Source organism: Gobio gobio (genome assembly GCF_949357685.1).
Source record: "Gobio gobio genome assembly, chromosome: 1".
Lineage (NCBI taxonomy): Eukaryota > Metazoa > Chordata > Actinopteri > Cypriniformes > Gobionidae > Gobio > Gobio gobio.
Genome location: NC_137097.1, coordinates 40,583,395 through 40,810,894, shown reverse-complemented (window position 1 = coordinate 40,810,894; position 227,500 = coordinate 40,583,395). Strand labels below are relative to the sequence as shown.

At 41.7% G+C, this 227,500-nt stretch overlaps 2 protein-coding genes and 1 long non-coding RNA gene across 6 annotated transcripts in view; 1 reads left to right on the top strand and 2 right to left on the bottom strand.

The window, feature by feature from the left end:
• Positions 1-27,487: 27,487 nt before the first annotated feature.
• Positions 27,488-158,938, bottom strand: usp43b (ubiquitin specific peptidase 43b). 2 transcript variants are annotated; one of them, XM_079829865.1, is made up of 15 exons: positions 158,017-158,938; positions 149,967-150,119; positions 115,254-115,363; positions 104,226-104,318; positions 91,930-92,065; positions 91,283-91,427; positions 87,515-87,683; positions 79,669-79,780; positions 76,721-76,824; positions 55,636-55,713; positions 55,361-55,490; positions 48,493-48,838; positions 45,812-45,967; positions 32,587-32,745; positions 27,488-31,487 (listed from the first exon to the last, which is right to left on the bottom strand). In XM_079829865.1, exons 1-15 carry the CDS (start codon positions 158,602-158,604, stop codon positions 30,442-30,444), a joined length of 3,525 nt encoding a protein of 1,174 aa, XP_079685991.1. In that variant the 5' UTR covers positions 158,605-158,938; the 3' UTR covers positions 27,488-30,441. The 2 variants fall into 2 exon arrangements, with proteins under 2 accessions (XP_079685991.1, XP_079685992.1); XM_079829866.1 differs by having other exon boundaries at positions 158,670-158,805.
• Positions 158,939-224,646: 65,708 nt separating this feature from the next.
• Positions 224,647-227,500, bottom strand: part of ntn1b (netrin 1b) — a 73,291-nt gene continuing 70,437 nt past the window's right edge. For both annotated transcript variants that reach the window (XM_079829712.1, XM_079829711.1), the window contains exon 7: positions 224,647-226,922. In XM_079829712.1, the coding sequence (XP_079685838.1) occupies positions 226,600-226,922 (323 nt within the window). In that variant the 3' untranslated portion in view covers positions 224,647-226,599. The remainder of the gene's footprint in view (positions 226,923-227,500) is intronic.
• LOC307134195 overlaps positions 226,603-227,500 on the top strand; it is a 4,789-nt gene continuing 3,891 nt past the window's right edge. The window contains exons 1-2 of one of the 2 annotated variants that reach the window (XR_013817528.1): positions 226,603-226,743; positions 226,906-226,998. This is a non-coding gene — a long non-coding RNA (uncharacterized lncRNA). Of the gene's footprint in view, positions 226,744-226,905; positions 227,004-227,500 lie in introns of both variants that reach the window. The other variant, XR_013817529.1, reaches the window with a different exon arrangement.

Sequence of the window (227,500 nt, the reverse complement as noted above, 5' to 3'; positions counted from 1 at the left end):
TTGCCTCTTGTATTCCTCCTTGGCTGCACATTAGTCTTTTCCTGTAGAATCTTCTGAAGTGTGTGCCTTCTCTTGCTATCCATCTTAAAACACAAATGCAATGTGTTTTAGTCTGTGGAGTATAAAGCCTTGTTTCAAGCCAAAAAACTAACCAGATATTTCACATAATTCAAAGAACATTTACTATTTGATTCCTAATATATGCCACAACTCATTATCTTCCAAAGCTACACAGAACCACCCATGGTCTACAAAACAATAGAGAAATACCTGGAGTTTATACCAACTAAATGCTTTTTTTAACCCTTCAATACATGTCTGCTTTTATCTAAGACAAACAGACGGTGCCATTTTTAAGAATTGAAGGCCAAAAGTGTTCCAGCCTTTAGGCTAAAAGGCAATCATTTTAATAATAATTGTATCAAAAAGGGAAACAAATATTTACCATTTTAGATAAATCCAAGATACAGAACCTAATTTGCTCATTTTAGGAGTTATAAAAAGATTTAGACATGAATAATGGTGTGTATTTTATCAGAGTATAGAAAGAATGATCACAGCTGTCCTTTGAGAGATCAACATCAAATTCTGTACTACATATTAAAGCAAGACAATACATCAATACAAGACATACCAATGGACTTGCGCACTTTTCTGTCGTCTTTGGGCACAAGATGGCCATGTTCCTTCCTCACCCTAAACAAAGGACTTATTCGATTAGCTTGCTTCGATATAAGGGTCTGGTCTTTCTTCTCTGCTGTAAAACAAGAAAGTCTCACTTACTTTATGTGCAATTACTATTGTTTTTGAAACATATACATTAAGACAGTTACAATAAAATGAATTTACATACAATTCAGGGGAGCATTTCATGAGTAAATACTGATATACTACAAATATTATTTACCTGATTACGGCAAGATTCACTACAACTAACTAGTAGCTCTTGTGAGGGTTGGCTCATAAAAGTAATCTGCAAGTAATCCTGCAAAACAGAAAGAAAGGAAATTTCATTACATTGCATGCAAGTTGTGATTTCATACATAACTGTTTCTTTCTTTAAAAAGTGTTGCATAATTAAATGTTAAATACATTTATGAAACAAGTTCACTGATAGGTGTGCATTTCCATTATTAAAAGTATATTTTTAGTAGCACATATTAATTTGTTTAAAAATGTTGATTATTTACTTGATCTTTTGATCACGTAAATTATTTACATGCAAACAGGACGTTATCAGCAGTGCAACTGATGACAAAATAATTGAATATCTGATGTTATGTGAGCATTTCCGCTCTTGCAAACAGAGGTAGGTCATGAGGTGTGAAGAGACCTCCCCAATGGCCCAATTTGTAATCATTTTAAAGAATACATTGGACCTAATATAAACTTTTCTTTCTGGGACTGCTTTGCAAGAAGGGGCGCAACTGATTTACAAAAATCATGATAAATATGTACAGGAATTGAGGCTGTAGCCAATGGCAGGAGTCGGAGTAAAAGCTGCAGGATTATGTATGAGTATTTGTACAAATATGTATGAGTATCATATGAATGACAGCTTGTTAAATCTTGTGAATTATTAAGACTTTGAGAACATGTTCTCACTGATTGAGCCATGGGGTTTGTAAGAATATGTTTAAGAAACAACAAATGCTTGATAAAGAGTTCAAACCAACACATACTTACCATTGCAAATATTTGCTGTTGCTGCTTACAGTCTTCTCCATTACTTTTCCATGAACAAGAATGGGCTGACTGAGTCCGAAAGGCCCTTTTGGTCGTTTCAGGTTAAAAAAAAAAAAGAGAGAAAAAGTCATAATATATAACAGATACATTATATACAGGACAAAGTACTATTTACATCACAATATTTGGATTTTACATTAAAAGGCATTAAAAAGCATGGTAAGTGTTGTGGATACTGTCTATTTACAACAATCATCACATTACAACTAAGGTTGTTTTTATTGTGCTTCTACTACAAATGCCACGTTGGAACTACACTAGTTGTTAGTATTAAATATGAATAACTGTTTAAAAGGTCTAGCACGTCACGTGACAGTGTTTAATCGCCCTATTAGCAAGGTGTGTTGATTTAGAAAGCAAAGAAAAGCGAAGCCTGAGTGGAAATTAAAGATATAATGCAGTGACTGAACATAATCTGATCAATAACGACAGAAAATACTTTATATCAAATATTCATGGCTACTCACCAACATGTGGCCCACGTGCACTGATGCCAAACATCGCGATGTATTCTGAATGAGACTTCTTCAGCGAGATTTCATACCGATAGAATACCGGCAAAGGTTTCCCATTGAAAGCAATGGAGTTCCCAGTTCGTCTATAGACTGACGCCGAGGGGTATGGCCGTGCCTGTAGCGTCTTCACTATGACGCCGGGGTGCGGAGGGAAACGCAGATCGCTTTTGGGTCTTTTCTTCACACATATCAATCGTTTGGCCTCGGAACAGTTGGAATACTTGACATTTTTCAATAAAGTGTGCATGTTGTCTGTTATATTCTGTGTTTTATATCATATAACGCAAATGGGTAGGTTAAGGGGCGGGGTTTGGGCTACTTTCAAACGTGTCTGAATAGCGTAAATACAAATCAATAAATGTAAATAAAATAATGCTGGCTGATTAAATTGAGAATCATACTCCAACATGTCATAATGGAAACATTATAACCCAATAAATAGTTACATCATGATAACATTCACATGCCCAACACGTCTGTGTATGACGCCAAAGGTGTCTCATTGGAATCACTGCAGTACCCTTAACGTCGAAAAATGCCTTTCAAGGGGTACCCTGTACGTAAAAAAGTGACGACGAGGGGTCCTGACCAAGCGTCAATATGTGACGAGTGGGAGTGAGACTGTGTTGTTCAAAACATCATACTGACCCAAAACTTTTGAATGGTATTGCATACATGTTGAAACGAAGGGGTTCGTTGAGGTATATGGAAATTAACACAGATGGGCTGAATGAGATTTACAGAAGAAACTTGGGCATACATGTGGTTTTTATTTGCACACACACAGTAACCCAACATTAACTTGTACTCTGTGCTGATAAAGCACCAATGTTGAATTAGAAGGCAGCTGACAAACCTTTTACTTTCTTACGTGTACTGCACCTGCTCGCTATCTCCAGTCCAGTTACGCTTCAGCGCTAATGACGTTGCAGCAATAGAGCGCTCTGGTTGGTCTGTATCATCCGGCGTCTAAAGACAACCTGGCCTTTTGCACATACAGGTGCATCTCAATAAATTAGAATGTCGTGGAAAAGTTCATTTATTTCAGTAATTAAACTTAAAAGGTTAAAGTAATATATTATATAGACTCATTGCATGCAAAGTGAGATATTTCCAGCCGTTATCATTTTGATGATATGGCTTACAGTTTATGAAATTCAGAATCTCAGAAAATTAGAATATTACATGAAATCAATAAAAAAAGGATTTTAAATACAGAAATGTCGGCCCTCTGAAAAGTATAATCATGCATATGTACTCAGTATTTGGTTTGGGCCCTTTTGCATGTAATCCTTTTGCTGATAGCATGGATGCTATCAGCCTGTGGCACTGCTGAGGTGTTATGGAAGACCAGGACACTTCAATAGCGGCCTTCAGCTCTTCTGCATTGTTCGCTCTCATGTCTCTCATCTTTCTCTTGGCAATGCCCCATAGATTCTCTACGGGGTTCAGATCAGGTGAGTTTGCTGGCCAATCAGGCACAGTAATCCTGTGGTCATTGAACCAGGTTTTGGTACTTTTTGGCAGTGTGGGCAGGTGCCAAGTCCTGCTGGAAAATGAAGTCAGCATCTCCATAAAGCTTGTCTGCTGAAGGAAGCATGACGTGCTCTAAAATGTCCTGGTAGACGGCTGCGTAGACTCTGGACTTAATAAAGTGGACCAACACCAGCCGATGACATGGCTCCCCAAACCAACACAGACTGTGGAAACTTCACACTGGACTTCAAGCATCTCGGACTGTGTGCCTCTCCATTCTTCCTCCAGACTCTGGGACCTCTGCAAAATGTGCTCTCATCAGAAGAGAGGGCTGGACCACTGAGCAACAGACCAGTTCTTTATTTCTTTAGCTTCTGAAGACATTTGAAGCCCATGTCCAGGATCCGTCTGTGTGTGGTGGCTCTTGACGCAGTAACTCCAGCCTCAGTCCACTCTTTGTGAAGCTCCCCCACACATTTGAATGGCCTTTTCCTGACAATCCTCTCCAGCCTGCGGTCATCCCTGGTGCTTGTGCACATTTTTCTTCCACACTTTTCCCTTCCACTTAACTTTCTATTAATGTGCTTTGAGACAACACTTTGAGAACATTCAACTTCTTTTGCAAATCCCTTTTGAGGCTTTCCCTCCTTGTGGAGGGTGTCAATTATGGTTTTCTGCACAGCTGTCAGGTCAGCGTGGGTCTTCCCCATGATTGTGAATTCTACTGAACCGGACTGAGAGACCATTTAAAGGCTCAGGAAGCCTTTGCAGATGTTTTGGTTTTAATGAGCTGATTAGAGTGACACTTTGAACCTACAATACTGAACCTTTTCACAATATTAAAATTTTCTGACATTTAAAATTTGGGGTTTTCATAAGCTGTAAGCCATAATCATCAAAATTATAACAAATAAAGGCTAGAAATATCTCACTTTGCATGTAATAAGTCTATATAATATATTAGTTTCACCTTTTAAGTTGAATTACTGAAATAAATGAACTTTTCCATGACATTCTAATTTATTGAGATGCACCTCTATGTAGATACAAAATAATCTTTTTTTTTTTTTCTGGATCCCAGGAGGATATAAATGTATAAAGAACACAGAGGTCATATAGGGTTTCCTATTACATTCAGGAAGGAATCTGCATTATTAGTCCAGTCTTGTCACAGTTACCTGTAAAAACAATGTTTGTATTTTGGTCACAGTTTTATAATCAGTCTTAATATCCTCAGCTGAATAAATCCAGCAGCTTGGTGCACAGAACCAAGAGTTCAATCTTCAAAATGTTCCGCAAGATTTGCACTCAATGACTTTGGGTTGCATAAATAATTTCCTTCATTGTACTTTTTACAACAGGGCACTTAAAATAATATCATTTTAAGCTATTTTAATAAAGCAAGAGCGAAGTAACAATCTGAAATACCGAAGGTAACTTCAGTGAAAAGCGACAACTGTCCTAGGGATGAATGTAATTAAAATTTTAAAAAAGTGGTAACATTTTGTTGAGGATCATATTTGATACATCAGGCTTTTATGTCTCATATAGTATGATATAGGAGAAGATGGAGCTCATACTCAAGGTGGAAAAACACCTCAATTTTATTCAGACGCCTAAACTAATATGCAATTTGGTACAGTTACTGATATTTACAGTATATAGCCAGAAAGTAAGTAAGATGAAATTCTGAGCTTGTAATGTAAATCAATGAGATATTTCTAACAGTATAGCATTCTTACATAAAATGCATATAAAATAAATATTTGCCACTCTATATCTGTCAAGGTTTTGAAAACAATGCCTTTACCGTCTCAATGTAAATAAATAAAAAAACCAAGAATTTGTGAAAGCTTTGACGTCATGCACATGTGTATTACATATTCGTAGGGTTTCTTGACAAAGTGACATCGGCAACTACTGGCCTGGTATGCAGCCCGCAATACAGCCTTTTTAGTAATTTTCGCAGATCCGTGTGAACAGGGATCATTCTGACAGTACATAGTTGTCGTGTAAACATCCCCTGATGTTATGCCTGAACGGTGTAAAAGGCCTTTTACTTGCAAAAGTATAAACTATCAATCAGATGACAGAAGGCATGTACACTGTAATTTTAAGTGTAAAAGACTATAAAAATGTGACAGTAAAAACCTGTTCATTGATTAACAGTAAGCTCCCTTACTATATACAGGGAGAAACTATAACAGATCTAACTTTACATTTTGTGTAATTTTACAGTAAAATACTGTTAAGTGTACCATTTTTTAAAATAAAAACAACAAATCATTTTTAAATGTAATTTTTTCAAATTTAATAATTAGGTTTCTTCATACTTTTTTGTATGTTAATGTACATTAGGGTTTTATGTTTTTTTAATTAATGTTTTAGTGTCATGTGTTACATGATGGTGTTTTTTGTTCGTGTGCATGACACTGTTTGCAGCTTCTGTAGTATTTGCCTCAGCTTGTAGAAACTTTGATTCATCAGGTGGTTTTCTCTATACCTCCTGTGTCATTATGGTGGAAGTCAGTGTGTAAAAAGTATAAAACAGATTTTAGTGGTAGCATGGCCTTCATAATTAAGCAGAAAAGGCTTTTGAATTTACCGGTTTAATATATATATGTTTTTTTAATCGTAAAAATAAGTTTTAAATGGTAAAATGTACTGGTTGTTTTTTACAGAATTATTCTGGCAACCACAGCTGCAGCTTTATTCTGTAAAAACTTTTTTTTTTTTTTTTTAAAGTGAAGTAGATCAACAGATTTTTTCAGGTTTTAATACTGTTTATTTATATAGCGCCTTTCAATAACTCAAGGACGCTGTACATAATGTTGATAGAAAACATGAATACAGATATACAATCACACAACACATGGTTAAGGAAATAAAGCAGACAGAGATCATACAATATACAACATAAGCAACAAAAGCAAGCATGGAACTGAAAACTGAGGCAGACAATCAATAAACAAAACATATTGTAAATAAGTGAGTATTGAGGTCGGTTTTAAAGGTCTGCAGTGAAGAGAGGTTTTGTGGTAGTTTGTTCCAGGACTAAGGAGCTGAAATGCTGAATGCCCTACCACTAGAAAGTCAGAGCCTGGGTACTGCAAGCAAATTCTCAGAACTCTATCTCAGAATGCAGACAGGGACATAGGGGTGAATTAATTCCGAAAGGTAAGAAGGTGCTGAACCAAGACGAGCCTTGAAAACCAGGGGCCCGTTTCAATAAGGAGGCTAAACCCACTCTGAGTTTAAACTTGAACTCTGTGTTGACTTACCCTCAGAGCTGGCGCATGCCTATAGGCGAACTAGGCAGCCGCCTAGGGCAGCAAGAATAAAATAATTCTTTTTTTTCTTCCATTTAATTTATTTAATTATACTTTTTTTGGGACATTCGTTTGAATTATTGCACTTCCATCATCAAGTTATCACTCCATTAGTTATTCTAAATGTAAATTAACTTTTCTTCATTCTAGTAGCCCACGCCCTCCCCATCCCGCCCCACATAGAGCGCTATCGGTATACATGAAAAACTCTGATGTACATCCAAAAATATCATCAAAACGAAAAAGAAAAAAAATCTGTACATGAATACAAAAGATGACTACTTTTACTGCTGGTGATGGCTAATGCTATTAAAGCCTGACACGTGCTTCTGAAAGGTATGCTTGTGCATGTGTAGCTATGTGAGAGAAAGCGGGGGATAAGTTATGTGGCTCACCTTATTGTGTGCGTAATATTTATATATTCCTGCTAACATGTGGACGTTTAATGACCGTTGAAAGGACGTCCCTCCGACACGTCCTGTCATGGTTAAAAAATTGTTCCAGAATGAAAGGTAACTGGACGTATGTTGAGCATATCTGAATACATTTTTTGAAAATGTAATGTTACATTTTTTCCCGTTTTATGCAGTCCTACAGTGGCTATTTTTGGCCAGAGACACAACGTTGCCATCGGACCAATGTTTGCTGGGATGCCATACTGTTATTAATAAAATTTATAACCAATACGAAGAGCTGTGCACGTGTAGAGACTTCCACTGATTTGTCGCTTTCCGTGCGTCATTCATTAAAGGGTTCATGAACTGGCTTTTAGAAAAATATGTACTGTTGTCTGAGGTCAACTTATGACGTTTGCGTGTTTTTACATTCAAAACCATCATAATGAATAAGTAATAGGCTATTTTCTACCCTGGTTTTGAGCCTCTCTCAAGACACGATCGGTTTTTATGGGCGTGCCGCACTGAAGACTTGGAAGTAAACGCCCACTGCTATGATTGGATAAGCTTTGCATAGTTAATTAGCTTCGCCTCCCCCATGAGTATACGTGAGGCATTGTTTTGAAAGCGTGTGGGGAAACGACAACCTGACTGAGTCGCCCACAGGGCTTGCAAAATGTCTTTATCAAACAAACACAATGATTCATCTCTCATCCACCCGTGATTAATTGGAATGTTATTTTTATATTACTTGGCCCGCCCGATCGGTGGATATAACCGCAAAGCGTGCATCACACACACACACACACACACACACACACACACACACACACACACACACACACACACACACACACACACACACACACACACACACACACACACACACACACACACACACACACACACACACACACACACACGTTTGTTTTTGTGAAATGTGAGGACATTCCATAGGCGTAATGGTTTTTATACCGTACAAACCGTATTTTCTATCCCCTTACACTGCCCCTGTCCCTAAACCTAGCCCTCACAGGAGACTGTGCAGTTCACTTTCTGTGAAAAAAAAACTTGTTCTGTATGATTTATTAGCATTTTGAAAAGTGAGGACATGGGGAACGTCCTCATATTTCACCCTCTTTTTGTTATACCTATGTCATACCCATGTCATTATACACATTTGTGTCCTGATATTTCACGAAAACATGCCCACACACACACACACACACACACACACACACACACACACACACACACACACACACACACACACACACACACACACACACACACACACACACACACACACACACACACACACACACACACACACACACACACACACACACACACACACACACACACACACACACACACACACACACACACACACACACACACACACACACACACACACACACACACAGTACGTTGCAAACGGCATGATCAAAACTTCTGTGATTGTATTTTTTCTTCAAATATCAAGTCAAGAGAGTGAACAATGCACATCAAGAATGTTATTTCACTATTTAAGATGTTGCGTATTGGTAGCCCGTCTGGAAAACACATAGCCCCGGGACCTTGGGCTTTGCGAGCCCTGTGACAGTGGTAAGTTATGTTCAGTTAGACATGTGCAGTAACAGTTCAGTAACAATGCAATACTATCACATATAAAATAAAAAAAATTACTCACACAAGTGTGCTTCATTCATTCATCTATTCATCAATCTCATCCTGTCTGCAAATCCAGTCTCTTGTTTACAAACAAATCCGGTGAAATGAAGGAACAAACGTGCAATGTCTTCCCCACATGAGCTGGATCTTCATTAAAAATAAAGTTCAACCACACATTCCCAATATTAGAATCCGAAGGAAGCTTATGCAGCGACTGTGTTCTTCCACAACCAGGCACAGCGCAATATCTTGCTATCTTCGGCATGTTTATTGCTCGGTGGCGCGATCAGTTTAGCTCCTCGAGTCGGTGGGCGGGGCTACAGAATCAGGCGCTGTTCTTTTTCTGATGAGGCGGCGTTTCACCACACGCTGACGTCACGGGTTGGCATATTCTGAGATCGAGCGTTTGCTGGGCCTGGTGTCAATAAAAGCTAAAAGCTTTTTTTTTTACTAACAAGGAAGTTTTCAGCTCTGAAACTTACAGGATATTCTTATATCACGATGAACTTTTATATATAAAAGGCTGAATGAAAAGTAGATTTCTCAATTCATGACCCCTTAGAGACTTCCGCGTCCCGTATGTTGAAGTGGTAGCCTACTGCTGTTGCCACATTTATCATAGATATATAGGCTACTTATTATATAATATAAAACAGAATTTGCATTTGCACTAGTGGTGTTGATTTGTTTTTAACGTTGCAGAATTTAAAAAAAATCTAAAAACATGCTTCTGTATACTTTTATTTTAGTGCAATTTTATCAGTTAACTAAATCTCCAGTCTTTCACATGCATCTCAAAGATCATCTTTAATTGTGAGTGTGTGGGGGCGGCACAATGGTGTTTTGCCTAGAGCTGCCGTGGAGCTTGTGCCGGCCCTGCTTACCCTGAAATGGGAAACTCTGCGTTTTTTGGGTTTCAGAACAGCTGAATTGAGTTAGTTCAATTAACTTATGAGTAGTGCATGCACAACAACTATGAAAAGCCATGATCAATGGAGCTCCGAAATTATGATTCACCATGGCAACAGCACCCAAAGACGTCTGCATACTTCTGTGTCAATATGTAAGTTTCATTCTTAATTAGTTTAATTAAGTTTAGTTACAAAAAAAAAAAAAATGTGGCAGCAGCTAAAAATGAAACATAAAAACATAATTCAATCAGGTAAAGCTTTAAGCATAAAATGTTCACGGGTGTAGAGTTAACAAACATTTGACATATTAAATAAACTATTCCCACTTTAATTACTCAGTGTCTTTTTCAATGTGCAGCAGCTTTTCCCACATAGTCTAATGCTCTTTTCACATAATGAAATATTCTTTGATCCCACCTGTTACATATTTTTCATATTAATTAGGGTAATGAAATTAACATTTGACTTCTACTCAGGCCAGCCAAACACCAGCACCACTGACAGATGAAGAGGAGATGGAGGAAGAATATTAAAATCCAACATAAAGTATTTGTATGAAATAAAGATGACGATAGAAATTGTAAATAATTTGTGTTTATTTTAACAGCTGTGGTGGTGGTGGTGGTGGTTATGGCATATATCTCGGACTACCATTTGGCATCCTTCCATTCCATACAGTAATCCATTTTCAGGAAGTGTGATGATGGGAATATAGGTGTCATCAATGCGTCCAACCACTGGAAATCCTAAAATTCTAATTATTAGGTTACTTTTTCTAATTAAGAGGTTTATCAAGTGAACATCAGGATCCTGTATAAAAGGGCATGCCATTTTTGTCACTTTGACGGTGCCCTCATGATAAAACATGCACAATGAATGAATGAACCTGCGCTGCAAAGAATACTTTTCTTACTTTGTATTTTTGTCTGGTTGTTTCCAGTCAAAATATGTAAATTTAAGTGAATGTTTCTTATTTTACAAGTTATCTGCCAGATGGGGTAAGAAAAATAATCTTGTTTCTGTCACGGTCGGGTAAAGTAGAAATGAGTGAGAACTCAATTGCAGGAGGATATGTTGATTTATTAAATAGAATAAATTAAAACAAAAAAACAAACACCCACGAGGGGGAAAACCAAACTTGATTTGGACAAACACAAGGGTCAGGAAAATGAAGCAGGGCAGGGCATAGATATACATAATAAAGGCTAGATGTCTTGTCCGCGTTGCTGGCCAATGGAGGTCAACGACCGCACCAGGCGGCCATCTTGTCACAGTCAGCTCACTCACTCGTAACATTGTGTTTTAATGGTGCATGTACTTTTTAAATAACGTTTGTAAGAAGCCAAACCATTTGTAAATCCGTCAAGATTTCAGCGAGATAAGAGTATTTGTGTTCGTGCAGATCACTCACCTTACATCATGTCCCTCAGAGCCTGCCAGAAAGCTCGCCTGTGACAAGATGGCCACCGGTGATGACGTTAGAGACTCCGCCATAAGACATCTAGCCTTTATTATGTATATCTATGGGTCGGGGTACAGAAGACAACGATCCAGCACAGGATGCAGACACAAGGAGAATAAATAGGGAACAAACAAGGCAGGTGATAAGGGAGAACAGGTGGGGCAAGTTAATCAATAATCAGGTAACAAGAGGGGCGGGGTCCAGACAATAAAGGGTATGCATCGACGTCACTTTCCCGCCGGAACATGCCCCCTCAGCCGGGACTGAGTGGCAGAAGAGCTGCAGCGTGACTGGAGTTAATATGGAAAAACACGAGTAAAACAAACAGTTATCAGTTTAAACGAAAGGTTGGACTCGATATAGTGTTCCTTACAACTTGGCAATGTTCCAGTGATCCATGAATATTGACACCCTGCCAGGAATCGTGTTTTCCTGACATTTATATGAGCCTGATTTCGATACATAAATATAACTGTCAGTCATCACAATTTCGAGAATGAATCCCGCATGTATATGCGGATATGGGTCTATGTATTAAAGTGTGTATGTGGCCGCTTGTCAAGAATGTATTATATTATATTATAATAGGCCTTATATTATAGGCCTATTAATATTTTTTTATATCGCCTAGACACCGCGCAAATAGTGCTCCCTTTATAATCACTAAAAGCTGTCTCTCATTCAATGAACGCAATCTCACAAAGTTTCGTTATATTAATCAGTGAAGCTGACGGCAAAATTAATCTCTTATTTACATGTCAACACCATAGACCGTAAAAAAATATGGACGACGCGACTTCATTGACTTCCGCTGACCAGAGTTGAAGCTTTCGTAGGCCCGCACACGACGCTGACATCTTGGGACCGAGTCTGCCCGGTCGCCTGCTGTCACGTGACAAATTGGGCGGAGTCTGAGCCCGTCCACCATTTTGGGATCCCACGCTATCGGTTGCCAGGGGCAACATTGTAAGAGCGATACAGAGATCAGAGCAGGAAAGAGGGCTCGAGGAATTATCATCGCAACGTTTAAGCGGAGAAATTACGAGAAAACTTTGAAGAAATGGAGAAGAAGAGGTCTCTTACAGGGAGAAACTTACTACCAGCGCCAAGCTGAGGTATTTAGAGAAGCTGGCTGATATCAAATACGTTGACCCATACGAGCTGCCGCAGCAGAACTCAGAACTCTTTACCACCTTGCAATGAAATGTTTCTATAAATATATTTCCTGTGCATTCTGAATAATAAATAAATATATCTCCCCACTATCCTGCAGCAGTCCAGTGCTCGTCCTCATTAGCAGTGTTTTTCTCTTACTGATCATATTTTATACCTGTTGAGTTTACATTTTTAAATTAATTTCACTAAAAATTAAAATGATCGCTTGTGTGCGCTGGTGCTTTTATTCCAGCCTTCTTAAGTAGAATGAATGCTCGGTACGTGCCTTAAATGAATGTAACGTTATGTTAAATATTGAATTCATCTTAAACAGTGATGCACACAGTAGAGGAAAATGACAGTCAACTAGGCCTACCTTGAATATTAAGTAAGCGTTTTGGGCATAAACATGTTTATAACATACAGTAAAATGACTGACAATGAAAAATGACAGAATAGTGATCAACATGTTTAATACAAATAAATAAAGGTTTGTATTCATCAAGTGCCTCACACTTCGCGATCATTAGTTTAGACCATGACTGACACCCTGTGGTGAAATAATGGCGTACGTTTACCAGCCGCTGCTTTCTCAGATCGGCTTGGGTGGATTAAAACTTCATGTTCAGTTGAGTTTGGAAAACTATGTACATAATAATCATCAAAATATCTCTTCTCCAGTCTCTGTCGGAATCCATTACCTGGCGGGTATCCTCCCAAAATGGCGGAAGGGGGAGGATGCCGTGATATTTGGGGGCGGGGCGCTGTGTCGTGACGACATCTCCTCATTCTCAATACACTAAACAGAAGTGACAGAACCCTGACAGTTTCTGTTTGCATTAGGATTATTTTTCTTAGTCAAGTGACAGATAATTTTACTTGTTAATGTGCTTACTTTACATTTTAGATTTAGATTTAATTGATAAATTCAGATATTTGTATTTGAAATAAGACAAAAATACAAAAAAAATAAGCATTTGTGCAGAGGGAATGAATGAACGTATGAAGTATTTAAACACCGCTCACCATTTAAAATGTGGGAGGAGACCGCAAGAAACTCTTGGTTTCCCAAAGAAAGCCTGCTCTTGACCAGGTTAGGTTCACAGAGTAAATTAGCCTGGTAACTGACTCTGAGTATAAGTTACCTCTATTTCAGAAACTGGCTTGACTTACCCTTCTTTCTCGATTTTGACATACCTTCCTGATTCTGAAACAGAAAACTCAGAGTTTCCCTCATTTCAGGGTTAACATACTTAACAATTTTTATTTAACCTCCTTTCTGAAACGGGACAATATCTTAAAATGAATATGATAAATAACCAATGTAATTGCTGTAGGATAAGAGTGATGTGGGCTGATTCTTTAGTGAAGGTTGATAATTTAGAAGTATATGTGTTAGTATGTTAATAATTTAGAAGCCTTAGAATTTGTGTATCAAGTATGATACGGCAGGCTTTAAAAGGCTGACTGTTTTAATTAAAATGATTGAAATCTCACATTTGCCCTGGCATTGTTTTCCGGCAAAACCTCATTATATATTGCCATGACTCGTCTCTGAATGGCGTTGTAGACTGCGATGTCCCATCAGGCTGTTTTCAGCGCGAGCGCATTCCCTTCCTCTGAGGAATCGATTAGTGCTTTTTATGTTAAGTCACACTCGATCATGAGGCACTGTGATGTGAACCTTCAGGATCAATAGCGTTTTGGGTCAACATGGTTACACAAGCTGGAGGTCTTGATCTTGAAAACAGTCAAATACAACAATAATTTTGTGGCCATATTTATTGCATCATTATCGATTTCTTAGGTTTGGTTTATGGAATAAGAACATTTGGGAATTAACAAAGCCTGGGCAGGTCTACTTGAATGAAGAAACACCGAAAGTTCCTTTTTATCAAAACATTTTAAAGTCAAATCACCTGACAGCAATGATAAATGTTACTTCAGCTCGAATCAAAGAATAAAAACTGTATTTTTCAGCCAGGATCATTCAGCTAATGCAAATATGCGTTCATCGTTCATCGAGTCTTTTTTTATTTGAATCCACCTACAAGTGGTCTGTCTTCTCCATCTATACTCTCTGCAACCAAATATTCATAAAAAACAGTGTTGAACAGTATTCCGAAATATGCGGCATTGGTTGGGCATTCATGATACATTCCCAATGATGAAGACACCTGGTCTCAAGATGATCCTAAACCGTCTCTAAGGTCATAATCTGATTCTCTATGCTGTTCCCTTTCTGCCCTTGAGCGAAGCACTGAGCTCCAGCAGGCAGATGCAATTATGTGCGTTTTTTCGAGTGAAAAATCGAAGAAAAGAAAAAAAAAAACAGCTCATAAAACATCCCCTAGACGGAGAAGGTCAACTGAGAATTAATACGAAATGTATTATTTATACAATATATTTTTATGTCATGTCACACTGTGCATTTGCTCCTGGTCTGGCTGTGCTCACCAGCTGTCATGTGCTGTAAAACGCTGTTTATATCACACAGTTTTTCCTGACCTCTCTCTCTGTCAATCACCCACAATCTTTTTCAAGAATATTTCAGTCTACAGCAGATGAACAGATGTAAAGGTCCCATGGTATGATGAATCATATCTGAATGCTGTTTACTCAATACAATTTATTCATCTCAAAGTGTGGCTATTTATATAGATAACCCTAAAATGTATCTGAACACATTGGGCCCTATTTTAACGATCTTGGCGCATTGTGAGGCGCCAGTGAGGTTAGCTCAGTTGTGGATACCGTCAGATACCATTTGGTTTGATATTTTGTAAATACACATTTAATATGACTTAAGTGTCCAAATACTTTGTCCGAATACTTGTTGTGTGTGTATATGTAAGTAAGAAAGACAGTAATTGGAACAGTTGTCTGACCTGTCATGCAACCTGTCTGTCAACTCAATTCACTGGAACAGGGAGTGCTGGGAATATTTCCTGGAATATTTTACAACAACTTCATGTTTTCAAATGTGTCATCAAAACTCAGTTCTTAACAGGAACTGTATGCCCTTTATCATCACTCTTCCTTTGTTTCTATGATAAAAGTGTTCATCTCTCTTCAAAGAGATTTCTCTTTAAACCTTGATGCAGCGTGAAAAAAAATTCTACTCAGGGGCTTTACAACCTCCAACAGGAGGATTATAATAATCTTTAATGAAATTATTTCTTCTTTTTTCATTCAAGCTGTGGATGTCCTTGTTATATTTTCTGCACACTTCAGTGGTTTGAACATAGCTTAAAAACAAATCCCGCTCAAACTTACATTGGATCTCGCTGAGCGTATGTTCAGTGTAGGTGAAATCAAAGTTACAACGATGAAAACGAAAGGTCCCATGGGCTGTTCGACCATAATGAGTTGAATTGCTTTGATTTGCTCTTTAATTAGAAAACTAATGGCTATAGTCACAACAGGGTACTTCTGCCTTTATCCTTACAGGCTACAACTGTGGAATACTAAACACTAATTTTGTATAGAATACACAACAATATAAAATATTGAACAACCCTGAAATGAAAGAGAAGTCAGTCAGCTTTTTTGTTTGTTTCCATACAACAACGTAGTGACAAGGTGTTCAAAAAGGTTAAAAAAAGAACCAAACACTTCAGAAGACTTGGATAGGCTGTTATAGGCTACTTTTATGGTCACCATAAACTGGCATTGAATGGAGATCTCAAAAAATAAATAAAAAGAACAAGCATAAAAGTTTAAAATGAGCTGGGTAACATAAAAACGTCTCGGTTACGTATGTAACCCTCGTTCCCTGAAGGAGGGAACGGAGACGTACGTCGGAACTGACCGACGAATTGGGATCTGATCTCAGAGACCAATCTACTTCGAGTGTATTAAAAACGAGCCAATGGAGATTGGCATGCGATCCACGCATTCCACGCACCGCCCCGCAGCGCGGGTATAAATAAGGAAGTGGAATGCTTGATCATTGCCTTTTTCTGCTGAGGAGCCGAACTAGTGACTCGGCCCCCTAGCGGAAGCACAGCACCTGGCGACGGGACGTACGTCTCCGTTCCCTCCTTCAGGGAACGAGGGTTACATACGTAACCGAGACGTTCCCTTTCAGTCGGTCACGTTCGACGTACGTCGGAACTGACCGACGAATTGGGATCCCTACCAAAACGCCAGGGCGCTGACCCTTCCAGCGTCCTGCTTGAGCGCACTGGACCGTCTTAGATGGTACGGAAGTCAGGGCTCCAAGCAGGGAGGTCAGTCACTGCTGTTTCTGCAAGACCCACTCAGTGTGACTATTGGATAACGCTGGGAAAGCGTGCCCGTCTCGGGAGATGGTACGCTGCGGAGCCACGTCCTTCGTAGAAGGCTAGGTGGCAGAATACACATAAGGACTAACCTGGCAGGGTAGTGCAACATATGGCAGTCTCTGGGGTGGTTCCAGCCTGGTCCCAGGGGGGAAAGAACACGCCCAGAGACGACAGAGCGGGCTCTGTCAAGGGAAAGACACGGGGCTAGCCGAGTAGGGCAGCTGGTACCGTGGAAGAATACACATATGGGGTAGCGGTGAGGGGACCGCTACATATGGAACCCAGCCTACACACACGTTTCACAAGCATACGGGTGCAGGCCTGGCGTCAGACGGCCGCAACGTCTGGCACCGCAGGGGTGACGGAGGAGCTCGACAGGGTTAGCCGTTTCCGGGGAACACAACTGGAGAAAATAGACGCACGTATCCGGCCCAGAGGGCGGGAGTGGCGTTGCAAGCCGACACTTAGAACGGGCACTTAGCGCTACTGGCCACTGGGGGCGAGGATGCGGGAAGATACCGGCTCTACACGGAGGCTATAGAATCTAGCGAACGTGTTAGGTGTCGCCCAGCCCGCAGCTCTACATATATCTGTCAGCGAGGCGCCTTGAGCCAGCGCCCAGGAAGAAGCAACACTCCTTGTTGAGTGTGCTCGCAACCCGAACGGGCAAGGCACGTCTTGGGACTGGTAAGCCAAGACGATAGCATCCACTATCCAGTGGGCTAACCTCTGCTTGGAGACAGCCTTTCCCTTCTGCTGGCCTCCGTAACAGACAAAGAGTTGCTCTGAGGTCCGAAAGCTTTGAGTCCGGTCGACGTAAGCGCGAAGAGCGCGGACGGGACATAACAAAGCCTGGGCTGGGTCTGCCTCCTCCGAGGGCAGCGCTTGCAGGTTCACTACCTGGTCCCGGAAGGGAGTGGTAGGAACCTTGGGCACGTATCCAGGCCGGGGTCTCAGGACAACGTGAGAGTTGGCCGGCCCGAATTCTAGGCACGATTCGTTGACCGAAAGTGCATGCAGGTCCCCTACCCTCTTGATGGAGGCCAATGCCGTCAGAAGCACTGTCTTCATTGACAGGATTTTAAGCTCCACAGACTGCAAAGGCTCAAAGGGAGGGCTCTGAAGTGCTCTGAGCACTAGAGCTAAGTCCCAAGAGGGTAACGAGTTTGGACGAGGAGGATTTAGCCTCCTCGCACCTCTGAGGAACCTGACGATTAAGTCGTGCTTTCCTATGTACTTACCTTCGACTGCGTCGTGATACGCCGCTATTGCTGCGACGTACACTTTGAGGGTGGAGGGAGACAGCCTTCGCTCCAGCCCATCTTGCAGGAAAGAAAGCACGACACTAACTGAACACCTTCGGGGGTCTTCCCGGTGGGAAGAGCACCATTCAACGAACAGGTTCCACTTCAAAGCGTAGAGGCGCCTCGTAGAGGGGGCTCTAGCAGAAGAGATGGTGTCCACCACTGCCTGTGGTAGACCACCTAGAACCTCCGCGTCCCGTCCAGGGACCAGACATGGAGTTTCCAGAGGTCTGGACGCGGGTGCCATAGAGTGCCCCGTCCCTGAGAAAGAAGGTCCCTCCTCAGGGGGATCGGCCAAGGAGGGGCTGTCGCGAGGAGAGTTAGTTCTGGGAACCAGGTCCGGTTGGGCCAGTAGGGCGCAACTAACAAGACCTGCTCCTCGTCCTCCCTGACCTTGCACAGGGTCTGTGCAAGAAGGCTCACTGGGGGAAACGCATATTTGCGCAGGTCCCGGGGCCAGCTGTGCGCCAGTGCATCCGTGCCGAGGGTGCCCCCGGTCAGGGAATAGTACCACTGGCAATGGGTCGAGTCCGGAGAGGCAAACAGGTCTACCTGTGCGGCTCCGAAGAGGTCCCATATCAGCTGGACCGCCTGGGGATGGAGTCGCCACTCCCCCGGAGGTGTCGACTGGCGAGAGAGCTCGTCGGCTGTCTGGTTCAGCGCACCTGGGATGTGAATGGCACGAAGCGACCTCAGATGCTTCTGACTCCAAAGGAGGAGGTGGCGGGCGAGTTGGAACATGCAACGGGAGCGTAGACCACCCTGACGGTTGATGTACGCAACGGCCGCAGTGCTGTCCGTACGGACCAGTACATGCTTGCCACGTAGCGGCCCCTTGAGGCGGCGCAGTGCCAAGTGTACCGCTAACAACTCGAGGCAATTGATATGCCAATGCAATTGAGGTCCCGTCCACAGACCTGAAACTGCATGCCCGTTGTACGTGGCCCCCCAGCCCGTGGAGGAGGCATCCGTGAAGAGCACAGCATGCCTGGACACTTGTTCTAAGGGCACTCCGGCCCGGAGAAACGAAGCGTCGGACCATGGGCTGAAAGTTTGGCGGCAGTAAGGAGTCACTGGGACCCGGTACTGGCCGCTCTGCCACGCCCACCTCGGGACTCGGCCATGGAGCCAGTGTTGAAGCGGTCTCATATGAAGCAATCCGAGCGGCGTTACCGCGGCTGCAGATGCCATATGCCCCAGGAGCCTCTGAAAAAAAGGAACGTCTGTGTCGAGGAAGGATAGAGACATGAAAGTACGCATCCTTCAGGTCGATCGCTGCGAACCAATCTTGGGGACGGATGCATTCGAAGATGCGTTTCTGCGTTAGCATCCGGAACGGGAGCTTGTGCAGGGCCTGATTCAGGATACGCAGGTCCAAGATTGGCCGTAACCCACCCCCTTTCTTGGGTACAATGAAGTAGGGGCTATAGAACCCCGCCTTCATATCGGCTGGAGGAACCGGCTCGACCGCGTCCTTCGCCAGTAGGACATCGATCTCTGACCGCAAGACCTGAGCATCGCTGCTTCGCACGGAGGTGAAGAGGATGCCCTTGTACTTGTGAGGCCGGTGAGCGAACTGAATCGCGTAGCCGAGTCTGTTGGTACGGATGAGCCAGCGAGACGGCCTGGGGGCCGAAGCCCAGAGACCGCACAAGCGGGACCAACGGCACCACAGACGTACCCGGGGTGCGGCAGCGAGGCGGAATAGACAGACCCGACTCGGGAGGCCCGGAGGCGGCCCTGAGTGTTGTCTGAGTATTCCAGGGTGGGGCAGAGTGTGGGTGAGAAGGCCCGGGGGCGTTCTCGGTGCCCACACTGCTGCCCCCTGGCGAAGGGAGGGGAGGAAAGAAGTGACAAGGCCCGGGGGCGTCGCACACTGCCAACCTGGCCCTCTTGGGGCCCAGGGAGAGAGGAAACTGCTCTGAAAATGTGGGTACCGCTGGACTCCGGAGAGCCAGCGGCAGAGTATTGACACCAGTCAGGGCGATTTAAGCGTTGCACTATGCCTCAGCCACCCGGGAAAGCATGGCTGCCAACTCTGAATCTGATTCAGCAAAAGCACACACCATTATAGTGGGAAACTCAGCATCATCATTTCCAGTGCATAACAGCCCTCTCTCCGATGCAGCAATTGACATCTGTCCTCTGCCAGAGCCACAAATGAAACATTAGGTCTCCTTGTTTTAAAAGGACCAGCAATCCCATCTGTAAGCTACCAGCAGGCATGTGAAACAGTGAACGTGGCCGTCAAACTCGACGGCACACGGTGCGCTGAACGCTCAAGCCCTATGAAAAGGCAAGACAAACACCGCACCGACGTGGTCATGTTCTCATGAGAGAACATGAACCACCCACGAACAAAGTCTCGGCATGCTCATGATGCGATAGAGGAGTGGGGGCCCGAAGAGATGTACCCGGCGGGGATGCCCCACTGTAATCCTCAGGTCCACCAAAGCTTATTAACTAAAGTAGTCCTTTTCTGATGCACCAGAAAAGAAACTAGATCAGGGAATAAGGAAAGGGACTCAACCCCATTTGAGGTTTCATAGTCTGGACCGCGCATCTAGAGAGTGCCGAGTGACGCGCTGGGTTGCCGTGGCAACCCCCGCTGTCAGCCGGCGCTCGACGGCACACGGCGCGCTGAACGCTCGAGCCCTTACGAGAAAGGTGAGACGAACAACGCGCCGACGTGACCATGCTCTCCTGAGAGAGCATGGATCACCCACGAACGCAATCACACATGTTTATATGTGAGAGAGATCGTGGCCGTCAAATGAGGACAGGAAACAACCGCATCCAGAAACACACGGTTTGAATGACATCTTGAAAAAGACGCAGGGTCAAACCGTGTTGCTCTTTTAGAAAAGGAAAACCGCTCTTTCAGTGCTGAAGCACTCAGGGAGATGACCGCGGCTCACGCAGTTCAGATAGTGCAAGCCTGCGTGAGCAGTCAGAAATGGAAACGCCCAGCCAACCAACAAAACCAGCTCTTTATCTCCTCTGAAGCGGCCACCCGCTGAAAAGCGCCGTCACACCCACACTGGAACAGCAATCCTTCTCACGAGACTCGAATAACACTCTTCGTAGACACAGCAATGACGCTGTTCGGCTCCGAAAAAAAAGGCAATGATCAAGCATTCCACTTCCTTATTTATACCCGCGCTGCGGGGCGGTGCGTGGAATGCGTGGATCTCCATTGGCTCGTTTTTAATACACTCGAAGTAGATTGGTCTCTGAGATCAGATCCCAATTCGTCGGTCAGTTCCGACGTACGTCGAACGTGACCGACTGAAAGGGAACTTATATTACTGAATGATGCAAACTGTGTTAATGAGAAGATTTGGTTCTGTTCAAGAGGGAAGCAATGAACAGAAGTGCTATTTATTTATCCTGGATGATTCATAATCAAGATGGATCTTGAAAGTTATTATGAATGGTATAACCAGTGGCACTCACAGAACAATAACACTTAAGAGTAACATCACGGCATTAAGTGGGAGAAGAGTGCTTACTAGTTAGTAATTTAAACTCCATTTCCAACCCAAAATTTGAAACTTTTTATGCGTTTAGACTTTTTAGGCTTTGCCTTCCCTCCAGCTTCCCCATTGTCCTCATTCGCTCCATCGTTGCCCCGGTAAGCTGAGTACCCGTCTCCACCTATGTCCCACGAGCCAGCAGCATCACCTTGAGCTTCCGGGCCACAGAAGTCGCATGTTCCATCGGCCTCTCTGTTCCACTCACCTTGGTTCCGCCTCCGTTGATAGACTCCCGGGTTCCGCCCTGCCCTTCAGCCAAAGCTCCATCCTCTATATATCTGTCTGTTCTGATACACATTGTATTGCCTTCAAAATCTTCAAACGTTGGGCTTTAAAACTACTTTGAACTGCAAACTACATCAACATTTCTGGTCAGGCTTTCTCAAGCCAACTTCAAAGTTTGTCTTGAACTTTTTTATCTAGTTTTTGGTCTTACATTTCATAATGAACTCAGACAAGCTCAGCGCTGGCTCATTTTCTGTCAGTTCTTTTGTGTGAATTGGAATGTTTGTGAAGGTTTGTGGGTGATTGAATGATGTGAAGGATACACTTTATGCATCCTTCAAAATAAGCGAAATAAAGAAGGCAAAACAAAGGCTGGTGCAGGGTCTGGGCAGCCGAGATATGCAGCCTTACTAGGACACAGCCTTCTGTTTTAGAAGCACCCATAATGAAGTTTTGCTAAGCATCAAGGCTTTCCTCTGAACTGTATAGCAAAAGGCTTTTCAAAAAGTTAATTTAGGCTTCATGCAAAAATGATGATATTGGAAAAAACATTTAGCCTATTGGAGCAAGGAAAAACACGCTGGGATTCACTCCTTTTAAACCAGATACTGGGGCAGTCATCAATTTTAGAACAGATCAGGGCAGAACAATAAATATTATAGTTTGAAATCGAAACAGACTGTCATGTTTAAAACATGCATTTTTGTTGGGTCACCATATCCATTAACACTGCGAGTTAAGGGCTTTTATAACAGCGGGAAACAAAAGAAACTCTTCATTACGCAAGAGGTCTTTTGAAGATAGCATTTAGTTGCCTCCGTGGGGAGAGGCTGGAGAAGCTAATGAGCTGCTGGGATACTTCGATATGATTCCAACTCCCCTGCCTCCTGAGTTAAATCTTCCTAATCATACTGTAGGGAGGCGGTATCCAGTGGTCTTATGATGCTGTTTACTATACTTTTATGATACATGTCATGCATTATTAATGCATCAAATCTAGTCCCATAAACAACAGCATAAAGTCAATGGTCTGGCAATGGGACCAAATGTGCTTTGAGTTGAAAACAAGTCAAGACTCTACCCAAAAACTTCATTTCATAATTTCATGTGCATTTTCTCTTACATAAAGGAAAATAGAAAACATCAGAGATGATGTATTTTTGTAAGCCAAACCATAAATTAGCATCACACTGGTTCCCTTGTCAAAAACCCTAAGGGATTTATCCATTAGCGTTTGGATTATTTTTCATCATGAAAATCTTCACAAATGGCTGAAATAAGGTCTGTGGTGAACACTTTCACGTTTTATTCTACGACATAAAATACATCAATATTACCCCACTCGTGATTTTTTGGAAGCTGTTACGTGTCTAGAAAAAGGCGGTTGCTAACAAGTGGCTAAATGGGACCACAGGGGCTGTCGGGAAGGTTAAACGTCATCCCTTTCACAGCCTCATTATGCTCATAATTGTGCTCTTATAAACTAGTCTAACGTTCTGGGAAATGTTTTGAGATAAAAACTGAAAGAGTTGTCGAAAGCTTAGTGATGGTGACGTTGAATTCGTGGGACCGTGGTGTAACTCATTTATAGCTTTTAGCTTCTGACTTCTGGTGACTGCATTTAGGCTTCAAAATTCATAAAAGCTGTGTTCATCTGTGAGAATTATCTTGATGGACAAACGTGCAAGTATCATAAACTTTTGTTGAAAACAGAGCTTGTTTTTTGTGATAATCCAAAAGCCTATGGGAAAATCCTGTTGGGTTTTTATCGAGGGAACCAGTGCGATGCTAACTGCTGGTTGGCCTACAAAATGACGTCACACCTGCACCACTCTATTGCGTGTTGCGTCCTTTCCCCCATTCATAATAATCAGAGTGCACTGTCTTTCTATAAAGTCTTTGGTTACCCTCTGCTGCTGATCTCAAATGACTAGGACATCAATGACATCATTTGTTAATACATGTCATTGATCTCAAACCTGATGCAATGTCTATAACAGTGCCGTATTTCATTCGAGAGCTTCAGTGGAGGGTAGGCTACATTGGCTGGGTGTTGTATAACCAGATGGCAATACCAAGGTATATGAAACATCTCAAACAAGCTCATAATCAGCTTTCAAATGATGGGAGCGTGAATTAAATTGGACATATTTGAATAAAACGGTCCAATAGCTGGGTGTTAATCCTGTGGCAGGGCTGAATGACTCATACAGAGGAGGAGGAGGAGGAAACGTCTGAATCAATATCTTATTATAAAAGCCAATGACAGATTATACTAACATGCGTTTCTGAGAGCACACCTTTGATTTTACAAGTACTTAGAACCATCAAGAAAAACAGAATCTTTAAATAAGAAAAGAAAAAAAACTAATTTATTCAGCTCAGTCAAGCAATTCAATGTCTTGAAGTCAGTAGGTTAATAGTGAATAATCAAAGTCAATTAAGACTGCTTGATAAAATAAGCTTGAAATAAAAGATTTGCTTAAAATGTATCTGCTCTTTAAATACTGAGAAACAGATTTGTCGTGTCTTACTATCATATAAAAATTGATTTCAGTCACTGGTCAAAGAAAGCTAAAATATTTATGATTTGCACATTGTTATGTATGTGTAAAAGGAACTTCAATAATTGAACTTCTAATATATATTAGTGCTGTGAATCGATTTAAAAAAATTAACTAATTGATCACTTTTTTCTGTAATTAATCATGATTAATCGCAATTAAAAGTTTTTAATATTTTGATATTGTAATAATTTCAGTTACTCTCCAAATTAATGTAGAAACAATTTAAAGACAGCATATTTTAAATATTTGTTGTAATGGCATCTTTTTATGAATAAAGGCCAGTATCACTGTGTCACAATTCACCAGAGTGCCTGTGATCACCACCAGAGGGCACTCCAACACGGACTGTCACTCCATCACAAACTATATTTCCCATAACTCACTGCTCCTCATCATCCCTGATTACATGCACCTGTGTCTCATTACCCTGTTTACCTCACCCTATATAAACCTGGTTATCTCAGTCATTCATTGCGAAGTCTTGTATAGACTCTTGTGTAACACCGCAGTTCTGAGCGTTTTCCCTGGTTTCTTGTCTCTGGTTTTGGATTACTTGCCTGTTCCGTGGATTACCCGTTTGCCATTTTCCTCAAAATTCTACCCCATAATGACAACGTGAAAGAAGTTTGTTTGAAATCTTTGCAAACTTTGCCCCATATTGGCCCGGCTGGACCTGGTTCTCCGAACTCATTCTCCTTGCGACAGCCCCTCCCTGCTCGATTCCTCTGAGGAAGGACCTCCTTTCTCAGAGATGGGGCCCTCCTAGGTCCGCTAGGGCTTTGTCCACGAGACAAGCCTATGCGTTGAAGTGGAACCTCGTCGTCACATGGTGTTCTTCTCGTCGAGAAGACCCCTGAAAATGCCCGATCGGGTCTGTGCTCTCCTTCCTCCAAGAAGGGTTGGAACAAAGGCTGTCTCCTTCCACCCTGAAGGTTTACGCGGCCGCTATCTCTGCGTACCACAACCTTGTGGAGTCAAAAGCAGTCGGTCAGCATGACCTGGTCATCAGGTTCCTGAGGGGGGCTAGGAGACTGAATTCTCCTCACTCTCCCCTCATGCCCACTTGGGACCTCGCAGTGGTCTTATCTGCCCTGCAGAGAGCTCCCTTTGAGCCTTTGCCATCAGTAGAGCTTAAGTTCCTGTCTATGAAGACAGCGCTTCTGATCACTTTGGCCTCCGTCAGCTGCAGGCATTTTCGGTTGACGAAGCGTGCCTGGAATTCTGGCCGGCCAATTCTCACGTGATCCTGAGACCCCGGCCTGAATACGTGCCCAAGGTTTCCACCACTCCTTTCAGAGATCAGTTGGTGAACCTGCAAGCGCTGCTTTTGGAGGAGGCAGACCCAGCCTTGGCATTGCTTTGTCCAGTACGCGCCCTCCATGCTTACGTAGACAGAACGCAGTGTTTCAGGACCTCAGACCAGCTCTTTGTCTGTTATGGTGGGAAACTGTAGGGAAAGGCTCTCTCCAAGCAAAGGCTGTCGCGCTGGATAATGGACGCCATTGTCTTGGCTTACCAGATGCAGGGTCGTCCATGCCCCCATGCTAGGAGTGAGGGCACACGCCACCAGGAGTGTGGGCTCCTCCTAGGCTCTAGCGCATGGCGCCTCACTAACAGACATTTGCAGAGTTGCAGGCTGGGCGACACCCAACATATTCGCCAGATTTTATAATCTCTGAGTGGAGCCAGTGTCCTCCCATGTACTCGCTTCAAACAGTAGCCAGTAACTAGGACCTGCTCGTGTCATCGCTTGCTCGCCATTCCACTCCACGGACTGGATACATGCGATATATTCCTCAGGTGAGTTTCCCCTGAATTCCTCCAGCACTGTTGATGCCGACACCAGAGTGCATGCCCGGTCGATCAGCCCTCGTGTTAGGCTAGGTGCCTCCATGTGCATGGTTCCCCCTTTGGGCAACCCCCACATGTGTATTTCCACTGTAAGCCTCTCTGAGCAGGTGTCTTTCCCTTGGCAAGCCCATTAACACCCCTGGGGTTGAAACATTCCACCTTCGGCTGGATACCCCAGTGTTCTCCATATGCAGCCCACACGTGAGTCATATGTGTATTCTTAAGTCCTCCCTTCGGGCATTGTGTTGCATTTCTCCATGTGGGATATGCTTCCCAGTGTATCTTGATATTCCTGTGCTAAGTCGAGTCCTTTGTCCATGTTAGTCTCACGACAGGGAGCTTACACTTGTGCAGGGCACTGGAAGACAGCCGAATGGCGTGATTAGATTGGACCCCCATTCATCAGTCACTGACGTAACTTGAAGTGACTGAACGAAAGGGAATGCATTAGTTCTCTTGTTGCCAGGCAGAACTTCCTGCATGGCCAGTCACATCAAAGGAAGACCAGAGGGAGCTATTTTAATTAATTATGATTTTTAGTTCATAACAAGTTTATGTGTTTTGTAGGTTAATAAGTTAAACTAACTTATATTTTTGAGTATCTTACCTGATTAGGTAAAGACAACATTAGGGTGCGTGTGTGTGTGTGTGTGTATATATATGTATATATATTTATATATAAAATCACATACACATGTATATTTGATGATATTTACATTTTTCTAAATATTTTCAAATGATCTTCACTTTAAAATTCAAAAGTAACCCTTTAATTAAACCCATTTGTGAGAGTCATTTGAGTGGCACAAATCTGACAAACTGTTGCCAAGACAAACTTGGGTGTTAGAGAGGAGAAAACAGCAATGTCTAAAACACAATAACGCTGCTCATGCACAATAGCAACTACGATGTCCACAAGGTTTTATTTATATCTGCAATATAGCTGCCATTTCTGTAATAATAATCAGCCAATGTCAGATTCACAGCATATATTGGTATTGACATTTGGATTGTATGGCGTCATAGCATGACAGGTTAGGAATGACAATCTCAGAGGCAGTGAAAGATGTATTGATTGAGGAAGAAAACAAAACGGAACAAACAACTAATTAAAAACGGGTTTAGAAAAGTTGTGAAAAACGTTTCATTTATTAGCCTAAAGATAAACTAGGTGCAATGTGTTAACACAAAGTGTGTAATGATTAGCTTGATATCTTGCTACCTAACAAGCGTCTCAGCATACAGTATATTTAATTACACATAATAAATCCAATTAAAATGTGTGGTACAAAAACATTGCATAAAAACTCCCAGTGAAGCACAGGAGAAAATGATCTTTCAGAATAGATGTCCTCCTCATGTAACAATTACATCCAACGACATTAATCAAAATGTATTGCTTTTTAAGTAGCCTGTATTACATAAGCACGGCTCTTCAGGTTTAGTGCACATTAACAATAACATGGGGTGTCTAATTTCAGGTGAACAGTTCACATACAGCATTATCATATTCAGATTAGGTAGTGATATGAGGACAGAGCATCACTCCAGAGATCTGGAAAGTGCATTGGGATTATTATTTAATTAATTATTTTAAGTGTAAGTGGCATTACAGGCTTAAGTAAAATTACATGTCTTGCTTGCTAATGAGACACAATTAAGTTGCGGTCATATGTTCAGCAAATTTTAAGGCGTAATCCAGACATTTTCACCTCATTTTTAATGAGTGTTTTTACTCTACGTTAAAGTTCAGCCATTTGTAACTTGAATGTGGTTTTTAGTGTCTTGAAGTCTACATCCTGATTTCTTACTGACCCAAGCTGGGTAGAAAAGTCAACAAGCCATGCAATTTGAGGTATCATTTGCATAGCACAAAACAACAACTGTGCAGTAATGAGAGAAAAACACTCACAAGAAAACCATTATGTTCCAATCCATATTTCCTAACTTAAGAATATGACATGCATCTGCTTTTTCTGATAATTATTTTACATGTGTATTCCTTTTGTTAGATATAAGATACCATATTTTTAATGCCCCAATTTATCTTGACTTCACAAAATATTGACAATATTGCTACTTTTACATAACGCACTGAACTCAGAAACGAGCATGATATGCACATGTCTCTGATTGTGCCTGCATAGTCCATTCCTGTCAGAAAAAATACAAGGGAATCCAGTAGAGAGTAAGGTCCACATGAAACATTTAGTGACATTTTAGGTTATTATGTGGGAGTGAAACCAATAAATCTTTGTGCTGTTTGTGGATTTATTTCATCTGTGGTGAGGTGTGTGCATGCATATTCATGAGTAAAATCAAAAACCAAAAAAACAGCCACTCTGTTCGTTCAAACGTCACTCTCCTGAGATCATTATAAAAAGGCACTTGCATAAAAACGCATTACCGTGTCCACTGAAAGCAAAAAGCAGACTTCTAATCTTACATTTAAGCAGATCCTACCGTCTCATTACTGCTAATCGGGTAATTATTCTAGCAACTAGTGTGTGATGCTACATATTTGCAGGTATAAATGGGGATTTAAGAACAGGCTTTGAGATATGCAAGTTCCATATTGTTCATTCCAACAATTGATACAGAAAAACAGATTTGAGAGGGGAAACAGAAGCTCTGTTTCAAAACCTAGTGTGATTGTCCAAGTGAGCCTAACACTCTGCACCCTACATAGGTAGCTACTCTATATTGCCAAAAGTTTTGGGACTCCTGCCTTTACTTGCACATGAACTTTAATGACATCCCATTCTTAATCCGTAGGGTTAAATAAGGAGTTGGCCGACCCTTTGCAGCCATGACAGCTTCCACAAGGTTTAGGAGTGTGTTTATGGGATTTTTTTGACCATTCTTGTAGAAGCGCATTTGTGAGGTCAGGCACTGATGTTGGACGAGAAGGTCTGGCTCCCAGTCTCCGCTCTAATTCATACCAAAGGTGTTCTATCTGGTTGAGGTCAGGACTCTGTGCAGGCCAGTCAAGTTCCTCCACACCAAACTCGCTCATCCATGTCTTTATGGACCTTGCTTTGTGCACTGGTGCACAGTCCTGTTGGAACAGGAAGGGGCCATCCCCAAACTGTTCCCACAAAGTTGGGAGCATGAAATTGTCCAAAATGTCTTGGTATGAAGCATTGAAGCATTAAGAGTTCCTTCCACTGGAACTAAGGGGCCAGCCCAACCCCTGAAAAACAACCCACACCATAATCCCCCCTCCACCAAACTTTACACTTGGCACAATGCAGTCAGGCAAGTACTGCATCTGCCCTGTTCTTGAGCTAATCTGAAGGCCACATGAAGTTTGGTGGTCTGTAGCTATTGACTCTGCAGAAAGTTGGCAGCTTCGTCGCACTGTGCGCCTCAGCATGTGCCGACCCCGCTCTGTGATTTTACGTGGCCTACCACTTCGTGGCTGAGTTGCTGTTGTTCCCAACTGCTTCCCCTTTGTTATAATCCCACTAACAGTTGACCGTGGAATATTTAGTAGTGAGGATGAATGTACTTATTGCACAGGTGGCAACCTATCACAGTATCACGCTTGAATTCACTGAGCTCCTGAGAGCGACCCATTCTTTCACAAATGTTTGTAGAAGCGTCTGCATGCCTAGGTGCTTGATTTTATACACCTGTGGCCATGGAAATGATTGGAACACCTGAAGTCAATGATTTGGAGGGGTCCCAATACTTTTGGCAAAATAGTGTATCTTCTAAGGCAGCATCTTTATTGTATTAGAAACAATTTGGATGCTCTATATCGGCAGAAACTGTCATACAAATGGGAAACTCGCAACTGATTTCAATACATGCGATGTGAGAGGAAATTTTTTTGTGCCTCATTTCCAATCAAGCTGTAACTAAGCAGCACAACTGTTTTCAACATTGGGTTCCTGCCTTGAATTTGGCAAAAACAAGGTGCACACAATGCTTACTAGGTTTTGGAAAAGAGCAATAGTGTACACTTTTAAACATTGCCAGATGCATAACACATATACAAACACTATCAGAAGCAGGACTCGGGCACAGGTCTCTGTCTGCCAAGTGAAGTGCTGCTGTATCTGATTCTCTGTAGTGTTGCATAGGAGGATTTATCAACCGCAAGTCCTTTATGGGCGGTTGGCACCAATGGACCATTTCTTTGGAGAGACAATGTCCTTTTTAAAGTCATATCTAGCCTGCTCTGAATACTGGATGAGCTGTGTGCGCGTTTTATATTAGCTGTGCTTGAACAAACCTGGTTTTCTCTGCTACTAACCATTTTATTGCCACTCTTGTGAGCAGTACCGGTTTTCCTTGCCTCAATGCTCTTCCCATTCAGAGTGCCGTTGGATAGAGAGAGTTTGGTCAAGCTCTTACTGGAAAGCGTTTTTCCGTGACCCACCTCCTTGCTGATGATGGGAAGGATGCCACCCTTACTCCTGCTTTCCCCGGGGGCCGTCTGCGTCTGGCTGGGATGAATCCTGCTAGCTGCAGCCGCCTGGTTTCGAATGCGTTTTAACGTAGAGTCTCTGGAATGAGATGCACTGTTGCTAGTGCCGTTGGGGAGTGCAGTAGGGGAACCTTGAAGCGACTTGCTTGCTTGAGTCCTTTCGTGCTCCTGCCTGGTTGCTGTCAAGCCGGCTTTGGCCCATGAGCCATCGCAACTGATACCGTTAACGTCCGATAATGGTCTGCTCTGGCCTTCGGGTAGCCTGGGCGAATCCGGACCTTGATAGCTACTCCGCTCCACACCGTTGAGACTACTGCTACAGCTGGGGGAACTCAGGGAATCGTCCTCGCGAAGCTGGGCTTTCACCTGTGAAGGACTAGCTACGAGGCTGACTATGGGCTCCTTGGTACATCGAGGCCGCCGGCCTGACTCAAGGTACTCCACCAGCTCATCGTTTCCGGATTGTGGAGCTACGCTGGAGGGCTTTCTGCGGTCCTTGGAAGCAAATGACCAGCGTAGTGGAAGAACTTTGCTTGGGCCCGTCTTGGATTTTGAGTGGTAGCGCATACTCATGCTGTGACCCCGGATGCTCCGTACAAATGGCGTCGGCTCAACAACACCTAAAAGCAAAAAAATGGAGGGCTAGTAAGTCACATGTGAGTTGCGACACACATGGTCTGAAATCGTAATGAACTGTTTGTGGCGAAACGTGACATGCAGAATCTATTTTTGAGTTTATTTTACGGTTGTTCGTAGTTAATAGTTAGTTAATAGTGAGATTTGGACCTCAATCTAAAGTGTGACCAAATTTGCTAATGTAGTTTTGATGCGTCATAAAATCATAAATATTGTTAAGCATATGCATTTTCTGCTGACACTTTACAATAAGGTCCTATTAGTTAATGCATTCGATAACATTAGATAACTGTTCATTGTTAGATTGTGTTAATCTATTAAATTAAATGTTAACAGATACACTTTTTGATTTTAATAATGCATTAGTAAATGTTGAAATTAACATTAAATCATTAAAGCGCACACAAAGTAATCTCTCCGCTTATAACATTAAGGATGAACCACTGTAGTCACATACCTTTCACTACCTTTCTGGGCCTTGAAAGTGTTAATAACGTTGTAGGCTATATAGGGTCAGAAAGCTCAGATTTAAAAAAAAATATCTTCATTTGTGTTCCGAAGATGAACGAAGATCTTACGGGTTTGGAACAACATGAGGGTAAGTAATTAATTGGGTGAACTATCCCTTTAACTAACAAGTGGAACCTTATTGTAATGTGTTGGCAATTTTCCTTAACCTGTTATTTAATGTATATTTGAATAAATCTCCTAACGTTTGTTACTAACATTAACAAAGATGAACAAATACAGTAACAAATGTACTGCTCATGGTTAGTTCATGTTAGTTAATACATTAACTAATGAAACCTTATTGTAGTGTTACCAAAACAAGTTATGAAAGCCACTATTTAATTGAAAAAACAAAACAAAAAAAACCTGTATTTTATAAAGAGCTATTTAAATGAATGTGACTTGACTTGATTACATCTAAAAATTTAATAATTATTATTAGAAAGCCAGAGACTTTCCTTTTTCATTCAGTGTCTCAATAGGACTCAATAGGAGCAGTTTACATATGACTTCTATACACTGTAAAAGAAATACTAATTATTGTTTTAAGAGAAGTAGTAGACTTATACTGACCATTGTCTTCATTTAGAGGCTCATGGATGACAGGAACGTGTGGTGTTTGGGGCTCAGGAGCTGAAGATGAATTGGACAGTTTGCAAGTAGAATTGGAAATCCGGCCATCCGCATTCAATCGGATGAGCCAGTGATCTGATATAGAGGAGCTGGAGGAACCTGTGGGTCAAAAGTAGCCAAGTTAACATTACCCATTTCATGCAAGTCATAATGCTGTTTGTTTTCTGTAAATAAAATGAAATGCACATGTAGCTGAACCCTAGCACTGTGGAACTGAGCAAAGAGACTTATTTCATGCTTTAATGGTCAAGCATTTTGGTTTTAGGTTCCTGAAAATACCATGAACCCTGTTCTCATTTTGCTCTAGCCTTTGTATGTGGGAGTCTGGTCTATTAAACACCCATGAAGATGAGATGGAATGAGTCCAAACAAGTATAACGGTATGCATACAAATGATTGTAAGATGCTGGGGGACTGCTGGTGCATAACCAGAACATTGGAAACATACAGCATATGAAAGAATGACTCTTTGACGACAACGAGAATGTCAACGGATTGACAGAATAGATACATTGAGACACAACCTTTCATTGAGATGCCTTTTTATTCTTTTTATGTGACTGTCACGTTTTTATGTGGGAAGGATGGTATTCTTCTGTGTAATACAACATTTTTTAAAATGTCCCCGTGTCTCAATCCATACAATGAATGTCCAATGTTGTTTAGACCCCAACATTCTTTAAAATATTTTCTTTTGTGTTCTGCAGAAGAAACAAAGTCACACAGGTTTGGAATGACATAAAAGAGTTTTCATATTCTTGAACTATCCCTATAATAAGTCAGCTATAGAAAGTAGGAACAGCACATTCTCTGGATCAGGCATGAGCAAATGAGCTCTCATATTTCAGAACTATTTGTCGAAGCACATCACAAGCTTCAAATAGACATATTTGAGAGTTTTTAAAGTTCATACATAAATGCTCTGGGGCACGTTAGCATGGAGGTGACTTATGTAAGTTTGATCTGAGCACAACAGCGAACACCAAAGATAATCGCTTTAATTCCACAAACGTGTACCTGACAGTTCAGTTATTTTATTTTGAACTGTTGTTTTCAAGCTGTTCACAACAGTTCAAACGGCTCAACTCAGACTCCACAGAACTTGTTTCTACTGTGTGAAAATGGGAGCAACCTAAGGCCTCTGCATGATATTTCATGGCTAATAACAGCACCTTTGAACATCAAAATGTATTATAATGTAAGATTTAGCATATATCACTGAAGAGCAACTCACTGAAACATTTTTCTTATCCCATTTTAACACTTAAATGCCCCACTTTCCCCAAAAATATTTTAAAATACCTTAAAAGGTACACTATGTAAATATTTTTTTTCAAAATATACAAAATGTATATAATGAGCGAGTACAGCATGAATCCCTCATTTTGGGATTTTACCCTGAATGATTTTACCACTTCCTTACCCTGAATCACTACGCTACGCCTATAATAAGTGTTTATATTCTGACTATTTTGTATTTTTTTAGGGGATTTTATGGTATTAAATTAAGGCAAGGCAAGGCAAGTTTATTTGTATAGCACATTTCATACACAGTGGCCATTCAAAGTGCTTTACACAGAAATGAAGTTAAAATAGTTATAAGTGAATAAAATAAAAATATATATAGTATAACAGTTATACTAGGAATTAAAAGGAAATTAAAAGGAAATAAAAATTAAGATGAAATCCCCTATCTGGGGTGGAAGAAAATGGAGAGTCAGGTTTACTTTAAAAATATTTGTCAGGTAACTGTGCGTTTAGACAGTACCCTTACAGACAAAATGTACCCTTAAATGTATGCAGTAGTTATAATCCATTTATTCACTTTTTGAGCATGGGCCTGAAAATGAAATTTCTAACTTAAACGGTCACAAATCTTGAATGGTTAAAGTGCAGACTTAAGTTTGGTCTCTTTTTAAAGAAGACACTTGGCAGATTTTTGCTGATGTGAAAAAAGTTTTAAAAAGTGTATTTAAAAAGTGATATGCCTGGTTTCACAGACAGGGCTTAGATTAAGTCAGGATTAGGCCTAGTTCAACTAGGACATTTAAATATCTTTTATAAACATGCCCTGAAAAATAAAACATTACTGATGTGCATCTTGAGACAAAACAATGGCACTGACATGTTTTAAAATATGTTGGTGCAAGTTTCTTTCAGTTAAAACAGCTCAAACATACATTTTAGTCTGGGACTAGCTTAAGCCTTGTCTGTGAAACTGGGGGATACATTTTATTTATTGCTATGAAAAATGCACAAACATTCTATTGTCAATTTTTAGATGAAACGTATATTTTTCAAAAACTGTGAGAAAATCAAAGCCATAAATCTAAACAAGCTGGGTTCCAAATTTGAGCTTTATATCTTAAAAAAATGAGCTTTCAGTAAGATTTAGTTTGGGCACAACTAGATGAAACTAGTTTCCAATTAATTTCCAAAGCAGTCCATGAGGAGTATAAGTATGACTTTTTTTTATCAGGACCATTTAACCTTTTCATATCATGTCCATGATTTTGTGTATGTGTGTGTTCACATAGCAAGTGTCAAAACCTTTACTAAGTTTTGTACCATTCAGATGAAGTAAAAAAGCTCTAAAAAAAAAAAAAAAGTTACATTGAGAAAACAGAGCACCAGAGGGTTAGCATAACAATTTTAGCACTCATTTAGAAAACCTAGCCAATTTTTTTTGAATGTGCACAGTGCATGTCACGTTTTAAAAGTAAATATTTTGTTAGTAATAATGGCTAAATATTTGTCTGGCCATCCCCAGACCAAGCTCAATTTAAGATTGAACATTGGTCTGAGGAGTCTGCTATGTATTTTCTACTGCACAAGTGGCGTGTTAAATGAGCATAATTCAAATGACTCTGTAAGCAATTGGATAGTCCTTCAACCAATCAGACCACAAGAGGTGTGATCAACGGGCATAAATCCATCACTTCTCTATCCGTCATTGTGTTAAACCCGCTAATAGTGCGCCAGGTGGATAAGCCAGTCTGTGATTGGTTCCCGCAAAAGTGTGACACAAGCAGTAGAAATGAAAGTACAGGGTTCCCTTTCAGTCGGTCACGTTCGACGTACGTCGGAACTGACCGACGAATTGGGATCTGTTTTCAGAGACCGACCTACTTCGAGTAATTAAAAACGAGCCAATAAACATTGGCATGGGATCACGCATTCCACGCACCGCCCCGCGTTGCGGGTATAAATAAGGAAGTGGAAGTGCCGCATACCGCTTTCAACTTCGGAGCCGAGCATTCAGTATTCTGGTGTTCCTACGGAGAGTTTTTTCATCTTACGAGCGGAGAGAAGAAAAGTCCTACCTGTTCCGGTCCAGTGTCGGTGTGACGGTGCCTTGCAGCGGTGGTCGCGAGACTCCGAAGAAAACAAACAGCTGTTTCCACAGCTCGCTGGGCGTTTTCTCATTGAGTGCTCACAGCGGGCTTGCACCTTTGAACTGCTGTGAGCCGCGGCCATTTCCCCTGTGTGCCTCGGCACTGTCGGAGCGGTTTTTTCTCTCACTAAAAGAGCAACACGGTTTGACCCTGCGTCTTTTTCAAGATGTCATTCAAACCGTGTGTTTCTGGATGCCGTCGATTTCTGTCCCCAGTTGACGGACACGATCGCTGTCTCTCGTGTTTGGGCGTTCAGCACGCAGAGGCGGTTTTCGTGGATGAGTCATGTTCGCACTGCGCGAACATGACCATCGCAGTGCTACGGTCTAGGCTCCAATACCTCAAAAGGGGCGGAGTCCCATTGCGTATCCCCCGATCTAGTGGTCCTCCCGCTGCAAAGCAGAGGGCTGCTACTTTGGCTGATACCTTTGGTGGAGATCTGAGGGTGACGGTCAGGGCAACCCCGCCCAGTCAACAGGCTGCTCGGGCCCCTCCCCCCTCCGCTGCGCCGGCGCAGTTCCCGGAAGATCGCGGTGGTCCTTCCCATGGGGGGCCACCCGTTTCTTTCGGGGCTCCTGCTGAGGACATGTTATCGATAGCTGCATCGGGGGACGAGCTAATGGACTCTGGAGATGAGGATTCGGCTGCGTTGCCCCCTTCGGGTGTGGCACCGTTGCCCGAGTCTGATCCAGAGCTCACGGCTATGCTTTCCCGGGCCGCCGCGAGTGTCGGGCTCGAGTGGAACCCTCCACCGTGTCCCGAACCCTCGCGGTTGGACGATTGGTATCTCGGGACGGCCCGTGCTGGTTCTCAGCGCCCCGCCCCAGTACCATTCTTTCCGGAAGTGCATCAGGAGCTCACGAAGTCGTGGACGGCGCCCTACAGCGCTCGTGCACGATCAGCGAGTTCCTCCGTCCTCACTACCCTCGATGGAGGCGCGGCTAAGGGTTACGTGGAGGTCCCTCCAGTGGAACGGTCGGTTGCGATGCAACTGTGTCCTAAGACCGGCTCCGACTGGCGCGGGCATCCACGTCTCCCCTCCCGGGCGTGTAGGTTCTCGTCCAGTCTAACGGGCAAGACCTACACAGCCTGTGGAGAAGCCGCGTCTTCTCTGCATGCCATGGCGCTCCTGCAGGTCTACCAGGCCAAGGCGCTCAAGGAATTGCACGAGGGTAGTTCCGACCCAGGGGTTATGCAGGAACTGCGTACCGCAACGGACCTCGCCCTCCGGGCGACGAAAGTTGCCGCACGCACCCTGGGTCGGGCGATGTCCACTCTGGTGGTCCAGGAACGCCACCTTTGGCTGAACCTGGCAGATATGCGTGAGACCGACAAAGTGCGGTTCCTCAACGCCCCTGTCTGTCAGGCCGGCCTCTTCGGCGACGCCATCGAGAGCTTCGCCCAGCAGTTCTCGGTGGCACAGAAGCAGACGGAGGCCATCAAGAACATCCTGCCCCGGCGACCTGCTGCTGCCTCCACCCAGTCGCCGGCTGCACCTCCGCCTGCTCGTCGCCGAGGGCGTCCCCCTGCGGCCGCCTCCGCCCCTGCTAAACCCAAGCAGCAGCCTCCACCATCGGGGAAGCAGGGTGCCGGCCGTCAGGGTGCCGCCCAACCCGTGTCGGGGCCCGCGAAGTCGGCAGGCAAGCGCAAGGGCAAGCGGCCCTGACACGGGGAGCCCAGGGAGAAGAGGAGCTGCTCCAGGGGAGGTGTTGTCCGCACCCCTCCTCCCCCCGGAGGAGGACCGGGGGGAGAATGTCAAGACTGGTACCGGAAACATCCCAGCGGTACCCACATTCTCAATAAAAGAGCAGTTTCTTCCCTCCCTGAGCCCCGAGAGGGACAGGTTGGCAGTGCGCGACGCCCCCGGGCCTTGCCACTCCTTTCCTTCCCTCTCACCCCTCGCCAGGGGGCAGCAGAGTGGGCACCGAGGACGCCCCCGGGCCTTCTCACCCACTCTCTGCCCCACCTGGAGTATTCAGACAACACTCCGGGCCGCCTCCGGGCCTCCCGAGTCGGGTCTGAATACTCCACCTCGCTGCCTCACCCCGGGTACGTCTGTGGTGCCGTTGGTCCCGCTAGTTCGGTCTCTGGGGGCCTGGCTAGGTCTCCCCAGGCCGTCTCGCTGGCTCATCCGTACCATCAGACTCGGCTATGCGATTCAATTCGCACGCCGGCCTCCCAAGTACAAGGGCATCCTCTTCACCTCCGTGCGGAGCAGCGATGCCCATGTCTTGCGGTCCGAGATCGATGTCCTGCTGGCGAAGGGCGCGGTCGAGCCGGTTCCTCCTGCCGATATGAGGTCGGGGTTCTACAGCCCCTACTTCATTGTACCCAAGAAAGGGGGTGGGTTAAGGCCAATCTTGGACCTGCGCATTCTGAATCGGGCCCTGCACAAGCTTCCGTTCAAAATGTTAACGAAATGTCAAAATGTTTTCCAATGCATCCGTCCCCGAGATTGGTTCGCAGCGATCGACCTGAAGGACGCGTACTTTCATGTCTCTATCCTTCCTCGACACAGACCGTTCCTGCGCTTTGCGTTCGAGGGGAGGGCATATCAGTACAAAGTCTTGCCCTTCGGGCTGTCCCTGTCGCCTCGCGTCTTCACGAAGGTCGTCGAGGCAGCCATTGTTCCGCTCAGAGAACGCGGCGTTCGCTTACTCAACTATCTCGACGACTGGCTCATACTCGCCCAGTCTCGGGAGCAGTTGTGCGAACACAGGGACATGGTGCTCAGTCACCTCAGCCTGTTGGGACTTCGGGTCAACCGAGAGAAGAGCAAACTCTGCCCCGCGCAGAGGATCTCTTATCTCGGTATGGAGCTGGATTCGGTCAGCCGGACAGCGCGCCTCACTCCAGAGCGCGTCCGGTCAGTGTTGAACTGCTTGAATACGTTCAAAGGCAGGACAGCGGTCCCACTGAAATTCTTTCAGAGGCTCCTGGGGCATATGGCATCTGCAGCCGCGGTAACGCCGCTCGGATTGCTTCATATGAGACCGCTTCAACGCTGGTTGCACGACCGAGTCCCGAGATGGGCGTGGCAGAGCGGTCAGTACCGGGTCCTAGTTACTCCTTACTGTCGCCAAACCTTCAGTCCGTGGTCAGACCCCTCGTTTCTCCGGGCCGGAGTGTCCTTAGAACAGGTGTCGAGGCATGCTGTGGTCTTCACGGATGCCTCATCCACGGGCTGGGGGGCCACGTACAACGGGCACGCAGTTTCGGGTCTGTGGACGGGGCCCCAACTGCGTTGGCATATCAATTGCCTAGAGTTACTGGCGGTACGTCTTGCCCTGGCCCGGTTCAAGAAACCGCTTCGGGGCAAGCACGTACTGGTCCGTTCGGACAGCACTGCGGCCGTTGCGTACATCAACCGTCAGGGTGGTCTACGCTCCCGTTGCATGCTCCGGCTCGCCCGCCATCTCCTCCTGTGGAGTCAGAAGTTTGTGAGGTCACTTCGTGCCATTCACATCCCAGGTGCGCTGAACCAGACAGCCGACGAGCTCTCTCGCCAGTCGACACCTCCGGGCGAATGGCGACTCCACCCCCGGAGCGTCCAGCTGATATGGGACCACTTCGGAGTTGCACAGGTAGACCTGTTCGCTTCTCCGGACTCGACCCATTGCCAGTGGTACTACTCCCTGACCGGAGGTACCTTAGGCATAGATGCACTGGCGCACAGCTGGCCCCGGGACCTACGCAAGTATGCGTTCCCCCCAGTGAGCCTTCTCGCACAGACACTGTGCAAGGTCAGGGAGGACGAGGAGCAGGTCTTGTTAGTTGCGCCCTACTGGCCCAACCGGACCTGGTTCCCAGAACTCACACTCCTCGCGACAGCCCCTCCCTGGCCGATCCCCCTGAGGAAGGACCTGCTTTCTCAGGGGCAGGGCACTCTATGGCACCCGCGTCCAGACCTCTGGAATCTCCATGTCTGGTCCCTGGACGGGACGCGGAGGTTCTAGGTGGCCTACCACAAGCAGTGGTAGACACCATCGCTTCAGCTAGAGCCCCCTCTACGAGGCGCCTCTACTCTCTGAAGTGGAACCTGTTCGTCGAGTGGTGCTCTTCCCGCCGGGAAGACCCCCGAAAGTGTTCGATTAACGTTGTGCTTTCCTTCCTGCAGGATGGGTTGGATCGAAGGCTGTCTCCCTCCACCCTCAAAGTGTACGTCGCAGCAATAGCGGCGTATCATGATGCAGTAGACGGTAAATCCTTAGGTAAGCACGACTTAATCGTCAGGTTCCTCAGAGGTGCGAGGAGACTAAATCCTCCTCGTTCTACCTCGATACCCTCTTGGGACTTAGCCCTGGTGCTCAGAGCACTTCAGGGCCCCCCATTTGAGCCTTTGCAGTCTGTTGAGATAAAAATCCTGTCCATGAAGACAGTTCTCCTGATTGCATTGGCCTCAATCAAGAGGGTAGGGGACCTGCATGCACTCTCGGTCGACGAATCGTGCCTAGAATTCGGGCCGGCCAACTCTCACGTTGTCCTGAGACCCCGGCCTGGATACGTGCCCAAGGTTCCTACCACTCCCTTTCGGGACCAGGTGGTGAACCTGCAAGCGCTGCCTTCGGAGGAGGCAGACCCAGCCCTAGCTTTGTTGTGTCCCGTCCGCGCTCTTCGCGCTTACGTTGACCGGACTCAGAGCTTCAGATCCTCACAGCAGCTCTTCATCTGTTACGGAGGCCAGCAGAAGGGAAAGGCTGTCTCCAAGCAGAGGTTGGCCCACTGGATAGTGGATGCCATTGTCTTGGCCTACCAGTCCCAAGACGTACCTTGCCCGTTCGGGTTGCGAGCACACTCAACAAGGAGTGTTGCTTCTTCCTGGGCGTTGGCTCAAGGCGCCTCGCTGACAGATATATGTAGAGCTGCGGGCTGGGCGACACCTAACACGTTCGCTAGATTTTATAGCCTCCGTGTAGAGCCGGTATCTTCCCGCATTCTCGCCCCCAGTGGCCAGCAGCGCTAAGTGCCCGTTCTAGTGTCGGCTTGCATACGCCACTCCCGCCCTCTGGGCCGGATACGTGCGTCTATTTTTGCTCCAGTCGTGTTCCCCGAAGTTCGGCTAACCCTGTGAGTTCCTCCGTCACCCCTTCGGTGTCAGACGTGGCGGCCGTCTGATGCCAGGCCTGCACCTGTATGCTTGTGGAACGTGTGTGTAGGCTGGGTTCCATATGTTGCGGTCCCCTCTAGGCTACCCCATATGTGTATTTTCCACGGTATCAGCTACCCTACTCGGCTAGCCCCGTGTCTTTCCCTCGACAGAGCTTCCTCTGTCGTCTCTGGCTGTGTTCTTCCCCCCCTGGAACCAGGTTGGGTCCACTCCAGAGACTGCCATTTGTTGCACTACCCTGCTAGGTTAGTCCTTATGTGTATTCCACCTCTCCTTCCATTGAAGGATGTGGTCCGCAGCGTTCCATCTCCCGAGACGGGCACGCTTTCCCAGCGTTATCCAATAGTCACGCTGAGTGGGTCTTGCAGGAACAGCAGTGACTGTCCTTCCCTGCCCGGAGCCCTGACTCCCACTCTAACATAGGAGTGGTCCAGCGAGCTCAGGCAGGACGCTGGAAGGGCCAGCCTCCTGGCGTGTTGGTAGGGATCCCAATTCGTCGGTCAGTTCCGACGTACGTCGAACGTGACCGACTGAAAGGGAACGTCTCGGTTACGTATGTAACCCTCGTTCCCTGAAGGAGGGAACGGAGACGTACGTCCCGTCGCCAGGGGCTGTGCTTCAGCTGAAGGCCCGAGCCACTTATCTCGGCTCCTCAGTTGAAAACGGTATGCGGCACTTCCACTTCCTTATTTATACCCGCAACGCGGGGCGGTGCGTGGAATGCGTGATCGCATGCCAATGTTTATTGGCTCGTTTTTAATTACTCGAAGTAGGTCGGTCTCTGAAAACAGATCCCAATTCGTCGGTCAGTTCCGACGTACGTCTCCGTTCCCTCCTTCAGGGAACGAGGGTTACATACGTAACCGAGACGTTTCCCCAGTCTAGCTAAATATCTCAATTACCTGTGAAATTCAGACTTCACTTCACTTCTATTATTACTATGCTACTGAAAGACTGGGAAAACTTGGTCACTTTAAATATAAGTGACCAAACAACCAATTGGCATTCTAACCTAAATTCGAGATTATGATAAATGGAGTCAGATAAAAGATGAATTGGAAATAATCCCTTCTACCCAGCTGAAAAGACCGAACGCGCAGTGACCTTCGAAACGCGATCGTTACCTTCATTGGAATGAATTTCAAGGGCCTTACACTACTTTAGTCTTTTAATATATGGATTAATACTTTTATTCAGCAAAACATTTATTTTTTTACAATAAAGACATTTATAATGCTACAAAAGATTTCTTTTTCAAATAAATGCTGTGCTGTGCAAAAAAATGCTTTTGAACCTTCAGTTCATCAAAGAATCATGAGAAAATATATCACGGTTTCCGCAAAAATACATAGATAATAATCAGAAATGTTTCCTGTGCATCAAATCATCATAAAGATTACTGAAGAATCATGTGACACTGAAGACTGGAGTATTGATGCTGAAAATTCAGCATTGCATCACAGAAATAAATTACATTTTAAAATATATTACAATAAAAACAGCTATTTTAAATTGTAATAATATTTCACAATTTTTACTGTATTCCTGATCAAATAAATGCAGCCTTGTTGAGCAGAAACGACTTCTTTCAAAAACATTTTAAAAAATCTTACCGATCCCAAACTTTTAAATAGTATTGTATGTGTCAACTGTTGTGAAAGAAACTCACTCAAAACTCCAGACATCTGTAAAATGTACTCATATACAAAATTGCCTTAAAGGTCCCATGGCATGAAATTTTCATTTTATGAGGTTTTTCAACATTAATATGAGTTCCCCTAGCCTGAATATTGTCCCCAAGTGGATAGAAATGTTGATCGGTGTAAACCCGAGTTCTGGCTGTCTTTCTCTGCCTTTGAGAAAATGACAGCCCAGACGAGCCAATCCTGAAGTCTCCTGGTTTGACGTCCAAGCAGGAACGGTTACCTCCCTTTCCCCCGCCCAGAGAATCTGGCACGCCCATGCAAACGCTCGAGATGATCATGGGTTGTGAACGAGTGAACGCTGGCAGTTTCTCAGTGTTTGGATGTACAAATGAAAACAGAAGTCTTTTTTCAGTTCCTTCTGATCTGTGATCAGTGATTTCTGATGTGTAGCTAATTATTTATTATTCGTGCACACACTGCAGCTTCTCTCTCTCCCGACAGAACGGTGTTTTCGTGTTTTTATATCTTGTGAGTCAGTGTTTTTGTACGTCCTCGTCGCGTCTATCGGTTCTAAAATGTGCATACAGTCATAAGTTTCTGCTCAACATCAGCAGAGTAACATCTTTAGAGATAAACCTCACACACGCCGAGGCTCGGGCTGCACTGGCCGGTGGCCTTCAACATCCCCGACCCCCAGTACTGCATCTGGCCCACAGCGGAGGCACCAAACGCAGCGTGAGATTAAGCAGAAGGGGGGTAAGCGTGAGCATATTCGGGCTAGCCAGCCTAGCCCCACAATAAACTGGATTACATTCGTTTACTGCTGTTGTGTCTTTGTTTGCGCTGTGTACTCAACGCGCGTCACTGACGCTTTTATTTTATTTTAAAAATAATGCTATTATCAACACTTATTTTTAACTCGTTCATCTCGACAGCTGTAATGGTACTTTGCATATGTTACAAAGTTGGTAATAATGATGAAGACGGACTCGGTGTGACTGGGACTCGTGTTTATTCAGAACTCTCAGATACAAACACAATAAACTCGCGCTGACTGACAGCGCTCTCATAACTCAGTAGTTACTATAAATAACTTTGTTAGCAATCGCTGAGCTCCATCTCTGGTACATTAGTGATGTCCGGTTCGCGAACGATCTTTCTTTTGAACCAGTTCTTTTTAGTGAACCGAATCAGTTCACCAAATCGGACTGAATCGTTCTAAACGGTTCGCGTCTCCAGTCAGCGCTGATCCCTAATTTACTAAAGTTACAAACTTTCTGACATGAGTGACAGCCCCTCCGACTAGAAATAGACTAATAACCTGAAGTATATGCTGTAACTACAACAGTTCAGACATGCTGAGAACTGATGTGAAGTGAACTCAGGTCCATCTATCTCTCTGGCAGCAGCTCGTGCCTGCTCGTGCCTCATAGACCTCGTTAAACCACGCCCCCTCCGCTCATTTAAAATGCAAAGATGTCAGCCAATCACAACAGTGGGCGTTTTTACTGAAGTCTCACAGCAGACACGCCTCTTGAAGCAGGGCCTTCAGCCAGAGGACAAACATCAGTATAGAAAAAATGCCTTTTATTTCTAAATTATGACATTTTATGATGTAAAAGTCATACTAACAATATAAGTACACCTCAGGAAACATTATAAAATAATAGAAAAATGCCATGCCATGGGACCTTTAAGAGTGGTCTATGATTGTACTAAACATAGCTACAAAGAAAGCATGCAAAGTGCATTCAAATCGGAATTAAATCTAATTATATATGCAGGAATGACATTTAACCAGACTCCACCAGCACTACAGGCAGATTTTAAAAAGCTTGAACAGACATCACTGCATTCATCTCACATCAGTTTGCTGTCAACCCTGTGTTTTTCACCTCTCATTTGCATAAAGTTGAACATTGCTCGACTTTATGATGTACCAGCCTGCCGTTCACCTCCCATAGAGAATGAATTGAAAACGTTCACTCAGCTTGCTTCAGTAGACATCGTAATGATTTTTTAGGTTATATAACTTTAATGCTTTTACATGTCATATCATTGTGTAGATTTGATTTGCTGAAGTATCATATAGCACAACTTCAGAGGAATGGAGAGGGAAGAAAAACCGCAGCAGAGACTCAATGGTAACTCAATGTTCAATTTTGTCAGTATGTGTGTGTGTGTGTGTGTGTGTGTGTGTGTGTGTGTGTGTGTGAGAGAGAACAACCGCCTGTGACAAGCAAATCAAATCCATATCTGAGCCCAGTCAGGCTAATCAGCAGATCATCCATCCTGCAAGTGTTTTTTTCCTGATCTGATTCTGCACCAAGATTATTCTTGTGGCTGCACAGTGTTCAAGCTGACTTTGGACCTGTGCTGAATACATATTATTTCATATGTATAATTTCTGTTTATGTTTGGATTCTGAAGATGTGATTCTCAAGGTGTCAAGAGATCAAGATGTTGAAGAGAGAGCTGTGTAGAAAAGCTCTTGGAGTCACCAAGAGGTCGGTTGTGCCTTTGTCCTCAATGCTAAAAAGTGCTATTATTCTAAATTTTGGGGAAAGGGTTTTTAATGCTTTTGAAGGAAGTCAAAAGCAGCTCACCACCTGCATAAATATTTTAACTTCAGATGGTGGGGTAGATACTCAGCCTAGAATGCCCGACTTATTTTGTGTAAAATAAAAGGTAAATACATTTCTCTTGTAGTGATCTCTGTTCTGTGGAGTGGAGTTTTTGGTAAAAAATAATAATACAATAAAATAAATAAAATAAAAAAGTCAGTATTACATTTTAAATGGCTACCTTTCTAACAATGTAATTCAATAGCAGATTTTCAAGTTACATTTCATAAAGAGATAGCACATCGGACAGGCTCAAATGATCTACTTCACAAAACTATACTACTATTTTTAAAGAATATTCTTGTATTCTCTTGATAATTCACTCTTTAGTATGTTTTCTGCTTGTTTGCCCTTGGTATGAGGATATACATTAATGCAGATATGAGCGTTTACCTTGTAATGAGTTAGCTGACCAGGATGGAATGGCATCACGTCTCTGATAAAACAGGATATAAGCACCACGAGTACACACGTCTCCCTCAGGCACCGGCTCAACAGTACTGTCATCGTAGGCGTACCACTGACCATCCACTGAGTTCCTGCAGTAAGCTGCTCAAAACAGAGATTCAATATATTCAGAATGCAGTTTACCTCATGCTCAAGTATATACTTGCACCGGGGACCAGAATAATTTGGACCATGGTATGTTTTCATTTGAAACCTTTACATACGTGCATACAAGTACTTATACTGCTAAACAAATACAAATATTTAAACAATAAAAACTATTTTACAAAACAAATTTGTGCATAAGCATAAATCTAACAAAAAGGTTTCAAATGTTTGGGGTGTCTTATGCTCACCAAGGCTTCATCAAAAATTCAGTACAAACGAATTTGAAATAAATATATTTTAAAAATAACTGTTTTCTGTTGAAATATATTTTAACATATACTTTATTTCTGTGATGCAAAGCTGTATTTTCAGCATCATTACTCCAGTCTTCAGTGTCACATCCATCAGAAATCATTCTAATATGATCATTATCAGTTGGAAATGGTGACAATTTTTTCAGGATCCTTTAATGAATAGAAAAAACAACAACATTCATTTGAAATATAATTTTTTTTTAACAAAGTAAAAGTCTGTACTGTAATTTTTTGATAAATTGAATGCATCCTTGCTAAATAAAAGTATTTCTTTCAAAGAAAATCATACTTACCCCAAACTTTTGAACAGTAATGTGAACATTTCTGTTAAAATGAACATTTTATCTAGATTTAAAATGTATAAAGTGACTTACAAATGAGGAATATCATAATTTATTTATAACACAAGAGTCAATGATATTCACAGTTTCACAATGCAGGGTTATAAGAGTAACTAGTTTGAAAAAACAACTTAGTTAAAATGCTTCTGAAATGCTTTGAAGTTACAGTTTCCTGAAGATTATGATGCTCTAAAACAAGAATAAAAAATGTTTGCCACTGAGATAACAAAAAAAACCTACTCTGTCTTATGATATTTCCCCCCCGTCTTGATTCATTATTAGATTATTATTAAGAAAGGGGGTTTGGAGTATAAATTATTTAGCATATAACTCTCAAATAAAATACTCGAATTCTGGCTTGTACTTTGAAGTATCCAAATTATTTCAGCTTCATCAAAGTTTCTTCTCTAATAGCTACTATATTTGACAAATTCTGCCTGTTCCAGCAGCTTGTGCAAAAATGAGGCTGGAATATTTTTTCCCATTCCTCCTGGGTGAACATCATGAGCTGTCTCGTGTCACTTGGCCGCCTTTTTCCATGGCCTTACAACATTGTGCTTCAGTTGCAGTCAGATGGACGGAAGTGACCCAACCATTGCCTTACATCATCTGACACAAGTACCCTGTATAAATAGCTGGTGCTGAGGTTTGGGGTCATTATTTCTCTGAAATGTGAATCCTCTCTAGAAGATATGGCGAATTTCTGAAGAATTTTCAAGTGTTCTTTCCTCATAATGATTCCATAAATCCGACTGAGATCCCGCCATTGTGCAACACTTCAAAACAAGCCCATCATATTGGACACATGTGATCTGTGGACGTGGTCAAAGGGACTATATTTGAAAAAACTACTTTCGTGAACTAGTCCTTTAGGTTTTTCGCTCAACCTCGATAAAACCACTACAGCACAATTCTCTAGACTCTCTAGGTTGATAATTATAAACTATTATAAATGTAACTTTTGAATAGCCATAACAGGGTCACTTAGAAAATGTGGTGTGGCCAAGTGTACCCAAAAGTCTATCATTCATAAACTTTGCCACATTAGGTGAACACATGGGGCACGTGATTCTAAAGAGGCATGCAAACATTTATGGAGAACCGGCTTAAGGTGGGGAAATAACTGTTAATAAGCTTTAAAAATGTACATATTTCCTTAGTAAACTGCCTGTATTTGCTATAAATTGTCTTTTCCAACTAAAACATAGTACCTTTTTATGCATGTGCTTATTAAAGGCCTTAAAGCGCTTGAACACTGAGAATTGCTGCCCGCAGCTACATTTCTATTTTTAAATTTAGATTACCTTTGCTATCCTCTAATGCTCACTTAAATTTGATCTTAAAAATACCAATAATTTGATTACACTGTTACAGGTAATCTTTAGTATATCCATTTTTTATACTTTACATTATAATGTTGTAATGCATACATTTGTACTTGTAGCATTTCAAATAAATTCTGTCAGTTCCACCTGAAGCAAAATGCCGTCGCGTACAGGTAAGAAAGCTGTTGTCATAGTACGTTTGCCATAATGCTGTTTAGAGAGTAGATAAAGTATGACACAATATTCAGTACAATAACTGTTCTATTAATAACCCTCTGTCAATGCGGTATAATCTGTAGTTTTCACGAAAGCCCTGGAGCTGTCAAAACATTTGCTGACAAATAAATGGGATTTTCTTAGTCCAGGTAACACGGAGAATGAGTAAACATTCTTCATTTATATATACACTACCGACATCGTAACAATACAAAGCGAAGTTGAAAATCGGTCAGTTATCAAGAATCAATTTGGTCACATCAGGTTTTCCTAAACTGCACATTTTAGATCATTGTTGACATATTGCTTATTTGCTCACATACCTGTGTAGTGGCCTCCATGCATGCCTCCATGATGGTTACACACAGCATACAGGTCGTACAGGAAGTCCAGTGCGTGTCGGTTGGCTTCAGGCTTGTGGTGGGCCTGTTGTTTCCAGCCGTGCGGAGGACGGACACAGTTGCTCCTCTTGACCACATGACGGCCCATAGCAAGGCCCATGAGGGGGAAGTGGACCAGCGTGGAGAGCTTGTTACGCCGCTCTCCCACTTGTCGGAAGCGTTTGAGGTGAAGGATGAGGATGTCTGGGAGGGTCCACAAGCTCATCTGCACCGTGCCCTGCTGCAGCTGCTTACAGTGAGGGCACTTCCATGCATCGTCAGGGGCCAGCTAAGTAAACATGGATGAAAAATTAGGATATACATCTCAAGGATAGATTATTTGAGTGCTTTTTGGGCTAAATTAATGGTCCCGACAGATTTGAACAAGTATGTCAGAACTTACTGAAAGTCATTTTATGAAAATATATTTAATTTAGTTTCTTTTTAATAAAATATATAAATGCTAATATTATCCAATTCTCATCCGCATTTACACTATCATTGTAAGTTTGGTGTCGGTAAGATTTTTGTATGATCTTTTTGAAAGAAGTGTCTTCTGCTCACCAAGGCTACATTTATTAGCTCAAAAATACAGTAAAAACAGTAATATTGTGAAATATTATTTCATTTTAAAATGTTTTATATTTTAAAATGTAATTTATTCCTGTGATGTTAAAGCTGAATTTTCAGAATCATTACTCCAGTCTTCAGTGTCACATGATCCTGTCTAATATGATGTAGGGGTTTAACGGTACACATATTCGTTTACGCCTTTCGGTACGGTGCATGCGTGTCCCGAACGGTACGAATGCAATCTTTAACAGTTAACAGTAGGCTTGTTTTACGCGTGGAACATACTTTAATCCGAGTTCCCACATGGACATATTAAGTATTCAGTCCATTTTTATCACGAAATTCAAACGATAAATTATGTTTTGATGCTCTTTAATGTGACGAGACTGATCACTGTAGGCACATCAGTGATTTCGTCATTTTGCATCACAGCGATAAATTACATTTTAAATTGTGATAATATTTCACAATATTAAAATGTTTACTGTATTTTTGAGCAAATAAATGCAGCCGTGGTGAGCAGAAGACTAAAAGTAGGTGCATTTTGAAATGTGCCGCGACACCCCGGTTGGGAAACACTGGTTTAAGTGATTGTTTGATGACGACGACTGTAATCTGAAAGTAAAAATATGGGAAATAAATAAACATGAACAAATAAATATATATTACTGATCAATACGATAAATAAAAATGTGTTTGTTTGTCTTTGTTTATGCTGTTCCATCTTCAGATCTCTCAGTCGTGATCTGATCTGCTCTCTCAGCAAAAAATATGAAGGCTGGGATGTAAACCATAGCCTAGTCTATATTTCGTTTTGCCAGCACTTTTTTTTCCAGATATCATTCCATTTCTGTTCAAATTGTTCCTGTTCTAAACGTGAAAAGATTAAAATTAAAATAAACATGTTCCTTAATATGTTCAATTGCCTGCGCTGGTGTGTGCGTGTGCGGCTGTGCGCGAAAGTCGAGCGGGAGCCGTTTTAAGCGGTATACCGCTGAACCGTGGGAATTTCTTGCTTTTCAACCACGGTAAGAAAAAATCCATACCGTCCCAGCCCTAATCTCAGATAGGTTTGTTAAATACTTTGCCAGGTCTTATGTAAATGGAAACCCTACTTAAAGGGGTGGTAAACCACGATTTCACTTTTCTAACTTTAGCTAGTGTGTAATGTTGCTGTTTGAGCATAAACAACATCTGCAAAGTTACAACGTTCAAAGTTTAAAGCAAAGGGAGATATTTGATAAGGGGAGGCGAGGCCATTTTGTATCGCTGCGGGGAAGCGTTGTTGTGGTATAGTTAATAGGCTGGAGTGTTGTTGCTGCAATGCCGACGTAACGCTGTTATTTTCATCCGGATTGCAGGTCCACTTTGTTCAGCCTTCCTAGGGACGGGGAGTGCTGCAGTGCGTTTAACATACAACATGTTATATGCATGTGTGTATGAGACAGAGGGGAACAGGTCGCATTTGCAGCAGATATATGCTGCCCATCATAAATCAAAGCACGAGACACACAGGGGTCGGAGGAGAAGACCGGAAAATGTGACATAATGGACAATATTCGTCTGTATTTGCAATTCATGAGCCGCGGTTCAGCTGCGCGAGACAAACACTGCCAGTGAATGCACAACAAGTGCGCGACATTTCACGGAGGAAAGCTTCCACAATCTTCGCGAGTTCAATGAAGGATTTGCACAACGGCTTGTCCTGAAAGATGGATTTAAAAACAGAAGCTGTTTACCGGCACAACCTGTAAGTATGATTTATTTTTCGTCTATGTGTTTTCCTGTAATAGTTCGTATTGTTAATTGTACGTTGTAGCAATGAAGTAAACAAATGACAACGCTGTTTGGCTCTGCAAACCAGTTTGTTAAATGCTTATTCATACTTAACGTTATCCGACAAACACCTAATGTTACAAACTTTTTTTTAAATCTCAACAGCGAACCTGGCATTAGTGTAAATGATTCTTTGATTAGAGCTTTTATGTATTGTTTATCTACAGGCTTGCTAAACATGGTTCTGTGTGTGATTTGGCTACTAGTAAAGCCAATGTTTAGTGTTGGTTTTGAGTTATTAGTTCTTGCGACAGATATTTGGCTATAATCGTTCTAAAAATACAAAAGTAACAGTGCCATTCAGTAGCGATCACTATAGATCCGCAATCTTTACTCTTGAGGACTGAACAGGTTCTGCTCGATCATCTTCACTAAAATTGTCTGGGTCTGATTCGGGCTCAGATTGGTATGGTTTTATTGACGCCATTGTTTCTAATACTGACCAAAGCACAGCCTCTGGTAAGGGGCGTGACGTTTCCGACAAACGTGCACTAGGCGGTTAGCGAATCACAACACACTGGGCCAGCTAACCAATCTGAGCCCATAGCGTATTTTTGAGGGACTGGCTTCATACAACCCGGAAATCATCAGACCGTTTTTACAAGGAGGGAAAGAGCAGTGTAGAATAAAGGTCAAATATATGAAAAATATTGCAATTTTTTAAAAACGAAGCATGAACACATGTTACAGTGCACCCCACAAACACAATCAAGCCTTCGAAAGAATGTGTTTTTAACCACCCCGTTAGAGAGTTTGTTTCACATTTTTAAGTCACAGTTCTCATGCAATATGGGGTGGAAGAAAGATCATTCCGAAGATGAAAAGCATGAAATGGTGCAATGTTATGCAAAAGGCATGAAAACAACAAATATTGTGTGAAAACTGAGTGGAGATTATCGAACTATCATAAGTTTTGTGAGTAATTTACAGCATGAGAACTGTCAGATAAAGGCTTATTAGGGAAAGTTTGTCTATTATTATTATTTTTTTATTAAATGGACATCTATAAAAAAGTGACTAAGTAGCAAACAGGTATTTAAAGCTGCTGGTGTCTCTGGAGCTTCAAGAACCTCTCCATGCAGGCTGGCAGTTGTGCATAAAGTTGCATTTCAGCCACCTCTAACCAAAGCTCACAAAGAGAAACTTTTACAGTGGGTGTAGAAATGCATGAAGACTCATTTTTAAATACTTTTATTCACTGACGAATGCCATACCACAATGGATGGTGTAGATCAGGGGTCTCCAAACTCGGTCCTGGAGGATCACTGTCCTGCAGAGCTTAGCTCCAACCCCAAATAAACCCAATCAAAGCCACTAGATGACAAGCCTGCAACCATTAGCCCAAAAAGTGTAACTCCTAACGCTGCGGCTGCCAGTATGCAGGAAAGGAGACCAGAGGCAATTTTTTTGAATAGAAGTCAAATGGAGAAGATTCTTCACTACACTGAATAAACCGCTTTTGTGAGGAAACAGCTTATCATTTAATCAATCGACTGCCTGTCTGCTAATCTTCAACATGTTTTGCGCTACACAATACAATATGTTTGTTGGGAACGATACGTAGATTTTACTTTAATAAAAAGGTTATTTTATAAGAGAAGGCTGAGAAGGGAATGTTGCAACAGGTAGGACTCGTTTACGGCATTAACATAGTATTTAATAGAAATATTAATATTTAATTGAGTGATATTGTATATTGTCTAAAGAAAGTAGAAACTACCAATGTTTTCTTTCATTGGCTATCAGGTTTTACCAGTTATGATAAGAGTTGAATGGTAATGACTGTTATAACTGCATGTATGCACATGACGCTGAAATTATGCATTTTAAAGGAATAAAGAGAAAATTAATAATTTAATTATTGTGTTATATTGTTTAATGAAAATAAAAAAAAAGTATTTTTTCTAGCGCTGCCAGGTTAGTCTTGTGTTGTAATGATTTATGACTCTGCTGTGTGCCTAATGATGATGATATAATGCTTTTTAATGAATGAAGGTAAAACAATACATATAATGAATTAAATATGTATTGAATTACATTTTTTTTAATCTATTCTTAAATAGAGAAAATAGAGATATTTGCACTCTTTTTTTCTGCTCAGTAAAGCACATTCCACAAACAATGCTTTCCTACTGTAACTTTACTGTAAGACCAGCGCGCAAAATGTAACTGGCTGTCATAAAACATGGAACGGCGGGTCCTAACGTCGCTGTCATTACACGATAGGCTGAGAGGTGCCACACGTGATCCGAGTTAGCTGTTATGCCACTCTCCAATGGTAAGAGATACAGACCCTCTCATCTCCCTAGACAATCTCTGCTAGTAAGACACTGATTAGCTAGTTCAGGTGTGTTTAATTGGGTTGGAGCTAAACTCTGCAGGACAGTGGCCCTCCAGGACTGAGTTTGGAGACCCCTGGTCTAGATGGATGGATTTCTGGATGGTTGGTGAGTGGCCACCACGTCCCAACAAGATTGCAACATCAGCAATATATATATATATTTAATTGAGCTTTAGAGCTCTGAGGAGATAAAGACCAAGCCAAAGGGATTGTGTTAAAAGAGGTTTTCTCACAGATACACAAATGCACAGACATACACATTTTTCAGACTGATCTCATGAAATAGAGTATGACACGCCAATTCGTTATGCCATTTTATATATATATATATATATATACATATAACATTTATATATATATAAAACAAATGTTGGTCAAAAATTGCAATAAAAATCTTACTGGTCCCCAAACTTTTGAACGGTAATGTACATATATTCAAACTTGCAGGTTTAATGTCAATGACAAATGAGTGGAAGTTAAATTTGAAAGCAACATTTTCAGTGAATACATGACTGACATTTTGGTCTGTTTTTGACATAAAGCTATTGTATGACTATAAAATATTAGACTCAAAATATTGTGCACAATCTTTATGGACCACATTTATTGTGCTTTTTTGAATTTTTGGAGCTTGACAGCCAGTGGTCACTATGGACCAGATTTACTAACAGCTTGCTCCAGGCAAACCCTCTTTTGGCGTTAAAAAACTACTGTCAGAATTTACTAAAGACACACTGAAAAGGCAGGGACACTGGGTTTATTTTTGCGGCTGAACTTATTGCATGCATTTGTAGGAGTTTCCCTTTGAGACGCAAAATGTATGGGAGGAGAGTATATAGTGATGTTTTATTAATACATTTCGGGAGGAGCACGTTCAGATAATTAAACCTAATTAAACACGAGTGGATACTCTGGGTTTGGGCCAAAATTCAGAGCCTGGAGCCCTCCCCCGGACAGCACACCAAATACACATAATCTTTACTCTATTTAATTTGATGTAAGTGTGAACTCTTGAAAATGAATCAAGCAAGCGATTTACTGAGGTTTTCCCCTCGTCAGTTTACTGGTATTTGCACCATTATTTACCACCCAAAAAATATAAAAAATATGGAAATGATCCGGTTGCATCTGTGTTCTTTAATTTGTGTGACATCAGTAGATCACGCAGAACTTCCACTACTATTGGCACTTTTTTGGAATTGCGCTCTCATGCTAATTTGCCCTGTTTAGTAAATCTGGCCTTAAATTTTTTCACGGTATGGAAAAGAACAAGACACATCCTTTTGTGTTCCACAGAAAAAGTTACGCTGGTTTAGTCCTCTAGCACCATATGTATGTCATTCTTACTTGTTGATTCCATTCCATTGTAATATTAAAAAGCACAATACTTTTGCCATTAATATTCTTTTCCTGTATTTGTCCTCTTTCAAAAAGAAAGAAACACCTGCTGCACTAGAGCAAATGTTACTGTTATAGTTGCTCAGAATCAAAGAACAACATCATATTGCGTATCAGAAAATGTCCAGGTCTCAGCTGTTATGCGTGTTTAGCTGAAATAATGAAAGTTACTTGAAGAGAGGGAGAACAGCGCTTGTATTTCCAGATTTAAATATATATAAGTCCTAAGTCACGTAAAACCAAATGCAGAAGAAAAAGAGCGTTCAGGCTACTACAGTAATATACAAAGCAATATTAATAAAATGAGCTCAAAATATGCCAATGTACCTTGCCTAGATTTATTTTTATTTAATACTATTATTTATAGTAAATCTTTTTTTTTTTTAAATAAAAATATGAATACAGATATTCTTTATAATAATACAAAACATCAACTCATAATTTTAAAAAAACATTTCAAAATCACAAAATACAAAGAAATAATATTTCTGGTCAAGCTGCATTTTTACATTTTGTTTGATAAATGCAAATTACTCTATATTAACATCTTGTTTACTGTAAAAGCAACATCACACTCGCAATCATGAATTTAAGCTTGGTTGTTATTTTTCATTGCATTCTGCTGCTAATATTCAGTATAATATGTGTTTTTGTGTTTTTTACTTGTTCTTCTTTGGTGTACAGCTCGAAGCACTCATCCAGGGTGCAGCTATGCTGCTGAACGTGGTGTTGTTGTTGAGCACGAACGCTTTCCGAGTCCTTCACCACCTCCTCCTGGATATTACCAAACAGACTGCACACAAACACACAGTATCCCAGGGTCATTGGACCATCAGGGTCATTGGACCAAAAAGGCCTTTTTGTGCTTTAAAACGATGTGCAGATAGAATTCTCAGAATTTTCGCATGTACGCGGAAGGAAATGAAAGATTACATTACCAGTCTTTGATTCTGTGCTCCCACTCAACAATGATCTTGACATGTGGAGGTCCACCTGAGCCACACAGCTTTAGAGCTCTGAGGAGATAAAGACCAAGCCAAAGGGATTGTGTTAAAAGAGGTTTTCTCACAGATACACAAATGCACAGACATACACATTTTTAGAGGTTCTCAGTACAGAGTACATTCGCAGTAAAGTTCAGTCTTACACTATTTTTGCTTTCTTTTTGCTTTCTGGTTTCCAAATAAAGGTTACAAAGCCACTGCATAACCATAACCATGTTTGAATAATATTTGACCTTATATTTGATAGTTTTAGCAGCAGCATCATAGCATGATGAAAATGCAAGCAAGATATTGATCTGCTTTAATAATATGGTTTCATAAACAAAGATAATATAACAAAGAAAAGTAAACTTTTTGCTATTTGATTTCTAAGATGTTGTGAGTCATTGCTAGGGTGTTGCTATCTGATTTCTATTGAGTGAAACAGGGCCCGCTCACTTTTTCAGTGGCCTTGGTTCCACAAGTCTTTATTGAGTTGAGTTGTAAGCCATGAACAAAACCAACCAGCTACAATGCGAATCACATTACATACTTTTTTTTTTAAAGCCAAAAAGTATTAAAACAAACGATAAAAAACAAAGGCACAATACTTTAATGAGGTAAAGAACTATAATAACAAGAGGCTACATTACATAAACTATATAAATATAAAACTATTGTTCTTAACTCACTTATGCTTAATTTGACAATCCATGTGGTAATGTAAATGCATTAACCTGGTTTTCTTTATTGAAGTAAAGTCATGAAAAGCTTAAGCATAAGCCAATCGACAGAAGGCTAGATTTTTCCATCTTCGCACGGCATGTGAACACATTAACTTGCAATCTGTTGGATTATTGAAGTGTGCATGTGTGATATGGAAAGCATTCTTATTGCGGATTTAAGTGCATCCAGACAGAACAAGGGTTTTGCGGTAGGGGAGGAGGAAATATATTTCAAACTCTATCTCTTTCACGACCCAAGAAATTATAAGGGTGCTTTCACCCTTGGTTCAATTGCTTGGTTCTCTCCCCCCCTTCCCCAGCTGGTCTCTATATAATTTGTGTCTGGGCTGTGGTAGGCTTGTGTCATCAAGATGCAGCCCTGTACCCATGTTGCTAGTTAACAACTATGAAAGAGATGGTGCCAAAAGTAATAGAGTTGCTCGCATCACTTTTGTTTTTCTTTATCCCCCCAAGTTTTGGTTTTGATTTCAAAGCATCTGCACATAACGGTGTTTGCGTCTATCTGCCATGAATGTAACGCAAATGTTCAGCACTCCTCAGGGTTGTAAATAATCCTCTTATGGCCATCGACTCAGACTCTATCTGCACTTTAATTCTCTTTGATATCTCCTCTGCATTTGACACCATTTCTCACATTATTTTCACCTCACAACTCTCTGCTCTTGGTATTTCTGGAACTGTCCTGCCGTAATGTAATTCCAGCATTGCATTTCTATCCATCAGGCTAAGTCCACTACTGTCCCTGTCTCAAATGGTGTACTCCCAGTGTTCTGTTCTGGGGCCTTTACTCTTTATCATCTACATCCTTCTCTTAGATCACATTATCCATCATAATGGTTTTAACTTTCATTGCTATGCAGAAGACACCCAGCTCTACATTAGTTTCCAAAGCACTGCTCCTTTCCCCACCATTTCAGCTTGTATTGATTAAATGCATGGATGACCAGTTATCTCAAACTAAACACTGAAAAAAAATATATACTTCTGGTTGCTCCTCAATTTACATCCCGTCTCTGTGTTGACAATATAGATGTTGCTGGTTTCCTAGTTCGACCTTCAACCACTGTTAAAACCTTGGCATCATTTTTTATTCTTCCCTCTCTTTCTCTCCTCATATCTAAATATATTTGGAACAGATTATTTTGGCTACCTATACGTTTCCGGATGCAATACAAGGGCCCTGTCCTAAATGGCAGACTAAACACTTTGACTCTTGGGGAGAAGTCTGCTGTGGAGCTCGCTTCAGTGCGGGCTCTGCAAAAATGCACATCGAGGGCGCATATCGAGCGCAAAAGGGGGGACACAGGGAGGGGCTATAAAGACCTCACCCCCAAAAAAGAATGTGCTACAGAGGTTCTGGTGACATCGAGCCGGTAGTAACGCACAAACATATGGGGAGAAGCCCAGCTGGCAGCAGAGCAGATGTCCTGCAGTGACACTCCCCTCAACAAAGCCCAAGAGGCGGCCAAGCCCCTCATATAATGAATTCTGATGTCTCTTGGGGCCTGCACTCCCTTTGATTCATATGCCAAAGCTATAGCTTCTACAAGCCAATGTGAGAGGCGTTGCTTAGGAGGCGCCCATGAAATAAAGAGCTAGTCGCTCTTCTGGAAACCACTTGTCCTGGCCATATACGTCCGTAAGGCACGGACCGGACACATAGGATTCAGCCTCTGATCCTCCGCAGAGGAAAACGGTGGAGGGTGAAAAGCGGACAGCTCCAACACCTCCGATGTGAACGCAGGGAAACATTTAGGCATAATTAGGCTTAAGGAAAACTTTATCTCCACTAAGAGAGAATTTAGTGCACAAGGAATGAACCGAGAGTGCATGTAACTCACTGACACGTTTGGCTGATGCCAAGGCCAAGAGCAAAGCCATCTTGAAAGACAGCAGCTTTAGGGAAACACTCCCCAAGGGCTCAAAAGGATATAGCGATAGAGCCTCCAGCACCATGGGGAGGTCCCATTCAGGAACAGTTCTCCTGATGACTGGCAAAGAACTCCAGGCACCTTTCATAAATCTGCGGATTAGAGGATGCTGTCCAACTGTTGAGCCCTCCATGCCCACATGACAAGCATAAATAGCCGCCAGGTAGACCTTAATAGTGGAAAAGGACCTGCACTTATCCATAAGGTCTTGGATGAAACACAAGATATCACAAACTGAGCACTGATATGATGTGAGACCATGCCCATCACACCACCCTTCAAACACTCGCCACTTACATTCATACAAGGACCGTGTAGAAACGGCCCTGGCATTCTGTATAGTAGCAACCACACGCAGAATAAGTCTTAGTGCATTTAGGTTTATCCTCTCAAGGGTCAGGCACAGAGAGCCACCCTTTCGGGGTGTGGGTGATAAATCTCTCCGTTCGCTTGAGACAAAAGGTCTTTGCGGAGGGGAAGGTGCCACGGCCGGTCATATAACAGAGGGATTATCTCAACCAGCTATGGTGCTTTGGGCCACCTGGGTGCTATCAAAATGAGACAGGCCCTTCTCTCTCATCCTGGCCAGTGTGGGAATTATCAGGCACAGGGGAGAAAAAGCATACAGTAGCACTTTGGGCCATGGGTGGGCCAGTGCATCTATCCCGAGGGGTGTGTCCACGTCCCTTAGTGAGAAGAACATAGGACAATGGCCGTTTTCTGCAAGGTGAATAGATCTATGGTTGCCTGTCTGAATCTTATCCATATCATACCCATTATCTGAGGGTGGAGGCGGCAATCTCCATAGAGTGGGTTCCCCTCGATAGAAGGTCCGCGCCTCTGTTCAGAATGCGCAGGAAAAATAGCCCGGCTCCACACCAAAAGCTTGTGAGCTAGAGCGTGAAGTTTTGAGGAGCGCACGCAGCCCTGATGGTTGATATATGCCACTGCCATGGTATTGTCGCAGCATACAAGAACATGATGTCCCTGCATGTGTGGCAGAAAATAAGAGCTTTCCATATGGTCAAAAGCTCTAAAAAATGTATGTGTGCTGAATGTAGTCTGCTTGGCCACAAATCGTTAACCGTTCTGCCCTCCTGGGTGGCACCCCAGCCTGTTAAGGACGCATCTGTCGTCATGACTTTCCGCAACCTAACCATCCCCAGAGAGATTCCCTGTGCATAAAAGTCAGCGCTCTTCCAGTGGCGCAGAGCTGACATGCGTGTGTCACTGTTACAGAGCGGCAAAGATCGCGTAGCAGGCTGAAATGTAGTGACAAAACCCCTTTCATGAATGCTCTCCTTCTCAGGAGTCCTAGGGGCAACACCTGTATAGGTTGTGCGATATTGCACCTGCGCTCCCTCTCTGAACTGCAACAAACAGTTTAGAGAGAGAACATGCCCTTGAGAGAGACGCGCTCACGTGTGTTACGGTCCAAGCTTTTGTATTATTATTATTATTTAGCTTGGTATGTGTTTTTGCTTTTCTATTGATTTTGGTTTATTTTCTTCTCCCGAGGGTAAGTTCCGCCCCTGTACACCTGGTGCCTGTTCATTAATGATGCTTGGGGTTCAATATAGGACGGGAGAGAGTAAACGTGGAGGTGGGCTGATCTTGTGCTGCTGCTACCTGATTCCAGCCACCTGACCTCCAAAGTCACTGTTATGAGTTAAATGGGAGTGTGGTGCTCACTTGAGGGTAAGCTCTGGATGTCTCTTGTTGCCCAGCCAGCGCTGGGCACGGGCTGCGTTCTAATGAGCTTTGTGTGCATCCTGATGTCAAGCCGGTAGCTGACAAGCTGTGTTTCTTTTGATGTTCTTGTTGGTCTGTGTTTTTGTTTGTTTGTTTAAGAGTATTTGTGCTAGTGAGTTGATTTTGATTCATTTCACCAGTTGCCTAAACGGTGAAGCGTGAGTGCAGTACTATCAATAAATAGTTAAATTTCCTTTTTGTCTCACGTGTCATTTTATGTTGCTTGCCTCTATCCCAAAGAGCACTTTGAAAGCGGGGTTCGTAAATGGGGGCTCATCCGGGATTACAATTGACCTATCGGTAAGCCCCTCCCCTCGAACGCAGGTGAGCCAATTGCAGTTGAGTATCAGTTGCGCTGGGACCGGAACTCAGACATCTTTAGGTGTCAGCGCCATAGAGAAACATTGGAAAATCCAAAGCTCTCATCGGTTTGATGGTGTTTATGCTACAAAAGTGCTAAAATGTCGTGCCTGAGGTACTGTAACACTGATTCCAGGTATCCTGAGAGGATTTTTTTTCTCGTTAAGTTACGATTAAAGTAAATAACTAACTGTTCTCACGTCATGTAACACTGTAGGTCAAGAACACGAAGGTCTACATTTCAGTGCCTCTCCATATTAAACTGGTTATATGTAAATTAATTTAATTTTAGATATGTTTAAGGTCTACATTATCTGTCCTACTAAGGAAGACTCCTATTTTGATGGGTATTTTAGTCTACGGGTAACATAGTGAAAGGAAGAGCTCGCACGCAGTTTATCGTAGTTGTTTTGCAGATACAAAGTTTACCAGTTATTAACTGCACCCTCGAAAAGGCATACGGTCTGTGTATACGTTGTTTACTGTTAGTTGTTTGAGTGTTTTTGTGTAATTTGCTGTGTATGTTAATTGCAATGCAATGGAGAGAGCAACGGAGAGAGATTGTTTGTGAATGAGACGTTAATGCGCACTTCTTATGCTTTGTTTGTTCAGCTCTTACGATGATTTTTTGGCATGAAAAAGGACATAATAAACTTGATAAACCAACAGTAAAGTTTGGCTATCATTCGGACGGGATATACGCTACAATCTGTGTCCAAAAACATCTTGGGATAAGGTTTTCACACTGACAGCTGTCATTGTAAGATATAGCAACTCCGTTTGTTTGTGCGAGTTAGCAACAGTAACTAAGGAGGGCGGGGCTTACCGATAGGTCAATTGTAAGTCATTTGATTTGTTTGGTGTGGAGCGAGGGTTTGTTCTGCACATCCTCCGGTTAGTTAGAGTATGCCAACGGGATTGTGCTTCGCGTCAGCTCTGGCTACGGTTTACTGTTTATTGTTTTTTTAAATTATTTTAGTTTGTTTTGTTTGGAGGTATTCCGGGGGAGAGAGCAATCTTTTAATCGGTACCCTCCAAAGACTAGCTAGGATATAGTTAGACTTCTGGTTAGGTAGGTAGGTCCGGAGTGTGTGTGGATATTCAATATTTCCTTGTTTTAAATTTTTTTACATGGCAACTTTTGATTTAAATAAATTCATAGATCAACCTAGTGTTGAGAGGTTTCTGATCACTCAGCACTATGAGGTCTCTGTTTCTAAAACACAGCGTAAAGCAGAGATAAAATCTTTCATTTTTTCAAAAGGTTTCATTTCTTCTATGGAGGCTGTTTCTGCGGGAGCAGCTGGTCCAGCGACAAGTGCTGAAGGAAGCCCTTCTTTACAAATACCGGTTGGTGATCAGGCTACTCCAGTGACTGTTGGCAGGGATGTAGGTCCACCATTCTCAATGCCTAAATTCGAACCAATTTCTTTTTCTACCGAGGCATCGCCTGAATTTCTTTCCGATTTGCACTTAAAAGTTCGTTTAGCTCATCTACAATTAGAGACTCAGGATCGAGCTCAGACGAGACAGGATGACTTAAAACGTCAGCTTGAAACGTACCGAATTGATGCTGATACAAAAGTGCGACTGCGGCAGGTAGAGTTGCAGGCTGCTCAAGAGCAACCTAAACCAATGAAGAAAATGCCGTCTCAAACTTATGTCAAGTTTGCTTGTGGGAAGGGAATTTTGTTTGATCGCTGGATTAAAGTGTGTAAGATGGCGGACTATATTTATCTGCGGGAACTTATGTTGATTGAGGAATTTAAGAATTGCGTTCCAGAGCGTACTGCTTTGTATTTAAATGAACAAAAAGTCAGTACAGTGCAGCAAGCTGCTGTATTAGCAGACAAATATGCTTTGATGCATAAAACAGTGTTTTTTAGGCGTTTCAGTGATTCTGGAGGTCCAGCATTAAGAGAGAATGAGAACGTCTCTGATGTGAAAAGTAAATAGGTTCCTAATAGTCCGAAATCTGGTAAAGAGTATAGATATTGTCGTAAGATGGGACATGTGATGGCCGAATGTCATAGCTTAAAACAAAAACAAGAGCGACGAGTCTTTGTCTGTTCAACCTCAAGGTTCCGTTTTGGTGAAAACTGTATCTTCACCCTACATATCTCCTATTCTTGATCCCCGTTTTCAGCCTTTCGTGTTTGATGGATTGGTGTCTTTGAATGATGGTGTCGAAAGTCAAAAAACAAATTTTGCGTGACACTGGAGGATCTCAGTCCTTTATGCTGTCGAACACTTTAGATTTTTCTGCGGCCTCCGAGTGTGAAACCAGCACGATTGTGCAGGGCATTGAAATGGGGTTTGTAACCGTTCATCTCCATCGCATATGGGTTACTTCTGCATTGGCATCTGGATGTTTTGTCTTCGATGGGCGAAGTAGCAGTTCGCCCATCGTTACCTGTGAAAGGTATTGATTTTATAATGGGAAATGATATTGTTGGTGGTAATGTTATGCCGTTTTGTAAAGGTGACTGATGCCCCGTGCTGAGATATACAGTCTGATGTACTTGCTGAGTGCTGTTACAACACGAGCACAAGCCAAACGTGACGTCTTGGAGAATAATAACCTCAGCAGTGATTCTGTTTTCTCAGACATTCTAGGGAACAATGCACTTTCAGAGTCTTTGGATGGGGTTAAAATGACGAGTTCACCCGTTGGTTTGGATTTGGTTGCTGATGCGGCAATTTCATGTGAAGCCTTGATTGAGGTGCAGAAAAGTGACCCAACCTTACAAAAATGTTGTGCTAGTGCTGAGAACAGCTTATTGTCGCTGCATAATCCACATTTCTATTGGAATGACGCAGTGTTAAAGGGTTAGTTCACCCAAAAATGAAAATAATGTAATTTATTACTCACCCTCATGCCGTTCCACACCTGTAAGACCGTTCATCTTTGGAACACAAATTAAGATATTTTTGTTGAAATCCGAAGGCTCAGTGAGGCCTCCATAGGGGGCAAAGCAATTTCCTCTCTCAAGATCCATTAATGTACTAAAAACATATTTAAATCAGTCCATGTGAGTACAGTGGTTCAATAACGACTATATAGTGATAACCGATTTCAAAACACTGCTTCATGAAGCTTCGGAGTGTATCGAATTAGCGAGTCGATTCAGTGGTTCGGAGCGCCGAAGTCACGTGATTTCAGCAGTTTGACACGCGATTCGAATCATGATTCGATTCGCTGATTCGATACACTCCGAAGCTTAATAAAGCAGTGTTTTGAAATCGGTTATCACTATATAAGTTGTTATTTAGTTTTTTTGGGCGAACCAAAAATATTATTGTCGCTTTATAATATTAATATTGAACCACTGTACTCACATGGACTGATTTAAATATGTTTTTAGTACATTAATGGATCTTGAGAGTGTAAATTGCTTTGCTCCCTATGGAGACCTCACTGAGCCTTCAGATTTCAACAAAAATATTTTAATTTGTGTTCCGAAGATGAACAGAGGTCTTACGGGTGTGGAACGACATGAGGGTGAGTAATAAATTACATTATTTTCATTTTTGGGTGAACTAACCCTTTAATGTGTAAATGGAGTAGTACGCTGAATGATGAGCAGGTGGATGATTGGAATGTGGTACCCACGATATTCCAACAGCATGTGTTAAGCTTAGCTCACGACCATCCTTGGTCTGGACACCTTGGAATTAATAAGACCTATAACAGAGTGCTCCAGCTTTTTTTTGGCCAGGGTTAAAATCTGATGTCTCTAGGTACTGTAAAATTGGGCTGCAACAACAAATCGATGAAATCGATAATAATCGATAATGAAATTCGTTGTCAACTAATTAGTTGGGTTGCTCATGTGACGGGGGAGTGTGACGGCAAAATAACACAGCCGCACGCAAAATGGAGGAGAGTACAGATCAACCGGCAGCAGGAAAAAGTGTGCATCCCAAGTCATCCAAGGCATGGGAACATTTTATATTAAATGCAACAAAGAAGACTGTAACCTGCAGGTTATGCAAAACTGAGCTTGTGTGGCATGGAAGTACCACAGTGATGCATAAGCACATGAAAAGAAAACACACTGGTGTCACGGATGAAGGCGAAACATCACCCGTGTGTTCTCATAATGTGAAAATGGCATAGTTTAAAGGTCCCATGGCATGAAATTTTCATTTTATGAGGTTTTTCAACATTAATATGAGTTCCCATAGCCTGAATATTGTCCCCAAGTGGATAGAAATGTTGATCGGTGTAAACCCGAGTTCTGGCTGTCTTTCTCTGCCTTTGAGAAAATGACAGGCCAGACGAGCCAATCCTGAAGTCTCCTGGTTTGACGTCCAAGCAGGAACGGTTACCTCCCTTTCCCCCGCCCAGAGAATCTGGCACGCCCATGCAAACGCTCGAGAGATCATTGCATCATTGCTTGTGAACGAGTGAACGCTGGCAGTTTCTTAGTGTTTGGATGTACAAATGAAAACGTCTCGGTTACGTATGTAACCCTCGTTCCCTGAGGAGGGAACGGAGACGTACGTTAGTGACTAACGAATGGGGGGTTTCGATTAGAAGCCAATCATCTTCGAGTATTCAACAGCGCCCAATGGCAGTGCCAATGCCATGGGCATGCGGAATTTGCATGCGTAACTCCGCCCCACCTCGTGGGTATATAAGGAAGTACGCTGGCAACATCGCATTATGTTACTGCTGCAGGAGCCAAGACTGAACTCCGCGTTCCAGGCAGCACAGCTGACGTGGCAAGGAAACGTACGTCTCCGTTCCCTCCTCAGGGAACGAGGGTTACATACGTAACCGAGACGTTCCCTTTCGTTCAGTCACTACGACGTACGTTAGTGACTAACGAATGGGGGATCCTATACAACAACGCCACTCAGCTGTCATCCAGTGCCCTGCGTAAGTGTGAGTACCCTGTCGTAAGACTAGTACGGACGAAGGACTCCCACTTATCACAGGATTACCAAGGTACACTGGGAAGCATATCCCAGTGAGGGAATGCCAAGATGCCTACCCGTGGGGAGGACTTAGAGAATACACATATGACCCGCTAAGGGCTGCATATGGAAGATCTCTAGGGTACCAGCCGAAGGTGGATTTTTAACCCTAGGGGCGGCAGGGACTTGCCAAGGGAAAGACACCTGCTCGCTGAGGAGGCTTGCGGTGGAAATACTCGTGTGGGGGTCGCCGGAGGGGAACCATGCACACGGAGCACCTGGCCGGACATGAGGGTCTGGGCTCGAAAGGGCAGACTGAACTGATGTCGGTGTAAGCAGTGCTGGAGGAGCTCAGGGCTCTCGGGGAGCTCACCTGAGGAAAATATCGCACGTATCCAGTCCTGGAAGTGGAATGGCGAGCAAGCGAAGACACCTGAGCCTGGTCCATTACCGGCCACCCGTAGGGGCGAGTACATAGTCGGACACTGGCTCCACTCGGAGATTGTAGAATCTGGCGAATGTGTTGGGTGTCGCCCAGCCTGCAGCTCTGCAGATGTCTGTTAGCGAGGCGCCATGCGCTAGAGCCCAAGAGGAGGCCACACTCCGGGTGGAGTGTGCCCTCACACCAAGGGGACATGGTCGGCCTTGCTGCTGGTAAGCCAAACCAATGGTGTCCACTATCCAGTGAGACAACCTCTGCTTTGAGAGAGCACTTCCCTTCCGCTCTCCACCATAACAGACAAAGAGCTGGTCTGAGGTCCTGAAACACTGCGTCATGTCTACGTAGGCGCGGAGAGCGCGTACTGGACAGAGCAATGCCAAGGCTGGGCAACGCTTGCAGGTTCACCACCTGATCTCGGAACGGAGTGGTGGGAACCTTGGGCACATATCCGGGCCGGGGTCTCAGGATCACGTGAGAGTTAGCCGGCCCGAACTCAAGGCACGCTTCGTCAACCGAAAATGCTTGCAGGTCCCCGACCCTCTAAGCGAGGCCAATGCGGTCAGCAGAGCCGTCTTCATAGACAAGAACTTAATCTCAGCCGACCGCAAAGGCTCAAAGGGAGGCCTCTGTAGAGCACTTAAGACTACTGAGAGGTCCCAAGAGGGAACGAGAGGAGAGCGAGGAGGATTCAGTCTCCTCGCCCCCCTCAGGAACCTGATGATCAGGTCGTGCTGCTACTTACCTTTTTGTCTCCCAGGAGATCGTGGTAGGCAGATATTGCGGCCACGTACACTTAAGGGTGGAAGGAGACAGCCTTCGTCCCACCCCCTCCTGGAGAAACGAAGCACAGACCCGATCGGGCATTTCCAGGGGTCTTCCTGGCGGGAAGAGCACCATGTGACGAAGAGGTCCCACTTCAACGCATAGAGGTGTCGTGTAGACTCTGCCCTAGCGGAAGTGATGGTAGCGACCACCGCAGGTGGAGGGCTACTCAAACCAGCCGCGTCCCGTCCAGAAGCCACACGTGGAGCTTCCAGAACGCTGGACGCGGGTGCCAAAAGGTACCCCGTCTCTGAGTGAGGAGTCTCAGAGGAATAGGCCAGGGAGGGGCTGTCGCAAGGAGTAGCAGTTCTGAGAACCAGGTCCGGCCGTGCCAACGGGGCGACCAACATGACCTGCTCCTTGTCCTCCCTGATCTTGCACAGTACCTGTGCGAGAAGGCTCACTGGGGGAAACGCAAAATTGCGTAGCCCCGACGACCAGCTGTGCGCCAGTGCATCCGTGCCGACCATAGGTCAGGGAATAATACAGGGAGCAATGGGAAGAGTCCTGGGAGGCAACAGGACTACCTGTGCGTCGCCGAACCGTTCCCATATCAGCTGGACCGTCTGGGGATGGAGTCTCCATTCTCCAGGAAGTGGCTGAAGCCGTGAGCTCGTAGGCTGCACGGTTCAGGACTCCCGGGATGTGGACAGCATGAAGGGACCTCAGATGCTTTTGACTCCAAAAAGCGAGATGGCGGGCGAGTTGAGACATACGGCGGGAGCGTAGACCGCCCGGCCGTGTCGTCTGTCCTGACTAGTACATGTTGACCCTTCAGCAACGCTCGGAAGCGGTGCAGGGCGAACCGTACTGCCAGCAACTCGAGGCAATTGACATGCAGAAGGCGCTGGGGTCCTATCCAGGAGCCCGTGGCTGCTTGTCCATTGCACATGGCACCCCAGCCCGTGGATGATGCATCTGTTGATACAACAAGATGCCTGGAAACTCGTTCTAAGGACACTCCGGTCCGTAGAAAACTGAGGTTCGACCACGGGGAGAGAGTCTGTAAGCAGGCCCGAGTCACTTGTACCCGGAGCGTGCCAGACCGCCATGCCCATCTCGGGACTCGATCGCGTAGCCCGTGCTGAAGCGGTCTCATATGAAGCAATCCGAGCGGCGTTACCGCGGCTGCAGATGCCATATGCCCCAGGAGCCTCTGAAACAGTTTCAGTGGAACCGCACTCTTGCCCTCGACTTGTCGAAGGGAAGTCAGCAGAGACTGCGCGCGCTCGCTCGAAAGCTGCGCGCACATGGCGACCGAGTCGATCCATACCGAGAAAAGAGATCCTCTGCGCGGGGCAAAGTTTGCTCTTCTCCCAGTTGACCCGAAGGCCCAGACGGGCTAGGTGATGGAGCACCAAATCTCTGTGTCCGCAAACCTGCTCTCGAGAGTGACCCAGTATGAGCCAGTCGTCGAGGTAATTCAGGATGCGAACCCCGTGCTGCCGAAGGGGCGCAAGGGCTGCCTCGGCAATCTTCGTAAAGACGCGAGGGGACAGAGATAGCCCGAATGGTAGAACTGCGTACTGATATGCCCGCCCCTCGAAAGCAAACCGTAGGAACGGTCTGTGTCGAGGTAGAATGGAGACATGGAAGTAGGCGTCCTTCAGGTCGATCGCTGCAACCAATCGTCTGGACAAACGCATTCGAAAAGGCGTTTCGCTGTCAACATCTTGAACGGAAACCGGTGGAGGTAACGGTTCAAGACGCGCAGGTCCAGGATCGGTCAAGCCCACCGGTCTTTTTGGGTACAATGAAGTACGGGCTGTAAAACCCGGAATTCACCTCGGCTGGAGGGACAGGTTCGATCGCACCCTTCGCCAGTAGGGTGGCAACCTCCGCTCGCATGACGGGGGCATTAGCCCCGATCATAGTGGAACGGACTCCCCGGAAGCAGGGAGGAACCTGCGCGAACTGAATCGCGTAGCCGGTCAATCGGACTACAGGTGTACCCGGAGTGGGGCAGCGATGCAGCGTTACCGACCCGGACAAGGGAGGCTGTTGGGCGTCCCGGTGTGGGGGTGCGGTTAACGGCTGCGTCCTGACAGAGGAGACCAGGGAAGGACGTGCGTTCCACTGGGGTCTGCTCTGCCAGGAGGCTGGCGAAAGAGAGGGATGCGAGTGGCGGGACCCGTGGGTGGCGCGCACTGTCATCACCGGTCTCTGGGTCCTCAGAGACAGGAACATGAGTTCTTCCCAAGCGCTGCTAGCCCGGGGGCCAGCAGCGGAAGGATTTTCCCCCGGCCCTCCACCGGGGGAAGGAGAGGCCCTGCTACCATCCCCTGGGAAGAACTGGAACCCATCTCTGAGTTGTCCACCTCCAGCGTGGCGTTTAACCAGTCTGGGGAGCGGACTGGGCGACATCCTCAACCACCTCCACGGCGCGGCCCAGGTTTAGGCTGCTGCTGGGGCCGGGCGGGAAGAGGGAGGGCGCCCTCGGCGGCGAGCGGACTGAGGCGACTGAGCCGGCGGCTGGTGCAGCAGCTGGCCGCCGGGGCAGTACGTGTTACAGCCTCAGTCTGCTCTGGGGCGGGCGAGAACTGTTGGGCGCAGTTCCCAGCCGCGCCGCCGAAGAGGCCAGCCTGGGATATGGGTGAGTTGAGGGGGCGGGCCCACTCAACGTCCTCCAAATCACCAGGTAAGGCCAGGTGTTCTCCCGGACCACAGCTGTGGACATCTCCCGACCCAGGGAGCGTGTGGCCACCTTCACCGCCCGGGGGCGGGATCAGTCGCGGCACGCAGCTCAATGAAGAGCCCTGGGTTGGCTCCACCCTTGTGCATGTGCAACGGGGCGGCGGCCTGCCCGTAGCTCTGCAGGACCACGCAACCGAAGTAGACGAGCCCACAGGCTTTGGGAGGGTGCTTAGGACAGCCACACCACGCCACGTCAAGCCCTCTGTGGACACCGTAGTGCGCAACAGAGAGTTCAACAGTGGGGGTGAGGGGGCCCCAGTGTACCCTAGGCCGCGGCCCCATCAAGGGCAGAGAAGGCGGAGGAGGCCACCAAACGATCGCGGGAAGCACGGGGACTTCCAGGACCGCGTGATCTCCTCATGCATCTCGGGAGCGAAAGGCATTGGGGGCGGGGCCCAACAGCTGTCGGGTGCCGTCCCCAAAAACCAATCGCGCAACCACGAGCACTCGCGACTGGGCGGAGTTCCACACCAGCGCGAGACTCGCGGCTGCCCGAGATAACATGGCTGTCAACCTTAGGTCGGATCAGGCAGCGCTGACACACCCGGAGGCGGAGCACAACTCCTAATCGTCATCCCCAAAGGACTCCAGCCCACCTTGGGATGCGGCGATCGACATCACACTGCTATCTGGAGCGTGGACGAAACGAACGAGGCGTCAGAGACGGGCCGCTGTTTCAGTCCAACACTCGCGGGTTTAAGCAATGTGCGAGAGGGGGCGTGGCCCGAGGAATGATCGTCGGGGTTCTTAATACCACGGCACCGCACTCAGGTCACCCTGGCCACCAGCCAAAGTACCACCTCACTCGGAGAAGGTAGATTGGGGTGTGGCAGAGGGGACTCTCTTTCCTCACGGAGATCACTGAGTCTCGACCGCAACATCGCGATGGTCACGTTCCCGCAGTGGGAACATGACGCATCCACAAACACTGCCCGAACGTGCTGAAGCCCAAACACATCGAGCAGTGAATGTGCCCATAGACAGCAACGGAGATCGATCGCACCCGGAAGTGCACGGACGAACCGTCTTGAAAAAGACGTGCCACGCGCAAGCTCTTTTTGTGAGAGGAAAGCTCTGCAGAGTGCCGAAGCGCCCAGGGAAACACACACACAGCTGTTGCAGATCACTGCACAGATCAGCAGGCAGGCAGCATGAGATCGCTGGAACGCGCCGTAACACCAACACCCTGGAGAACCGCTGGTCTCGAAGACTGAAGAGAAGACTTCAGAATTCAGGCTTGTAGGAGTGAAGAGATCCTCTTGGCTCCAAAGCAGAAACATAATGCGATGTTGCCAGCGTACTTCCTTATATACCCACGAGGTGGGGCGGAGTTACGCATGCAAATTCCGCATGCCCATGTCATTGGCACTGCCATTGGGCGCTGTTGAATACTCGAAGATGATTGGCTTCTAAGCGAAACCCCCCATTCGTTAGTCACTAACGTACGTCGTAGTGACTGAACGAAAGGGAACAGAAGTCTTTTTTCAGTTCATTCTGATCTGTGATCAGTGATTTCTTATGTGTAGCTAATTATTTATTATTCGTGCACACGCTGCGGCTTCTCTCTCCCCCGACAGACAGAACCGTGTTTTCGTGTTTTCTATCTTGTGAGTCAGTGTTTTTGTACGTCCTCGTCGCATCTATCGGTTCTACAATGTGCATACAGTCGTTACATCTTTAGAGATAAACCTTACACACGCCGAGGCTCGGGCTGCACTGTCCGGTCGGCCTCCAACATCCCCGACCCCCAGTACTGCATCTGGCCCACAGCGGAGGCGCCTTACGCGGCACGAGATTAAGCAGAAGGGGGGTAAGCGTGAGGGTATCTGGGCTAGGCTAGCCAGCTATTCCCACAATAAACTGGATTACATTCGATTACTGCTGTTGTGTCTTTGTTTGCGCTGTGTACTCAATGCGCATCACTGACGCTTTCCATATGATAGGAACATCTAAAAATAATGGCATTATCAACACTTACTCATAACTCGTTCATCTCGACAGCTGTAATGGTACTTTGCATGTGTTACAAAGTTGGTAATAATGATGAAGACGGACTCTGTGTGACTGGGACTCGTGTTTATTCAGAACTCTCAGATACAAACACAATAAACTCGCGCTGACTGACAGCGCTTCATAACTCAGTAGTTACTATAAATAACTTTGTTAGCAATCGCTGAGCTCAGTCTCTGGTACATTAGTGATGTCCGGTTCGCGAACGATCTTTCTTTTGAACCGGTTCTTTTTAGTGAACCGAATCAGTTCACCAAATCGGACTGAATCGTTCTAAACGGTTCGCGTCTCCAGTCAGCGCTGATCCATAATTTACTAAAGTTACTAACTTTCTGACATGAGTGACAGCCCCTCCGACTAGAAATAGACTAATAACCTGAAGTATATGCTGTAACTAAAACAGTTCACTGAACTGAGACTGACAGAACCGATGTGAAGTGAACTCCGGTCCATCCGTCTCTCTGGCAGCAGCTCGTGCCTGCTCGTGCCTCATAGACCTCGTTAAACCACGCCCCCTCCGCTCATATCAAATGCAAAGATGTCAGCCAATCACAACAGTGGGCGTTTTTACTGAAGTCTCACAGCAGACACGCCTCTTGTAACAGGGCCTTCAGCCAGAGGACAAACATCAGTATTGAAAAAATGCCTTTTATTTCTAAATTATGATATTTTATGATGTAAAAATCATACTAACAATATAAGTACACCTCAGGAAACATTATAAAATAATAGAAAAATGCCATGCCATGGGACCTTTAATTAAGTGCTATTGTGTAAACTTTGTTTGCTAACTTCGGGACAGTCGCACTAGATCTGTTCTGACGTGACTCGCGAGCATCAGGTTGTGCAATCACCTTGCTCGCAACATAGTGATGGATTAAATGGCGCTTTTATATTTTAGATGGTTATATTTTCACAACTGAACAATGTAATTTTTTTAAACAAAAATTGTCAAACCAATATTGTATTATATTTTATTTAAGCATGGTTTAAAATTTGCCATCTGCAATTATCATAAAAAATATAGATTTACACAAATTGCTTCACCTTGCATACTCAAATTGTGATTTGTGTTTGTTGTTATTGTTTAGTTTTTTCCCCAGAAAGAAACAATTCAGCATGAATTTATTCAAAGGAGAAATCCCCCATGCACTACTCCTCTACAAGCAGCCACTATAACAGATGCCATCCTGAGTATGCAATGTCAATAGTGGAACATGAAGGATTAAAAAAAATGATAGGCATCCTTAACCCAGGATAAATTCTTCCCTCAAGGACCCACTTAAAAAAATTATGGAATGGAAGTACCAGGAGGCATTTGAAAAAGTTAAGCCTGCTATAAACTCCACCAACAGCAGAATTGCTTTAACTGCTGATATATGGACAAGTTTTGCCACTGAATCTTGGCATTACATGTCATTACATTGGGAATGACTGGAAGAAGATGTCTGTCTGCCTTACCATGCCACTCGAAGACAGACATACCTCAACCAATATTGCAGAGTGGTTGGAAGTAGTAGCAGTCAAATTTGAAATCCCTTTTGAGAAAATTTCTGCCATTGTACATGAAAATGTTGCAAACATTGTGGATGCTGCAAAATTACTGGAGGAGAAACGTGGGTGGACCAGTATACGCTGCACTGGCCACACCTTGCAGTTGGTGATTAATGCTGCTTTAAAGAACACAGGCATTGAAAGAGCTGTTGGAGCTGAAGGTCTTGTGGAGCACTTCAAAAAAAGGGAGCTAGCCTGCAGTAAGCTCAAAGAAAAACAGAAACAAATGGGCATACCCGAGCACAAGCTTGTTCAGGACGTAAGTACCAGATGGAACAGTACATTCTATATGATTAACAGACTGATTGAGCAGAGATGGCCTTTAACTGCTACTCTATTCTCATTCATCACTCACAGAGGCAAATGCTATCTTGATTTGAAACCAGACCAGTGGAGTCTGCTTGAAGAGCTTTCCAGTGCCCTAAAGCCTTTTGAATGTGCCACTGTTTTTATGAGCGGGCAGGAATATTAACAGTCTCCTCATTGCCTCCTCTTGTGAAAGGGCTGTTGAAGTCCACTGAAGATGCTGCCTTTGATTCAGCTCCAGTGAAATCCTTCAAAGCCATAGCAGTTGAGCAACTTTAAAACAGATGGAAGAAAATAGAGGATTCTCTCCTCTGCTGTGGACCCAAGGTTCAGAAGACTGAAAGACAGAAGACCTGAGCAAATTATAACTGTGCAGGCTAAAGTGCAAACTAAAGTGCACTTACAGCAAGAAAGGAGATGGAGCGGCAGCAGAAGCAAACAAACACCTCAGCCATAAGAACAGAAGTTAAACCTTCAACATCTCACTCCTTGAGTCTGGAGGCAGCAGTGAGGAAGAGAGCAGAGAGGAGAAAGCTGAGGAGGACCTCGGCGCTCAAATAGGTTCGTCGCAGGACCCGGGAGGCCCCCGGTAGCACGTCGTTGTCATAGCGTCCCCCATTCAAGTCAGAAAGGCCGAGCTCGACGCACTGGGTCGCGGCGACTCTAAGACGCCGTTGCAAGAGCTTCTTAGGCAGCATAAGGCAATGACTGCAATTCTCTGGGTTCTCCAAAGCTTCTTCTGCTTGAGGCCCAAACAGACCATGCAGAAAGAGTGAACGTCTTTCGCATCGATCAGCGCACCTCACGCGGCTGGGCACGCCCGTTATAGGCTATGCGGAGAAGCAGCAGATTTAAACAGCAACATACCCGAAGCTTCGGATGCAAAACACAGCTTTTTAATACATTTTTAATATCAGACTGAATAAACGACTGTCACATCAGGCGGAGGCTGATATGACGATATGTTCTCCTGAAGACACAAAAAGTGAGAAGTGTAAAATCCAACCGAACTGTGTCTGTGCAGAGATCACGAGAAGCGAATGTTAACTTGAGAACAGCAGCGCATGCAGGCATTATATGTCCTCAGGCAAGGGGGTGGGGCTGCACGCTTCTGTTTTTCTAGCCAGACTAGGTGCAATTGGATGTTATGTTTCTCATAACATGATGTGTTAAGTGATGTTATGCATGTTATATTTCTCTGTTATATTTCGCTACACTCAATGTACAATTATGCCTGCTGTCATGTTTATTGGACTTACTATTGTAAAGCGACCTTGAGTTTAAAGAGAAAGGCACTATATAAAATAAACGGTAACACTTAACAGTAAGGTTGTATTAGTTAACATTAGTTAACATGAACGAACCATGAGCAGCATTAGTTAATCTTTGTTAACGTTAGATAAAGCTGCAGTATGTACATTTTTGCGCTCTAGCGGTTAATAAACAGAACTGAATGCGTCTTGTGGAAGAACATTGCAGCCGGAGCTACTTCTCTCTGTTTATGTCTATGGCGAGTCACGCAGGGACTGTGCTCCTCCGCAGCGGTTCCTACCAGACCGGCCTGAAATAGTCCCAATATAAACACGTATTATAAGTGTACTATAATGATTCAGGGTAAGACAAAACACAGTTTGGAAAATGGATTCATGTTGTACATTCTCATTATATAATTTTTGTAAATCTTGAACACAAAAAAAGTTATGGACAGCAGCTTTAATAAAAATGCAGCTGTTCATGGTTTGTTCATGTTAGTTCACAGTGCATTAACTAATGTTAGCAAGATTTTAATAATTGCATTAGTAAATGTTGAAATTAACATTAACAAAGCTAAATAAATGCTTTATAAGTGCAGTTCATTATTAGTTCATGTTAACTAATGTAGTTAACTAATGTTAACTAATGAACCTTATTGTAAAGTGTTACCAAATAAACCTATAATTATTATAGAATATGAACATAAGAATCATCAACAGTCGCGGGGCAAAACATTCATCCAAACCATAGACCTCAATAAACTGAATCAGTAATTATAAATGTATTCAGCATTCTGCAACAAATATTTTTTGGATATCCTACAGTATTTTAAGTAAAGTGAGCAGGATATATCATCTCATATATATATATATATATTTCACGTATATCTTATTTTCACGTTGCCTTACGTAAACCTCGCTCCAGACCAAGACAGAATGAATCCGCTCCAGCTATGTGTATATTAGTCTGCATCAGGTCAGTAACTAGTTGGCATGTTTGTTCTTCCTTGTGGTGTAGCATATCAAATTAATGAGAGCATGAACCCTTTTTTATGGTTTAAACATGCTCATGTGAATTGCTGTTATGTTTGTTTTATGTTTGTTCTGAGAACAGACTTGACATTATTTTCCTCCCTGGAGTTCCTTCACAACTTGTTATATTCTAAAAAACATTCGGAGGCAATAAATACTACATTAAGGAAATTCTAAAATGGCATTCAATGCGTTTGTCATGTGTACTAAAGTCTGTCAATTAATATTAGAGTGCCACCCTCAGGCTGAATAACGCAACCTCTGCCAAATGTAGCTACGTTTACATGGATGCTTTTTGCTTCAATCTGAATTAATTAATTCCGATTGATGAATCCGAATGTAGTGTTTACATGAAAGCTAAATTAAGTGATCGGGTTAATGTGCGCGTTTATATATCACAAGTTTCTGTTTACATGTCCTCTTGATCGGATTACAAATGGAATAAACCACCCCTTACAATCCGAATGAAATTCTAATCAGATCTGGCCAATTCATTCTGATTGACGTGGTTACATGTGATTTTTTTATTCCGATTGTGCTACTAGTCCGATTACAATCAGATTATTAGGGCCCATGTAAACGCAGCTACTATGTCTGCATGTGTTCATCAATTCGAATATAAATCTTACAAAATGTTTATCATAAACTAGCACTTAGACCCAGAATCCGCCCTACCTAAATTTATGGCCAGGAGCCGCTACTGATCATCAAGAGAATTTCTACAGGAATATGTGTAAGAAGACGTTAAGATGATTATGAGATTAGTGTCATCTTTAAAAATGAAGCTGACAGTATTTTATGGTTTCGAGGGCTGATGTCATAACTGAACCCCGTGTGATTTAAAAACACCCTTGAGGGCTGTATACATTTTATGAGGGTGATAAACATTGGCGGCAGTTCAGAGGTTTCCTTTTGATGTTTTAGATAAAAAATGCATTATAAATTCAACATGACTACCTGTAAATATTATACAGTATGCATTATGAAGTGGTACTAACAATAAATAATAAATAAAGCTGAACTGAATGTTTGTTTCATTTGATATATTAAGTGAAATAAAAAATTAAATGCTTATCTCAGAACCTGTTATGCTAGAAAACTGTTTCCAAACGTCCTCTGAACTGAATTGCTGTTGAATTGGCCTCTCTGAGTAAAATGAAGTTTGCTTACATTCTGTTCTGATTCATGTATGTATGTACACACACACAAAATTACCTGTCCACTGCAGGGTGATAAAGTGGCCGTCCATCTTGAGGATTTAAGTAGCTATAAGATGCAGATCCCCCAACCACACGAATCTTGAACAACACCCTGAAATTCTAATGAAAAAGATTTTGAGATGTTAGCAGAAAAAGATCAAGGACGCAAGGAACATTGAGCAGTTCCTATCGATTTCTGCCATTGTCATGAAGGTGCAATTACACTAATGCATCAATATTGCCATTGTGATATTGTGAACTATGCACTAATAATAAACATCAAGCCAGAGAAGCGACCGCAATTAATGAGAGGCTGTCTTTAAACCTTAATTAAAAATAACATAATAATAGTGACGCTTGACTTAGCAAACACCACTATTAAAGGGGCTATATGCGTTTTTCTGAAATTTAAACTCGCAACTGACACCTGTGGCCAAAAAACAGAACTGCTCTCATTTTCTGCTCGCTCTCGCAGCGGTGGTGACGTCACATCCGCAGACAGCGCGGGAAAAGACGACCCGCCAGAAAATAGGAAAAATAGGATACAGGCTTATAGGTGCACCCACTGTGAGCGGACAAGGTGTCAGTATGCTCATCAGGAGATGTTTGAGTCATAAATGGTAAAATAAAAAGGCTATTGTTACGTTTATTTTGGGGAAAAAGTTGCATATAGCCCCTTTAAAGCTACATAATGGCTTTATATTTGGCCATTACTCCAGGCTTCAGTGTCACATGATCCTCCAGAAATCATTAAGATATGCTGATTTGCTGGTCAAGAAACATTTCTATTCAAGTATATTTTCTATACATTTCTATTAGACTTGTATTATTGATGAATTGCAGAGGTTAATTTTGAATTTCACTAATGAAGGGAAATGTAAAGCATTAGATCAACCAATGATCAAACAGTTCTCTAAAACATAAAACTTTATTGTACAAAATTGTTGACAGACCAACAATAAAAAAAAAATCTTGTTTGTAAAACACTGACACAAGGACTTGACATTTTGATGTTCATTGAGATAAATACTTAAAGTTACAGGCTTTTGCAGGTAATACATTGTGTGAAGCTGTTTGTACGAAGTGTTTTGAGAAATGCACTTACTGGTTTGAAAATCTTAAGGATGATTCAAGAAATGTAGAAAAGCGACTGAGAAAAACTGTAAAAGGCCCTGGATGTGGACTGATACTGTTTTATTCTGGCTGGTGTGTCTGAAAGCACCCAGCAGAGGGCACCAAACAACTGCTAAAGAGCCATAGGGATCTCAAGAAATTGAAAGGAAGATGTTTTAGAGGAAGTGATAGAAACTTTTGTGAGACTTTATCTGTCATCAGCCTCCAACAGACTTCTGATTCTCTGAAACCTAAAGATCTTGAATTGTGGTTGGTTGTTAAAAGTTTGCACATCTTTTGTATTCTTGCATCCATAGCGTATCTACACTGCACGCGTTAGCAGAGCATATGCAGCGCGTATATTTTTTTTTTCCGGCACCCATGTTAACAGATTAGAGCATTCACACCATACGCAGAGGCGGCGCGGCAACCGGGCACAGGAGTGGCAGTGCCGCGATCGTTTTGGCACTTATTTGCAGCTGTATCATACAAATAAATAGTTAAAAAATCATACATTGTGATTTCTGGATTTTTTTTTTTAGCTTATGTCTCTCACAGTGGACATGCACCTACGATGACAATTTCAGACCCCTCCATGATTTCTAAGTGGGAGAACTTGCAAAATAGCAGGGTGTTCAAATACTTATTTTCCTCACTGTATATATATATATATATATATATATATATTAGGGGTGTAACGGTACACGTATTCGTACCGAACTCTTTCGGTATAGGGCTTTCGGTTCGGTGCGCGTGTGTACAGAACGGTTACGAATGCAATCTTTAACAGTTAACAGTAGGCTTGTTTTAAGAGCGGAACACAGTTCAATCCTAGTTCCCACTCGAACATATTAAGTATTCAGTCCATTTTATCACGAAATTCAAACGATAAATGCCGTTTTGACGCTCTTTAATGAGACGACTGATAACTGTATAGGCGCGTCAATTCAAGTGAACGCAATCATCTCTTCCAGAAGAATAAACATGAATTAATATCTTAAGGTAGGCCTATGTTGAGGATAACACTTACTGAAACGTATCATATGTGGTGTAATCGCTCAATCAGTGTTTCAATCGCGGAAAGACGTAAACAGCTTGTAAACAATGTCACGCAGCATCATTTACCTCAGAGTCAGAAGTCATGTTTTCTAAAGTTTGTATTTTGGTCTCTGAGGAGTGACTGAGCGCCTGGCCCATGCCAGGAGTGCAGTAACAGTGCTTACTCACTTAGCCCGGATTCCCGAGATGAAATATGGATTTGTCTTTCATTTGATATTTTATTCATTTGATATTTTCTTTTACTGAAACACTAAAGAATTATGGTGAATATTGTCTGTACCTCTTACTGAGAGAAAGTACATGCTATCAGTATGTTTTGGGAAACTTTCTGGTCAGAACTGGATCTCAACGACTCCAACCTTGGAGAAACTGTGTATCTGTGTATGTGCGTAGTAGCTATTCTGTGTTCCAGATCAGTATTGAAGGTGTACAGCGGGCATCCTAGGGAGAGTGACAGTGTTGTTCTGGGCAAGCTGGCACCTGCATCAGCTCTGGAAGGTCACTACATGCCTAATCCCGGGGTGAAAGCGTCAACAAGTGATCTATGAAGACTATGCATCTGATTGACTGATAATGTGTGGAAATTTACTATGACTATCTATTTTTTCTTAGCCAATCAGAATCATTCAACCTGAAGTAATGATGTCGCTAGACCTTGAAAAGAGTATAACCGTTGAGAAATTGTATGTGCGAAATCTGGTAGAGAGGGAGCGCGACCTACAAACTCCTTGTGAGACTTGAAGCTGGCTTCTGCTGATGAATGAGTATACTGAATGATAAAGTTCATCTTACATGTGCCTGTGATCCGTTGATCATTAGATAGTAGAGTTTACTGAGGATGCTCTGCTGTAGCTGGTCCCACGACACTGATCTGTCCTCTCTCATCAGAAATGGAGGGCCAAATCTGCAGACAAACAGACATGAGAGTGTGTTTATACTATTGAGTTTAAACTCAAATATACGCAATTCATTGTCAAAGTTAGCTAACATAGTAACACATTCATCATCTCTACGAAGTAAGAATGATGCTGTTTTAGTTAATGTGCTCATTTCATATTTGCTTGTTTAAGATACACTGGTCAAATACATGCAATATAGTACAGGGAGACTGGGGCTAGTTGTCACAGTTTTTCTTTAGTGAATCTTTTTCGGCATATTTATTTTTTACAGTCAATTTCTATATACACAAATATCATTTATTTTTATAATAATAATAATAATAATAATAATATTAATTTGTTACATTTATATAGCGCTTTTTTCTGGGTACTCAAAGCGCTTTACATGCAAGGGGGGAATCTCCTCAACCACCACAAATGTGCAGCATCCACCTGGATGATGCGATGGCAGCCATATTGCGCCAGAACGTCCACCACACACACCAGCTTATTGGTGGAGAGGAGACCCAGTGATGAAGCCAATCAGTATATGGGGATGACTAGGAGGCCATGATGGACAGAGGCCAATTTGGCCAAGATGTGGGTTTACACCCCTACTCTTTTTGCGAAGGACATCCTGGGATTTTTAATGACCACAGAGAGTCAGGACCTTGGTTTAACGTCTCATCCGAAGGACGGTGCTTGTTACAGTATAGTGTCCCCATCACTATACTGGGGCGTTAGGACCCACACAGACCATAGGGCGAGCACCCCTGCTGGCCTCACTAAAACCTCTTCCAGCAGCAACCTAGTTTTCCCAGGAGGTCTCCCATCCAGGTACTGACCAGGCACAACCCTGCTTAGCCTCAGTGGGCAACCAGTCTTGGGCTACAGGGTGATATGGCTGCTGGTCAATTTCTATATACACATATACCTTAATTTCTTTTACTACAAAAAGCTACTGAACATTTCCATTATTGCCTAAGAAAAAACATACAGTTCATTGATCACATGCTGACAAAAATTTTAAAAGCTTTTTTATGGTTTTAGTTTTAGTTAACTATGATAACCCTGTATTGAGATAACTTAAACCAAAGGCTACACTAACAATTTAATGTTAAATGTTTCATTGCAATGTTAGCATCATAAAGTATCCAGATACATGTTATTGAACTTTGTGTTATTAGAGGCAAGGCCTAAAATACAACAATTAATTATACATAATATGTAATCCACCAAGAAGTCCATATTTAAAAGATGAAATATGTAGGCTACTAAATGCAAATGTCTTAGTCACTACCAGAAATCAATTGGAATTTATTTGTAAACATTATGTCACATTTTCAGGCGCATGTTTGTAAGATAAATTACTGTTTAAATTTGGACACCGTGTTCCAGTGTTTTTGAAATTCACCCCACCCTTTTTAGTTTAGTTTTTTTGCAACAGGAGGCTAGTGATTAAGTTTCTAGCCAGATTTCTGCCACAGGACCGTACAGCATAAATAAAGGAGACAAAACAAACAAAGTGAGCTGAGGGAAAGCAAGCCTTTCAGAATGTGATAAACACGTACTTGTGTTGGGTTTCGCCTCAGCCAAAGACAACTGCTGAGTTTTTTTTTACTGAGTTTTCACTGACAGGAGGCAGAGAGAGAACTGAGATCTGAACAAACATGCTTTGATGCTTGTAACGTCACAGTTCGCCCCGGGCAACAACAAATTACAAAGCAATAAAGTGTCTGTCTATCTGTCAAACTAACTAACTATCCATCCACTCAGCTTGATGCTGCAGACACTAAATAAAAATCATAAAACAGCATTTTACCTCAGTAATGAGATGAGGACAGTTCTGGGGAGGTCAAATTCACCCTTGAGAGCATTTTGACCTATTGCAACGGTCTTAAATGAACTGTTCTTTTTCAAATCTATTTGCTATTATTGCATTAATGGTACCTATAGGCAAGATTTTTATAGCCTAAACCAATGACTAAATTGCTATTTTGCTGCTCTTGTTGAACATTATTTATTTGGCCCAGCTGGAAAGGAAAGCGGGGAGAAATGTATTACATATTGATCAAGGATAACAAATAAAAAGATTTGTAACCCTTACAAGCTATTTGTTTGGGATGATACTAAAATGTGATTTTGTAACATTATTATTATTTTTTTAACAAATGTAATATTACTCACTTTATTAATGTTTTAATGTTAACAATTTATTATTATTATAATTTATTTTATCATTTATATAAATAAATTGAAAAAAACATTTTTTAAAAAAGTTTTATTTTTTTTATTTTTTTTTAAACCCTACTTTTTATGTAAAATTCACTTTAAAAAAGAGCCACATTTCTCATTTTCATTCATGGAGATAACATGGACGATGTGCCATGGTAATGGTATACTGGAAGAACAACTTGAGAACAAACACTTTTAAAATTAGAATAACATGAAATTTCAACTACATCCAGTAGATGGCTTCAAAGCATGGCTTCAATGGCTCATTTGCCATTTCCTCATGGGTATATCTTTTCACATTATTTTTTTTAATTTAGATTTGTTTAGACATTCTAAAATATATATACATATACACATAAAATAATTATTATAGCAATAAAAAAGACTCTTTCAAAGTTTAGCTGTTTTTGTCCTGAAGTATAATTTTTTTTGCCATTATGACACATTACAGCCAAACCTGAACAAAATAGTGTTATATGTGTTTTTTGTGCGCTACATGTGTGTTTGTTGTTTGCGTTTCTTCTCCATCGTGGATGTGTTGGAGTGGTGTCACTTCATAATTTCTGCGTGTGTTCTGCATTGTAGCTGATTTATTTTTGACAAATTATGTAACAGAGAGCAACTTATGGCAGCCCATTTTTCATTTCTTATGGGTTATTATGTAGGTTTGGGGGGGGGGGGGGTATTGTGTGTGCATTGTAACTGATTTTTTTTTGGACAAATTATGTAGCAAAAATAAATGTTGATGGTCTCGCATTGATGTCTAAGATTTAAAAAAAATGTATTTATATAAATTTTAAAAAATCCTTAAATCCCTCCAACACTGCACAAATGTAGAGTAAAAACATTAATAGAGTGAGTGATATTACATTTGTTCGCATTTGTGTATGATGTTACAAAATCACATTTCATTGTCTGGGGTCTCTGGATACCTGAGTCATTTTTTCATGCCAACATAGGCTAGGCTTTCAATAGGCTATGCCTATAAAGGTCATGACAAATGACATTAAAACTCACTTTAAATTATTTTTACATTAAATAAAACACATAACCTGCACTTGTCATACTTTGTATGTCGTTCCAGCCACAACGCCCCAGAAATAAAAACAGTAAAATAAATATATTTTCGTTAATAGAAATAAAGCTGAAATTAATATATATATATATGGAAAAACCTAAAAAACATAAAAATGAAAATTAGAAATGTTGCCTTGGCAATCAACTGGAAAAAATAGGTTTAGTTCTAAGATTACTAAAACCAAAATGAATTAAAATAATACAACAACAACAACAAAAAACAACAAAAACAATGTGAAGCATTAAGATTATTAAGATGGATAAACTATTTCTAATCAATGTCATTTACAGGTGGCCACTTACAAAGACAGAAAGCACTGAAGAGTTATGGATTATGGAAAGAATATCAGGTTCCCTATTGAGTTTTGTACCCAAAAGGACTTTGCTGTCATTTGAAGATCATCACAGGAGCAGGTATATTGCGGGAGAACTTTCTTTTGATGTTTGGAGTGTGCAACATCAAACATAGTGGAAAAGTTCAAAAAGTCAGCAAAGAGTTTCTCATTTGTGTCCAGACTGATTTTGTTTGTGGCTAGTGGCAGGTTGTAGGCGTATAGTGATTTCAGAAAGTCCATCTTTGTGGTCAACGTGAAAAAAAAGTACCCTATTAAATCGACCCAAATACATTTCCTCTTCTTATTGTGCATGTTTTTTTTAGTGTCCGTTATTCAAAATAATATAATAAGCCTTATAAGCTATTCTTGGTCTTTTTGACCCCAAGTGAGGGTTGCTAAAATAAAATAAAAAATTCCCCTTCGTCTAAATGGCATGAGACATGATGTGGTGGTTGACACTTGCTAGCTCTACTAATAAAAACATTAATTGGAACGATATCTGGTTGCAGAGGCGGCGTTTCACAAAAACCTAGGGTATGGCATGAGTCCTTCTGGCCATACAACGACATTCCCAAATAATCATATTAAATTTAAACAAAATATGGACAAAAATCCACAAAAAAAACTTAACAACAGACTTAACAACAATGCAAATACTGAAACAGTCAAATAAGCCTTCACTGTGTCATAACCAAACGCGACACGTGAGAAAAAAAACAATGGTTAATACAGTATTTTTAGCTATGATGTTCACAAAGTGAAATAACACTCGTGATGGGTTATATGATGGCTCCTTATGGCATCTGCCTGTTGTGAATGTTTCTATATTTAAACATTCCCAGTTAATGAACCCATCACTACAGCTGTAGGTGAAATATAGCCCTTTACAGCGATAGCAATATCACTTTTCTCAGTATCTAGAGAGAAAAAAAAATCAATCAAAATATCACTGCCTGACATCTACTCACTCTAGCTCATCAGTAAGAGACAACTGTCTGTTCTAAGCTCCCCTCTCTCTCCATGTCTCTATCACTTCCATTAAAGTGTGGGAGAAACTCGCACCACAAAAGGCCATGGAACAAAATTAGATTTCTGGAGGCATTCACACCTAAGAGAATATTGATCTCTGAGTGACTGTCAAAAGTGTGTCTAAAGGGGCGCTCTGACTTGACAAATGTCAAAAAATCTTTGAGAAGCTTTTAGAGCAAAAGTGAAAAGGTGAGGTAAAAGTTGTCACAATTGATATTTGTGGCATAAAGGGGCCATAATTTACACTTGTAGCATGTTTTTGCCCTCAGAAAGTCCACTTAATGTGCAAGTTCAGGCCGGTTCCACCCTGTGTGACCCTTTGAATTAAACATATCTTTGAGACTCATTTTTGTAAATTACCTTTGTTATGACTGGCTAACTTCTATATACTGCCATAGTGTTAATCTATATTCAACAAAATTACTGGTGAAAATGTGAGTTAATGAATTTGTATCAACATTAATAATGTGCATCATAACAATAACAAAACGTTATTTATATAAAAATGATTTATGTCATATAGTTGTATACCTTAATATATACTACAATTCAAAAGTTTGAGGTCAGTAAGTTTTTTTGGTGTGTATGTGGGGGGTGGAAATGAATACTTTTAGTTTTATTCAGCAAGGACCCTAGACTGTAAACAAATATAGACGCAGTGTCCATGACGTCATCCATAGGGATCTGTAGAGAAGATTTGAAGCATAAAGTCAACCGTTGCCATCTTGGCAGTGCGTCACTCCCGGATAACTGCAAATGGGCAAAGAGGCGGGATGTGGGTGGAGCTGAGGTGACATGATGACTAACAGACAGCAGATAAATGGCTTTCCACCTGTCACTTAAAGTGGCCCGGCCCTTAATTATGCAGAACTTTAAAGGGTAACTAAACCCCAGTTCCACCCACTGGCAATATTTGAAAAATGCTGGGCAGAGCCCAGCGGAGACAGAGGGGACGAACTGAGGGCGGGGCTGAGCGAGGGCGCACCTGAGACCCACAGTGACGGATTGATTGACAGCTGTCAGACTCGCAAATGGAGAATGACAGGAGTGACGCCAGTAGCTTTGCAACAGAGCGGTCATTCGAAGTAGAGGACTTTTCTCCCCCACCTTCACCTGAAGTGGAGGAGAGTGACTTGTCTGTAGACACAGGGTCAGAGCCTTATCAATTCGAGCCGCTGGCTCAAACTGCGTTAACTCCCGATGCCGACGATGCTAGCGAAGCAGCAGTGCAAGAGAGAATGAACTGTCAAATCCTTATTCTGAATGCCACTAAAAATAGATCAGATACATGCAAGGTATTTTTATTCAAATTAACTGAATCAATAAGCAGCGCAGGACCAATAAGTTCAAACCTAATAGCCTATTATAAAGATTTCCTCAAATAAAAGTTAGACTGTACGAAGCGCGTTACGGTATTGTTGTTCGTTACCGCGGCAACCACTTGCGTGTCAAGGTTTGAAAGCGCGTCTCGTGTATGAAAAGTATCTGTACACATGACGGGCGGCAAAAATATTGCAAGAAAAGCCTGACGTGTACTGACAACTGCATTATTTAACCGTATTTTCTTCATTAGAATGTTGATAGCAAGTGTCAAGTGAGTTTTATTTGTAATGTCACTTTCACATGTACTTCATGTAACATGAGAGTTCATTCTGGAGTGAAGCCATTCTCATCATGTGATTGGGGAAAACATTTCTTAGGGCGTGGTGAGCTCGTTCCAGGGGTGTGGGTAGTGAGCTGTTGGAACCATCATACGCCACGATGACCTACAACGTCCAATAGGAAAATTCAACTAGAGTAGCCACCGTTCAAGCTTAAGAGGGCAGCACTTGTTTTACACCATATATTATAGAATTAAAACACTTTATACCCAAATGTCAAAACATTTACTCGAATCAATGAACAGCACTAATAAAGCCCCAGTCTTGCAGATCATTAACTAAAAAAAAGTTGGTTTAGGGTTTAGTTACTCTTTAAGGCTTTATATAATGTAAATGAATGAGTTATAAAAAAATTCACCCCCCTCACAGTTGTCATGAAGGGCAAAATTAGCCGTATAAACCAAAACCACAATTTGTACCAGGCTGTAAACAAGTTTTCTTCTGCTGTAATGTTGGGAATTTTTACATGGGGCTCAATGAGATTCTGCTCCCTTCTGGCCCTAGTGGCCAGTTGATGAAATGCAGTTTAAGTCACTTCCGTATTGGCTTCGAGAGAAACTGGGGGAGGTTGCCGCTTGGCAAGGACACATTGAATTGATCAAAAGTGAGAGTAAAGACTTTTAATTTGTTACAGAACATTTCTATTTCAAATTAATGCTGTTGTTACTTTTGAACTTTCTATTAATCAAAGAACCTAATTAACTGTTTTCAGCATTGATAATAATCATAAATGTTTCTTGATCATCAAATCATCATATCGGAATGATTTCTGAAGGAGCATTACTGGAATGTAATGATGCTGAAAATTCAGCTTTACCATCACAGGAATAAACTACATACAAGTTGAAAACACTTATTTTAAATTATAATAATATTTCATAATATTCAAAAAAATCAATGCAGCCTTGTTGAGCATAACAGACTTATTTTAAAAACATTTAAAAAAATCTTATCAACCCCAAACTTTTGAATGGGATAGTTTATATTGATAATATAAAACATGCTGTTGACAAAAATATCGCGAGAATTAGGATTAACTTTGCACATTCTTGTCAACTAAAATTTTATTAAAATTAGATACGTTTATATATGTATATTTGAATATTTGGTTTAATTTTGCATCTTCTTGTCAACTAAAATTTCTGTTGATAAAAATTAGATGGCAAAAATGTACAAAAATGAATGAATATGTCATGACGAAATATTGACAAAATGTTAAGAATATTTTCTTTAAAAGACAACAAAAATAAGACTAAAATCAACGAACTGTGTAAGCGTTAACAAGTTCACACAGGTTGGGTTGAACTGATGAATATTGAACGTCATAACAGTGAAGACTTTTATATGAGATTCAAACCTACATACGTTTGGTGTCGAAAGTCCAGATCTGCAACCTCAAAAAAGTTGGTATTTTGTGGGGTACCTCACTGCCTGCTGTCCTGTTCCGGCTGCATTACACACCAACAGCAAGATCTTCACCATCCCATCGGCCTGGTTCAGGAACTCAGAGGACAGCGCTCCAGACGCAGCCAGTCTGTGACCCTCCGGCCCAGACAAGGTGTACGGAGAGGACGGAAGACTGTGGTGGAACCCTGCGAAGAGACGGAAAGCCAAGGAGAGGTAGAGGTCAACTTCTAACACTGTCTGCAGCTCCATATAGCCGAATAATGTCAAACTTTATTGTGCTACAAAACAAGGTGACATACGCACAGATAGAGAGAGAGAGAGAGAGAGAGAGAGAGAGAGAGAGACAGATGGAGACATGCAAATAGAGCACAGCAGACAGCAGACAGAACACACTGGGGTGTATGCCTTCACTCAGACACACATACACATACATACTAAATGGATGTCAAGCTTTCAGATGTTTTTTTTCCCCCTAATAAAAGTATGACCGGGCAGCAGCCATAAAGAAACATAAAAATAAGTACCCAGAACAAACCAACAAAAAAAGCTAGAGACTGGTGTATTATTTATTTTCCATAAGTAATTTATCAAGGACAAAAGAGACACATATTTTAAAGGTGACAGGTGGGGTTTTTTTGCGCCTTGAACATCCCCGAACAGAACTGCAACTTTGAAATTTTTAAAGATGCCTCTCGTTGGACAAACAAATAGTTCCCCCTCAAACTCATGATATCCGCTTAAGTCTGATATCATGCGTCACAGCTTCTGGGTCCAAACGCTCTACCAGATGCCCCAAGAAAACAACAAATGTTGCTAATATACACACACAAATGTGATGTAATACTATCAAAGAATTATAATACTAATCTTTATCTCCATTTGTCCCTTTATCCCAGATGGCCATACAGTGATTCATCTTTTATAAATCGTTAAAATATTTGTGTCTGGGATGCCGTGAGCACGGAGACTTTAGTGTACACCGCACGTTTTTAAATGCTTAGCATAAATGTGTAATATGAATAGTGCTCATAAACGGCTGTTGAGATAGTATTCTCAAGTGAAGCGAGTAGAGGCTTAGACCCGGAAACAGCATTCCTTACGTCACGACTTAACAAGCGGATTGGTTAAGCCAACGTTGCTGTGTCGGAAAAAGAGTCATAATGATAGTACTTTTCAAAAGAAATAACTTTGCTCCTATTCAAAGTTTGGGGTCTTTTTTTTTTTAAATGTTGAAAGAAATTAATACATTTATTCAGCAAGGATGCATTTAATTGATCGAAAGTGACAGTAAAGACATTTATAATTTTCCAAAAGATTTCTATTTCAAATAAATGCTGTTCTTTTGGTCTTTCTATTCATCAATGAATCATGAAAAAATTATATCACGATTTCCAAATATATCCAAAATATTAAGCAGCAAGCTCACCCTTTCAATAATTCACTTTGATTTGCATTCAGGCTGGCCTATGTCTCCGCTTTGCGATTTATGGGAAATCAACTTGACAATGTCGATCAGCAAGAACGTTACACATTACAACAGGAAGGTCACATGTGCCATCATGGACAGATGGAGGCCTGTCTGGCTTTATAATCAAGAAGGGATGTTTTTATGGCTGAACATCAGGATGGCTGTGCAGGATTCTGTCTCAAGGTCTTTTCATATCCGGTTTTCAAAATGAAGAATGAGAAGGTATCGGAATGACCTGAGCTGACTTTAAGTGGGTGCAATCGCTCTTCTTTCTTCTCACTCTACGAGCCCTACTGAGTGCGTTTAAGGTTATCACTCAAGAGTAACACTGTGAGATTGTTAATTAAACACCTCTGCTCTCCACAGATCTCCACTGCACACGGCAAACCACCTGAACCCAACAGATGAATTACCTAACGAGACTGGATAGAACCTAGTTTCACAAAGGCATTTATATTTGATATGCCCTGTTGAAGTTTTGATTTGTATAAAAAGTGTGTTTTCAGAGCTGTAGTGCTGACTGCATTGTGAACTTCAGGGTTTCTGTGCTTCATTCAGAATTAAAGAGGTAAATCTGAAAAACCTTGTAGCCAACATTTCAAACTAGATAACCACCACGAACACAGTGTTTTAGGCCAAACGGAAGGGAAAACCGGAAAAGGAACTGTTGTTTTCACGAAAAGCCACGGAGCTATCAAACGTCCGTCAGATGACACGTTTTTTCAGACTTTGTTGACAAATAAAGTAAATTTTTCGGCCCAGGTAAAGGCCCAAGTATTCTTCACTTTTTATGCATACGCGTGCGTCAGCGTAAAGTGCGTGAGATGCGAATTTCGTCATCAGAAGACTGCACCGTCAGATTTTTGTAACCACGTGTACTTTGTTCGCTCAGGTTGCACATGCGCATTTAATTATTTTTGCATTTGTAGTTTATCCACAAGGCGGCAACCATGCCCTGGGGGCGTCGATTCACAAGGTAGTCGAAGAACAACACATTGATGGAACACATGCAAGCTACAGCGAAAATGGAGACCTACATAGACGAGAGATGTGCGAAAAGGTTAGAAAATACCCTCATCTGTACAACTCTAGCATGAAAGAATACAAAGATATTTACATGGGTTGTAACTCATGGCGAGAAATTGCTCAAAACTGTGAATAAATCGAATGCTGGTGTACACGTACGAGTCAAAAGAAGTATACTTTGCAAGATATGCGTAAAAAAACTAAGTATACGTTCTGCTTAACAAGGAGAAAGAATGGAGAATATGTTAATTTACATATTGTACTACCGACATTGTACCAATACAAAACACGTTGACAACTGACAAAGTTACACTTCGTTAAGTTACACCTAATAAGTTACAATTCAAATTTGAATTTTGAGTTACATTTTATTTTGAATTAAATTCAAATAAAATTAAAAGAAACTCAAACTACATGTGTGAACCATTTCTTTAATGTTTCAATTTAAATGACCAGATTATAAATCTACAGAAATTTGTAATTGATAAATATTTCATTGTATTGAATTAATTGATTAATTTCCCAAAATGCTCTAATCTAGCCAAAAGTTTGGTTTTTTAGTTGTATGAAAAATGTTTTGAACATTTTAAAAGTTGTGATATGTAAACTGTTTTGAGTTAAGAAAAATATATTTAAACAGAAATATATAAAATTACTAAAATAATAAAAAATATGTAGGGGATAAAAAAATGTATCACTAAGTAATAATTAATGATTTAAATATTTATACTTTGTTGCAAAACCTTTGTGTGGCAGTGAAGAATTTAATTTAAATTTAAATTATAAATTTGTGTATTTCTGTAAGATTATTCTTTAGATGATGATAAACAGGGCAACTTTTTTGAGCAATGTTGTGGAACGATTTTGAGAGAACCAATACATTGCCCTAATTAGTTGCCGTGTGTCTCACCTGGTTGCCCGTTGACGGCAACATTGCTCAAAAAGTTGCCCTGTGTAACATCACCTTTCCTGTCAATCCTGTGTTGCCAATTCAATTCACATTCTCATGAATTTGAAGGTTAGCCAGTTATGAATTTTGCCCAACCCTAGTGAACATAGACTTGGCCACACTATACAAATCATGGCCCCTGTTCAGGCCTATCATCAGGGCATACTGAACCAAAAAGGACCAGAGGAACTTATACAGCAATTTAATCCATTCTAAATCTAATTCTATACCTAAATATCAATATACATGTGTAATGTCAGTCATAAAAACAACTCTTATATTTGGATGTTGTTGAAAAAACCTTAATCCTCAAAAACATCCTCAAACTTGGCAATATGTACCTGAGATTCGTGCAGATCCACCCCTGATGTAAAGGGGCGGGGCTTGGAAAGCATAGATGATGTCACTCTCTGCTATGCTGGTCAAGTCATCGTCATCAAAGAACGAGCGCTGGAAACCTGCTGTGTAGATCTCGGTCAATATTACCTAGTAGAGCAAAGAATTACATTTTTTAAAATTGAATAAAATTACTCAATTGTTGCAGGATATTATCATCGCATAAAGATAAAACTAAGCACATCATTTATTTTTATTATTTAAATAATTCACATGTATTAATATGTCATAAGTTCTGTTACATTTTAGACATTCAAATGTTGACTAATAAATAAATAAAACAATTAAATAATCATCTTAAAAAGCATTATCATATTAAATTAGTATTAAAAAATGTGCATTTAGGTACTGCATATTAAAGTACCATGGCATCTTTATATTGGTATTGGAGTACCATGCAAATACCATAATACTGTATGTATATAATACAGTATTATGGTAATTATTCAGTATCATGGTGTGCATCAAATTCCCATTGTATTACCATCCAACAATCACTGTAGCAGTGGGAGAGGGCAGATGGTTTGGTCAGGTAATATATTGTTTGCAGGCATGAGGTCTGTCTGTGTGATGCTGTGTGTGCACCTGTCACCTGATCAGGAGAGATCTTGCCCTCATCTGCCACCATCCTGCGCACACATGCCAAAGAGCCGAAGAGAGGCACAGCGAGCCCCACTCTCAGATACCGCTGTCCTTTACTGCTAAACACCAAAGTCACACACACTGGCCTGCAGAGAGACAAGAAAACACAACTTTATGATCTAAAAGCAGCTTTCAAATTCAAAATGTTACTGATACCAATAAAGGGCATCTCAAATCTCAAACAACATCTTTCAAAGGCGACCAAAGCTAGCAGGTGGGTGTGGCTTCAGCAGGCTGGCGTGGCTGAAGAATTAATCTGATTGGCCACTCGGTTATGCATTGCTGGTAAATGTAAACTGCACTGATATCCTGGCATTCAAAAGTAGCTGTGTATTCTAAATGCAATATACACTACTTTTTAAAGGTTCGGGGTCAGTATGATTTTTTTATGGTTTTTATAATAATACTGTTTTCTACTTTTGTAAAGTCATTTAAAATGTAAATTATTCAACATCATTACTCTAGTCAGTGTCACATGATCCTTCAGAAATCATTCCAATATGCTGTTTTGATGCTCAAGAAACATTTCTTTAATAGTTTTCTATATGGAAACCATGAAGCATTTTTTCAGGATTCTTTGATTAAAGTACAAACAAACAGCATTTATTTGAAAAAGAAATCTTATGTAGCAATATAAATATCTTCACTGTCACTTTTGATCAATTTAATGCATCCTTGCTGAATAAAAGTATTCCTTTCTTTAAGGGGGTGGTTGATTTATGATTTCACTTTTTAAACTGTAGTTAGTGTTTAATGTTGCTGTTTGAGCATAAACAATATCTGCAAAGTTACACCGTCAAAGTTCAAAGCAAAGGGAGATATTTTCCTTTAAAGAACTAGCTTTTTAAGGACTACCTGAGTCTCCTCCCGGGTTAGTGACATCACTAACCCTGAAATGTACATAAACCCCGCTCCTGGGAACACACAACAAAGGGGGTGAGGCCATGTTGAGAATTTATAGATTATCATGACAGAATATGCTAATCAATGACTTGAAGATAGTTAACTTCACATCATCTACATAAATTCACCAACTAACCATTCAGAAACATCTTGTTGCATGCTACATGTTGTCACTTCTTCTTTAGTCTCTCCATCATTGTCCGACTCCGGTTTTGAAGCTCTTGAAGCTCCACCCTGTGAGCAGCAGCTCATTTGCATTTAAAGGGACACACAAAAACGGCATGTTTTTGCTCACCCTCAAAAAGTGACAATTTAAACATGCTATAAAAATGATCTGTGGGGTATTTTGAGCTAAAACTTCACATACACATTCTGGGGACATCAGAGACTTATTTTACATCTTGTAAAAAGGGGAAATCAACCACCCCTTTAAAAAAAATATTAGTGACCCCAAACATTTGAACTGTACACCTCCTGCTGAAGTAACGTCATCCACTACACCATTATTTATACTGTGATCTGGTTTTCATCCACTATTCAGAAACAGTGTGACATTTCAGAGTGAGAGCTACACAACCCTAACCCTGCTGAGATTTGACCTAAAGCCTGAAAACGCCATCTCCAGACATAAACTACTGTGAATAAGTGGGGTGTTGCATACTGAATGAATTGCCGGAAGCAGTAAGGCAATCGGTCATGAAGAAAGTGCCACACCTCAAACAGTTCCCCTCCTTATTTAATGTGTTCTGCCTTAAAGGAATAGTTCACCCAAAAACCTAGATATTTGCAAGGATTCTTAGTGAATAAGAAGTCAATTACTCGCATAAAGCCATCTCATGGCTTCAGAAGACTTGGACTGTCGTGTATGAGTTGCATTAACTACATTTTATATGATGTTTTCTGGTGCTTTTTTGGGGCTTGACAGACTCTGGTCCCCATATACTTCCACTGTAAGGAAGAGAGCAGCTTGGACATTCTGCTAAACCTTTGGTGTTCTATTGAATCAATGAAGTCATACAGGTTTGGAAATACTAGTAGTAAATTATGACAAAATATTACACTTTGGGTTAACTATTCCCATTTTTAGTTAATTGTAACCCTCTACACGATATAGTAACAGGTAATTAGTTAATCAGTTATCTTCAATAGTATCTGGACCAGTAACAGAAGATGCTAAATCTTTAAGAGCCAGGGGTTTGACATCAATAAAGACAGAAACCAGTAATTTGTGTTATTGCGATCATTCTTTGTTTAACAAAAAGGAACAATAACAACCAGTGTAACAATTTGGTTCAGAGAATGCACATAAAGAAATAAGAAAAATAATAAAGCCGGCATAAGTTTCCCTTAAAACAAAAGAAATAAAAACCCAGTTCCAAAAACAGTCTTATTGCTCGTTGGGGCCCTTTTTTTTCTTTGGTTGAATCAGTGTCGCAACAGTATCAGTATGCCAATGCTCGTGGATCCTACCACACAATCCGTGAAGGAGGGAAAGTGAGACTGCGCATAGACTTATGCTCGTGGGTCCGTGGCTCGCCACCCAACGTATGCTGGGAATCCTTCGGGGTTTCAGACTACGAACGTCCAATCCCAATTCAACCGGAAGGCTTCAACTCCAGGTCTGGCATGACTTCCGGTCCATGTGCTGGAATGAATCTGGCAAAAAAACCTGACCGTTGAGTCAATGAGTGGGTCTCTCTATATTGGCTGTCTGATCAGCGGCAGCCGTCCGCCGATCGCGCTCTCCTATGGATGGCAATTTTTCAGAATTCAACTAGGCAACGAAACAGCCATGCGGTCTTTCAGTCAGGAAGTAACTAACAGGAAGTCAAGGCGGAGCTCGATCACCTGAAGCTTGGAGTTCAGTGATTGGTCAGCTCCTCACAAAAAGGAGCATGGGAATTGTAGTGCGAACAGTTTTTCCAGGGGAAAATCGCTCTTTTTCTATCTTCTTATGCATTTGATCACTTATTGTAGATGACGTTTTTTTCCTCTTAATACATAGAAAATCTACTTTGATTAATTAGCTTATAACATTTATCTCAAGACTCGATTAACTTTATGAAAGGGATTATTATGCCGAGACTTGATTTTAAGACCTGGTTACACTCTCCCCTCCTGAATTCATGTACGTCCCTGTACATGGAAGAGCTCAAATGTGCTTTATCTGAGGAGAGTTTGGGAGGAAAGGTGCAGAGACTACTTGATCTTCATTCAAGACATCGGATAACACAGTGGTCAACCCATGGAGAAATGATTTAACAACTGTGACCAATGGGTTTCCGAGTTCAGGATAATCCAGTCGCCTTGACGGTTGACGTTCCCTTCCAGATTTCCTGACAGGAGCATCTGTGACTGCCATTCTCTCTGCTTCCTCTCTGGATTCGGTTCCATCCATTTCCGTTTTCCCTCTTTCCTCAGTCTTTACTCTGTCTACTTCCTCCTCATGCTCTGACATGTCAGGAGACACAGACTGCTGTCCATTACAGATGTCATTGACAGTGTCAAGTATGGTCTCTTTCTCCACAGGATGCACTTCAGGTAAGTGGGTATCAGGTAGGTTACTTTTAATAGGGTTTGTTTCAGATACTTGGTCGATTGGGGCGATGCTTTCAGTAAGTAAGTGTTCTGTATTACTGCAATAGTTGGTAGATCTACGGGACCTCAGGGGACTGACTGGGGCATCGGTAGACATATCCGATGGACTAGACAGTTCAGGGGAGCAATCCACGGTCTGGGCATTTACTGGGCTCTTGACAGAACAGGGACCTGGAGATACGGTATACTGTCTATGTTTTTCATTAGACAGGGATTCCCTGGGCTGTACTAGACCTTCATGGACCGTGGGGATGAACACATTTGAGACCTCACTGAACCAATGGGCTGGGATGGATTCATCCTCTTCCTCCTCTGAAAGGTCAGCATCCAGAACAGGATTTGCACGAGTTGCTATTCTGCGCTTCGCAGGTTGTTTGGCAGACTTGCTGCTTTCCTCCATAGGTAGAAATCCACATGGGAGGAGTAAGTCCCTGTGCAGAGTTCTTAATGGATCATTACTGACCTCGGGCTTGACAGTATAGACAGGTAGGGTACCTGCCCTGTTCACTACTACGTGGACGGTAGACTCCCACTTGTCTGAGATCTTATGCTTCCCCCGGATGCGGACGTTCCGGACTAGCACTCGGTCTCCAGAATCCAAGTCTGAGGCGATCACTCGTCTGTCGAACCGTGTTTTGTTCTTGTGTGCAGTCTTTGCAGCATTACTCATGGCTAACTTGTAGCTCTCCTCAAGCCGTGATTTAAGATTCTGCACATATTCGGAGTGTGATGTGTGTTGCTTGCCAGGCAGCGGTAGTCCAAATGCCAGATCGACTGGTAGGCGGGGCTGGCGCCCAAACATCAGCTCATAAGGTGTGAACCCCGTCACATCGTTTTTAGTACAGTTATAGGCGTGGACAAGGGGTCTGACAAAATCACGCCAATGGGACTTTTCTTGGTTCTGGAGGGTGCCAAGCATATTGAGTAGGGTGCGATTAAATCTCTCCACAGGGTTGCCCCTGGGATGGTAGGGTGTTGTCCTCACCTTTTGAATGCCGGCTACTCGACAGAGTTCCTTTATCGTGCGGGATTCAAAATCTGGTCCCTGGTCACTGTGTAGCTTCTCTGGCATTCCATAGTGCACCATAAAGTCTTCCCACAAACACTTTGCCACTGTACGGGCCTTTTGGTTGGAAGTGGGAATAGCCACAGCAAATTTCGTGAAGTGATCCGTAATCACAAGGATGTCTTTAGTTCCACTTCGGTCAGGTTCAAGGGAAAGGAAATCCATACATAGAAGCTCAAGGGGTCTTGTGGTCTTGATATTTACTAGGGGTGCAGCTCTCTCTGGAAGTGCTTTCCTCCGCACACACCTGCCACAAGTCCTCACCTTCCTCTCCACATCCACAGCCATCCTTGGCCAATAGAACCTGGTCCGAATAAGGTCCAATGTGCGGTCAACTCCCATATGACCCATATGGTCATGGAGGCTAGTCAAAACTGCGTCACGAAGCTCAGCTGGGAGGACAAGCTGGTACGTTGTTTTGGGACCTTCTTGGCGTCGTCTGTATAAGACATTATTCACAAGTTCAAAGCGGCTTAATTCTCTTAAAAAGAAAGGGAGATCAGGAAGTTCATTTCGCAAGGTAGGGGGTGGTGTGTCACCTGTCTCAATTTGGGAAATGACGTGCTTTATACACTGGTCGGCCCTTTGTCTATCCACCAGTTCTGCTTCAGACAGGTGAGGGATGGCAGGAAGTTCACCAGACTGGTCTGCTTGTTGATAGCATTGAGGCATTGCATCTGCAGAGACGGCAAGGCATTCGACTAAAACAATGTTTCCAGCGTTACTGTCATCGACCTGGGTGCTGTAAACAAGTTGTCTTTCACAGATTGCTTGTATAACCTCCTCATTAACAACATTGGCATTATCTGGGTCGGAGAGATGGTCTTTGGTGAACTGGAAAATGCGTTCCCTCTCTTTCTGTGACTTTGGGTCATCCTCCAAGGCTCCGTGTGGCCTGCGTGACAGACCATCAGCATCACCGTTCTGTTTCCCAGGTCGGTAGAGAAGCTTGAACGAGAATGTGGACAGTGCTGCCAGCCATCTGTAGCTCGTCGCATCCAGTTTAGCTGAGGTCAATATGTAAGTTAGCGGATTACTGTCAGTTACAACAGTGAACTGATTACCATATAGATAATCTGCAAACTTTTCGGTGACTGACCACTTTAACGCTAAGAATTCTAATTTATGCGCCGGGTAGCGACTTTCACTCCGTGATAACCCTCTGCTCGCATATCCAATCGCTCTCAACTGGCCCTCCTGTTCCTGGTACAAAACTGCACCAAGTCCAGTGGTGCTGGCGTCAGTGTGCAGTACATAAGGTTTCTGAGGATCTGCAAAACCTAGCACAGGGGCGGTGGTAAGTTTTTCGATTACAGTCTCAAATGCTTGTTGGCAAGCAGGGGTCCATCGCTCCCCAAAGGGCTCTTTTGGGTCTCTGTATTCTGATCTTTTTGTCACTTTAGCTCTCTTTTGGGAAGGTGGGTAGCCAGAGGTTAACTCATGGAGGGGCTTCACAATGTTGGAATAACCCTTAACAAACCTCCTATAGTACCCAGCGAACCCGAGGAAAGATCTTAATTCTCGCAGGCTCTCAGGGACGGGCCAAGTCTTGAGAGCAGCAGTTTTTTCTGGGTCAGTTTGTACTCCATTTCTAGACACCACATGACCAAGGTATCGGACTGATGTCTGAAAGAAGACACACTTTTCTGGGGAAAGTTTGAGGCCAAACTCTTTGAGACGGGATAGCACCTTCGTCAACCTCTCCTCGTGTTCTTCAAGGGTCTTGGAGAATATGATTAGGTCATCAAGAAAAACCAACACTTCTTTCAAGTGCATGTCCCCCATGCATTTCTCCATTAACCTTTGGAACGTACTAGGTGCGTTAGTCACTCCTTGAGGCATCCGGTTGAACTCCCAGAAGCCGAGTGGGCACACGAAAGCTGTTTTTGGCTTATCTGCCTCTTCAACCTCTATCTGGTAGAAGCCGGATTTTAAATCGAGGACAGAAAACCACTGAGAGCCATTGAGCGCACAGAATGTGTCCTCTAGCTTTGGGAGAGAATACGCATCCTTTATGGTCTGGAGGTTCAACCGTCTATAGTCTATGCACAGGCGGACTTGGCCATTTTTCTTTCTCACAACCACGATTGGTGATGAGAATGGAGACTATGAATCTCTGATGACTCCTGCATCAAGGAGCTCCTGGATGTGGTTTCGAACTGCCTCAATATCCTGAGGGTGGATTGGTCGTGCGCGCTGTTTGAAAGGAGTGTCGTCTGAGAGTTTTATATGATGCGTCACTTTGCCTGTTCGACCAAAATCTGTATCATGTTTTGCAAACACGTCATGCATGTTATTTAATTTCTCTGTGATGCGTTCTTTCCACACAGGCGGGATAGGGGACTCACCGAAGTTAAAGCTCAGAGTGGACTTTTGGGAGGGCTCTGCTACCGCTGTCTTTTTGGATGGTTCAGCTGACTCTGCATTGTGCTGCTTTAACAAGATGGTCTGGTAAGTATGCATTTGGGCTATTGTGCTCTTTGGGGGAATGACAACATCATGATCAGATTCATTACAAATTATGACTGGTAACTTATAGGGTCGCCGGAGGGGAAGATCAACCAGGCTGGCCTTTACAAGCAAGCCACCTGGCAAGGAGGGTAAGTTTGGGTGTTCGATCAGAACAGATTTCTCATTCTGGAATCCACTAACAGGGGAAACTCCCTCAAGCACGACGGTTTGGCCAGCTGGAACAATTTGAGCATTCTTCCCCAGTAATTTCACAACACCTTGGGGCTCAGGATGGGTTGTTTGGTTGTGTCTAACTTCGAGTACTTTAAGGACTGCTCGATAGCCGTGTGGGATAGGCTGATGTTTAACCCCAGATTCAGAACAGATGCTGTAAAGGACATCAAGGGTGTTGGTGCCTATAAGCACAAGGGGTTCTGTAATGGTGTTAAGATTTGGGACCACTAATGCAAGTGTGTTCACTTCAATTGGTGCTCCAACAAACTCTTTCGGGAAAGTTACAGCTAATTCAATGTACCCCAAGTAGGGGACAGACTGTCCTGCTGCCCCTTCTACCTCTAAGAGGTTATGGAGTGGTTTGATCTCCTGTCCTGAGAGATGTCGTTCGTAAAATGACTGTGGAATAGTCGTTACTTGTGAGCCTGTGTCGAGCAAACAGGTAACTTCCTGATCTTTTATATCCACAAAAGCCGTACTTTTCGTACCGATGAGTCCTTTAGGAAACTTGAATGAGGGGCTATTGTCTGATTGTTCAATGCTGGTGCATGCTTGCGAGTTGACTATGAGGGTTAAAGCTGGGGGACATTGATTTGCCTCAGCCCCTGTCTGTCCCACCACAGGAGCCGTTAGTCGTTTAACTGTAAGCTGGGGTTAGCTTGCATCTCCCACTCACTTAGTCTCTTCTCTAACTGTTTCCGTTTTTCAGCCACCAAAGCAGGATTGGGAGCTTCGGTACACGTGGAGGAGATATGCCCATCCTCTCCACACTTAAAACAGTACCAGGGCCGGGGTTTGTTCATCTGCTTTGTTCTTATCTGGGTTTGCATATTTGCATTTGGTTTGTCTGGTGTTCGGCTCTGGGGTTTCTGTGCGGTACCTTTTCTATCCTTCTTTTTCTCTGCCATGAAAGAGGTCAGTTGGCTCTGCAGGGTGGCAACCTGCTTCACAAGGGTTTCAATGGCACTGGGACAAACCTGTGGTTTCTCCTTTGGGTCTGCGCACGCACATGCACTCTGAGACTGAACTTGGACTCGTTTTGTGGCACCTATATGTTTCCTCATGCGGCTGGCTTTTGCTTGCTGCCTGTCTTCCTCTGTGCGCAACATCAGCAGGAGCTCTGCAAATGAAGGCGGGTGACTTCTCGCCTGTTCAAGCTGCAGAGTAGAGAGCAGAACACTGTCCCAACACCCTCTACAGAACTGCTTTAGAAGGTGTCTGTCAACTTCTCCTGGTGCAACCCCACCCCTTTTTACTACAAGGTTTAATGCTACCTGCAGCCGATGAAGGTAAGCGGAAGCACTCTCCCCTGGATTCTGGAACGTGTTTAAGAAACGTGCAAAAAGTTCTTCCCCATCCTCAACCACGCCAAAAGCCGAATCAAGTAGCTGCAGGAAAGCTACAGGGGGTGAATTGGGCCGTAGTCCTTTGACCACGTCAGCTGCAGGTGGAAGCAAGCTCTCTACAATCTTCCTGGTGATCTGAAGGGGAAGTATGTTAGGATCATTTAGCAGCAGTTCAATATGGGAGCGCCAGGTGTCATAATCAGTCTCATTATTGGGCCTGGGAGTCTTTCCAGAGAAGGAGCGGAGCCTTAATTGGGGCTGAAAGCAAGGGTTGATTGCTTCGCTCCTTACAATGTGTTCAACCACAACCTTTTGAACTTCTGGTGGATTCATTTCATTTGCTGAAAGTGAAGGGGTTGTACCCACACTGTTGGTTGGGATGGTGCCAGGGGAAGGAAGGCCATAATTTCTGTGAGCGGTGTTTGAGGATGAGACAGGGGGGTGCTGTTCAGTGGAGGTAAAGGTCTGCTGGGTCTCAGTGGGGGTTTCAGCATGGGTAAGGGGAACTTCCTCTGATACAGAGCTCATTGCTTCAATATCTTTACTAATCTGTGACATCGCTCTCTTAAGCACACATCCATACTCAGCACCGCTAAGTTCAGCTAAGGCCTTAAGTTCGGACAGGTAAGTTTTGGTAATATTACCACTCACTTTAGCTTGGTACGCACTGCTCAAAGCTCTGATGCTGTAAACAACAGAGGGATTATCTTGCAAGGCAAATTCGTATGGCAGTATTCCACTTAGTGTTTCTAGAGCTGCGCCGTGCGTGTACTCAACGATCAGGTTTTGGTAAAATTCAGATTCATCCTCATCAACTAAAACGGTTCTTTTGATAGACCCATATTCTTTAAGGAAGTCAATAACCTGTTCATCTTGGTCTCCTGTTTGTGTTAGCCCACTAACAATGACTGCGTTTGGGATTTTAACGCCACACTTCTGTACAAAGTCCATATTGGACACGTGTTCAATATTGATATTCAAACCAACTGGCTCCTGGCTGGCTCGCCAAAACTGTAACCCTCTACACGATATAGTAACAGGTAATTAGTTAATCAGTTATCTTCAATAGTATCTGGACCAGTAACAGAAGATGCTAAATCTTTAAGAGCCAGGGGTTTGACATCAATAAAGACAGAAACCAGTAATTTGTGTTATTGCGATCATTCTTTGTTTAACAAAAAGGAACAATAACAACCAGTGTAACAATTTGGTTCAGAGAATGCACATAAAGAAATAAGAAAAATAATAAAGCCGGCATAAGTTTCCCTTAAAACAAAAGAAATAAAAACCCAGTTCCAAAAACAGTCTTATTGCTCGTTGGGGCCCTTTTTTTTCTTTGGTTGAATCAGTGTCGCAACAGTATCAGTATGCCAATGCTCGTGGATCCTACCACACAATCCGTGAAGGAGGGAAAGTGAGACTGCGCATAGACTTATGCTCGTGGGTCCGTGGCTCGCCACCCAACGTATGCTGGGAATCCTTCGGGGTTTCAGACTACGAACGTCCAATCCCAATTCAACCGGAAGGCTTCAACTCCAGGTCTGGCATGACTTCCGGTCCATGTGCTGGAATGAATCTGGCAAAAAAACCTGACCGTTGAGTCAATGAGTGGGTCTCTCTATATTGGCTGTCTGATCAGCGGCAGCCGTCCGCCGATCGCGCTCTCCTATGGATGGCAATTTTTCAGAATTCAACTAGGCAACGAAACAGCCATGCGGTCTTTCAGTCAGGAAGTAACTAACAGGAAGTCAAGGCGGAGCTCGATCACCTGAAGCTTGGAGTTCAGTGATTGGTCAGCTCCTCACAAAAAGGAGCATGGGAATTGTAGTGCGAACAGTTTTTCCAGGGGAAAATCGCTCTTTTTCTATCTTCTTATGCATTTGATCACTTATTGTAGATGACGTTTTTTTCCTCTTAATACATAGAAAATCTACTTTGATTAATTAGCTTATAACATTTATCTCAAGACTCGATTAACTTTATGAAAGGGATTATTATGCCGAGACTTGATTTTAAGACCTGGTTACATAATGTTTATATTAGTCTTGCCTTGATATCATCATTTTCACATTGGTATAGGGTATCTGTGTTCAAACTGTTCAAACCAAATACCCATGTTACCACTGAGTGGACACTAAATGGTACTATGGGGTAATTTTCGCTGCTGAATTACCCACAGAAGGGGTGTTCAAACTCGGTCCTGGACGGCCACTGTCCAGCAGAGTTTAGCTCCAACTTTTAACCTCAACACACCTGCCGAGAAGTTTCTAGTATGCCTAGTAAGACCTTGATTAGCTGGTTCAGGTGTGTTGGAACTAAACTTTGCAGGACAGTGGCCCTTCAGGAGCAGGATTGAACACGCCTGGCCTACAGAATAAGGCAGTTTAATTCTAAACTTTGAATTTTATTTGTATTTATTTGAACTAAAAATAAAATTAAGGAAACATGAAATTGGGTCCTTCACAGAAATGAGTGAACATGCATGATCTAAAACGTATAGAAACATTTTAATACACTCTGTTGCTGATTTTACTTCTTAAAATTCTTAATATTTATTTATAGGAACTGCATTGTCCTTCTGGGACCCTATCACACACCCGGCGCAAACGATGCAAGTGTTTTTTGCTAGTTTCAGCCTGATGCAGTTATAATTTTCATGTCCTGCGCCACGTTATTTAAAGAGCAAATGCACTCACGCCCATCTGTTCGCCCATGGGCGTGCTGGTCTGAAAACGAGGTGTATTCAGCGCATTGAAGCAACTGTAGCATATTTTTTGTGTTATTTAAAGACCGTGTTAGTAATATGTGCCTATAGGCGGGTGCACAACACATGTACACTCTGCTTATTACACACACAGGGACGCGCAGCAGCACACAAACATTTTTTAAATATTCCTCTCTGGAGAAGCGTTTAGTCTTACCACTTGCATGTAAATAGTGAATCCGTCATGGTGAAAAAGCAAATGGCTTTTAAAGGGAATGGGAGATGAGACTCTGTTTGGTTTATTGCATGTTACACCTAAAACACCCATGACTCATTAAGAGATTAGGTACAACCCTTTTGGACCATGCGCCTGGCGCACTGACCGTGTTTTCCGTCATTAAACTAGCAAAAGCAGATTCGGACACGCTCTAAGTGCACCTGCGCCCTTTAGGTGTCCTTTATCATTTAATGCAACTCTATTAATTAAGATATTGATATAAGAACTGTTGTTGTCAAGTAAGATTGATTTATATTGTTTCCTGATATCATACTATTGTCCCTCAACCCTCATAACCGATACTCCCTGAGCCTTGTGCAATACACTGACAAGAAAAGAGTTGAGTCAGGTCTGATTCTGAAAAGCATCTTAGTATATAATGGGTGTTACTATGCATCATTGCAAGCCTGGTTTATATGAACATGTATATAATAGAAATATTTGATATGACATTATAGTGTATGCAGGACAATAGCTTTGCCTTTGTGAATGTAAAAGCAGCAATTTCCTCAAAAACAAAACAAAACAGAGGATTTCCCTGGCAATCCATCTGTTGCTGCTGGTTTTGCTTGATTGTTTCTGAGCACAAAGAAGTAAAGTTTCTGCATGGTTCAGTGACTTCAAAAAGCTTTTGTTGGATTTTTGTGAAATTTTGAAATGTACTCACCTTGTCTGTCTTAGAGGAATGGGAAGAGAAATGCACAGAAAAGGATCAAACGTGTTGCTCTGCTTTAGACAATGTGGGCATGTCAGAGATGACCTAGAAACAGAGAGAAAGCAATATGGTTGGTAAAACAGCAACAACTTAGAGTAGTGGACACACAAACATATACAAATAGTATATAAGGAACACAGACAATGCTATTATCCATTGTATTGCTTGAATAAGCCGAAAGGGAAGCTCAGTGGAAGAGGAAGTGATGTCACAGGGAGGAGGAAGCACAGAACGTCTCTTGGGAAGAATTATTGCTGTAGGTGCGGAAACTGATGCACACAAAAATCACAATTGCAGTTTTTTGCATCATCCTTGCCACACATCTATGGAATGATTTCAAACGCAGTACATGGACACATTCAGATCCTGTATGACTTTGATGATGAAGTCTATCTATCTACACTACCCGCTGTTTGGATTTAAATAGGCAAATGATTAAGAGTCAATGATTGGATATCGCCATATTAGCCATATTCCAAGATGACAATGTCAAGATTCATCAGGCTCAAATAGTGAAAGAATGGTTGGGAGGGAGCATGAAGAATCATGAATTGGCACTGGGTCCAGACCTTAAATAAATAAAAAAAAGTCTTAGGGATGTGCTGGAGGAGACTTTACAGAGTGCTGGACTCTTGCATTGTCAATATGGAATAACATGCACCAACAAACTGTGCAAAATCAGACCAATGAACATTGATTAAAAAGTCATGAAAATGTATTTTGATTTACAGTTTAACTTCAAATCTTCTTAGAATACCTCCAACACTCTATTCTAATGTTTTTAATTTAAACAAAACTCCACACCTTCTACCTGGCGCTTGTCAGATGGAAAGACAAATAGAGAGAGGTGGATAGAGATATTTTTAGAGAGTTCCTCTCCAGCAGCTGTCAGTGTTATGTGGAGACGAGCTTTTAACGCTGAGCTTTACAGGTACAGTTCACCCACGTATGTAAAACACACATCAGCTGTCCTTACTGCTGAATACAAACAATACAGCAGCAGTGTTGCACTTACACCAAATGAGAGAACCTGATCCAGGAATGTGTGGATAGTAAAATGACAGGTGTAAGAATCCAAATGATCTCTAGAATTCAAATATTTAGTTGTTGCCGTCATCAAAAAGAAACAATGCATTGAGACAGCAATTATGAGATGAGAATGTATCAGATGACAATATTGAAACTACCAGGTTAGTAAATAATAAAGCAATTCCATTGCCAAATGAGGATATTATTTATATCAAATGCATTTAAAACAATTATTGTAAAAGGCGAGCATTAACACAATTTTTAAACTTTTCAAATTTTTTTAGAGGGGGCACAAAAGCAATCTGATTATCACAATCCTAAACTGTAGCAGGCACAGCATATACGTGTGTGGTTCACTAAAAGAGTGATTATTTCGGGAATAGGTTGGACTTATTTTTCGGGCTATATAAATTACTAAAGAAAACAGATTCATAAGAATAATTCGCTGTGGAATCAAACTACACTGGTCGCTCTGTATGTTTTTTATACCCTAAAAAGTTCAGGCTTGAGAGTTTTTCAGACGGGAATCGGACTATACTGGTCGCTCTGTATGTTACTCAAATGGAAAGCTGTATCTTAGTGAGGCTGTGTCCTTCCTGGTCCAGTCCTTCAGAGGCTTGTAGGCTTGAGTCCTTCTTTCTATTAATGCAGTACAGTGAATGACAGCCATCTGTGGTCTCCCAGTGGCTTACATTATTGGCAGTTTAGTGTTAAGTGGTTAATTTACAGCAAAACAAAAGATAGCATGTATGCCTTGGTCTTTTGTAAGTTCTTTTACGTGAATAGAAATGTGTGCAAAAGATTGTGGGTGATTGAAGGATGCGAAGGATACACTTGATGCATCCTTCAAAATGAGCTGAATGAAGGACGCGAAACGAAGGCTGCCTTCCAAGGATGCTTCAAATTGAGTCTGCCTTCAACGGCACTTGATGACGTGACAGCCGAGATATGCAGCCTTACTAAGATGCAGCCTTTCATTTGACAAGCACCCTGTGATTCTCTAAAAAGATCTGGCCCAGAATCAAACTATGAAAAAGACATCTTTGTACCTTTTTCCCCCTTAAAAGGTGCATATTAGTACCTTAGAGTAGCAATATGTGTGACAAGCCGTTGTACGGTATAATTTTCCCCCCATTTTTTTGGAGAGTGTATGTTTGTGATTCACTAAAAAGCTCTGGCTCACATTAAGCATTCGACCGGGAATCAAATACCATATAATTGTTGTTCTGTACATTTTTGATTCACTAAAAACATTTGCCTCATGATCATTCAATCAGGAATAGGTTGCTATATGTTTCACGTTGACATTGGCTGCGTTTATGTGTACAGTAGTAGGCCTATTGGAGTTTGGTCCTGATGTTTATTTACCTTCTTTGGTAACTTGAGTTTTCCTTCACCTCTTGTTCATGCTGATTATTTTAATTTGCCACCTGATAACCATACGGCTATCTTTGAAATTTAATTCTAGTGTACTCTTACTGTACAGTAAACCTTTTTTTTTTCATATTAATTTAATCACTTTTGGCCTCTAAATAATGTTTTTATTATTATTATTATTGTTGTTGTTGTTGTTGTCGTTTCCTGCCATACTGTAAAAAGGGTCGGGTTGAGTTAGTTGCATTGTGGGATGCAATACCTAGTGCCATGTGCTGTTGTATACTGCTCGTTGTGGCAATTTTTTTATTGATATCTTTGACGAGCAGAGCGAGCGAGAGCCGTGAGAGTGCGACGCGAGGCCGGTGAGTGATTTGATGATGAGCGCCAGTTGTGCATCACACCGGTCTCGGATCTCTCACGGAGGAATGACGGGAGCATAAAAGGAGGAGCGAGAGGGCTGCCACTTTTACTTTCAGTTTGTTTGTTTTATTGATTAAAGTGTGTTGAACGTTCGCCGGTTCCCTGACCTTCTTCCCATAACAACGAACCCCGTTACAATATCATATCATACTTAAATATATTTTGTATTGACAAATTAGGATCAAATTATTAGTGCAAACAAACAAGCAAATACACCCTTCTGAAATAATCTTCCTCCCTTATAAGTTCAATATTTACTGGTATCCAGACAACAGAAGGCGCTAGCTAAATATTTGGAAGACGTTGATGTGAATAACATTCGCGCCATGATCTGCATTAATATGAAGGCCACTTGAGTGGGAGTCATTTAAATTCCTCACAGGGCTTGGCGTTGTATACAGCGCAATGAATCTGTGACTTTTAAACCTTCTCTCCTGCTGTGCTACAACTGAAGCTCTTTCAATCATTTCTTCCACAAACGCTCATAACCTCTAAAAGTGACCTTGGGATGATACTTCACCACCTAACTAGCATTAGACAGAGACGGTTTGGTCTGAACTTTCTTGTAATTACTGGGAATCTCTAGTGCTGTGGTGCTGTGCTTGGGCCGACCTTTGAGGCAGCCTCTGAAATGGGACACAGCTCTAAATTGTGCAGTGCTGAGGGTACTCCAGGATGAGGGTTGGGAACCACTGCTGTGGACCTACTGCAACAGTGCCTGCTTCTTTTTTTTTACACTGACCTTGGTTCTGGAAGTATTCTTCCCATAATTTTTTCTCATTTACATTTTTAAAAAGTCTCTGTTTAATGTTATAAGCCAGCTACGAGGTGAATCAAAATATTACAAACTATTATTTGAAGAAAAATAGTATTTGAAAATTGCACAAAAAGGTCAGATGCAGTGGTGTAAAGCACGTCGCCACTGGACTCTAGACCAGTGGAGACGTGTTCTCTGGAGTGACTAATCACGCTTCTCTGTCCGACAATCAGATGAACGAGTCTGGGTTTGGCGGTTGCCAGGAGAACGGTACTTGCCTGACTGCATTGTGCCAAGTGTAAAGTTTGGTGGAGGGGGGATTATGGTGTGGGGGTTGTTATTCAGGGGTTGGGCTTGGCCCCTTAGTTCCCGTGAAAGGAACTCTTAATGCTTTAGCATACCAAGACATTTTGGACAATTTCATGCTCCCAACTTTGTGGGAACAGTTTGGGGATGGCCCCTTCCTGTTCCAACATGACTGCGCACCAGTGCAAAAAGCAAGGTCCATAAAGACATGGATGAGCGAGTTTGGTGTGGAGGAACTTGAATGGCCTGCACAGAGTCCTGACCTCAACCTGATAGAACACCTTTGGGATGAATTAGAGCGGAGACTGCGAGCCAGACCTTCTCGTCCAACATCAATGCCTGACCTCACAAATGTGCTACTAGAAGAATGGTAAAAATTCCCATAAACACACTCCTAAACCTTGTGGAAAGCCTTCCCAGAAGAGTTGAAGCTGTTATAACTGCAATGGGTGGGCCAACTCCATATTAAACCCTACGGATTAAGAATGGGATGTCATTAAAGTTCATGCGCATGTAAAGGCTGTATATTAGTGTAATAATTTCACAGTTACTCTCCAGATGAATGTAGAAACAACTTAAAAACATTAGAAACTCATTTTCTCATAAATCTTTAAGTTCATTTTTTGGCATAATTCTGTGCTATTGTTTGTACAAGCGTGAAAGAGAACTATATATAGTGGTGGTCAAAATTATTAGAACGCATGGCATCTGTGTCTTATTGGGTACATGTTTGTTTATTATACAAACAGGTACTTTTTCTGAAACATTAAAATGCTGTAGTGTGTTTGCTCTTTGACTTTGAATACGAATTCCTTTCCTATTAGCTACTTTAGTATTTTGCTACTCAGCTCTCGATTCAAGGTCATTCATGAATATACAGTCGCGCTCTTTAAAACTCATAATAAACCGGCAAATGATCTATCCCGCAATGACGCTGACCGACAGAACATGTTTATTTTTAGAATACAGTACAATTACTCCAAAAGAGATGACAACTCACACAGCTACATCACGAGCTGCACTTCTTTCGGTGCCTATTTATCCTATTTATACGTTCATCTCAGCGCCATCATAATTCAATGATTTTAACTAAATTCAGTCAGTTGCTAAAAAGTTTTTCATACATCAAAGCCAGGAATGCAAGAAGTGCTGCACAGGGTGTAAAGTCCTTGGACTACCTTTGTTTCTGAAGTTTTTCATACATTCAGAAGGTGGAACCCATTTGAAACCGTGATATTAAATGGTATACAAATATTTTGATAGTTTGAGAGTGTATATTAATTTGCGTGCTGAGTTGTGTTCTTTTGGTGTGATTTGCTTGTCACTATTCTCTGATTGAAGGAGATTTCTGTGCAGAATCATTGGTATGTAGTTTTTTTTTTACCAGGAATTTTGCTGTTAAACATGATTTATGATGTTGTAGCTGATGATAGGTCTGTTTTTAAAGGTTTATAAGTTATATTAAAAATCAGTTCCACTATATGGAGAAAATAAATGGGATTTTAACTTCCAAAACTCAACTGCTGTGCTCTATTGGTGGATTCCAAAGGGTCTGCAAGTTTATTGGCTGATCTATCTATTTTTTATAAAAGAAAGAAAGAAAAAAATCTATTGCTCTCCTCATTTGTAAGTCACTTTGGATAAAAGCGTCTAGTCAAGTCAAGTCAACTTTATTTATATAGCGTTTTTAACAATGCAGATTGTTTCAAAGCAGCTTTACAGTGTTAAACAGGAAAATAATGCAACAGAATTTTATTCGGCCGTATAGCCGTTCTGGAGAAAACGGTGATGTCATCAGTTCAATTAAATTATCATACAGTGACAGTGTGGGCTTTAGATCAGTAATTAGATCAGTGATTTAGTTTATATGGTTAATTTAGTTTACTAATTAGATTTATTTGGATATTTAGTTGAAAAATTTTGTGTCCCCAACTGAGCAAGCCGAGCCAGAGGCGACAGCGGCAAGGAAACCAAAACCCCATTAGGTGACCTAATGGAGAAAAATAAACCTTGGGAGAAACCAGGCTCAGTCGGGGTGCCAGTTCTCCTCTGGCCAATTAACAAACAGCGTATTATTATTATTCTGACAACTTTACAGGTCAGAGGTCATAATAGTTCGGAATATTCGAAAGATCGGAGGCAACACACCGGAGACGGGTTTATTGAGGATACGGTGTTGATTAAATAATTATTAAATAGGAATAATCGAAATATCAGAGTTATCACGCCGGAGACCGGTTTATTGAGGATGCCGTATTGATGAAACAATTATTAAAGTGCAATATTTGAAAGATCGGAGGCAACACACCGGAGATGGGTCTGCTAAATTATTCAATGAAGCGAACAAAATGAAAAATGTTTAAGGTGTTATTTGTGTTTTTCATTTTTAATGAGCAACAACACTGATGAAATGGCAGATATTTCGCTACTGATTTAAAAGTACAGCAAAAAAACATGAGTTACTTCCTTTAGGAGCAAATGTCTAGTATGCTGTCATGTTGAAAACTAATTACAGTTCTCACGAATGAGCGGTTTAAACTGCGTCACACATTTAATCAGTGTTTTTATGTCCGCCTGTGTAGATATTTGTGTTTATGTGCTCAGGCTTGCTGATGTCTGGACTGCAGGCCAGGTGTTTGTGCAAAACTTTTTTCTCAGCAGTTGGGAGATGAAAAACAGTAATTTTCTACTCATGTCAGTGATTCATCTTAAAATGTATGTAAAATGAACAAATAACCAGCTAACAGCAGATGGAGGGTGGGGAAAAAAGAGATGTGGATGCCAAAAGAGAAGGATAAAGTAATGTAATGATGTCTCAAATGACAGTGAGAACACAGGTAACAGCTTAAGCGAGGCTGGATGAGTGACATAAACTGTTAAGACGCATGTCAGTTAAGAACTGCAGCGAAGGCACTGGGCAAAACTGCATCTGCTAACTGCATATCACCCACTGGAGCGCGAAGAAGATTGAGAGGGAATATGAGAACTCTCTTTAGAATGTGATTCAAACTCTCACAATATATTATATTATACATAAACGGTGTGAAAGACAAACTTTATATTTAAAGGTGATGTTTTTGTCTAAACACAGTAATATGTCAACCAGTGGAGTTTGAGGCGGGACTATTGCTGCGTTCCATTTACCTCGGAGGAGGGATGTTGAAGGGATTATCTACAGGGATTTTGCACAGATATAGTATGTCGACAAATAGAGGTTGGATGGTACTGTGTGCACCACTGAGTTTGAGACACAGACAAATAAAAGTACTAATAAACAATGTATTATACTGTTTCACTGAAGTTCACAACACTGACTATAAGCGATCCACTGAAAAGCTCCTACTGGGGACTGGGACTTTCCCACTTCCAAGGACAAATGGAATGCACTATATCGTTTTAGATGACCAGTGGAAGACAAAAAGTTAAAAAAAAACATTATGTTTAAAGGTTAATTTAGTGACTCTAATGGCACAGAAATGACACATTTGACATTTTATTTAGGCGTAAAACATGTTAAGTTAACAAGGGTGCTCTGATCAGGATTTTTGGGGCCTATTACAGATCACTGGAAGTGACTATTTGCAGATATGATCACCAATACCAATCAACAAATTAAATAATACTATTCTTAACAACAATGTATTTTAAGTAGGGCCTATAAAAAAATTAAGAGATGAGAAGGTATCACGAATTGGTAACTTTTTATTTATTGGCAAGCAACATGTGCAACATATTTGATTCCCTCTCTTAGAGGTGATTAGGAACAGCTTAGAGTTTAACAAATATAGCATTCCTGGGAAATAAATAATAATAAAAAGTAATAATAAATAACAATAAAAAGTCTTTATCAACAGAAAGTAATCAAATGTAAACACAGCATAGTCTTTATTAAATATAGATTAATCCTACTAAATGTACTAAAGAGAAATGGAGTGATTTTCTCTTTGTCTTTTCTTGTTTGATTAACATTAATGACAGATGGCAGCAGGTTTACTAGGCTGCTGTCACTTTAAGACTGAATGTACGGATCCAATACTGTTACACATGCAACTGTTTATATTCATTTAAGACATAACCGACAGTGTTTAAGAGCATACACTCTAAAAAATCTTGGGTTTATTTTTTCTACCCAAATCCTGGGTTTGGATTATTTTTTCAGTGTTTGGGTAGTTTTTTTTTGTAATCCAGATCTGGTCAGACGCAATAACCCAGGGGTTGAGTTATTTATTGCGGCATTCGTTGCCTTTTTTCGACCTCTCCAGGAGAGAGCAGTGCAGCTCCGTCAAATTGGTCCATGTCTTCAGTAAAATACAGGTTTGTGTCAATTTTATTGTATCTATAAATTCGTTATTGTGCTGTATATCATTTAACCTTATGCAAAGCAACATACAGGGTTGTGATGTGAGTCACCTAAACGAGTGTCGTATCGGTCTTTTCACGTGATGGAAACGCCTGATGCCTTGCTCTTGCATAAAATGTTATGATTTTATTCAAAAAGATACAGAATAGAAATACTTAGGATGTTAAAATATGTTTCCAGAACTTTACACTGATTGTTTATGGACAGGTTATGGAGTCAGTCACCGCATATTTTGGCTACGAGTGAGACACAAGGCAGTGGTCTAAAGGTAGAAGTTCACTTGCTGAACTTAATACAAGCTCCGGCACGACATCCAGCACTGTTGCACTTGAATTACTCATAAATGTTTTTACTTCTAACAATACATTATAGAAATCAAAAGTAAAATAATGATCAATGATTTTTTTTTTTTAATCTAATTTTTTTAATGTTTCACATTTTTGCAGCTCTTCGGAAGACAATAATATTTTTTCAGCTCAAGTCAGTTGTGATTCAGTTCAGTCCATAACTGTGTAACGTTCATCAATTATGAAATGATTTAAATTCAGCTACTGTATAAGCAGCTTTACAGAAGATAATGGTGTCATTATTTAGCTTGAGTCAGTTCAGTGTTGATTGAATTCCATTCAATCACAGTGCCAATGTTGAGTCAATATTGTTGTGTCGGGCTGGTTGGGTTAGCAATATTTTAAAGCCTCTTCAATTTATATATCGCATAGTGCAATCCTGTAGCTCAACCAGTAGAGCATGGCACTAACAACACCAAGGTAATGGGTTTGATTCGCAAGGAATGCCTAAACTGACAAAATGCCTTGAATGCAATTCCAGTTGCTTTGGAATGGACAAAAGAGTCTGTCAAGTGCATATATGTAAATATATTGAACAGATATTTTAATGGTTTGGTAGACCGTATTAATCACATCAGCACTAAAGAGTTTGGTCACTTGTTGAGTCTGCTTCCATATATGAGGTTACAGTATGTGGTGTCCTACATAGTGTTGGCTTTTAGATAAAGTTTGTTACTACATAAAGAAATACGGCTTGAGGTGTCTGTGCAGTCAGTCTAAATGTGAGGATGGTTTTAGTTGAACCTGACTGGAGGTATTTGTCTTAGAACTTTAAATGGACCACTAAATCAAAGACTTTGCTTCTTTGATGGAGGCTTCAAATGTAGATCCCTTGTGGACAACCAAACCATCTGGCCTGATTGGAGTTGCATGATGGTGATGGTTTGCTTGGATGTTCTGTCTAAGAACAGCTTGCTGCAGTTGGACATATGCTGCATCCCAAATCTGTTGGCTTTATCAATATTCGTTAACACAGATGATAAGCTGGACTGGAGGAAAAGAGGGGACCGTATCCCAGGAGTGAACACAAACTGATTCATCTCAGGTCATAGCAAGTGGAAGGCGTCAGATTTGGGAATTTGGTCCCAATTTTTTTTCTTTTTCCATTGCTGGTCATAAGTCATCATTCTCTTAATACTCAAAGAAAAATGGCAAACATTTTACATTTGTGCAACAGCTTGTCACTGGGGCAGTAACTTAAAAGTACATATTTGTAAATTTTTTACCCCTCAATTTGAACATTTTGTTGCAACATGACCATATTTCTTTTTGATGACTGTTGAATTTCACTTCAACACATTTCATCTCAAACATAAATGTATTAAGTTGATTGTAAGTGTGTTGTTTTAGCATTTTCAATAAAGCAGCTTTCCCCTTTTTCATTGGGGCATATTAATATATAAAATGGACTTGGTATGCTTTAAGAACAGTCCAAAACACAAATACCTGTTGGTTTTAATATGCTTTTTGAAACAAAATAGTGTAGATACATTAACTATCTAGTTAAGATCTGTGCATTTTTTTTATCCTCTTCAGCAATCTCTCCACTTTCACAGATATAAAAGAATCCTCAACCATCACCAATGTGCATTATCCACCTGGATAATGCGATGGCAGCCATATTGTGCCAGAACGCCCACCACACACACTGGTGGAGAGGAGACCGACTAATGAATCCAATCACTGTATGGGGATGATTAGGAGGCCATGATGGACAGAGGCCAATGGGCACATTTGGGTTACACCCCTACTCTTTTTACGAAGGACATCCTTGACATGGTTGTTACAATAGTGTCCCCATCACTATACTGGGGCGTTAGGACCCACACAGACCATAGGGCGAGCACCCCCTGCTGGCCTCACTAACCCCTCTTCCAGCAGCAACCTAGTTTTCCCAGGAGGTCTCCCATCCAGGTACTGACCAGGCACAACCCTGCTTAGCCTCAGTGGGCAACCAGTCTTGGGCTACAGGGTGATATGGCAGCTGAAGTCATAGACATTTACATTGTTACAAAAGATTCTTAAATAAATGCTGTTCTTTTGAACTTTCTAGTCAAAGAATCCTGAAAAAATGTATTCCACAAAAATATCGCACAGCACAACTGTTTTCAACATTGATGATAATAATGAGAAATGTTTCTTGGGCATCAAATCATCATATTAGAATGATTTCTGAAGGAGCATGTGACACTGAAGACTGGAGTAATGATGCTGAAAATTCAGCTTTGCATCACAGGAATAAATTACATTTTAAAATATATTACAATAGAAAAGTTATTTTAAATTGTAATGCTTCAAAATATTATAGTCAGTTTTCACTCTTTTTTCAAAAACAAAAAAAATCTTACAACCCCAAATCTGTTGTGTGTTGCCAGTACACTTACTTGTATTGTGCCTGGAAGTGCTCCTGTACAAAGCTGTGATGTACACCAGGCTGTGTCTGTGGTGGGGTCAGGGTATCAGAGACAGGCTGTTCATCATCTCCTCCTTGATCCTGCAACAAAAAGGTCATTTAGACATTCAGATACTTTGCCCAAGAAGGCCCCATCTTTCCAGGAGGTGCTGGTGAGAATATCGACCTGACTTCTGCCTCACCAAGTGAACCAGTATTGTGCTCTCAACTTGCCAACAGCTAAAATACAGGAGGATAAAAACCACAGGGAGAGCTGATACACACTTTGCATGGTCACAAACCACGATAAAGATAGTAGAGACTGTATGCCTTACAAAAAAAGTCTGTATGTCAAACAAATAGAGAAAGAGGCAGGTGTAGATGCTACAACAAGTAGAACATTTTTAAATTGGTTTCTCCATGAGATGAAAGCAGAGTGAGACCAAAACAAATGAACAATTACCTTCTATCACCCGTTTATTATAATCAAGTTCTGAGGATTTTTGACCACAGTCAAACAACTTTATTTTTTGGGTTTTTTTATCTGTAGGTTTAGTTATAAATTAGGTTGTAATATAAACAAGTAGGTCAAGGCTTGTCAAACTTAAATCTGTAAATGTTCAGAAAGTTCAGACTTTTACTAGCAGCTTAAGTAAAAAAAAACTCGAAAGCATATTGTCCTTATCAAAGCTTTGCAGTTCGATTCAGCCGGTTGGTTCCTTTCAAAGATGTCTGGCAAGGAAACATTTTTGAGAAAACACTCCACCAAATTTCCTCGCTGTCAGCTGAGTCATGTCTGCCCCCTCACTGACAATCTGAAAGCTTTGGAATGTTTGCTTGAAAAGAGGTTTTACATGCAAGAAACCAGGGACACAGCAAAGTCCTGATGAGAAATTCTACTTTTGCTAGTTTATAATTGAAAATGTCTCTAATCACCACCCAAAAGTTTGAGTCATAGGGAGAATTAATTTACCTCCTTTGACCCTCCAGAAGAAATTGCGGTCTTTTCCGCCCCCCTTTCTCCTTCTCTTGTTTTTACCTGTTTTTATTTCGTTCACTCTTTTTCTGCACTAGTCTACTCCTTAGTCTACTCCAGAGCACAAAGAGGAACAAATCCTTTTGTTATAAATAAGAGGTCCAACCTTTTCATAGTTCCTAGAACTATTGACGGAAGTACCCGGATGTTGGCATGTTAGCACCACAGGAACTATGAACGATTTTAGTTCTAGGAACTCCTTTTTGGGGAACTAATTTAGCTCCTACTTCAGAGTAGGATCTAACCCAGCACAATAGGAACTACCAGTAATGCAAATGTACGCTGATTGGCCGAACACAGGCGAAAAAAACAGCACCCGCCATTTTTTTAAAAAGCCATCTACACACACAGATTATAGTCTATATATTTACTCCACAAACTAACTCTACAAAGATGGAAAACAGTGATAGATGGACCTCTCAACCTTTAAGCTCAAGAGAAAATCCAATGCAACTTTGAAGGGACCAAGCAAAAGCTAGGCTAGCAACATTGGACAACATTCCAATGAGAATTAATTTACCTCCTTTGGCCCTCCAGAAGAAATTGCGTTCTTTCCCGCCCCCATTCTCCTTCTCTTGTTTTTACCTGTTTTTCTCTCTTTCACTCTTTTTCGGCACTAGTCTACTCCTTAGCTAATAATTAGGGCCTTGAGTTTCATGTAGAATGGTAGAGCACAAAGAGGAACAAATCCTTTTGTTATAAATGAGAGGTCCAACCTTTTCATAGTTCCTAGAACTATTGACCGAAGTACCCGGATATTGAGGTGTTCGCACCGCAGGAACTAGGAACGATTTAAGTTCTAGGAACTCCTTTTTGGGGAACTAATTTAGCTCCTACTTCAGAGTAGGGTCTAACCCAGCACAATAAGAACTACCAGTGACGCAAATGTACGCTGACTGGCCGAAACACAGGCGAAAACCAGAACCCACCATTAAAAAAAAAAAGCCGTCTACACACACAGATTATAGTCTATATATTTACTCCACAAACTAATTCTACAAACATGGAAAACAGTGATAGATGGACCTCTCAACCTTTATGCTCAAGAGAAAATCCAATGCAAAATTGAAGGGCAAGCGAAAGCTCAGCTAGCAACATTGCTCTTGAATGAATTCTCATTGGAATGTTGTCCAGTGTTGAGTAACAAACTAAAAGCAATGGTCCTGCTAATTTTTCAATAACACAGCTATTCCAGTAACAAGCTACTTTTTTAGCGTTGCTTACTTGTTTTAGATGCATTGTATTGCAGTTTTAGCTTTATACACGAGCACACTAAAGTCATAATCAATCTACACTGTCCCCTCTCTCATAAATTACATTGGAACTAATTAATTCTAGTGCAGTGGTTCTCTGAGTGTGGTACGAGTACCACTAGTGGTACTCAGGCTGCCTCTAGTGGTACGCAGAGGAATCACTAAATAATTTAATGTTAAAACACATACATTTGAATTTAATCTTTATTTGAGTAAAGTTTAAAGTTAAGTACAGTACAGCTTTAATTTAACTTTACAACACATTAAAATGTAATAATTATTGTATCTACCTGTATGTAAGCACAGTGCAGTGTTAATATACAAATTATAATTATGTATGTTAAAGTGGCTGACAACAATAAATATTCTTATTGGGAATAAACTGCCTCGTTTTTGAACTGTGCAGAGTTGTAGCTGAATAGTTAGGCCTACTACGCTACTGTATTTTAATGTTGGTCATTATGGTGGTACTTGGAGAGCCAAATATTTTTTGAGGTGGTACTTGGGATAAAAAGTTTGAGAACCACTGTTCTAGTGAACTGATCAATCTTAAATTATCTGATTCATTCTATTTTGAGTAATTCTAGTGAATTGGTTTATCCACTATGGTCTGATTCATTATGAACAGTTCGTCTGAAATGATCTGATTAATTCTGTTCTGATTAGTTCTAGTGAATCAGGTTGTCCTAAATAGTCTGGTTCTGTCAACCTAAACAGTTTGGCTGAATCCAAAATCACCCCCAATGCCCCCAAATATAGGGCATTATTTGAGGGGACAGCTATTTGTAGTGGTGTCCGAAACCATAGTGGACATTATTGAGTGTTATTCAATCATTCAATCCCACATTGCACAGCGATAACAAGTGTACAGCTGATGTACACTCAACGGCTGTCCGAATTCACTCACTCGTTTTCATTCACTCCTTCAAGTTAACTGTGTTAGTGGACTAACGCAGGGAATAGTGAATGAGGGTTTAGGGGAGATTTCTGATTCAGCCTTTGATTCATTCTAGTTTGATTAATTCTCTGTCCTAAACAGACATTGTTAAATCAGATGTGTTCCAGTGAATCAGTTTGTTGGAACTGTTAATTTTTTATACTGTACTATTTTATTTATTTTTAAATAAATAAAACAGTGATGTGTTTAGCCTTGTGATTTCTACTGAGATCTAAGTACTATGTTCCACAGGCACAACAATATGAAATGCATTGCTGTACGGATACACATTCCATTGTTATCTGTGTAGGGCAGAAAGGAGGAAAAGACTCCAGGCCGTTATTCAACAAGTGGGCTTATCACTTCACTAAATTCTTCTGCCTGCCCCAGCCTGGTTAATGAGTGTTAAGGTCTCAGAAGATAAATGCTCCCAGACCCTAGGGAATGTGTCTCTTGATAGTAACTCAAGTACCACACCATAGAGCTGGAAAGAGAGAACCTATTGTTCACGAATGCATGTGTAAATCGATTTAACTCAATTATAACAATAACACTATCAAATTAATCACAAATAATCACTGAAATCCCCCAGTTGAAGATAATTCAATGATTCTGCCGTAAACATATTGTACAAAAAGTAGCTTTAGAAACCAATATATATATTATTATCATTTAACATAACATCACTGGCCAATGGTCTACAACAAACCATTTTACAGTTGACTTTATAAACTGCAGGTGTTAATTTGATTGCATTCAACATAGAAAGTTAACATTTTTTATACTTTTCGCTGAATTCCTGCACTTTAAAATAAAGGTTGTGGCATAAATGGTTCAATGAAGAACCTTCAACATCTATGAAACCTTTCTATTCCACAAAAGGTTCTTTATAGTGGAAAAAGGGTTGTTTCATTCAATAAAATGTTCTTCACATTAAGAATAAAAATATCTCTTTAAAGAACTGTTCACCAAAAATTGTTTTTTTCAGTAGGGGCTTTCACACCGGAGGAACCTTTTCATAGTTCCTAGAACTATTGACCTAAGTACCCGGATTTTGACATGTTCGCACCGCAGGAACTAGGAACGATTAGGAACTCATTTTTGGGGAACTAATTTAGCTCGCACTCTTAAAAATAATGGTTCTTTGGCGAGGTGTATGGTTCCATGAAGAACCTTTAATATCCAAAGAACCTTTCCATTGCACAAAAGGTTCTTTGTAGCGCAGAAAGGTTCTTTAGACTATAAAATAGTTCGAAAAAAAAGGTTCTTCAAAGAACCTTTCACAAAACGGTTCTTCGGGGAACCAAAAATGGTTCTTCTATGGCATCACTGTGAAACCCCCTTTTTGGTTCTTCCTGGCACCTTTATTTTTAAGGGTACTTCAGAGTAGGGTCTAACCCAGCACAATACGAACTACCAGTGACGCAAATGTACGCTGATTGGCCAAACACAGGCGAAAAACCAGCACCCGCCATTTAAAAAAAAAAGCCGTCTACACACACAGATTATAGTCTATATATTTACTCCACAAACTAACTCTACAAACATGGAAAACAATGATAGATGGACCTCTCAACCTTTATGCTCAAGAGAAAATCTAATGCAACTTTGAAGGGACCAAGCGAAAGCTCAGCTAGCAACATTGGACAACAACCGCAGAAAAATCTAATACCTTTTCATATACTGTCTACGTTCATTGTATAATCGTAAACTAATGAAGACGTAAAATGTTGAGAGCTATGTGCTCAGGCTCTGGTGTTCTCAGCAAAATAAAAGTCACAACAACAAGCGTGGCTTACGTCACTTCAGAGTTCCTACTGGCAGTGTGAAACTATGAATGCAACCAGGAAAATGGCCATAGGGGAACATTTAGTTCTCGGGGAACCACCCTGGTAAGTTGCTAGAACTACCAGGTGCGAAAGCCCCTAATGGCATACCCTTGTAGAGCCTTTATTTTAAGAGTGCGTGTATCTTTGCAGTGTTGAAACTTGTGGATTCGCTGCTTTCTCTGACATAGGTCACAGTGCATTTTAACAAACCTACCACTGAGGTTGCTCTGTGAGTTATAGTGGTCTTTAATTGCTATAATATTAGTCTCGATGGTGCAGACAAACACACTGTTGTTCAATTAAAGGACATTAAGGATAAATTAAATTGTTGAGCTTTGTCTCGCCAGTACTATATTGTTCATGCTTCAAAAAGAATGAGACCGACATCAAAGGGTTTGGTTGACCCACAATGTGATCCTTGTTTTGAGTAGGTGGTAGTGGATGAGTGAACTGGTCCAATCGGAGAAGGAGAGCACAAGCTGCTTGAAACACGGCCAAATGTACCCGGTGCCAAAGGTGTTGTTTGAAAATGGCAGGTTGGGCAGCACTTTGATGTGTTGCATCTGTTTAAGACAGCTTCATCTTTAACTGTGTCCTGACCAGGGAGAGGATCACTTTAGCCTCTTAAATCCACCATGAAGTCAAAATCGACAATTAAGAACTTCCAACAGTCCAATCAATTCCCTATGGACAAATCAATTCCTGGGATTACATGTTTTTTTTTCAGTCAAGAAGTCGTTTCACTCGGATATGCATCCCAACAGGGAAGAAAATATAACTGAAACGTCTCGGTTACGTATGTAACCCTCGTTCCCTGAAGGAGGGAACGGAGACGCCACGTCGGAGTACCGACGAATAGGAATCTCGCTCGCGAGAGCCAATCTACTTCGAGTGTAACTAAACGAGCCAATGCACATTGGCATGCAATGATTGCACCAGGTGCTCATGCCACGCCGTGCGGGTATAAATGAGACACAGGTGATTGCATCAAATCAGCCTTTTGCTGAGGAGCCGAGTAGGTAGACAGGCACCCCAGCAGGGTACAGAGGACATGGCGACGGGACGTGGCGTCTCCGTTCCCTCCTTCAGGGAACGAGGGTTACATACGTAACCGAGACGTTCCCATTCAGTCGGTCACTCTCGACGCCACGTCGGAGTACCGACGAATAGGAATCCCTACCAAAGCGCCATGGCCGCTGCCCCCTTCCAGTGCCCTGTGTGAGCCACCTGAGCTCTCTTACCTGATGAGACGGGGCTCACACCGGGAAGTCCATCACTGCCGTTCCGCAAGACCCGCTCAGTGATTTATTGGATAACACTGGGAAGCGTGCCCTAGTGAAGGGGACGCTGCGGAGCCCACATCGTACCCCGAAGGAGTTATGTGGAGTACAATGCTGAGCCGTAGCCCGCAACGGAGAGAGGGGGCTCAGTCCCATTGACGGGAAGGCTCTCCCAAGGGAAAGACACGGGCTTCCCGTAGGAGCGACCGTGGAAAGATATATGGGATCCCCGTAGGGTCACTCATATAACCCGAGCCCAATACCGGTTCTCAAGGATTCAGCGGCAAGGGGCCTGATGCCAGACGTTCCGCCACGTCCGGCACCGAGGGCGGTGGAGGACTCACAGAGTTTGCTTCTGGAGAATATAAGCGCCGTAGCGCAGCAAGCCGACAAGAGACGGGGCCTCTCAGTGCTTCTACCCGTTTGAGGTGAGAACACAGGAGGAGACCGGCTCTACACGTAGGCTATAGAATCTAGCGAACGTGTTGGGTGTCGCCCAGCCCGCAGCTCTACAGATGTCTGACAGCGAGGCGCCACATGCCAGCGCCCAGGAGGATACAACACTTCTAGTAGAGTGTGCTCGCACCCTGAGCGGACAGGGCACACCTTGTGCTTGGTAAGCCAAGGTGATGGCATCCACTATCCAGTGGGCCATCCTCTGCTTGGAGACAGCCTTTCCCTTCTGCTGACCTCCGTGACAGACAAAGAGCTGATCTGAGGTTCTGAAGCTTGAGTTCTATCCACGTAAACCCGCAGAGCGCGGACGGGACAGCGCAAAGCTAGGGCTGGGTCTGCCTCCTCCGGGGGCAGCACTTGCAGGTTCACCACCTGGTCCCTGAAGGGAGTGGTAGGAACCTTGGGCACATAGCCAGGCCGGGGTCTCAACACCACGTGGGTATCACCCGGCCCGAACTCTAGGCACGATTCGTCGACCGAAAATGCCTGCAGGTCCCCTACCCTCTTGATGGAGGCCAATGCAGCCAACAGCAAAGTTTTCATAGACAGAATCTTTAGCTCTGCTGACTGCAAAGGCTCAAATGGGGCATTCTTGAAGTGCTCTGTTAGCACCAGAGCAAGAACCCAAGAGGGTATGGAGGGAGGGCGAGGAGGATTTTACCGTCTCGCCCCCCTAAGGAACCTGACGACCGGGTCGTGCTTCCCAACCGTCTTACCTTCTACATGGTCGTGATAGGCAGATATTGCAGCAACATAAACCTTGAGGGTGGAGGGCGACAGCCTACGCTCCAACCCCTGTTGCAGGAAGGAAAGCACAGACGCGATCGAACATCTTCAGGGGTCTTCTCGGCGAGAAGAACACCACTCGACGAACAGGTCCCACTTCAAGGCGTAAGCCTGTCTCTTGGGGCCAGACATGAAGGAGGTCTGAACGCGGGTGCCAAAGGGTGCCCCGTCTCTGAGTCAGAAGGTCCTTCCTCAGAGGAATCGGCCAAGGAGGGACTGTCGCGAGGAGCATAAGTTCTGGGAACCAGGTCCGGTTGGGCCAGTACAGCGCCACCAGCAGGACCTGCTCCTCGTCCTCCCTGACCTTGCACAGTGTCTGTGCAAGTAGGCTCACTGGGGAAAACGCATTTGCGCAGCCCCTGGGGCCAGCTGTGCGCAAGGGCATCCGTGCCGAGTGTATCCTCGGTCAGCGAATAGAACCACTGGCAGTGGAACGTTTCTGGGGAGGCAAACAGGTCGACCTGTGCCACCCCGAACGGTCTCCAAATCAGCTGAACCACCTGGGGGGTGGAGTCGCCACTCGCCTAGGAGCGCAGCTCGTGAAAGCTCGTCGGCCACACGGTTGTGCACACCAGGGACATGAATGGCCCGAAGCGACCTCAGACACTTCTGACTCCAGAGGAGATGGCGGGCGAGTTGCGACATGCGACGGGAGCACAGACCACCTTGTCGGTTGATATACGCAACGGTCGCAGTGTTGTCCGTGCGGACCAGTACATCTTTGCCCCGTAACCGCGCTTTGAGGCGGCCCAGAGCAAGATGCACCGCTAGCAACTCGAGGCAATTGATACGCCAATGCAGGTGCGGGCCCGTCCAAACCCCTGACACTGCATGCCCGTTGTACGTGGCTCCCCAGCCCATGGCAGAGGCATCCGTGAAAACCACAGCGTGCCTGGACACCTGTTCCGGGGGCACTCCGGCCCGAAGGAACGAGGGGTCTGACCATGGACTGAAAGACTGGCGGCAGGCCGGTGTGATGCTCACCCGGAGAGTGCCGCGTTGCCACGCCCATCTCGGGACTCGGCCGAGTAGCCAATGCTGAAGCGGTCTCATATGAAGCAGGCCGAGCGGTGTTACTGCCGCAGCGGCTGCCATATGCCCCAGGAGCCTCTGAAATTGTTTCAGTGGAACCGCCATCCTGCCTTGAAACGTGTTCAGGCAGTTCAGCATCGACTGGACACGCTCCTCTGGGAGGCACGCTGTCCGTTCAACCGAATCCACACCGAGAAAAGAGATCCTCTGCACGGGGGCGAGTTTGCTCTTTTCCCAGTTGACCCGAAGACCCAACTGGCTGAGGTGTCTGAGCACCAGGTCCCTGTGTTCTCACAACTGATCCCTGGCTTGACTGTGCTAGAATGAGCCAGTCGTCGAGATAGTTGAGGATGCGAACGCCCTGTTCTCTCAGGGGCACAAGGGCCCCCTCCGTGACTTTCGTGAAGACACAGGGGGACAGGGACAGCCCGAAGGGCAGGACTCTGTACTGATATGTTCGACCCTCGAACGCAAAGCGCAGAAACGGCCTGTGTCGAGAAAGAATCGAGACATGAAAGTACGCGTCCTTCAGGTCGATCGCTGCAAACCAATCTTGGGGACGGATGCATCCGAAAATGCATTTCTGCATGTCTTTTATCTCTTAGCATCTTGAACGGTAGCTTGTGGAGGCTCCGATTCAGGACTCGCAGATCCAAGATAGGTCGTAACCCACCGGTTTTCTTGGGTACAATGAAGTACGGGCTGTATAAGCCGGTCTTCATATCGGCTGGAGGGACCGGCTCTATCGCGTCCTTCGCCAGTAGGACAGCGATCTCCGCACGCAGGGCATGGGCATCTGCGGCATTCACCGAGGTGAAGCGGACGCCCTTGAACCTGGGGGGGGGCGCCGGGCGAACTGAATCGCATAGCCGAGCCTGATGGTCCGAATGAGCCAGCGAGACGGACTGGGGAGCTCTAGCCAGGCTCGCAGAGTCCGTGCAAGCGGGACAATAGGGACCACCGGCGTACCCACCGTGGGGCAGCGAGGTGGAATGCAGGTACCAGGCTGGGGCGGCTGTCTCGTGGAGGCGGCCCGCAGCGCGGTTGTGAGTGTGCGGTGCACACTTACCTGATTCCACGAGAGGGCAGAGGGTACGTGAGAAGGCTAGGTTGCGTCCTCGAACCGTCCACTACTGTCCACTGGCGAAGGAGGAGGATGAGTGTGGTCCGGCGTTTGACCGTCCACAGCTCTCCGAACCCCCTTGGGACCCAGAGATGGGAAGAACTGCTCTTTTTTTTTTTTTTTTGAGAATTTGGGTACCACTGGTTGTGACACCAGCGGCAGAACGGATTTTGACTCAAGATTTTCTACCCGGCCCTCCTCCGGGGAAGAGCAGCCCCGCCCATCTCCCGGTCACCCGTCTCAGAGGTGATGTTTCACCGACCGCTTAAACAGCAGCAGAGACAGGTAGCGTCATCCCCTGCAGGACACAGTAGAGCAGGCTGTGCCAAGTGTTTTTTTTTTTTTGCAGGGGACGACGCCTTTGGCGACGAGCAGACTGAGGGGCGGCCCACGAGGCACTCTGATGGTACGTCGGGGGAGGCTCTTGATTGCCTCAGCCTGCTACCGACTGCGAAGAACTGCTGGGCCCAGTTCTCAACAGTGTCGCCCAAGGCCACCTTGTGAGATGGGAGCATCGAGAAAGCGTACTTTGACGACCACTCACATCTCAGCAAGGCAAGCCAGGAGGTTTTTCTGGACCACTGAGGTGGACATCGTCTGGCCGAGGGCCTGCGCCATGACTTTGATCACGGTTAGTCAACATGCACAGCTCAACCTCAACTCAGAACTACCCTGTGCAGGCAGGGGTGGTCTGCGCACAGCCACCCCACCGTTGAGGGTAGTGAGAGAGGAAAAACTTATGCAGTTTTGGCCCTTTTGGCTTTCCATATCCAAAGAAGTGCCACACTGCCAAGTTTTCCATGCACATCCAGGAGTGATCCCGGGAAGCATGGCTGTTAACTCTGAATCCGATTCAGCGAAGCACACACCATTACAGTGGGCTCAGCATCATCCTCATTCCCAGAGCACAACAGCCCTCTCTCCGATGCAGCGATTGACATCTGATCCTCAGCTGGAGCACTGAATGAAATGCTAGGTTCCCCCATAAGAAGGACCAGCAATTCCACCCAGAGCTGCACAGCTTGCAGTGCGCTAGAGGGGGAGGGGCCCTAGGGGGTTGGTTCCCCGAAGGAGAAGCCCTCCTCTCCTCAGATCACCCCAGCCATTTCACTGAAATAGACCTCTCCTGTTGCCAGGGAGGGCGCTACAACGAGAAATAGGCAAGGGGACAGCGCACCTCGAGCGCAGAGCGAGCGCTGGGTTGCCGTGACAACCCGCGCTACAGCCTAGCACTCAACGGCACACGGCACGCAGAGAAACGAGAGGTCCGTTCGAGTTTCCCCGACGGCAACTCTCGCTGATCTCCGCGGTCTCCCAGAGTGTCGAGCAGACCCGCGGCTGTGCTTTTACACACGAGCGGCGGCTGGCCAACAACAAAGGGGACTCAAGCTTCCCGGAGAAAGATGAGTCGCGACCGGCGTGCCGACGTGGTCATGTTCTCATTAGAAAACATGACCACCCACGAACACAGCCTCAGCATGCGCCCAGACATGTGAAACAGTGTTCGTGGCCATCAGTGAGGACAGGAAACAACCGCATCCAGAAACACACAGATAGAATGTCATCTTTAAAAAGACGCAAGCTCTATCTGTGTAGCTCTTTTAGGGAAACTGCTCTCCGCGGTGCTGAAGCACACAGGGGAATAGTCGCGGCGACACAGACAGGGAAAAAGTGCAGCCTGACATGCGCGCTCTCTCTCTCATAGAAGGCGATCTCTTACCAGCCGTGAAAACGGCTTTTCAGCGCTCTTAATAGCGCACCGAACCAGCTGTGAGAACAGCCTTTTTTTTTTGTTGCTCAAAATAGAAAAAGAAAGAGAGAAATCAACCCCGCTGCAGTGCCGTCACTCCAACACCAAACGAGGAGAGGTCCACCGAAGAGCTTGACTCGTTATAATGTTAACACACGCTTTGTAGAGAGTGATTTTAGGACAAACCATTCACCACTCGGCTCCGAAGCAAAAGGTTGATTTGATGCAATCACCTGTGTCTCATTTATACCCGCACGGCGTGGCATGAGCACCTGGTGCAATCATTGCATGCCAATGTGCATTGGCTCGTTTAGTTACACTCGAAGTAGATTGGCTCTCGCGAGCGAGATTCCTATTCGTCGGTACTCCGACGTGGCGTCGAGAGTGACCGACTGAATGGGAACTTCCATTTCATGCTGACAAAATTGTCATGATTGATTTTAAGGGATTATGTGATTCTGCTGTGCAACCATTAATAGCTGAGAGTTCAAAAACATCAATGCAATCCATTTCGGCAAAAACAGATCATAAAAGTACCATAATCCATCTTACTTATCCGTCATATTCAAATATGGGGTGCCATAGTCAATCGATATAGTCAATCATCACAGAAGGTGCAGTAACAATAAGAGCCCTATTTTAACAATCTGATCGCATGGTCTGAAGCGCATGGCGCAGGTGCACTTTTGCAAGTTTAACGACGGAAAAAATTGTCGGTGCGCCAGGTGCATGGTCTAAAAGGGTTGAACCTATAGTCTCTTAATGAATCATGGGTGTGTTTTAGGCGTAACGTGCAATAAACCAATCAGAGTCTCATCTCCCATTCCCTTTAAAACCATGGCGGATTCGCTATTTACATGGAGGAATTTGCGAACAGAAAGAATGAACGCTTCTCCAGAGAGGAATATTTAAAAATGTTTGTGTGCTGCTGCGCGTCCCTGTGTGTGTGTAATAAGCAGAGTTTACGAGCGTGTTACTAACACGCCTTTTAAATAACACAAAAAAAATTATGACTATGGCTATTGACTTTAGACCAGGCTTTTGTTGGTCAATGGCGCAGTCGATTTCAGTTGCTTCAAAATAGCAACACGCCAACATTGCACCTGAACACATCTTGTTTTCAGACCAGCATGCCCAAGGGCAAACAGATGGGCATTTGCCATTTAAACAACGTGGCGCTGGACGTGAAAATGATAACTGCGTCGGGCTGAAACTAGCAAAAATCACTTGCACTGCACCATTTTCTCCTGTTTTTGTTTCAGTTTCCCTTTAGAAGAATTTGAATATGGCATACAAGTCATATGGACTATTTTCGTGTTTTTAAAGACATTAAACATGGCACATGTTCATTTTTAGGTTAACTATTCCTTGAAAGTTTTAATTCAAGGGAGATGCAGTTAACTGGGCAACATGTGAGCAGGTCTGAGAAATGGAAATAAGGCCAGTATGTAGATTTGTTCTGCAATCATTAGCATATATGGTACATGCGTTTCTGCAAGCTTGCACGGATCCCCTTTTAATTAAAGCACTGCAACATTAAAAATGAATAGGAGAAATTATGTTTTAAATTAGCAAATAGGTGAAGCAGGCAGTTTTTACTTTCATCATTTGTTCTCATAATCATTACTTTCTATCCTCTGCCAGGGTAATTCTGGCTGATCTTCCCAAATCATTATCAGTGGTGTTTATGTGCAGTTTTTTTTTTCTTCTTCAGTCTTAAATGTCATCAGTCATAGTCATCAAATAAATATATGTAAGAAACTGCACTTTGCTGTGAAGATATATGTTTGAAAAATATCTGAAAAGTATAGTCAGCCAATGCTGTCACAGTAATGGCATTAAGATGAAGAATTCACAACCCTGATCAGACAGGATGGATGCATACCTTGTGGAGGGATAGATTCAGTGCATCTATTGTAGTGGCTGCAACACAGTGTGGCCCAGATAAGCAAAAAGAGCCTTTTAAACTGCTTAAACAGAGAAACACACACATGCCCACACGTACACCGGAAGCATTAATGAATAATGGACCTCCCACTCTAGAAAGACTACCTGCTGGGCTCCAAACTAAAAATATCACCCATTTTAAAGATGGAGAGGAATGAAAGGGGTGAAAAATGGCACCTCTACTTGTGGCCTACAGGAGATCTCTCACTTTGACTTTATTGTCGCACTGATCTTACAATAGAAAGCTTGTAAAATAGTAGTCTAAGGAATTCTACAAGGAATAATTAGTGAGTAATGGAGTAAATCTACAGCAGTGTCCCTAAAAAGTATTTGGAAACTTAAGCTATACTTGATGCATGAACGGGATTGCATTAATTAACAAAATAGCAAACCAAGTGGTATTATTTTAAAGAAAGATAGCACAAGCACACTTGACAAACTAAACGATTAGGTTTTAAATGATACAGACAATAAACATACTGTTTAAAATTAACAATTGTATTGTGAAAAGTACTGGTCCAGAAAAACGTTTTAATTTAAAATTCTTTTTACTGATGCATGACAACTGTTATTTATTTATTAATAGTATTATTATTTTCATTTATTATATTGGTATTGGTTTGTAAATTCTCATTTCCTCTATTTTTACATTTGGTAATATTTCTGATTACTTAAAGTTATATTTACATTTTTAATAAACTTTTATTTTTATTTTATTAGTGTTTAATAAACATTATCTAGTAAATCTCAAATGAATATTAATATTTATATACTGTACATTATAATAATGTTAAGTATAAATACACTTTTTATTTTTTTAGTTAAAATAGTATAGAATTTTAATATCTGCCGTTTATTGGTTGTCGGCCATAACATAAAATAATAATTGGCCTGTCTTTATCGTTTTAATATTGTGTGTCTTTAATTGGTTTTATGATGTGTGTTTTATGGCAGTCAGACATTTTTGAGTGTAGTTTAAGTGTCCAAATAAGGGGGGGTTGTGATGTGCCCTATCACTGTTGTTTGCATTTCTTCCAGATTTCTTACAAACATTTTCTGCACAATTCCACAAGAACTAATAAATTAATCTGCAAGTTGTCTGCATGGTTCTGTTTGCATCCCCTCCTTTTAGAAAATTAAGCTTTAACCATGTAAATATACTGTGGTAAAACAGGACAGGCATTTCATTAAAAGTAATGATGTCCCGTCAGTCTGTCAGAGACAATTGTTAAATGATGTGTCTGGAGCTGTGAATGTTTGCCTTGCTAATGTTAGCTTTGTTCAGTCAGAATGTAAGCAAGAGAATGATGGAAAGACTAGTGTCAGAGAAGAAATGCTGACTGAGTAGAGTCAGTGTTTATACTAATTCAAGAGTGTTTTCATGTGCACCAGTCGAATGTAATTACAAGATCTAAACACTACTTAAAATCATAGATGATGTCCACCTCCTTCCTCTGGTAGACAGCAAGTCTTTTTGCTTTAAGGATGATGCTGTATCACTCGAAACATAGACAACGTTAGACTTGCAAGACAACTTTCAAAGAGAGATTGACTACCCTTATATACACTGTCTATATAGTTTCTTACTTGGGCAACCAGATAAGTTTCAGGACAATATAAATCTTAAAGCCCCGATATACTTCAAGCAAAAATCGAAGAACGAACTGATGTCATTTCGAACACAATCGGGCCAAAAAGTTCATTTTGGGAGTTCGAAACAGCTTGTCAAAGCAAATTTTACGGAAAAGTTTGCTCTGGCTGGTAAACACCTTCGTACTACCACTGGTCCGTGGCAATTACGTAATAGGTAGGTGTGTGCAGAGGCTCCGCCTTCTTTCACGTTGAAATCTTTTATGGTTCAGTTGACCTGTTAAGTCGGTCAAAATCAGAACACACTGGAGAGCTGTTTATAGTAGAAAATGAAGTTGTACTTCTGATGAAACGAGACACTGACACTGTTTTTCATGTTTAACACGCTAAAGCTGCTTGATTTTAAGCAGTACTGTATAAAGTGCTAGTTGTGTGGGTGGCGTCGGATGTTCGCTAACAGTGTATCACTGCTCACGTATTTTGAACGTCGATTTTACCCCTAAACGAAGAATGAAAAAGAAATTTGCCATGAGTATATCAGGGCCTTTAGATATCTATTAGAATAGATAGTAGGTTTGAGATGTTGCATAGGTTTCTTGATGCTTTGTGCTAAACTCATCTCGTATTACTTAACACTACAGACTTGACACTTTTATCATAAAGCAGGGCCCTATGAAGTGAGTGTTGTTTTTTTCCAAATTCTGTGTTTTACATTTTAATCTTTCTGGATTCGGTTTTAAATGGTAACTTAAATTTTAATAATCAAAAAGCATTGATTAAATTTTAATCAAAATATATTTTTATTTTTAAAAAAGTTCTACACAATAGTGTTTTTTAAACAAACAACATGAGTGAGAAAGAGAGAGAGAGAGAGAGAGAGAGAGAGAGAGAGATAGAGAGAGAGATAGAGATAGAGAGAGATAATAATTCAAGTTAAATTCTACTTTAATTTTGAAGTTAAGACTATCAGCATCCTGCCTCTCTCAAGTAAGGTGTTCTTAATTATTTGATGTGTTCTCTGGTTTTGTTTTCTCCCCATGTGGAGTTTTTATTTCTCCTGTGATTCTTTGCGGTATCACTACTGTTATTAATAACTCAGTCTGAGAAGAACTTTTGTTGGATTTATTTGACTTACAAAGTACTTTTTTTTTCTTTCTTTCTTTTAAATAAACCTTGCCTGGAGTGTTGCCTTTCGTTTGGGTCCAACTCTGTGGCTAATTGGTAGATCTCTCAACTCACCACACCATAGACCCGAGTTTGAGCCCGGCTTGTAACAAAGACATTGAGTTTCAGTATGTATTTAAGATGCCGACGGAAAAAACTGAGAACTCTTTTGTGTTTTGGCCATTCATCTTCATGTAAACTACAAAAACGTGAATTTGTGTAAACGGTGACGTCATGTGCATGTGTCTTATGTGTTCAGTCTGTTGGAAGTGTTGCCAGATCTGTGGAACAAACTAGCCCAATGACCAATTTAAAAAATGTATCCGTCAGTGGTTGGGTCAACATTTAACCCGTGAAAAATCAACCTGCAGCAACAAGTAACAAGTGCCCAATTCAGCAAGGAAAACCGCGGATTTGGCAACACTGTGCGTAGTGTCTTTACAAAGTGAAATCGCCAACTACTGGCCTGGCATGCATAATACCATGTTTTTCGTCGTTTTCACAAATACATGTGAACAGGGATTTTGATAATGTTGTCGTCTGAATGAAAGAATTTTTCTGTTTTTAGTATATTGTTGTCATGTAAACGTACCTCGAGACACATTCAGACTACGTATTTAAGCATATTTGTACTTTATTAATCATAGACACCATGTGATTTATATCAAATTAATTGTACAGGCCTACTTTTGATTGATTTAATCCAACAATCATAGAATTATGTGAAATTTTTATGACTGGATGAATTCCACAATATCTGTCCATGTTTTCCGCATGACAGAAATCACAGGGCCCTAATAAAGTCCTGTCCCCTTTGCGGCTTATCAGGCCAAGAGCCTCCAAATTAGACAGGAAGAGTCTGGCTAACCAACATGTAAAGTGACCAACAATTTGTTTTGATTATGTGATTTAAGGGTGGATTTATCAGGAAAATTTTGATGCTGCAATAATAGGTGTAAAAGAAAATAATTCAAATAAGTGTACAGCAGTATCAGTACTTGACTGACTACACTCTGAAAGAAACTAGGGAATGCATGTGGACTTGTCATAATTTCTGTTGAAAAACGAGACCCATGTGTTAGAGCAATCCTGCGCCTGTTTGTTTGGTTTGTGTTCAGATGAAATGCTTCAAATGAATATTTTAGGAGTTTAGATGCAGGGGAGATCTCATTAGTGTGACTGATCAATAACATTGTGCAAACAGACAATCTCCCCATCTGTTTAGGAAGAGGAAGTGAAGCTCCGCTAAGTGAGAGCTAAGAATAGAAAGTCCAATAAGGACGTTCACAAAAAAAAAAGTGTCTTTCAATGTTCTCTCTCTCTCTCTCTCTCCCTCTCTCTCTCTCTCTCTCTCTCTCTCTCTCTCTCTCTCTGTGTCTATCCCTAGAGGTGGGCAACAATTCATCCAGCAATGCTGTGAGACTCTGGCTTACTATCTTGTGCTGGTTTCTATGGAGATGCCAGTGGGCAAATACACAAAGAGAAACAGTGAGACCGAGATGAAGAGAGAAGGGGAAAGAAAAGCTAGTCCTCCATGGAGAAGAGCTCTTGGCAAGCTTTCAGAACTGGATGCAGAGCAGCGTTTATTTCCTTTCAGACATCGTCAGGGAGAACCGAGAGTATGTGAAATGAATAATAATGAGGGGCACTTCATGTAGCACATTTACCTCTGTGAGGCACCTGTGGCGGAATGAAAGGGAAATGAACTCTGATGAAAGGAAGGATGTGATGTCGCTTCTCAATATTGCTTGTCACAATTCTGAGAGTATTACAAAGCATTATTAGATAAAATGCTCTAAATGTTATTCATGATTTTTTAGTTATATATATTTTAATAACTAACAAGATGTTTATATACAATCAATTCAATATTATTTAATGATTTTTTTATAAATTAGATCATAGATTATTTTAGATTGGTTAGTACACTTCACTTACATCCTCAAGGGTGAGGGTATAATCAAAACATATTATTTAAATAGGTATTATTATTATTATTATTAATTAATGTGTGTGTGTGTGTGTATACACACACATCGATCAGGCATAACATTATTGATTCTTCATCACGGCACCTGTTAGTGGGTGGGATATATTAGGCAGTCCTCAGTTGATGCGTTTGAAGCAGGAAAAATGGGCAAGTGTAAGGATTTGAGCGGGTTTAACAAGGGCCAAATTGTGACGGCTAAACGACTGGGTCAGAACATCCCCAAAACTGCAGCTCTTGTGGGGTGTTCCCAGTCTGCAGTGGTCAGATCTATCAAAAGTGGTCCAAGGAAGGAACAGTGGTGAACTGGCGACAGGGTCATCATGGCCGGCCACGGCTCATTGATGCACGTGGGGAGCGAAGGCTGCCCTGTGTGGTCCGATCAAACAGACGAGCTACTGTAGCTCAAATTGCTCAAGAAGTTAATGCTGGTTCTGATAGAAAGGTGTCAGAATGCACATGCTGACCCCTGTCAGTGCCAACAGTGGACACTTGGGCATCATAACTGGTCATATTTACCGGTGGCCTTCCTACCTGTCTAACTGGTAGGAAATATACAGAAAATGAGTAAAGTTATCAAACACTTTTCTTAACTGCATAAATTATAAATGAAATATAATCCTTATTAAAGCTAACATTTTCTCTGTTTCCTTTGCTCTTTGATTAACATTAATGACATCACAGCAACTGGTTTATTAGGCTGCTGTGACTTTAAGATCTTGACGCGGATCTGACTCGCTGTCTTAAGTTCATTTAAGACGTTATTTAACTCATTTAAAAGGAACACGGCACTAATTTTGAAAATAGGCTCATTTTCCTACTCCCTAGAGTTAAACAGTTGAGTTTTACGTTTTCGAATCCATTTAGTCGATCTCCGGGTCTGGCGGTAGCATTTTTAGCATAGCTTAGCATAAATCGTTGAATCTGATTAAACGTTAGCATCTTGCTCAAAAAAAATGAACCAAAGAGTTTCGATATTTTTCCTATTTAAAACTTGACTCCTCTGTAGTTACATTGTGTACTAAGACCGACGGAAAATGAAAAGTTGCGATTTTCTAGACCTAAACCCGGAGATCGGCTGAATGGATTTGAAAACAGTAAAACTCAACAGTTTAACTCAAGGGGAGTTGAAAAATTTGCCTATTTTCAAAAATAGTGGCGTTTTCCTTTTAAGACTGCTCTTATGAGAATACTCCAGAAAACATTTCGGCATAATTCTGTGCGTTATTGTTTGTTCAAGCGCGAAAGAGAACTTGATACTGGCGAATAAAATATAACAGTATATATAATGTTGTAAATATATAATGTTGTTGTTGTTTTTTTGTTGCATACATTTCTGAATCCTTATGCCTAGTTATCAGATCACATTAATGGAATCTCCTAAACTGGTGTTACTCTCATAATGGACAGCATACCACCTGCACCGCTAGAAGAACATCTCTAGCAGAGTGCTGCCAAGTTGAAAAGCCCACCTCAGAAAGTACAGCCCAGTCTGTTGCTTAGGTTTGGATTGCACAACTCCCATTCTCCCCCTGGGAGTTCCAGAAATTCCCTGATATCCCAGACATCCAACACCAACCCCTTTTGTCTTGCAGATGTTCAACAGCAGGTGGTTTCCTCCACACCAGAAGTCCTCCAGCCGCTTCCTATACTCATAGATGTATACAAGTACTTCAATGATGAGTCCACAAAAACATCTGCAGCTGGCGTGACCTACTGTTATATTGATAAAGTGAGACTGAAAAAGAGACTCACAGTCCCATGGCCTCACAAACTGCTGCAGAGATGAGCATGGTCTGGCTAGCTAGAAAAACTTCTTAAGACATTATATACAGTTTTGCAGCTATCTAAGAAATTTTATTTTATTTTATTCTGACCCTACATACGACAAGCAGTTGTGTAAAATGTATTTATTTATATTTATTTCTTTATTGTATTTTACTTTACATAACATCTGTTGCTTCACTGTCCGTAAGAAGGGGAGCCTAAAAGTTCAATTTCAACCTGCTTTAACTACATCCATAGTACTGTATGTAGGCAAGTGAGGTCATGGGTGGTCCATCAATGATTAATTCTGTTGTGTTGCATCACAAAATACAGCCAATACAGTGTATTGATATATCTCTAGAGTTACTGTGATAACCAGATTAATTAAAGAGAATGTGTAATGTAAGAAATTTGGACACAGTCATAATGACATCACTGTAAATTTGAACCATGTATGTGGGCTGCAGGAGGGGGTTTGCACCTCTCTCTATCACTCTCCTTCAGTCCATATGTCCAGAACAAGCGTCTCTTTCATCCACTCGTTCACAAAAGCTTCCTTTCATTCCGTTGAGAGATGGCTTCACACCAGTTCTGTTTCCAGAGTGATACCCAGTAAACATGGTGAAGGGAATGCCAAAAATCAGTGGCCTCGGGGTCAGTGCGTGTGTGAGAGAGAGAGAGAGAGAGAGAGAGAGAGAGAGAGAGAGAGAGAGAGAGAGAGAGAGAGAGAGAGAGAGAGAGAGAGAGAGAGAGAGAGAGAGAGAGAGAGAGAGAGAGAGAGAGAGAGAGAGAGAGAGAGAGAGAGAGAGAGAGAGAGAGAGAGAGAGAGAGAGAGAGAGAGAGAGAGAGAGAGAGAAGGAAAGATAGATCTAGCTGTTTGTTTACAGGCATGCACTTGTCAACCTCCATTAGATCATACATGTATAATAAATATATAATGAATGTCTTCAAGAGTGAGTCTGAAAATATCCACTGGGCTCTGGCTGTCTTTACACTTGCTGGTATGGAGGAGGGTCATGCTCACTTAAGGATGTGTACTGACTCATAAATGAGGCATTTTGAGGCACCATCCTTATCCTTATTGAGATACACTCTGGATGGGTGGCCAAAATATTTTTCTTGTTCTTTTTTCTTAATTTTTTGTGTCACTGTGGTGTACTTTCTATGGGTCTGTGTGCGTGTGTGTGTATATATATATATGCAACATAGATGCCTTCCTTGAGCACAATGTGTTTGTGAACAATATCATTTTGAAAAGTAACATTTACATTTGAATTTTTGAATTAATAAGTTGATTTTTGATTATCTAATCGCCACTGCTTGAGCTAAAAGGCCTACCTTTGAAAGGAAAGTGTGCTCCAGCTTTCAAGAACCAGTGCAGTCAATAGAGTCTGGTTTGCTCTTCAGGAGGTTTTTGTACCTGGATAGAAATGGGTTTTAGAGGTTCCCTCCCGTACATTAAAAAAGGTACTTCGCCACAGTACTTTTTGTGAAGGCTGGTATCGTTGTTTAGATGTTTGGCTGAAGGTGAAAAACAGATCTCTAGCAGCTTGACACATAGCATGCATCAACCCCGACTGTCAATCTGAATAGCCGACTGCTGTTTCTCTTACTGACCTTGCCATGGCTTTTGAGACTACTATATCCCATGTTCTTATAGCGTTATACCAGAAGCCTTTATGTGTGCGCCTGCATAGGAACATATTTTAAAAGGAAAAGAACAGGCTTTTAATAATGGATTAAGTTCAGTCAAAAAGGGCATCAACAGAGAGTAGATGAAAGTACTGCTCAGAGATAATAAGCCGGGCTGTAGCCACAGGCGTAGCCAGAGGAACTGAACCGGCTCGTGACACAAACGCACACATACACACAAAGATCATCAATTAAAGACAGTACGCCGCTGTGCTACCAGACTGTTGATTAAATGAGTTGTTTTACAGAAAATCAAAGTCTCAAATCTTGGTTCATCACTAAGCAGCAGTTCAAATTTGTGTGACTAAACAAATTATTAATTAACAAACAAAACCAACTACATCAAACCATATCTGATAACCATTCAGGCACTGCTGAGTTCAAAAAGAGATAATTAATATGGTTCCAACGTAGGCGTATAGTAGACGTATTATGGCGTTTGTGGGCTAAAAGCCATTTAAAGCTAGTAAAACTGGGTCGTCACACTTCTGAGCTAGTGTTAAGCTACTGTGCGCATAATGCATTAATGTCATTTCTAAAACATGTACACTGTATTGCCAAAAGTTTTGGGACTCCTGATGCACATGAACTTTAATGACATCCCATTCTTTGGGCCACCCTTTGCAGCTATAACCGCTTCAGCTCTTCTGGGAAGGCTTTCCACAAGGTGTTTATGGGAATTGTTGACCATTCTTCTAGAAGCTCATTTGTGAGGTCAGACACTGATGTTGGACAAGAAGGCCTGGTTCGCAGTCTCCACTCTAATTCATCCCAAAGGTGTTATATCGGGTTGAGGTCAGGACTCTTTATGGACCTTGCTTTGTGCACTGGTGCACAGTCATGTTGGAACAGGAAGGGGCCATCCCCAAATCTCCAAAATGTCTTGGTATGCTGAAGCATTAAGAGTTCCTTCCACTGGAACCAAGCCCAACCCCTGAAAAACAACCCCACACCACAATCCCCATCCACCAAACTTTACACTTGGCACAAGTGCTGTTGTTCCCAATTGCTTCCACTTTGTTATAATACCACTAACAGTTGACCGTGGAATATTTAGTAGTGAGGAAATTTCATGAATGGACTTATTGCACAGGTGGCAACCTATCACGGTACCACACTTGAATCCACTGAGCTCCTAAGAGCGACCCATTCTTTCACAAATGTTTGTAGAAGCGTCTGCATGCCTAGGGGCTTGAGTTTACACACCTGTGGCCATGGAAGTGATTGGAACACCTGAATTCAATGATTTGGAGGGGTCCCAATACTTTTGGCAATATAGTGTACATCAGTAATGTCAATAATTATGTTTGAAAACTGTGTAAAGCCATTTCACACTCAATGGCTTTAATTTTACCCAAATTCAACAGCGAACAAGTCACAGATTTTGGTTGTGATATTGCTTTCGTATAACAGTTCTATAAATAAGTTAATATTCTTATTTTACTTATATTTTAGACACAATATTGTCAGTTACATTTGCCCCATCAGCGCAAATAGTTGTTAAACTAAGGGTTCGTTTACACGACAACGATGTAGGCTATTAAAAATGGAAACGTTTTTCCTTTGCATTTTTCACGTACAGACAACAACGTTGTCGAAACAATCCCGGTTCACACAGATCTGTGAAAACGGGTTATTAGATGCTGTATTCATGTCAGGCCAGTAGTTGGCGATGCCGCTTTGTAAAGAAACACTACGCATCTATAGACTGAACACGTAATACGTCACCGTTTTCACAAATTCACGTTTTTGTCATTTACATGGAGACAATAATGGTATCCTTTTCAAAAACGTACACTTTGAAGCCAGTTTTCAAAAGTTTGTATTTTCAGGCCCCCAAAACGTTGTTGTCATGTAAATGAACAACCAAAACGCATATTAAAGGCCCACTGAAGTGCCTTGAAACTCACAGCATTATTCAATGTGTTTATTCATTATTCAATTTCCCCTGAAACGGCTCCAGCTGTAAGCAGCTCCTTCCCTTTTTTTTTTAAAACAGCCAATAGCGTTTCGTTAATATCGCCAGTTTGACTAGAGCCTTTCTGTTTCCTCCTAATCTCTAACCGTTAATCATTATAATCTCCTCCATATCGCTTTGAAATACATTATTCTGTGCAGAATTTAAAGTGGTCCGATATGTTTTGTTGTGTGCGCCGACTCGCGCATATGATCCGCTCTGCGCTCTCGTGTCTCTAGTCTAGACCAGAGTCGTTGGTGTGTGTATGTGTGTGTGTGCATGAAACTAACGTGAAACCAGACCTAATTCGCCTCAAAAGCATATTTACACTGTCTGAATTAAGGCTGTAATCTCCCCAGTCGATTAGTCGATTATTGGTCGATACGTTCTGGCTCGACCCAAATTTGGATTGGTCGATTTTTTTCAGCGTTCATTTCATTAGTTCTCTTTCATAGGTTCACTCGACGCTGCGTCACTTTAATGACGTAATGGGACGCCCTCTGGGTGTGCCGATTGTCTGAAGCCCTTATAGAATCACGCCAATTGATTGGCTGATGGCGCGCACGTCGCCCCACCTGACGTAGTCACCTATATTAGCGCTCGCGCGCGCCATCTGCTCCTCAGATTTCTCTGCCTTCACGAAGCGGCCATTTCATGCCCTTCGGTTATCGATTTTTCTGGCCCAAAAACAGTCGATATTTACCTCAGCACTTCAGCGACCGCGGATTGTGGAACTTTGTTCTCCTTGTGGTGAAGTGCTATGGAATTCCGACGTTGCCCACCGCCGTGCACTCGCTTCATCGCGATCGACGATCCCCACAGTAAGTGTGTTAAATGTCTGGGATTTCCACACGCACGCGACGCGGTTCAGGGGTTCTCTAACTGTAAATACTGCGATAACCTCCTTCTCAAAACCCTCCGCTCGAGGCTCGCGGTTTTTGAGAGGGAGTCATCCGTTTTTCCCCGTCGCGCTCCCGAGGCCGCACAGGCCTCTCTTGGATCCGCGACCTGGGGTTCGGATGTAGAGCTCGAGGATGTGGAGTGCGAGCAGACGGGCCTCGCCCTTTCTCTCCCTCTCTCCCCCGAGCATGTGCGCGGGACTCCGCCTGTGGAATACTCGCACGATTATCTCTGTCCCAGCCCGGAGGCACGCGATGCGGTTTCCTTCGGACTGGAGGATGTCATTTTCACTGCAGCATCCGACTCCGAGGATTTCGGTGCTGCAAATACTGACGACGCTCTCCCGCCAAGCGGCCAGGAAGCGCGGCCATCAGCGGCGTATGACGAGCTCGTGGATGTACTCGCGCGCGCTACACAGAAGCTCGCGATCGAGTGGCCGGATGAACCCCGCGAAGCTCAATCTTCTCGGTTGGATGAGAGATTCCTCAGCGGCCCTAATTCTAGGCCTCCGCGGAGGAAGCTACCATTTTTCAGTGATCTACACAGTGAGATTTCTAGATCCTGGAAGCAGCCGTTCTCAGCCCGCCTAACTAACGCGGCAGCCGCTGATTTCACTAACCTCGTGGGTTTTGAGGAACAGGGCTATTCCGCTATTCCCGCGGTTGAGGACACGCTGGCCACTCACCTCGCGCCATCTTCAGCTCCCTCATGGAAGTCCCGCCCCCTTCTTCCCACTAAGCCGTGCAGGACCACTTCTGCCCTGATTGGAAAATCCTACATGGCGGCTGGTCAGGCTGGCATGGCCCTTCATACTATGGCCATTCTCCAGGCATATCAGGCGGATGTACTGAAGGAAATGGACGAGGGCACCGGTTTGACGCCGGAAGCTGTAAAGGAGCTTCGTAAAGCCACGGATTTGGCGTTACGAGCAACTAAACACACAGCTCGCGCTGTAGGGCGCTCTATGGCGGGCGCGGTGGCGGCGGAGCGCCACTTATGGCTTAATCTCACTGAGATTCGCGATAAGGAGAAAGTTTTCCTTATGGACGCTCCGATTTCCCAGTCCGGATTGTTTGGGGAGGCGGTTAACACTGTGGTTGAGAAGTTTAGATCTGCAAAAACCCAGTCTGCCGCTCTTAAGCAGTTCATGCCGAGGAGAGCGAGGGACGCTCCTTCCCCCTCCCCCTCTCAGTCCAGAGATCGCCCCTCTTTCAAAAGAGAGTTTACCGCCCGGAGGAGCGACCAGAGTTATCCTCCACCCACCACGGTCTGGGGAGCTCGCGGTCGTCCATTTCCCCGTCAACGTCCTCACAAACGCATCGACCCAAAGCGGCCCAGCAAACCTTCTGCTTCGGCCACTTCGAGTCGCTCCTGACCCTCCGGTCAGAAAAAGGGGAGCTGCAGTTCACGACCGGGGCTGGGTCAGACCGCGCAAGCGTTTCTGCCCGCCCCCCACCAGCTCTCCCTATCCAGCTCTGTCATTTCCGCCGCCCAGCGCGCTTCGGAATACAGAACCGAATATATCCTCGCCTTTTCCGGCGCTGGAGGAAGGAGACGCTCTCTGCTTTCTCCCCTCACGTCTGATTGGCTCACCATCCGCCGCTCGTCCAGACGGAGACACATCCGGTCTTCTCCGGGAACCAGAGCGGCCCAGCCTTCCACTGCCTACTCCGCGCCAGGACGCCACGTGCTCTCCTCTGCGGATGGCCACACCCCCCTCAGAGGTCCAGCTCGACACCCCAACTCAGGTATGTCCACCGCACCTCATCATACCTCCCACTTTGTCAAATTTCCTCCTCGAGTGGAAACTTTTGCCAGGGATATCATCCTGGGTCCTCCGCACGATTCAGTCAGGCTACACGCTTCAGTTCTGTCGCAACCCTCCTCGCTTCGACGGGGTCGCTCAGACGGTAGTAAACAGCGCCTCTCAGGCTTCTGTGCTACAACAAGAGCTCTCTTCTCTCCTCCTAAAGGGGGCAATAGAGGAAGTTCCGGCAACAGAGGAGAAATGTGGCTTCTTCAGCCGTTATTTCCTTGTTCCGAAGAAAGACGGCGGTCTGCGTCCCATCCTGGACCTCCGCCGCCTGAACTTCGCCCTCTACAAAGGGAAGTTCAAGATGCTAACGTTAAAGACTATCTTGTCTCAGATACGTGCGGAGGACTGGTTTGTCACTATAGACCTGAGAGATGCTTACTTCCATATTCAGGTTGTCAGACGACACAGGAAGTTTCTCAGGTTCGCCTTCAAAGGGAAGGCTTATCAATACAAAGTCCTTCCCTTCGGCCTTGCCCTGGCACCAAGGACGTTCACGAAGTGTATGGATGCTGCTCTGGCCCCGCTGAGGCTCCAGGGCATCCGTATTCTCAATTACCTGGACGACTGGCTCATTTTGGCCCACTCCAGGGAGTTAGCCTGTCATCACAGAGATGTCGTTCTTCGACACGTTCAATCTCTTGGCTTGAGAGTGAACACAGACAAGAGCGTTCTTACTCCGGCTCAGCAGACCACCTTCTTAGGTGTTCGTCTGGACTCCGTTCCGATGCAGGCCCGTTTGGCCCCTGCTCGGATTTCCAGTATCACAACATGCTTGGTCCGCTTCAGGCTAGGCCATCATGTTTCTGTGGGTACGTGTCGCAGGCTCCTGGGTCTCATGGCCGCAGCTTCCCCGGTGCTTCCCCTGGGACTGCTCCATATGAGGCCCTTCCTCTGGTGGATGAAACGCTCAGGGGCTCGGTCAACAGGATCGGCCCTTCGCCTATTGAAGGTGTCACGCGGCTGCTTTCGTGCCCTATCAATGTGGCGGGACCCTCTTTTTCTTCAGAAAGGGGTCAAGATGGGGGCTGTTTTCCGTCGCCAAATGGTTACGACGGACGCCTCTCTTACCGGCTGGGGTGCGGTATTCGAGGGCAGACCAGCTATGGGGATCTGGGAGGGGGAAGTTCTCTCCTGGCACATAAATTGCCTGGAGTTGAGAGCGGTATCCCTGGCCCTTCAGCATTTTCTCCCCTCACTCAGGGGGCATCATGTCATTGTCAGGACCGACAATATGGCAGTGGTGTCTCACGTAAATCGCCAGGGAGGATCACGGTCGCGCACCCTGGACAGGCATGCGCGCCGACTCCTCCTGTGGTCTCAGGACAAGTTTTTGTCCCTGAGAGCAGTCCATGTACCCGGAGTCTTGAACCTCGCTGCAGATTATCTGTCGAGACAGAAGCTCCGGTCAGGGGAATGGATGCTGAACCCTCAAACTGTGTCACAGATTTGGGAGATGTTCGGGAAAGCGGAAGTGGACCTCTTTGCCTCGAAGGAGTCGTCCCAGTGTCGGCTCTGGTTTTCTCTGAGCTCTCCGGCCCCGTTGGGGATAGATGCGTTCGCGCATCCATGGCCCAATCTGAAACTCTATGCGTTCCCGCCCATCAAGCTGATTCCGGCGGTTCTGTACAGAGTAAGGGAGAGTGGGGCCAGCCTCCTGCTGGTGGCTCCACACTGGCCATCCCAGACTTGGTTCTCGGAGATGGTTCTCCTCCTGGACTCCTCCCCATGGGAGATACCGGTCAGGAAGGACCTTTTGACACAACTTCAGGGCAGGATTTGGCACCCTCACCCGGAGATTTGGAAGTTGTGGGTATGGCCCATCAAGGGCCAACGATACTAAACGCTGGTCTTTCTGCAGACGTTCAGGAGATCATTGCTAATGCGAGAGCCCCCTCCACAAGGAAGCTCTATTCCTCCAAGTGGAGGGTCTTTGAGTCGTGGTGCTCGACTCATGCAGCGGATCCAGTTAACTGCCCGGTTGGTTCAGTTCTGGAGTTCCTGCAGGAGAAATTTGCTGCTGGAGCAGCGGCCACCACCCTTCGGGTCTATGTCGCAGCTATAGCTGCCGGTAGGGAGTCGGACGAAATCCCGCTAGGCAAGCATAGACTGGTTTCATCTTTCATGCGAGGGGTTAGGCGCCTGAGACCGGCACGCTCCCCTGGTATTCCCTCTTGGGACCTCTCCGTGGTCCTTGAAGGGCTAACTTTGGCTCCATTTGAGCCTTTGGAGTCAGCTCCTGAGCGAATTCTGACTCTCAAAGTTGCTCTTTTGTTAGCTCTATCTTCTTTGAAACGAGTGGGCGATCTACAGGCTCTCTCTGTTAGTGGGACCTGTATGGATTTTGCCCCTGGCTTAGTCAAGGTTACCTTAAGACCTAGGCCAGGTTATGTGCCCAAAGTTTTGTCCACGTCATTTCGCTCTCAGGTTATTACTCTTCACTAGAGGTCTTCACGGGTCCAAAAATTCATACCCGAACCCGAAGAGACCCGTAATGTGCTTAACGGAACCGACCCGGACCCGTCTATTATTTCAAAAGCTGGACCCGGACCCGTGAAGATCCGAGAAATGCCAAAAACGTAGTACCCGGAACCGACCTGGACCCGTCTATTATTTAAAAGCTGGAACCGAACCCGGCGTGAAGACACAGACCCGACTGGACCCGTTTGTCACATATTCCACAATAACTGATATTAACAAGTCAATAAACAAGTTATGAAAAATATAACTTTTTGTCTTACCTAGCCGTCGTCTCCCTTCCTTGTAACGTTACTTGTGATGCATTACATCCTTGCCAAAAAGTTAAATCCATGTTATTCCTCTCTTGTTATTCCAAGCATGCTTAATTCACTCATCATTTCAGCTTTAAAAGTCCACTTTATGTCACGGTGACGGATGACAAATGCGTCTTTGCAGATTTGCATTTCGACTCGAGTTAACTCGCATAATAACTTTGACTGTTTGCCTTTTTGAACTATAATAACGATTGCTCGTTCGGTGGCCGCTGACGTCCGCATTATTTATTTGCTATAATCTCTGTGAGCCGAGCCTGACCACCAAAACTTTAAGAAATAAGACGGTTCATTCATATTATTATTAAAGTCAATCACAGCGGAAGCTCGGGTTGCCATAGAAATGACACGCGCTTGATACTGCGCACATGCGCGGTGGCTGGAGCAACCTGAAATATTAGCTTTTTTACGCAATTTGAGCATCATAGAAAACATTTGTGACAGTTCAACTGAGATTTTGTTGCTGATTTTAAATATATTATTTAAATATAATTTCAAATCAAACTTCAACAGTGCGTCACACGTAGACAGCACTTACTTTTTTCTCATGTTTGTCCACAATATGCATGAATGCCCGGACAGAAGAGGTGCCGTGGGTTTAACTTCTTTATATTCGTTGTTTTTTAGCTTTTTTCACACATCACTCATGAAGGTAACCATTATTATTACCGTGCGCTTGCAGAGAGAGCGAGCGAGCGAGAGAGAGAGAGAGAGAGCGAGCGCGTGAGGCGAGCGAGCAAGAGAGAGAGAGATCGCTCGTGTTTTTCTTCTTTCTTTTTTTTAAACCTTATTTCCCGGCTCACACTTTTCTTATCCTAATTTTACAGTTGCAAGTTACAAAAAACACTCAAGCAGTGCTGACTGACTCTGATCACGGGCAGGTGTTCTCCGAGTCCGGATCGACTCGGGTATTGCACACAATGTTAAACAGACCCGGGACCCGTAGTAATAGATTGGGACCCGACCCGGACCCGGCTGATCATTTAAAATATAGACCCGAACCCGTACGGGTCCCGGGTCGGGTCCCGGGTCCACGGGTCTCGGGGGCTCCGTGAAGACCTCTACTCTTCACTCCTTTCACCCCCCTCCGTTTGACTCGGAGGAAGACGAGAAACTTCATTTGCTCTGCCCAGTTCGAGCGTTGAAGTGTTATGTTGACCGTTCAGACAGCTGGAGGAAATCTAACCAGCTGTTGGTATGCTTCGGTGCTGGCCGCCGCGGGCTTGCCGCTTCGAAGCAAAGGGTTTCCCATTGGGTGACAGAGGCTATTTCCTTAGCTTATGAGGTGCGTGGTTTACCTTCACCTCTTGATATTAGAGCGCATTCTACCAGAGGTGTGGCTTCCTCTCAAGCACTTTTTAGAGGGGCTCTTTTGGAAGATATTTGTGTGGCGGCAGGTTGGTCCTCTCCGCACACTTTTGTGAGATTCTATAGTTTGGATCTCGACATGGCTCCGGGTTCGCATGTCCTGTCTGCTTAACCTAGTCATGTAGGTTATCTGGTGTTCTTTGAGCCAGATACGGCAGCGCTTTAGCTTGGCGTGTTTGGTATATCGTTCCCATTACGTCATTAAAGTGACGCAGCGTCGAGTGAACCTATGAAAGAGAACGTCTCAGGTTACTTGCGTAACCTATGTTCTCTGAGTAGGGAACGAGACGCTGCGTACGCTGCCAAGCTCTTCGCGCTGCCGACAGGCTTTCCTTTTCGGCAGAGAAATCTGAGGAGCAGATGGCGCGCGCGAGCGCTAATATAGGTGACTACGTCAGGTGGGGCGACGTGCGCGCCATCAGCCAATCAATTGGCGTGATTCTATAAGGGCTTCAGACAATCGGCACACCCAGAGGGCGTCCCATTACGTCATTAAAGTGACGCAGCGTCTCGTTCCCTACTCAGAGAACATAGGTTACGCAAGTAACCTGAGACGTTTTTGCCGCGTTCATTTCATCAGTTTTGCTGCGCCGCATTCATTTAATCAGGTGGAAAGCACTAATTGCTAATGGGGGTGTTTTCAGAGCACCCCTGTTTCACAGGTATCAGTCTGCCTTCAGAACACCCCCATTGTTTTCACTTCTTTTGGATTGGCCCAACCAACTGGTGAAGAGAGGTCTCTCGTCGGTCCTTTGTTTTTCATTCCCGCTGGCTAAAACGCACACCCATATAGCGGTAAACTTGAGGAACGCCCATCAACATACACATGAGGGGAAGCGTCACAACACCACGCTTCAGTCGTCCCGCAAAAGTGGATCTGTACTGTCCGTTTTGCCGCGTTCATTTCATCAGATTTGCCGCGCCGCGTTCATTTCAACAGGTGGAAAACACTAATTGCTAATGGGGGTGTTTTCAGAGCACCCCTGTTTCACAGGTATGAGTCTGCCTTCAGAACACCCCCATTGTTTTCACTTTTGGATTAGCCCAACCCACTGGAGAAGAGAGAGATTGAAGAAGGCTAGTTTTCTGTAACTTATATTATTTATTTAATTGTGAGAGCGTTTTTTTCTGCTCTTGATCTGGCTTGTTTAATAAATATTCCTTTTTTATTAAAGTGGACGTGCCTTTTGTGTTTAAGAGTAAAAGCTTTAAGTTAATAGTCTATTCGTGTCTCAGCCGCGAAGCTGAGCTCAGCTGAGCTCCTAACGTTCGAGCTGCACAGAGCGGCTGAAATTATACTGTCTGTCAGTTATTATAATACATATGACAAAAACAATTGTCTAAATTATGTTGCATATTCCTCAAAAGTTATTGTGATGATATCTAGTTGACAATAGTACTATATTTTGGGAAGTCATAGGCTATGATATTGCGCAGGTGCACTTGATGCGACGCTGTCAGAGCTGACAGACTCGTGTGTCAGACTCACTTCAGTCCAAAATAATCAGCTCAAAAACGATTTAATATACTGCAAATAGCCTACTAGCTTTTTATGTTTATTTATAATTAATTTATGCAGACAACAAGGCTACCAAGTACTGCGCACAGTGCGCAGCTAATTAATTTAACTTTTTTTTTCCTAACGTCATTTTTAGTCGATTTTTAGTCGAAAATTTCAGGACTTCAGTCGACCAAGATTTTCTTTGGTTGATTACAGCCCTAGTCTGAATCGCTTCCTATCGCATGTATAGTGTGCTATGTGCCATTCACCATGTAGAATATAGTAAATGTGTGAACAAGTGACCGGTTTCAGCCGCAGATTTAGCGTTTATTTATAGTGTAGGGGGCGGAATGGTTTAGATTCCAGAGAGCATTTGATTGGACAGAAGACGTGATGAGAAGCTGAAGTCTGCAATGATGTCATCAAAATCTGTGATTCATTTTAACGGAAGTGAGAGACTAAGTTTTGAATGCTTATATCTCCTAAATGTGAATTTTGTCATTGTTTTGGAACACACCAGCTTATTCCTAAACTTAAGGCTAACATAGTCATACTAAAAGCTTAAAAAAATTATAATTTTGATTTCAGGGGGCCTTTAACATTTTCCGTTTTTAATTGAAAATGGTGTTGTGTAAACGGCCCCTTCAGTCAAAGCAAAATCATTGCAAATCTCAGAGCAACACACAGTAGTGGTGTTTCATCTATGACCAGTTTCTTTTTCTTAATAATAAAGTCGATTTTTGGAAATGTTTGGCCACTACGCATGCAGAAAAATATACCTGTGTCCTCTAGTTGTTTGAAACTGTCTGACAAAAGGTTTCTAAATAAGACAGTGGCTTTATTTAAAAATATATATAATTCTCAATTATTTAACTACTATAAGTGCTATGCTGTGTTTAAACCATAGACTGTAAATAAAAATATGGACGCAGTGTCCGTGACATCACCTGTATTTCTGAAGAGCATTTTTGAAGCCTAAAAGCCGGCCAGCCGCGTCACTCCCGAATAACTGACAATGGGCAAAGAGGCAGGACGTGGGTGGAGCTGGACAGGTGTGGTGGTATAGGTAAGTTTAAGGATAGGGTAAGGTTTAAGGGAAGTGTTAACAGTGTAATTATAAATGTAACTACAGAAATGAATTACAGATGTAAGTACATGCAGGTAATTTTTTTAATGTAAGATGATTGACAATTAGCATATAGTTTCGATTGGCGGTATGATTCTGTTCTGGGCAAGAACATGGAGTATGTTTACCACAGGCTTTATTAGCGGAGACTGCTCCTCACTTGGCTGAGGCACACAATGGGACAAGACAGGCCAAAATGCCAAAAAGAAGAATAGGCGGTACAGTTTAATGTTCAAAAAATGAACCAACTTTTTGTTTTGACTTGGTTGGGGAACTGGGGAATACATTGTTTTCTTTTAGAATATATATGCTCTTAATTTTAGTTGTTGTCATAAAATGACTGGTTTCTTGACATGTTGTAATTGTAAATTCTTGAAAAAGATTTAATTATTCATTATTATCATTGTAAAATGTAGAAGATTGCAAATCTGCAAAAAAGTTCTCTCCGTTTTATTATTTCCATATACAGTGTACGCCATTTATGCCATAAAACATGTTGAGAATGTTCATGTAAAGTATGTTGAAGATACTTTAATTTTCATAAAGTTTACCTTTCCCAGTACTTGTTGCAGTGTATGAATAGTGGGTTAAGCAAAGGAAATTTGTATAGTGCATTGTGTGGCACACTTCTTGCACGCAGCAGGCTTTCAAGAAAAAAAGTAATGGGGGGCCTGTGCCCCAGTAGAGCTTTATGTTTAGCAACGCCCCAGGCTGTAAACATATTTTTTTCTGCTGTAAAGTTGGGCATTTTATGGGGGAGATACAGATATGACTCCCTTTTGGTGCCTGTCTCTAGCAGCCAGTCGATGAATTGCAGTTTAAGTCACTTCCGTGTTGGTTTCAAGAGAGACCGCGGGAAGTTGCCGCTTGGTTTAATAGTGGACATTTGGTTCAGCAATAATGGCTATAATAATGTGTGAAATCTAATTTTCCCTAATTTTCTTTCTTTTCTTTTTTACGTTACAAAATTTGATTTCTCTCTTAAATGCAGTGTAAGATTAATGTAATACACAGCAAGTGCATATTGCATGTTTCTTTTGGAGTGGCAATAATTGCGGAAGGTTCTGCAACTTCTGCCATGGTGATGTGGCTCCTTTTGAGGTCCAAGATGAGTGCACACATGTAGACCTGCAAACCGCTATGGGTTTCAAATCAATTTCAGTCCCCAAGAATATCGCCATGCGAAAATCACAGCCACTGTAAAAAGCTATTCATCTGGGTAATTCCAAGGTTATGTACAAGAACAACACTATCTCAATGCACACTGTGGCGCTTGGCACAAATCTCCATATTTCATAAACAGATGTGTTGTTTACGGGTGGCATGGGTGTGTAGACAAGACACTTTGACCGTGCCAGGTCATGGTAATGGTGAAGGGAACAGCTGTTTGGCCATATGGGGTTTTAGAAGAGCCATTCGGTAACTTCTACCAACTTATTACACTGCAAAATAATTATGAGTTCTCAGCGGGTGATGATTTGTGGTTTGAGGCATAATAATATAACATAACATGAGGGGGAAAATCCCATTTTGAGCCAATTTTTGAGATTGAACATTGCATCATTTCACTTCTTTCATGCCATTTCATGCCCTAGGCAGGTTCTGAGACACACACTTACCTTGCCAGTTGATTTGCTTCTGTTATTTCCATTGGGTATGGTTGGAGACAAGTTGATGTCCTCATGGAGGCGGTCCAGAAGCCAGAGCAGGAATTCCAAAGCGTCATGCTGGGAATTCCCCCGGAACTGTGCACCGTATTTTGATACGGTCATCTGGAGACAAGAAACAAGATAAAGGTCACACAAGTTCTAGTGCCAGATCTATTAATATAGACATACATAACACAAGCATTTTTTGAACATGATCCCCTTTATTCAGTCGACACACTCCATACAATCCTGAGTTGTCTATTGAATCTCTAGAAAAACAAATCCTGGAGTCATTGAATGTTAACCGCAGTGGATCTGACTCAGAACTGACAGTTTGTTAGATACGGAGATGCAGTGGAGACCAGATGGAGGGTGTAAATTGCATTCTGCTACACTGTGAATGATGCTCACTGCTGATCGTGACAACAACTGTGTAAATGAATAACTGAAGAATCCTCATCACATCTGTGATCACAAAAAAGTTCTTATGAAATGCATTGGCAGATACCAGAAGCAGTTTTTTTTTTTGCTTTACAGTAATGTTAAAGATTTGATCTTCTGAACTTTCTATTCATCAAAGAATTCTTAAAAGTATTTTCCACAAAAACCCTAAATAACACTACAACTCTTTTCAGCATTGATAAAAATCAGAAGTGTTTATTGAGCATCAAATCATCATATTAGAATGATTTCTGAAGGATCCTGTGACACTGAAGACTGGAGTAATGATGCTGAAAATTCAGCTTTGCCATCACAGGAAACAAATACATTTTAAAATATATTAAAATACAAAACAGTTATTTTAATTTTAATAACTGTTTTTACTGTATGTTTTTTATTAAATAAAAGCAGCCTTGGAGAGACTTATGTGTGTGTGTGAAACTGGCTAAAATATAATAAAATATCATACAAAGGGTCCCATTGTAATTGCTGCATCGTGGTGTTGTTTATGTGCGCTAGTCTAGTAAAAATCATCATTCCAACGTGACTTGAAAGCAACACAAGTCTTACTAGTCCACACCATATTCTCAATCCAGTTTAAAGTAGTCTTGAATGTCAGGTGTATTTAAAATAATAATTTTAATGCTGAGTGACATAAAGATTAATTACAGCAGCATTAACCATGCGAACTCAATATAGCAGCTGGGAGAAAATTGCAGATAATAATATGAAGCCGTAGGCCTACAGACTGAGATAACGTAATAATCTTAACATTAGTCATATAGTGAGAAAGTGGGTCATGTGGTCACAGAGTGTAAACCCATCTGCAAAAGACTGAAAGTCTAGATGCCTAAATGCTTTGTCCTCAAAAGGAGTTATTCAGTGGAACAACAATTTATTCAAAGCGCCTTCTATTTAAAAGAATGTGACAGAGAAACTGCTATATATATATATACAGTATATAAACAGAGGCCAAAGTTCACAAGGCTTGTGTTGTGAGAATGAAAATGTAGCCTAATGTTTAATTTATAGTCATTACTCAATGTAGACCATTTAAATTCTGGTCCTGTGAAATTTCTTTGGCGTTTGTGAAAGCTTTGAGAAATGTAGGCATTCACTTATCTGTGGTTTTAAAGAGAGGACTCCTGTCTGTTTTATACTGTATGAAAAGAAGGCTTTCTTTTCATCAATAAGTGGTCAGCCTGAAGAGGTCTGACTTACACTTTAACTGTAGTTTTGTGTACAAACGGATGAACAAGTATTAGTATGGAAGCACATTCTTTAATGACCGTGTGGCCATGAATTTTACTGGTGTCTTTTTTGCTTTTCGATCCTCTTGTGAAAATAAACACAGTGGTTTATCGATGTTCAAAGACGTATAGATGTTTTCCATTTTCATTCATAGCCATATTCCAACAAAAAAGTTCTGTATTGCATATATGGATAAATATTTTTGTGTTTTTAAATATTTCAAGACAAGAGATAAGAAGGGAAAAGTACCCAGAACCATCCGTTAAATCATCAAAAATGTAATAATAGTATTGGTATATAGATTTGGTCTTCAAAAGCTTTGGTCTTTTGCTTAAAATCATGTCAGTGAACCCACATTTAAGGATAAAATAATTGTGTCAGATCTCATTAGATTATTTGGCAATGCAATTTTCTTCCCTGTGTTGATATACATTTCATTTTGAAAGTTTATTGTGACCGGATATGGATTTTTTGCATAATTTGAGTAATTTCTAACTGATGAGCATAACAAGGAAAACAAAATCAAGTGTAGCGTCAGTTCTGGCAGGATTTGGCATTCTGATTCCCCTTGAATCAAGACTAAATTCCCCAATTATTTTGTACATTTAAATATTGACATTAATCAAATCTGCAATACATTGTTGGTTCTGCTCAACTTTAGGAGTCAACTACATAGAATGATGTCAGAGCCAACAGACAGAGTAGGCAATTTTTTTTATTCCAGTCGTTTTTACTCCCAATACTGATAGAGCAGCCTTGATGACTCAATAGACTCACATAATAACTCTGCTACGCTCCCCTCTGAGTGGGATTAGTTAGACCTCAGTCAGGAACTGTACACAACATGACCTTGTGATCTGTGAAATGAAATACCAGCCTGTCATCCATCAACCACATACCATCTCTATCTACAGCCTCTGTTTCCCTTTAACAACTCATTGGTTTGAGTTCCAACTAGGGTTGTAGGGTTGTAGACTGGTACAAAAAAAAAATTGACGTACCAGCATTTCTGCAGCAAATATAGTGTGCAAAATCTGATAGGTAGCTTTATTTGACAGAACACCGGGTATGTTTGGTACACGCCGATAAACGGTGCTTTCAAACACTCTGGTTTGTTTTAGTGCTCTCTGAGCGTCAAATGCTTCAATTTACAGTGTGTTTTTACAAGCGTTTAGCATTGTAGGAAATCACAATCATATCTGTTGATCACGTGAACGCAATGGCCTATCAGAGGTGCTAGTCGGTAAGCCAGGTACACACTGTACGATTTATAATAGTCCTTCACGATTGTTGCTTGATCCCCGGTGTAAGTCATGTCACACTGTACGATCTCAGATGTCGTTCATGTCAGACTGTATATGGCAGTCAAGACACGTTAAAAACGTACACATGCAAGAAGACTCATCCAGCACCAATCCGTGACTGCGAGGACTGAAATGGTGGCTAGCAAACAAAAACAATCTTTAGTGTTAATTTGTTATCATGTATTGTCTTAAAAATAAAAAATGACAAGAAAAAGAAACAACGAAGACGTGTGTGCAGCAAGTGTTGGTTTGTTGGTTCTGCGCTCCTATTGGTTTTTGATTTGACGGTTGTTGTAGGAGAAGCCACACAGCATCAAATCTTCTGACACTGCTAGAATTTCATAAAGTTAGCATTTTAATCAACAACAGTACATTTTTTGTTAACCTTTTACCATATATCGCAATAAAAACGTATCATGAGTTCAGTATCGTGATATGTATTGAATCGTGACATGAGGGTATCGTTACACCCCTACTATCTAGTGATGCAAACAACTACACTTTTTGACATTTCGCCATTTTGAATTGAAAATATGCTATTATGATTCATGTAATGCATAAATTAATGCGACGAGACAAGAAACATTTGTGTCTTTGACATATTAGACACATGAATAAGAGTGAATGTGTGCACATTTTAAAATAAAACTATTATTTGCAAATAGTTTAAATTGATTACGTCATAAAATTAGACCTAGAACTTTTACCATTCTTATACATTTCCTTAAATCCTTCAATCCTTTATTATTATTATTATTATTTGGCGGTGTGAATGGGGCTTTAGTGATTATAAAGGGAGGGCTCTTCTCTTGCTTTAGGTTTACATTCACAATCTAAATACAAGTTTAGTTTTTCATTCTGCTAAGTACACGACACAACGTTTCTGGATTGACAACCGTATTAAAATGCACAATTGAATCAGAAACTTACGGAAGCCCTAAACGGCCATGGATAATATTTTTTTTTTCTATCTTATCGTTTTCTCATAACAAAAGTAGCTTTCTCGTGATCACAACTTATTTTTCTTGTGATCTCGAGATAACAAAAGTTGTTTTCTTGTTGTTTTCTCGAGCGTGACCGGTTCATGAGAGGATTTTTGCCATCAATGTAGAAATAAGCCATACTTTTGTATTTTGTACATTTCTTTGTAGCAAACCACATATATAAACACTCTTTTCAAAAAGCATCCCAAGATTGTATTTAGTCTATATCAACTGGATTTTAAACGTTTGTTTTTTAGAAATCTGAAGTATTGCACCTCTTTTTAATGGAAGCCTAGCATAGAAACGCACATGATACCAGTCACAAAATATCCTACATGATAGTAGGATAATAACAGACAAATTATGTAATGCAATTTTATTTCAAACGAATGAGGGAAAAAAAGTGGGTTGAATCCAAGCAGCTCTAAACGATTTTTAGAATTTTAGAAGTTACAGAATAATCTGCCATCCTTCTGAAGGCACTCCGTCTGAGCTTGAGCTGTTGAATGCTTGGTTGATCATTTAAACATGTTAATTACACAAATAAAATGTTTATTAAGTGAAGCAAAGATTTTGCTGAAAGATCCACAACATAAAAGAGCGCACTGTTTATCCGTCGATCAGATGCGCGTGGAAGTTGTGTTCATTGCTATAGCAACAGTAGACTCCGGGTGCAGTGCAGTGTTTCAGAATGAAACAATCACAAGAAAATTAAGTCGCGTTCACGAGAAAACAACTTTTGTTATCTAGAGATCACGAGAAAAATAAGTTGCGATCACGAGAAAACAAGATAGAAAAAAAAATATTATCCATGGCCGTTTAGGGCTTCCGTAGAAACTAACGAATGAGACAAAACAGGACAAAAAATTAAGTATGTAATTCAATCGTTTTTGCTCTGGTACGGAGAACCGCAAAATTGTACTGGTTTTGGTACCGGTAACTGAAATGTTGGTACCGTGACATACCACATTCGAAATCACAAGTTCAACAAGATTTTGCTCTTCCATAGAATTAAAAATTGCATAATTGAACCAGTCGCCACTTGTAATGCTGTCACTATGTAATTCAGGTAATTTTAAGTCTAATTAGAAATAGATTGCACTTTACTGAAGCCGATATTAGGCAAATGAAGTTAAGCACAGTGGGAGGCTTAAATTATACGGCAGAGCTCTTGATTGTTTATAGGTGGCTCCCCATTTGTGCAGTTAGGCACTCATTAACTCTTGCAGACGTCTGAGAAGCAGAGCGAGATTATTTATGCCATCCCTAGACAAGATACTTTGGGCTCTGTCAACACAGGAAAAAGCAAATCATGCCTCAGACAGCCTCATGTAAATTTACGACAACTCATTAGACTCTGAATCAGATGAGGCTGTTGTCTTGTGTTGTGCCCCCAATATACAGTATAGACTCAGATTTATCCGTAAATGTGTTGTTTTTTTCCCTGTTGAGTGGGCATAGCCTTACATTTTACCATAAATGATCTTGTAATTTTCCACTCGTCTAACAGTCACCCCAGACTGGGGTCCTTCAAGGCAATAATTTCAGACTTTTGATAGTAGGGTGTGAATAGAACTGGGCCTCTGTTTCCCATCAGAGCAGGTCTACCTTATGGCTACACTCCCACTTCTTCTCGATGACGCTTTTCCACGGAAACCTTTTATGGGTTTCTCCCACCTGATAGTTACGTTAGCCACTCCTACCTCAAGATAAATGTCTTGTTAGATGTGTTTTATTGCACATGATATTGTAAAAGCCTTAAAGGGTTAGTAGTTCACCCAAAAATGACATTCTGTCATCATTTACTCACCCTCATGTTGTTCCAAATCTGGTTTTCAAGGAAATCAAATATTGATCATGAAGATATTTTGCACAATCTGAGCTGCTCTTCCACAAAATTAAGAGTTTTGTGTGTGTGTGTGTGTGTCTTCATTTCTTTAAGGATTTTTTTCTTTAAGGAAGTTAGTACAGGTCAAATCAGGGACACAGCAACTAGACATTTTTAGAAAAGGCTGCTGAGTGATTTTGTTTGCAATACTGACTATACATGACAACGGCTGGGCTAATTAGACAACATAACTTTCATTGTGAAGAGATTTGTACTACTAAACCATTAGCTTTCTGCACATCTGCCCTCTCTGGCAAATTCTTTTGTCATCATTTCTCTAGCAAATGTATTACTCTAGTAGTAGATTTCTGAGAAAGCAAAATGTTACATAAGACTTGCGTTCCAGATTGCACTTGTCTTTGTGGACAGTGTCCAGTGTGGCGATGTCTTATCTGAGAGTGCACTCTAGTTTTTACGTTTACTCTGTGGTGATAATGTTATCTGTGGGAAGTTCCTCATCCTGATCTATTTTTTGCTTAGAAGAGACCATCCTGTGGGAAAGCATTTGCTCGCATACTGAACAAAATGGTCACATCAGAGAAAGCTTCATCAGTTGATTTAAAGTTAAACATATGGGAAGCTGAAACACGTACATGAGATTTTATGTTTAAATATATAAATGTAAAAGCAGGGCTCAACAATAAGGACTGCCCCGATGGCCCAGGGCCAGCGTAAAGTTCACTCGGGACAGTTGGCGCAAATTGCCCGATCGGGCTGCATCACGAAAGTTTATCATTTGCACAATTTAAATATTCAAGCGCAAAAAGAGAGTTTTGTGTGAACACATCTGAAGCGCGCGCCCAGAAAACCGCATCTCAGACAGAGCGCGAATGTTACATTGAGCTCTAATTCATGTCGTCTTGCGCTTGAATGGACACATTCACACAAAATGACGTAAAAAAAATTGCTGGTCTCGGCAGGTATCCAAGTAAACACAAGTCAGTTACATAAACAGTTGATAAATAAAACGTATGTGCGTCAGTATATTGGATCCGTGCAGCTCTTAAAGTGACAGCAGCCTAATAAACCCGCTGCTGTCTTTGTCCTTTGTTGTTTGATTAACATTAAAACAAAGAGAAAGAAAATCACTCACTGCTCTTGACTGAATCATTTTTGTAACTTTACTAAGGATTAATCTATCTTTAATTTATACAGTGAAGACTATGCAGTGCTATTTTACATTTGAGTATTTATTTTCTCTACCTGAAATTACTGTTAGACTTACCTGAAAAATATGAAAAGCAGTGTTTATTTTATTTGTTTGTTTGTGTTTTATTGTATTTGTGCTATTGCTCGCAATTTTATTATTTGTTATTTTATTACTATAGTCAAAGACAAGTTTACATTTATATGAGTTAGGCTAGTAGTTTTTGGTGTCACAACCTTATTTATTCCGGTTGTCTGTCAAGACAACGAAGAAAATAACTAGGCCTATTTTATTTATTTAATACTTTATTTGTGGTGGGGCCAATGAAAATTTTGGCAGGGCAAGTAAAAATATGAACCACCTAGATTATAATCTAAGTTTCATAAGGTTCATAAGTTTAATGAAAAACTATTAAGTAAATCATAAACATGTACAAATTAAAACAAAATCATTTTAAAATAAAAACAATAAAATAAAACACTTACTAAAAAAGATAATGTATTTGCTTACCTGCATGTCATGACCATTAACTGACATCAGATAACCATGAAATTATGATTTATTTTTTTAATTAATTCATAAATTAATATTATAATTATAATTTTACTCACACAAATCATCTGGCGTGACATTAATTTAATTTAGTACAACTATTATCTCAATAAATACTGTAATAGCGGTTAAAAAACAGCAAAAAACAAACAAAACAAAACCAGCATTGATTTGCATGATCTTTGGAGACCTTAAAACGGTTCTTCTGAAGTAGGCCATCAGGCTGTAAAACATTTAGATTTTTAATTAGAACGCACAAGTTCCAAAAATGTTACTTATTATTGTTTCCTTCAGTAGCCCTATAATAATGCGAAGAGCATTTGAGCAGCTTGATATAGGCTGAAGTTCCTCGAATACAATAGGTTATTTGAGGAACCTTCACGGGATGGTGTTTAAAAGCGTCAGATATAACATACAAGTGACAACATGGTGAACTTAAGTGAGTTGAGTCTACCTTAAACTCAGCCGAGAGTTGGGGTGTATACTGAAAAGTCCAAAGCGCTCGGACCAAAGACGCGAGCCGTTCCGTGAATTCCCCTCTCTCGTGCTGACCGTTCTCGCTCCTGATAAATCCGTTAATTTCCCTGTGACACAGATCCGGTTTGTATCGTTCCAAACCCAGGTATTCTGCGAGCAGGTCCGTGTTGCTCAAGCACTGCACGACGGCGTTCATGAAGCAGGTGTTCCCGTGGTTCTTCAGACCCAACACGCCTGGCGTTTTATCCCCGAACAGCGAAAACATTCGCTCTTTCGCGGAGGAACGGCAGGGAAGCGAGGAACTTTTCCTCACCTGGCCGCTGTCCTCTTTTTTCACATGTCCCGTGTTTCCAGCGCAAGGTGCGCTTTCTCCAAACCCACCATCATCCTCCTCAGCATCGGACCGTTCGGTTGTTTCCCCACCGCTGGCCAAGCTTCCCAAACTTTTCAAGATCTTACTCACCAAACTTTCCACGGATTTAAACGATTTCCTCCGGAACAGTTTTCCCGTGCGTTTAGCAGACTTCCCCGAATCTTTTTTCGCGTTCTTGTCGCGTTTATCCATGCTTCTTGTTTATTTCCCTCTGTGTTACTACAACCCTCAAACACACAGAGTGGCGTTCTCCTCACCTGATGCACAGTCGATAGGCAGCATTGTGGACAGCAGTGGTTTCACGCGCATATCAGCCTTGCGATGCTTTACGCTCGCCGTGATGGAATGATTGACAGGCAGCGCGGTCAGTACGGCAACTCCCGTGACGTCACACTGGCAGGCGGTCAGGAGCGAATTAACGTAAAAGTGACAGCTCTCAACAGCGGTCAGCAGCACGAGCGCTCCTGGAACTTCATTCTGGCGGGAAGCTGCATGCGAGCGAAGATTGACAGGTGGAGCTGTCAGTACGGCAAGCCTAGTGACCAGTGTACGAATTATATAATGACTTTCAAAGAGTCGACTCATTTTAAGGTGCTTCGGTCACTGTCAATACAGGGACTTAGGTGGTCATCCCTAATATTTCAACTTTTTTGTTTAAACTACTTATAATTGGGTTAGAAAAAAACAGACAAATTGTGTGTCTGTGGTCTCTTTGTATTCATATTAGATACAAATAATAAAAGAATAGCCTATATTCCATCCTTTGTTATCAACAACATGTAGTGCATAAAACATTACATTAGGCTACGTCAGGGTTTCCCAGAGAGGGGTTCATGATGGAACTGCAGGGGGTTCATGAGTTTAATGAAAAGCTATTCATTAAATCACAAAAATTAAAAAATGAAACTAAATTTTTTTTAAAAATAAAAACAATAAAAATAAAACGCTTACTAAAAGTATATTTATTTGTTTATCTGCATGTCATAACATGACCTTTAACTGACATCAGAGAACCATTAACTTAATTTTCAATGACGTGAATTTGTATATTTTAATGTGCAAGACATTATCCAAAGATATAGCCTTCCAAAGACATTAATACATGGTTAAATGACTCACTGAGTGATAATTCATGTAGGCCTAATCATTATTAGAGAAGTAGCCTAACTGTAGTCTGATTACAAGTATTTTAACACGTAATATAATCAAGTACTTCATTTTTGGAATCTATCTATCCTGTTTTATCGTTCTATCTATAGACCTATATCATTTAGTTGATTTATCTATCTATCTATCTATCTATCTATCTATCTATCTATCTATCTATCTATCTATCTATCTATCTATCTATCTATCTATCTATCTATCTATCTATCTATCTATCTATCTATCTATCTATCTATCTATCTATCTATCTATCTATCTATCTATCTATCTATCATCTCCATCCATCCATCCATCTAGCAGTGGTGTAGTGGAGTAAAGCACACCGCCACTGGACTCTAGAGCAGTGGAGACGTGTTCTCTGGAGTGACCAATCACGCTTCTCTGTCTGGCAATCCCATGGACGAGTCTGGGTTTGGCTGTTGCCAGGAAAACGGTACTTGCGTGACTGCATTGTGCCAAGTGTAAAGTTTGGCGGAGGGGAGATTATGGTGTGGGGTTGTTTTTCAGGGGTTGGGGTTGGGCATGGCCCCTTAGATCGATCGATCTATCTATCTATCTATCTATCTATCTATCTATCTATCTATCTATCTATCTATCTATCTATCTATCTATCTATCTATCTATCTATCTATCTATCTATCTATCTATCTATCTATCTATCTATCTATCTATCTATCCATCCATCCATCCATCCATCCATCCATCCATCCATCCATCCATCCATCCATCCATCCATCCATCCATCCATCCATCCATCCATCCATCCATCCATCCATCCATCCATCCATCCATCCATCCATCCATCCATCCATAAGGTAAGGCTTTTTGTGTGGAGATTAACAATGTGGAGCATGTCAGAGGTGTCAACCATGTCATTGTTATGTTACATGCTCATATACAGTGACCTGCCATTGACCTCATACGATGAATAGACTGCAAAGATAAAAAATTATAGAAAAAAACAGGCTGTTGTGCTTTGTTAATATTAATATATTAATATACTATCTGCTCTCCTCACACTGAACTGGTGTGAATGTTGTTGTCACCTCTGACTATTTAATATCGCTCCATCACTCCCATGATGTTGGCACTGTGTCCTGTTGCCATATGTATTTTACTGGACTCTGAGTAACCCCACACCTTCACTGGTTTATCATCACCTCATGTGGACAGAGAACAGACGCTCAGTCAGAGTGAAATTCACATCAATACTATTCCCTGGTTATCTCTTGACTGCCACAGTGATGGAATTTTGTCACAAAACAAGACCACCTACAGTTTTCCATTTCTACAGCAAACTGCCAGAGCACTGAGGTGGTTTTAAACTCATTCTGTCCTCTTTACATTTGAACAATCAAAGCAGATGAATGTCTGGATAATAGCCAAAATGATCTTATTTTTAGCTTTCCGGCTCTTTGCACTTTTTTCCTACTGAGATCTCATATGCAAATGACTTCAAAGTACAGAACATGCAGAGCTTAAATACTTTTTGTGTGTATAAATGTCTTCAGGTTGGCAGCTATCGCTTTCAGTGTGGCAGCCCTTTGCAAAAGAGCATATTCACAGTTATTTTTATCTTCGGAGGTACATTTACTTCCTTTCTTTTTTTAGTTGCTTGTGTGTGATCAAAGACACAGAACAATGCAGAAAAGCATGACACAAGCGCTAGTTGGACTGTTTGCATGTGGACTGGACTGGAAAATGAGAAGAGAAGCTATTGGTTTTAATTTTAACTACCAGAGGTAATTCAGTCTAGTCTGGATTGCCAAGCCACAGCATCATGGTTCTCTATAGGTTTTTCATTAAGTCTTCATTTTGAACCCAACAATGCTAACATTCTTCTCAACTGTTATGAGAAGATCAAGAGAGATTTTTGGGATCAATAATCAACATGATGATGGGGTCTGTTGTATCTAAAAACAGTCATTATCTCTAAACAGCTACACTCTAAAAAAAAAAAGGTTCTATATTGCACCAAAAATGGTTCTTGGCTCGTAATCATAGGGGAACCTTTTTTAGTGCTATATAGCACCAATTTTGGTGCTTCAGTGGTTCTTCAGCGGTTCTTCAGCGGTTCTTCAGAGGTTCTTCAGAGGTTCTTCAGCGGTTTCAGCGGTTCTTCAGAGGTTCTTCAGAGGTTCTTCACCGGTTCTTTGACTAAGGTGCTATATAGCACCTCTGAAGAACCGCTGAAGAACCACTGAAGCACCAAAATTGGTGCTATATAGCACTAAAAAAGGTTCCCCTATGATTACGAGCCTTTTTTTTTAGAGTGTATGATAACATGCTGTTAACACCGCCTTGTGGTCCCCTATACTTTGCTAGCAAGACTAAATAAATTTACACCAAGGTATAAAATACTGATAACAAAAGAGCTTTACTTTGGACTGGAAGGAATAACTGTGAATTGCCCCTTTACATTCTTAAAGGGTTAGTTCACCCAAAAATGAAAATTCTGTACACTCTAAAAAAAAGGCTCGTAATCATAGGGGAACCTTTTTTAGTGCTATATAGCACCAATTTTGGTGCTTCAGTGGTTCTTCAGCGGTTCTTCAGAGGTGCTATATAGCACCTTAGTCAAAGAACCTGTGAAGAACCTCTGAAGAACCGCTGAAGAACCACTGAAGAATCGCTGAAGAACCACTGAAGAACCACTGAAGCACCAAAATTGGTGCTATATAGCACTAAAAAAGGTTCCCCTATGATTACGAGCCAAGAACCATTTTTGGTGCCATATAGAACCTTTTTTTTTTTAGAGTGTAATTAATAATTTACCCTCATGTCGTTGGACACCCGTAAGACCTCCGTTCATCTTCGGAACAGAAATTAAGATATTTTAGTTAAATCTGATGGCTCTGAAAGGCCTCCATTGGCACAATGGCACGGTTCACTATCAAGACCCTTAAAAGGTACTAAAGACGTCGTTACAAAGTCCATCTCACTACAGTGGTTCTAAAATAACTTTATGAATCAATAGTTTTTGTGCGCAAAAAAACCCTAAATAACGACTTACATAGTGATGACGATTTCAAAACACGGCATCGTAAAGTTTCAAAGAGTTATGAATCAGCGAGCCGAATCATGATTCGGATCGCGTGTCAAACCGCCAAACTGCTGAAATTTGGCGATTCAAACCGCTGAATCGACTCGCTAATTCATAACTCTTCGAAGCTTCACGATGCCGTGTTTTGAAATCGTCATCACTATGTAAGTCGTTATTTAGGGTTTTTTTGCGCACAAAAACTATTGTCGTCGCTTCATAAAGTTATTTTAGAACCACTGTAGTGAGATGGACTTTGTACCTTTTAAGGGTCTTGATAGTGAACCGTGCCATTGTGCCAATGGAGGCCTTTCAGAGCCATCAGATTTCAACTAAAATATCTTAATTTCTGTTCCGAGATGAACGGAGGTCTTACGAGTGTCCAACGACATGAGGGTAAGTAATTAATGACAGAATTTTCATTTTTGGGTGAACTAACCCTTTAAAAATAAAGCTTCTTTATTGGCATATGATTCCATAAGGAACCTTTAACATCTATGGAACCAAATTCATAAAATGTTCTTTATTGTGAGAAATTTAAAGACATATTGACTGAAACGTTCTTTGGGGAACCAAAAATGGTGGCATGCATTGTAGCAAAACTCAGCACTCGTTGCCTGGGTGTTTCTCGGTGGTTGCTTTGATGTTCTGAATGGTTACGAAGGAGTTGCTGGGGTGGTTGTTAGGCAGTTGCTAGGGTGTTCTGAGTGGTTGTTATGGTGTTGCTAGGTAATTTCTAGGGTGGCATGGGTGGTTACTTGGGTGTTGCTATGCAGGTGCTAATGTATTCTGGGTGGTTATTAGGGGCTTTCTAGGTGGTAGCTAGGGTGTTCTGGGTGATTGCTTGGCAGATGCTATGGTATTTTGGGTGGTTGCTTGGGTGTTGTTACGTGGTTGCTAGGGTGTTGCTATGCGGTTGCTTGGGTATTCTGGGTAGTTGATATGGTGTTGATATGGATTTGCTAGTTGTCACAGATGGTTATTATGGATTATTTTATAGAGTTTTAACATGTTTTTAAGCAACACATAGCTAGGTAATGCTTGAATGACTTTTGCATGTTGTTAGAATGATGTTATCACTTGTTTTTATCATGTTTTAAAAATAAGTAAGTATTTTTACAGTTTTTCTCCATTGGTTTGGCTCATTTCTTGAAACAGAAATTACTTTCTTAAAATTGTAAGATCATTTGGCCAAACAGTCTTACGGTTCAGCACAACACTATAGCTCACTTGCAAAAGCTAATATCTCTCCCAAAACTGTTCACTCATGCTTCAAAAATAAATTTCTTTCCCATATAAATAGTCAGTGCGACGAAAATGCAAAGATCCTTCTCAATTGCTTTGGCTCATTTCTTGAAACAGCCTGGACGTTCTCAACACTCTTGGTGCTTTTGCCAAAATAACGTGGATGGTTCGGCACAACACCATGGTTCACCTGCAAAAGCTCATACCTCTCCCAAAACAGTTCACTCATGTGTCAAACTAAATTTCCTTCTCATTTAAATAGTCAGTGCCCCCAAAATGCTTCGTCCCTTTGGCATTGTGTAAGCACTGCAAGTCAAAATGCTTAGATGTTTTGTCACAATGGCAGAGGACCATTGAAATATCCCTGATGTCCACCTTTCAGTCTTAGCCCAGTCCTTCATTGACAATGGTTACAGTACTGTTTTTTTGTCTAGCTAACAGAATACAATTGTGTTTAAAACTGAAAAAAAGAAATAGGATTTTAGGGTAAGAGTAGCCTCCAAGGTTTGACATCACACATTGCACTCATACTGCCAAGGAAATTGTAACCATTATCATTCACACACATAAAGTAACTTCCATTCATCAGAGTAAAAAGAAAATGTATACAGCATAATATACTGTAATATAAACACACAAACAAAAAACAATGAAAATTAGCTGGAGTTTCACAACTAACAGTTCTTCACTGGTCACTGTGCCTCCCTCTCCTGGTCCTCCTGGCCATCCACACGCTGCTGTTCTCAATCTTAAACACTCTAAAATTTCCACTTTTCTAATGATATAATCTGGGTTTGATTTTTTTCAGAGATATCATTAGAGTAAAGTATATGAATATACACTCACCTAAAGGATTATTAGGAACACCTGTTCAATTTCTCATTAATGCAATTATCTAATCAACCAATCACATGGCAGTTGCTTCAATGCATTTAGGGGTGTGGTCCTGGTCAAGACAATCTCCTGAACTCCAAACTGAATGTCAGAATGGGAAAGAAAGGTGATTTAAGCAATTTTGAGCGTGGCATGGTTGTTGGTGCCAGACGGGCCGGTCTGAGTATTTCACAATCTGCTCAGTTACTGGGATTTTCACGTACAACCATTTCTAGGGTTTACAAAGAATGGTGTGAAAAGGGAAAAACATCCAGTATGCGGCAGTCCTGTGGGCGAAAATGCCTTGTTGATGCTAGAGATCAGAGGAGAATGGGCCGACTGATTCAAGCTGATAGAAGAGCAACTTTGACTGAAATAACCACTCGTTACAACCGAGGTATAAAGCAAAGCATTTGTGAAGCCACAACACGCACAACCTTGAGGCGGATGGGCAACAACAGCAGAAGACCCCACCGGGTACCACTCATCTCCACTACAAATAGGAAAAAGAGGCTACAATTTGCACAAGCTCACCAAAATTGGACAGTTGAAGACTGGAAAAATGTTGCCTGGTCTGATGAGTCTCGATTTTTGTGGAGACATTCAGATGGTAGAATCAGAATTTGGCGTAAACAGAATGAGAACATGGATCCATCATGCCTTGTTACCACTGTGCAGGCTGGTGGTGGTGGTGTAATGGTGTGGGGGATGTTTTCTTGGCACACTTTAGGCCCCTTAGTGCCAATTGGGCATCGTTTAAATGCCACGGCCTACCTGAGCATTGTTTCTGACCATGTCTATCCCTTTTTGACCACCATGTACCCATCCTCTGATGGCTACTTCCAGCAGGATAATGCACCATGTCACAAAGCTTGAATCATTTCAAATTGGTTTCTTGAACATGACAATGAGTTCACTGTACTAAAATGGCCCCCACAGTCACCAGATCTCAACCCAATAGAGCAGGGATGGGCAACTCCAGTCCTCGAGGGCCACTGTCCTGCAAAGTTTAGCTCCAACCCTGATAAAACTCACCTGCCTGTAGCCTTCTAGTAATCCCTAAGACATTGATTAGCTGGTTCAGGTGTGTTTGATTAGGGTTGGAGCTAAACTCTGCAGGACAATGGCCCTTGAGGACTGGAGTTGCCCATCCCTGCAATAGAGCATCTTTGGGATGTGGTGGAACGGGAGCTTCGTGCCCTGGATGTGCAGCCCACAAATCTCCATCAACTGCAAGATGCTATCCTATCAATATGGGCCAACATTTCTAAAGAATGCTTTCAGCACCTTGTTGAATCAATGCCACGTAGAATTAAGGCAGTTCTGAAGGCGAAAGGGGGTCAAACACAGTATTAGTATGTGTTCCTAATAATCCTTTAGGTGAGTGTATTGACCAAACAGTACACAAAAGACCAGTACTGCATACTGATGAAAATATTTATTTCTCTCCACATTATAAAATCATTCGATTCATTCATGCATTTTCAAAGGTTTGTTTTTTATATCTGCTGAGGTTGGGCTGAAGTCTCTGTCCAGCCTCTCACAATGTCAACCCATGGGTACTCAGTAGTACCCATGGGTACCAAGGTTGCCCGAATCGCATCTGATAAATTTGGTCCCGGTCTTCTTTGGCTACATCCTACTCCAGGTCTACCTCTTCTACCCCCCTCTTCCCTTCTCATCCCTCCTTCCCCTCTCTTCCCCTCTCTACCCGTCTTCCTTCACGGGTTCCCCCTCTCATCCTCACTCTTCCTCGGGCAGGCAGTTGCCCTTGTTCATTTACTTGGTCAGGTGCCTCCATGTTCAGAAATTGTACTGGTCCTGCATGGTCAAGCTCTTTACAAACATGTTTGGTAGCATTCACAGTCATGGACAGCACCTGTCAGGTAACTAAACATACTGTTTGATTGGTCATCTGAGATGTATGAAAGTCCTCCTTTGTTAGTCAAGTTCTAGTTTCACCTGACTGTCAATTGACCTATCGGTAAGCCCCGCCCCCCTTAGTTACTGTTGCTAACTCGGACAAACAAACGGAGTTGCTATATCTTACAATGACAGCTGTCAGTGTGAAAACCTTATCCCAAGATGTTTTTGGACACAGAATGTAACGTATATCCCGTCCGAATGATGGCCGGACTTTTCTGATGGTTTATCAAGTTTATTATGTCCTTTTTCACTCCAAAAAATCATCGTAAGAGCTGAACAAACAAAGCATAAGAAGTGCGCACTAACGTCTCATTCACAAACTCTCTCTCACCGTTGCTCTCTCCGTTGCATTACCATTAACATACACAGCAAACTACACAAAAACACTCATAAAATTAACAGAAAACAAACATATACACAGACCGTATGCCTTTTCGAGGGTGCAGTTAATAACTGGTAAACTTTGTATGATCTACAAAACAACTCCGATAAACTGCGCGCGAGCTCTCCCTTTCACCACCCGTAGACTATACCCATCAAAATAGGAGTCCTCCTAAGTAGGACTAGACCTTAAACATATCTAAAATTAAATTAATTTACATATAACCAGTTTAATATGGAGAGGCACGGAAATGTAGACCTTCGTGTTTTTGACCTAACATTACAGTGTTACATGACGTGAGAACATTTAGTTATTACAGTTGTATGTTAGCAGGGACTTTAATCGTAACTTAACCAGAGTATGACAAACAGAAAATCCTCTCAGGATACCTGGAATCAGTGTTACAGTACCTCAGGCACGACATTTTAGCATTTTTGTAGCATAAACACCATCAAACCGATGAGAGCTTCGGATTTTCCAATGCATCTCTATGGCGCGGACACCTAAAGATGTCCGAGTTCCGGTCCCAGCGCAACTGATACTCAACTGCTATTGGCTCATCTGCGTTCGAGGGGAGGGGCTTACCGATAGGTCAATTGCTGTAATAAATTTATCAAATTTTCCAAGGGATTCATATATGATACTCATGGTATTGTGTTCTTGACTAATTTTGACAGTTGAACAGACAATTGTGCATGTGATGACTTGAAATGACGCTGACACGTTTTGGAGCGAACAACCATTAGACTGAGAATCAACAATCAGTTTAGATCAACAAGATCTATTCACTTGGAAATTGTGCTAAATGTAGGCTACCTGTACTTAATAATTTGCAAAGATGCACTGAGACATTGAGACGTACTTAGACATTTGCAATTTGATTAAATGAATGAGAAATGCTATTCTGTTGTGAACAATTGCAGAGTGGTTTGGAGGTTTGTCCATGTTGTTTTGAGAATGTAATTTCTGTTTCAAGAAATGAGCCAAACCAGTGGAGAAAAACTGTAACTTAACTACTGTAATCGGTATTAGCTTGTAGTTATTCACTGCTAGCATGTGTAGCATGATGGAAGTCTTGTTTGCCAGCATGAGTTAAAAGAGCCAACCTACATCTCTAAATAATGTTTGATTCAGAGATATAGGATTTGCTAAATGTTTGCTAAGGTACTCTGTTTGGTTGTTGCTTGGGAGCTGCCAATGATGATACTCCAAAGGCTGCTTGCCAGTATTGATATTATCCAACCTCTATGACATCCAGATTTGAAGATATCCCTCTTTGGGTTTGGGTTGCTAGGGTTCTCTAAATGGTTTCTAGGGCGTGGCTAGACAGTTGTGGATGTGTGTACAAATCAAAGGAGCCAAACCCACATGTCTCTATGATGTTTTTATTCATACATATTAATCTCATCTATTTTTTCAAGTCTATGGGGTGGTTGCTAGGGTGCTGTAACTGGTTGCTAGGGTGAGGCTATGAGGATTTTAGGTCGTTACTTATTGGCTGCTTGATAAAATAAATTAAATTGTTTGTGTGTGTGTGTGTGTGTGTGTGTGTGTGTGTGTGTGTGTGTGTGTGTGTGTGTGTGTGTGTGTGTGTGTGTGTGTGTGTGTATGTGTGTGTTTTTGTGATTTATGAGGACACAAATTTGTGTAATGACACGGGTGTTGGCCTACACTGGTATTACGACGTTAATATGAAATATGAGGACATTTTGTACAGTATAAAAACCATTACACTAATGTCCTCACTTAGATAGCAAAACAAACCTGTGTGTGTGTGTGTGTGTGTGTGTGTGTGTGTGTGTGTGTGTGAGGGAGTGAATGAGTGAGTGAGTTCCTAATGCCTTATGTGTGTGTGTGTGTGTGTGTGTGTGTGTGTGTGTGTGTGTGTGTGTGTGTGTGTGTGTGTGTGTGTGTGTGTGTGTGCGTGTGCGTGTGCGTGTGCGTGTGCGTGTGCGTGTGTGAAAGTGACAGTTGAAATTCAGAATCACTAATATTCTATGGGAATTTTTTTTGCCTCTTTACAAACATCGTAGGTCCTACCTCTCCTCAATGAGCCGGTCGATTTGACACCTCAATTATTGGTCTATGACAAACGGTGCCGGTTTCAAATGGTTTATTAATAATAATAAATATGCAATAGAACAATAGTGATGCTTTGCCTTATAGGCAAGCACCACTAAAACATCATCCATGGCGTAAGTGAAAAAGAGCTGATGAAAATGTTGTTTTAGAATATAAATATAAAAAATATATATAGCTATATTGAAATGTTTTTTTTTTTTTAAGAATAAAACAAATCCACACATTTCTAACAATATTAGAGGTTAATGCTAGGATTCTAAAAACATGTTGTTTTTCTCATATATAAGGTGCATAACTAACATTTGTGATTATATGGGCTCTAAAGCTTGATCTTGTTTGATGTGCACTAGATGCTGCAGACCAATGCTTTGGTCTCTGTTATGGTCTCGCATTCATTGATTCTGACAATGATGCCTGCCGAGTGCCGACCCACACTGTGAATGTTTACTGTCAGTATCAGCATATTTCACTGGTGAAGACTTTAATCCTTTTTCCAGGCTGAAAGATCTGAACGCTTCTAAAATCCCACTACACATGACATCCATATCACCCATTTTAGATCACAGATATCACTGTCATTGAACATTTTGCAGATTATGTCTCTATGCTGCTCAATCCCATGCTATTCCTTAGATCAGACTCTGGCTAAAACTCCAGATAAACTCTGGGACAACATGTTTGACTAAACCATGGCAGACTGAAGTGCTTTAGTAGCCTGTTTGAATGCAGTCATTATTTTTGCAGTTACCGGTACCAATATCACTATCAAAATCGCTTACAAAGCTTTCATTTAATCAAAATTGATCTAAAGATAGTGATGAGTGAGTATCAGTATTGGTTAGCCTGGGGCGCCATCTAGCGGTAACTCAAGACAGTAAGCAACAAAAAAGACATTGTTGACCTGTTTTGTTGAATGACTGCTCTGTTGTGGCTAATACGACACTTGAAGAGTGAGCAAAGGTGGCATCCATCTCTCTTACCTTGATGGCATTAAAAGCTCTTGTATGTATCATGCCCTGTCAGGCCATCAGTGTTCCTTAATTTAAGTGAAAATAACTTGACATTACTAATTTATCGGAAAAAAGAATGTCACAAATTGATATGGTTGACAAATATCTGTTGTTTAGCACAATGCAGTCTGTTAAATTTAGTCCAATGCATTTTTCTTTACCAGTGTTGTTATTGTTAGCTAAAATAAAATTTAAAATCATTTGTGAATTGAAATGAAGCAAAAAATTAGATATATTAAATGTATTACGAAAACAACAAAAAAACAGGCTATATTTATTTTATTTCAGTCAGGCAACATTAACATTTTTAAGTAGCCTAATAAAAATGTTAAAGCTGAAATAAAAATGAAGCCATAGAAATATAAAAAACTAATAAAAATGACACAAGCACACCAAACTTACTAGAATTTAAACTAAAATTGAAATCATAATTGAAAATATGAGAACAAAAGCTAAATCAAAATATTGATTAATACTGTATAATCGTATAAAAATGCTAAAACCAGTGACAAAGCAATTGATGCAACTACTTTTGAAATGTATCTAACAATATATTTTTAATCACTTTTTGTGGCATTTAAAATTTTTAAAAATATTTTAAAATAGCTGTATACTTCTAAAGTGTTATGATCAGTAAGTTATGACATGTTTTACATTGCTTCAAAATAAGTTAAGCAATTTTAAAAAGTTTTTTAAAAGTTATGCAAGATCCAACTAATTTTTAAGTCAGTATAATGTAATTTAAGTTGAAAGTACTTAAAAGTTTAAGTTGATTGTACTTTACTTTAGGCAGTATAAATTTAACCGTTTTACAGAGTGCTGAAAAGTATATATATAAATTGCACAGCTAATTGTCACATATGTTCAGTTTGTTAGTTTTCATGGACATTCAGTTTGTTTTCATTAGTCACATGTCTTCCTTTGTTCAGTTTTCCCGCCACCTTTTAGTTGTCATGGCTATTCATTTCATTTACAGGTGTTCACATCATTTCCTCATTTACCATGTATTTAAGTTGCTGTCTGTTCACTCTTCAGATGTATTGCTTCCGTTTACACACATATGGCGTTGGATTGTCTTTGAGTCATTTTAAATAAACCTTGTTTGATTTTTGTCTTTATTGGAGCAACCCATGACACCAATAGTTTACATTTTGCAGAAGAAAAAGTGATAGCAACAGTCACTTTTATATCAGTAGCTGGAACAAAGTTGCCATGTACCTTGTAGTGTACCTACAAGAAAATAACAAAAACAAATGAAAGCAATTCAAATCTGATTTGAAAAGATTCGAAAAGGAGTAGGTCTATCTCTGTTGTAAAGTTTTGAAATGGAAATTTTGTAATGAAATGTTTAGAATAATTCAGAATATACAGTCCAAAAAGCATGTTATAGAGGAGTCTGCTGTATAAGCAATGGACAGTTATGCATAATGTGCGTTGACCATTTGCCCTCTGACACCTCTGTCCAGTTTAAAGTTCATATTGCTCAGAAATGGGCAATTTAAAGGTCAAACCGGGGTCGTATCCGGCTCGGACCACCCATCCGTATTCAAAAAATCCATTCAAGTCAACATATGTTTGAAAGAAGACCCCAATATGGATGTGTGATAAATGACCATAAAAAGAGTCATAAAGCGGACCCAAACAAAGCAAGTGCTTTGCTGTCCTGTTGAAGAAGGATTTTTTTGTTGCTGACCTTTTCCAGCATAGGAATCAGTTTAACAGTAAATGGCTTTTGAACACAAAGAATCACTTTCAGCTGAGAGAGAACCTTACGTTTCAAGATTCCCCCATGTGTGGGAGAGCAAAGGACGAGCCAGACTTCATCAAACAGATCTCTATTCAACTGTCTTAGTCATAACTGGAATGCTCTGACCCCAATAAATCATGTGGAAATATTTGTTCTTCTCTGTACAGACGTGTAGATCAGAAACGATTCATATGTAAAAGTAATCAAATTAGATAACCGATCAAAGATATATGATTTTGCAGTGATCTAAATGAGTTGCAAATTGCATTTTCACCAAGAGAGGGCACTATTCTGAAAGAAATGAAATACTTTGGGAAAATTCAGATATTATTGTAGTATTTACACATATTTTAAAGTAACTTATAGGTTTTTAGGATTTTTTTTCATTTCAGCGTTATTTTAATTACTGAAAATAATTTGTAATAGTTTAGTTAACAAAAACAACTCTGGTCAATCTGATCATATCAGAGATTTGACAGTTGTTTTAATAACTTTGTTTGTTGCAGCACTGGAACAATTTGTATTGTGAATAGCACTATACAACTCAACAGAAGTAAAAATGAAATTATGGCTTCCAATTAAAATATTTAAACACACTTAAAATCAAACAAACAAATATATTTATATGCCAAACATTTAAATGTTTGTCATCCTGTGAATTCAAAATGTTGTAATTGAAACAACCAATTTCTATTATTAGAAACAGAAAGTTGTGGTTTTATATGCCACATTGAACATCATAGATGCATCAAAACCTCTAATCCATATTAGCCTTTGTATCATTGCCCAGTTTCACAGACAAGGCTTAAACCTAGTCTCAGACTAAAATGCATGGTTGAGTGGTTGAGTGGTCTCTTAAAGGGTTAGTTCACCCAAAAAATAAAATTAGCCCATGATTTACTCACCCTCAAGTCATCCTAGGTGTATATGGCATTCTTCTTTCAGACGAATAATTATAATTATAATAAGAAAGACGAGTTATATTTAAAAAGTCCTGGCTAATCCAAGCTTTATAATGGCAGTGGATTGTTAGGTCATTTATGAAGTGCATAAAAGTGCATCTATCCATCATATAACTGCTCCAGGTTTGCCGTACGCATCGATTTACGGCGAAAGAGTAACCCTTGACCCTTGACGCATGTGGATTGACGAACACAGAAGACTTCCGCCGGAAGCTAGTTATTTTAGTCTATAAAGTTTTAAAATGGATATTTTTCTTTCACAAACTTCACTTCAGAAGGTCTTTGTTAACCCCCCGGAGCCATGTGGAGCAGTTGTATGATGGATAGATGCACTTTTATGGACTTCAAAAATGACCTAACAATCCACTGCCATTATAAAGCTTGGATTTGTCAGAACTTTTTTAATATAACTCGTCTTTCTTATTATAATTATAATTATTCGTCTGAAAGAAGAATGTCATATACTCCTAGGATGACTTGAGGGTGAGTAAATCATGGGCTAATAAAATTTTTTGGGTGAACTGACCCTTTAAATGTCTCAAGATGCACGTGCACATCAGTAATGTTTTTTTTCTAAGGCACATTTATAAAAAGCTACTTAACGTCCTAATTGAACTAATCCTGGCTTAATCTAAACCCTGTGTGAAACCAGACCCATGCATGAATCTTATGGATTTATTCCTTCAGTTTATGTTGGTGTTAGGGGACACCAGACTCAGAGCCAGATATAAGTGAACCATAGCAGAGTTTATTTAACAGATTGCAGAAATGGAGACAAGCAGGAGGTGAGTAAAATGAGCGTATGGCAATTGCAGATGATGATAGCAGTTTTTACAGAAATGTCCACTAAAACAGTAACGTTTCACTACACTAACATTAGTCCACTAATACATTTCATTTGAAGGAGTGAATGAAAACGAGTGAGTGAATTTGGATAGCCGTTGAGTGTACATCGGCTGTACATGTTATTACGGTGCATTATGGGTTCAATGAGTGCACTCGATAACGTCCACTGGTTTCGGGACACAATTACAAATGGCTGTCCCCTCAAACAGTGCCCTATGAAGGTTAGAATTCGGATTCAGCCTGTGACAGTTGGGTTGATTCCATAATATGCAAAAGTAAAATCTGTGTGTGGTACAGTGCTGGGTAAATTACTTACAAATTGCAGTCGGTTACTGATTCCAAATTACATGACAAAATGTAGTAGTTGTAGTAACCTAATCCATTACATTAAAAGTAATATAATCTGACTACTTTTTGATTACTTTTAGATTACTTTTGACCTAACCCGTTAATCACATTGAATTGAATAGGATAATCTTCCAAGAAACATGTATCATATTGAATACAAATAGAAAGAGAATAGCCTATATTTCATTCCTTTCTCAACAACATTAAATGTATAAAATATTACATTACATCAGGGTTTCCCAGGTTTGTGACGGAACTGCTGAGTTTTCATGAGTTTATTGAAAAGCTGTTGATTGAAATTTACATTTATTATTATTATTATTATTATTATTATTATTATTATTTTTGCTTTTATTTTGTTCAGTTTAGGATTGACAAATAATAGTTACAATGGTAAAATAATATATACACATATATAATAATATATACACACATATACATACATACACACAATGACGTTTACCAATAAAATAAAATAGAAAAAAGATATATATATAAAAAATATCAGGCATACATAAAAAAATACACTAGATGCACTAAAGGAGGATTAAAAAAACGAAGGGAAAATAATGAATAATAAATACATACATACACATACACACATATACATATACATATACATATACATATACATACATATATATATATATATATATATATATATATATATATATATATATATATATGTATATGTATATATATATATATATATATATATATATATATATATATATATATATATATGAAATTATGTGAATTTGTAAATTTGATTGTGTTTAAAAGACAAAAGCCTTCCAAAGTTCCATTAATACATGGGTAAACAACACACAGTGATAATTCAAACAATAATAATGAATGTGTTCATCAGGAGCTGATTAGACATGCAGTGTTGCAATGTTGAGAAAACACTTGTGTACACAAGTGTAAAGATTTCTGTAAATCCAGTGATCAAATGCTGTGGGTCTCAGTTGGCTGGTCTGCGTGTGCAATTACACAAACAATACCTTCTATTCAGAAGTCTTTTACAGAAAGGAAAATTTAAAAGATAAACCAAGAAGTAGTAGGGAGAATCAATGAATTATGAATAATTTGCTGCCATTGTGAGAATAGCATGTAATCATTAGAAAAGTAACTGTAGTCTGATTACGAGTATTTTAAAATGTTACCTAATCTAATTACAATTACTTCACTTTTGGAATCTGATTACCTAATCCAGATTACATATCAGTTACTACCCAGCACTAATTCACACTGAAATAATCAAAGTGTTTAAACTGAACTGTTTTTAACAGAACTGTATGCAAATGCATTTTTTTAAAGACAACCCAAGAGAAAAAAGAATATTGAATTGGACTTCTCTATTGATTTATTTCCTGCAAGTCTATTGTAAAAGTACGCCGGACCTACTCAGATAGACTCTTGTGGAGGCTTAGATGCCTGGCTCAGTGCACCCACAGGTACCACAATTTTAAATTAGCATTCGGTTTATATAACATGGGAACAGAGGGTCAATGTGAAGTCAAAAAGATCTATTAAGTGTAGAATGGTTGTTGGTGTATGGGTGTAATTGTCCTATTGTATAAGGCAGGTCTTTGGGTTTAGACAGTATACGTGTAACCATAATCATTGGTCATTTTCACACCCACATAAGCTCTTGCAGCTAAAGACGTCATTAAAATACTTTTTTTTTTTAAAGTGTATATGTGATTTCCACCAGTCTTCAAAGACACATGAGGGCAGCACATGTGAAAATGACCCACGCTACAGAGACAAATGTTAATGTAGCAAATTAACAGTTCCAATCATTCCATCATTTTAGCATTAGGTCATTGTAATATCATTCTTAAGTGTTGCCCAGATGTTAGTTGGCCTTCAGAATTCAATGAGGAGAGATAATGCATGCATGTTTGCTGTTTGGCCCGCAGTGTATAGCGGTGCTCTCTAGTGGAAAATGTGTCTGTTGTATCATTTAAAGATCAGCGAATAATCCCATCAATTATTTTGTAAAGATTTATGCTTTTCCTGTGAAATTTTTGTTTTACGATGCTTTTTTTGGAATAGTAAAATAAAACTTGTAGCTAGTTTGCCAAATAATTTTGTCAGATCACCAAGTTTTGTCTTTTGGTCTTTCCTCATATTTAAAATATTAATAATTTTCATCATATTTGAATGGGTTAATCAAACTTGTAGGGTCATTAAAAAGCAAAACATTTTTGTAAATATACTATATATACTTTTATTATTAAAAGTGACAGTAAAGACAGTTATAACGTTACAAATGTTTCTATATCAAATAACATATATTTGATGTTGATATATCAAATATGTGTTCTTTTGAACTTTCATCAAAGAATCCTGAATAAAAATGCATCATGGTTTCCACAAAAATATTAAGCAGCTCAACTGTTTTAACATTGATAATAATCAGAAATATTTCTTGAGCATCAAATCATCATATTAGAATGATTTCTGAAGGATCATGTGACACTGAAGACTGGAGTAATGATGCTGAAAATTCAGCTTTGCCATCACAGGAATTACATTTTAAAATATATTCAAATTGAAACATTTGAAACAACTGTTTAAAAAAAAGAATTCACAATATTATAGTTTTTCATGGATTTTTGATCGAATAAATGCAGCCTTGGTGAGCATAAAATACTTGACATAAAACGGAAAAAAAAATCTTACCTCCAGATTTTTTAATGGCAGTTTGTGTAGCCTATACAGTATATACACATTAGGGCTTTTCACACTTGAAATAGTTAACCCTGGGTCATTCTAAACCCAGGGTAAACTGAATCTTTAATCACACTGCACATAAAACTCCTAAAACCCAGGTTAGAGTCCTTATTTGCATATTCGCGGTGTCAGTGTTGCTGACTGGACAAACGCAGCATGTGTTTACATAAACACTCTAATACATTTAACAAAAACATAAACCTTAAATTTCTTTTGAAAACGCATATTTCCTGACCCATAGAGCTATGAATGCCAAACAAAATATATCTTAACACTATGGGTTAAATTACCTACAACTCTCTTTATTGAAAGTTGAAAGTAATGTGTTTTGTTACTTTTGTACTTTTTGCCTGTTCCCACACATGCATGATTGTGCATCTCTAAAGGGTTAGTTCACCCAAAAATGTAAATGATCCCAGTTTACTCACCCTCAAGCCATAGGTGTAATGACATTCTTCTTTCAGACGAATACAATCGGAGTTATATTAAAAAATGTCCTGCTCTTCCAAGCTTTATAATGGCATGCAGTGAATGGAAGCCCAGAATTTGAAGCCCAAAAAGTACATCCTATCCATTATAAAAGTACTCCACACGGCTCCGGGGGATTAATAAAGGCCTGCTGAAGTGAATTGATGGGTTTGTGTAAGAAAAATAAAACTTTATAAAGTAAAATATCTATAGCTTCCGCCAGACGCAGAAAGTGTAATGCCTCTCGCTTATGCTATGTCCTACATCATACAGCAGTTATGCTTTTTTCAAAAGTTGAATACGGAAGGCGGTCTGACGGAAGCTAGATATTTTACTTTATAACGCGTTAAATATGGATATTTTTCTCACACAAACACATCGATTCACTTCAGAAGCCCTTTATTAACTCCCCGGAGCCATGTGGATTACTTTTTTTTTATAATGGATGGATGCACTTTTCTGGGCTTCAAATTTTGGGCTGCCATTCACTGCCATTATAAAGCTTGGATTAGCCAGGACATTTTTTAAATATAATTGTATTGTATTTGTCTGAGAGAAGAATGTCATATACACCAAGGATGGCTTGAGGGTGAGTAAATTATGGGATCATTTACATTTTTGGGTGAACTATGGAGAAGAGAATTTAAATTTAATTTTAAATTATTAAACTGAAAACATGCTTTACTTTTTAAATAAAGTAACTCAAATATTAATATGTACATTTATAATGTGTTACTTTACTTGTTACATCAAAAAAAGTAATCTGATTACGTAATGTGCATTACTTGTAATGCATTCTCCCCCAACACAGATCACCTCTAATGTATTTTTGTGTTTATAGACTTAATTTAATGACATGAGCTTCATTTCAAATAGTGGATCGCAACACAAAATAGACTGAAGGTCTATTCTGATCAAAATTATGGTACAGAAAAATAATAATAAAATGCAGCTAATCATATAATTGTTCATAAATATAACAAAAAATTCTTTTTTCAGCTTCCAAAATGGAGAAAGATAAGCTTTCCATATATTTTATTGTCATCGTTAAAGTTCTGATGCAAAACCAAAATATATATATAAAAATAAAATAATCAGATAATATAACTTGTCATACTGTCATTTTTATCTCTGAAAAAAAATCATTTTTCCCTTTAGTTAGTTTCTTTTCAATTCAAATCCTTATAAATCTATATCCAAAACAGCTTAATTTGGACAAGCTTGAGCTCATATTTTACACAAAACGTCATGCTTTAGCCTGAACGCCTTGTTTCATCCATCTTCACACCCTCATATTTCTCCACATGACTCACAACGGGAGCTTTTAAAATCTTTGCCACTTTTACAACTTTAAAGTTTCCCCCAGGCAACAACATCTCATTCCGATTCCACACTCCCATGCCCCATTTCATATCCCTATAGCCAAATGTAAATTTATCCTCCTCCTTCAGTTCAAAAGTTAGACACATTGAACCTTGCTCAGAGTTTAAGAACATGCTCAAGAATATATGAGAGCGCTTATGTTAAAACCACCAAATGTCACAAGTAGCTTGGTGAAATATAAAAATTCAGCTGGTTTGTAAAATTGAGTTTTATACAAATTCCCAAAAAGCAGAAGGGAATTTTAAGGAATTTTGTTCTCATAACCTCTGTTAAAACAATATTAAGAGGACATACTGTCAAGCGTCATAAAGTGCTTTCATGGTGATACTCTTTGAAGAAGTCATGGGAAATTCAAAACTCCCTTTCAACAATATCATAACAACATAAAGCAGCTGACCTAACACCTGTACATTTCCAAATGTGGAGAAAGGCAAGAAGGAAAGGTTAGGAGACGTGTGCAGCTGGAAAGCTGTGGTACAGATGTGCACTTCCCCACTACGAGAGAGGGTAAGTGCTTGTGACCTTGACCTTTTCTATAAACTTTGATATAAAGCCAGACTTTCCCCAGCTTTCAGACTAAAAAAAACATTCATGTGATTTATACAAATCAACCCTTAAAGCAAAGACCTTTTATCAACCCTCATAAGACCTTATTTATTACAACAATAAATAACCACACGGCAATCATCAGTGTCCAAGTAGATGGGTCAAGAACATTGGAATATACCAACAAACACCTTTAATAAGATGAGCTTGCAGATTATTTAGGCTACATTTAGACTGCAGGCAAATCAGATTTTTTTCTCAGCTCTTTTCGGGCAGACGGTCTGCACTAATACTTGCAAATAAGATTTGTGTCTATAACCAACCTATCTGCATGGGTTGATTTGGTAACGGTGTAGGCGTACTACGTTATACATATTCACTGTCACACAAGCTAGAGAAAAATAAATATAATTAGTATTGTCATCATTTAAAATGGAGTAAATTATTAAACATTTCTTTGTCTTACATGGACCTGTTGATATAAAAACAGCTTTGTCTTTAGATTTTTAAATTTTTTTCAAAATTGTTCTATGGTATGACTGTCTCAAGCATGATTTAATACATTACAACTTTTATAAATTATAAAGAAAAGCATATAAATGTTAATAAATACCTCCGGCATAATTTTACAAGTGTCTGGTAAATGACAATCTTTTTTTTTCATCCATATATTTCTAAAAGCATAGGAACTCACTGAAAACCATGTCCTCCAGTGTGACACCATATCCTGATTTTCGGGCAATTCCACTGACAAGTTTAATTAGTTGAAGGACCCCATTCAAGGTCATGTTACTGAAGCCCATGACATGGGCTCATGGTAAGAGTTTGTCTCAGAATTGTTAGAACCACTATAAAAGTGATAATTTCTGTTGTCCTTTGGTGCGACACCCCTATATTCTTAATTCTTTCTATGTCACACCATAGGACACATTTCAGTAAAAATGCTCAAAAAACTGTGAAAAAGTTAGTGACCCCTTATATTTTCCCAAACATTAGATTTCACACTACATAACGATATGAGTTTTTTTTGTCAAAAGTGGTGTTTTACAAAAAAAGCAACTACCCATACGCAAAAAATCTGATTTTTGCTGGCAGTCTGAAAATGGCTTATGTTCAATTAGTTAGTCATTATGGACTAGAGTGACCACCTGCCTGCATTTTGCAGGACAGTCCCGCAATTGGGAGCTTTGTCCCGCAAGAGGTAAGAAGTGTCCTGCATTTCAATTAGTCTATGTATTTTTTTTCTTCCCTGAAATTACAATACCACAATAAGAAATATTATACTAAATGTGATTGGCATTTAAAAATCCATTTATGTTTCAGCAAGAGCTAGCTTTTTCTGCTGATGATGACTGAACGGAGCAAAGGAACCAGCGTGGACCTCATCAAAAGTCGTTAAATACAGCAGGACCAGCGGGACTTAATGTAGACACATACTGGATAACAACATCCGGCTCAAACCTGCCAGATCCAACAAAAAATAAGTAAAAAAATTGTCTAATAAAGGGAAGTAAACTAGTCGCTACTTAAGGAAATGTATTTTACTATAAAATGTGATTTTTTTACCTACAAGCCTGTAATTCAGTTCATTATATTTAGCAGACTGAATAGGTCCTGTTAAGTAAATTACATTGTATCACTTGAACCTGGGCAAATTGAGTGCCAGTCACAATTAACAAAGCATTGGCGATTTAAAACATTACCATCCAACGTGATGGAAAATATGATTCCAACTAATGTCTCGCAAAATCCCCCTGTTATGGACCCTTTTCACATTTCCGGGGTTCTCAGAATTAGTTGTTGTCATAGTTGGGTAAACTTCTATAGTGGTGACCGGGAGACGGCAGCAAATATAATTTTTTGTATTTCCATTTGGTCCAATAGTAAAAGAAAAAAATCTGTGATAGAGTTCCCTTTCGAAAGGGAACTCGCGCTGCGTCAGCTGACGCTACGGGGAACGCCTCCAGCGTGACAGGTGCCTGAAATCACAATTACAAAACGTCAATCCTATTGACCGGCGACAGCCTATGACGTCATCAAGGTGCAACCAGGAAGTATAAAAGGGCGCCTTGCCAACATGACAGTATCTTTTTGTCTTCAGGGACTGTTTGCCGATTTTCACGTAAAGCGTCAAAGAAAGATAAAGCAATCAAAGATGAAGTGTGCCCAGAAACAACACCACTTCCACAGATGTGTGGACCCGTGTACCAGGTATCTTACACCTGAGGATACACACACACTCTGTGTGTACTGTCTGGGTGAGGAGCATGCACGGGAAGTTCTCGAGGGAGCTTCCTGTGCAAACTGCGAGCGTTTTCCCCTGAAGACGCTCCGCTCTCATCTGGTTCTCTTCTCGAGGGGAGAGAATTCAGCATCTGGGGACGGCCCCGCTCGAGCTGAGGCTGAGCGGCGTCTGAAGTCCTGGGGTTCCCAGATGGATCTGGCTCGTCGTCTGGAGACTGGTGTGGTGCTCGCAGATGACGATCCAGATCGCGAGGGGCAGACATCGGAGGAGGAGCGGGATTTGAGCTTCTCCTCCTCGTCTGCGGCTCTTCCAACTGAGCAAAGGATGGATGAAGAGGTTGGTGAGTCATCTGAGGCTGAAACCTCACATCCATCCTGTCCCATGTACGGGGAGCTGGTGGAGGTCATGGAGCGCGCTGCAGGTAGACTGCAGCTGCCGTGGCAGCGCGCGAGGAGAGAGGTCGTGCGTCCAAATCGTTTGGATGACCGGTTTCTCTCCGCTCATGACCGCCCAGCTCCCGGGAGTCTTCCATTTCTTCCGGATCTCCATCAACAGATCTCGAAGGGATGGAAGAAGCCGTATTCAGCCCGCATCCATCGGCATCAGTGAGCTAACTTCGCTGATGTCGAGGGATTGGCTGAGGCTGGATATGTGTCGTTGCCGCCCGTGGACGAGACGTTTGCGAACCATCTCGCCTCTGGGCGGCCATCGACACTGAGGTCTCCCACCCTGCCGACCAAACCGCTTAGGACAACATCACGGTTGAACGGCAGGGCGTACATGTCAGCGGGTCACGGTTGAACGGCAGGGCGTACATGTCAGCGGGTCACGCTGGGGCGGCTTTACACACCATGGCGGTGTTACAAGCCTACCAGGCGGACCTGCTGAGGGACCTCGATCAGGGGGAGGGACTAACCCCTGATGCGGTGACCGAGTTGCGCCGGACCACGGATCTCGCTCTCCGGGCTGCCAAACAAACTGCGTTTGCCATCGGTCGTTCGATGGCGGCGATGGTAGCCACGGAGAGACATCTGTGGTTGAACCTGGCGGACATCGGGGAGAAAGAGAAGTCCTTTCTCCTGGATGCCCCGGTTTCGCCCTCTGAACTTTTCGGCACCTCCGTGGAGGCGGTGGTCGGAAAGTTCAGGGAGGCGAAGGCGCGCTCGGCGGCATTTAGAACATGCATCCCGCTGAGGTCCGGGACCGCGCCCAGGCAGCCGGGTGTCCCTGGCCCGTCACGGTCTGAGGACTGGAGACGGGACCAGCGAACCAGCGTCGCCTCTCGAGCGCCCCCTCCGTGGAGGACTGATGTGCAGAGAAGGCGGGACACCCGCAACAAGAAGAGGAAGGAAGCCGGTGCTGGTAACCGGAACCAGCGTAGGCAGCGGACTCCGCCTCCCAGGGCGCGCAGATGAGCGCTGCCTTTTCCCTTCCTCCTGTGCTTTCCCCTGAGTGCTTTACATCAGGCCGGTGGGCGAATGATGAGCAGAAAATGTAAGATTCTGACGGCCCGCCTGGTTTGTTTGGTGAAAGCGCCCCCCTCAGGATGGTGGTCGTATACTAGCTTGATGGCTGGTTTGAAGCGCCGAGAAGAGCGAGTGGTGAGTCCCCCTCGAGAAGGGTGAAACATTTTCTACTAATGTTTTCAGGATTCCGTTTTTCGCTCTCCTGAGAGGGCTCGGGGGATTATGGAACATCGCTGGACATCGCAGGGCCTGCAGCTCCCTGTGAGTAAGCTAAGAACGATCTTCTTTGCAACATTATATGTTTGTGCATAATGCTATACTTTAGCTAGTAGAGATCTATCGCCTCTCCGTGTTATCTCTCTAACTTACGTGAGTGTTTGTATTTGCCGCTCTTGCTCGCGGGCTTGTGGCGCGCGGGGGCGAGTTGTTTGTTTTCCTAGCTCTAAGTATAAAGTAGCATTACGACCGGGTTAAGCACTAATGCGTGAGCTGTAGTGAGATCTGCGCCCAGCCCTGTTGGGCTTTTAAATGGGTTTCGGGGCCCCGTTGTTTATGTAAGGGGTGATAATATTTCTTTCCCGAGCCCTGGGTAGATCTAGTGCAGGTTTAGCACCGCACCACTTGGCCTAGGCTTTGCTAAGGATGGGGGGCGCTTCCTTTAAAAGCAGGTTTGTCGCCCTAGGCCTGTCTTTAAGTATAAGAACAGTGCATGTTTTTCTACATCCTTGATTCAGCCTCCTCTTATTACAGAGTAGTCCGGCCAAGGCCCGCCCCCTTCTCTGCGTTCTGGGGTTATTTAGTAATGCAGTATAGGTGTTGCAGCAGGGATAGCGACCTTGCCAGTGGTCGTGGGGCCGGGCTGAGCGTCTTTCGCTGTGTGCGTCCAAGACTTTAGTTTTGCTGTGCCCCGCCTTTCAGAGCTGGTGTGGCCACCACCTTCTGGTGGCCCCTGGCCTCATCCTGGAGGATGGTACGGCCGGTGGGTTACATTTTTGTATGATGTGTTTACCCTCTGCTCTATGTCCTCTGCTCCACCTTCTTTAGGGCTCGGGTCGAGCTGAACATCGCAACCTTCTGCAAAAAGTGGCGGTTTGATCGAATGCTCCCCTGAGGCCTGAGCATTACCAATGGCTGACGTCCTTGCATGAACGCCAGACCGCTGTATGAGAAAGTAAGGCGGCCGCCCTGAAGCAGGTGATGTAAGTTGTACTCCCCTCGCTTTAGAGGGTTCCTAAGCATTTGTTTGCTGAGTGCACTGCTGTTGGCAATGTGATTAGGTTCATGTCTGTAGGCACTGCCCTGTGAGACTGCGCTATTGCGGAGGCCCTTTAGCCTCTGGGATGGAGCCAGCCCCAGGTGCGGGCAGATGAAGGCCAGCTGGTTGTGAGTAACCAGCTTGGGCAGTCTGGGCAGCGGACTCCAGGACAAGGGAGTCTCGACGTCGTGGCCCATATGTGGGCCCTCGAGGATTCTTTCCGTCTACGTCAACTTCAGCAGGAAACCTCGTCAACCAGTAGGCCCTCTTTGGCCTCCTTGGGGATGAGTCCCCAGGTGATAACTGGATGTCCAGTTCTTCGTCAGCAGCAGACAGCTACCGTCAGCCCGGGTGCAGCAGCCAGCCTTCTTCTATCCGCGGCAGGGTTCATAGAACCTGCAGGCCTCCTATTTGGAGGTAGGCCCTGCCAGGCCTCCCTGAGGGGTAGGCTCCCGTTTTTGGGTTACCTTGGCTCAGATGGTAGGCCCCATCAGGCCTCCCTGACAGCCTGCTGTGAGTAGCAGGCCTTGCCCGGTCTCCCCCGAGGGGGTATTCCTGAGCATTAGTCCCTCGACGGCTGGCACGAGCTGCTAGTAGGTGGTAGGAGTTACCAAGCCTCCCTAAGGGCCTGCTGTGGGGTAAGCAGGCTCACTGGACCTCCTCTGAGGGGTTGGTCCGGGGCCCCAGTCACTGGATGGCTAGCACGAGCTGCTAGTAGGTAGTAGGCCTCACCCGGCCTCCCTGAGGGCGAGTTCCCGGTTCCCAGTCTCTGTGGCGGTGAGCACGGAGTGCTAGCAGGTGGTAGACCTCACTAGGTCTCCCTGGAGGACTAGCACGTTCTGCTATCAGGTGGTAGGCGGCGAGCCTCCCTGAGATCGTTCCCCGGTCCCCAGTTTCGGTACCTCACGGTAGCATGGGTTGCTAACAGGTGGCAAGCGGCGCGGGCTTCCCTGGGGGATTCGCTATTGGATTGTAGGCCTCACCTGGCCTCTTCTAAGGGCATGTTCCGGTTTCGCAGTTACTAGATGAGTCTAGTCACTGTGGAAAAGCTATCTAGTGCACCTATTGTCAGGTGGTAGGCCTAACTAAGCCTCCCTGAAGGAACGCCCAACGACTAAACAGGTGGTAGGCCTCACTAGGCCTCCCTGACAGAGCAAGTCCCTGTTTTCCCAGCTACTTCGAGGGCTAGCTCGACTGCGGTCAGGTGGTAGGCCTGCTAGGCCTCCCTGAGGGCGAGCTCCGTGGTTTGGACACGCGAGCAGTCGGCACAGGGTACCAGGTGGAGGCCCCTTCTGGCCTCCCTGGGGGACGAGTTCCCTAGGAGGGAACACATAACTGGCTTTACGCTGACAGCTGGTGGTCACCTGCTATCAGGCGCCGGTTTCTAGCCGGTAGCACCTGAAGGCGGTGTTCATACCCTAGCATGACGAGACGACGCTGCTACTATGCGGTCCCTACAGGAAGGGACTCTCATAGATCGCCTACAGCATGGTTACCTACCAGGCAGGCTTGGGAGCTCCTCTCAAGTGAGAGTCTTCTGTGAGCTGATAGCCGCTTGGCACTGATCCGTCGGTTGTAGGCCCATCGAGGCCTCCCAGCAAGGATCAGCCTGTAGGCCTGTTCGGCCTCCTGAGCACGTTTTAAAATAAGTGCTTGGTAGATCCTAGGATCGAGTGGCTAAACTCCCCTCGCTAGCAAGGGTTAGAAAGCACTTCGCTGAGCGCTGCTCTCCAGGATAACCCGTCTCTGAGGTCCGGCTGGTGGAGGACACTGCCTTTTTGCAGTACCCTAGCAGGATGTCTCTCCGGAGGCAAGTACCAGAGGCTCTGTACTTAAGCAGACAGGGGTTGGCCGAACTGACGTGTACCACATAGAGGTCGCTAGGTCAGGCCTCCCTGGTGGCATTCGGTGAATTCTTCCCGAATAGTGACTGGCACGGGTTCCCTCGGGTCCCCCTGCCAGGTTCCCTTAAAGGAACCCCTTCTGTCGAACGGGCTGGTTCCAGGCCTTCGAGCGGCCAGGGTAGGACTTCATGTAGTATGCAAAGTTTCCTTCTCAGGTTTATAGCTTGGGCTTTGACCGTAGGGAGCGCTGTCACTGACAGCCTAATGTGACCAGAAGGGGAGTGGTTCAGGCTTTTCAGTTGAATTTGCTTGTCCTGACAGTTGTCACTGCCAGTGGGCATGCACTCCTTTCGGCAAGGCGGCGTTGGTATATCGTTCCCCGTAGCGTCAGCTGACGCAGCGCGAGTTCCCTTTCGAAAGGGAACGTCTCTGGTTACGTATGTAACCTATGTTCCCTGAGAACAGGGAACGAGACGCTGCGTCGCTTTGCCATGCCGCAAGGCTTGCCTGCCAAACAGTCCCTTCAGACGTTTAGATACTGTCATGTTGGCAAGGCGCCCTTTTATGCTTCCTGGTTGCACCTTGATGACGTCATAGGCTGTCGCCGGTCAATAGGATTGACGTTTTGTAATTGTGATTTCAGGCACCTGTCACGCTGGAGGCGTTCCCCGTAGCGTCAGCTGACGCAGCGTCTCGTTCCCTGTTCTCAGGGAACATAGGTTACATACGTAACCAGAGACGTTTCCACGAGTTTCCAAAATAGGGAAAACATAGAGAGATAGACTACATTTGCCGGAAGAGAAAAAGATGTCAAATTTGCTGCCACTGCCTCAGCTGTTGTGTCAGAAACACCCTCGCAGCAGCGTTAATTCATTTTTTTTATAACACGATATATAGCGTTATAAATGTGTAATCAAAAATTTTTATATGAAAAACTTTATTAGATTTGCAATGTTGATAAATGTGTGTCATCACAGTCTGTGAAAAGGGTCCATAGGCCACAACCCAAAATGTAATTGCCTCAAGACGAAGAAGAAGAAGACAAAGAAGACGGAGAAGTAGAAGAAGACGAAAAAGAAGAAAACAGAGAAGAACATGAAGAAGAAGTAGTTGATGTTTTTATTGTCCATCAGTCAAAAAATCATTCTGAATTATACCAATAATATTGTCCATGTCATTTTCGTGTGCATGGTGTGGACGTACCTATTCACAAAGAATTAGAACGATTATACAATTTTTATAAAGTTATAGTTCTGCCAGAAAGACTCGGGAGAATAAATACTGTGACAATTATCCATTTATTAACAACCCAGCAAGCAATAAAGTATATTGGCATAGGCCCCGTCCGTAGCTCGCAATCTGAGGGTCCGGACTCTGCATATCCTGCCTGAAGACGAAGGCAGAGGCGCAGCCGACCCCCACGTGAGGTATGGAAGGGACCATCCTGGTGGTGGTGGGGTGGATGTAGGGAAGGATTTGACTTGGAGGTGGTGGGGAGGATGGCGGTGAATGGGAGCGTCAGCATCTGCGAACTCAGACATGAGTAAGTACCGATCTTTTATACCCAGGTATTTAGCATGTGATTGGATAGATAAAATTAAAGTGACATGACAATTAAGTCTTCCTGGCAGAACTTACGCTAAAGCTTCCATTTATTGTTACCAGCCATCCTTGGTGTGAACAGCCATTTAAAACAAAAATGTGCATGAATCTAAAAACTGGTTGCCATTGGGAATCTCAATATGTGATTTTATGACAATTCATCTTTAGAGTGTACAATAGTGTTTTCTGCATAGCTATTCACAACCAATGCACAAACAAATTACTCTGAGATGAATCAGTTACTGAGCTGACAACTGACTCACTGAATCGTGAGTCATTTTGCAGTTATGTCCAAATGAAGGACTGAACTGATAACTGATCTTTTATCGCCCTACAATCCATCGCGCTCTTTAAGATCACTAAACTCGAGGCTTCTGGTCATTCCTAGGATATCTAAGTCCACTAAAGGAGGGAGGGCTTTTTCACATTTAGCTCCTAAACTCTGGAATAGTCTTCCGGATATTGTTCGAGGTTCAGACACGCTGTCCCAGTTTAAAACTAGATTAAAGACGCATCTCTTTAGCCAAGCATTCACATTATAATTAAGTTTTATACTACAGTTAAATCGCACCAACAGCATTAATATTCTGAACAGCAGCTATGCTAATTATTTCCCATCTGCTTTTCTGTTGTTATCTCGGGACACTAGTCCCGAGGTAACTAGTTCGTTAGCTCCAGTTTGTATCCAGCCTCTGATGGAGACTTCAGATGCCCCGACACCTGTGATGAGACGACTCGACGCCTGTGAAGAGACGACTCAACGCCAGCGTTGTTATGGCCTAAAATAATACATAATTGATTAACTTATCCTAACATTTTTTCTTTAACATTCTCTTTTCTAACATTTTTCAATGTACATTTATGAAATGCACTTTCTGTGAAGCTGCTTTGAAACAATGTGTATTGTGAAAAGCGCTATACAAATAAATTTGAATTGAATTGAATTGAATTTGCTTTCTATACTGAGTGATTCTGTAATTTGGCATCTCAAAAAGTAATTTGGCTCTTAAATGCTTTCATTTTAGGAGCCAGTGGCCCATAGTCATTTTTATTTTTAGTCTGGATCCCTAAACCACATTACTCAGGCATTACAAGCATAAAGTTTCCTCTAAGAATAAAGCCTTCGACCAAATCGGTCTCAGACACGCAAGAGTAGACATTGTATTTTTACAGCAGAGGGAAAGCCATTTTGTGAGAAATATAGAGACAGAAATGTGCATTTTACAGAATGATCAAGGGAAAAGAAATGAGAGAGGGAGAGCGAGAGATTCTTTATAATAGAAGAGAGTTAATAGAGGTTATCCCCCAGCTGAGGAAACACAAAGGTTGGCAATGAGAGCCTGTTTGTGGTGGATCTGAAATCAGAGGCCAAAGAAAATGTTTGGGTACAATAGCTCTGCAATAAAGCCCTCAGTCAACAGAGGAAACCAAGGTCTTACCGCAAGACACACCAACATACACGCAAGCGCACAAGCGCTGACCCTCTATCACACACGGCCACCCAGAAATACATCTGCGTGTTTACAGGAAGCCAGTTCTTACAAATGTTCATGTTCAAAATCATCACTGTCATTTAATAGTTCATTAAATTCACAGGGCAGATTTCCAAGCCATATTTCCAATATTGTGTGTGACGAATAGTGTATGCATTGGGCAGAAAATGGCAGAAATAAGGAAATATGATCTCGGTCACTGACCACGGTTCCTTGTGTCTGTTGTGGTGAACTGATTGATCATTTCTGATTTTCTGAGTATGTCTGTTTGAAACCTAGTCATTCATTACAACTTTTATAGCATTCACAAACACACAGATTTATGTAACTATCAAAATTATGAAATTCCATAAACTTTTTACAAATTATTTAACTTTTTTTTATTTAAGTTATTATTTTTTTAACTAACTGACATTTTTTTAATAAATAAAGTATAACATCTTTGGCTGCATCACACGCTTTGGCTACAAGGAGCTGACAGATACTATTTTTACTTATTTGAAACCTTGCATACTACAGACATGAAGCAAACAGAGATGAACTGTACACCACAGAAGGACATGGCAAACCACAATGTGTTTTGGCAGCTTCTGGTTTGTGGGTACACTGAGTGACCAAATAGCAAACATCATCTCCCTGGGAGAACATTATACATAGAATGATGAAAGCATAGGAACAACTAAGGTAATCCTCAACCAAATGTGTCTTCACCCAAGGGAATGCCTGTCTGTAATGTCGTTCACTGTTTCCAGTGTGCAATTGACTTCTGCTTCAGCACTGCAATGCATTTATGTACATTTGTCAATCACTTATTACAAAGTTTAAAGGGATAGTTCATCCAAAAATGAAAATCCTGTCATCATTTACTCACCTTCATGTCGTTCCAAACCTGTAAGTATTTTGTTTATCTTGAGAACACAAATGAAGGTATTTTAATGAAATCTTAGAGATTTCTGTCCCTCTATTGACAGTCCATCAAGAGATCGTAAAACTAATCCATATGAATAGAGTGGTTTGGTCCAAATATTCTGAAGTGACACGATCGCTTGATGTGATGAACAGATTGAATTTAAGCTTTTATTCACATATACACATTGATAAGTGAACATAAACAGAAGACAGTGTTGAATGTCGAGCACACAAGAATGAACCTCATTGGTTCTTGTGGAAGCTCAAAAGTGCTGTGTAACACACTAATACTTGTATGATCCTTTTATAGTGATTTTTTGTGCCTGTTTTGGAGGTTAACAGCTTTGGTGAATTGGAAAAGAGGAGCGCACACTTCAACATTTAAAAAATAAAACAAATAAAAATTAATTAAATAAATGTAAAAAAAAAATTCATACAGGTTTGGAGCACAAACTTCTGTATAAACAGAAGGTGGCTGTTTTGATCTCCACTTGAAGCGAGCCATGAACGACCATCTTTATTTTTTTAAGTGTAGTGTAAGTCACTTTGGATAAAAAGCATGAACTAAACTACTACTTACTAAAATGACTACTGACTCATTCAGTGTTAACTGTCTTGCTGAGCACTAATGCATCAACCGACAGACAGATGGAGTGTGAATGTCCTTCAGACTCAGGTTGGACCGGTGTGTCCCTGCAAACGGGTGCCCACTGAATTACACAACCTCACGGGTGTAAAAATAAAAGCAGTGGATCACCCAGGTGGAATGTGCAGTTTCAACGCTCCTGCTCTAGCTCGACACCCAAAAGGAGACGTGTGGAGGTGACAGAGCATGACTTATGAAGAAACAGAATGGAATATGCATGAGCGTGGTGTACAGAGACTCACTTCTCCTGGAGCCAATCGCCTCTTGGGTTTGTACTCCCGCCAGGAGCTGACGTATTGAATCATTTTCACACATAGCCATTTCTTTCCCCCGTCACCTCTTTTCTGCCCTTTTTTTCACTCAACTCTTTGTTCTTACTTCTCATCCATTCTCAGAATAATTTAAATGCAGGGTAGAGTGCAACATTAAGCATCATATAAGCACAAGAAAGAGGCATTGCACAACCATGACTGCAGTCATCCATTATAGTAATTAGAAAGTCAGTGTTATGTACGTATAAAATAATGTGATTTCTTTGTTGGCTTGTCTATGTATAGTGTCTATCTAAAACTACCATAGAAACTAGAAGTATGCTGAAAATTTCATAGCAACCATTTAGAACGCCAAAGCAACCATCTAGAACACCCGGTAAAACTTTATTACAAAACTTATTACTAATAACTTACCACACATCAACTAACTCTCATTATTAGTAGACTGTCTGTTTAAAGGTGCAGTATGTAGGATTGAAATGGGTACTGCAGTCCAAATTCAAAATATTGGAGAGAGTTTCTCCCGCCCTCTCAGATTCGACGCTCACCTGGGTTGCCAGCTTGAGGACACACAACAGGAGAGAGCACAATTGACAATGAAAGCCACACTGTAAGTTGATGAGTTGATTTATCCATGTTTTAATATGCTCTCGTTCATAGAGATTTTTAGATGGATGCCGAGGCTTTTTAGTGTCGGGTAGAATCTGCGATCTATGACCCAGTTTGTTTGCTGGCTTCCATGGCTGCAATACGATTTGTTTTCTGCAAACTGGCAACCTGTGGTGTCAAAATACTATTGGGTAAACCAGCAGCGTGCGGTATCGCACAGACCGAAACAAAAACAGACATTCTGACACGGATTGGACATTTTAAAGTAGAATAACTGGCTGTAGCTTTGTATTTTTAAAAAACAAGTAGGTACCCAGTAGGCACCGGACGTCAATATGATGTCAGATTGACGTTGGACCCCAACGTCGGACAGACGTTGCATTTTGGTTGAAAATGAAAATCGGGTTGACGTCAGAACACAACATCAGATTGACGTTGGGTTCTGACGTCAACCCGATTTTAATTTTCAACCAAAATGCAACGTCCATCCAACGTTGGATGTTGACGTCAATCTGACGTTGGGTTCTGACGTCAACCCGATTTTCATTTTCAACCAAAATGCAACGTCCGTCCAACGTTGGATGTTGACATCTGACGTTGGGTTCTGACGTCAATCTGACGTTGGATTCTGACGTCAACCCGATTTTCATTTTCAACAAAAATGCAACGTCCATCCAACGTTGGATGTTGACGTCTATCTGACGTTGGGTTCTGACGTCAATCTAACGTTGGGTTCTGACGTCAACCCGATTTTCATTTTCAACCAAAATGCAACGTCCGTCCAATCTTGGATGTTGACATCGATCTGATGTTGGGTTCTGACGTCAATCTAACGTTGGGTTCTGACGTCAACCCGATTTTCATTTTCAACCAAAATGTAACCAAATATCAACGTCTTATGACGTTGTGTGCCTGCTGGGTAGGGAGGCCATTTCCATAACGCCAAAAACGAGGACACTTTGCGGAATTTAATGAGGCAAGAATAATTGCATAGGACTCTAGTGTACTCACAACTACAATACAATTTTGTCCATCATATCGATGGTATCATGATACAGTGATTCTGCAATAGCCTACTCTATTCATTGCCAGACAATTTGATCTACGATATATCTTGATGTTGACCTATAACAGAAGAGGCAAAAAAGTGTTTGTTCACAGTATTTGTATTTATTCAAGACATTGTGAAGTCTGTTTCAAAAACTGACCACTGAGATGAACCTGTCATGCAAAGCTCACTTAAAACATAACATTTCTGGACTTCTGGGAATAACAGAAATACACAAATAAACAAATAATGGATGCGAAAAATAACAAAGAAGTTCACCCTCTGCAGCAGCTCTTTGTTATCTGAAATGTGTATTTATTTATTTATTCATTTATTTATTTATTTTTTGCATTCATTATTTGTTTATTTATGTATTTCTGTTTTTTACAGAAGTCCAGAAATGTAATATTTTCTGGCACTGTGCCAGATTATTTGGTTATGTATTTCTGTATGACTGGTGATGCTTGACTGCATGATTATGATAGATTTTACAAAGCTCTGCAGTGGAGATTTTGTCATCCTGAGGTGATGACAAAATCTTCTAGCTTCTTGCTTCTTGAAAAAATGACCTAAGGGAAGACGTATTCTGCCTGCGGCTCGTCGGTTACTTTTATGTTTTTCCGTGCTGGCATATCGGTCAATGGTGGCTTTCCCTTGACTACTAACGTCCACTTCACAGCTACACAGTGTGCTTTTTGATATAAATTCGTGCTCTTTTGTCCATTCCGGATTAAATGAGTTCTGAGTGTCTGACATGCTATTTAGCTTTATGATATGACGCCAGCACATCGTGGATGCTTGTTTATGTTTTTAACCAATGATATATCAGATATTTATTTGACACCGCTTTCAGCCAATCATTAGACGCTATGCTGCTGCGTCCCAATAAAGATTCTAGAGAGGGGTTTTATAGGCCGATTCAGCGCAACTCCGAAAAGGAGGACAAATGAGTGTCCGGCTTGAGGCTGTGCTGGGCGGCGGACAGGGAGCTTAAAATCCGGAGTGTCAGGCCAAAATCCGGACGTATAGCCACCCTACAAATAGGTGAATTTAGCATGTTTCCTACATATCTGCAAGCATATTATGGTATGTTTATGCTTTAGTAAAGTGAAAAACTTACATACAGCACCTTTAATATCTGCTAACTCTTTATTGTGATGCTCCCCCAACAGACATTCTACTAACTATAAGTAACTTTGCAAGTACATGCCAACTTATTCTAACCTTAACCCAACCAGTCTACTAATCAGGGTTTTTCCTGCATTGAAAATTTTTTGGCGGCCGCCAAAACAAATTGTTGTCCCGCCAAAGCCTTATTTGATGAGTTATTGTGATTTAGGAGTGATGTAGAATAGATGACCGCTGCCCTTGCGTTAACTGAGTGTCAGAGAGAACGACCAGAGAGCTCCTCCCCCGCTCGCACGCTCTCTGTCTTCAAAATAAGCATTCTTAGCTTTCTAATATTTCACATATTACGTTAATCAAAATCAAAAGGTCGGAAGACCGAATCCATGTTGCACGTGGCGCTATCAGACGATGTTTTCCTTTAATTGCCGCTGGGTGTGAAATGCGCTCAAAAAACATTGACTGATTCTCTGACCAGCTGACATAAAGCATACTTTCAATAAACGTGAAACAAATCCTATCCGGTTATGAAGTGTTTTCTGTGTGTTGACAAATCTTTCGCGATGTTCTAACAGAAGGGATTCACACACACCGCGTCAGCCAATGTCCGATTCGCCACATTATGACTCCTTTGAACCGAATCATTTTAACGACTGGTTAGAACGGATCAGTCCAACACTGAACTCATGAATCAGTTGAATCATTTACTCAGAACACTTGAAATGAGAACACAAGTGTGCTTACCCACTTTAGCAAGAGTGGATAGTAAGAATTAGCTTTAATCATCCACAGTCTTTCAGCTTATTTATTTGGACAATGTGTAGTAAAATAAATAGCCTAAAATCATTTAGTTTAGACTGGAGTGAACCCAGAACAAAGTTGTGGTTAGCTAGCTGATAATTTTATGAAATTGTATATAGCAGAAAATTAGGCTATTTGTTCATTTTTTAATACTACTTTTTAATATTGATATGATTATATACCAAAACAACTATCAGTAAATAGTGTAAAAATGAGGAACAAAAACAAACATCAAGGTATCAAAATAAGATGAGCAAAAATTACAAATTTTCTTTGAATTTATTTAAAATGTTTTGTCAGTATTGCACTTGCAGATCACGTGGGTAGGGAACTTTTTTACTGTGCGTGCGTGTGTGTGTGTGTGTGTGTGTGTGTGTGTGTGTATGGATGACCATGTCTGTCAGCCACCACCGAAGACCATTTTTGACCCAGGAAAAACCCTGCTAATACTCGACTAACACTCTAATGAGTAAGTAGAAAAATAGGTGCAATGTTACTTATAGTCAACAGAATAGTGTTAAAGAGACCATCAAAATAAAGTGAAACCAAACCACCCAGATCTAAATACATCTCATATTTTTTTCTGACTACTTTTTGACTGACTTTACACCCTGTAAAACCATCCAACTTAAATCTTCTACAATTATTGTAAACATTCAGGCAAAGCTTTGTTCTAGATTGTAAATAATTCAAAAACTATCATTTTAGCACCACAGCACCATAGCATCTGAATAGAAACCTCCAACCATAGCAACCACACAGAAAAGCCTGGCACCACAAACAATACCCTGGCAACCACTAGAATACCTTAAATAATAATAGGATGTGGTTCCAGCTATCATAACTTCTTACAGAAATAGTAAAAGGGCTTTTGAATGATTTAGTTTCGAGAATGCATGAAAATAAAAGTAAAAAGTTTGTTTTATATTGCTATTAACAGTAATACGGGTTCTTATTGAGGAGTTTGGCTCATGCTGGTTTGAATGTTCATCCATGACACACACACACACACACACACACACACACAGGCATTTTCCTTGCATAAGCATAAGAAATTCTGATCATGTGACCCTATCTACATGGAAAGAAATATGTTTCTTCCAGTATTTCCTTCAGCAATAGTTATTTAATAATATAGCTGTATTCCTTTTGCGGTTTCTCATGAGCAGGATCTGCAGACCTTTTCCACATCTTCTGCACTGGAATTTTGCATGCCCTAAAACAAAATATGGCAAAATATGCTATATTGACTTCCCTAGACTCCAGTTAGAAAACGTCTAAGGTTACGTATGTAACCTCTGTTCCCTGAGAACAGGGAACGAGCGCTGCGTCTAGCTGACGCCATGGGGAACGCCCTCGGCGTGACTGGTGTCTGAAGCTACTATCGAATCACGGCAAAGTCTTTGACCGACGTCAGCCCATGACGTCATCAACGTGCGACCCGGAAGTATAAAAGGGCGCCGTGCCAACACATACACATCTTCTCGTCTGAAGGGACTGTATGGCAGATAGGCCCTGAAGCATGGCAACGCGACGCAGCGCTCGTTCCCTGTTCTCAGGAACAGAGGTTACATACGTAACCTTAGACGTTCCCTTTCGAAAGGGAACTCTCGCTGCGTCTAGCTGACGCTATGGGGAACGATATACCAACGCCGCCATGCTGAGGGGAGTGTCTGCCCATTGGCAGTGACAACTGTCAACTCAAGTAATTCATAGAAAAACCTGAGCGATTCCCCCTCAGGTCCTGGGCTGACAGTGACAGCACTCCCTACGGTCATAGCCCAAGCTATACAACTAAACGGAACCCTAACGCACTGCGTGGAGTTCCATCTAGACAGCTCGAAGGCCCGGGACCACTACTTCCAAAGAAGGGGTCCCTTCAAGGGAATGTGGCTAGGGGACCCGAAGGAACCCCAGCCAGTCACTACTCGGGAAATGTTCTCCCGAGTGCCACCAGGGAGGCCTGACCTGGTGCCCTAAGTGTTATGGACACTTCGGTTTAGCCAACCCTGTCTGTTCAAACAGAGCCTCTGGATGGTGCCCAAGGGGCGTCCAAGCTAAGGGACTGAAACACAGGCAGTCTTACTTAGCCCGGAACTCAGAGACGGGTTATCCAAGAGAGCAACACTCAGCGTAGTGCTTTTTTAACCCTTGCTATCGAGGGGAGTCTGCCTGCTCAAATCAAGGATCTACCAGGTGCTTGTGTTTCAAAGCAGTAGGGAGGCCGAAAAGGGCTTAATGACTGATCTAACAGGGAGGCCTCATGAGAGGCCTACGACCGTCTGACCAGGCTCAGGCGGCTGAGCACTCATAGACGACCCTCATTGAGGGGAGCAGCTGAGCCTGCCTGGCGAGTAACCTCCAGCTGTAGGCCCAACTACCACAATTTCTCACAGAGAACTGGTAATCAAAGTGCCTAGCTCAGGAACTTCAACTTCAAGGAGGCCCTGTGGGCCTACTACTTGATAGTGGGTATTCCAGGGAGGCCTATAGAGGCCTACTACCTAACCGCAAGCCATGCTGGAAACCCAAGCATCCAGGCTCGGGACTCCGTCCTCAGGGAGGCCTTAGTGAGGCCTACTACCTGACAGCAAGACCGCCTGCTGAGGTTACCCTTGTTTTCTCAAGGAGGCCTATGGAGGCCTACTACTTGACAGTCAAGCTACGCAGGCTAGTCGGGCATCCTGTTTAAGGAACCCGTCCTCAAGGGAGGCCTATTTAAGGCCTACTACCTAATAACCAGCCTTTAGGGAGGCCTGGAGAGGCCTACTACCTGATTGCAATACGTGCTAAATGACTGGGTCCCAGGAACACCTCAGGGAGGCCTGATGGGGCCTACTACCTCGTTCGAGTGACCACCATCTGGGACTCGACAGTCAAGCTACGCAGGCTTTTCGAGCATCCTGATTAAGGAACTCGCCCTCAAGGGAGGCCTATTAAGGCCTACTACCTGATAAGCAGCCTTCAGGGAGGCCTGGAGAGGCCTACTACCTGTTTGCAATACGTGCGAACTGTTTCAAATGACTGGGTCCCAAGAACACATTAGGGAGGCCTGATGGGGCCTACTACCTTGTTCGAGTGACCACAATCTGGGAGCTCACCCTCCGGGAGGCCTATTGAGGCCTACTACCCGACAGTCAAGCTACGCAGGCTTTTCGAGCATCCTGATTAAGGAACTCGCCCTCAAGGGAGGCCTATTAAGGCCTACTACCTGATAACCAGCCTTTAGGGAGGCCTGGAGAGGCCTGCTACCTGTTTGCAATGCGTGCGAACTGTATCAAATGACTGGATCCCAGGAACGCCTTAGGGAGGCCTGATGGGGCCTACTACCTCGTTCGAGTGACCACAACCTGGGAGCTCACCCTCAGGGAGGCCTATTGAGGCCTACTAGTCGACAGTCAAGCTACGCAGGCTATCCGAGCATCCTGATTAAGGAACTCGCTCTCAAGGGAGGCCTATTGAGGCCTACTACCAGATAATCAGCCTTTAGGGAGGCCTGGAGAGGCCTGCTACCTGTTTGCAATTCGTGCTTAACTGTTTTAGATGACTGGATCCCAGGAACACCTTAGGGAGGCCTGATGGGGCCTACTACCTTAGAATTTAACAGCAGGTCTTCAGGGAGGCCTGATGAGGCCTACAACCTGCCTCTGGTAGTGATCACAACCTGAGAGCTCACCCTCAGGGAGGCCTAATAAGGTCTTACAACTAACAGCGGGCCTTCAGGGAGGCCTGATGAGGCCTACAACCTGATAGCCGCCAGGCTAGCTGTCCCGATGCGCACATCGGTACATACCTCCAGTGAGGCCTGGTTGAGGCCTTCCAACTGAAAACGCGCCTTGTTCAAGAGGCCTACTGAGGCCTACAATTGACAGCCGACCTTCAGGAGAGCGTATTTGCCCCTTTTTAACCTGATAGCCAGCTAGGCTAGCAGTACCTTGATGCCTCAGCATTGGCACCTGCCTTACTAGAGCCTCCGATCTAAGTGGTACATATTACCAACGGTGGCGGTGCCTCAGCAACGCGCCTCCTTCATCCACATCCCAACTGACGCCTCAGCGTTCAGTCGTTGATGAATACCCAACTCTATACAGGAAACCTGGGGTCTGTAAGAAATACATATTTTTAGTGTAATACACAAAAATGACCACTCTCACCTGCGGCATGCTGAGCGAAGACTCATTGTGCGGTTCTCACCACCATGTTCTACCGCCCTTGAATGCCTGAAAGGGGCGTTCTCACTGAGCAGGTCCGGGCGGGCCGTCAGAACATAGTTCTACTCATCATGGGCCCGCCTCAGGCCTGATGTAAGAAGTGCCTGGGTAAAAAATCATTAAAAGACATTAAAAAGGAAAAAGGAGAGGGCTAGGATGTAACCGCCCTCAAGGGAAGTGATCCATCACCAACGCCGAGAGCGTTGGTCCTGGATCACCTCCCTCAGATCCTTTTTCCCCCCGGGAATCCCATCTCCTCTGTGCCCTGCTCCTCCACGGAGGGGGGGCACGAGAGGAGACGCTAGCCCTCTGGTCCTGCCTACGGTCCTCAGACCGTGAAGGACCAGGTCCCGCCTGCCTGGGTGGGGGCGCGGATCTCAGCGGTATGCATGTCTTAAATGCAGCTGAACGCGCCTTCGCCTCCCTGAACTTTCCAACCCCCGCCTCAACGGAGGTGCCGAAAAGTTCAGTCGGCGAAACCGGCGAATCGAGGAGAAAGCCTTTCTCTTTCTCCCCGATATCAGCCAGGCTCAGCCACAGATGCCTCTCCGTGACCACCATAGCCGCCATAGAGCGGCTTCTCTTTGGCAGCAGCAGTCTGCTTGGTGGCCCGGAGAGCAAGATCTGTGGTGCGGCGCAGCTCAGCAACCGCCTCAGGGGACAGCCCAGCCCCCTGGTCGAGATCCTCCAGCAGGTCCGCCTGGTACGCCTGAAACACCGCCATGGTGTGAAAAGCAGCACCAGCCTGACCCGCTGCCGTGTATGCCCCTGCCATTAAAGCACAGTTTGAGCTCTCAGTGTTGATGCCCACGAAACGCGAGAAAAGTCCGCAAACTTTCCTCGCCAGTCGGTAGCCTCAACACATATCCATATTCCCCTATCCCCTCGACATCAGCGAAGTTAAACGCTGATGCTGATGAATATTGGGTCGAATATGGATTCTTCCATGCCCTCTCGATCTCTGTAAGAAGATCAAGAAGGAATGGAAGGCTCATCTGAGCTGATGGTTTATGGCCAAGGAGAAAACGATCGTGCAATCTACCACGAGCGATCTCTCCTCTAACGCGCCAACATGGCAGCCGCAGCCTGCCTGCAGTACGTTCCATAACATTCATCAGCTCAGCATACACGGTCAGGGTGGCTGAGAGGATTCATACCACTCTCACCAGCCATCCCTAAGAGCACTTGCTGTTTAGTCTCGTTAACCGCCAGATCGTCGCGACGATCGGCGAGCTGCATCTGAGAACCCATGATGTATGCCAACGCTCAGCCTCAGCTTGAGCGGGACAGCATCATCCAGTCCCAGATGCCAAACTTTCTTCCCTCAGGAAAAAAGCCAGACTAGAGTGGAGCGATCTCAGATTGAAAACCGCTCACACTCACACACAAACAACTTCAAATGAACTTGACTGTGCATGCTCTTGATCCCAGGCAGTAAATACACACTCGTGTGTATTAATAATTGAATTTGTTTTACCTTAACTCGTATAGCAGTTCAAACAGACAGTCCCTGAAGACGAGAAAGATGTGTATGTGTTGGCACGGCGCCCTTTTATACTTCCGGGTCGCACGTTGATGACGTCATGGGCTGACGTCGGTCAAAGACTTTGCCGTGATTCGATAGTAGCTTCAGACACCAGTCACGCCGAGGGCGTTCCCCATAGCGTCAGCTAGACGCAGCGAGAGTTCCCTTTCGAAAGGGAATGACAACATGATCAAATAATATTTAAAACATACAAGAGGCACATGACAACTTTGTAAATATCAAAATCCATTCACATAAACGGATCCAATTAGGAAAAACAGAATGAGGAATACTAGAGGGATGCAACTTGTTGATAAAATCAACAATGCAGTTTCCCAAAGAATCCATTTCTTTATAAGATATCCATTTTTGATGTCCATAATTGATCTCCTTCTTAGGAAGCTTCTACCTGGGATTTAAAGCTAGTGGCACACCAACAGAATACCAGGAGTGTGAACTGTGATTAGGCCACCATCACCTTGCAAACTATTTACAAAAGTATTTACCTCTCGTCACTAGGATGACTACTACTTGAAGACCTTGAAGTACTTGAAGACCTGCTTTAAATCTGGAGTGAGTGTGACTGAGAATAACCAGGCTTGTAATAGACATCCTCAGTTGCATCACTCCATAATTGGACTCCATAAGCAGCAGAAGAGATGTATTCTGGGATACCTCATGGCTTTGAGACCTGTCTCAGAAGAATACAAGAGCTCATTGACATTGCTGAAGTGGCTTTTTAAGGTCAAGAGTAAGGCAAAGCTCCTCGCTCCCTGCTTTGAACATGCATACTGTATATTGAGAGAGGAAGCCACAGCATGACTACGAGAAAAGAGATACTACTCAACAGGAATGCACTGCTTCAGGCTCAATAATGTGAAAACAGGAGTACAAAATAAATTGAGCAGGATATTTTAAATGCTTGGTAAATTCATTTAATGAAATGAATCCCCCCAAAGTTACAAACTAATGCAATCTCTATAAAAGCAAAAAGTTACTCAAACTCCAGAAGTACACAATAAACTCTTAAATACTGAATTGTTCACCTGCTTCCACAAGGGGATGACAGATCTTGTTGCATACATTTCCAGACAGTTGCACTGCCATGAACAATGTATTTTTTGCTTTTACAAATTGGAAAACAGCCTTAATGGTTAGTTGTCATTTAGCTTGTCAAATGTGTACTCACAATAACAAACATTCATTTAAGCTAAGTAAATCAGTCTGCACATTTTGGACAGCGTTTGCATTAGTCCTCTTGAGAACATTATGTTTGTCTCAGATGGCCCTGAGTGGTGCCCTCCATTATTCGCCTTAATGAGCTTCAAATTATATCAGAAAATGTGCATTCCAAACACATTAATGAAATGAGCATACTGAAGAACAATAAAACAGATTTCATTTATATAATGTGCAGCATTCCCTGTGTGAATCATAATTTTCACTTCCTTTCAAAAGCCTGCTTTATAAGTTCAAAGCTCACATCATATGTAAAGACTCTTTCGTAAAGTGTTCTGGAGGGTAAAGGGTGAAGAAATGTGTTGAAAATGATACTTGCAGTAGTCTGGGTCGTATCACTGTCAGCCTCTTTTGGCCAAATTACCCTGACCTCACCGCACTGGTCTAATTATGCTCTATGACTGATTACATTTCCTACATTTTTTTTGTTTCTAAGTTGTGGTTTCTTTAAACCATGTCTGGTGACCTTAAAAATAATCCTAACACTGTATATGTTCACATATTGTTTATTTCAAAATGCATTCTGAATACGTTTGATAGATTTGTCTGTGCTAGAAAAAAGAAAGATGGCCATGTCAGACTCATAATTACAAATCAAAAAATGTATGCATTTATGTATTGATGTAAAGTGAAATTGATGTAAAGTTAAAGAGCATTAAGGACTAAATGATGATTAAGGGCTATGATCATTTTAAAGTCAAGTTTTATCTGCCAAAAAGTGATGCCTCTTTAAGTGAAGAGAAAATTGCAGATGCTTGCTATCTAACACTCTATCTGTAAATACTTATCTATTTAATTGGGGACATTGTATAGACTTCTATTGTTTTATAGACAGATAATTGTACACTTTTAATAACCTAACCCTAACTCACACCCTTATCCTACCCATCATAGAAAACGTTCTGCATTTTTACTTAAAAACAACAACAACAAACTTACATTATTTTATTTTTATACCAGTTTTACAAATGAGGAAATCTTCAAAGGGAGGTTTTTGAGGTCAGGTTTTGTACAAATTTGTACAAGTCCGTAACTTTTTTGGGTTAAAAATGATTCAAAAACCATTTGAGCAAGGACATAACCAGCCAGTGTTCATAACGATCTCCTTACCTTAGCCCGATTCACAACAGTAAGCTTGTATGTGTTATAATTTGAATGGTATTGGTAGCTTTCCGAGGGGAAATTCGAGCATGGGGCATTCGTCTTTGCGTCAATAGGTCACGTCTGGCTAGTAGGCTATAACGCATGTGAGGATGCTGCAGGTGGTGGATCATTTATAGCCTTTTCTCACAGCAGCTGGAATAACTAAATTTATCATTTTGATGGCGGATTTTAATTTAGAAAGGTCCAAACGACAATCATCAGTGACAACTGGAGATTCACCCGTAGTCAAAATCAAAAGATTAGACTGTACAGAAATTGAAATCTACAGGTAACGCTAATACACACTAAATACATGTAGTCACACAATGCTGACGTTGTTAACATTAACAATTTGAGAACAAAGTATAACGTCGCTGCCCGATGAAACTCACGTATGTCCAAAACGGTTACTTTTCAGGAAGTGAAAAAAACACCGTATTTCAAAAGCAGTTGAATGTAGTGTTGTCATACTTGGTACGGCATCTTTGCATGTAACCATATTCTTGCCAGAGTAATGATATAATCCACATTTGACCAAAATTTAGTTTAAATGGACATACGTGCATATTTTACAGTAACGGTGGTCGATACGCGTTCTTCCGATCATTAATTAGAATGGTCAAGTCGCGTTTCATATTGACAGAGGAATACGTGCTGGACATTCTCAGCCTCTGGCAAGCGGTGATAGCAGTATGAGTGAGGCATGTTCTAGTGACAATCATGACAGTAGCATTACAGGCTATAATTTGATCAGTTTGACTAAGAAAAAAAAAGTTTCAATCTTATCAATGAGACAGAGTTTATTTACATACTAGCAAGCAAACTAATCTGTGAAGAACTAGATTAGAACTAAACTGTGGAGAGCTTCAATGTCGTACTTTCGGCTATCCAGTGCTGTGCTTCGATGAAACTTCACGATGACCGGTGAGATGCTTCCACAGGGCGGGGAGATATGCGGCGTGATTGACAGCTTTGACACCAAATGGATATACGTGAAAATCAGATGACATGATTTCACAACTTTTCATTGGCCATTTAGATATGTGAAGCATACTGTATACGGAAATGAACCTGGACATTCAATCCGTCAAAAAATCTCAAAATCGGCAAAATGGACATACGTGGTTTTCATCAGACAGCGGCGATAACAATAATTTGCACGGTTTGATGTGATGTGAGCTAAGTGATTGTTAGATTCAATCACCGTTGGTAGCGCGATTTATTGAAATGTTTTTTTTTCTCAGTTGTTCAGAACAAAAGTGGCAAACATGTTACTTACTTGTTCTGATGATATTTTTCGGTGAAAATTCTTATTTTGGTCGTACTTCCAAGATGTAGAATCTGTGATTACGAAGTACAGTATCCACACCAGTGCGGTGACTAATAGCCATCCACACAAACTCCTCAAAATAACCTATTAGATTTATCCTTACTGAGGAGCCACGCCGATGAACAACCCATGTAAAGAAGATAATTACGCAAACAACTGCAATTGCAGATTTCAAACTGAGATGGTGACAAAGAGGTGAAACTTACAGACTGCGGCTTTATGTAGGTACACACACACACACACAATTAGGGATTTTCACACTTTCGCTTAAAGAGGGGGGGCTTGGGGAGGGGGGGTGAAACACTCAGTTTCAGTCAATCTCATGTCAATCTTGAGTACCTTTAGAGTAGTATTGCATCCTTCATCTCCAAAAAGTCTTTAGTTTTATTATATTTATAAAAGAAAGATACAATGTACCAAGTCTTTCTGGAAAAAAAAACAGAGCGTCTGGAGGCGTATCGTGTGGGCGGGGCTAAAGAGTCACGAGCGCACGCAGATATTGCTGAGAGCTGAACGCAATGACATCCTTAAATGTGAGGAAAAAAACGTTATCCTAAATAAACCATGGAGATCAATAAGATTTGCCATACTATATATGATCCTGAATCAGATCTAGAGGCTGAAATTGAACAGGAGAAGCAGCAACGACGACTACAGCAGGACGTCTCAATGGTATGTACTGTAACTGTAACTTATATATTCGCTTAGAAGCTTGTCATGCGCGAGTTTTACAACATTTGTGTGCGTTTACTCATGGTTTATGAGGACATAATTTGGTTTATGGACTATTGTATGTAATTTAATGTTAGCAGTAGCAAGCGGAACGGTTTTGCACATCAGACTAGTGCGTGTTTACATAGAAAAACAATGGAATAGTAGCGCATTTGAATGAACGAGTCGATAGCTAACAACACAAAGACATTTGAAGCAGTTTTACTCACGCCTGCTTCCAAAACACGAGTCACGACTTGAACCTTAATCGCTGGAACCACTCCATCTTTCAGCATTATACGAGCTACAAATCCGGCGTCGAACTGGGCCTTGTTTATAAAACGATCGTCGCCGAAATGCAGGGAACAAACAAAACACTTGCACAACTCCGTTGCTGCTCCAGAAAAACAAACTCCATCCACTGTCCCATTAACGCTGGGTTCTTTGGAAAGCTGTACAGGGTTGTCTTGCCCTGGCAACCAAAAACACACATCTTTGGTGACATTGTTGATGTCGTGAGTCCTGAGACTGCAGCGCAGCAGAGCAAAGCACTTTGATGGGCGTACTGCTTTCGCTCTCTCGCTCTGGTCTACTGGTGCCACGTGCCCTTCTGGGAGAAGTGCCCTTAGTATAAGGAAATTCCACCCCATTTGACGTCACACAAACCCATACTCGAAAAAAACTTTCCGAAACCGGAAGGAGTATTTTTGGCACATAAATACCATAGACAGTAAAGAAATACTCCATAAAACGTCCAACTTATTTTTTGAAACTTTGTCCATGTTTAGCATGGGAATCCAAGTCTTTAAGGGTGCTTTCACACTTGGTTCGATTGCCTGGACTGAACCAGAGTTCGATTGCTCCCCCTGCCCCTGCTGGACTGTGTTCATATTGTATTATTTGGGTCTGAACCAGGGTGCGTTTGCGTCATCAAAGCAGCAGCTGTTTACCCGGTTGCTTAGTAATGATAGCGAGCGTGAAGGCGGCAAAATGCATAGCATTGCTCACCTCACTTTTATATTTTAGTTTTTTAAGCGTTGGTTTTGTTTCTAAAGCTTCAGTACGTAATGGCACTTGCGTCTACACTCACCAAAAGGATTATTAGGAACACCTGTTCAATTTCTCATTAATGCAATTATCTAATCAACCAATCACATGGCAGTTGCTTCAATGCATTTAGGGGTGTGGTCCTGGTCAAGACAATCTCCTGAACTCCAAACTGAATGTCAGAATGGGAAAGGATGGTGATTTAAGCAATTTTGAGCGTGGCATGGTTGTTGGTGCCAGACGGGCCGGTCTGAGTATTTCACAATCTGCTCAGTTACTGGGATTTTCACGTACAACCATTTCTAGGGTTTACAAAGAATGGTGTGAAAAGGGAAAAACATCCAGTATGCGGCAGTCCTGTGGGCGAAAATGCCTTGTTGATGCTAGAGATCAGAGGAGAATGGGCCGACTGATTCAAGCTGATAGAAGAGCAACTTTGACTGAAATAACCACTCGTTACAACCGAGGTATGCAGAAAAGCATTTGTGAAGCCACAACACACACAACCTTGAGGCGGATGGGCTACAACAGCAGAAGACCCCACCGGGTCCCACTCATCTCCACTACAAATAGGAAAAAGAGGCTACAATTTGCACAAGCTCACCAAAATTGGACAGTTGAAGACTGGAAAAATCTTGCCTGGTCTGATGAGTCTCGATTTCTGTTGAGGCATTCAGATGGTAGAATCAGAACTTGGCATTAACAGAATGAGAACATGGATCCATCATGCCTCGTTACCACTGTGCAGGCTGGTGGTGGTTGTGTAATGGTGTGGGGGATGTTTTCTAGGCACACTTTAGGCCCCTTAGTGCCAATTGGGCATCGTTTAAATGCCACGGCCTACCTGAGCATGGTTTCTGACCATGTCCATCCCTTTATGACCACCATGTACCCATCCTCTGATGGCTATTTCCAACAGGATAATGCACCATGTCACAAAGCTCGAATCATTTCAAATAGGTTTCTTGAACATGACAATGAGTTCACTGTACTAAAATGGCCCCCACAGTAGGGATGGCTCGATACCACAATTTTGGCTTCGGTACCACAATCTAATACCGAAGTACCGATATTAAATCGATACCATACAGGGTCTGAATTTTGATGCGGGTATTGCTCATAATTTTACTCACTCTCGCAAGTTTTGGGTTTATGAAGCGGGAAATTACCGCAAATGTTTATTATTAAATTAATCAACAAAGATTATCACATTAATCAGTCATTTGGAAACTTTTTTGTAAGTAATTTCAGCATTACTGCGCGTCTCCATTCTCTCAAAATGAGCAAATTGCTTCTGGCTTCAAAAGACATCATGCATGGACTATAAAAGCAGTCTGCACGCTCAGATTCAACACTTTCGCTTCCGTTGCGGGACAGCTGACGGAAATCACTGCCCACGTCTTTTTAAACCTCGCCAATTTGAACATGCAAGCGATTTTATAGCATTTCGTAATACATATGGGATGAGAGCTCTTTGAGAGAGAGCTTTCTTTGCGCTCATGCCAACAACAAACACACACACACACACACACACACACACACACACACACACACACACACACACACACACAGGCCAAAAGAGCTCGCTCATTCCAAATTAAATTGTTTTTCCTCAGTCAAATACACACAAAATTATGTCAAAAATGTCAATCTTTAGTGAGTAGTCACATAAACAGAGTTGGGTATGTCTTTCGCGGATGTAAATAGTGCAAGTATGCGTGCAAATATTAGGTCTAAAGTAACGTCACTGGTTGAAACGAACGCTGGAGATTTAATTATATTTAAACGATACGATCTTATGTATGTGCATTAATCAGTGTTAAAAGAAAAATGTCTAAATTAGATCGTTAGAATTATGCACTCACCTGTCGATCTCATAATGTCTTACAAGTCAGGAATTAAGTGACCGATGCTTGGCAAGGTTTGATGGTTCTTCAGCAGTTTTATAAGCAAAGTAATTCCAAGTTTCACGTCTACTCCTCTCTTTTTTTAATGAGTTGTGTGCGTGTTGAGTGAGATTCAACTGCTGTATTCATCTTGTTCTGTTGCCACATTTGCCGGTTTCACGTCAGTTTGGGTAGCGCGTTGCCACCTAGCGGTGTACTTCGGAACGGCAGCATATACCGAAATGAGCAAAATCATGATATCGTACCGTTTGAAATAAAATATATACCGGTATTTTTCCAGTACCGGTATACCGCGCATCCCTACCCCACAGTCACCAGATCTCAACCCAATAGAGCATCTTTGGGATGTGGTGGAATGGGAGCTTCGTGCCCTGGATGTGCATCCCACAAATCTCCATCAACTGCAAGATGCTATCCTATCAATATGGGCCAACATTTCTAAAGAATGCTTTCAGCACCTTGTTGAATCAATGCCACGTAGAATTAAGCCAGTTCTGAAGGCGAAAGGGGGTCAAACACAGTATTAGTATGGTGTTCCTAATAATCCTTTAGGTGAGTGTATATGCCGCGAATGTACTGCAATGCTCTAAAGAAAACTTAAGACGAGCAGAAATGAGATCTACAACTCTCTGCTTGCAGTATGTCAGTCATGCTTGTCAGGAAAATGAGTAAAACACACAAACACACATTTTTATCAAATCATACGTCATTAATAGCGGTTCACTTCCGCGATTTAGTACAATTGCGTTCACATCAGCAGCGAACCGTACCGGAGTTAACATGAACCGTGCCCCAGACCCCACCCTTTTTAAGCGGAGTTTGGTACGGTTCGCGGGTGCGCACCCGAGTTCGGAAGACCGCGTTCACATCATCCAAACGTACCGAACTCTGACGTCAATGGAACCCAGGTGCGCACCAAAACTGCTAGTGTGAAAGCACCCTAACAGTGTAAAAAACTCAGTATGCATGAAACAGCATTTCACCCCCCCTTTAACCCCGGGTAATTTTCGTTCTAAACAACGTTTTTAACCCCAAGTAAAGAAGCGTTTCACACTTGTAATTTAGATTTTTCAGGGATATGAAACACTGCCTTTTCGGTGTTAACTTCGCATTGCACTATCAAATTTGTACAGTGTGAAACTATTCAGTGTTATAATATTACATGCTTAGCAACCGACAACCAATAGCGTGTCTTATATTCACACGCTTTGGGCAGTCATGCGGTGCGTCCCAATTCGCATACTATCTGTCCTAAATAGTATTCAAAAATAGAAATCGTAGTATGTTGAAACGAGTATTCCAAAAATACCCGGATGGTCTACTATTTCCGGTCAGAATTCGATGTGCAGATCCGTGCACACTCTAACAGCTGATATTGCCCTCAACCCATTGCGAGTTTGATGATGATTCAATTAGAACTACAAACTACCAAAAAAATTTTTTTAAAAACTACAAACATGACAGATGTGCAAGTCCGACGGTTATGTAGAGAGGTTTAGATAAAGGGGTTTGAGTGATCAATTATCAGTATTTAATCTGACAAGAATATTTATTCAATGTTATCCTCATTATATCGCACCTGCAGCAGCATTGTGAACTCTTGTAATGATACGTTTGGCCATTAATTTTTAAATGCATTATTACATTTAAATTGCAAACACATTGCAAACAGGAGAGTCTCTGCATTAAAGACCCATGAATGGCAGATCAACTTGCTACTACATTTCTCTCTGATACGGTGGGAAATGAAATTTTAACTGTGACAATGATTGACAGGGCAGTTAACCCCTTAAGGGCTAAATGGTGACAGGATGCACATAAATAAGCGACAGAGTTCGTTAAAGATGACGAAGTAGTATGTACCAAAGTTTGCATACTGTTAGCTACACACTCAAAAGTATGTACTTTTTCTTCACAAAAGGAGTACATACTTTAAGATCGTACTATAAGTAGACACAGCACGAGTTAAACTTGCAAAAAATGACAGTAGTAAAGAAAACACCTGCAAGGCTTGGAAGAAAGCGAGCCTCAGCCAGTAAGAAAAAGTAACTCAACACTTTACTTTTTCATAAAAAGTAACTAAGTAATGTAATTAGTTACTTTTTTAAGGGAGTAACTCAATATTTTAACACGTTACTTTTAAAAGTAACTTTCCGCAACACTGGAGATGACAGAGATTTAAACAGTGAACTTTTGGCAAGACAACTTTTAGGAAAATGCATTATAAAGAGTAGTTCCCTTCCCTTCTACTATTTTGAACTCTCTTTAGTTCAAAGAATATTGTGTAATTTGCTGGTGTAAAGTGAGCTATTTGTCCATGAAGTGACTGATGGATGAAGTGCTTATGGTAAGCTCAGCAGATCCTGGCCGCGTTCCCGGTCACACCCTCACATCCAACTTTCCTCTAGCTAACATCCCGTTTCCTGTTCTAACACCTCACCAATTCAGCCTTCCCCTTTTTCTCCCACACATTCCCTCACTCTCACTTGTCATTCCTCTCCCCCCGACTATCTCTCTCGCTTCCCTCAAGGTCAGTCGAGACGCCACAGCAATAACGTAGAGGGTGACACACAGAGCTTTGAAGTGTTTTTTCAGGGACAGAATCACCTGGAGTTGTGAAGTTGTACGTAAGGACTAAGGTATTTGTTCTGGTGCTGCTGTGGTTATGGGTCTCTTGGGTGGCCCCCACGGGCCCTTGAAGATTCCAGAGAGAGGGAGCAAACGGACAGGATTAGGGCCAGGTCCAGCCAGAAGTGGAACTAATGGGTCCATGTGTGCGCAGACACTTCTGAAGACCAGATGCTGAGGGGAGTGGGGCGTCTCGTTCTCTCACACCATTGTTCCTCAATAGAGACAGGAATTGAGAAGGAGAGTAAAAATAGTTTATAGTGTAATAATACTGATGTTTGATATCACTCAGAGTAGTCACATATATATATATACACTACCGGTCAAAAGTTTGAACTATTAAGATTTTTAAGTCCCTTATGCTCTCTACGGCTGCATTTATTTAATAACAATACAGTACAATATTGTGAAATATTATTACAATTAAAAATAGCTCTTTTCTATTTTAATGGATCCATTCTCCAAACCGCTTTTTATCCTCTGCAGGGTCGCAGGGATGCTGGAGGCTATTATTTGAATATATTTTAAAATGTAATTTACTCCTGTGATGGTAAAGCTGAATTTCCAGCTTTATGATTTGGTGGTCAGTTATTATCAATTATTATTGGTGTTCAATTATTTATAATGGTTCTTATTATTATCAATGTTGTTGCTGAAAATGTTTGTGGATACAGTTTTTTTTCTGCTTAATATTTCTGTGAAAACTGTGATAGTGACACTGAAGTAATGAAGCTGAAAATTCAGCTTTGATCACAGGAAAATATTACATTCGCATCCAGTTATTTTTAGCTGTACAAAACACCTTGTTCTTTGATATTTTAAACTGGTATTTATTTACCTCACTTGGTAAGAAATACCAGTTTGCAGTGCAAATAGTTTTACCATTTATCCTGCTAGTTATTTCCCTATAGCGGTTAATGAATCGGCAGTCTCACATATTCAAGGAAAATAGCTTAAAATAAGATGGATAAAGCAGAAAAGAAAAACTGAATGCAAGATAAAACCACAGTAGGAGAAACAGTAAACATTCACAAGTCACAAGTGGCCTTCCTCTGTGCCTTGATTATTGAAATCAATTTGAGTAAAATATGCTACCATATTGATTCAGAACAGATGATGTTTAGTATTTTGTTCTGTATTCTCAATCCTGTGGATGAGTCAGGTCTTGGCTGGGATGGGAATTGGGAGGTGGTGTTTTTTGGCTGGGTTCTTCTTTCACTTTGATTAATCTCTCTCACCTTTTTCCTCTCTCTGAAAAAAAGGTCCTGATAATGGTTTCTGACTTGACCTAGAATAAAAAAAAATAAAAAAAAGTATTTATATAAGTGCAGGCCAACAGATTTAACATTTGTAATCTAACAGCTGTTGGAGCGTCTTGAACGTGCAGCTTTAGACTAACAGAGGGCAGCGTCTTCCTGTGGTAAAAAGTGTTAGGGATTTGAATGATCATCTTTGATTAAATAAAAACATTGATAAACTTTCCCAGGGAATATCATATTAAAACAAAATGTTTGAGAACAGATTTTTGAATTGAGGTGGTAAAAGGTCCTTTTGCAGGACTTAATGTAGCCTACCTCGTGTACTTTTGGCAAGGAATCCATCTGATTGTTATGCACTTCTATGCGGTCATCATTTTCCCATCATACTTTGTCTTAACACTTTGTTTTAGATCATAGTTCAGGCTTGACATCAAATCCTGAAAATCTGGGAGCTTTTAAGCAGAATTGGGATCAATCAAAAGGTTTCTACATTCTGGCTTGCAATGATCAATGCCTGACTTGTAACACTTTACAAGTGCAGACTTTGGCAAAACAGGCCCGAAATCTTCTTTTAAAACACTAGTAGCTATACCAACATAGATTTATATTGACATTTAAGGCATTTTGCTGGTGATTCTATCCAATATTTTGCTTGCTTTTATCCTGGGCAAATTACAAACATCTTTTAGTGTTTTTATGTTGAAGAAAAAAAAAAAGCTGGCATAGAAGGAGAGAGAAACTCTGACACATTTCAAACAGGTGTCATATGATTATGTTTTCATGCATCTTGGCACTTACTGTGATTTTAGCAAGTAGGACATGTTCCTGGATCAATGTCCTGGTCCTGGAACAAAGTTTCAGTTTTTCAGGATAAGGAAGGAGTTAGACATGGGATTAAGAATTTATTGAATATTAACACTGTCCTTATTGATTATTTCCCAATAGGTTTAGAGAAGGGAATCTTGTTATATTCAGTCATCATCTACCGGTCAACAGGGGCGCAGCTAAGGGGGGAAAAGTTAGGACGATTCTAAGGGCCCACACACTTTTGGGGCCCCCAGAGATCGGTTTTATTAGTAGTAACAGTACTAGTAGTAATGTTTTATAAATGTATAATCTACCAAAGAGTTACAAATATAAAAAAATTATGGCGCATTTCCGGCAAAATCCTGCAAAACGCTCCACTCATGAACCACTCACGCTCACCGGTAAAACTACGTTCATTCATATCCCACTCCGACATGAAAATTCTCTGTACTATAATTGTTGCAGCCATTAAGGTATTTATTTTTATATTTATGTTTAAATATTATAATGTGTTTTTTTTATGTCTATGTTGTCAATCTATGTCGATTATGAAAAGTGAACAGCATGAGATAGGACACATCATAAGATGAATGGAGTTGATCAGACATGATTGTGACCACTTCATTAAGTTTTGTTTTCTATAAATTGTATCTTAATTTTAATCAATGTTTCATCAGCCAATTGGGGCATTCTGTGTTGAGCGAGCAGAGCTTAATTGGTCAGTATTATTAAATTGCAGACAAAGATTTTGGATAGCTAGGTTGGTGTGGTAGAGGGCCCAACATCAAATTCTTTCATAGGGCCCAAAATTGCTAGCGGCGCCCCTGCCGGTCAATAACATAATGTGATTAGGAAGCATTCAGGAAACCGCTGATAAATAAGCAGTGTTTGTTTCATAATATGTCATGCATATCTCAAACTCTGTGTTTAGGAAGGATATGAATGGAATGGTCATGAGTGTTGATATTTGTAAGGCACCAAACGGAGATGACAAGGGATTGAGTCCTTCATGCGAGCGATCTGCTCATCGTCAGCTAGCAGAGGACATCGCCTCCCGTATATGTGTTTATCAGAGTCTATCCTCCGTTACGCTGACAGAGAAAAAACTGAGGCAAAGCCAGATGGGAACTATTACTATCCCTCTCAGTGTTTCAGTCTGCTTTATTGGCATGACAATTTAAGCTACATGTGTATTGTTCAAGCAGTTGCGGGTTAGCTGAAGACAATAAAAGGCATAAACTGTACACATAGCAAGAAAAAAATATTAGTAGTAAATCAGTAGTAGTAGTTACAATAAGAAGTCAGAAAGGTACATTCAGAAACATCATTTAGGCACTGTCAGAACTTATGTATTTATTTGAAATAAAAATAAAAGTGAAAATTCCTAATTTACTCACCTTCAAGTCATTCCAATCCTGCTTGACTTTTTTGTGTAGTAAAAATTAATATTTAAATTAAATAATTATAAACAATTATACAGTTCAACAATTCTAAAATATATTTTTATAATAAATTATATTATTAATTAAATTATATATAAAAAGGATAAAGACTATTGTTTTTGCAATTAAGTATAGTTTATGATATTTTAATGATGCTTTTGCATCCTTTTTTAATCTTGAAAATTATTTATGTTTAAAGTCATTAAATTGCCATATTGGCAAGTTATTGTTTTCATCTCTGATTTGTCTGACTGTTATTTTTGTACTTTTAAATTGATTTTGTTTGCTATTTTTAATGGGTTCTGATGGGGTCTTATGAGGACTAGTTCTAATATGCTTATATGGGAGAAATGTCAGAAAATGAGAATTATACAATATCATAAATTATATGAATCACTAAATTATATACTACACTATTTTGAATTGTTAGCTCAAGTTTAAGTCATACTTCTTCTATCTTAAAAATAAAGGTTCTTTATTGGCATTGATGGTTCCATGAAGAGCCTTTAACATCCACGGAATCTTTCATAGTTTCATAGCACTTAGTCCTTGATAGTGGAAAAATTTTCTTCACAATAAGAAAAATGGTTCTTTTAAAGGATTAGTTCACTTCAAAGTGTAAATGTCCTGATAATTTAATCACCCCCATGCCATCCAAGAAGTTCATGTCTTTCTTTCTTCAGTGGAAATTAAGTTTTATGAGGAAAACATTTCAGGAATTTTCTCAACTCAATGGACTTCAATGGCAACCAAAATGTTGAAGGTCCAAATCAATGAAGTTTCAAAGGGTTTCAAAGGCTCTGTGTGATCCCGGCTGAGGAATAGGGTCTTATCTAGCGAAACCATCTGTCATTTTCTAAAAAAAACTAAATTGCTCATCTTGCGCTGCTCTGCGAGGTGCTAAGGATGACGTAATCACGTCGGTAAGGTCACGCTAGACGTAGGCAGAAGTACCGCCGCCGTGTTTACAAAGCACACATGCGAAGACTAATACAAACATCCTTTAGGAAAAAAAAGGTAAAACAATGAAATCGGACGATTTTGAAGTTGGAGATTACGGCGTTTGTATTAGTCTTCGCACGTGCGCTTTGTAAACACGAGGGCGGTACTTCTGCCTATGTCTAGCATGACCTTTTCTGTGATTGTGCAATCCGTGTTGTGTCGCAGAGAAGCGCGTATAAAAATAAATGTTTATTTTTTCTTGAAAATGACAGATGGTTTCGCTAGATAAGACCCTGTTCCTCGTCTGGGATCGTGCAGAGCCTCTGAAGGCCTTTGATTTGGACCTTCAACCGTTGGTTGCCAAGTCCATTGTGTGGAGAAAAATCCTGGAATGTTTTCCTCAAAAACGTAATTTATTTTTGACTGAAGAAAGAAAGACATGAACATCTTGGATAAGACGGGGGTGAGTAAATTATCAGGAAATTTTCATAAATGTTTTGACAGGTTTGTGTTGATGCTAACAAGTTTGCATGGGCTTCTTCTATAATGCCAGTTAGGATGACAGAGGTTGATAAGGATGAATATGTAAGTAGGTGTTGAATTTCGAATCTACATACGTTCTGTAAGTCGTCCAGAGGTCTCTCGTGCTGATTTAGTATTCATAGTTTGAGATGTCAGTCCCGCTTAGAGAATAGCGTGAGTTCTGATGTGATGGCCAACATCAGGTGAAAAGAAGCATGATGCAATATGGCTCACCCTCAGAGTTGACCGAAATGAATTTAACAGCAACAAGCCAGCCTTCATCTAGTGTTACACTCCCTCCATCATCCAGAAGCACTGGCAGAGGTGAAGAAAGCCAAGCGAGAGACGCAAAAAAGAATGATGTAGGAATGTCGGAGTGAAATCCTTTGGCAGAACTGGGTCTTGTTTGCACAGTAAACCTCACAGTCTTGTGTACCGCCATGAAGGGAAATGCCCACATTGTTGAGTTGGGAGACCCTGGATACGGTGGAGCGAGGGGCCTCCACCAGGCAAGTTTGGAGAAACAACAGGATGAAGGTCAGCTAATATAGCAGTTAATTCCACTTCCCTGTCCCCATGGCTCCCAGCTGGGGTTTATTTGAAGATCCCAGACGTCAAAGTCACCGAGTACTTTGTTCGGCTGGTGAGTGCCGCGGGCCTGTGCCAATACTTAGGAATATTAATGTATTCTGATGAAATGGGGGTCAATAGGGATTGCTGGTGAAGGATGGAAAATTCCATGCTCTCACCGTATACTGTTGTATTTCTGTCCGCACTTTTTTGGAGTTGTATTCCCATTGGGCTGTTAATCCAACAGCGCTTGACAGTGGACTTTCCTTTTTTTCACAGGGAACGCTCTGATATGATATGATATATAAATATATGATATTTTTTAATGTCTGATGAATCAGTGCGTTAATGTTTTTATCTTCTCGGGACCTATGCTGCACGTCAGTAATGCGTGGTTTCATTGGTTAGCTCTTTTCAGTGGTTATATTCCATTAGGATCTTTCAGAGAAGATCTTTTACTTGTCACTTTAAATCTTAAAGGCTTTTTGGGGAAAGAGATCAAACCTTTTTTGCCCTGTGGATGATAAAACAGATGAAGAGATCCTTACATTGAACAATTCATTATTTGAATTAACAAATAATTTAATGACATTTTGCTTCTGAAGTATATATTTTTATATTTATTATTATTTTAAGAATGTTTATTTAGTTTACTGAAATACAGAGTAAAGCCACAATATGTAATTTTTCGCCACTAGAGGGCATTTATTCAAAACATAACATGATGACGCCTTTATTTCATGGAGCTTTTATTTTGCTGTAGACGGACGCTTCCTCTTCTTCCGCTCATGCATATGTGGGGTAATGCAGCGCTGTTTTATCATATTATATACATTATTTAAGTGTGTTGAAAGTTATGTTGCTACTCTGTGCTTTTGCTCGGCGGCTACTATGAGACACTTGTTACACCTGCAGTAAGCTAGATTGATATTAGGCATGGTAAAATATGGCACTAGCGGTAAATCAAGAATTAAATAATAAGACCAACCGTGTTGAGCTATATAACAAGCATTAGTTTTCTGTCAATGAATGTATCCAAACAGTTGCTCACCTGTCTAATAAAACACGTAATATATTAAATATATTAAAGCGTCTTTGGTGTTTTGAGGGTAACGTGGGTATGATGCCATTGTAGGCAACGCACAGACACGGTCCGTGTCCTAGTTAAAATAGCTTATTTCTCTGCATTTCAACTTTTGGGATAATATAAATACACAAATTAACAAAATATATAACATTGTTCTAGTGGTTTTAGGATATCTTAATCCAAAAATCTTACATATTGTGCCTTTAAAAAATATTTTTGAAATGTAGCATAATTGGCAATTTTTTCATGGGCAAGCAGCACTCATGTTTTTTTAAATGTAAATTTTTTTATTATATGGTATAGTAAAAAAAGGTAATTGTGACTTTTGTGTCTGCGGTTGCAACTTTATTTCTAGTAATTTTATAATATATCAATATTTACACATTATTTCTCATAACTGTGACATCTCATAATTGTGACTTTTTACTGTAATAATTTCAAATAGCCGGGTCAATTCAGTTTCCCATTCTGGTTGAAAAGCAATTATATAGAATTATTTTCGGTAAGTAACTCACACTACATGATCTCTAAAAATATACACTGCAAAAAAATACTTTTATGATTTATCACAAGTTGATTAAACCAATCTCCTTCATTGTATTACTTTTTTTTATTTCAGTGAACTTAATATTTTAAGGCAACCAGGTAACTTACTTTTTTAAGTTAAACCAACAATATTTTTTTAAATTATTATATGCATATGCATGTGTTGCATCCAACTCATGCTTTCGATCAGGTGGAAATAACATTTTAAAAAAGTGAGATTGCAAGAAATAGTCACTTTTATTATTATTTTACTCTGAGGTAAAACAGTCTTCCCCATGTTTTAATTTATAAAGTGTATAAGTTGTTTTAATGTCTTTTTTACGCTTAACACTTAAGATTGTATATTATGCTCTGGAATGTGAAGAGCACATCTTAGTTGTCGTCCCACCGGCGAAACAAGAGCATCAAGCTCACACCTGCCTTTGCCCTTTCTTGAAAGCGTGTGAATGAAAATTAAGAGTGCTTGAGCGTTAGTGAATTGTCTTTTTCGTTGTTTACTTGCAGCCGGCGAGAGCATAGCTATATCCCAGAGAATGGCTGATATATATATAACATACAGGTCCAGAGGGCCAAGTGGCTTAATCCTGTATGGAAATGTTAATGAGATAAAAGCAACGCAACCTCACATTCCTGCGCACGGTGAGGAATCCCAGCCACTCTTATGCACATAAGAGGCGGCTTTGTGCCCGTGTCTCGTAAGCCAGAAATTAGTACTGAAAGAGAGGGGGAAATGGAGAGAATGAGTGAAAGGAATAAGGGAAAAGGACAGAGAGAAATGCCAAGGGCGTAGGTGTCAAACACTTGGGCCCCTATTTTGTGTGTATGTGTATGTGTGTGTGTGGCTGGGTGAAGCTCTTGATATTGAGCACCTCTTTGAATCCTGCTCTGATTTGGACTCCATTAAGGCGCCTGGGCATTTGTTTCTCATGGAACAATTCTCAAGGGCTTTGGGCCATTCTGTGAAAACGATGTGAGAGAAGAGAGAGCGAGAGACGGGGAGAATTAGAGGGGTGGGAGAAGGAGAACTGGGAAGTGCACATGCTCAATGTGTATTCGCTTTGTTTCCAAACCGGCAACAAGAAAACGCTGAACCCTGATGCTCACGAGACAAGACACCAGAAAAGCATTGCGACTGTTTGGTTTGGTTTTTAAACAGGAACCCGACTGCATGCAACATTTGTATGAGGTTTAATGAGGGTTGATGGCCTACTGCCTTGCATGAGTATGCTGTGCTGAATTAGGGTAATCTGGTATTGAATAAATAGGAAATAATAGGTTGAAAGTAGGCAGAACATCCCAGCTAGGTAACTTTAACTCCTGTAGCCTACTGCCTAGCTTTGCATATACATTTTTGTGTCATAAAAATAAATAATTAAGAGCGAGTGTTGGTTTATTTTAATTTATTCAACAGTGATTTCTGGTTATCGAATCTGATTGGCTGAGAGCCTTTTCGAGCTGTGCATTATTCTAGTGATAACAGCACTATAACCATTTCACCGTTTGTATCACACTGACAGCGCTAGTCAAAGCATTTGTCTGTTGCGTCTTGTTCCCCTGTTCACAGTCTTTTCAATATAAACTCTTCGCTACTCACTGACTGACTCGCTCATACAGTCCGCCATCTAAAGGCATAATAATGTAACTTCTGTTGCTGTTAACGGTCAGGGACAATTTTTTTCTAGCGGAAGGAAGGCTTTTAGTGATTTTGCGTTAAGATCGTGCAAGCCCTGGCCCATACATGTCTGAGTCTGATCCTGAAACGCAGCACAATGAACCAACAACACCTCAAATACAAAGCATACTCCAGCCTGTGACAGCGTGGAAGTTATGTTTAGTTAGACATGTACACATAATCAATACTATCTGTAACAATGCAATACTATCACATATAAAAAAAACTTTTTTTACTCACATAAGTGTGTTGCATCATTCCTGTCAGATCCAGAGGCCACAGCATCATTTTTTTTATTTCATCTTGACTGCAAATCCAGTCTCTTGTTTACAAACGGTTCCGGTGAAATTAAGTGAACAAAAGCAATGTCTTCCCCACGTGAGCTGGATCTTCATTAAAAATAAGTTCAACTATGCATTGCTAATAGGGGTGTAACGATTCATTTTAACAACGATTCGATTCGTATCACGATTTGAGGTTGTCGATACGATTTAAGGACGATATTGGTTCATTTAGAACGATACGATCCGAAACGATTCAATGACTTGAAATCGATTCAGTAACTTTTTAGCCAAAAATTGTGTGACTGAAATAAATATCTGGATACTGTTCAATGCAGGTGAATTTTCCTAGATTCCAGTTGTTTCTTGTAAGGGAATCCGGTATATCAATTAATTATGGATATAAACAAACAAGTAAACAACAATTAATGGCAAATGCATTCAAATGTTATTTTATAACCAACAGTTTAGGTTGAATTAACAGGAAGTTAACCTTTTCTGCTCTCATTTTCAATATTCAATACATTTTCAATAAAAGCACAGTAAGTGCAACCAACATTTCAACAGTAGGTTAACCTGCTACTTCTGCTTTTGTTTTCCAACATAAAAATATTACAATATTAATATCAAAAATAAAGTTCAACTAACTTCTCTTCAGGTTTAATTAATAGTAGGTTTACCTGCTACTTTTGCTGTTGTTTTTCAACATTAAAATAATACAAATACAATATTAATATCAAAAATAAAGTGCAACCAACATTTCTTCAGGTTGAATAAACTGGCTGAACCTGCTACTACTCTCAGTTTAATAAACAAACAATATTTAACAAAAGATAAAACGTAACCAACTACTCTTCAATGACTCTACATATTTTTTTTTCCAAAAATATCAACTGATCAACATGATCTTACCGCAGAACACTTCTCTGTGCGTTCACTATATCGCCAGCAGTACTAAAAACTCGCTCTGCTGGCACACTGGTGCCAGGAATGCACAGGTAAAATTTAGCCAGGGTTGAAAGTACAGGTAGCTCTTTCTCCTGGTGGCTTGATAATTTCTCGCTCATTGGCTCCTCTGCCATCCGCCATGCTATGTTTTGCTTTCTTAGCGCTGGTGCGTTGCGATGATGTCACAGATAGGCAGACTGAATCGAGTAACGTAACGTTTAACGGCTTTATCATTAAAAGTGCTAAGAAAAAACATCCATATAAAGTCTGACGTGCTTAAATCCAATGCATTATTTCCTATGATCGATACAATCGATTGATTACCTTTTAAAACGATGTTAGATCGATATATGTCGTCCGGAAGGCCAACTTGCCGAGCACAGATCGATGTAGTTAGATCATAGGAAAATAAATCGATACATCGATGTAGTAGATGAATTGTCACACCCCTAATTGCTAATATTAGAATCCAAAGGAATTCAAACATGCCATAAGCTTTATTGCTTGGAATTTCAATCCGGTTTAGCTCCACATAGGCCTATGTTATTGATCTAACATGTCAGGACAGGCACGAGTCGGTGGGCGGGGCTACAGATTGAGGCGTTCGTCTTCAGCATAGACTTTAAAAAAATATGGATGTAGTGTCCGTGACGTCACCCATAGGATTCTGAAGAGCCGCTTTGAAGCGCAAAGTAGGGACGAGGTGGCCGTGGCCATCTTTTCAGCGCGCCATCGCGCGTCACTCCCGGATAACAGAAAATGGGCAAAGAGGCGGGATGTGGGCGGAGCTGAGGTGACGCGATGACTTACAAACAGCAGATAAATGGCTATCCACCTGTCACTCAAAGTGGCCACGCCCTTAATTATGCTGGACTTTAAGGCTTTATATAATGTAAAAGAATGAGTTATAAAAAAAGTCACCCCCTCACAGTTGTCATGATGGGCAAAATTAACCGTATAGACCAAAACCACAATTTGTACCAGACTGTATAAATTAAACATGTGTTTTTCTGCTATAAATTTGGGCATTTTAACATGGGACTCAATGAGATTCTGCTCCCTTCTGGAGCCCTAGTGGCCAGTCGATGAATTGCAGTCTAAGTTACTTCCGTATTGGCTTCAAGAGAAACTGCGGGAGGTTGCCGCTTGGTCTTTCTTGAGGCGGCATTTCACTGCACTCTGTCTTCGCAGATTGTTGTTTGCTGAGCCAGCTGTCAATAAAGGCTTTTCTTTGACTAACAAGGAAGTTTTCAGCTCTGAATCTTACAGGATATTCTTATATTACCATGATCTTTTATATATCAAAAACTCAAGGGAAAGTTGATTTCTCAATTCATGACCCCTTTAATGGAAGTTGCATTGATATATATATATATATTATTTTATTAGAATTCATCTTCCAGAATCTGGCAGTACGTTTTGGGAGTTCATTTTTAGTCCATCTCTGCAAAACGGACTTCAGGATGGACTAAAATGAACTCCCAAAACATACTGCCAGATTCTGGAAGATGAATTCTTCAAACAGTGGTACTAGAGGATGTGGTGCTGGTCCTTCAAGAGTCACTCTCAACCTATAAAACCAATAAAGCCTATAAAAAAGCAGGCTTCATGTATTTTACAACACTTCAGCTTATGATTCTTATTTAGTGGGGGTCATTTTTTAGGATTCTTTACCTAACTGAAGTCTCTGAGATCCTGACACCTTGCACTTCTGGAGACTCCAGGTAGGTTGCAGCTCTGGAAAATGGTGGCGCTGGAGACTAAAGGGTTCCTGATGGTTTCACCCTTAATTCTTCACCTTAATTCTTAATTCTTTTGCAGTTAACAGGTGTCTTTTCTTCACCACATGTTTTTGTCAGATCCTGCTGACCCAAAGAGCATTTCACTGTCCAATGGTCACGCCTTAACTGCAATGTCTAGTATTGCATTAGTATTGCATCCTTCTCATGGGCATTTAATACTTTTTGACTTTTCAGTCTGAGTTAAATCTCTTTTTTGGCTCAATTTATCTGTAAAAGAAAACATGCCTAATAATTCTGCACACCTGAATATAAGGTGATTTTCATTTCCAGCCTTCATGAAAAATTATATATCACTTATACATTATTAAATACTAAATCAATAGTAGTTATTAGGATTACTGTGGTTTGGAATTGGTCAAATGTGCCTGGAAAAAAAATATGATCAGAAAATCAACGTGCCTAATAATTCTGCACTCCCTGTAGAGAAAAATGGTGCCAAAATTCAAAAATCTTTGGAAGATATCATGAATGACATGTCTGTGTGTGTGTGTGTGTGTGTGTGTGTGTATGTATGTGTGTGTGTGTGTATGTGGTCCAGGTGAAACCTACGAGGGCACAATGTCCCCACAAAGATGGCAATATCTAAAATCATTGTCTGTGTTGGGACATTTTTTTGGTCCCCATGAGGAAAACATGGGGGTTAAATTTGATATTTGAAGATTTGAATCAAGGGTTCATAAAATGCAATAAAAATTGTATATAACATATTCTTTTGTTACTTATATTTGAACTTGAGTAATATTTCATCAGGGTGTCTGTACTTCTGCTCAAGTATTTTGAAATTTGGCCATTTTTTTTGTCTTCATGATGGCTTTATTTGCTAGTATGATAGCATAATTACTAGCTTAATCGCTTTATTCATTACCAAAACAAAAAAAAAGAAAGAATGAAGGAAACTCAATAAACTGCATGAGAAGTTTTTTGAGAGTTAATACTGCGGATGAAAGTCCAGGAGCCCCTCAGGACTGAAAGAGATTTAAATGGTGGATCTTTATTGAGAGAGAAAGGGAAAGATTCTTCATAATATATCCGAGATGGAAAACACCAAATTAAACATTTCTCCTTCAGTCCACGAATTAAAGCGATCTACAATAAATGGGCAATGTTGACTATCCTCAAGAAGTTTAATGAGCATTCTTATGGAGTCATTTCCTTAACCCTTAACCCATCCTTCCAGTCCCAGCAGCACACGGCCCAGTTGATGCTCTGAGAACAGGGTACACTCTTTGGTGCTTGTGCTGATGTAATCATGTCTTGGGGTGATCTGAATTTGACCTTTCCAGCCCTACACACACTTGCAGACATACCGGAAGCCGTTGTTTTAGGAGGTGCCTGATGGCTGTTAACAGAGACACAATGGTGGGAGTGTGTCTAAGATAAATGTTTTGAGAGCAGGCTGGGGAGTTTGCATTTAGCCAGTTCTTCCCAAAATTATTGGAAATGTACACTTTCCATTTAGTCATATGTTTAAAATGCTCTGTCGTTATCGGTTGTCCTAACACTGATTGACGTAACTTTAGCAGTATATTCACATACATCCACCACTTTACTTCCTTGTTAAGAAACAGGCCTTTTACTTTTATACACCTGCTATTGCAGAATATTTCTGAAAATGGCTTGGTTTTCATTTGAATAAGAACCACCAAGTGCCCACCGTTACCAGTGGTCTGTTTTACCTGTTTGATATATCACTGGGTTAGTTATGAGCTGAAATACACAAGCCCTGACATTTACATGCTGAAGCCCTTCTGAAAGGCTCTGGTCTTTATTGAGGTCCAGAGAGCCAAAGTAAATGATGATGCAGCTTATCGCGTCTGCTGCTGGGTTTTGTCGCAAAAACAGAACTGTATTTTACCTACATTTGACATTTATTGTTCACACTAACTCTTTGCTTCGCATTTAATAGGCTCTCCATCCTTGCAGCACTTGACGTATTTGGTTGTATTTAACTTGGCTTACTATTTTGGCTTTTGGCATTGTTAAATTTTTTTTTATTATTGTCATTTAGTTGGTACAGATAAATTAGCCTAGAGTGTTCATCTGTGTAGTCTCTTTCTGGCCATGATGGAACAAAATAACTTTTAAGATGTCCTATTACTACTAATAGAATTTAAAAAAAAGTATTATATATTATATAATATTATACAGTATTATATTATATATATATATATATATATATATATATATATATATATATATATATATATATATATTATGATTATTAGTAGTAATAAATATATAAGTATTATAAATAATACTAAATTATATAATTTCAATATAATAATTATATTAATAATAAGTATTATATAATTATAGTTATTAACTATGTCCATTCATATGAACAAAATTGGGGTGTATAATGTGCAATGAATTTATAAATATATACAATTAAATAACTGCATCTTAGAATTGATTTTGCTGCTATTTATAGACATTGTTTTTTTGTTTGTTATTTGTTATGAGTGTCTGTACTTAAAAATGAAATACATCAAATATCATTTGGGACCAAAAATAAACACACCACCATGTGAGTTCATGTATCATTAAATATGTTCATTTATGAGAATCATAATATATTAGTATGCATTACGGGACAATACACAGCTTTTGCAAAGTACACAGTAAAACATCATATACAGGAGGACCATGAACATTGTAAATGTATTCATAAAAAAAAAAAAAAAATCTGTTCAGAGTCATTTTCCAAAATATCTGGAAAACTGGTCAAAGTCTAAAGTGAGGTCAGAGAGTCTCCAACGAACTAGACCATCTGTGAGTTTTAATAAACCATAGTCGCTGACTTTCAGTTCATATTCGTCGTCAGAAGTTCAGCCTGGACAGTCACTGAATCTGAATGTTAATGTGTGTGTGTGTGTGCGTGCATTTTCATGTCACATAGACAGTACAACCCTCTCTCTACGCTATCAACACATGTAAACAAAGAAAATCTAAAATTCCTTTTGAGAATATTCATGGCATAAAAAATGGTTAATTGCATGTGAATATAATCTACTAAATATTGTACAAAAAAACTATACAACTATACAAAAACAGTAGAGCATATCACCTTAGTAAAGTACCAGAGCAAAGAAAGGTACCACAGAAGTGATAACAGAAAAATTGTTTGTTTACCTAAATAATAAGAGCCATTTTATCAGATTTATTTTGGTAGGATGTAACCTTGCGTTTGCATACACTGGTCAACATAGCCATGAAGACCGATCAGGCTTGAGTTCATTGTTTTGTTATATCCTCGATCACTGTATCACTAAACCTTAGCAGTGTGACTCAAATTTAGTATCTAGAACATTAAAAATTCATCAAACTCTAGTCGTCTTGACACGCTGAAGGACAGTGAGCTTCTCTGATATCTCTTAATGAAAAGAAATCTACTTTTGGGGAATTTTGTGATTACATGATCAATATCTGGGAAATAATATAACAGGATTCTGCTTACAATTGTGACCTACAGTGAAGAGGGAACTTGTTCATAATAAAAAATATGCTTCTTTTTTTCCAAATCAAAAATCATAAAGTGGTTAAAAAATAATACTCTATTTGTATAACTAAACTCATACTACAACTAGTTATGGAGTAAAAGGAAAACTTCACACTTTAAAGATCAGCACAATTATCAAAGTATCAAAGGCCAAAAGTATCAGCATAGCTTTTGGCACCAAATAATCATTATGATGTCATGCAAATTTGAACCAATCACAATTCTTCTGAACAGCAACAGTGAGGTATTGTCAATAGATTTTCTATCTGAGGGGAAGGAATGTCAAGGATGTTATATCTAATTTTGGCATGTATTGCTTATGTACTGTATCTATTATGGTTTTATCATAATCACGCATGCTGCCTTCTCATAAAAACTCTAAATAATGTACAATGGGGCACAAAAGTCTGAGGATTTTTGTTTTTTGCACTTACTTTATTTTCTGTTTGGGATAGCAACAATTCAAAATGTGCAACAAGTCAAATGTGCACCACAGGTCAAATCATTTATAAAAATTGTCATTTAAATTCTTCTTTGTTTTACATTTCTACAATTATGTCTAATTCCAGGTTTTAAATCCAGATATTGAATGTGCCCTCAGACTTTTGTACTTTGAAATGTCGACCGCCAACACCCTTCTTCTGAAGTGAAACGTTCCTGTAGATAAATTGACTCAGTAGCTTGTTTCTTTCTATATTTGTGGGAAAAGACAGAAATCATAAAGAGACACCAGATCACACATAAACGACTTTACATATATGTATACTTAATAGTAGGTGCAAATTCTGCAAAATTGAAGATATGAAAAAATAAAATCTTGATGGGAACAACAACAAAAAAAAAACAAAAAAACGCTAAACGACAGAAGGCAAAACTGCACAAGTGGTTGTCCTTCACCACAGTTCTGATCAATCCTCAATCAATCTGCTCGGTTCATTATTTTGTCTTTCCTTCTCTCCTGTTCTTCATTCTCTCCGTGTTTCCCCTCTAGCACTTCCCCCTCTTGTCACGCTGCTGGAATTTCCGAAGCCGACGGGCCCACAGGTCTTTCCACGGGATGAGCAGGCTGCCCTTGTCCGCCACCACGCCGCTCTGACCGCGGGAGTCGTCGTCGTCGGAGCCCATGAGCAGGTACTTCCTTCCGGGTTTAATTTTGTGGCACTTGCAGGCCACGTCTTTAGCGCGGACCCACAGGAGCTGGTCTCCTCTGCGAATGCGGTGTCCGCCCTGCTTATAGACGGATATGATGTTGATAGTGAATTTCCACCATTCCCCCGCCTTGTCTCCCTTTAGTACGTGAACCTGGACCGCTGCAGAGAGAAACAATCAGATGAAAAGATCAGGGAACAGCAAAATGAGGACACTTTTAACCAGAGGCGGACAGTAGTGAAGTATTTTTACTTTCCAAGTCATTTTATTTTTCAAGTATGTACTTTGTCAGTGTTCTTCTTTGGAAAACTTTTACTTCACAACATTCCAAAACATAATATTGTAATTTTTACTGCACTATGTTTCATATTGAATATCATTTACTTAATTACATTAAAAATGTAGTACTGTATACTTTTACTCAAGTAAAAGTAATTCAAAGTTTTACTTGAGCAACTTTAATTTGAGAAATTCAAATCATATACATACTGTATATCAGGTAGAAACCTAATATCAATAAATAATTTATATTGGTCAATCGGCACATCTGTCTGGGTTTCGCAAATATTGAACCAATGAAAAATAATAAAAATAGCTTGTGACTAAACCTCATAACTCCATTGGCTCCTCAAACTGTCAGTCAAACCTCATAACTCCACCCACCTCTATCAGAACGAAATGTCGCACACAGTTATCTATCTATCCATCCATCCGTCTGTCCGTCCGTCCGTCCATCCAT

What these genes read in the sequence shown, in the direction of transcription:
- usp43b (XM_079829865.1), bottom strand. Translation starts at nt 158,604, where the DNA reads ATGGATAAACGCGACAAGAACGCGAAAAAAGATTCGGGGAAGTCTGCT. An exon ending in ACAGGACAGCAGGCAGTGAG is followed by an intron (nt 79,781 to 87,514) that starts GTACCCCACAAA and finishes GTTTGTCTGCAG; the next exon opens with ATTTGGCCCTCCATTTCTGA. An exon ending in TCAACGGATCACAGGCACAT is followed by an intron (nt 76,825 to 79,668) that starts GTAAGATGAACT and finishes CTTTTTCATTAG; the next exon opens with AATTTCAGGGTGTTGTTCAA.